The sequence below is a fragment of the Tenrec ecaudatus genome, chromosome 10 (genome assembly GCF_050624435.1).
Source record: "Tenrec ecaudatus isolate mTenEca1 chromosome 10, mTenEca1.hap1, whole genome shotgun sequence".
Taxonomy (NCBI): Eukaryota; Metazoa; Chordata; class Mammalia; order Afrosoricida; family Tenrecidae; genus Tenrec; species Tenrec ecaudatus.
This window is the reverse complement of record NC_134539.1, coordinates 97,619,001-97,863,837: the sequence shown is the minus strand read 5'-3', so window position 1 is coordinate 97,863,837 and position 244,837 is coordinate 97,619,001. Positions and strand designations below refer to the sequence as shown.

At 45.4% G+C, this 244,837-nt stretch overlaps 3 protein-coding genes, 2 non-coding genes and 2 pseudogenes across 6 annotated transcripts; 2 read left to right on the top strand and 5 right to left on the bottom strand.

Annotated features, from left to right (window-relative positions):
• Nucleotides 1–56,617: 56,617 nt before the first annotated feature.
• On the top strand, nt 56,618–84,479 carry ZNF287 (zinc finger protein 287). Its single transcript, XM_075561044.1, has 6 exons — nt 56,618–56,955; nt 57,859–58,457; nt 59,180–59,262; nt 63,610–63,736; nt 64,687–64,773; nt 77,423–84,479. Exons 2-6 carry the CDS (start codon nt 58,055–58,057, stop codon nt 78,988–78,990), a joined length of 2,268 nt encoding a protein of 755 aa, XP_075417159.1. The 5' UTR covers nt 56,618–56,955; nt 57,859–58,054; the 3' UTR covers nt 78,991–84,479.
• A 23,348-nt stretch (nt 84,480–107,827) lies between these two features.
• On the bottom strand, nt 107,828–108,536 carry LOC142458122 (cofilin-1 pseudogene; annotated as a pseudogene).
• Nucleotides 108,537–129,881: 21,345 nt separating this feature from the next.
• LRRC75A (leucine rich repeat containing 75A) lies at nt 129,882–189,007 on the top strand. Its single transcript, XM_075561043.1, has 4 exons — nt 129,882–130,243; nt 166,760–166,888; nt 182,029–182,144; nt 183,621–189,007. Exons 1-4 carry the CDS (start codon nt 129,992–129,994, stop codon nt 184,147–184,149), a joined length of 1,026 nt encoding a protein of 341 aa, XP_075417158.1. The 5' UTR covers nt 129,882–129,991; the 3' UTR covers nt 184,150–189,007.
• On the bottom strand, nt 185,227–185,297 carry LOC142460641 (small nucleolar RNA SNORD65). The gene has a single exon (XR_012786811.1). It is a non-coding gene; the product is annotated as a small nucleolar RNA SNORD65 (small nucleolar RNA).
• Nucleotides 186,305–186,375, bottom strand: LOC142460508 (small nucleolar RNA SNORD49). Its single transcript, XR_012786700.1, has one exon. It is a non-coding gene; the product is annotated as a small nucleolar RNA SNORD49 (small nucleolar RNA).
• Nucleotides 187,705–207,180, bottom strand: TRPV2 (transient receptor potential cation channel subfamily V member 2). 2 transcript variants are annotated; one of them, XM_075561042.1, is made up of 15 exons: nt 206,929–207,180; nt 205,307–205,594; nt 201,752–201,885; nt 199,695–199,988; nt 198,155–198,453; nt 196,934–197,107; nt 196,317–196,472; nt 195,486–195,581; nt 194,478–194,548; nt 193,856–194,021; nt 192,269–192,335; nt 191,831–192,168; nt 190,679–190,806; nt 190,420–190,499; nt 187,705–187,929 (listed from the first exon to the last, which is right to left on the bottom strand). In XM_075561042.1, exons 2-15 carry the CDS (start codon nt 205,504–205,506, stop codon nt 187,841–187,843), a joined length of 2,292 nt encoding a protein of 763 aa, XP_075417157.1. In that variant the 5' UTR covers nt 205,507–205,594; nt 206,929–207,180; the 3' UTR covers nt 187,705–187,840. The 2 variants fall into 2 exon arrangements, with proteins under 2 accessions (XP_075417157.1, XP_075417156.1); XM_075561041.1 differs by having other exon boundaries at nt 201,752–201,888; nt 206,929–207,179.
• Nucleotides 207,181–219,576: 12,396 nt separating this feature from the next.
• LOC142458619 (V-type proton ATPase subunit E 1-like) lies at nt 219,577–241,564 on the bottom strand (annotated as a pseudogene).
• Nucleotides 241,565–244,837: the final 3,273 nt, after the last annotated feature.

The following is a 244,837-nucleotide window of genomic DNA, read 5'->3' as shown; positions in this document are numbered from 1 at the left end:
AATATTATCCTTTTTAAAATTTAATCATTTTATTGGGGGCTCATACAATTCTTATCACAATCCATACATACATCCATTGTGTCCAGAACATATGTACATTTGTTGCCATCATCATTCTCAAAACATTTGCCTTCTACTTGAGCCCTTAATATCTGCTGCTCATTTTCCCCCTCCCTTCCCTACCTCATGAGCCCTTCATAATTCATAAATTTATTATTTTGTCATATGTTACACCATCCGGTGTCTACATTATTCTTTCTTCACTACAATCTTATTTATACACTGCCCTGGATTTTCTCCCCCAACTTCGAATTACTTCTCTTCTATCAAAATATTTTTTCATTGTACCAGTAGAATCCCAGTGTCATGGAGCACAGTCTTTTATTATTATTATTTTAAAACCCCACTGAAAAAAAAACAAGCCCACTTGCTATCTAGTCAATGCTAAGTGGTAGTGACCCTTTACGGGCAGTGTTGACCTGTTAGGTCATCCAGTAAACTAGTTTCTTCAACGACTTACCTGCTCAACTCAATAGGAACATTGTCCTATGCTAGAAGCTGGCTCAGTGACACAGTGTCCACATTCCAGCCCATTGGATTGGAAAAAGATGATATGATCCTGAAGTTGCAAGTATGTCTTGTGCTCAAGTACCCTTTGGTGTAATTCATTGCATGACCACCCCGAAGTACAAGGGCAACCAAGAAAAGTCTCTAGCTGGGTAGCCATGTGGACAGCTACTATTTGAAGGCTCTATGAAGTCTAAGAGGGACTGGAAATTTAGGGCAAATAGTTGTGGGAAGCGGTAGCTCTCGCGAGATGTGGGAAGCCACAGCTCTCGTGATGTGGGTAGCCGCAACTCTCGCTGCCATTACTAGATGGTGCCGGGCAGTCAGGGCGGTGGTCCAACTAAGTGGTAAACAACCACTTAGCGCATGCGCGATGCTGAGATGACGTAGTCATAACTCCACCCTGGAGTATGCAAACGAAGGTTCTGGCGAACTCACCAATCTATGCAAGAGGTTTTGGCAAATGCACCAATCAAGGCACAGCACATCCCCATAGAGCATATATAAGCAGCAGTAGTCTGGGGTTTCGGGGTCTTTACCGCATAATGAAAAAATAAAACACCTGTGGAAGAATCCTGTTGTGGCGCGTCTTTTCTTGCTGGCGAGACCTGGCGCGCGACAAATGGTGCCGAAACCCGGGAATTTACGATCATCTAAGGCACGAGCGGAGACCCCCACCAGGGAGGATTCAGAACCACACGGAATTATAGAGGTAAGTTCTGAGAGACATGAGCCTGAACGATTGCTAGAGCTGCAAACTGTTGTATGCATTCCAATACTTTCACTTTTGGTTTCAACGGCTGACAGCCTGCTGCTTCTTATCTTGCAAATAAAACCGTGTGAACCTGTGTGTTAAATTCTTGTCTACATAAGTAGGGAATATGGAGAACGTAGCAATAAACACCATGGTTACAGCGCTTGATGCTTTATTAAGGAAGAGAGGATTAAAAATTTCAGAGCCGATGCTGCGTAAGTTTGTAACAAATGTGGATGAGATAGCACCGTGGTTTTTATCTACAGGTTCTCTGACCTTGGCGAGTTGGAACAAACTGGGCTGGGATGTAGACCGAGCTGCAAAAGAAGGGAAATTGAAACCGGGAACTAGACCCATCTGGAAGTTAATAAAAGCATGTATTGAGGATAAAGAGTGTAGACAGTCACTACAGCAGGGACAGCAGGCTTTGGAGGACGTTCAGGAAAGCATGTCAGAAACAGAACGGGACGAGTCCAAAGAGGCTCGGGGCGAGTCCAAAGAGGCTCGGGGCGAGTCCAAAGAGGCTCGGGGCGAGTCCAAGGAGACTCGGGAAAGGCATGCCCAAACAGAAGAAACTGCGCAGGTAAAATTAGGGGAGAAAGTTGATCAACAGAAGAAGAACCGTACCCGCCATTCGGAGCCTTTATATCCGTGGCGAGAACTAGACCGTGCCCACCATTCGGAGTCTTTATATCCGTGGCGAGAACTAGAACTCTTGGAAATATCAGAGGAGGAGGAGGAGCAGTTAGAGGAGATAGCTGCTCGCTATGAGGAAAGTCGGCATGATGCACTAAAAGTGGCCGAAAGAGGGCGGTATAGTGCTATGCGGAAGTCAGCTGTGAGCTCATCAGCACCACCTCCTTATAAGGAAGAAAAGCAAAAAGGATGTGGCTATTCCTTTTGCCCACCCAATATCTGTAGAGAAATTCAACAAATGTATCCAGTATTTGAGGATCAGAATAACGCTCGTTATCATACACCCGTAGAACACAAGCAAGTAAAGGACTTAGCTGAAGCTGTGAGAGCTTATGGAGTAAGTGCAAATTATACTCAATCTTTAATTGAAAGGCTTACGAGTCAAGCTATGACTCCTGCCGATTGGACATTTGTATTGACTACAGGACAGTACCTGGAATGGAAATCTTTATGGCAGGATTTATTAACAGCTCAGGCTAGAGAAAATGCTGCGGCAGGGCAGCCAGCATGGGATTTTGAAATGCTTACAGGCCAAGGAAGATGGGTTAATAATCAGACAGCATATCTATTGCAAGTATATCAGCAAATAAATTCTGCTGCAAGCAAGGCATGGAGAACTTTACCTAATAAAGGAGAGGTTAGAGGCAACTTAACAAAAATTATACAGGGACCTACTGAACCTTTTTCAGATTTTGTGGCACGAATGTTGGAAGCAGCAGGAAAAATTTTGGGAGATCAAGACACAGCTATGCCTCTTATTGAGCAGCTAGTTTTTGAGCAGTGTACAAGTTTCTACACTGTGCGCCACTACAGATGAGTGGGCAATTTTTAAGTGCAGTTTTAATGCACTAATAGACAACCATTATCCTAAACATTCTTTGTTGCAGTTTGTGACTGCACATCCAGTAATTTTTCCCCGTGTCACTGTTAACCATCCCATTAAGGAAGCTTTAGACATTTATACAGATGGCTCTAAAACAGGTAAAGGATGTTATGTGATAAACAATCAAGTGACTACATTGCAATTTTTGGCTAATGCACCTCAATTAGTAGAATGTTTGGTGGTCTTAGAAGTTTTTAAGAAATTCACGGAACCAATTAACATCATATCTGACTCCCATTACGTAGTCAACGCAGTATCTAAGCTGGAAATTGCTGGCTACATTAAGCAATCTAGCAAGGTAGCAGACATCTTGTCTCAAATTAGAAAATGTATTTTGCAACGAAAACACCCATTTTATATTCAGCATATACGTGCTCATAGCTTGCTCCCGGGACCCATGGTGAAAAGTAATGATTTGGCTGATCCAGCTACAAGAGCTTTTCCTGTGTTAACTAAATCCAATTTTGAACTTGCTAAAGATTTTCATGAGCTGTATCATGTGCCTGCTGCCACTCTACGCATTAAGTTTTCAATTACTCGCGCAGAGGCTCGTACTATTGTGTTGCAGTGCGCCAAGTGTGCAGAATTTATTTCTAAACCTTCAGTTGGAGTAAATCCTCGAGGCGTCCATCCTCTCGACATCTGGCAAATGGACGTTACCCACATATCTGCTTTTGGAAAGTTGCAGTAAGTGCATCTGTCAGTGGACACCAGTTCTGGCATTGTACATGCAACACCCCTAACGGGGGAAAAATCCAGCCAAGTAATTCAACATTGCTTAGAGGCTTGGAGTGCATGGGGCAAGCCCACCATATTAAAAACGGATAATGGGCCTGCATATACTTCCACCAAGTTTCGACAGTTTTGCTTGCAAATGCAAGTAAAACACCTCACGGGCTTGCCGTACAATCCCCAAGGGCAAGGAATTGTGGAACGGTGTCATCGTACTTTAAAACAATATCTATTAAAACAAAAAGGGGGAATAGAGGCCATGACGGTCACCACCCCTAGAATGGCCTTATCTTTAACTCTTTTTACTCTAAATTTTTTAAATCTGGATGAGAAAGGCCAATCAGCTGCAGACAGACATGGACAATGGCCAAAGCCACCAAAGGAAATGGCCCGATGGAAAAATGTATTGGATAATAAATGGTATGGCCCGGACCCCATATTAATCAGGTCCAGGGGAGCAATTTGTGTTTTTCCACAGAAAGAAGAAAACCCCATCTGGGTGCCAGAGAGACTGGTGAGACTAATTAAGGAGGATGAAGATCGTGGGAGCAGGAAGAATGAAGAAGACGATGATCAACCTAATAATGTTGCTGATACTGATGGTAATATGGACCCCAATAGTTAAAGGAGTTTCTTTATGGGCTATAGCTAAAACTTGGCCTGTACCTATTCCCATACACTCGAATGAGTCAATATTACCCTTATTCTTATCAATGCAATGTGATTTGGGAATACCATGTATTACACCTAGAGGGGAGCCTCCTAAAGTATATAATGCAAGCAATTTTACATTGGCATATATTTTGTGTTTTACCACCATTAATACTAGTGCACCTTGTATACATGTAAGAAATGGGTCTTTAGTCAATTGGGTGGATCCTTCTGGAGACTCTGCAGTTAATAATATTATATCCACCCTTATGAAAGTTGCACAAGGTGCTACAGGTGGAAGTGGCACCTCTGAGAAAGGAAAAGGTGTAAATATAACAACACTCATGATGATTCGTGAGGGATCTAGGCCCTCTGGGCCCATCTATGAATCAGTAGTGCCACCTAATGTGACCAGACGTGTCATATTACCTAGTTGTTTACCTGAAAAAGGTTTTCCGCCTTCTTTTACTCAATGTCAGTCTCCAAACTATCGGAACAAACCTATTATACCAGGTTTTGATATGACTCCAGCTTTAGGTAAAGCAAAATGGAATAGCAGTGTTAATATCACTGGTCCTGATAATACTTGGTCGTGGTATGAATGGATATTATATAATCAACATGGAGCATCTACAATAGTGACTCCTTTTGCAAAAATGTTTGGAATTAATGATACTTTATACAATGTCACCGGTGTATACAATACCACTACAAAGAGGCTGAAAGTAAATACTATGCTTAATATATCAAGAGTGCAATTTCAGCCATCACCTGTTTGTGTCCAGCCCCCATTTTTCTTTCTGTTAACATTCAACATTAGTCATGCAAATGATACATTTTGGGAAGCTTCATGTAATAGTTTTAGCAGTCAGTGTTGGCTTGCTGAATGTTGGAATGGCTCTGAGCCATTTGCCTTGATAGTAAAGATTCCCACTATGATACCTGTACCGGTTGAAGCAGATCCCAATACTTTTCCTATTGCTACACTTTATAGATATAAAAGAGATTTTGGCATTACTGCAGCAATTATTACAGCTATTACTATCTCAGCTGCAGCAGCGGTTACAGCAGGATTGGCTATGTCCAATCAAGTAATGACAGCAAATGTCATTAACAATATTACTCAATCTACATCAGAAGCTTTATCTACAGTCCATAAATTGGATGCTAGATTAATGTCTGGTTTACTGTTAGTGAACCAGAGAGTTGATTTATTACAACAACAAGTGGATACTCTTACGAGCATGGTGCAATTAAGTTGTGTTTCTTCAACACCTAATTTGTGCATAACACCTTTAAAATTCTTGAATGAGTCTTCTTTTAGCAGCAAGAATATATCCCAGTATCTTACAGGACAATGGACAGCTGAGCTGGAAGAACTTCAAGAACAACTCCGGATGCAGATTACAACTCTTAATGGCACAAGAATGAAACCCATAACTGTTGGAGATTTTACTTCTTGGCTTTCTACTGCCTTTTCCTACTTTAAAGAGTGGGTGGGGGTGTTTACATTTGCTGCAATAATGTGCTGTGGAGGAGTGTTGTTGCTATGGTTGCTCTGCAAGCTTAAAGCCCAGCAGAAACGTGACAAAGTCATCATCACGCAGGCGCTCTTAGCGATTGAGCGCGGTGGTTCCCATGATCTTTGGCTTTCTTTGTTAAGAGAAAATTAACCCCCATAAGTTGTCAGCTCTTGCACCCCAAGGGAATTGTCCCATTGCACTGGGAAGAGTGACAGAAATTGGATCTTGGTCAGCCCTTGCACCATGTGGAGCTTTGCTCATTGCACACATCAGGGTGACCAGATTTGGGTTTTTAGATCCATCTTGATCTCCTGGGGCTGCTGGAGGCTCCGGGATGGATCGATGGACTTTATATCCATCTTGATCTTTTGGAGCTGCTGGAGGCTCTGGAATTGATCGATGGATTAGGCTTAAAATAAAAAAGAAAGGAGGAGATGTGGGAAGCGGTAGCTCTCGCGAGATGTGGGAAGCCACAGCTCTCGTGATGTGGGTAGCCACAACTCTCGCTGCCATTACTAGATGGCGCCGGGCAGTCAGGGCGGTGGTCCAACTAAGTGGTAAACAACCACTTAGCGCATGCGCGATGCTGAGATGACGTAGTCATAACTCCACCCTGGAGTATGCAAACGAAGGTTCTGGCGAACTCACCAATCTATGCAAGAGGTTTTGGCAAATGCACCAATCAAGGCACAGCACGTCCCCATAGAGCATATATAAGCAGCAGTAGTCTGGGGTTTCGGGGTCTTTACCGCATAATGAAAAAATAAAACACCTGTGGAAGAATCCTGTTGTGGCGCGTCTTTTCTTGCTGGCGAGACCTGGCGCGCGACAAATAGTCTTTGCGGCATTGGCCTATTTAAGTTTTTCCCCTTGAGTCTGCTTTAGAAAATGTTTAAATAAAAATTATGTGGGGCAAGTCTTTTTTGCTTGGCACACAACTTGTTGGTTTGTTTTGTGTTTTCTCTTACAATTTCATTGTGGCGGTACATGTGTACACACATGCACATGGTTAGCACTCTAGCCATTTCTAAGTGTCTAATTCAGTGACAGCAATTACCTGAACAATGTGATACAACTACCCCCAGATTGTTTCCTCATCAGAAACAGAATATCAGTTATTCATTACACAACTACCCCCATTCTCCTCTCTCCCACCATCTCTGGAAACCACCTATCTACTTTTGTCTCTATGAATTTGCCTATTCTAGATACTTCACCTAAGGAACTCCAGTGGTACAGTGGTTCCACTCAGTTACTAACCAAAACATGGACAGTTCGAGCCCACCAGCTGCTCCGAGGAACAGAGATGTAGCAGTCTGTTTCTGTAAAGATTACAGACATGGAAACAAGGAGGCAGTTCTACTCTGTCCTACCAAGTCGCTATGACTTAAAACTGACTTGACAACACAGGGGAGGTACTTCGCTTAGTGGGATCAGAGGATTTCTGCCCAGAACATGTTTGACTTCTTTCCCCCAGCTATGTCACAGAATGTATCAAAACTTTACTTCTTCCTATGGTGAACCTCAAACCTTTGTGTGTCTAGGAATTGCTAATAAGGAAAACTTACTGTGTCATTTTGATATTTGCCTGTATGTCTCACCTTCTTTCATCGTATACTGCCTTCTTTCGTGTTAATATTTTTATGGTGGTCATATTGATTCTCATTTGCTTTTGTGCAAATTTCTATGATATTTTCATATGGTAACCATGGGGACTACACTCAGCATCTTAAATTGATAACTATCTGATTTAAGTGGATACCAACTTAACCGTAATAGCATACAAAAATTGTACTTTTTATTGCTATTATAGTGTGTCTTTATACACTGAATACCATTAACATAGACATAATTATTTCTATGCATGTCTTTTCAATACTATAACAAGTAGTATTACAAACCAAAAGTAAAGTCAAACTGGCCTTTATATTTACAATGAAATAATCTTTACTGCATTACTCTCTTGGGAACCCAAGGCCAGGGATCCCAGGGGGAAACCATGATCAAGTCCAATGCTGGGTTGGGGTAGGGAAGGCCTTGACAACAGAAGTCACAACGTTTTCCTATTGTTTACCGGGTGTTGTCTTTCTCCAGCTGCGGCGTGTGCTTGGTTGCTGTGAACATCGATGGCTTCCCAGAGTTCTGACAAAGTTGGTTCAGACCTTTTTTGCTTGTTTGATGTTTCTTTGGGGATTGGATTTGTGGGACTTCTTGATGAGAGCACTTCTTCAGCATCTGTTTTAATTGATACAGCCCCTTTCTTGGGGTGGGGATGGGAGATGGTTTTGTCTTTATTTTACTGTTGTCCTGTGGCTTACATGATGCATTGTTTAGAAAATCCGCTCCTGGCTCTGTCAGCTGTTTTTGTTTGTTTCATAACTCATTTGTAGCTTTTAAATGATCCATTTCTCTCTTTTTTTCAAGCTTTTTATTGTGAATTAGATGGGGGTTTACATATCAGGTCATCATTTTGCAGCCAGTAACTTAACTTTTCAAACTTCCCAAAGGCTTGTTCTCCCCTCCTTTTCCCACCATCTCCCTCTAACAGTTGTTCTCAACCTGTGGGTCGCGACCCCTTTGGGGGTGGAACAACCCTTTCACAGGGGTTGCCCGATTCATAGCAGTAGCCAAATGACAGTTATGAAGTAGCAACGAAAATAATTTTATGGTTGGGGATGTGTCACCACAACATGAGGAACTGCATAAAAGGGTGGCAGCATTGGTAAAGGTTGAGAACCACTGTGCTAATAGGATAGTACCTTCCCCTTCAGCAATTAAACTCCTGCAAAGGGTTATCATAAGGTTTATTTGGACGTGAAAACAGAATCAAAGACCCAATTAACGAAGCTTTAGAATCAGGCTTTATTGTGAAGCTTGCGGGCGGGTTCAGCAACTCAGGGTATTGAGCTATTGAAGCCGAGCCGGGAAAAAATCCTGGCGGCGTTTTTATGCCCACTGCTGGCAGGCACAGCTGGGGAGGATCATAGCTGGGGAGGATCTGCGCACACAGGTGCTTCAGAAGGGAGAAGGTCGTTAATCTTATCTGTATGTCAGGGACGGGTGGAGTGACTATATCTCCAGAAAACATTCTGGTTTTGGGACGAGCTGGTTCCAGGAATTTGGGGTTGAGCAGGGGAGGGGAGGTCGGTTAGGAGTCAGTCTTGAGAGCTAAGATGGAGGTGCAGGACTCAAAATGGAGTCTGTTGTGCCAAGACTGGACAGTTATAGTCTCAGAAATCCACAAGGAAAGTTCTACCCTGCCCTATAGGGTCACGATGTGTCAGAATTGGCTCAATGACAGGGAGTTTGGTGGGAGTTTTGTTTCTTTCGAAAGCAGGGAAGGGGAAGGGGTGTCTGAGGCAAGTCAGGAGCAGCTGCACTTTAGGAACTGCTCCTCCAAGGACATGCCAGGACTGCTGCTTGGAAACAGCCTTGGGCACGTGTTCTCAGTGGTCAGCCTGGCCTCAAGTGGGAGAGGCAGTCTGGGAGGAGGCCATGACCAGAACAGGTGGGGGTTCTCATTTCTACGTCCATTCCTCCTGAGCACTGAGGTTGTTTCCATCTTGCGGAAGCATCCCGCCCCTGCCCATAGTGGCTGTACTGTTTACAGTCCACCCTCAGTGTGTGTTCTGCTCTGAACCCTCCCCGGCAATTGTTCTTTTCTGTTCGTTTTATTTTAATTTGCTATCAATACTGGGGTAAGGTAGTATTTCGTCATTGTTCTGATTAGCATCTCTTGAGTAGCTAGTGATCTTGAACATTTCTTCTTATGTTTATTGACCTCCTGAATGTCTTCTTTTTATTTAATTATTTGTTTGTTCATTATTAATTTATTTATTTTGGTGAACTGTCTGTTCATGTGCTCTGCCAATTTTTTGAGTTATTCATCTTTTGCTTGTTAAAGTGTTGATGTTTTCTATAGATTTTAGAGATTAGCTCCTTATCCATTATATCATTACCAAATTTTCCCCCCAGTCTGTGGGTTCCATTTTGAATCCCAATGCACAAAACTGTCTTATTTTTAAGAGGTCCTAGTCACCTATTTTGTCTTCTGCTGTGTGTGTGTTTTAATATGTCTGCTAGTGTATTTATGTCATATATTAGGACTTCTACATTTTCCATATTTTTTCGTGCCTGTTACCTGATCCCATTAACACCTCATGATCGATCACTCAGGCTGGTGTGCTTTTTCCATGTGGGCTTGTTGCTGCTCTGCTAGATGGCCACTTGTTTAAGTTCCAGTCTTAAGATCCCAGATGCTATAGCTGTTAATAGCCAGGCACCATCATCTTTCTTCACCACATTTGCTTATGCACCCATTTTTACTTTAGCGGTTATGTGGGGAATGCCAGGTTATCAGAACAAAGTGTTCTTGCATTGAGGGAGGACTAGAGTGGAGACCCAATGCCCATCCTGATACATTAATACTTAACATTTAAATATATGTACATAGACCTATGTCCCTATTATTATATTTATATAATATAATTAAATTCGATGTTGACATGCAAATATAACCTTTTAGGAAGTTATCTAAAGTTTTCCTTTATTACTTTGTTTTAATAGACCCTAGTGTTTTATTATATTTTACACTAGCCATTGCTGAGTTTGAATTCTAGTTCCTCAAAGTCCGTCAGATTAACACAGATAGATATTGTTAAGGATTGAATTGTGTTCCTGAAAATTTCCTGATGTAAATCCTAACCAAGTCAGAAGCAATTTAATGGCAATAGATTTGGTTTTGATTTATGCTTGTGGTTCTAATCCCATTTAGATGCTCTGAGACAGGATTAACATATGGTATGTCTTAAGTCAGTCCTGGTTTAGATATAAAAGAGATTAAACCAACAAGCAAAAGAAGCAAGAGATGGGAGGAGAAGGGACAGGGAAACCAAGTGGCACGATGCGGATGGCCCAGGAATATAGAGCTAAAAGATACTTCCTCCAGAGCTGACAAAGAAAGGCTTCCTTTAGAGCCGGCAGTCTGATTTTGGATTTCTAGCCTCTTAAACAAGGATCTCTGGTGGTGTTAGTGTGTTTTATATTGGGCTGCTAATCACAAGGTCTGCAGTTCAAACCCACCAGCTTCTCCAAGGGAGAAAGATGAGGTTATCTGCTCCTATTAAGATGTATAGCCTTGGATACCCAATTCTACACTATCCTACTTTGTCACTATGAGTTAGACTTGACTCCATGGCAGTAAGATACTTGAGTTAAGCCTCTTAAACTGTGAAACAATAAATTCCAATAGGTTAAAACCTCCCATTTGTGGTATTTCTATATGGCAGCACTAGATAACCAAGACAGATACAAATCTCTAGAGTGTACCAATTCAACTTTTCTTAAAACCAATTAAGGATGCTAGTAACTGTAATCACATTTAAAAATTAATTACCAGAGATAAAGAAGTTATTCAGAAATAAGTTAGAGTGAAGCAATTTCTCTATACCTATATAATTTCAGTTGCAGTTTTAAGTTCAGATAATATTTTCACTCCACTCATCTCAGCATCATTTGTTTGGTTTTGCTTTGTTTTTATGAGATTATATCCAAAGAGGAGGAGCATTTACATAGTATACTGTAACTTTCATGGATGCCAGTAGAGCCAGCTCCACAAGAGGGTGGGAACCTCCTACCTAGGTTAATTTGTCTACTCACTTTGAACTTAGGGCTCATTATCTGGGCCCTGTCTGTTGAGGTACCTGTCAGTGTGGCCTACTAATGAGATTGAAGCAGAATGATAATCCAAGACACTCCCAGCTAGAGGGGTTATCTAGCCCACAACAGGCTGTATCGAAGAGTTGAATTCCATCAGTTATGTTAAGTCATGCTTCCATGGTTTAAAAAAATTAGACAAAAGAACTTGATTATACTTACAGGTCGTAGAGGAACATGGCATGCCCCAGGGCCACATCAGGGTGTATAAAAATAAAGAAAGAGAGAAACCCAGGGATATAGCCTTTCCTAGGACCCAAAATTGGGGTATAGACAGTTTTCTTATGACATGACCCTGCTCAACGCTAACCCTCATGAGGAGATCACTGAAGATACGGATGCTATAGGAAAGTGTGGCGGAGAAAGCAGATAGTGCGGAGCTGTCAGAAAGAACAGCACCTAGGTTCTTAAAGGCGTGTCATCAAACAAGAAGCCATCTAAGGGAGGGCTCAATTAAGTCCACATAGAAAAAGCTCACTAAACTGTGTGATCCAAGGATTAGAAATAATAAAATCCAAATATGAAGAAAGAAATAGTATCAGAGCTTAAATTCTGAATATCTGGTTGGCAGAAGAGTATGGATGACAGTGGAAGCCCAAAATCCATTTGTGGGGTCCCCACATTAATTAAGCCTCCAGGGAATTCCCTCTGATCACAGTTGAGGGATGTGAACGGCCTTGCTTTCCGACGGAGAGCATTGTAAAGTCAATTATATGTAGTTAGGTTACAATGTAATACCTTATCATTTTATTTCCCTTTTGACCCATACTCAAGTTGTTTCAGTTTTTAATATGTTCTGCTTTCTTTTTGACTGAGGATTTTCTCTGCTTATTTAGTCATTGTTGATGGATTTGGTTTGTTTGCTTGCTTACTTGCTTCTTGTCTGCTTGTATGATTTCCAGTCTAGGAAATTCAGGATAGGCAGTTCTACAGTGAGAGTAACTGGATTGATAATTGCCTAGGGGCCTGGCAGGGGAAGATAGGGGGAAATGGGGAGCTAACAACAATGGGTCCAAGAAGCAAATGTTCTGAAATTGATGGTGGTGATGATTGCACAAATCTTCTTAATATTACTGGATGATTAAATTACACAATATTTGAAGTATATTCCAATAAAACTATTTTTTTTAATGTCAGGAGGGGTTGGAGCGCCTACCCAAAAGCACCCAAATGGCTTTCCTCCGGGCTTCTGATTGAACCAAATTGAAATGGTTGCTGAGGTGATTCACAGAATAGAACCAAAGGAGATTCATGCCACCCAACACGCATGCCAAAGTCACGTCCATACCAATCATGGCAGTGGGACACTTAGGTGTTGCTGTTTGTTTGTTTGTTTAAGGTAAGTATAAGACAGTCATGGAAAGTCTAATATAAAATTCCAAACCCTGGAACGGGCTGCAATCCAAACTTTTTAATACTGTGATGTAAAAAAAAATTGTCCTGAAATATGGATAAAGTGCATATACACAAAAGGAGAAACACATTTAAAAATTATAAAACAAGCTGACCAGGCAAATCATTCATTCTTAATTGCCTTAATTACCATTCATTCTTAATTCATACACGCAAACTGAGAAACACATTTAAAAAATCATAAAGCAAGCTGACCAGGCAAATCATTCATTCTTAATTTCCTGTGGGTAGCACCCTTCTCCTTTCTCTACTCAATCTCTGGGATAGAGATTAACTTCAGATTAATCAAGTGATTTTCATCTGTAGGCTGTTTTGTGTGTCGTTGCAAGGAAGGTACCCCTGGCTTCTTGGAGTTGGAGTGTGGGAGCAGGTCTTCTCATTCATCGTTGCAGCTTCTGCCTCACTTTATTGGCTTGAGTCTCCACACCAAGTAGCACACTTTGGGGAGTCAGAGCTCATCTGACTTTTCCCCACTTTTCTGATGGCCTCTTTTACTGGGCTTCTACTTTTTTTCTTTTTTTATTTAAAGAATCATTTTATTGTGGGCCCATACAACTCTATCACAATCCATACACACACTATGTCAACCACATTTGTAAATTTGTTGACATCATCATTCTCAAAATATTTTCTTTCTAGAAAACAATGGGAACAATGGTTCCAGGGTGACATGGGAGAGGGGAAAGCTGTTCAAAGGAAGTGGATATCAACAAACGCAGGGACAAGGCAACAACAAGTGTTCCAAAATCGGTGACAAAAAGGATATAGGAGGCTTGGTAGGGCATGATCAAGGACAATGCAGCTGAGAAGATTTACTGAAACCCAAATGAAGGCCGAACATGATAGTGGTACAAGAGGAAAGTAAAAGGAAATAGAGGAAAGAAATAGGAGGAAAAGGGCATCCATAGAGGTGTAAAGACAAGCATGTATATATGTAAATAGATCTGTATGCACACATCTATAGGTTTGGTATCAAGGTAGCAGATGGACACTGGACCTCCACTCAAGCACTCCCCCAATGCAAGAACACTCTGTTCCACCAAATTGGCATTCCATGGTGCTCACTTACCCGACACGACTGCCGAAGACAAAGCGGGTGGACAAACAAATGTGTTGAAGAATGCTGATGGTGACCGACCAGCAAAAGACATAGGATCTGGAGTCCTAAAGGCTCGAAGACAATCAAGCGGCCATCTAGCTGAGGAGCAACAAGCCCACATGGAAGAAGCACACCAGCCTGCGCGACCACAAGGTGTTGATAAGAGCAGGTATCAGGCATCAAAGAACAAAAAATCATATTGTCATAAATAAGGGGGAGTGCAGAGTGGAGACCCAAAGGCCATCTGTAGGCAACTGGACACACCCTCACAGAAAGGTCCCAGGGAGGAGACAAGCCAATCAGGGTACAGTATAGCAACGATGAAACACACAACTTTCCTCTTATTCTTTAATGCCCCCCCACCACTATCATGATCCCAACTCCACCCTACAAATCTGGCTAGACCAGAGGATGCACACTGGTACAGATAAGCAGAAACACAGGGAATTCAGGACAGATAAACGCCCCAGGACCAATAATGAGAGTAGGGAGACCAGGAGGGGGAAGTGAAAGGTGAGGGGGAAGGGAAAGGTTGGGGAGAAGCGGGGGAAGGATATACATATAACCCCCTCCCCGAGGAATTTACAAGAAAAAAGTGGCTGAAGGGAGGGAGGGGAAAAACGAGGAGCTGATACCAAAGCCTCATGCTTGTCTTTTTATAGAGGATGTACTTACATAGAAATTATATCTTTGGTGGAAGTAAAAGAACCTGTAGTTATTACCCCTGTGGGTTAGTGAGTATCAATTCACTTGTTCATCACATTTTACTGAGTACTTAATGCATGCCAAGAAATATTTTGAGTGTTTGAATGAGTGTTTGTAACAAAATAGACAAAGATCTCTATCCTTAAGGAGCATATATCTTAGCATAGGCTGGGAGGACAGGAGGGGGAAAAAAGTCAAAACTAAACACAATAAAGAGACTAATAATGTAGCAACAGTACCCCTGGGGTCTCACAGGTTTGGTTCCAGACTACCATAATAAAGCTAACATCACCACAAAGGAAATGGCATAAGTGTTCTGACTTCCCAGTGCACAGAGAGTTATGTTTACAAAATAGTATGTTAAGTGTAAACTACTGTGAGAATTACCAAAACTGTACCATTGATACACAAAGGGAGCATATGCTATTGCAAAAATGGCACTGATAGACTTGTTCCACACCGGCTACGTGGAACCTTCAATTTGTAAATACCTATATTCTGCAACCTACAAGTTATGAGAAAGGCCTGTATACAACCTAGTCACCATGTCTACGTACAGTGGTCTCTTTCTACTTACAGCGAGCCAATGGGTATTAAAGTAGAACTGTGCCTCATAGGATTTTCAGTGGCTGATTTTATGGAAATTTATTACCAGACCTTTCTTCAATGGTATTTCTTATTCACATTGAGTCTTCAGACTTTGGGTTACAGCCAAGCATGCTAGGGACTCCATGTTGTATATATGAAAGTGGCAGATATAATTAAAACAAAGAAAGCAAAAAAAAAAAAAGAGTTCTATTCAGTGGTAGTCGGGAAAGTGTGTGCATTTAAGCTGAGTAACGAAAGTATCTCTCCTAGGGAAAACATTAGTTGAGACAGCCTGGAAAGCGGGAGCCAGGGAGCTATACGAATAAGTTAGGGAAGAACTCTCCACGCCCAGAAACCAGCACTAACAAAAGCTCTGACACAGGCTTGTTAATGGCAGAGGGTCCCAGGTAGGCCAGTGTGGTGGTCGTAGGGTGGGTCAAAAATAGGGCAGAGGATGCAGACAGCTGAGTACAGAAGACTGGAATGTAGATCATGCTGGGTTCTGCGTGGTGTTGCAATGGTTACATGGAATGGGAACCCAAGGCTGAGTTCTTACAGCAGGTGCGATGGAAACCCAGGCAGAGGGTTAAGCAGAGGGCTGCCCTGTACTGACCCATGTTTAATATATCGAGAGGGCTAAGCATGCAAAGATTCCATCCAAGTCTCTTCTATTTGTTTCCTCTTTGAATTCGCCAAGAGCTTTGATCCACATCTAGATCCATTCTAATTCTATTCCAGTGGGTGACCTTTAAGTTTCGTTAATATACTGGATGTCCTTCAACTCATGAGGGCTGCTGGGTCCAAGATCCAGAAAGCAGACACCTGAGTCTTCCGTAGCGCAATGCAGGCAGTCCGGCCATAAGCAGCAAACATCAGAGTGGGTCACTAACAGTCAGCAAGATGACAAGGTCCGAGAGATCCAAGCTCAAGTGTTGTATACACCAGCAGCGTGGCAAAGCAGGTCTCGAAGGAACCTCAAGCTCTACCAACACGCACATGTTGGCAATCCCACAGGTAGACTAGCTCATGATTTGAGGCAGAGAACTAACAGCTGCATGCTGGTCTGATAGCGAGAGCGAGAGCCTGGGCTTCTACTTGCATTACCAATCCGGGTGCCTTTTCTGATACAACGGATGTCTCTGTTACGTAGCACCGTCTGTTTAATATGCTTCTGCGCAGTGTGGCTCATTTCATGGCCTCCGCCTTCCTGTAACAGGACTTCATTTTGTTCAGCAGTGCCCTGTCATTTTTTACATAAAACCTTTTGTAATTTCTCTCTCTCTCTATCTGCCTATCATCGGCTGCTAGTGAGCCTTCTTCCCATCCTGGTGCTATTGTCTTCACGTAGTCCAGCTTCTCATCGTATTTGGTCAGCATGCAGATTGGATAAGTGTAGTCAAAGAATACAACCCACGTGCACATTTTTCCTGATTAAAAAAAAATTTTATGCTATTATAACAACTTTATTTCTTTTTCAAAAATGAGTCTCTTGAGTTAGACAGGGCCTCGGGGGCATATGCAAAATAATGCAATTATTCAGGGCACATCTTCATTTTCTTTGTCTTCTCCATAAGAAATTGCTGCAGGAATGTCCCAAAGTCTTGAAGTTATGTGAATCTAAGATGCTTTTACTGAAACTTGATTCCTTGAGCAAGAGGGAGATCCTTACTGTAGTTGATGGTGCAGGTGGATCTTTTTTTCCTGATTTTAAACCATGAAGGATCCCCTTGTTCTGTCCCAGATTGTCTATGTACAGATTCTGTAATAACATCATTACGTATTCTGGGATTTCCATTCTTTGCAATGTTAACCAAAGTTTATTGTGAGCCACACAGTCTAATGCCTTTGCATAGCCGATAAAACACAGCAAACATCTTTCTGGTATTTTCTACTTTGAACCAAGGTCAGTAATGGTTTTTTTGTCTTTTTGTCCTTTTCCACATCCTCTTCGAATAGAAATCTGGGTTGAATTTCTGGCAGCTCCTGGTTGGTATTTCGAATTATCTTCAGCAAAATTTGCCTTCATCCTCAGAGTGACTCCTTGCTTTTCAATGCTTTAAATGGGTCTTTTGCCACCGATTTGCCAATGCAATCGGTCATTTATTTCTTGACTGCTGCTTCCATGAGCATTGATTTGGATCCAAGCAAGATGCAATCTTTGACAATGTCAATCTTTCCTCCATTTATCATAACAGATAAATGTCGGTCCAGTTGTGAGGATTTCTGTTTCCTTCACATTAAGTTGTAATTCATATTGAAGGTTGATCTTCATCAGCAAGCGCAGGAAGCAAGGTTTTTTCATAGGCATATCACGGGTTGTTAATAAATCTTCCTCTAATCCTAATGCCACATTCTTCTGCATATAAGCCAGCTTCTCAGTTATTTGCTCAGCCTACAGATTGAATAAGTATAGTGAAAGGATACAACCCGGACACACACCCTTCTTGATTTTAAGCCATTTACTACTCCCTTGTTTTGTTGGAACAGCTGCTTCGTGGTCCATGCAGTTTCCATATAAACACAATGACGTGTTCTGGAATTTCCATTCTTCTCAGTACTATTCATAGTTTGTTATGATCCACCCAGTCCAATGCCTCCAGATAGCCAATAGAACACAAGCAAATATCTTTCTGGTCTCCTTGGCTTTCAGCCAAGATCCATCTAATGTCAGCATATGACATTATGATAATGTCAGCATTATGATATCAATGACATCTCTCATTCCATGTCCTCTTCTGAATCTGGCTGGAATTTCTGGCAGCTCCCTGCCAATACACTGCTGCAACCATTTTAAAATTATCTTCAGCAAAAGTGAACTTGCATGTGATATTGACACATTTTCTTTCTACTTGGCCCTTGGTATCAGCTCATTTTCTCCCTCCCTGTAACTTGATTTATTGTTACACATGCTTTATTGTAGTGGTCTGTAACTAAATCCACAATATGCTTATAGAGAGAATTAAGCACACTAACCAAAACAATGATTTAATTGTAAAGAAAACAAAGGTTGTTTAAAAAAGGAAAAATAATCTATGGCTCGGTGTTAAGTCATAAGTGTTATAATAACATAACCACTATTAATCTAAAGGTGATAGCATTACTGGAAGAATAAAAATTCAAATAACAAAACATATGTAGCATATAATGAAGAGTAGGCTCTGTTTTAAACATTTTAGGTAGACAAGGGGGCTTTAAAAAGAGGGTGGAAAAATTACCTGAATTTTCAACTCCATTTTCCCACAACCTTTTTGAAGACTTAAATGTGGTAGAGACAGAGTGAGAACTCTATGTGGAAAGTAGGCTCTCATAAAATCTGGACAGCAAAATTATGTCACACTTATCTTTTATACTCTAGGATTACAATGTGATTCTGTAAGAATTGCACAACCTGGGTGCTCATGCAAAATGTTTACAGATATTAGATGTTCCTTATTTGTGAGCCATACTCAACATCAGCAAGCCAATGCCCTTAACCAAACGTTAAAAAGGCATATTTCGGGCCTTTCCACTAGATGAGGTGCAAGAATACCTGAACAAGAACATCTCCACCTATTTCTCCACAGGACAAAGTATAAAACATCTAGGCATATCTTGTTCAATGAAAAAAACAACCTCCTACTAAACGTTTTGCTCACTGAATTCTACTTTCTCATAAATTGTTATAACCTGCGCTTCTCTTTTATTTGGGTTTGCCTTATATAGAAATGATGGATACAAATCTGCTTATATCTTAGATTGGGAGGGGCATACCAAATTAATATTTAAATTTAGAACATTGTGGCATTCTTTTTACATGAATCAGTAAAGATAGGAAAAGAGATTCTTAGAGTATTTAATTGTCTGATTATTAAGCAGTTGTGATAAATAAAGCTTGAATTATTCATTTCACATCACACAAAAATATGATTTGGTGGGAAGGTTCAGACTTGGAATTAGATCGACTTGGCGTCATTTCTCTCTGATCTTGGATAATAGCTTGGTTTTGTATACTTCAGTCTCCTCGTCGGTGGAATGGGGATAGCACGTCCAGTGGGTTGTTGTGAAGAGTTGTTGAGATGATATTTTTCAAGTTTTCTGCGAAATGTCTGGCTTGCAAAGTGTAACTAAATGTAATGGTATCAAAATCTCAAGGCCTCCAGAAACAAGAATTTGCTTCTCTTTCAGAATTGGGGTTGGGGGAGGTGGGGTTGGTGGGGTTTGGTCTTGTGACCTTAGAGGAAAGCTCTACTCATTTAGTGTCAGGGTTTCTGATACGGTAAGTTTGAGATTTCCAAGGCAGAGTTGGTTTCCATGACTTGCTTCTCTCCCTCAGAAATGTCTTTGTGGAATTCGACTCTGTCCAGAGAGAGAAACACAGGGGGAAGAGAGTGTGGCTGCTGTGGTTTTTCCAGTTGGGCCACTGGTAAGTTGGGATCTCCTCAGTTTCTATATTGCTCTATTGATCTGAGCAGTCTGTATTCCTCTGCACCCCACTCCAAGCTCATCTGGGAACTAAACTAACATTCTTGACCTCAAAGCTAATGAAAGATAGCTATACTTACTGAACCGAACACTAAGACCCATGGTCTTTCAAAACTATCTAGTCTGTGTTTACAAAGAGAGGCAGGCAGACTGTTATTGCAAAGAAATTTCAGTCATGTATGAAGCAGAAGGATGAACTATGTTTAAACTGGGAAATTGTGTGTAGGATTAATCTCCTTGTAGATGACATGACAGAAAAGATGTATAAGACACAGTGCTTGACTATGAAGACGAATCTCATAGAACAAAGATGAATCGCAAACAAAAGAAATAGTTACGGAATTTATTTAGGTGACTGATGGCTTCTGAGCAGTATGACCAAGTTGATGAGTGCTCTGTAAGGAAGGAAATGGAATATTTGGGTGGGAAAAATTGATCATAGAAAGCTCATGAAGATAGATTTCAGATGGTCTCCAAATTCAAATTGTGATAAAATATCAGTGGTTATTCTGAAGCTGAGAAGAGAGCTTAAGGGTGAGGCACTCAGACAGAGACTTGTGGGTGAGTTAATGATTCAGGTTGGAAAGTTGAAGCTAGCAATTAGGTGTTTAGGTTAAATCTTTTTATACTTCCCTGAAGACATTTCAGAAATAGAGACTGATTGTGTGTGTGTCTGTGTGTGTGTGTGTGTGTGTGTGTTTGAGATCAGTTTCAATATGATAAAAACTGTGTTTCATCAGAAACTCTTTGAAATAGGAGAATCAAATGAAAAGCAATACTAGCAAATATAATTTATTATAGTATCGATCAATCATAATCTGTAGCAATGAGCTTTTATTCTTTGTAGCCAGCATATGGAAAACCTGTAAATATCCCTTAACAGATACCCTTGAAAAGATCAATAAAATCACAAATATCATCTTTCACTAACAGTTCCATTCATATAGGGGCCTCAGAAAGTTTGTGGAAATATCTCCTTATATTTTTTAAGCCCCTGTATTTATCATGGCTTGACCAAATCCATCTGTAATGATCAGAAATTGAGGTTCACATTATCAATTTTCTGAATGATGAATATTTGTACTTTTTAGAAAACGACTTGGGATACTATTTTCCCAATGGGATTTAAATAAATAGCTTTAGTACCCACCATTTTAAAAATTGGAATAAAATCTAAAACTGGTAAATACCTTCCAGCAGTATCTTAACAGTTTTAGATATTGTACCACTTCACAATTTGGTGGTCGTGATGGTAGTGTTAAGTGGTGATGGTAGTGTTAAGTGCTATCGAGTCATTCCAACCCATAGTGAACCTACACACAACAGAATGAAACACTGGGCGGTCCTGTGCCATGCCTGCACCTGTTCCCATGCCCGAGCCCACTGGTGCAGTCACAGTGTGGTTCCATCTCACCGAGGCCCCTCCACTTTACCAAGCATGATTATGTTTGCATCATCTCACAGTCTTTGGCAACATTCCTGAACAGACTCTTCCTTCTCTATTGAGTGTGTCTCGTGTTCTCTTTGAAAATCAGCTGACAACAGATGTATGAGTTTGTTCTGCATCCTGAAATTCCATTCCATCAGCCTCTGTGTCTATTATTATACTAATACTGAACTGTCTGAAATGCTGCCCCTTTTAGAATCGGAGATGCAGTATTAGATTTTGATATCTGGGAGTGTGTGTTTTCCTACTTTATTTTTCTTCAGAATTGCTTTGGCTATTCAGGCCACTTGCCATTCCATATGCAATTGAGGATCACTCACTCACTCACTCACTCACTCACTCACTCACTCACTCACTGCCATCCAGTGGATTCTGACTCATAGAGACCCTCTGTGATAGAGTAGAACTGCCCTTGTGGGTTTCTGAGGCTGTAACTTTTTATGGGAATGGAAAGCTTCATCTTTCTCCCTCAGAGCAACACATGGATTCAAACTACTGACGTTGCTCTTCACAATTCAATGTGTAACTACTACACACTATTTCTGTAACGATGGCAGTTGAAATTTTCATCAGGATTACATTGATTCCATAGATAACTTTGGGTAGTATTGACATCTTTTTTTTTTAAATATTTTTTTTGTATTGACATCTTAACACTATTAATTCTTCCAATCCATTAACATGAAATGTCTTTCTATTTACTTAAATCTTCTTTAATCGGTTTTAACAATGTTTTATGGTTGTTATTTTTTAAGTCTTTCACATCCTTGGTTAAATGTATTCCTAGGTATTTTATTGTGGGTGCTACTGTAAATGGAAGTGTTTTAATTTTCTTCTTTGATTTCTTATTGCTGACATGTGTATATGAAACTAATTTTTAATTTCTTTTTATATTTGAGAAATGTGAAAATACACAAAAAGCACAATGTATCAAAATCCTGTAGGATAGAGTACGTATGTTGACGTATCCCACAGCTTTGCAAAATTCTATTTTAAGTCATATGCTAAGCACATCTTAAATGGAAAGAACTAAAGAAAAATTCAAGCTTCAATTTACAGTATTGGAAAATTCTAGGGGCAAAATATTGAATGATGCAGGAAGCATCCTAAGAAGATAGAAAGAATACACAGAGTCATGGAACCCAAAAGAACTAGTCAACATTCCACCATTTCTGGAGACAGAATATGATAAAGAACCAATGGTATTGAAGGAAGTCATACTGCCTTGAAAGCAATAGCCAAAAACAAGGCTCCAGGGAATTGACTGAATAGCAATTGAAGCAGTTCACCAAGCCGAGGAAACACTAGAAGCACTTTCTTGCCTATGCCAGGAAGTTTGGAAGACACTTGGCCGACTAATTGGAAGATTCATGTTTGTACCCAGGCCCAAGAAACGTGCCCCAACAGAATGTACAAGTATCACATCTGAGTAAAATTTTGCTGAAGATTGAAGATAAACAATGTTTGTCGAAGTACACTGGCAGGGAGCTGCCAGAAATTCAAACTGGATTCAGAACAGGATGTGGATCAAGGGCTATCATTGCTGATATCAGATGGGTCTTGGTTAAAATCAGAGAATACCAGAAAGCTATTTACTTGTGTTTTCTAAACGGGGCGGGGGGGCAACCAAAGTAGGAGAGTTCACACACTACTGAGCTTCAGCCAGTTCCTAGATAACCAAGAGTAAGGGTGGGACTTTTTAAAAAACAGATTAGTGGCAAACATAACCCAGAAACCTGACCTTTACATATTTGTGGCTGCACTCCTGTATGCACCTGAGCAGAATTTGATATGCATGTACAGGTGACTGAAAAAGCAGCTAGTTGCTGCCTCTACCCTGGAGTCAGTCTGTCCATCTGTCTCTCCCCTCCCTCAACATTTCAAAAATTTTGTTTTCTATTTGTGTGGGATTTTTTTTGTTGGTTGGGGGTTTATCTTTGTTTGTTCTGTTTAAAAATAATTTCTCTCTAGGCCAACCAATGTTAAATGTGCTTGACACAATTGATGTATGTATGGATTGTGATAAGAGTTGTATGAGCCCCCAATAAAATGATTTTTAAAATAACAATAATAATAATTTCTCTCTTGCTCCACCTGACAGAGACAATGGTCCCCACACGACCGAGAGCACCTTCATACCTGCAACAGCTGTGCCTGCTAGACAAGGGCCACCGCCCACTCCAGTACCACCTGACCAACACACACAACACACCATGATGTCACGGAGACAGCAGATAATTACGGTTCATATGAAGAAACAGATAGAATAGTGTATACAAGTGATGTAGATATGAATCCAAAAGACCTTCCTGAGGGAAAGAAGGCATTCGAACTACTGGAAAGGGAATTCAGAAGAATGATTCTATTTTTTAAAAATAATTTTATTGGGGGCTTGTACATCTCTTATCACAATCCATACATACATCCATTGTGTCAAGCACATTTGTACAATTGTTGCCATCGTCAGTCTCAAAACATGTTATTTCTACTTGACCTCTTGGTATCAGCCCTTCATTTTTCCTCTCCCTACCACACCCCTTCACGAACCTTTGGTACCTTATAAATTATTTTTATTTTCTTGTGTCTTACACTGTCCAACATCTCCCTGCACCCACTTTTCTGTTGTCCGTCTCCCAGGGATGGGGTTATATGTAAATCCTTGTGATCAGTTCCCCCTTTCTACTCCACCTGCCCTATACCCTCTGGTATCACCACTCTCACCACTGGTCCTGAGGGCTTTATCTGTCCTGGATTCCCTGTGTTTACAGCTGTTATCTGTAGCAGTGTATATCCTCTGGTCTAACCAGATTTGTAAGGTAAAATTGGGATGATGATAGTGGGTGGGGAAGAGGCATTAAAGAATGAGAGGAAAGTTGTGTTTCATCATTGCTACACTGCACCCTGAGTGGCTCATCTCCTCCCAGAGACCTTTCTATAAGGAGATGCCCAGTTGCCTACAGATGGGTGTTGGGTCCCCACTCCACATTCCCCCTCATTCACAATATGATTTTTCATTCTTTGATGCCTGATACCTGATCCCATTGACACCTCATGATCACACAGGCTGGTGTGCTTCAGAAGAATGATTCTTAAATACTTTCAATGAATGATTTAAAACATCATGAGCGCTAGGGGGTAAAAAAAAACTATAGAAGAATTCATGAAAATACTACAAGAGCAATCTCAAACAGTAAGTGAAAAATTAAAAACCAGATAAAAACTGTAACTGGAAATCCAGAAGATCAATACTAAAATATTAAAAATTGATAATACACTAAGAGTGTGGGGGAAGCCAGCCCCTCACACTAACATGGGTCCAGTAGGCACAGTTGTATAGTTCAAATATATAAAGATTGTAGTAAAGTCATAGGGAAATATGAGAGTTAAAGGAGAGAGGAAAGTGAAGGAGTCAGACACATTTCAGGGTCAATGTTTGGGCCGGGTCCAGATTAGGCAGCCCCCACCTCCTCTCTAGCTCCTCAGGAAGAATGAACTTCAAGGCCCCCATTGGCAGCCTCTCTGGAAGATAAATGACCTATTGAAGTATGTATCTTCTGGCCCAACATTCCAAGGAGCTTATCTCTCCAGACCAAGGGCAGGGCAGCCTCTGTCCCAGCACTCCAGGGAGTAGCTTGGCAAACAACAAAGGCACTTCCACAGATGGCATTCTGACTCAAGGTCCTGCAGCTGGAAGCACAAAATCTCTCTTCTTGTTGTCAACGTCTACCTCCGTATCTCAAGCCCTACATAGCTCCCACCACCTCACCGACAAGCTGCAGTTTCCCTGACCCAACTTGTTGGGTCTCAGAACCACCCAGGAGCTCAAGAGGCTCCTGCCCCTCTCTCTGCTCTCCATTCCCTCCAAGGAGCTCTTTCCCTACCCTAATAAAGCCGCTCTTAACCTCACGTTCTTTGCCTCAATCCTATCTCATTCCGTGTCGCAGTGTTGAACTCTCAGTAGCATGCTCACCTCCTGGACAGCCGTGATCTCACCAGCCAGGTCTGAGCACAGTATGGGCAGAAAGGGCTGGAGCAGTCTCTATTTCTGGCCAAGGCCTACATATACTTAGGGGGCATGATTATAGGTACCCTCACACATCTCAGGAAAGGGCTGTACAACAGGCATACACATGACAGGAAGGGGATGAGCTAGAGGTGTACACATACTAGGAAGGGGAAGGATTCCAGGTACACATGTGACGAGATGGGCGGACCCTAGACTCAATATGGCACCCTAACCTTGGTCACCCTTCAGTGGGCTGACCTCCCTGGGTTCTCCTTCAGGGAAACAATCTACTATCCTTAACAGAAGGGAGTGGGCCCTACTAGGGTGGGACAGACTATGCAGTCTGTTTCCTTTCGGTTTTCTACTTCTTTTCAGTGGATGAAACGAAAAAATACAATACGTCATGAATGTGTGCTGATAGTTTCTATTCAAATCTAGTCAATATTATATCTTCTTTTTCCACACCAAATTTACTATTTCTCAGCAACATCAAAATAGTTACTCACTTGTTTGATCCAAAACTACCACACAGTGGGTACCAAGTAGTATTATCATCACTACCACGAGAAATGTAATTATTTCCTGAGCACAATGTGTTTGTTTTTTGCTCTTCCTTGTGTCCTCATATGTCCCACTAGGAGTACACAGCCAAACACCGTGTGTGCAAGTCACTGCAAATAATCCTTCTGCATATGGGTATATCACTAACTACTGTCATCTTATTTTCCATTCTTACTGATTACATCTTTATTTAAAATGTTTGTCTTTAAAAGTAGTTACATGGTTCAAAAAGTCGAATCTACAAAATAAATATCCTAGCCCCCTTCAAATTATTTCTAAGTGTCCTTCTTCCTCTTTCTCATATAAGCTAAACTTTTATGACTTCACCAAGGAAATTCTGCAAAGTCCCATGATTTCTTATTTTTCTTTCTCAAAGACAAGCCTTCGAGTATTCTGTTTCCACAATCTGCATGATAAATAAACTATATATTTTCTCAATCCATGTCCTAGAGATTGGAACCAAAACATAATTGATATTATATGAGTAACTAAGCCCTTGTGGTGCTGTGGAATAAGCATTGAACTGCTAACTGCAAGGTCAGTGGTTCAAACCCACCAGCCCCTCCATAGGAGAAAAATAAGTCTGTCTGTTCCCTTAAAGATTTAAGCCTCAGAAGCCCTATAGAGGGCCCCTGCGAGTCATAATCAACTCAATGGCAGTGGATTTTGTTTTGTTTGGGAGTATAAATAAGCTAGGGAATTAATGTGGGGTATAGGGTGGGGGGGGCTATTCAGATTAATTTACTAGCTGTATTCAAATATTTTAAAGACTTTCAGGGAAGGGTTTAAGTAGAAAGGAAATGTTTTGAGAGTGATGATGGTAACGAATGTACAAATGTACTTGACACAATGGATGTATGTATGGATTGTGATAGAGTTGTATGAGCCCCCAATAAAATTATTTAAAAAAAAAAGACTTTCAGGGAAAGGGGGAACCATAATGTCTGAGTTCAGAAAATATAGCATTCAGATAATAAATAGAATTGATTGAATTATGTCCTACCAAATTATGCACTAGCTTAGCTGGACCATGATTGTCTGGTTTGGCTGTTACATAATGATGTAATGTGGTAATTATGTAATGATCCCCCATGATAAATCAAAATGATCAGTCGTTTGTAAAAGGTTTATAAGTAGGATGCAATACCCTTAATCCAAGTACAGCCGGATCTGATTGATGAAAGGGGTGTTTCCAGCAATACCTTTTACCTTACAATGGGTAAACGGAGAGAGAAGCCAGCAGAGATCAGAGGGTGTTAGTGCCACAAGAAAGAAGAGCCAGGAATGGCATGCATCATTTGGACCTTGGATTCCTGCACTGAGAAATTCCAAGGTCCAGAGGAAGATTGATGCCAAAATAGAAGGAGATCTCCAAGGAATGCCTGATCTGCGGATGCTGGAAGGAGATAAAGACCTTTCCCCAGAACCAACAGAGAGAAGACTTTTCCCTCAAGCTGACATCCCAAATTCAGAATTCTGGTCTCCTCAACTGTGAGAAAAACATTTCAGTTTGTTAAAGCCACCCACTTGTAGTATTTCTATGATAGTAGCATTAGATAACTAGATATGAGCCAATTTTAGAAGTCACAGAAAGTCTTATTTGGATTCATCTGAAAAGATTCTGGTACCCGATGAAGAATACAGCTTTCCCCCAGATCCTGGATGCTTCCTACCCCCCCCCCCCAACTACCCTGATCCGAATTCTACCTTGCAAGACTGGATACAGCAGAGATTGTACATGGTGCATAAAGGAGCTGGAGGCACAGGGAATCCAGGGTGGACGATCCCTTCAGGACCAGAGGTGTGATGGGCGATACTGGGAGAGTAGAGGGTGAGTGGGTTGGAAAGGGGGAACCGATTACAAGGATCTACATGTGACCCTCTCCCTGGGGGATGAACAATAGAGAAGGGGGTGAAGGGAGACACCAGGTAGGGCAAGATATGACAAAATAATAATCTATAAATTATCAAGGGCTCATGAGGGAGGGGGGAGCAGGGAGGGAGGGGGATAAAAAGAGGACCTGATGCAAAGGGCTTAAGTGGACAGAAAATGCTTCGAAAATGATTAGGGCAGGGAAATGTACAGATGTGCTTTATATAATTGATGTATGTATATGTATGGATTGTGATAAGAGTTGTATGAGCCCCTAATAAAATGTTAAAAAATAAAAAGATCCTGGTACCTCAGTGTAGCAACAATGAAACTCAAAACCTTACTCTAGTTCTTGAACGCTTCCTCCCCACCCCACCCCACTCCCAATATCATGATCCCAATTCTACCTTGCGGAACTGTTTAGACCAGAGGATGCACAGCGGTGTAGTTGGGATCTGGAAACACAGGGAATCTAGGACAGATGAACCCCTCAGGACCAGCAGTGAGAGTGGCAACACCGGGAGGGAAGGGGGTGTAGAAAAGGGATCTACATGTAATCTCCTCTCTGGGGGATGGGCAACAGGAAAGTGGGTGAGGGGAGACAACGAGCAGTGTAAGATAGGATTGAATAATAATTTATAAGTTATTAAGGGTTCATGAGGAAGGGCACCGTGGGGAGGGAGAAGGAGGGAAAAAAGGAAAATGAGCTGATTCCAGGAACCCAAGTGGAAGGCGAATTTTCAGAATGATGAGGGCAACAAATGTATAAGGGCGATTTACTCAATTCATGTATGTATGGATTGTGATAGGAGTTGTATGAGCCCCAATAAAATGATTTATTAAAAAAATGATCCTGGTACCTACTTAAACTCTGAAAATGGAATGGGCTTTCTCTTGAAGTTTTAAATGCTTGGTACTGATCAATAGATTTTATAAGAGGGTTGAACTGGTTAGTCTCCATGGTCAATTGGTTGTTCTGATTTTTATACTTCTCGCCCAGTATTACACATATTATTCTGCTTAACAGGACAATTATACATTCCCTGGGTGATCATAATACATTTATTTTAGGAAATGGTGACTTTTAAGGATGTGGCCATTGACTTTTCAATTGGAGGAGTGGAGGCTGATGGACCTTACCCGGAAGAACTTGCACAAAGATGTCAGGCTAGAGAATTACAGAAATCTGGTTCCCTGGGTATGGATAACTTCTCTTTATTTTTTCTTTATATGCTCATATACCCAAATTCTGAACATACATTGTTAGGTAGTATTGAGCCAGTTCTGACTCTTTGCAACTCTATGTACGGCTGAACAAGACACTGCCTTTATCTTATAGCTAATGATCATGAGCATTTTCTCATATGTTTAGTGGCCATTAGGATTTATGCCCCCGTGAAACCTCTGTTCAGGTCCTGTGCCCACCTCCTCAGTGGACAATTAGTTTTTTTCTTTTTGGAAACTAGAAGATTTTAGTAATAAGGCCTTTGTCTAGTGTGGCATTGCTAAAGATGTTTTCACAGTCTCTGGGCTCTCTGATTACTCTCTTGGTGAATTCTTTCCATGTTTACAGGTGTTTTATCATCAGTATATCTCCCTTGTCAATTTGTGCCTCTTCTGTGTTTGTGTCCTTCCCTATTTCTGATAACCTGTGTATTCCCTGCGACAAAGTTCTCAGCTTGGTCACAATTCCCTCATTGATGGCCCTAATAGTTTTGGGTTTTACCTCGAGGTCTGTGATCCACCTTGAGTTTATTCTTGCATATGGAGTAAGATAAGGGTCATGCTTCATTTTTCTGCAGGTAGATATCTGGTTTTTCCAGCACCATGAATTGAAGAGGAAATCTGCTTACAATTTGATATTTTGGGGGCCCTTATCAAAGATCAGTTGTCTGTCTGCTGATTATTTTATTTCTGGGTTTTCAGTTCTTTTCCATTGGTCTGAGTATCTAGTGATGATATCTGAGTCCTAGTGATGATATGGCTACCCCTTGTGTTGATAACTGAAAGGTCAGCAGTTCGAAAACCACCAACACTTCATGGGAGAAAAATGAGGCTTTCTACTCACGTAAAGAGTTACAGTCTTAGAAACACAGGGGGCAGTTCTACCCTCTTTTATCGGGCCTATATGAGTCAAAGTGACAGTGAGTTTTTCAGTTTTTATTGGCTATGATATGTCCCTGGGTAGTGCAGGTTGTTAAACACACATCTACTATTTCCTCTAACAGGAATAGTAATCTAATAGTAATAGTACTATTACTACTATTTCTCCCCAGCTGTGTTAGGCCATGTTAACTAGAGAAACAAGTCCAGTAACACACGTGTATGTATAAGGAAGAGCTTTATATCAAGAAAGCATCCCAGTCTGGTCCAACTCAAGTCCAGAAGTCCAATACTAGACTGTCCCTCTTCACAATGAAGCAGAATGCAGGGAAATCACAGGCTAGTGGGTGCAGAGTGGTGTGGACTCATGTCGGTGGAAAAGTGGCAGGGCTCCAACAGCTCTCAAGCAGGAGAGGCCAACAGTGTGGGCCCCAGGATCACCACACTCTGGAGGACACAGCATCAGGCAGTAACCTGATTGACAAGTTTGACTCTACCCCTAGCGAGGAGTATCTAGTTAACATAAAATCATAAAGCTACCAAACCAATTATCCATGGTAACCACCAGTGAACATTGGCTTCAGTATGAATACTTATTCTTGTCTCTTTATAATAGTGAATTGCACAGTATTTGTCCTTTTGTGGTTGGTTTATTTAACTCAGCATAAAATGTTCTCCACTTTCATCCACATTAAAATATATTTTGAGAGATCATAATTATTCTTTATGGATACCTAGTATTCCATTGTATGCTTATATCACATTTAACCATCCATTCATTCATATCCACTGACAGGGATTTGGCTTGTTTCCATCTTCTACTTGTGAATAGTGTTATAGCAAACGTGTAATTGCCAGTGCCCTTGGGTCAGCTCCAACTCATAATGAGCCTATCTGTGCAATAGACAAAATGCTGCCTGGTCCTTCACCACCCTCACAACTCTCCTTTTGTTGGAGTCCATTTTTGTAGCCACCGTGTTAATCCATCTCCTCAGTCTTCCTCTCTTGCACAGACCCACTACTTTGCCACGCCCGAGGTCCTTCCCCAGGGCCTGGCACTCCTGATTACATGTCCAAAGACAAAGGCTCACAACACCCCCTTCTCAGGAGCATTCTGGCTGGACTTCCTCCAAGACGAATTGGTTGATGCTCCGGCAGCCAACTTTCAATATTCTTTACCAACATGATTCCATCTTGCATACACAAATGAGGTGGGTGAAAGTACCATGATCTGGGTTATTCTTCAATGTGAAATAGTTGCTTTTTAACAAATTTTTTTTTTTAGCAAATCTTGTGCAGAATTGCACAACATAACACATTCTTTGCTTCCTTGGCTTGTGATCTTCCTGAACTTGGCATCGTTGCATGGCTGCGTGAGTCTAAAGATGAATTTATAGACTAGTCTCCACATGTGGGGTAATATCAGACCTATGGACTTGATCTGGACTGGGCTGGGATGTTTTCTTAATGTGAAATTGCTCTTTGATATAAAGTTCTCTCATATACCTATGAATGTCTAGGAATTTGTTTCTCTAGACAAGCTGGACTAACATAGAAACCATGCAGTATCCCTTTGTTGTTTTGAATGACTGCCTATTGGTCTATGCACAGGTTCCCCATAACCACAAGTAAGTGTTCTGTAATTACTATTTTTGGTATTGTTATCCATAACTCAAACCAAACTCATTGCCATAGAGTCAATTCTGACTCAGTGACCTTAAAGGACAGAGTAGAACTGCCCTGTGAGTTTCTGAGACTGTAACTATTTCCATAGAAGGCCTTGTCTTTCTCTTATGGAGCAGCTGGCGGTTTAGAACTGTTGACCTTACAGTTATCAGCCCAACATGTAATTTCTATACCACCAGGGTTCTTATTATTATACACACACACACACACACACACACACACAAAACAACCCTCAATGCTGACACATAACAATCCTATAGAACAGGGTAGAACTGCCCCTGTGAGTTTCTGAGTCTGCAGTTCTTTATGGGTTTAGAAAGCCCCAGCTTTCTCTAGCACAACAGCAGATGGTTTTAAACTGCTGACCTTGTAGTTAGAAGCCCCTTGTGTTATCCCTGCCATTATTTACTTTAATTTTCTTCTGCTTCTGTGGGGGTAGCCAGTCCCCCACAACTAATCATGGGTTCCATAGGCGCAATTGTATGGTTGAGATATATAAAGCCATGGAGAAAGGGAGAGAGTAACATAAAGAAGTCAGGTACATTTCATGGCAGCATGCTCACCTCAGCTCCTCTTGGTGGTCCACGTGGAGGTGGGGGATGAGCAGGCAGGAGAGAGAGCATGAGGTTTTATTTGTAACCAAAGAGTATATATCTTTGGGGGCATGCAAGCCCTCTGATTGCAGATAACAATCTACATCATGGGAAGGGGTTGTAACATAGGCAATATGAGAAATAGGAGAGGATGAGCTAGGGGTGCACACTCAATAGTAAAGGGAGGGAATAGGGGTACATATGTGGCAAGATGGGTGAACCCTAGACACAATATAGTAGCCTAAACTTAGTCATCCTTGAGTGGTCCTGGGCTTGCCTTCTGGCACTCCTTCAAGGGAACAATATCAGACGGGAGTGGGCCCTACTTGGGTGATCCAGAATCTACAGTCTGGTTGCTCTAGATACCCTTAAGGAGAATTACCTCTGACCTATTTTCATTGACTTCCTAGTGGACAGTCATTTACCATGTGTAGCAAGCAGTGTCTTGGGTTTGTCATATTTTGGTGGGAGACTACTTATGAGAAATATTTCTGTTTCCCACAAGCTTTAACCTGAATTTACATAAGAATAATTGATAGTCCAACCATTTGTTCATCAGTTTGCCTCATTGTGGTGGCTGTGTGCTCTTCTGATGCTGGAAAGCAATGTCACTGGTATTTCAAATACCAGCAATGCCACCCAAAGAGAAGGGGTTTCAACAGCACTTCCAAACTAAAACCATAAGGGAAAGGATTAAGCTATCCACTTCAGAAGAATTAGGCGATGAAAACTTTAAGAATCACATCAAAACACTGCCAGATACTAAAGGGCTAATGAATAGCAGTAGCACGTGGTCAGAAATAATGCCAGAAGATTAGCCCCTCGGGTCAGAAGGTGCTTAAAGGATGACTCAAGAAGAGCTGCCTTCCCACTGGACATCCCCTTACAGAAGGGTCTCGGGGAGGAGACGAGGTAGTGAGGGTGCGATGTAGAAACGATGAAATATACAACTTTCCTCTAGTTCCTAAATGCTTACCCCCCCACCCCACCCCCACTATCATGATCCCAATTCTAACTTACAAATTTGGCTAGACCAGAGGATGTACACTGGTACAGACAGAACCTGGAAACACAGGGAATCCAGGACAGATGATCCCTTGAGGACCAGTGGTGTGAGTGGCAATACTGGGAGGGTAGAGGGAGGGTGGGTTGGAAAGAGGGAACCGATTACAAGGATCTACATGTGACCTCCTCCCTGGGGGACGGACAACAGAAAAATGGGTGAAGGGAGACGTCAGACAGTGCAAGAGATGACAAAATAATAATTTGTAAATTATCAAGGGTTCATGAGGGAAAGGGGAGCGGGGAGGGAGGTGAAAAATGAGGAGTTGATGGCAGGGGCTTGGGTGGAGAGCGGATGTTTTAAGGATGATGAGGGCAATGAATGTACAAATGTGCTTTATACAATTGATGTATGTAAAGATTGTGATAAGAGTTGTATGAGCCCCTAGTAAAACGATTAAAAAATAAAAAGAAAATTCTTGACTGATTAAAGGACATGGATATTATATATCAACTATAAGATGGAGTTTCCACTTTAAAAAAAAGAAGAAGAGCTGCCTTCTCAAAGTAGAGTCAACCACAATGACGTGGATGAAGTAAAGCCAGCAGGAGTAAAGCCTTCTAGACTCAAAATGAGAAGAAACAGCTGTGAAAATATATTAATAATCAGACTTTGTAATGTATGAAATATGATTCTAGGAAAATTGGAAGTCGTCAAAAGGAAATCGAGTACATAACTGGCATTCTAGGAGTTAGCTGAAATGGACTGGTATGGACTATTTTGAACCAGAAAATCATATGGTTTACTATGCTGAGGTTGCGATCCAAAAAGATTGGCATTGCATTAAAAAGAGTATTGCCACTTCTATCTTGAAGTACAGTGCCTCCTGTGGGAGGATTATGTCTATCCAAATACAAGGAAACTCCATCAATACAACTATTATTTAAATGTACACACCAACCACTAAAGCTAGTGAGGCATAAATCAAAAAATCCTTCCAATGTCTTCAGTCTGAAATTGATCAAATGTGTAATCAAGATGCACTGATAATTATTGGCAGTGGGAATCCAAAAATTATAAACAAAGAGGAACAGTAGTTGGAAAATAGTCTTGGTGATAAAAAATACAAAGCTGTTAACTGCATAATAGAATTTTGCAAGACAAACGGCTTTTTCACCAAAAATACCTGTTTTCAACAACAAAAATAGCGACTATACACGTGGACTTCAGATAGAACACACAGACATCAAGTTGATTACACCTCTAGGAAGAGTCAATGGAGCTTAAAGGCAGAAAAAAAAATGGACTGACTATGGAACAGGCCATCAATTGCTTATATGCAAGTGCAGGATGAAGATACAGAAAATAAAACAAGTCCACAAGAGACAAAATATGACCCCGTGTCTATCCCACCTGAATTTTGAAAACCTCTCAAAAACAGATTTGATACAGTCAACACCAATGACAAAAGAAAGCACTAAAGTGGATTCAGAAGACACTGAGACTTGCAGAGTGCCTAAAGCAAAGGGAAGAGAGGGACTCAAAGAAGTGAACAGAAAATGTCAAAGGACAACTCAAAAAAAAGTAAAATAATAGAGTGAAATGCACAAAGACCTAGATTTAGAAAGTCAAAAAGGAAGAACAGGCTTAGCATATCTTAAAATGAAAGAATTAAAGAAAAAAATCAAGCCTCAAATTGCAAAATTGAGTATATGGGAAAGAACAAATGGAACTGAAGGAAGAAGTCTAGACTACATTGAGACATTAGCCAAAACAAGGCATCAGGAATTGACGGAATAGGATTTGAAATGTTTCAAACCGCTGATTAAATACTGGATGCACTGACTCACTTATGCCAAGAAAACAGCTACCATATATACTCGAGATAAGCCAACCCAAAAATCAGCAAAGGCACCTAATTTTACCACAAAACAGCATTAAAATGTGCTGAAAAACTTGGCTTATACACGAGCATATACAGTACTTGACCAACTGATTAGAAGATATTTGTACCCATCCCAAAGAAAAGTGACCCAACAGAATGTGCAAACTATCAAACAATATCAATGTACCACATTCAAATAAATTTTTGGTTAAGATCATCCAACAATGGTTGCAGCAGAATATTGACAGGGAACTGCCAGAGGTTCCGGTCAGACTCAGAAGAGGACACGGAACAAGGGATATCACTGCTGATGTCAGACGGATCTTGGTTGAAAGCAGAGAATACCCAGAAAAATGATTACTTGTGTTTTATTGACTATGCAAAAGTATCGGTCCTTTTAGATCATTACAAACTATTAATAGTTTTGAGAAGAATGGCAATTCCTGAACTTTATTGTGTTCATGTAGAACCTGCACATGGACCAAGAGGCCGATGTGTGAACAGAATAAGGGAACACTGCATGGTTTATAATCACTGAGTCAGGGTTCTCTAGAGAAACCAAACCAGGACACTAGTAATTTTGTATATATTTATATAGACAGATAACATAAGAAATGAACAGTTAACTAATTTTTAAAGCAGTACAAATGGTTCAGTGCCACTCACTTCCATGAGACAACTAATACACTTGAAATCCTTCAAGTCTTGAGGGCTGCCAGGTAGTCCTCTGTATAGCAATTCAGGCTATCCAGCCACAGGCAGCAAACAGCAAGCAGGTCACTAACAGTCAGCCAGATGACAGGGTCCGACAGTCCTCAGCTCAAGAGATGTACCTTCCAGTAGTGTGGCGAAGCAAGACTTGAAGGAACCTCAAGTTAAAGCAACAGAGTCCATGGGTAGGCGTCCCACAGGTAGTGTGGCTTGCAATGGAGGCACAGAACAAGCAAGGAAGCCGCACTCTCGTTGAATGATCAAAAAGCAAGAGAGAGAGGTGAGGCTCACCAGGCCATTTATCGCTCCACCCTTCACTAATCTCACATGTGCTCCTTGGCCATGTTGGCACAACAAACCTACCTATCGCAATCCACCCCTTGCAAACTTGGCATCTGTACACAATTCTTTAGCCATATATAATTTCCAGACATCGATAAAATCACACTTATAGTTACCATCAAACATCTATCATACATATAAAAGAACACACTGAGTCCAATTGTATCTGATATATACATGCATGAACAAAGAAAAGAAACTCAATAAGCACATGTAAAGAAAATACACTAACAATCACAAACCTTGCTTTTGCAATTGAGCACGTGGTCATAACTGATAGGTAGAACTACCTTCTTCTACTACCCATTTTGAATTATCTTTGCCCTTGGCAAGCACCTCAGCTGGCTGTGGTTTTTTGCCTCGTGGGGTGACCCAGACCTTCATTCCTGAGAGGTCTGGGTCATTATAAGTCCTGACAAAATTGGGTTGCTGTAACTTACCATTTATTTTAATCACAGGGCATGGTAGCACTAAGAGTTGGCCTATGGGATCTCCTGGATTCAACATATTCTTCTTTACCTCCATTATGTAGTACCAGCCCAATTTCTCCTTGGTAATAAGGATCAATCACACCACTCAGTACAGTGACACCCTTCCTGACCTGTTGATCCAAAGGCATGAGAAGTCCAAACTGACCAGGGGGCATTCTCAGCTGCCAGTTCAATGGAATCCGTGCTGTGTTTCCAGGTGAGAGAGTTCCTTCCTTCGGGACCAGGACCTCCAGGCCTGAGGAACACAGGGTTGCTGGGACAGGAAGCAAAAATGCTGCAAGGGGATCACTAGGAGTAATAGTGAGTGGTGCCACTCCAGCTTCCACCCCTTGGTTCCTGGACCCATGAATTCTGGCTATTGGAGGCACAGCACCATATATTGGCCGCTGGTTTAGAGCATATACAGCTTCCTGGAGAACATTGCCCCAGCCCCGCAAGTTGTTGCCACCTAGTTGGCGCCGTAATTGTGTCTTTAGGAGCCTATTCCATCGTTCTATCAAGGCAGCAGCAAGTCCACATATGGTAGTTTTGGCAGAAGCATTGCGTACAGGGAAGGCAAATCCATATCCAGAATAGGTGTCTATTCCAGTAAGAACAAAACACTGTCCCCTCCATGATGGAAGTGGTCCTATGTAACCAACCTGCCACCACGTTGCTGGTTGATCTCCCTGAGGAATGGTTCCATATCTTAGACTTAATTTGGTTTCTGCTGCTGGCAAATGGGGCACTTAGCAGTGGCAGTGGCAGTGGCAGTGGCCAAGTCAGTCTTGGTGAGTGGAAGTCCATGTTGCTGTGCCCATGCATAACCTCCATCCCTGCATGATGTCCACTTTGTTCATGTGCCCATTGGGCGATAACAGGAGTGGCAGAGGAAAGAGGAGGACCAGTCTCCACAGTGCATGTCATCTTATCCACTTGATTGTTAAAGTCCTCCTCTTCAGAGGTAACCCTTTGGTGAGCATTCACATGAGACAAAATTACCTTTACTTTCTTGGCCCATTCAGAGAGGTCCAGCCACATACCTCTTCCTTGTCACACCTCCTTGTCACCACACTTCCTTGTCGCCAATTTTCCAATTATGTTCCTTCCAATTTCCTGACCATCCAGCCAAGCCATTAGCCACAGCCCATGAATCAGTATATAATCTCACATCTGGCCATTTTTCCTTATGTGCAAACTGAATGGCCAGGTGCACTGCTCGAAGTTCTGCCCATTGGGAAGATTTCCCTTCACCACTGTCCTTTAGGGAGATCCCAGAAAGGGGCTGTAGTGCTGCTGCTGTCCACTTACGAGTGGCACCTGCATATCGTGCAGAGCCATCCGTAAACCAAGAATGACTTTTTTGGTTTTCAGTTAAAGTATGGTAAGGAACCCTTCAGGAGGCCATAGGTGCAGACTGGGAGAAATAAGGTAATGTGACAGGAGTGGAGACTGTGGGCATTTGGGCCACTTCTTCATGCAGCTTACTTGTACCTTCATGTCCTGCTTTGGCTAGATCTAGCATATACCACTTCCATTTAACAATGGAGTGTTGCTGCGCACGTTCAACTTTATGATTACGTGGGTCAGACAATACCCAGTTCATGATGGGTAGTTCATGATGGGTAGTTCATGGTGACTTGGTGGCCCATGGTGAGGCGTTCAGTCTCCACCAAGACCCAGTAACAGGCCAACAGCTGTTTTTCAAAGGGGGAGTAGTTGTCTGCAGAGGATGGCAGGACTTTACTCTAAAATCCCAATGGTCTACACTGTGATAACACCAATAGGGGTCTGCCAAAGACGCCACACTGCATCTTTATCTATAACTGACACCTCTAGCACCATTGGGTCAGCTGGATCATATGGTCACAGTGGCAAAGCCGCTTGCTCGGCAGCCTGAACCTGTTGAAGAGCCTTTTCTTGTTCTGGGCCCCACTCAAAATTGGAGGCCTTTTGTGTCATGTGATAAATAGGTCGAAGTAGAACACCCAAGTGAGGGATATGTTACCTCCAAAATCTGAAGAGGCCCACTAGGCGTTGTGCCTCCTGTTTAGTTGTTGGGAGGGCCTGATGCAACAGCTTATCCTTCACTTTAGTAGGAATATCTTGACATGCCCCATACCACTGGACCCCTAGAAATTTTACTGAGGTAGAAGGTGCCTGAATCTTCGTTGGGTTAATTTCCCAACCTCTTGTACACAGATATTGTACCAATGAATCTAGAGTCTTTGATACATTCTCCTTAGTGGGTCCAATCAGCATAATGTCATCAATATAGTAGACTAGTATGACATTTTGTGGAATAGACAGGCAATCAGGTCCCTTTGGACTAAATTATGGCACAGGACAAAAGAGTTGATGTACCCCTGGGGGAGAATTGTGAAAGTGTATTGTAGCCCCTGCCAGCTGAAGGCAAACTGCTTCTGGTGGTCCTTTGAGACTGGTATTGAGAAGAAGGCATTGGCCAGATCAATAGCAGCACACCAAGTACCAGGAGAAGGATTAATTTGCTCAAGCAATGAAATCACATCTGGGACAGCAGCTGCAATTGGAGTCACCACCTGGTTAAGTTTATGATAATCCACTGTCATTCTCCAGAATCCATCTGTCTTCTTTACAGGCCAAATAGGTGAGTTAAATGGGGATATGGTAGGAATCACCATTCCTGCATCTTTCAAGTCTTTGATGGTGGCACTGATCTCTGCAATCCCTCCAGGAATGCGGTACTGCTTTTGGTTTACTATTTTCCTAGGTAATGGCAGTTCTAATGGTGTCCACTTGGCCTTTCCTATCATGATAGCCCTTATTCCACATTTCAGGGATCCAATATGGGGGTTCTGCCAGTTACTAAGTATGTGTATTCCAATCATGCATTCTGGAACTGGGGAAATAACCACAGGATGAGTTCAGGGGCCCACTGGATCCACAGTGAGGCGTACCTGAGCTAAAACTCCATTGATAACTTGACCTCCATAAGTTCCCACTCTGACTGGTGGGCCTTTGAAACACTTTGGGTCTCTTGGAATTCGTGTCAGTTTAAAGCCAGTGTCTAGTAATCGCTGAAAAGTGTGATGATTTCCTTTCCCCCAGTGAACAGTCACTCTTGTGAAAGGCCACAGGTCCCTTTGGGGAAGGCTGGAAGAAAGACTAACAGAATAAACCTTCAGTGATGTAGCAGGGTCCTCCTTCAAAGGGACCTGGTCTTTCCCTCATTCAAGGGGTTGTGGGTCTGTAAACTGGCTCAGGTCTGGGAATTGATTGCGTAATCGTGGCTGTCTATTCTGCTGTTCACCTGATCTAGCATTCTTCTACCTGTATAGATCACGTAAATATCTATTAGGTTTCCCATGTACTTCACTACTAGGAACGCCATGGCTTAAATAGCCAATGCCATAATTCCACACGAGACAGGTTGCTTTGATTACTACAGAAACCTTGCTGTCTATTATAACCACGCCTACCCTGTCTCCATTGATTCAGTGCTGACACCTGCCCTCTATCATCACGAGGACCAATCAGCCCCATTGTGGGCAAATGTCGGAGTTCGCTTAGGGCAGTGCCCACTGTTAATCCTGGAGCACATAAAATAGCAATTACAGGAGTCTTAAGAGATACTGGGGCCCACGTCACAAACTTGTTCCTTATGGTTGTAGTGAAGGGTATATCCTCAGGACACCCCTTTATGTGTCTATGGGAATATCCTGATAGATCCATTCCAACACACCAATTTCCCTTCTACAGTGTACCAAGGTAGGACAGCCTTCTTCTACAGTGTACCAAGGTAGGTCAGGTACCTCAAGTTGGTCTAATCTAGGCCATCTGGGAGTCCATGCTTCAGCGAACCAACCAAATAAAGAAATAGATCCTTTCTTAGCCTCTCTCGCAGAGACGTTGAAAGAAGAATCTGTACTTAGGGGTTCCATATCCAGAAATTCAGACAGGTCTAATATTGTATTTCTTGCACCAGTATCCCACACCCATAATACCCATTCCCAGGGATATTCCCCAGGGTTCTGCTTATACGTATTTGAAAGCTTGAGCAGATCTTTGAGTATAGCGCACTTCTTCTTGGGTAATCATCTCAACCTCACCTTTAGGAGCTTTCTGAGCCTTAATTTTAGTTACAGGTCTAGAGGAAATAATGGGTGGTGATGGTGTTCTCAGCAATATCTTGTAAGGCAATGCTATAGATGCAGCCCCACCTGGCATTTCAGCTTGAGTAGTTTGGTTAATCTGCTCAGGTGTGGGTTGTTCTATTGACAGTGGATAAGTACCTTCAGCTGGGAGGGGTGCATCTATTGACTGGGGTGGCTCAATTGTTTCTAGGGCCTCAATATCCTCTTCTTCTGCATCATTAACCTATATATTCCCATTCCATTTTTCAGGGTCCCAACTTCTCCTATCAATGCCCTCAATTTGGTATCAGACACTGCTCTAGATCTGCAATTCAGCTGATGATGTAATTCAGACACCCGCATAATGAGACTCTGGGCCGGGTTCTCAGCAATGTCAACTCTATTACCAGAGGAGAGAAGGCTCTCCTTTGTAGCACAGACGGAAGCTTTTAATTCTTTAAGTCAGTGCCTGAGGCGCGTTTCTGAGGCCCTGAGACCATCCCTCTCCTTAATCACACTTTCCATTGTGAGGAGGACCAGCCAACCAGCTTCCCTATACTTGCCATCCTGACAAAACTGCTGGAAAATATCAAAGATACACTCACTTAGAGCCTCTCCTTTAAGCAGCACCTCATCTATCGGTGGTGCTACTGTAGGTACTAGCATTGCTATTTCACACCACGGATTAGGAAAAGTGGCAGAATTATCCATGCTTTTAGGTGTAGAAATAGCATTATTTGTGCTAATCAGGCTGGAGAGTCAATTTAAGGAGCCCATATTTATGATTTTATTTCTCTAGAAGCACTCCTGGTACCAAATGAGTTAGACAGGGTTCTCTAGAGAAACAAAACCAGGACACTAGTAATTTTGCATATATTTATATAGACAGATAACATAAGAAATGAACAGTTAACTAATCAATAAAGCAATACAAATGGCTCAGTGCAACTCACTTCCATGAAACAGCTAGTATACCAGCAGTCCTTCAAGTCTTGAGGGCCTCTGGGTAGTCTTCTGTAGAGCAATTCAGGCTATTCAGCTACAGGCAGCAAACAGCAAGCAGGTCACTAACAGTCAGCCAGATGACAGGGTCCGACAGTCCTCAGCTCAAGAGATGTACCTTCCAGTAGTGTGGCGAAGCAAGACTTGAAGGAACCTCAAGTTACAGCGACACAGTTCACGGGTAGGCGTCCCACAGATAGTGTAGCTTTCAAATAGAGGCACAGAACAAGCAAAGCAGCTGCATACAGGTCCAATGATCATAGAGCAAGAGAGCAAAAGGCGAGGCTCGCAGAGCCATTTATCTCTCCGCCCTTCAGCTAATCTCACATGTGTTCATTGGCCATGTAGGCACAACAAATGTACCTATCACAATCAAGAAAGGTGTTTGTCAGGGTTGTATCCTCACACCATACTTATAAAATCTAAATAATCTGAAAGCTGGACTATATGAAGAAGAATGTTAGATCAGGATTAGAGAAAGGGTTATTAACAACTTTCATTATGCAAATGACACAATCTTAATTGATGAAAGTGAGGAGGACCTGAAGCACTTGTTCATGAAAATCAAGGATTGTAGCCTTCTGTATAGATTACAACATGATGAAAACGAAATTCTCACAATCGGTAACATATTTCATTTATTTCTGTTCTGATCTTTATTTTCTTTCTTCTGATAACTTTTCTCTTATTTAGCTTTTCCTTTTCTATTTGTTCAAATTGACAGGCTAAGTCACTAATCTTGGATCTTTTGTTGTAACGTAGACATTTATTTCTATGCTTTTCCATCTGAACACTGCTTTTGCTGCATTCCATGGGTTTTGACATATTGCATTTTCATAACTGATTCTAAGTATTTTCTTAATTTCATCTTTTATTTCTTCTCTGACTTAACAGTTATTTAATAGTGTGTTATTTAATTTTCATGTATTCGTTCTGCCCTCACCACGATTATTCTTTCCATTACTGATTTCTTTTTCGTTGTTGCTTTAATCATTTTATTGGGGTCTCATACAACGCTTAGCACAATCCATACATACGTCCATTGTGTCAAGCACATCTGAACATCTGTTGCCATCATCATGCTCAAAACATTTGCTACATGGCCGCTTGTTTACTTTCAAGCCTTTGAGAGCCCAGACGCTATCTCTTTTGATAGCTGGGCATCATCAGCTTTCTTCACCACATTTGCTTACGCACCCATTTGTCTTCAGCGATCATATTGGGACAGTGAGCACACAATGATATGATTTTTCCTTCTTTAATGCCCAAGACCTGATCCCTTCGACACCTGGTGATCACACAAGCTGGTGTGCTTCTTCCAAGTGGGCTTGGTTGCTTCTCAGGTAGATAGTCTCTTGTTTACCTTCAAGCCTTTAAGACCCCAGACACGATATCTTTTGATGCCATTACTGATTTCTTACATGATACCTTTTTGGACAGAAAAGATACTTTATATGGTTTTGATTTTTAATTTATCAAAATTTGTTTCATGATCCATTCTGGAGAATATTTCATGTGCACTGGAGAAATATGTGTATTTTGATACTGTTGAGTAGTGTGTTCTATATATCTGTTAGGTCTAATTGTTTAATGATACTATTCAGGTCTTATATATCTTTATGAATTTTCTTCCTATTTGTTCTTTCCATCATATACAGAGATATATTAAAATCGAGTGTTGTAGAAATATCTGTTTCTCTCCTTAGTTCTTTAGAGTTTGCTTTCTAAATCTTAGGGCATTGCATTGAGTACACAAATATAATTTTTGTCTACTCAGTGTTTTTGACTTAAAGTATTTGATCAGATATTAACATTGCTTTCTTGCACCCTTTCAGTTGTTATTTGTTTGGAGGGTTTTATCCTTTTATTATTCGCCTATTTATGTCTACAGTGTTTCTTTTGTAGACAACATATTGATGGACTATGTTGTTTTCATTCATTCAGTAACTGTCTCTTGACTGGTGCATTCAACCCATTACATTCAGGGTGATTATCAATATGGATGAATTGACTTTGGCCACTTTATTATACTTTTTTGTGTTGGTAAATAGTTTTTGCTTTACTTAGAGTACTTTTGTAATACAGGTTGTCTTTTTTATCACCACTTACTATTGAATTTTTGTTTACGGACTCCTTTTGTTCTTCTTCTCCTGAGCTTTGGTAAGTCGAACATTCTTTGTGGTTACTATGAGGTTTGCATTCAACATTTTATAATAAAGACGGTCAGTTATGTCTTGCAATCACCTTAACTGCCTGATCATGTAGAAGTTCTATAATTACACCATTCACCACTACCACCAGCCTTTTGTTGTCTGATATTGTCACCAATTGCAACTCTGTTTCTCAAATTTCCTGAAGGTATTTTTTTTTTTCCTATTTTATGTTACTTTTCTGATATCTTTGCCTGGCTTGGTGTCAGGATGATGCAATCATGTGCCTTTACCTCAGACTATTATTTGTTGTTTATCTGCTTTCTATCTGAATGATGTCCTTTAATACTTCTTTCAGGTTTGGAATATACCCCGTTCCAAGCAAGTTCCTGACCTTAGCTTATCTGGGGTTGAAAACTCAACCCTGTCTGAAGTCATGCTACCCTTATGATGTAGGCCTGATTCTCAGCTTTGGGGGGAGTGGTGTTGAGGGGGACATCCAGCTTCAATAGCCCTCTGATTTTTATATTCTTCCTTAAACTGATTGTTAATCACTCTTGGTCATTCTCTGTCAAAACTCCCAGTAGTAGTAGCCATTCAATTCCATAGTCCTTAAATTTCAAATTCCCCCACTGAATTCCCCCGTTCCTCACGGAGACTTCATACATGACATTTACCAGTGCATTCCCTTCCCTCAATAATATAGCTCAGTTTGGCACCAGTGGCAATTTTAACAATGACACTCTTGCAGCCTATTATCAGTATTCCACCAATCACCAGCGATGGAGCACTCATTACCAGCCCCTGGCAGGTGATTCAGCTTCAAAGTCCCAATTTAAAGTCAGCCTCCAATCACTACTAGTGCCAACTTTTGAGGGTGGGTTCCCTGGAAACCAATTACAAGATGGAGAATTGCTTGGGGAGGCTTTATTGAGAAGCATTCGCCAGAAAAAAATATCTGTAAATGAGCAACATGAAAGTTTGGGTAGAGGAGTGAGCTTAGTGCTACGCAGCTGCAACGGGGCCTCATTTGAGCTCTCAGGGAGCTCTTGGTAAAGCCGGCCCTTAAGGTGAAGGGACATCACTCCACAATGCATGCTACAGGGTGTATAAGAATGTCCAGCTTCTGCTTAGCTGTTTTGCTCTGTGCAGTTATATCTGTTATTGTTTGCTATGTTTTGAAGCCTTCTTACCATAAACATATAGTTATAATAGATATGTATCCAGTCAAATTTTTCCTTATGAAAATGTAATGTTTTTCATTCCCTTGTGATTTTGCCATTTTGCCAGACATAAATAGTATTACCTGTATCACTGTGGAAGTCAAATTTTATGTCAACTTACACGTGTGTAGGGGGGAAGCTCAACCTATCAAGCAGGACACAGCTTAGTGGTGCCTCCTGGAAGGCATGGCCTTTTATAAGAGATACACGAATACCCCTTCTCTCTCTCTGCCCTTGTCTTCCTGCTTGCTCAGCCTGTGCCTGGCTCTGAGGGCAGCTCCATGTGTGTTGTCCGACCCTTACAGCTGTTGGATTCTATCCTGTTGGCACTGATTTTGCATCCACTGACTCTGCACCCACCATCCTGTGATCTTTCTGTGGCTTTGCCTTTCTGCATCATTGGCCTGCAGCTCTGTCAGTCCGAAGAGGGCTCCAGCTAGCATCAGACTCGTGGACTTAAGCTGGATTGGCCAGGGCACCTTCTTCATAAAAGATTACGTCTTGATATAAAGCTCTTTCTTATACATATGTCACTGGTTTTGTTTCTCTAGACCAGCAGTTCTCAACCTATGTATTGGGACCCCTTTGGGGATTAAACGACCCTTCACAGGAGTCGCCCAATTCATAACACTAGCAAAATGACAGTGATGAAGTAGCAACGAAAATTATTTTATGGTTGGGGGGGTCACCACCACATGAGGAACTGTATTAAAGGGCTGCGGCATTAGCAAAGGTTGAGAACCACTGCTCTAGACAACCCAACCGAACACAATCACTCAGTGTTCAACCTCAGAATCAGAAACAGTAGGATATATAATAAGAGATTGATTACAAAGAATTGGCTTACATGACGGTGGATGTGGCTAGGTGAGATTAAAACCCATAGAGCAGTTGTCAGGAAGGATAGGCTGGAACTCATGGGTACAGCCTGTTCACAGGAAATAATTTCTTCTTTTAGGGAAGCCTTAAGTCTACTTTCAAGGTCTTTAAACTGATTGAGTCTGGTCCATCCAAATAACCTAGGATAATTTCTCTTATTTAATTAAATTTACCTTATGAATTTTTGAGGGGTCCTGCTGGTGTAGTGGTTACTCGTTGGGCTGCAATCCACATAGTTGGCAGTTCGAAACCACCAGAAGCTCCACAGAAAAAAACTAGGCTTTCTCCTGTGAACAATAACAGTCTTGGAAACCCACAGGGTGTCTCTATGAGTAAACACTGACTTGATGATATATGTCTGTGTATATAGAGAGTGTGTGTGTGTGTGTGTGTGTGTGTGTGTGTGTGTGTGTGGAGAGAGAGCGCGCGCAATATGTGTATTAGTGTTTGATTGAATAATGGGGAACTGTAGCCTGCCCAAGTTGATAACAAAAAGACAACCCAATCAAAAACTGGGGGAAAGATGTAGCCACTTATAATAAGCATTGTAAGAGCTCTCAATAAAATGATTTTTTAATTAAATGAATCACATAAAGGTCAATATCCTTGGTGATAATGAGCTGGAATGGATTTGTATTGGCATTTTGAACCAGAAAGTCCTATGGTTTACTATGCCATAAATAACACACTCAAAAGGTAAGGTCTATGTTGAAGTATAGAAGTATAGTGTTGACTGAATAAGATTATCTATATCGACTTCAGGAAATCTAATCAATACAACTATTATTCAAATGTATGCATCAACCTATAAAGCTAGAGATGAAGAAATTAAGAATTCTACCAATGTCTTCAACCTGAAATTGATTGAACATAAGATCAAGATGCATTGATAATTATTGGCAGTTGGAAACCGAGGCAAGGAACAGTAGTTGCAAAATATGAGTTTGGTGACAGCTGGAGATCACATGAAACAATTTTGAAAGATCAATGACTTGCTCATAACAAGTACTTTTTCAGCAACACAAAAAGCAACTGTGCACAAGGACTTCTCCGGATGGAATACACAGAAATTAGACTGACTACATCGTTTGAAAAAATGATGGAAAATATGACAAAATAATAATTTATAAATTATCAAGGGCTCATGAAGGAGGGGGAAGCGGGGAGGGAGGGGAAAAAAGAGGACCTGATGCAAAGGGCTTAAGTGGAGAGCAAATGCTTTGAACATGATTAGGGCAAAGAATGTACAGATGTGCTTTATACAATTGATGTATGTATATGTATGGATTGTGATGAGTTGTATGAGCCCCTAATAAAATGTGTTTTTTTAATGATGGAAAAGTTAAATATAAGCATCAGAAACATGGCCAGCAACTGACAAGGGTAAACTTTGTCACTGTGAGCACTTTGGAGGTTTGCCAATAAATCAGGCTAAGGAAATTTTAAAAATTAAAAAAAAAAAGATGTAGGCACTTCCTGAAGAAGATACTCAAATGACAAGATGGCCAACAGACACATGAAATGTAAGTTTAAATGGCAAGGAGAACCTCTCATGCCCATGGGTTAGCAAAGAAAGAAAGAATAAAACAGCAATTAACAAGTGGTGCAAGGGATGTAAAGGCAAAGGAACCCTAATTCATTTCTGGTGTGAATGTAAAACATATACCCATTGTGGGAAATTGTGTGGTGGTTCCTAGAGGCAGCGCTGTCTTGTGACCCAGTAATTCCACTCATAGGTGTAGAAGTGACAGGAACAGACATGGGCACACTGCACAGGACCATAGTGGTGCGTTGGGTTAAGTGTTGACTGCTAACTGCAAAGCCTATAGAAATAACCCACCAGTCACTCTCCCAAAGAATAACGAGGCTGTCTGCTCCTGTAAAGATTTAGTTTTGGAACCCCTTGGGCACAGTTCTCCTCTGTTCTACACATGACTGTGAGTCAGAATGGACCCACTGACAATGGGCACGTTTGCTGCAGCACTGTTCACAAAGGTGATAATAATCTGAAGGCCCTATAAAGGGCTGAATGGATAAGTTAATGTGGTTCACATAACCAATAGCAGTGATTTAAAAAAATCACTCCTGAAAAATATTACAAAGTAAATAAACCTAGAGGGCATTATGTTAAGAAAAATAAGTCAATTGCAAAAAAAAACCTCAGTATTATATATTCTCATTTTATAAAGTGCCATGACTAAGTAAATACATAGAAAGTAATGTTTATCAGTGGTTACCAAGGATGAGGAAAGAGGAGACAGAGATTCACTCTCAAGATCAGCGGTTCTCAACCTGTGGGTTGCGACCCCCTTTGGGGGTCAAACAACCCTTTCACAGGGGTCCCCTAATTCATAACAGTAGCAAAATTACAGTTATAAAGTAGCAACGAAAATAATCTTATGGTTGGGGAGGGGGGGGTCACCACAAAATGAGGAATTGTATTAAAGGGTCACTGCATTAGGAAGGTTGAGAACCACTGCTCTAGAGAGTAGACATTTGCAGGAGCCCTGGTGTGCTGTCCTGTATGCTGTTGATGGTTAACTGCAAAGTCAATGGTTCAAATCCACTGGCTGCTCTACGAGCTAAAAATGAGGCTGTCTTTCCCTTAAAGATTTACAGACTTGAGAGTAGACATTTGCTATTTTCAGTGAGAGGAAAGGTAACAGCAAATGAAGATGAAGCGTACACAGCTTGACCAAGTTAAACAATGTCACTGAGATTCACACAAGAATAAAAGACCTTTTGGAACTAGTATATATAATTTTTCAATAATAGCAAAAACAATAATATATGTGTGCAGATATGTTTGTAGGTACATAAGCAACTCTAAGGATAAGTACAAAGTATTAGTACAAAATTATATAAACTTTTATTAACCAAAAAAAACATAAAAATGTAGAACTGTTATCAACATATCCTCCATCTGGGTCTACACATTTCTGAAGGCAATGATTTCATTGCTGTAACTCTCCCCTAAAGTACTCTGTGCTCTTCTGTTTATACCACGTCAAAATGCAGATTTCACATCCGTGAGAGGCTCGCACGGTGTTGCTTTTCAGTCTATTTGCAGTTTGAGGGACAAAAAGAAGTCTGAAGGGGCAATATCAGGGCTGCAGGGCGGATGGAGTAAAGTATCAATGAAATCCTCATAAGATAGTCCTTGCTTCCCTAGAAGATTGAGCATAATAGAAGGGGAAATTCCCTGGCACAATGTTCCTGGCCTTTTGTTGACCAGTGCAGTTTGGATTTCTTTGGCTGTCTTCCAAAGCCAACTGGCATCACAGTCCACAAAGGCAATCTTCTACATGCTACTCCAGTAAGTAATGACTGCCGTCTTAAAAGCTCATAGCGGGAGACGTCGGACAGGGCAAGATATAACCAAATAATAATTTATAAATTATCCAAGGGCTCATGAGGGAGGGGAAAGCAGGGAGGGAGGGGGCGAAACGAGGAGCTGATACCAAGGGCTCAAGTAGTAAGCAGATGTCTTGAGAATGATGATGGCAACAAATGCACAAAAGTGCTTGACACACAATGGATGGATGGATAGATTGTGATAAGAGTTGTATGAGTCCCTAATAAAATGATTTTTTTAAAGTTAAACATTACTCTTTTTTTACTTCTAATATAACATTTAGTCAAAGCTTCAAGAAAAAAATCAAATAGATTTATGGGGAGAACAAAGCTCATAAGCAGCCATCTCGTGAAAGTCTTAGTCTCTCCTGGTCTGGAGAAAAGAAGTGTGGACACAAATGAAGGACAAGTGAAATCAGTTCGTCTAATGGCGGAGTCGAGCATGTGAACACCCATCTCCATGCCCCTGGAACCCCAGGGTCCAAGTGGTGCTCGGCTACCAGTAAGCACAACGGCTGTAAAGGGGATCTCATTAGTAGGTCTTGCATAGAGTGGGGGGAAATGTGTAACAAAGCTCAAAATCATCATTTTTTTAAAGACCAGGCTTACTGGTCAGATAGAGACTTAGGAGAACTCTGGAGACTAGGGCCCTTAGTCACATTGAGGTCTGGAAATGAATTCACCCTCATGACTCCAAAAATCCTCTTCTAATAAGCCCTGCGATTGTCCTATGTCCTTTAAGAAAAATCTATCAGGATTACCTCTTCAGAATTCCAGAAAGCAGTTGCCTTAATCTTCTGAGCTGACTTCTCTGCCTGGAATTGAACTGGGCCAGCAGACCCCCTTGGAAGTCACTGCTTGGATTGAACCTTTTATTTTTTCTAAGGCGCTCTCATGAGATTAAAGCAAGTGTATTACTGAGAACAACGGTCTGCAGTCGTTCGCTGGTCTCAGAGACACGTTTCAACACATTGTGTTTGGAATAACCCTGTGCACGTAGAGACAGGAACTCAGGTAAAGTGCGTGCGTATACAGTGATACCTCGGATGAATGGCTCCAAGCTCAACCTTTCCACTCCTTGACAACGAAGTTAGAAAAAAATTGCCTGCGTTCGTAATTTTGCTCGATAGTCGAACGGACAATCTGAGAGTGAGCTACGCGTTTGTCTCACCTCAGACACAAAGCGGCTCAGTCTCAGCGCTGCTCTCCCTTAGGCAACAGAGTGCTCGTGTTAGTGCGTTAGAACACTCCCATTGTGTGTGTTGGGGTATTTGCGCTTCATTTATGTAAAATAGTGTAACTATGCTTCCAAGGAAAGTTAGTGAGACCTGCAGTATCGCTAAGAAGAAAACGCGAGAACCACGATCGGGTTAAAGAAGGAAATTGTTGGGAAATTTAAATCAGGTCACCGCTTGTCTGATTTGGCTGCTGAAATACAAGACTAAGTTGACATGATCGACATTTCTGGGAAAACACTGTGATTAAAGCGGCTAATGTAGTAAAGGTGTGAAACTGTTAACCACAAACAAAGAACACAGACCACTGAAGACGTTGAGGAGTTCCTGCGAATGTGGATAAGTCAGAAACAAGTCAATGGAGGTAGCATGTCTGAAGCAGTGATACGGGAGAGGGCTGTAGGCCTCCACAGTGAATTTATAAGTGTAATTTGCGGCCTCAGAACCAATTATTTGGTTTTACTGTGTTATTTTTTAACAGTACATCATTTCTTACTAGGAAAATATGTTCAGTTCAAACACAAATTTGGAATGAAATGAGTTGGACAACTGAGATATCACTGTACTCTCATGCATATAGGTGTGTATATGTGTGTATATAGAAGTGGGCTTCATAAAGTTCAGAGAAAAAAATCCCAGCATTTTGTAATTCTATTTTCCACAAACTTTTTAAAACCCTCTTGTACAGATATATGCATGCATATTTGTGTGCGTGCATATATATCCATATACATGATAAAATACAAAGGAGGTATAGTTATGACTACCTCTTAGACAACCTCAAACACATAGTGGGATTGGTTTTTTGGGTTAGAGGGATTAGGAGTATAGTCTTGTGGAACATCTCAGTCAGCTGGCATAAGACATGTATAGCTTATTCCTAAAGTTATGTGTCTACATCCTAGTTTGGTGAGTAGGGTCTAGGGTCTTGAAAGCTTGCAAGCAGCCATCTCAGATACAACTCCTTATCTCTACTCATTGTGAACAAAAGAATATGAAGGAAACCAAAGACTCAAATGGAAGCTAATCTAATAGTTTACACAAATCAGTCTCATCTATCTTGAGAAAAAAAGAACTACATGGTGCCCAGTGTGGCAGTTACATAAGCTACTGTCAACTTGAGGGAAGGGGTGGAGTCTAGCCTGTCAGTCAGGTGATAACCAACGAGGCCTCAGTGTGGGCATGGCCTTCTCCTGAGGATTCTGGGAACCCCTATCTTCCTCCCTGGAGGCAGGAGACACACTCTCCCTACAAGACATTCTTGTTGACAAATCACTTGGAGCTACCCTGTTTCACCGAAAATAAGACAGTATCATATTAATTTTTGCTCCCAAAGATACGCTAGGTCTTATTTTCAGGCAATCTCTTATTTTTCCATGAAGAAGAAAATGGTGCACATTTATTGTTTTATTAAAAGAGACCACACACTCCTGTCTGCTCTGGCTGTGCTGAGGCCAACAGTGAGCTGTGCGGCGGCGCCCACCAATACAGTCCAGAGTCCAGAGTTACAGTAGCTTCAGGGGGTCTTATTTTCAGGGAGGTCTTACTTTGGGGGTGCCTTATATTTCAGTGAGAGGCAAACTGTAAAGAGGTCTTATTTTCAGGAGATGTCTTACTTTTGAGGAAACAGGGTACACTGATGGAGCCAGAGCCCTGGAGCTAGAGAGCCATGTGGAGACCCATGCCAGTTCTGAGATGCTGCCACCACCACTGGATTCACAAGACTTTCCACCCACTAGCCTGTGAACTTCCTGCATTCGGTGTTATTGCATGTGTTGCATGCGCCTGAAGAAGAATTTATAGAATAGTATCAGACATATGGGCTAATATCAGATTTATGGACTTGATCTGGACTGGGCTGGGATGTTTTATTAATGTACAATTGCTATTGTATATAAAGCTTTTTCTTATACACATGAGTGTCTATGAATTTGTTTCTCTTGTCTACCCGGACTAACACATCCAACTACCACTACGGACTATTTTGATCAAGGCCATAATAGTGGGATCATGATAAAATGGCAGGAAAATATGGACTATAACTCAAATTCATAAAAAGTTCAGGGTTATTGGACCACTTGAAACCAGAGAACTCCCTGAGATCATCTTTAAACCTTTTTGTAAATTGACTTACAAAATAAAGAATATCACCCATAAGTACAGTGTGTGTCTATATGTATCCAAAAGGTCAACAAATTCTTTAAAACAAAGATGAAAATACAAAGGGGCAGGGGAAAATAGATCCATGGAAACAGAGCCAGAACAGAAAGAATGAGAATGTTTGGCAAAGACTGTAACCAATGTCATTTAATAATCTGTGTAGAAGTTGTTGAATGAGAGCCTACGTTTTTGTGTAAACCTTCACTAAAATATTTTTAAGTATTATTTTTTTAATATCATCACACTTTCTAACTTCTTTTGGTTTAAATTTTCCTGATGTGGTTCTTTAAAACTCATTGACACACTTTCCATACTCCCACCCCATGTAAAGAGATGTCGTCTGCATCTCTCTTTCTCTTCACTTAAATCTGACCGTGCTTGTGACTGCTTTGACCAATAGAGCGTGGTGGAAGTGATGTTATGTGACTTCCAAGGCTAGGTGACAGTCAGCCAACAGCAATGCGGTGCTCACTAGAGCCCTGAGCTGCCAGGTAGTTGCAAATCCAACTGTTCTGAGTTCTCTGTGCTAGAGAGGCCACATTAGGCATTCTGGTCAAGTCCAAACTGAGCTCATATTCAAGCTATTTCAGTGAAGATACAAGATAATGTGATTCAAGAAACCATCTTAAAAGTGGGCTCTCCCAGCCTCCGCCAACTGAGACTTTAGTCTAGACTCTAGACCCAATGGAATATAGGGGAACTGTGATAAGGAGCCCCGGGGACAAGCACCGGAATTCTGCTAACTGAAAGACAAAGATGTGAAGGTCTGCCTTCTGAAAGATTACAACCTGGCAAACCCTACAGGGCAATTCCCTGTCCTTACAAGGATTTGAAATCAACAGGATGGCAATGGATAGGTGACCTCCATGGTTCTACACTCCTGACTCATGAAACATAGAGGACTGCCAAACATTTATGGAAACATTGAACTGAAAGATAATAGAATTTTCCCGTGAATTTTTTGAAGGCTCTTTGTTAAATACAAAGCATAAGAAATTGGTTCTCCTGATTACAAGGATCCACATGTGACCTCTTCCCTGGGAGAGGGACAGCAGAGAAGGGGGGAAGGGAGACTCCGGATAGGGCAAGATATGACAAAATAACGAGGTATAAATTACCAAGGGCACATGAGGGAGGGGGAAAAGGGGAGGGAGGGGAAAAAAAAAAGAGGACCTGATGCAAGGGGCTTAAGTGGAGAGCAAATGCCTTGAGAATGATTGGGGCAGGGAATGTATGGATGTGCTTTATACAATTGATGTATGTATATGTATGGATGGTGATAAGAGTTGTATGAGTCCCTAATAAAATGTAAAAAAAGAAGAAAAAAAAAGAAATTGGTTCTCCCCCAAATCAATGTGAAGGGACATGGATATAGTAGAAACCAAAACCCACCTGCAAGATACTTAGACAGTCCTCAGAAGGACCACACAGCAGGGATGAAAAATCCAGGGTGCGGTATAGCACTGATGAATCACATAACTATCATGTACTTCTTTAATATTTCCTCCCTTTACTATTATGGTTTTTATTTGTTTTACCTCATTAATCATGTTAGATTTCTGTATGTTCATTTGTATATTTAGGATCACTCAGCATGAACGCCAAACTAGATAACCCTTCAAACAGTAACAGGAGTAATGGTTCTCTGGGGGTGTGGGAAGAAAAGGGGGGAGGGGAGGAATAGGGAGCTGATCGCATTGGTGATTGTATAACTCCACTTGATGGAATTGAACAACAGAATTGAAAGGGAATGGATATATTGGACCACATAAGATATGGAAAAATAAAAAAACCCAAACGATTATAGGGGAAAAATAATAAGGGTTCCTGAGGGCGGGGGAGGTAGGGGATAAAGGGGAAATGATATCAAAGAGTTCAAGAAGAAATAAAATGTATTGAAACTGTGGAAACAATTGTGCAATACTGCTTGATGTGATTGAACTATGGTTTGTTATGATATCTGTAAGAGCTCTCAATAAAATTATTAAAACTTAAAAAAATTTTAAAGAAATTAGTTGTCCTTTGAAGTCACTAAGAATTGTTAGCAGAGCAATAAACAACAGACACACCCATACTATTGCCTAATCTCCTGTGAGTGTGCAGGCACGCACATGGCTCTTGTAAATAACAGGCTCTACCATAGTGCTCTTTTTCTTTTGTTTTTTCAATCTAAGAATCTCCGAATCAGATTTTGGATTAGAACCTTTTTTTTAGCATTCTCGTATTTATTTGTTTTATTTATTTTAGCATTCTCATATTTATTTGTATTATTGTATACATAATTCAATAATTCAATCATATCTTGAAGAGTAGTTCAAATATTACCACAATCAATTTTAGAACATTTTCTCCTTTCTTGTGATCACTGTTTTCAGCTCTCCACTTCCTCCCAACCTTCCCTACCATACCCTCATGACACCATTAATCCAGTTACTGTCTCCATAGATTTACCTATTCTGATTTCGGATCCAGAAAAATATACCAAAATGAAACAATAACAATATCAAAGTAAAACACGGGAAAAATCTCAATGGAAAAGAAAGTAGAAAATTTTTAAAACTAGAACAAATTTAAAATGGGTCAAAAAGGAGATCAAATGATAAGATGTTAAACTTTAACCTACCTGCATCTGCAGTAATCCACTTTCCAATGCACTGCGCGTGATAGCAAGGCTCTTCCCATCCCTGCTCTGTGGTCAGAGGGGATTCTCAGGTTTTAGGTATGTGTGGACCTTGCAAATAGATTTGGGGCTTCACTGTCACCCATGGCCTTCTGCAAAGCGGGTGTTCACAATTTAAGCTCTGATACCATTCCATTCCCTCCTTCAGAATTGAATTATAACATTGACAATCCTTGGATCACACAGGCTACTGTGCTTCTTCCATGCAGACTTAGTTAACCCCTCACTTAGATGGCTGTTTGAAGACAATGCACAGTATGTTTTTTTAATTTTTAATACATATCTCCATTGTGTCAAGCACATCTGTACATATGTTGCCATCCTCTTTTTCAAAACATTTTCTTTCTACTTGAGCCCTTGGTATCAGCTCATTTTTTCCCTTCCTCCCCCACGGACCTTTGATAATTTATTTTAAATTTTTTTCATGTCTTACACAGATCCACGTCTCCCTTCACCCACGTTCCTGTTGTCCGTCCCTCTGGGAGCGGGCAATACGTTGATCATTGTGATCGGTTCGCCTTTACTCCCCGCCATCTTCCCTTACCCTTCTGGTATCTTACTCCCATTATTGGTCCTAAGGAGTTTATCTATCAGGGATTCCCTGTGTTGTGACCTCTTATCTGTACCAGTGTGCATGCTCTGGTCTAGCCAGATTTGTAAGGTAAAATTGGGGTCATGATAGTGGGGGAGGGGAACATTAAAGAACTAGAGAAATTGCATGTTTCATCAGTGCTACACTGCACCCTGACCTTGTGCACCTTCTGGCAGTCCAGTTGTCGACAGATGGACTTGGGGTCTGCACTCCGCACTCCCTCTCATTCACATTGATATGATTTTTTTTTGGGGGGGGGTCTTTGATGCCTGATCCCATCGACACCTCGTGATCACACATGTGCACGGTATGTTTACACACGGTAAAATTCAACCCAGCGCTTTAGGTCTCTCCCTGTGCCCTGGCAGTGTATAGTTGTGCACTGGGCTGAAATCCTTATGATCAGTAGTCCAAAGCCACCCGCCGACCCCTATGTCGGGGGCGGGAGGGTAGAGGGAGACTGGGCTTTCTGCTCCTGTAGACGCACGGGGCTTGGAGGGAGCATGGTCTCCGCGGCAGGGAGTCTCTGCCTCTAGGCCCCATCTTCTCCCTCGCGGCTCCTCCCCTGAGGAATTCTGGCATCCGGCTTTCTCTGGGTAATTGGCACGGGGACCCAGCCCCATGCCCGCCCTCCTCCTGCAGCTTCGGGGACCTCCCCGACCTGCCTGGTGCAGAGCAACTTGGAAGTGCCCTCGACTCGCGCGCCGGCTGCGAAGCCGGTGGCGGCGCGGGGAAGAGGAGGTTGCCATGGCGACCGGTCCCCGGGAAGAGGCTCCGGGCAGGGGGAAGGCAGAAGTTGGGTTTCCGACCGCCCGGGCGGGCGCGCGGCGCTCCCCTTCGCACATGCGCAGTGGCGCGGGGGCGAGCGAGCAGGGCCGCCGGGGCACCGTCGGCGCCGGGCGGGGCTGCCGGGACCGGACCGGGGCGCGCGGCTCCGGGCCCGCACACTCTGCGTTTCCTGGGGGAGGCCAGCGGGGAGCCCGGGCGCCGCTGCAGCTGCGCAGCCGGCCCGCCGCGCCGGGGCCCGCGGCCCGCCGCCATTGTGGCCCGTGGCCTCCCTGGCGCTCCGCCTGCTCATCTGCCGGATCCACGCGACAGGTAAGGATGGCCCGGCCGGCGGGCGCGACGGCCCGAGCGGCCCGGGCCGGAGTCCAGGGCGGCCTGGGCAGCGGGCCACGGCGAGGAGGCCGCTCCGGGGCCCGGGCTGAGCGCGCCGCGGGGCTCCCTCTGCCCCCCGCCTTCCCCCGACAGAGGGCCGGGCCTGGGCCGCGCCGCGGGGGGCCGCGCGCACTGGCGGGCGACCCGAGGGCTCAGGTGGCGCCGCTGAGCAGGTGGCGCCCCTTCCCCCCAGGTTAGGCCAGCGCTGAGCTGGGCTTTGCGAATCCCGGGTCGGGTTTATTTTTAAGGGCTTGTGTCCCTAGAATCCCTTCCCTACCCCCCCCCCCAAACCCAGTGCACCCCGTTGCGGTCCAGTGGCTTTCCAGTCAAGGGCTTCAAACCACATCCACCTCTCAGACTTCGAGTTTCTTCCCTGTCCAACCGTCAGACTTTTCCAGCGAAAAGCTGGAATGTGCTGGCATTCACATGCATGGCAAGGCAATGGGATACCTAGTTTCGCTGCCCCCTCCCCAATTCCAATTTATTAAGAAATTCTCCCAGTTTGAGCCAAGAAACAATAGATTAGCCCTCTTGTTGAGAGCTAGTTCAGCGTCTGTAACTTCAAAGACCATAGTACTGGGATTTATTTACCTGTTTCAACAAATTAGAAGTTTCTTGGGCGTTTTGCCCATGAGCCCATAAGTTTTTCCTGTTTTCATTACCCTTTTATGGCAGCGCCCCTCCCAGCCCATCCTCTTGCAGCTTGCAGTTATTTTATGGAGATGAGACCAAAGTAAAGCATGTGTGTGTTTATCGGTGAACTCTGGGAAGTCGGCTTCTGTGTGTACATACAGCGGAGAATGCCAGGAATTCTTAACCTCATGGTTCATTCTTGTGTTTCAGGATCTCATAACCGTCCCTACAAGTTCTGGCTCAGATTTTGTGGCAAAGGCCTCTACCTCTCCCTTGATCTGTTGACCCTCCTGATTCGGGCTCTCTTGATTTAATCCCTTGGTGTCTCTAGCATGAGACTTCAAGCAGTTGACTCACTCCCGAAGAAATAAAAGCTATTTCCAGGCTGACTTACCTGCCCGCAACCATGTTCTCCCCAAGCAAGAGGATGACCAAATCTTTGCGCTCCCAGATCTTTCTCATGTGGAAGCCAGACAAGACTCAGAGTATAGCCCGGAATCTTGAGAAGGAAGTCATTGCGTCAAGATTCGCACGTGGCACTGAGGCATGTCGACAGAATTTTAGGAATTTTCTTTACCCAGAACTCTCTGGTCCTCGCAAGGCATTGACTCAGCTCCGAGAGCTCTGTCGTAAGTGGCTGAGACCTGAGATCCATTCCAAGGAACAGATCCTGGAGCAGCTGGTGCTGGAACAATTCCTGACTATCCTGCCTGGGGAAGTTAAGACTTGGGTGAAGTCCCAGTACCCTGAGAGCACTGAAGAAGTGGTTACTCTAGTGGAGGATTTGGCTCAGCTTCTAGAAGAGGAAGGTGAGAACTGCACATCAGAAAGGGGAGGGGCTCTTGGATGTTTGGAGAAGACAGCGAACACATCAGAAAGTCTCCCCTATAAAGAAATTGGGGATGAAGGACCATCAGCGAGTGAGTGAGAGCAGGGATTTAACACGAGTCCTACCCTGCTTTGATGGCCCCCTTTGATAGCTTGATACCAAACACATGTAAAATTAAGAGATGTTTCATGAGAGGAATAACCAGACACAAGCAACTCACCCCCATGTGTGCCTTCAGAAAGTATACCTGCGGAGGCTTGCACCATTCTGCCAGTCATTTACTTTGCAAATTGGATTTTATGTTAGCATCCTTCCAAAGATGTAGACAAGGGTCCTAAGACCATCCCCTCATTAACTGAAAGGCAGCACACATCTCTGATAAAGGATTTAGTGGAAATTTGTGAGTTTGGTGCAAATACTTAAGCATTCTAGGGCAAACTTGTTTTTAAAGCCTGGTTTGGGATCCTGGGTTAAGTTACTGCCTTTCTCTCCTATTTTGGGGGGTGCTGTTTTGGAGTTCTTCGGAGTTCTTAGTTTAAGAAAGTACCTCTTTGAGAGTGCTTCAGAAAGTTCCTGGGAAAATGGAATTTTTCTACAAACTTCTTGAAGCCTACCTGTATGTGGTAAAGGATTTTGAAACTGAGGAAATGTAGGCTAGTCCAACAGGAATCGTCCCCATCATGGTCTCTTTGTCTTCCCCAGCTCCTCAGAACTCTGTCCTTTCCCAAGAGACCCCAGAGGAAGACAAGGCCACCGCTTTCCAGTCAGGGTGGCTAAATGACCTGGTAAGCAAACTGACTTTGAGTTTTTTCTGTGATTTTAAAATGTATTCTTGATGTATAAAGATATTTCCTAACTCTAAAACATCTAGGGCTTCAAAAGCCTTATCTAGTACCTAAGCATCCTATCGCCCATTCAGTTTCTTAGATATGTTAATAAGGTAGGTAATGAAGTCTATGGAAAATGAGCATGCCCTCTTTTTCTATAAGGCAGCAGGAGTGTACAAGGTTAGGGATTGACTTCCACCGTCAGATGGAACTGGGCTTGGCTCATTAATGTGTGTCTGTCATTGAATATGTGATTTAACCACTCAGTCTGAGCAATTCAAACTTTAATAAATAGAATTTACCTCTTAGATTGTAAGAATTAAATACGATTAAACCCAGATTATAATAGCAATTACCATATATACTCATGTTTAAGCTGAGTTTTTCAGTACATTTTTATGCAGTTTTTGTGGTAAAATTCGGTGCCTCGGCTGATATTCGGGGTGGCTTATGCTCGAGTCTATGTGGTAATAAACAGTGCTGTTGCTGGGTGCTGTCAACTTAGTTCTGAGTCATAGGAACCCTATATACAGAACCAAACACTGCCCATGCCCTGTGCAATTCTCACAGCCATTACTAGGTTTGCGCCTATTGTTACAGCCACTGTGGCACTCCAACTCCTCCAGGGTCTTCCCCTGACCCTACCAAGCAGGATGCCCTCAGGGCCTGGGCCCTCCTGATAACATGAGAAGAAGTCTCGTCACCCTCTCCTCTAAGCAGTTTTCTGTCTGTACTTCTTCCAAGAGATTTAACTGTTCTTTGGTCCATGGTATATTTAATATTCTTCACCAATATCATAATTCAATGCCATCACATCTTTAGTCTCCCTCATGCATATGAGACAATTGAAAATACCATGACTTGAGTCAGGCAAACCTTAGTCTTCAAAACATACTTGCTTTTCGCCACTTAAAATTTTTTCCCCAGCAGATTTCCCCGATGTAATAGATCCTTTGATCTCTTGACTGCGTCTTCCATGGACATTGATTGTGGATCCACAGAAAATGAAATCCTTGACAACATTATCTTGTTTGTTTGTTTTTTATTAGTCCACTTGTGAGGACTTTTGTTTCTTTATGTTGAGGTGTAGGAACTCTATAGTGAAGGCTGTAGTGTTTGGTCGTCATCAGTAATGGCTTCAGCTATTGGCATAGAGTAAGCAAGGTTGTATCGTTTGCATATCAGGTTGCTAATGAGTCTTCCCCCAATCCTGATCGCATATTCTTCATATAGCCTGGCTTCTCCGATTACTTGCTAGCATCTAGATTGAATAATACAACCTGATGCACATTTTTCCCAATTTTAAACAATATTGTACCCTGCTCCTTTAAAGCAGCTGCTGCTTGGTCTGTGTGCAGCTTCCCCATGAATACTGTACTGATATACTGTATACCCACATACTGATACTCAATGTACTGATCAATGTGCATCATAACCATATTACAGATCTTCAGTAATATTTTACTTGCTTGAGATACTAATAATATTGCTTGATAATTTCTGCATTCTATTGGATAGTCTTTCTTTGGAATGATACAAATAGTTTTCTCTTCTAGCCAACTAGCTGCCTTCCAAATTTCATGGCATAGAAGAGTGATCATCTCCAGCTCTGTATTCATTAGTTGGAATAACTCAGTTGGTTTTCTGTCAATTCCTGGAGTCTTGTTTTTCACCAAGATCTTCAGTTCAGTTGGACTTCTTCCTTCAGTATTTGTAGTTCTTGGTCATATGCTACCTTCTGAAATGCCTGTATGTCACCCAGCTCTCTTTGGGACAGTGACTCTGTGTGTTCCATATTCTTCTGATGCTTCATGGACTCATTAATATTTTGTCCATAGAATCCTTCGGTATTACAACTCAAGGTTGAAAAGTTTCTTCAGCTTGAAAATTACCAAACATGTTCTTCCATTTTGACTTTCTAAGTGCAAGTCTTTGTTTATTTTAATTTAATAGTTCACTTTATCTTCTCCAAATGCCCTTTGAATTCTTCTGTTCAGCATTTACGTCATAATTTCTTCCCTTCACTTGCTACTCTTCATGCGAGAAATAGTGTCGGTCTCTTCTGACATCCATTTTGCATTTTCTTTCTGTCCTTTGTTTTTAATGACCTTTGGTTTTCATTTATGATGTCCTGGATGTCATCCTACCACTTGTTTGATATGGTCATTGATATTTAATGTGTCATTTGTCCCTAAGGTGGTCTTCAAATTCAGGTGGGGTATGCTTAATACTCTGGCTGTTATCGAGTTGTTTGCGTTTTCTTTACCTTCAACTTGAACTCACATAAGAGCATTTGATGGTCTTTCCCACAGGTGGCCCCTGGCCTTGTTTTAACTGATGGCAACTGAGCTTCTCCATCATCTGTAGTTCATGATCCCTGTGGATTGCGTCTGGTGACGTCCACGTGGTCACTGTTTGATGTTTTTGAAAAAAAGGTATTTTCCACAAATAAGTCGCTAATCTTGCAAAATTTGCCACGTAATCCCCAGCATCATTTCTGCTGCCAAGGCCATATTTTCTAGCGGCTGGTAGTTCTTCTTTCCCTTTTTTCATTCCAATAACCAGTGGTTATCAGTGCATCTTGTTTGCATGCTTGTTCAGTTTCAGACCGCAGGAGTTGGCAGGAATCACTCGTTCCATCTTTGGCATTGACGGTTGGTATGTAAATTAGAATAGTAGTGGTAGTAACTGGTTTTCGTTGTAGGCACATAATTAGTATCCTATTACTGACAGCATTGTACTATCAGGGTAGATCTTGAAATGTTCTTATTGACAGTGAATATGATTCCATTCCTCTTTAACTTGCCTTCCCCAGCAATTCAGAATCACTAACACGAGTCCATTTCAGCTCACTAATACCTAGGCCATTGATCTTTATGTATTCCATTTCCGTTTTTACAACTTCCAGTTTTCCTAGATTCACACTTCGTACAATCCATATTCCAGTTGTTAGTGGATTGGCAGCTGTTTCTTCTCACCTAGAGATGTGACACATCTACTACTAAAGATCCTAACATTTTCTTCTTCCATCCACATCATTAAGGTGACTCTAATTTGAGGAGATAGCTCCCACATATACTATGTTAAATCAATTTTAAAGTATAACATGAATTTATTCTTAAGACAAAGCTACAGAAGTAAACCCCTTTGGTTCCTGTGTTTATGTATAAAACCCTTCTTTAAATATATATGTGTGTGTGTATGTGTGTGTGTGCACGTGTATATAGATATATATACACACCATAGTGAATGAAGGGGGAAGAGCAGAGTGGAGACCCAAAGCCCATTTGTTGACCACGGGAGATCCCCTCATAGAGGGGTTTAGAAGAGGAGACGGGTCAGTCAGGGTGCGATGTAGTACCGATTAAGAACACAGCTTTCCCCCACATCCTGGATGCTTCCTCCCCCCAACTACCATGATCCGAATTCTACCTTGCAGGCCTGGATAGGACAGAGGCTGTACACTGGTGCATATGGGAGCTGGAGGCACAGGGAATCCAGGGTGGACAATACCTTCAGGACCAGGGGTGTGAGGGGCGATGCTGGGAGAGTGGAGGGTGAGTGGGTTGGAAAGTGGGAACTGATTACAAGGATATACATGTGACCTCCTCCCTGGGAGATGGACGGCACAGAAGGGGGGGAAAGGAGACTCTGGATAGGGCAAGATATGACAAAATAACAATCTGTGGATTATCAAGGGCTCATGAGAGAGGGGGGAGCAGGGAGGGAGGGGGAAAAAAAGAGGACCTGATGCAAAGGGCTTAAGTGGAGAGCAAATGCTTTGAGAGTGATTAGGGCAAAGAATGTACGGATGTGCTTTATACAATTGATGTATGTATATGTGTGGATTGAGGTAAGAGTTGTATGAGCCCCTAATAAAATTTTTTAAAAAGAAAGAAAATTATTAGGGCAAAGAATGTACAGATATGCTTTATACAATTGATGTATGTATATGCATGGACTGTGATAAGAGTTGTATGAGCCCCTAATAAAATGTTTTTTTTTAAAAAACCCTTCTTTAAAAGAGTCCCAATGTGTGCAATCATGAAACTGAAGTTATAATCATTTATTTTATTTTCAAACTTTGGTATCTGTTAGTATCCCTTTCCACTAAGAAATGCCAGAGCCATTGAGAAATATTGTGGAATTGTTCATTCTTTGGGTGATTGAATTGGCTAGATAATCTTTGAGGGCCTGCTCAAGCCTAAGATTTTGTGATTCCCTCATACCACACATCCCCTCAGTGTTTCACTGTTCCTTGTCCCACTATCCTTCAACACAGTTAAACTGTATTTGGCGTTTTAGGAATCGATGAGTTTCATGGATGTAGCTGTGGACATCACCCAGGAGGACTGGGAGCTAATGCGTCCTGTGCAGAAGGAATTGTACAAGACAGTAACATTACAGAACTATTGGAACATGGTTTCTCTGGGTAAGGATAGTCTGTCCCCACTCTTAATCCTAGAATTCCTCCCAGAATATCTTTGTTTTCCCAGTTACAAGTGGGTTGACTGGTTTGCAGAAGGCTATGGATGACCGTGGAAGCCTAAAGGCCATGTGCAGGGTCCCCACGTGGTGAAGCCTCTGGTGTGTCCCTGTGACTGCAGGCCAGGGAGGTGGCCAGCCTTTACAGAGAGCATTGGAAAATCAATTGTAGCAGTGGTTAAAATGAGGCACCTTATTATTTGATCTCCCTTTTGATTCATTGTAAAGTTTTTAATATTTTCTGCCTGCTTTTTGATTGAAATCAAGTTTTCTCTGTTTTGTCATTGTTGGTTTGTTTGCTTCCTGTTTGTATTTTGTAGGATAAGTAAATCTACAGAGGCAGTAACTGGATTAATAATTACCTAGGTGTATGGTAGGGGAGGTTCTAGAGAAATGAGTAGCTAACAACAATAAGTATGAGAAGGAAATGTTCGTAATATGGTTGAATGATTAAATTGTATGATAGGTGAAGTATATGCCAATAAAACTGTTTTAAAAAAGAAATAGATCAGATCCCTGAAGTCATTAGAAGGAGATCTAGGGATGCCTGTTGTCTTCCCATTCTGGCACAAACGTGAATATTTCTTACCCCTTTTTCTAAACAAAAGGTTTATGAGTGAAAGATTACCAAGAATGCTAGTACACAGCTTCAGGGCACTGCAAGCTGTGCCTTGGCACATCCTCTACTTCTCTGAGTGAAGGATGCTTCCCCCATGATCTTCTTGGGTAACAGGAAATTTTTATCCTGTATTGTAAAGGACAATTGCCTAATTCTCTTCTGTGCACGAGTCACTAATTTCTTGAAGAGGTCTCCCTTTCCTGATAGTAAGGGCTAGTAAGGAACCCTGAGCAACTATTTATCTCCAGGTTAAACCTCATTTCTTTTTTTTTTTAAAGGACTTACAGTTTACAGACCAAGTGTGATTCCCATATTAGAAGAACCATGGCTGGTAATAAAAGAAATTTTAGAAGGCCCTAGTCCAGGTGAGTGACTAACCAGTGCATGTGATTCTTTGTACATGGATCCTTAGTATAAAAGAAATGAGGGGGCTTCACAAAGTTCGTGTTTCCATGAATGCAGTTTTTAAATAGAGACTTAAAAATGTGACCAAATTACTCCCCACAAAGGCATCCTCGTCTGTCGAGGACACTGAGCTGTTGGATATTCCTTCTTAAGAGATACTAATAATTGAGGGGGGGAAATGAACTGATGCCAAGGGCTTACGTGGAGAGCAAATGTTTTGAGAATGATGAAGGCAACGAATGTACAAATATGCTTTACACAATTGATGTATGTATGGATTGTGATAAGAGTTGTATGAGCCACCAATAAAATGGTTAATATATAAATAAATTTTGCATAGGCTTAAAAAAAAAGAGAGGTGCTAATAAATCTTAGAAGAGACTATCCACCAAACTTTAGTATTATACCATTTCTCTGCGTGCCTTCTCATTTCTCCCTCCATATAATTCCTAGAGCCTATCCCTCGGGTCCCTGTTTAGGGCCCTTGTTTTGCCATTTCTCCTTCTACATTCAAACATGCATGAATATCCCTAAAAAATATAAAACCTTTTGGAATTTCTCTTATTCTATTCACTGCCAAGCCATTGTTACCTTCATGTCTATTTCCTAATCTTTTCCCTTTTTAAAAATTTTAAAATTAAGTAGATAATATGTTCACATGACTTAAACATATGTATATATCAATACAGCTAAAATCCCCCACGTGTGTGCCACATTCAGCCAGTTTCTGTTTCACCCCAACATGCAACTACTCTTAGTAGTTTCCAGGGTTGGTTTACTGTTTGGTGGGTTGGTTAGTGTTCCATATAAACCAGCATGAAAACATTTTCTTTTTGCTCCACTTTTAAAATGTGAACAGCTTATTGTGTATATAGCTTTGTGTTTGCTCTTTTTTTTTAATTAAAAGAAAGAGTGTACCAAAACAGCATGTAAAAAAGTTCCTTGTTCTATTTTTTATATCTGCCTCTTATTTTACTGTGATTCATGATTTACTGAATCTGTTCATTGTAGATGAAACTATGTTTATTATTTATATCTTCTACAATTCATTGTAAAACTCTTCAAGCCTATAGAAAAGTTACAGGTAAAGGACATTGGATATAATATACTGGATCTATTGGATATATATAACTGGAAGCACCAGTTACTATTATTTAGCCTTTTTTAAGTTAAATTATTTATTTATTGGGGGCTCTTAACATCTCTCATCACAATCCATGCATTAATCCAGTGTGTCAAGCACATTTGCACCAGTGCTGCCATCATCATTTTCAAAGCATCCTCTTCCCACTTGAGCCCCTGATATCAGCCCCCCATTTCTTCCCCCACCCACCCTTCCTCATGAACCCTTGATAAGTTATAGATTATGATTTTCATATCTTACATTGTCCTCCATCGCCCCTCTCCACTTTTCCATTGTTCATCCTCCTCAGAGGGGGTTATAGGTTGATCCTTGTGATCAATTCCCCCTTTCTCCCCCCACCCTCCCTTAATCCTCCTGGTATCTCAACTCTCCTTGTTGGTCCTGAGGGGTTTATCTGTCCTGGATTCCCTGTGTTTCGGACTCTTATCTGTAGCAGTGTGCATACTCTGGTCTAATCCGATTGGTAAGGTAGAATTGGGGTCATGATAGTGGGAGGAAGGAAGCACTAAAGAAGAAGAGGAAAGTTGTTTGTTTCATTGATGCTGTACTGCACCCTGACTGGCTCATCTATTCCCTGTGACCCTTCTGTGAGGGGATATCCGGTTGTCTACAGATGGGGTATTGGGTCTCCACCCCCATTCACACTGGGTGTGATTTTGTTCTGGGTCTTAGATGCCTGGTACCTGATCCCATCGACACGTCATAGTCATACAGGCTGGTGTGCTTCTTCCATGTGGGATTTGTTGTTTCTCAGCTAGATGGCCACTTGTTTATCTTCAAGCCTTTAAGACCCCAGATGCTATATCTTTTGATAGCTAGGCACCATCAACTTTCTTCACCACATTTGCTTATGCACCTATTTTGTCTTCAGCCATCATGTTGGGTAGGTGAGCATCACAGAATGCTGGATTATTAGAACAAAGTGTTCTTGTGTTGAGGGAGTGCTTAAGTCGAGGGCCAATGTCTATCTGAAACCTTAATTCTTAACATATAGATATGGGTACATAGTTCTATTCTCCTCTCATTATAGATAAATATATATACATATGTACATTCCTATATTTAGACCTCTATAAATGTCCTTTGCCTCCTGGTTCCTTCCTCTATTTCCTTTTACTTTCCTCTTGTCCCACCATAATGTTCGGCTTTCATTTGGGTTCAGTAATTCCTTGCTGCTACATTGCCCTTGTTTAAGTCCCACTAGACATCCTGTGCCCTTCTCTCCATTGATTTTAGTTCACTTGTTGTTCCCTTATCTCTAGGTTGGTTCTCCCCCCCACCCCCTTCCCTTCTCCTACCTCCCCTTCTCCCATATCCCCCAGGAACCATTGGTCCTGTTCTTTTCATCATCGAATTATTTATCCCACCTGTCTTATCTAGATAGACATGCAGAGACATTAATAAATGTAAAAACCTAGCAAAGCCAAATATTTTGCCATTTTTTACTCTTTATTCACACATACACTGAACCATTTGAAAATTAGTTTCAGACATCATGTCATCTCATCCTTAAATAGTTTAGCATATATTTCCTAAGAGGATGTACATTTTCCTGCATATAGATACCACCATTAAGGCACAGCAAAACATTGAGCATGTATACAATACTGTCATGGAGTATGTATTGAGCACTCATACTCCTGGTGGCCCCCAAAGTGGCTTTTTTAGCTCATTTCTCCTAATCAAGGATCCAGTCAGGACCCACATGTCCCACATTGTTACCTCGTGTATTTAATCCCTGTTCATCTAGAACTAGTCTCAGCATTTTTTAAAAATCTTTTTACACTATGTTTTTGCGAGGTCCAAACTGGTATCTTTCTGGAAAGTCCCATAATCTAGATTTGCCCAAAATTGCCTCGTGATTGGATTCAGGTTATAAATTTTGCCAAGAATACTATATAAATGATGTACTTTCTATTGCATTCCTCAGAGTGTACATACTGTCAGTTTGATTCAGGTTTGATTAAGGTACTGACTACCAGATCTCTTGATTTTAAAGGTGCATTTTTTTTCTTTGCAGTTAATATTTATGGCATGATACCTGAGGCCACATGACTAGTAACCAATCTTTTACTTAAGGGCTTTAGTATCCACTGATGCCTCTTGCTTAAATACCGTATATACTCGAATATAAGCCAACTCGAGTATAAGCCAAGGTACCTAATTATTACCTGGGAAACCAGAAAAACTGATCGACTTGAGTATAAACCTAGGGTGGAAAATGCAGAAGCTATATTGGTGAGTTTCAATAATCAAAACAAATGAAAATAAAATGACTAAAAATTGAGACATCAGCGGGGTAATGTATTTAAATATTTATTTTAAATAAACATAAATAAAAGGACAACAAGTCATTTAACATTAGTAAACCAGAACAGTAAGTGGAAAATAGGTTCAACAAAAACAATAAGCTAAGAGTACCATTCCCTGAGTTCAATCAGCAACCAAGCTAAAATGTAAAGAGTTAAAATCCTTCAAAACTGGATTCCTCATCATCATCCATTTCCCAATGCAGAGCTTCAGCTAGTGTGAGGTCATCATAGACACTGTCCTCACTGAGATCGCTGTCATCACCATCACTGCTGTCATTTTTATACAAAGAGCAGTCTTCACTGCCATTCATAGCATTACTAATACTACATTTCTGGAAGGCACGTGGCACCATGTCTTCTGGAATGTCTTCCCATGCATCTCGAACCCACTTTGCTATTAACTCTATGTCAGGCTTCATGAGATTTCCTCCTTTTGTTAGTAGAGCTTGACCAGATGAAATCCATTCATGCCACATCCTTTGCACAGGGTCTTTTAAAGGCTTATTCAAAGATACATCCAGAGGCTGCAGTAATGATGTAAGCCCACCTGGAATAACGGCTAAAGTAACGTTAGTAGATTTTGCCAATTTTTTTATGTCATCTGATAGGTGGGCTCTGAACAAGTAGCGATGGCTTTTGCTTTAAGGCTGCTCCTGGTCGTCGGTTCTAAATGTCTTCCAGTCATTTTTTTGTTCCGTCTTCATCCATCCAGCCTTTCACATATGCACACACAGTAATTCTTGGTGGGAAATTCATCTTTTTAGGCAAGGTCTTTCTTTTAAAAGTAATGACAGGACGCAGCTTAGTTCCATTAGCCAAACATGATAGAACAACTGTAAAAGATTTTTTTTCATTTCCTGTGGTTTTTGAGAAAAATGTTTTTTCTCCTAAACTTGCCACAGTTCTGTTACTTGAAAGATCCAAAATCATGGCAGTTTCATCCATATTCCCAATATCTGCCAGGTCATTATTATAAATCCTTCTTTGTTTTATAATAAATGACTGGAATGACATAATTTTTTTCTTCAAGGTTTCGTGGAAATTTCTGGAAAATCCTTGTTCTTTGTCTCAAACATAGTAGGTCAAACCTATTCATGAAGCAGGTACACCATCCTGCTGACGCAGCAAATTTTTCAATGCCTAGTGCTTATATTTGTCATCCTTGGCCATTTGTAGAGCACGTATGCGGATTCCCATGCATGTTACGCATTAACCATTGTGACGACACGCCATAACCCATTTATTCAATTCACTCTCTAGAGCCCCATAAAAAGATGTTAAACCACGACGAGCTTTTTTAGCTTTTGGAATCTGTTCCAAGTCAGCCTTCATTTTCTGCCACTCCCTCACTTGCTTTTCGTCAACACAGAATTCCCTACTTGCAATACTGTTATTGCTCTCTTCTGCTCTTGACACAACCTTCATTTGGAAACCAGCCTCATATGACTGGTGTTTGTTTTGGTTAAAGAGTATCCATTTCTAATAGGATAAAAAACCAAGACTTTGAAAAAACTTTCATGGTAATCCCCCCCTCACGTGTTATCTGGGAGGAGGGGGCGGAGTCCGTGGGGACAGGGGATTCAGGATGTGAATTAACAGAGACCGGAAGGGAGAGAAGGACCACAGACACAGACACATCCTTACTAGTTCAGCTGCCAATGTAAGTGAATCACTGCGGATGCTTCTGCGAATTGGAGCCGTCCACGTTATAGGATGGCTCTGATTGGTTAGATGTGAGTAAACAAACATTCAAAGCCCTGCAGTGTCAGCTGGGCTTTGAATAAACAGAGAAATAGCAATCACCCGCGGCAATCACCGCGAGATAATGGGCACTCTTCCCGTTACGGGGGGTGGGGGTGGGGGGGTGTTACACCTCGCTGGGGTGCCACTGACCCATATATAAGCTGAACCCCAGTTTTTCAGCACATTTTTTGTGCTGAAAAACTCGGCTTATACACAAGTATATACAGTAGGTTACATTACTAGTTGCAAAATGGTGATTTCTTTCATTAGCTTCTTCAAAATGATTCTCTAACATTTACTCATAAAGAATAGCTCTCCCTCCTACCTCATTTTTATGTTTATATATCACTATGAACTAATAGAATTAATTTATCTTAAAGCATATTAATAAGGCCCATTCGTTCTAGTTTTTTATATTTTGCCCAAATTTGGTCAGTAAACGCTACTTCAGCCAGGTCCAGGGCCCTCTTAACATTTCTCCATAGTCTTTGAGTCTTTCCTTCCTTCCCATCATGAAATACTTTGTGGTTTAACTTGTACCTTAGGTCCCAAGGTGGCACATATGGTTACACTTGATTGATGTGCTTAAAGTTTGCAGAACAGTGCAGAATATTTCATTGGCGCCCTAAATTCTTGGAGGAATAATTTCACGACATTCTGCACACTGAGAAACCACACATACTCACTACCATCCAATCAAATCTGACTTTTAGCAACCATATAGGACAGGACATAATTTCCAAGTCTGTAATTCTTTATTGGGGCAGAAAAGCCTCATGTTTCTCTCTCAGAATAGCTGTTGGGTCTGAAGTGCTGGTTTAGAGATGATCAGCTCAACACTTAACACTCACACCGTCAGGGCTCCTTGATCACATAGACAGTGTAATGGAGATGAGCCCGATAGTCTGCCACTCTAGGACTACTTTAATAGGTTTGGGCACCAAGGTAGCATGTAAGGGCTGTAATTTCCCAAGAAGGGACGGTTTATAACTTAGGAATGTGGGGAAACTTCTATCCCTCCAAAGATCACCAAGATTAGTGGAAGGCTTTTTTCCTTGTGTAAGTAAGGGTGGGGTTTATTGGATTTTGTTTTACTTGTCTACCTTGTCCTTACCTAAAGTAGAATCCTCTGTGCAGTCAGCCTTCACTCATTGGCTGAGCTCTGGGCTTTATTGTCTTCCTCCTGAGCCCTTACATCCTCACAGGGCGACATGAAGTCGTCATAGACACAGAGGAACAGTCTCAAGCAGCTGGCATCACCGTTCGCTAACTGCTTGCTTCGTGCTTGTAATCTGTATTTGCTGTTGAAGATGTTTACATTTTTACCAGCTGAGCTGGTAAAATATTTGAAGGGATTTCGGAATGTTCAGAAAATGCAATTAAAAGATAAAAATAATAACTTTGTCAACCTAAGTTCCCTTAAAAGACAAAACACGTTTGAAAGTAGTAATTCCAGGAATTTAGCCCATCCCTAAAAAACTGAGGGTCCTAGCAATTTATCCATGTCAATACAATCTCTTTTTTTTAATTAACTGAAGAAAAAGAGTGCCGTTTTAAAGGTTTTTTATGCTCAAAAACCAAAAAGTTGGAAAGAGCCAATGCAGGGCTATAAAATGACTGGTGATTTCCTATCAAAACTCTCAAAAATTGGTTTTTGTTTTTGTTTTTTTATGAGAGAAATGAGCAAGAGCTTTGTGGTGGAGAAGAATTCTCATAAAGGTTTCCCAGATGTTATTTTCAAAACACTATTAATAAACAGATGTTACTGTTCTCTGTCCCTCCAGAAAGTCAACAAGCAAAGGGCCTTTAGCATCCAAAAATACTGTTTCTGTGACCTTTACTTTCGACCAGTCTGCTTTTGCTCTGACTGGACCACTTCTGCCTCTTGGAATCCATTGTTTTGATTGTGCTTTATCCTCAGAATCATACTAGTAGGGCCATGTTTCATCTCCTGTTATAATTCTTCTTAAGAACTACTTCAGGATCCTGATCCCACATGCTTAAAGTTTTCATTGAAAGTACTGCTGTTGTCTCAGCTGATCAAGGAGCAACAGTTTTGGCTCCCACGGAGCAGAAAGTTTGGTGACCCTTATCAGTCAGAATCATGTAAAACAAACCAGTTGAGATATCTTTGGTCTTTGGCAATTGTTTCTGTTGTTACTCATCAGACATCTTCAATTTTGGTGCAAATAAGATTATTTCTTTAAAAATAGATGTGGATGCACACAACACATGTGCCCGTACATGCACACACACATCCCAGGGGGACAAACAACAGAAATTGTGGGGGAAGGGAGACGCAGTCTATAAGATATGAAAATAATAATAAATTTATAAATCTATCAAGGGGTCACAAGGGTGGAGGGGGTATGGGAAATAGAGGAGCTGACACCAGGGGCCCAAATAGAAAGTAAATGTTTAGAAAATAATGATGGCAACATACGTAGAAATAAGCTTGATATAATTGTTATAAGAGCCGCAGGAGCCCCCAATAAAATGATCTTTTAATAAAAAAAGAGAAAGAAAGTAAAAGCAAACTTTAAAACTTGTAGGAAAAAGTGTAGAGAATATTTTTATGGTCTTGGGAAATAGAGGTTTAAAATATTAAGGCAAGAAAGCTTAACACATCAAGGAAAAAATGATGTGGGTGATCTGTCACTTCGGGCTTCACCTTCAGCATCACCTTGCCCCTTCATAAGACAAGTTATCCATTTGTAACATGTTTAATTTATTTGGGGTATTGTCCCCATCAGCGGTTCATAAGGTGTCAGTTATTTTACCATTCTGCCACCCAAACTTCATCATAAACTTTGTTTTTGTTTCGATGTCAGCAGAATCGGTGATAGAGGTTCTTTTCAGACATCTTTAGTTCCTCACACTAGATCCAATTCACACATGTCAAAACAAGTTGAGTTTATCTTGACACAAGAAAAAAAAAGAAACATACGTAGTTTTAAAAGAATTCACATTTTCCATGAACTTTTTGAATACCCTTCATTTTTAATAAGTTGAGCCTTTGTTTAGGATACTTTGGGAAATGGAAACTTTAGGAAATCCATAAACTGAAGAACTGTATTGGTGTCAGTAGCTATTCATTTCTCAGAACTTTTATAGTTCTTTATATTTATATGGATCTTAACTCCTGAGACTTTCTACTCCCGTAAACAGTTACAGTCATGGAAACCCATGTGGGGGGCGGGGGGATGACGACAAAATGCACGCTATGAGTCAGCATTGATTTGATGGCAGTAAGTTTGGGTTTTCTTTTGGAAAGCATTCTTTGAATATTTCACTCTACATTGATTCCCTTTCTTAGAATTATTATAACACTCTTTGATCCTATTGACCAACAAATCTTACCACGTTTAACCCGCCCTGCCCAGAGATGTACACATACAGACAGACAGCTTAAATTATTCACCAACTTCAGAGCTAATAAAAACAACAGTTCTGACTGGTATATTACCAAAAACTAATTTCGGTTAAATAGTGATTGCAATTTCTGAACTTCTAAATAGATTAAATATATGTTTATAGTAGCAATCTGTTCATTGGTATCATCCAGATTTGTTACTTTAAATTTCTTAATTGTAACTTTAGGATTTCCTTTTTAGGTATATGGTACAATCTACCATTAATTGATTCTGATTATATAGATATTAAATTTGGCTTCTAGTAGTATCTCGCCTTTGTTTAGACCGGTGGTTCTCAACTTTTCGAATCCCGCGACCCTTTAATACAGTTCCTCATGTTGTGGTGACCGCCCCGCCCCCAACCACAAAATTTTCACTGCTATTTCATCACTGTCCTTTTGCTACTGTTATAAATCGGGTGACCCCTGTGAAAGGGTCGTTCTACCCCAAAGGGGTCGCTAACCCACAGGTTGAGAACTGCTGGTTTAGACAGCAGACAGCCTCCTATCCTTCCTAAGTATTACTATATAATCCATTCAAATGTTTATTTTGCTACTTTGTAAGGGGGCATAATAATTCTTAGTATGAAAAGTTATAATAGAGAGGTGGGTGAAGGGAGAGATTAGTCTGGGTAAGACATGAAAAATATCAATAATTTAAAGATTATGAAGGCTTTATTAGGGAGGAAAGAAAAAAAGTTCATTTTTTTCTTATATAAATTGAACAAGCACCCCAAATATCCACTCCTCATGTATCAACATGGCTATGTTCTAATGACCAGGTCACTATGCAAAAATTCTCATGAAAGATGATGACCACAAGATACTACAAAATGGAGGTTGAACGCATCATTATATAACAGGCAAACCACTGAAAATCATAATCATGGCCTTGCTAAGTTGACACATAACCTTAATCATCACAACCAGCATTATTCTCATTTAGCATAGTGTGCATCTAAATTGGAAATATATAAAACAAATTTGTGAGATAATGTAAGGTCAAGTTTTGTCATAGGCCATCATTAAATAAAACTAATTAAGCAACGGTAACCTCATGTATCAGAGTAAAACTGCCTCAACTCACCATTTTCAATCGGTGACTTTCAGGCTGTATTTCCAAAATGTCTCTACATAGACTCACACTTCCAACTTTTTGGTTAGCAGTTGAGTGCATTGATCATTTATATCACCTAAGGACTCCTTATGAAATTAAGTTGAAACTCAGGATTGATGGGACCAATTGAGACAGCAAGTAGAGTAAGGGTCCTGGGGCATACAGGTACTTGGGGGGCATTAAAGGGGAACTGATATCAAGAAGTACAAGAAGGAAGAAAATATTTTGAAACTGATTGTGGTAACATTGTACAACACTGCTTGGTGCAATTGAACTATAGAATGATATAATATCTGTATTAGGTCCAAATAAAATTGTTTTGAAAAATAAAAAATAGGAACAAAAATTAAATTGAATCAAATGAAATTAAGTTGAACCATTTTGACCTACCCCCCAAAAAAAGGGAAATTTCACATGGTTCAAATTCGTAGATGAACGTTGGAAAAGAGGTAGGTCATAAACATTTTGAGAGAAGTATCACATGAAAAGGCCTAGAGTCTGAAATTCACATGGCATCTGTGGAATTTTATGAGGTCATTTAAGTGCTGAGCAAGCTGAATATGAGGACTAGTAAAAGCTATAGAAGTATACCAAAAAATCCCCAAAACCTCACTGCCATCGAGTCCATTCTGATTCGTAGTGACGCTTATAGGATGCTAACCTCAAGGTTAGCAGATTGAAATCACCAGTCACTCTGAGAGACAAAGATGAGGCCTTCTACTCCTGTAGAGAGTTACAGTCTTAGGAACCCACAGGGAAGTTTTACTCTTATCAGGTCACTATTAGTGGTCTAAAATGGCTTATATTATTTTGGAATTGAATGCCAATTAGAGGTATTTTTATTTTTCCTGTTTAGTGTTTATCCTCTAAAACAGTGATTTTCAAACATTAGTATGCATCAGAATTATGTGGAGGATGTATGTGTATATATACATGGATGTTTATCATTGCTGCAAATATGTACATCAGTATGGTGGATCATACAGAGGGAGGTTATTGAAACTTATTAGATATAATCAAACTCCTTGAGGGAATGAATTGCTGAGCCTCAAGGCTCAGGAAATAGCCTCAAGGAACATCAAGGAAAATTAACATCACATAATCAATATTCTACATCCTACTTTGGTGAATAGCAACTGGGGTCTTAAAAATTCATGAACAGCCAATTAAGGTACAATTATTGGCTCCTGAATGTGGTAAAGATTGATGGTATAGGGAGACAGTCCAATGGACATGCAAACATCAGTCTCCATGACCTGAGACCAAAAGAGCTCAATAGTACCTGGCTATCGCTACCAACTGCTCTGAAAAGGGATCTCATTACAAGGTCTTGGGATAGAGGAGAAGGAAAATGTGGATCAAAAATCAAGATTTGAGGCAGCTTACTGGTCAAAGAGAGACTGCTGAAACCCTATAGAATATGGCACTTAGTCACACTTTAGGTCTAGAAATGAACTCACCCCATGGCTCAATTTTCAGCCCAACACTAGGTCTGTACACACAAAACCCACTCCCACAGACTCTTAGTGACCTTATAGGACAGATTAGAGCTGTTCTTTCAGGTTTCCGAGACTGTAAGTGGGTTTTTTGTTTTTTGCCATGAAAATGACTACCATTTATTGAGCAATTACTACATTCCAGGCGCTTTGCAGCTATTTTCACATTGAAATGCCAAGTCCTCTTAATGAAGCCAATTTTTTTCTTTTTTTTTAACCTTTTATTAGGGACTCATACAACTCATCACAATCCATACATACATCAATTGTATATAGCACATCTGTACATTCTTTGCCCTCATCATTTTCAAAGTATTTTCTCTCCACCGAGACTGTAAGTCTTGATAGGAACAAAAAACCTCATCTTTCTACAGAGGAGCAACTGGTAGATTTGAACCACGGCACTTTCCGTCAGAAGCTCATTGTGTGACTTACTCTGCTGCCATTGCTTCACAGGACTACAAGGGGATGGGTAAACACTGGGGGTACGTACTACTAGCATAGACAGTGATTTTACACCAGAAGGGTAGCATTTACCCAAGGACAGCATTCAGGAGGGTAAGGAAAGGTAGAATGGGAACAGATGGGGATCACACTCAGTGAGACAAATCAAAACATATAAATTGTTACATGGCAAACTGAACTGCTATGTAAACTTTTTACCAAACTCACTAAAGTTTTTAAAAGAGAAAAGCCCAGAGGGCTTGCTAAAACAGGATATTCATCTTCCACCCCCTAAGTTGTGACTCACCTGATAATGTAACATTCCCAAGTAAGAGTGATGTGCTCTGAGGATCATGGTTTGAAAAGCATTCCTTTAGGCAGTGGGGATTGACTAGAGATCCTTAAGCATGGACAAAACTTCATGAAATTGCTTTAGGGGCTTAAGTGGAGAGCAAATGTTTTGAGAATGATGAAGGCAATGAATGTACAAATGTGCTTTACCCAATTGATGTATCATGGATTGTGAAAAGAGTTGTATGAGCCCCTAATAAAATGATTCTTAATTGCTTTAGAAAGATTGTGTAACATGCAGGCTAGAAGAGGGAGTGAGTAGTCATGGTGCTCATTTTTGACAAGTCTGGTACATAAATAAATATATGAAGTTGTCCTAAGTGATCCCAATTAGGCTTTTCTATTGCTATCACTTCTGTTAGCTCTGTCACTTAGCTTAACCTGTTTTATTTAGTCTGTGCCCAAATGAAAAGTGACAAGTCTATACTGTTAATAATTTAGTCTCTTCGTTTTATGCCTTTTTATACTCTTTTACAAAGGTTTAAGGGCCGTGTTGTTAGGTGGCATTTTACTATGCTCGTTATTTTGCTTTGCTTTTACTCATTTCCTTTGTCCAAATAGAGGAAAACTTTTTATACTCTTCATTTCAGAATGGCAAACTAAAGCCCAAGAGTGCACTCCAGGAGAGGATGCTTCTGAACTTAAAACAGATGTCTTACAGACCATCAAACTGGAAGAATCATATGGCTATGATGACAGACTAGAAAGGCAAGCAGGAAAAGTCTTCAGGAAAATTCCCACAAATATGATTGATTTTAATTTAATGTCGTTCCTATCACAAGGTGATCTTCCAGTAGAGTGGCTTAGTAAATATGATCTATCTAGAAATAATTTTGAAGAGCACTCAAGCCTAATTGTACAGTTTGATAATGAATCAGATAATAAAACGTCAATATATAATGAAGGTATGACCACCTTCAATCATATTGCATATGGTATTCTACATAAGAAAATATATCCTGGAGAGAAGCCTTACAAATGTAGTGTATGTGGGAAAAAATTTAGAAAATACCCATCCCTCATAAAACACCAAAGTAGCCATGCCAAAGAGAAATCTTATGAATGTGAAGAATGTGGGAAAGCATTTAGGCATATCTCATCCCTCATTGCGCATCAAAGAATGCATACTGGAGAAAAACCCTATGAATGCCATCAGTGTGGTAAAGCCTTCAGCCAGCGTGCACACCTTACTATCCATCAGAGAATCCACACTGGAGAGAAACCCTATAAGTGTAATGACTGTGGGAAAGATTTTAGCCAGCGTGCACACCTAACCATACATCAAAGGACACATACTGGAGAGAGACCATATAGATGCTTGGAATGCGGTAAAACCTTCAGCCACAGTTCATCACTAATCAACCATCAAAGAGTTCATACTGGAGAAAAACCTTACATATGTAATGAATGCGGGAAAACTTTCAGTCAGAGTACACACCTTCTCCAACATCAAAAAATACATACAGGAAAGAAACCATATAAATGCAATGAGTGTTGGAAAGTGTTCAGTCAGAGTACTTACCTTATTCGACATCAGAGAATTCATTCCGGAGAGAAGTGTTACAAATGTAATGAATGTGGAAAAGCCTTTGCTCATTCCTCAACTCTTATTCAACACCAAACTACTCACACTGGAGAGAAAGCTTATATGTGTAATATATGTGGGAAAGCATTCAGTCAGAGTGCAAACCTTACTCAGCATCACAGAACACATACTGGAGAGAAACCATATAAATGCAGTGTTTGTGGGAAAGCCTTCAGCCAGAGTGTGCACCTAACACAACATCAGCGGATTCATAATGGAGAAAAACCCTTTAAATGCAATATATGTGGGAAAGCATACAGACAGGGTGCAAATCTTACCCAACATCAAAGAATTCATACTGGAGAGAAACCTTATAAATGTAATGAATGTGGAAAAGCTTTCATTTATTCCTCATCACTTAATCAGCATCAGAGAACTCATACTGGAGAAAGACCCTATAAATGTAATGAATGTAACAAAGATTTCAGCCAGAGAACATGCCTTATTCAACATCAGAGAATTCACACAGGAGAGAAGCCCTATGCATGCCGTATATGTGGCAAAACCTTCACCCAGAGCACAAACCTTATTCAACATCAGCGAGTTCATACACGTATAAAACATCGTAATTAATGGATATAGGAGGCTTCATCTTGGTTTTATTTTTATAACTTAATCATTTAAATTTTTGTTTGCTGTCTCTTTGTGTTAAAACATTCTAAAGAAATCCAAAAGTGCAATATGTCAGATAACACTCAGCAGAAACGTCCAATTTAATAACAGATACAACCTAATTATATTTAATGTGGGGGAAGAAAAAAAACCCTCAGTTATTTGAGCTTTATTTGATTCCAGTTTAACTTGTTTGAGAAGTTAACCCTATAGGTAAATATATTTGAAAACGTATAATCTTCAAATCCTACTTTATTTCAAGTTCTTCTTAATGAGGCCTTAAAAATATAATTTGGGATAGCTTCAAACAATTAACATTTCACATAGAAAGTAATCCTGGGATTAAAAAAGAAAACCGCTTTCAGGTCTTTATTTCTTTCCAGCTTAATGCCTTAAAAAATGTAGAGAGAGTCCCCCTTCTGTTTTACCTACTACTGTGTGGAGCTAGCCTATTTGAAAATAATAACAATAATTGAAAGTGTCCTGAAGATTCTATAAAACCACTGTTTATACTTTCCTCCAAATACTGAAATATTGAAAGAAGAGAAACAATGAAAGATGATGTGTCAGAATAGTGAAATTAATATGTATATAACCTTGAAACATGTACAGATTTAAACATGCACAAATAAAATACCCCAACCTTAAATTGATTTAAAACAGATTAGTCTTCGTTTCAGTAGATTTTGACATCTAAAGTGATCGTGAAGGTAAAAATAAGCAATCAAGCCCCATCATTTTTACCTGATTCCTAGTTATACTGTAGGAACTCTGTGACCTCACAGTCTAGTTCTTTCATTGAAACACTTTTCCTTGAGCCAGTGCTGTGCTCACTGAATCTTCAGTTGCTGAAAGTTGCAACTGATTGAAGTTTAAAAAAAGTTATTTAAGGAATAAAAACAAACATAATTTTGTCATGGAATAAAAGAACCTAAAATGGGGTGCCAAATGCTACCTTGTCCCAAGACAAGGAATGAAAGCTTTGTAAAGAATATATACTTTGTTGTATACAAAGAAAAACTGATGGGAAACAGATGTGAACTCACTACAGAAAGTGGATTGGGAAAATTAAACTGAAGATCTAAAGTGTGTAAAGAATATATATGTAACATTTAGCATTGAATGTAATTGGGCATGGTTGGCCTAAGAAAGTGACTAGTTAAATAAAAATTCAGCCTCATATAAGAAGAAACTAAAAATGAAGTGAGTGATTTTTTTCAGGGATAATTAGAAATGTGTTACTCCTTCAACATGTAATTAAAATAGGGTTATGCGTGATAGTGGGGAAAATTATATTTCATTAGAAAAACACATTGATACACAAACTATCAATTGATTCAGTAATTAACTACATTTGTGGACCTTAACATCGGAGAAAAAAACTGGCAGAAGGCAAATAAAAATAGGTGTCAAAAAATACTATTGTATTTAATATCCACAGTATTCTGTCCGAATATAGACTATAAGACCATGTTTTGGCCGCCATTTCTCTGCCTTCCATCTTCACAATGTCTTCTCATAAGACTTCCCAGGGTCAAGAGAATCCTGGCCAAGAAACAAAAGCATACTCAACCCATTCCCCAAGGATTCGAGCAAAAACTTGAAATGAGGTACAACTCCAGGAGAAGACATTGGAGAAGAATCAAGCTGGATCTGTACGGAGTCTCTCATGTGACGGCATGCACAAGGCTTTTACCTAGGTTCACTACCATGGTTTGTATGCTTCCACATCGGAGGTTTACAATAAGTAATGTTTGGGGAGAAAAATTAATGAAAGCTGAGTTCATCTTGCTCATACTTGTCTCTTGCACGTAGATGATCACTGTGTTGGTTGAATTCATGAATAAATATGTAGATAAATTAGAGATGAGAATAAAATAGAATTGACTGACATGAAGTGAAATTGTAAAATTAAAAATATTTTTCTTTGTGCCTACATGCAAAGAAATAATTATCAAATATGGATCATTTACTGGATAATAGGAACTGCTTAAAAATTATGAAGAATCAGAAGCCCCAGGTCTTAACAATGATGATAGTCCTGTAAAAATGAGACACCTTTTGCACAAGGAAGTTTTCCTGGCCTAGATACGGAAAAGCTGATGTAAAATCTGATATGCTAAATACCCGTGTAAGCATTAATTGTCCATACAGTTTCGTTTGTACTTAGGTTTATAGAAACCTTTTGCAAATGTGCTGAAAGAAGGGCCTGTTCTTTTCCTGACGACTTGGTTGAGGGTTTTCAATAAGTTGTTGATTTCCCTTGGCCTCATGTTGCTCATCTTCATGGTGTCACCCTTCAAAAAGCACAGGTAGTCTCTAGGTTGATAATACTCAAATTATGTGTGTTCCATAATTGTGTTTAAAAGTTATTTTCAATATGCAAGGGTTTTTTGTGTTTTTTTTTAATGCTGCTTCATGTCTTAAATTTCTCAAAGTGTGGAATACCACAGGTCACGTTTGTGTTTGTATTCTTGCCTTTGTATTTTATGTAAATAATGCACTTATAAAGTCTTCCATTGATATATTAAAGCAGTTGATACCCTCATTAAATATTAGAATAATACTGAAGAAACCTACATTTTTGTGTGTTTTTCCCACATTTACAGTTTTCTGACCCACATGTACCTCAACAGTTTTTTAACACCTAAGAGTATTTTATTTTTTCATACTTTTTATTAAGATAGTTTTCAAATAAACAGAAAAGTTTAAGAGTGACAAAGTCGACTCGATAGCCAGCATCTAGATTTAAAAATTTAAATTTTGCTGTAATAGCTACCGAACAATTTAACGGTAACTTACAAACAGGACATTTTACCCCTATCTACTTAATGATGCATCTCATAAAAATGAGTGTTTTTTACATAAACATAAGACCATTACCTACCTCAAATACTAATAACCATAATATCTAACACATAGTTCATGTTTAAAACTTGTGTTGACTCAGTCAAATTGCACACATTACATTTGATTGTTTGGTCTGTTTCATTTACCTAGAACATCTAATATCCTTTGTTTTTCAAAAAATTTTAAGAGATCAAGTCAACTGTTTTGTAGACTGCCCCGTATTCAAGATATAACCGATAATGTTTGTGTCATTTATCTTGTGTCTGGATGCCCTTTAGTGTCTATGAATTAGAAAGCCCAAAGTCTTGATTCAAGTTAAATGTTTTTAGCACTACCTAAATGTATTTCATAGTGCATCACATATGTCTCATCAATAGGCTGACTCACCACCAATTGTGTGAAATTTTATCACTTGTTTATAACGATATTTCTAGGTAAATGTATGGGGAGGGGCTTCAAAAAGCTTTTGGGAAAGTTTAATTTTTAAAATATTGGAAATTTTTCATGAACTTTTGAAGCCTCATATTTTTCTATTCCTAGTTAATCTGTGAACTGACATTTTGGAAACATGAATATTCTGTTTTTCAACAACTTTTCATGATTAGCTTTAGTATCCATTGCGCCTGAGTCAAATTTAACTAAGATTTGCAAAATCATATTTTTAAAAAATCATCCTTTGTACATTTATTGACTGATTCTCTTCTAAATAAGCGTTTTCTCATCAACTAAGAGCACGTAATGCTCAATTTTTTTATTGCCAATTTTCAGAATAAGGCATCTGCAATGATGACATTATTCTGTGCTACTGTCAATTATGAGCATTGTTTCTGTTGCTCATATTGTCCCAAATATGTCCAGTTAGAGCCACTCAAATGCCTTTAGACAATTTCATCTTTAAGCACTCAGTTGTCTTCTGATCCAAGACACCTCGGGCTCGCCTTGTACTCTGCTCCCCACATGTGAAATGGGACGTTTCTCTGCAGATCCCTGATTTCCTTTAATAGGCGCTACTTAAAACCAAGACCTAGACTCTGGGCATGCTCATTACTATTGGAGTCACATTAACTAGTAGCCTTTTTAGGCTTTCCAAAGTGTTCAACTTAAGTTTTTATAGAGACAATGCTCGGCATTCATTCCATCAGTTGCATAATGCTTAATTATGTAATAGAGGATATAATTACATAGCTGGGATAAACTATTTGGGGAGTAAACAGATGTTAAGTATACAACTAACTTGGGAAGAACAGAAGTATGAGAAAGCAATGAACTTAATCACAGTAAGTTCTGCGCCCATGGGTGTCAGCATTTTACAGAAGGAATGGTGAATGTCAGTTAATCTGGCAAATGTGTTAAAGAGAAGGCAGTTATGAGAGCAACTTACATGTATGATATCTGGTATTTAATGGTTTAACTGTACCACTGATGTGGCTTAATAATTTGCTGTATTTACAAGCTAATTACATTTATCTCCCTTTATATTCTATAAAGGTTTCTGATAAGATTTAAATGTGAATACTGGTCATCTGTACCATATAAATTGAAGCACTCACTTTTTTGGCTTAATCGTTGGTCTTTTTAACTTGAAGACTATTACATTTCATTTGTTGACTGCTTGCTTTTTTCCTGAACAGTTTGCATGTGTCTGTAGTGTCTATGTACTTTTGATACTCTAGTCCTGATAGGCTTTTCAGGCTCTGTAGTTCATCCTTGGGCCAATAACCATGAAGAACTCTCTCTCTGGCCTCTTCTCCCACCAGGTCTTCTTGGCATTGCTGTTTTACTCGTGCTGATCAGTTTCAAACTACTTAATACTTTCTGAATTGTTCATGATAGTTTCAATTATCCATACCTTTGCATGCACACTAGAATGCACCCCCCCTGCTGTTTTGTCCCTTCCCCTAATCCAAAGATAGCTTGTTCTGTAACTTTGAACTTCCTTTTCCAGTAGCACCTATCATATTGTATTTAATAATTTGCTTATGTGTCTGTTTCTCTTGCCAGGCTTTAAGATTTCTAAGGTCCAGAATATCATTTCTGAATTAAGAAAGCCCACTTATCACCTCTGATTTTCAACATTGTACTAGAGATCTTTATCAAAGTAAAAAAAAAAGTAAAGAATTGGTGAAGTATTTATGAATTAAATTATATGATGTTGGGTTTTGCTTGTAAACAATACAGAAAGCAAGAGGAATGAATATCAGGAAAAAAATTGACCCCAGTTGTTGAAGCTAGGATGGATACATGCAGGTTCATTATATTCTTTATTTTTTGTGTATGTTTGAAACTGTCTATAGTATAAAAATTTTTATATGTATATGTATAGATAATGAAGAAGTTAGAGAATGAACAGGAAACATATTAGACCCAAAAAGTTTGAAATGAAAGCCATGTATAAGGTAAAAAAACACAAAAACACAGTGACTGTTACACATCAGCAATAGTCAATTGGAAAATGTAAGGAAAAGGAAAACTCACGTTCAAAATAACACCCACAAGATGCTAGAAATAACCCAGTAATAAATTTTAATTAAGTCCTATATAAAGATTATAAAGCTGTACTGAGAAATGTAAATATAGGAAATATGATTTGGGGTATGAGCATAGGAAAAACTATATTGAAGATGTCAATTTTCACTTACCTTGAATTAATTTGTTTGGAAATTAATGTTTAAATCCAATATCCTAACAGAATATTTATGAAAACTCACAATCTGAATCTTACATTTGTGTGGGAGAAAAGGGTTTTTGAAAACAAAGCCTGGTCCTGTGAAAAGATAATAAAAGTTTTTAAACTCAAACACTGGCCAAAGGAAATAAAACACAAATTGTCACTTGCAATGGAAGAATAACCTTGCTCATTAATTTAAAAAATAGGGAATTCATCCTAATAAATTGAGCAAATTAGATTAATAGGCTAGTGCTTTAAGCTAGGTATTTTCAGACTAGGGGCCGCCAATCAAAACAGGGTAGACAGGAGGAGCTGAAACCAGTATTATGTTAATGTCTACATAACTTGAATTGCCCTAGTACCAGCACTAACACATGTGTACTTGTGTCCTACGTCCCCACCACATCCTTCCCTCATCCGAAAAGTAGACAATGTTTCCATCAGTAAACCATTAAAAAAAAGACAAAAAAACCAGTCAAGTCTATTCTGGCTCTTAGTGATCCTATAGGAAAGGGTCAAACTGCCCTGTGGGTTTCCAAGATTGTATTCCTTTTCAGAGTAGAGAGCTTCATCTTTCTCCCACAGAGTGGCAAGTAGGGTCAAACTGCTGGCCTTGTGTTCAGCAGCTCAATACATAACTGTTGTGCTGCCAGGACACCTATAAACCATAAAGTCCCAGAAAAAAAGACCTCTACCTACTGACAACTGGGAGTGTCATATTGAAAAGAGAGACCCACAGCCTACTAGCCTATGGAAAAAGACAGTGAAGCTCACCAACAAACACTCCCACGCTCAAATCTGCCAATCACATCTGAAAATGCAAGTATCCAAGAATTAACAGACATTTATGGAAAGCTTCCTGATAATTAAAAGGGGAAAATATTCATAGGTATATACATACAAAAATAAAGAATTAGAAAAAAATACTGGAAATATTTGAAAATTTATAATTATCCTCAAATTTAAGAAAACAGTTAAGAACCATCAGAATGAGAATTATTTTGGAAATTAGTAAGTTCAGTAAGGGTGTTATAAGTTCAAGATTATCTCTAAGAAAACAAAAGGCAAGAAAATAAATATTTAAAAAATTAAGTGAATTTAGAAGGCTACTATCTGGCTAATAGAAACTACAGAAATTTTAAAAGATCAGAAATGTTCAAATATAAAATTTCAATAATAGAAGACTACTGATTATTCAAATCTCATAGAACAAGGTGTCGGGAGAAAAGAAAGAAGAAAAACATATTCAGAGATGACCATAGTTGTGTGGGCCTCGTCCAGCGAGACCCTCACGCGGTGACCTGGAGGGGCAACGAACCTAGATGGAAAAAAGACACACAGACATGGGGCAAGACAAGTGCTGATCAAGCCCGTTTATTTTGCCAAAACTCGGGGTATATATTTACAACAGAGAAGGAAGTGGGAGGCACATATTTTACTGAAGCATACTGTGTAACAACCAATCGGCTACATGTTCCTAATAAGGTAAAAAGGGTGCGCAACAGTACTCAAAGACGTCTGTGGTGACGTCCGCATGCAAATTAAGGCTTACCAGGTGAACTTATCACTATGTTCCTAATATGGTATATCTGCAGTCCAATGGGTGCTCAGTACTTTGACTAATGGCAACAGGGTCAGTTATCGCAACTGCCCATGCTACTGAGCACGTAGCTTGGAATGTGGGGGCGAAGTTGGGCAGGAAACAAAGCCTTGCTGTTAGAAAGCGGCCAAGTTTCTGCTACGTGTCTGAGGCCAAGGTCTTAATGGCTATCGGCTCCCAACACATAGTGGGAGAATAGGAAGCAGATAAGTGTCTGGAACCCAAAATGAACTAGAGTTGGAATGTTTTAAATTAGAAGACTAGACTATAAAATAATCAAAAACGTGTTAGCAGCCATCAAAGTTTAACCATTGGTCTCTCCTGTCTAAAGGAAAGAAAAATTATGAGACTTGAAAGACCTGGGGAAACAATTAGTCCAAGGGACAAGTAGGCCAACCAAACATCTGCCTATACAACTTGAGGCCAGAAAAGCTCCATGATACCACTGCCACCCTCTGAAAAGAGGATCACAATAGAAGATCCTGGGTAGAGTGGAAGAAAAATGTGGAACATCAATCAAACCATAAAAGTCACATAGAGATTGGTCAAATCCCCAAGACTAATCCTTAGACAGCCTTCAGGCCTGGACCTGCTTTTGCCTCTGTTTTGGAATCTACAACCATCTATGATCAGAAGGAGCCCTGGGGGTGTTAATGGTGACAAGGTGGGCTGCTAACCCGAAGGACAGCTGTTCAAAACCATCAGGCGCTGCTTGGGAGAAACAAGGCTTTGCTCCATAAGTAGTCTCAAAAACCCACAGAGACAGTTCTACCCTGTCCTATAAGGACTCGAGTTGGAATCAACTCAATGGCTGTGCATCTGGTGTGTTAGGTAAGATCAAAAGGGCAGCATTTACTCAAGGACAACCTTCAGATGGGTTAAGTAGAAACTGGAAATGGAGGACGTGGGTAAGTGATGGTACTTTACAGGAATTGCAATAAGTGAGTTGAAATAAAATGAATATGAATTGTTGAATGTAAAACTAATGATCTGCTCTTCACCTAAATCACAATAAAAAATTTTAAGGGGAAAGAGGTGGTAATCAGAATAGAATTTCTTAAATGATACCAAAGGATGGGGGGTGGAGGGGAGGTTGATTAGGAAGAAACTTTAAGAAAATTACATTGGTAAGAATAAAACAAAGTTACACAAAGGAAATTTTTTCCATCATAATGTTCATTCTTCAAAAGTAACAAGGGTTGTCCCATGAGTATTTCTTCTGGAAACCTTACGCCATTCACCCTACAGCTCCGACCTTGCCACCACCAAACATTTTTGGATCCCAAAACTCAAAAGAGCATTTCAAAAAGGGAAGAGATTAATTCCTTGATGAAGAGCTGCCCTTTTGACGTGTGATAAATCAAAGAGCACAGAATTTCGTTGGGAGAAAGGCTAGAGTATAGACCGGGATGAAGGACATGTCAAGAAACAATAGCTTCACATTGTTATTTTTATTTAACAAAGGTTTCTGTGACTTTGTCACAATAATTCACTTATCCTTGTACACATTTATCACATTCCTCCCCTCTTTGTATGTATTGGGCAGCAGGTAACTTCTCTAAACTAATATACAGAAGATTGGAACTTTTATGAAGATTATAGGGTGATGAGAGGGAAATAAGCATCTTGTGAGAACACAGATGATGGTGCAGAAAAGAGAGACCCGGGCCCAGAGTTTTCTGAGTGAGACCTAACTGTCAATAGTATCATGGCCATTCTTCCTCTGCTTTTCAGAAAAGAGCAGGATTATAAAGGACTGGGAAGGTGTCAGCTAGACCGTTACAGAATTTCCCTAAGTCAGTAGGTAGCCTATGATGCCCAAGTAAGCGGTCAAATGAGAGCGTGAGAATACTTCTCTCTCTCCCTGTGAGAAAGGCAGGCCACAAGCTTTATTGTTTTGGCTCCTCTCTCTATCCCTCAGTTCCCAGAATATCTGACATGATTTCCCCTCTCTACCAAGGATCAGCAAACGACAGCCATCTGTGACCAAGAACTAAGAATGGTTTCTTCACGTTGAATGGTTGGAAAAACACCCACATATATACATGTATTTCATAACTTGTGAAAATTATATGAAATTAAAATTTCTGTGTCAAAAAACATTTTATTTGGAACAGGCTATACTCATGGATGAATGATCCTGCTACAACAGTAGATTTGAAAACTCACTCACTTATTCACTTCCATTGAATGGATGCCAACTCAAGTGACCCTAACGAAAATGGTAGAACTTCCCTTGTAGGTTTCTGAGACTAACTCTACAGGAATAGAAAGTCTTCTGAAAACTTCAAAGAAGTCTAAACTATTTGCTATCTGACCCTTTATAGAGTTTTTTTTAAAAAAATCTGACCCTAAAGTCTACAGGGTTGGGGTTTTTGACTAAGCCAAACACCAGAAAAAGTGACAAAAGGCTCCCGGTGGACTATGGAATCCCAGAAAATTAAGATGAAAAGAACTCTGGATTAAGGAAGGGAATGAGGTAGAGACTCTGGCCCTTAGTTACATACAGTCTAGGAACAGCTGGACCCTGTGGCTCAATTTTCAAGCAAACAGAAAATAGGGGGAAACATAACATGGGGAGAATAATAATCCCACACATTAGAATAAGCATCTGTGATCAAAAGGGCTGCCGCCAAGGAGAAAGTTCAAAAGGGTTGGGAAAGAATGAAGACTGGAACCAGGAAACTGGGGGTGTGGGGTAAGTGATACTATATTGTGGGGATTGCAAACAAAATGTATGAATTGTGGAATGGGAAACTGGTCTGCTTTGTAAACTTTCAATCAATTCAATTTTTTTAATGTTTCGAGTTAATGGAAAAATCCATTATCTTTCATTCTGTTTTCCACTATGAAGGCCCCTTGTTTTATGAGGTCAAATTAAGGTACAAAAGAAGAAGATGAAGAGATACAAGTTAGATGGAGAAATAGAATTTTCACTCTCCTGGAATCCAAGTTTCTGGGGTCCATGGACGTAAGAGTGGCACACCCAGACCATTGCCCCGAGCTCTTTTAAACTTGAAAAACCTGGGTTCTTAACCTACTGCCATCGAGTAATTCTAACTCGTAGGACAGAATGCAAGTGCTCCAAAGTGTTCTCCAGGTTATAAATCTCTAAACCAGCAGACAGCCTCAACTTTCTCCCGAGGAATGGTTTGTGGGTTTGAACCTTCGACTTTGTGGTTAGCTGCAACCCAACACTTATGTAATGGCACCACAAGGGCTTGGTTTCCCAAAGGCACCTTAAGTCAAATAGTTTAGTAAAAACATTTTGCCTTAGTCATTGGGCTATTATCTATGTGCAGTTCTCAAACTCACTGCTACCAAGTCAATTCTATAGTATAGCCACTCTATAGTACAGGGTAGAACTGCTCCTATGGATTTCTGAGACTGTAAGTCTTTAGGGAGTAGGAAGCCTCATCTTTCTCCCACTATGCGCAGTTAGTTTTAAGAAATGAAGCTCACAGTCAGCCAAGGAGCTGTTTTGTTGTTTAATCATTTTATTGGGGGCTCGTACAACTCTAATTACAATCCATACATAACATTCATTGTGTCAAGCACATTTGTACATTTGTTGCCATCATCTCAAAACATTTACTTTCTACCTAGCCCTTGGTATCAACTCATTTTCCCCTCCCTCCTTGCTCCCCCCTCTCTCATTAACCCTTGATAATTTATAAATTTTTATTTATCATATCTTACACTGTCGACATCTCCCTTCACCCACTTTTCTGTTGTCCATCCCCCAGGGAGGTGGTTATATGTAGATCCTTGTAGTCGGCTCCCCCTTTCCACCTCACCCTCCCTCCACCTTCTCAGTATCGCCTGAAGGGACCATCTGTCCTCTATTCCCTGTGTTTCCAGTTCCTATCTGTACCAGTGTACATCCTTTCATCTAGCCAGAGTTGTAAGGTAGAATTGGGATCATGAGAGTGGGGGGTAGGGGAGGACGAAGCATTTAGGAACTAGAGGGAACTTGTATGTTCCATCATTGCTACACTGAACCCTGACTGGCTCGTCTCCTCCCCGTGACCCTTCTGTAAGGGAATTTCCAGTTGCCTACAGATGGGTCTTGAGTCCCCAATCTGCACTCCCCCTCATTCACAATGATTTGATTTTTTGTTCTTTGATACCTGATCCCTTTGACACCTTGTGATCACATAGGCTGGTGTGTTTCTTCCATGTGGGCTTTGTTGCTTCTCAGCTAGATGGCTGCTTGTTTACCTTCAAGCCTTTAAGACCCCAAACTCTGTATCTTTTGATAGCTGGGCACCATCAGCTTTCTTCACCACATTTGCTATGCACCCATTTGTCATCAGTGATCATATCAGGGAGGGGAGCATACAATGGTATGATATATTATTCTTAGATGCCTGATAACTGATCCCTTCGGTGCCTCATGATCACACAGTGCTTCTTCCATGTGGGCTTTGTTGCTTCTGAGCTAGATGGCCGCTTGTTTACCCTAGGAGCTGTTTTAAAGTAAATAGTTATTCTATAAACACACTGCTTTGGTCTCGTTTCCATGGCAGTGCTGGTGAAAGGCGATTTAAGAATCTTTGGAAGTTATTTAATATTTGGAACATTCTTGGCTCCCTAGTTAAAATGTTATATCGATTTTAAAATCGCATATTAAACAAACTTCAATCAATTTCTGTTATTGGCTTAGTAAGATTTTTGTTTTAAGTCTGTGGTGAGGTAGCAGTCAATACAGCCAATTGGACTCTGAAGGTGTGATGACGCCCTCTGCCGACCTTTCGCTGCCTGTGCGCCTAGGAACTCACCGACATCAAATGGAATCCTGCCTGGCCCCAGCCCAGAGAAGGTTGAAAAGGGGGGTTTGGACAGGCTCCTGCAGTGACTGGTAGTCTTTCTTCAAAATCTTAGGAAAGGAAACGTGGATTCAAGCTAGTACTTTGTTCCTGACACGTTGTGTATGTAACTCGGGCATCTCTTGCCTCTTCCAACTTCAGACACTAATGATGCTAGAAGGAAGCCTATCAGAAGTGGAGCCCATTTTCACCCTAACTCTGAAACTCCTATTTCACAGTTCCCTGACGGTGCCCAACTGGCTCCCGTTTCTGGGAGGAATTCGGAATCCGACTGCGGGGTTGTGCTCCGTGCGACGCAATCAGTCCAGAGTGTTTATATACTTACGGACAAGCAGGAAAAGGCAGTTTCAGCCAAATGTCTGCTTCGAATGTGTCTGAGTAAATACAGTCCCATTTACATAGTCCATTTCCAAGATCGGGGGGAGGGATTTTGATCTATGAAAGGAACAAAGAAAACTGTTCGGCCACACGTATAAATTGTATCTAACCAGGTGTCTCCGGCAGTTGCAAACTAGCTGAGAGAAAGGTGGAGACGTCCGCTCCCCGCAGGTCCTGTTCTTTTTCAAGGCTGGTTTACTTTAGAAAGTCACATTTGAGCTCCAGGGCCTGCGAGTTTAATTTTAATCATTTTGCTGGCTTGTCATAACGCCCAAGTAGTGGGGTGACGTCGCCCCATTAGCCGTCGCCCTTTGGCCAAGCCACCTCCCAAAGGGAAGGGTTTAGACCCCCAAACGGGCTTTCAGGAAAGGGCTGCATCGCTGTGAATTATGGACTCGCAGAGCACGCAAGGCGGACAATCCTGGAGCCAGAAAGAAACCGGGCTTCTGGCTCGAAAGGGATTCTGGGACACCGGTCCAGGGCCACCCGTCAGGGACTCCAGGAAAAGGGGTCCAAACCCCCGCGGCGCAGGCGCTTCCGGGTGCCGGGCTGCCTCGCGCGCAGGCGCGGCTGCAGGTCGCGCGCTCTGCCCCCTGCCGGCGGCTCGGAGACAGTGCGAGAGACGAACTTGGAGCTCAAACCAGAGGAACACCATTCCCGCCTCGCTTGGAGGAAGAGATGGGCACATGGCCGCCTGACGTGGGTACCCAGACACCTTCACTGAGCGACTTTATAAACCAAAAGCCCAAACCCACTGCCCTGGAGTTCATTCCGACCGCGAGCGACCCTGCAGAACAGAGTAGGGCTTCTCCCCGCGTCTGAGGCCGCATCCTTCCCGCGCAGGAGCCCGTAGGTTCAAACCCAGGTGTTTGAGTGGGCAGCCTAGCGTTTAACCCACGGCGCCACCAGGGATCCTTAACCCACTCTGGGACCTCTGTTGTCAGGCACTGAGGTTTGATGGACGAATTCTTCCGCGGATCCATCTATGTTGTCTCCAGACGTAGCCGCTACCATCCTCTGCTTCTGAGAGCAGCCTTCTTTCTTCCCAAATGAGCCATCCTGTATGAAATGGAAAGAAGAACTTTCCCGCAAAGTTTGGACAGTTATTCGCTCTGATTCCCACTCTAGCCGCCCCGTTTCTTCCACGTTGCACGTGGCCCCTAAGATTAGGAAATTGCACGTGGCCCCTGAGATGAGGACGAACTTGTCAACATCAACTGTCGGTAAATATTTCGGTATGAATTTCTAGAAATGAAAACTTTTAAAACATAGCGGCATGTATTTATTACACATTTTAATGAGAAATAATTCCTTAATATCAAATACTGAGTGTCTATATTTCTTTGATTGGTATAAACACTCATATTTTGGGGTTTTTTGTGGTTTGTTTTTTTTACAGTTTGAGTCAGGATCCAAATAAATTTCACACACTGAAATGAATTGTTACTCATTTCAAAAACTTGAAGTTAATCAAGTTTCTATTTTAATCTAAAAGTTCCCCCTGACATCTATTTTGTTTTTTGCAAAGTATTTGTTGAAATTGTCTTTTTCATTTTATTTGAATCCACAATCAATGCTCATGGAAGGAGCAGTCAGAAAGTCAAATGACATGTTACACTGAGCAAATTTACCACAAGAGTTCTCTTTATGCTAGTATTAAAAAGCAAAGCTGTCCCTGATACGGTCACTGAAAACAAACGTGTACATAAGCAAATGTGATGAAGAAACCTGATGGTGCCCGGCTGTCAAAAGATATAGTGTCTGGGGTCTTAAAGGATTGAAGATAAACAAGCAGCCATCTAGCTGAGAAGTATCAAAGCTCACATGGAAGAAGCACACCAGCCTGTGTGACCACGAGGTGTCGAAGGGATCAGGTATCAAGCATCAAAGAACAAAAAATCATATCATTGTAAATGTGGGTGAGTGCAGAGTGGAGACTCAAAGCCCATCGGCAGCCAACCAGACAGCCCTTACTGAAGGGTTATGGGGAGGAGAGGAGCCAGTGGGGTGCAGGGTAGCAACGATGAAACATATAACTTTCCTCTAGTTCTTGAATGCTTCCTGCCCCCCACTATCATGATCCCAATTCTACCTTGCAAAGCTGGATGAACCAGAGGATGTACATAGGTACAGATAGCAGCTGGAAACACAGGGAATTCAGGACAGATGACCCGTTCTGGACCAGTGATGAGAGTGGTGATGCCTGGAGGGCAGAGGGAATGTGGGGTAGAAATGGAGAACCGACTACAAGAATCTATGTATAGCCTCCTCCCTGGGGGATGGACAGCAGAGAAGAGGGCAGGGGGAGACGTCAGACAGTGTAACATATGACAAGATAATAAATATTTATGAATGATGAAGGGTTCATGAGGTAGGGGGAGTGGAGAGGGAGGGGGGGAAATGAGCAGCCGATATTAAGGGCTCAAGTAGAAGGCAAATGTTTTGAGAATGATGATGGCAACAAATGTACAAATGTTCTTGACACAATGGATGTATGTATGGATTGTGATAATGATTGTACAAGCCCCCAATAAAATGATTTTTTATAAAAGCAAAGGTGTCACTTTAAAACTAAGGTATTATAACAAAATAATAATTTATACAATATCAAGGGTTCATGAGGGAGGGAAGGGGGAGAGAGGGAGGGGGAAAATGAGGAGCTGATACCAAGGGCTCACGTAGAATGCAAATGTTTTGAGAATAGTGAGGGCAACAAATGTACCAATGTGTTTGACACACAATGGATGGATGTGTGGGTTGTGATGAGTTGTACTAGCCCCCAATAAAATGATTAAAAATAAAAAAGACTAAGGTATACCTAACCCAAGCCATGAAATTTTCATTGGCTTCATATGCATGTGATCTCCCTTCACCCATATTTCTGTTGTTCATCATCCTGGGGGGTGGGAGTTATACATCCATCATTAGTTTGGGATCCCCCTTTCTCTCCCCACCTTCCCCCTATGGTTATGGTATTGCTACTCCCATTATTGTTCCTGAGGGGTTTATCTGTTCTTGATCACAGGGGTCAAGATTCTTACCTGTACCAGTCAGTGTACATGCTCTGGTCTAGCCAGATTTGTTAAGGTAGAACTGGGGTCATGATAGTGTGGGAAGGGGGAAGGAAGCATTAAAGAACTAGAAGAATGCTGTATGTTTCGACAGTGCTATACTGCACCCTGCCTGGCTCATTCGTCCCTTCCTTGCAACCCTTCTGTGAGGGGATGTCCAATTGTCTACAGATGTGCTTTAGGTTTCCACTCTCCCCCACCCAGATTCCCATTGATATGATTGTTTGGGATCTTCTGATACCTGATCCTGTCACATGTGGGCTTTGTTGCTTCCCAGCTAGCTGGCCACTTATTTACCTTCAAGACTTTAAGACCCAAGATGCTATATCTTTTAATAGCAGGACACCATCAGCTTTCTTCACATTTGCCCAGGGGAAGTTGAACATCACAGAATGCCAGGTTATTAGAACAAAAGGTTCTTGCATTGAAGGAGTACTTGAGTAGAGGCCCAATGTCTGTCTGCTACCTTAATACTCAACATATAAATATATGTACATAGACCTATATCCCTATCATTATATACAAGTATATTTACATATGTACATGCCTGTATTTAGACCTCTATAAATGTCCTTTCCCCCCTAGTTCTTTCCTCTATTTCCTTTTACTTTCTTCCTGTCTCACTATCATGTTCCACCTTCATTCATCTCTCAGTAATTCATCTTGACTACACTGCACTTGATCAAACTCCTCCAGGCATTCTATACCCTCCTTGTCATCAACTTTAGATCACTTGTTGTTCCCTTGCCCCTGGGTTTGTTGGCTCCCCCTTTTCTTTCCCCCACCTCCCCCTCTCTAATGTCTCCTTAGAACCATCAATCCCATTGTTTTCTCCTCAGGATTGTTTATCCTGCCTATCTTATATAGATATATATGGGGAGGATGGGGTGGGGACGAGAAAGGAAGGAAGAAAATGAAAAACCTATAAATAGTTCATCTGTCGACTCTTATAAATGTTTTCCAATCGAGTCTGATGTGCCAATCCCTGCCCCCAAAGTCTATTTTTGGGATTCCCTTGGGACTTCATTGCTTTGCTCCCCTTGCTGCTGTTCTGTTAGACTCCCTTTGAGTTTCACCTGGCCCGGGGAGGAGGGGGTAGGGCAGGCAGTCAGACCAGGCACAGTTCCCTCACTGTCTCCAGTATTGTCCCCTGTGGTGCTGTGGGTCAGAAGGGATGCCTTGTCTCGTGGTGGGGCCGGCCCTAAGATTCTCTCTGTGCATTGGCTTCTCTGAGCAGGAATATCATCCTTGGGACTTAGTGGGCCAGGATGCAGTTTTTCTCTTCTCTCTTTTCTTCTTCTTCTTCTTCTTCTTCTTCTTCTTCTTCTTCTTCTTCTTCTTCTTCTTCTTCTTCTTCTTCTTCTTCTTCTTCTTCTTCTTCTTCTTCTTCTTCTTCTTCTTCTTCTCCTCCTCCTCCTCCTCCTCCTCCTCCTCCTCTTCCTCCTCCTCCTCCTCTTCTTCTTCTTCTTTCTCTCTCTCTCTCTCTCTCTCTCTCTCTCTCTCTCTCTCTCTCTCTCTCTCTCTCTCTCTCTCTCTCTCTCTCTCTCTCTCTCTCTCTCTCCTTCCCTCTTAGTTTGCTCCCATGTGTTCTGAGCAGACCCCAGAATGATTCATAAAAGCAAGAATGCTGAGATTTTGTCTCATGTACTTTGGAGATGTTATCAAGACGAACCAGTGCCTGGAGACAGACGTCTTGCTTGGTAAAGTATATCAGTGGGAAAGAGGAAAACCTTCAACAAAATGGTCTGGCACAATGGCTGCCGCACAGAAGCTCAAACATGAAGGAAGATTGTGGTGATGGTGCCGGACAGGGCAGTGTTTCTGTTGTGTGAGTCAGAACCAACTCAACAACAACATAGGGTTTTCTTGGCTATAACCTTTACAAACTCAGATGGCCAGAACGTCAAGTCCTCAACCTTTCTGTCAGCAAACAGCAGCACCAGGGCTCCAGTGAGGCCATTGCTGTTAAGTGCTGTCATGTCAATTCTGACAGACAGCAGCCCGAATAATGGAATAAAATACTGTCCTAGCGTTTTCTAGGCTATCAACTTTACAGAAGCACATTGCTAGGTCTTCACTCCCATGGAGTGGTTGGTTGGTTTGATTAGCAGCCAAAAGCTTAACCAACATACCACCAAGCCTGAAAAATAATGAAACTCTAAAGCTAGTGTTCCTTTTTTGCTCCTAAATTGGATGATTGCTATTTATAAAACCTCCCCTCATGAACTATTTGACTATACTTTTTATAGAAAGGTGATAAATGCTTCCTCCATTCCTTTTAAAATTAATAGGTTTGTTCCCAAGCATACGCTAAGAATAAACATGGGTTTTTGTTTGCTTAGTTGTTGGTTTGCTTGTTTTTTTAAGTGACTTCATGTATTTTAATACTTACTGTAATTTCAAATTCATTGTATGTATTGTTTTTATTGATGGTCAAATTGTCTCAGCTTTTACCTGTAGAAACATTTCTTGGGACTCATTCCTGAGCCCTTTGAACACAACCTTGGCTGTCTTTGGTCCTGCACCAATAGGATGCATCAGGTTCATTTGGATCACTTCTTGTACAGGCCTGGATTTAACCGTTCTTTAGGGAGCCACTGTCCCTTTAAGAAGGAACGAATATTTAGAGACCATAACATAGGTGCTGGAGGTGCTCGTCGGAACAGTGGTGGTTGTGGGCCTTTTCCAAGTTAAGAAAGAGTTTTAACTGATTCTTGTCATTCAAACTCAGACTTTTTTTTTTACTTAAACTCAGCAATCTTACATCGATAGCTCCATCTTCTCATAATGCAAACCCAAAGCTTCAATTATACAATTATACTCATTTGTTCTATCACATAATACATTCACAAGTACCAAAAAGACTCATATATTACCATCAACAATGTTATGGAAAAAGCTTAAGAATTGTTCAACTTATTTTTGTCTTATGCTGAGTGAACTAAGCACATTAAAAAAGGACAAATATTATAGATGTTAAAAAAATGTTTTTAACCATAGCTATAAAGTGATTCCAACTCATAGCATACTATCACAGATAGAACTGCTCCATAGTGTTTCCAAGGCTGTAATCTTTACAAATTAAAGAAAGATACATAATCTTTACATATATTTCTGGTGGCTTTAAAGCACCAAACTTTTCATTAACAGTCAAGCACTCAACCAATGTGCCACCAGGGCACCTTTACACGACTTCACTGATATAACAAGAACAGGTAAATGTACACAAAATCCAAATTTATTAGTAGTTATAGGAAGAAGGCGTAGAGGAGGGAATTATTGCTTATGGAGCACTGAGTTTGTTTATGAAGATGGAAAATTTACATTGATTAAGGGTAATTGCTGAACAGCTTATTAAGAAAATTGATGTCATTTGTACACTTGTAAAAATTTGAATTGGCAAATGTTATGTAATATATGCCTGCAACAAAAATGGCAGCTCAAATATATCCACGAATTTGGGGGAGCACAAAACTTCCCCTGCATAAGCGAACACTTTGAGGGACTGAATCGCTGGGTCTGGGGTGGGCACGGGCAGTGGGGGCGTAATCAGCACTTCAGGGGACACTAATATCAAGTGGTCTAACCTAGCTCACAAAGACAATGTTCTACATTGGACCTGGGTGAGAAGCCTCTGGGGTCATGAGCACCCATCTACGTTGCAACTATTGATCTCTCCCCACACGAGGAAAGAAGAGTGATGAAAATTGAGAGATGCATGGAAACAATTAGCCCAACAATTAGTCTCCTTAGCCCTGAGACCAGAAGAATTAGACAGTGCCTGGCTACCACGACCACCCACTCTGGAAAAGACCATGTTAGACAGTCGTGGACAGGGTGGGAGGAAAATGTTCAACAAAACTTAAAAGGCCAGGCTTACTGGTCATATAGAGCCTGGCACGCCTCCAAGACATTTGTCGCCTTTCACATCTGGAACTGAACTAACCCCAGTGTTAATCAACCACTGAAGATCAAGAGAGCAGCATTTACCAAGTGCAGAGAGTTAGTAAAGAAGGTGGCATAGAAATAAATACTGGGCGGAGTGGGATTAGTGGTGGTACATTGAAGGAATTACAATGGATGTATTGAAACAAAATATGTATACATTGTTCAGTGTGAGACTGGTAGACTCTGTAAATCCCTCACCTAATTCACTATTTGTGGGGCAGGGCAAGGGCAGTTGCTGCTTATACACAGTCACATACTTCACTGGATTTTGTCCTGTGGTTTGGAGAGTTAGGGTCGTGATTTCATGGGATCTCTCAGTTAATTGGCCTACTATCATTTGTCGTGTTTGCCAGCAGACAGCCACGTGACTACAGCTGGTCTCTAGTCACCTGAAGCAACAGATGGAAAGGAGAGGCAAGCAAAGGAATAAAAAGTTCAGTAACTGGGAAAACAGACCCAAAACAGTAAGGATATTGATCGTTTAAAGAATAGAATTATACCAATTCAACAGTTATATGACTTATAAACCCTTCTGGGCTATTTGAATTCTTATTTATATGGAAGTGTATTTTTCACGCAAAATTCTGAACAAATATATGCCAAGCGTGCCTTTTTATTTATTTATTTTTAAACATTTTATTAGGGACTCATACAACTCTTATCACAATCCATACATACATCAATTGTATAAAGCACATCTGTACATTCTTTGCCCTCATCATTTTCAAAGCATTTGCTCTCCACGTAAGCCCTTTGCATCAAGTCCTCTTTTTTCCTCTCCCATCCCCACTCCCTCCTCCCTCATGAGCCCTTGATAATTTATAAATTATTATTTTGTCATATCTTGCTCTGCCCAGCGTCTCCCTTCACCCCCTTTTCTGTTGTCCGTCCCCCCAGGGAGGAGGTCACATGTAGATCCTTGTAATCGGTTCCCTCTTTCCAACCCACTCACCCTCTACCCTCCCAGTATCGCCCCTCACACCCCTGGTCCTGAAGGTATCATCTGCCCTGGATTCCTGGTGCCTCCAGCTCCTATCTGCACCAGTGTACATCCTCTGCCCTATCCAGACTTGCAAGGTAGAATTCGAATCATGGTAGTTGGGAGGGAGGAAGCATTTAGGAACTGGAGGAAAGCTGTATTCTTCATCAGTGCTACATCGCACCCTGACTGACTCATCTCCTCCCCTAGACCCCTCTGGGAGGGGATCTCTAGTGGCCGACAAATGGGCTTTGGGTCTCCACTCTGCACTTCCCCCTTCATCTCACTATGGTAAGATGTTTTTTTGGGGGGATGATGCCTTATACCTGATCCCTTCGACACCTCGTGATCACACAGGCTGGTGTGCTTCCTCCATGTGGGTTTTGTTGCTTCTGAGCTATATGAAAGAGTGCCTTTTTAAAGGTACAAAATCATTCACATTTAACTCCCTTTTTGGTAAATCAGAAATTCCACATTTCCCTCACTCCACAACTGCTCACTCCCATTCAACTTCCGCAGCTATCACCATTCCAACACGAGGAAGCAAATCCAGCCTTCTCCCCACCTCTTAATTTTCTTAAGTTAGTCTCTTTTGTGTTTTTAATGAATCATTTCAAAACTATTGATAGTAACAATGAAAAATATTGCAAACACCAATATACCCACCAGTTTGTCTTAGTAATTCATAATTCTGTCTGACTTGTCTCATATTTTATTATGACAAAATAATAATTTATAAATTATCAAGGATTCATGAGGGAATAGGGAGAGGGGAGGGAGGGGAAAATGAGGATCTGATGCCAGGGGCTTAGGTAGAGAGCAGATGTTTTGAGAATGATGAGGGCAATGAATGTACAAATGTGCTTTACACAATCAATGTATGTATGGACTGTGATAAGAGTTGTATGCACTCCTAATAAAATGATTAAAAGAAGAAAGAAAGAAAACAGAGATGTACCACGGCTCCGGTAGCGACAGCTCCTCACTGTGTTTGACAAGAAGTACAATCCCACTTGGCACTGCATTGTGGGCAGAAACTTTGGTAGTTAATGACACATGAAACTAAGCACTTCGTCTACTACCTGGGCCAAGTGGCCAGCCTTCTGTTTAAATCTGGTTAGAGCGTGGATTGTGCCCAGTGATCCATCCAAAAACGACTGAAATTCCAAATACCAGAGACTGGGCTCTTCGGCCTTGCTCAGGGAACGCCTCTTCCATCTTTGAATCTTTGGTGTGTCGTCTGGTACAGGCCCTCCTCTGTACTTGTTTGTGGGTGTAAAGCAATTTGCAAAACAGCTTACATTTATATTAAGTTTCTATTCCATACTTTGTCCTGCCTCATGCTTTTTTTTCTTTCCTCACAATCCATTCCTTCCCCCCGAAAAAATTTGTAAATCTGTTGGAGATGTGTGGGGTAAAAAAGAAAGAAAACATTAGAGAAACATTCTCTTTCCCCCCAGTGTTTGGAGTGGCAGCCCGGTCCATGCCTCTTAAAATCTCTGGGCACAAGTGAGACCCAAGACACTAAAACGTCAGTCATAGGATAGCCCAGGGTCTTGAACCCATCTCCAATCTCTCCACAGGTGATAAAAACATTTCCTCTGACCAAAGAAGAGTAATCCAAAATAGAGGTTTTCCTTGGAAGATGATGACAAACTTCCAAACAATATATTGACTGCCGGCTAAATTGAAGGGTCCGGCTAGCGCCTTGGGCATTGCTGCCCATACTTAAAAGAACCATCAGAGATACTTCATGAGTCAAAGAAGAGTCATCAGTGACAAAATAACAATGTATAAATTACCAAGGGCACACGAGGGAGGGGGGAGCGGGGAGGGAGGGGAAAAAAAAAAAAGAGGACCTGATGCAAAGGGCTCAAGTGGAGAGCAAATGCTTTGAGAATGATTGGGGCGGGGAATGTGCGGATGTGCTTTATACAATTGATGTATGTATATGTATGGATTGTGATAAAAGTTGTATGAGCCCCTAATAAAATGTAAAAAAAGAAAAGGAAAAAAAGAAAAGAAAATGATTAGGGCAAAGAATGTACAGATGTGCTTCATACAATTGATGTATGTATATGTATGGACTGTGATAGGAGTTGTATGAGCCCCTAATAAAATGTTTTTTAAAAAAAAAGAAGAGTCATCAGAAACATGAAATCATTCTTCAGTGAGAGTGAACAGTTCCTAAGCAGAATTTAAGAAGGCAGCTGCCCCAAAGTGACTAGCCTTCTCTGGAATGTGGCTGGCCCATAATAGCTTTCTCTCCTTCTCCTCAACCACCCACATTCTGCCTGGTGCCAAGCCTGTCATGCCACCACCACTGGCCACACACTTGGCAAAAGTCCTGTGGGGAAAACTCAGTGCAGGGAGAAATAGTTCTCCATTTGAGGCTCCTACAAACATCAGACAAATGTGCCAGCTTTCACAACTCGTTTAAAAATAAACAAATAGGCAACGGTGACGTCACCAGTGTTGGTCTCCCGGTGCAGTTACTCATGGAGTCACCTCCGCCCCACCCCCTGGTCCCCCAGGACCTCCTCCTCCTGTATCAGACCAAACAGAATCCTTAGTAATGTTTATCATCACATTTTCATTATAGAATATGTCCTGAATAGTTATAAATTGCTTAACTGTGATATTTCATTGATTATATGAATATTAACTACAAAATTACTTTGTGAACTCTACATTGAATTATCTCATTACTAATTGAGTGGAAGCCATTTTCATATCTTTTGCCTTCTTTTCCTTTAATTACTGCTTCATTCTCAAAAAGCTTTCTGATATGGGTTCACAAATACTACTTATTGTAACGTAGTAGCTAAGACACCAGAAAAACTGACAAAATCAATGCTATAAAAGCACCGGCAGCAACAGAAACAATCACGGGAACTTGGAGCAGGCGCAGGTGAAGCCCCTAGTTTGAAGAGACTTTGTACTGGGGTGGGGAGGGTGGGGGGTATAATGACAGCCCTTCCCACGGTGAGTGAGAAAGTTCAACAAGCAGATTAGCGTTGAGGTTTTAGCTTTGTAGATAGAGTGATCTGAGTAAGCTTGACTTCCTAAAACAGCTTTTGTGATTATAATTAACTGCAGAGATATTTTTATTAAAATGATACATTTCTCCCGAAGGACCACACACAAATTGTAGACAGTTTGTTGCTCTCACTGCCTCTGGCAGTGTCGTTTGGTGTGGCCCACACCTCCTGAACCTCCCCAGTGATGCCACTGGTAAGTAAGGCTTCTCTGGCCGCCCCTGGCCACAGCAGACACAATGCAGTCTCCATGCAGTCCACTCCCCGAAAGGCCAATGCTCCACCTGCCCGTGCCCTGAAGAAGCAGATGTTCCCAGGGGGGAGAGTATGCATGAGTCTCAGCTAACCTGTGAAGAGCTCATGGCTCTCGGAACTTTAACTCCTTACACTTCTGTGCATCTACCTGCCACCTTTAGTGGCTTTCCCCCAGCAGTTGTATTGGCATATTAGTCACATTTCATACAACTCAATAGTTCAGTCACATCAAGAAGAGGTGCACCATCATCAGCTACCCTTTTCTCCCAACTTCCCTCAAGGAACCATTCCTCCAGTTACTAGCTCAGTAGCTCCCTATCCTGGACTACATACACAGAAAAATATTAACCAAAATGCTGTCCACGATAGCAAAGTAAAACAGATGAAACCTTCCATTGAAAAGCATGCAGAAAATATTAAGTCGGAACAAATTCAAATGGATCATAAGGGAGCTCAAATGATAGGGTTCTAAATTTTAACCTAACTGCATCTTCAATAATTCACTTTCCAATGCACTCTGCATGATAGCAAGACTATTCACATCCCTGGTCCATGGTCAGAGAGGATTCATTTGGTGTGAATTTTTAATGTCATTTTAAAACAATCAAGTTCCCTGTCTGTTGCAGTAGGAACAATGATCTGTCCCAACCTTGTTCTTTCTGAACACTTGTCCTCATTTGAGATTGGAGTTTTGTGAGGCAAATTCCATTTTCTGGGCAAGTTGGAGGCATCCAATGAAGTAATATAGTGATGGACCATGTAAGCAACTTTGACAAGGTGGACTCGAACCTAGATGAGAGCCGATGAATAGTGAGAACGGGCAGGGGTGAGCAAAGAGCCCCCCATGCTGTAAAAGGGAGTTTTGCAATTGGGTCCTTGAGCAAGGCGACTGAAGCATGCATGTGGTGGTGGGAGATGTTTGAAGTTGATGTTCCAGAAGTAGCACAGCTTCCGGTGAAAGCAAGTCTATGCATGTCCATGTCAGACTGAAATGGGTGCAGAGGAGAAGCGTGGGGTAGGTGTTGCTTGCTCATCCTACAGAGATTGAACTCGCTGGGTATGAGATAAGAGCTGATGTTGAGAGGGAGTCTTTGAACAAACCAACCAACCACCACCAACCAATTGCTGCCATGTTGCCTTTACTCATGGCAATCCCATGTGTCAGAGTAAGGCTGCGCTCCCTGGGGTTTTCAATGACTGATCTTTGGGGAGGTTTCCAGGTTTTCCGTTAGCTGCAGAGTGCTTAACTCTGCGCCCTTGAGAATCGCCATGTGAGTCAAAGACTGCGGTAAATGAGGAGAAAGGCAGGCCAAGCAGTGGGTTTGTAGGTCACAGAGTGGAGCCTGTATTCGGTGTAGGATGAGGTTTTAAAGACGAGTGAATTGTCATACTGAATTTTCGTTAAACCTTTTAATCCTTCTGTCCTATATGTGTTTCTCTCTGAAACTGCTCTAAGAAGTGACGGAACATTTGTGATGCGCAATGAATATTGATCCGTGTAATTTTTCACGTATTAGAAACTGAAACTTATCAGAAGTAAAGAGAATGCTTACTGATGTAATTTTTGCTTTTGAAAATGGATGTCAACTGGAGAGCTAAAGTAAGTTGAAACATTTCCCCCAATCACTCCTCATCTGAAGAGCAGCATGTGTTGAAAGCCTTTCTTTTTAAAAAAAAAAAAGCTCATTCTGGGGCAATGTCTATTGTTTAAAAGGTAAGAGTAGATGAAGATCATCAAAAGTTTCTTTTTAAAAGACTTTTTATACTGTTGGGTAAAGAGTAGACAGCTCTACTCCTTGATACTGATAAGTTATAAAGAAGAGTAGTGAATAAAATTAATTTGATTACTGATTTGCAAAATTAAATTAGTAGCATTCTGAAGTTTTTGAAAGCTGAATAGATAACTATGTAATAACTAGACTTGTTGGCCCACCTAGCCCGGAGGATGATATTCCTGCTCAGAGCACCCAATGCAGAGAGAGTGCCATAGGGCCGGCCACACCACAAGACAAGATGTCCCTCACTGACCCATATCACTATGAGGGACAACACTGGAAGCACAGTGCACGAATTGTGCCTGATCTGACCCCACCACACTGGGTCAAAACATCAAGGGTATGCAACAGAGCAGCAAGGGGAGCAAAGCAATGAGTATCCCGGGGAATATCAAAAATAGACTTTGGGGTCAGAGTGTGGCACCCCATCAGACTCAACCAGAAAACACACCTAAAGGTCAATAAATGGACAAATGGAAAGTAAAAGGAAATTGAGGAAAGAAGTAAGAGGCAAAGGGCATTTATATAGGTCTAAATATAGGCATGTACATATGTAAATATATTTTTATATTAACAATAAGTAAATATATCTATGTACATATGTTAAGTATCAAGGTAACAGACGGACATGGGGCCTCTACTCAAGCACTCCCTCAATGCAAGAACACCTTGTTCTAATAACCTGGCATTTCATGATGCTCACCTTCCCGACACGATCGCTGAAGACAAAATGGGTACACAGTAAATGTAGTAAAGAGAGCTGATGGCACCCGGACTAGCAAAAGATAGAGCATCTGGGGTCTTAAAGGCTTGAAGACAAACAAGTGGCCATCTAGCTGAGAAGCAACAAAATCCACATAGAAGAAGCACACCAGCCTGTGTGATCATGAGGTGTGGATGGGATAAGGTATCAGGCATCAAAGACCAGAACAAAAAATCTTATCAATGTGAATGAGGGGGAGAGCAGAGTAGAAAAGTGGATAAAGGGAGACATTGGTCAGTGTAAGCTATGAAAAAATAATTTATAAATTATCAAGGGTTCATGAGGGAAGGAGGGTAGGAGAGGGAGGGGGGAATGAGAAGCTGATACCAAGGGCTCAAGTAGAAAGCAAACATGGTGTTGAGGTCAAGAGCAGGGATTTTGGAGTTCAATTGCCCAAGTCTGAATCCCAGTTCTGCTAATAGTTGGCTCTATAAACTTGAGCCAAAAGCCCACTGCCATAGAGTCAGTTTCAACTCATAATGACCCTGTGAAGGGTATCCAAGGCCATAAGTCTTTAAGACGGCAGGTGGTCTTATCTTTCTCCCATGGAGTGGTTGGTGGGTTTGAACCACTGACCTTTGGATTAACAGCCCAATGCCTAGCCCACAGCACCACCAGGGCTCTTTATGAACTTGGATAGTTAAACTCTCCCTGCTTGTAGGAATCTAACAAATGTCACTCTTACAGATTCTCCCCCGACAGCTATGCAGCCTTAAAGTGAGCACATGGCTGATTCTGTAGAGGCAGACATTTCTTGATTATCTCCTCCCACCAAGGCACCCACCCCCATTCATTGCCCGTGTTGATTGGGTTTCCTCACCTGTGAGTTCAGAGACTTTACTATGATTGCCACCCACCTTGTGACCTATGTAACTACTGAATACGCATGACTTATAGCTACCTACAAATAGCCCCAAAACAATAAAGACGTTCTCTTCCCCTCCCCCCGACACCCCCGTCCTCTCTCCTCGCCCTGTCCTCCTACCCCACTCCCTCCCCCTCTCCCTCCTCTCTGGTCTCTGGATCTCCACGTGGACCATCAAGTGGGGTTGATGTGAGCATGCTACCCTAAAATGTGTCTGACTCCTTTGTTTTACTTTCTCTCCTCTCTTATTCTCAACAACTTTACTATCATCCTTACATATTATAGCTGTACAATTGCACCTGCCAGGCCTGTGATGATTTGTTAGGGGCTGGCTAACCTGACACCTGCCTTTATTTCATCTTTTGAACAAAGAATAATGTCCTCCCTTATAGGACCATCCATGAATTAAATTAAATTAATTCATGTAAGATGTGGATTAGGTGCCCCCCTAACAATTTTTTTAAGAAATCAAATACAATGTTTAGCCTGGTACACTAAGGACCCCATAAATGTTAGCATGGCCATTGTGATTCACAGGGTGTTCACTGGCTGCTTATGAGAAGCAGATTGCCATACCTTCCTTCATGCTCCATCTCAGTCTGGAAGTTCTGCTGAAATCTATTGAGCATCACAGTGGCATGTAAGCCTCCAGTGAGTGATGAGGGTGGCTGCACACTCACAAACCAGAGTTTCCTACGTGTTGCTGTTGGGCGGCCTTACGTCAGTTCTAGTGACCGTATGCACAACAGAACGAAATACTGCCCAGTCCTGAGCCATCCTCACGATTGTCCCAATGCTTGGAACAATCGCTCCATTGGTACAGCCACTGTCACTGCATCTCACTGAGGGGCTCCCTCCTTCTAGCTGCCCCTCCACCTTACCAAGCATGACGGCCTTCTCCAGGGACTGGTCTCGCCTGACAACATACCCACCACGTATGTAAGATGAAGTCTCGCCATCCTTGCCTCTGCGGAGCACTCTGTTCTTCTTCCAAGACAGATCGGTTTGTCCTTTTAGCAGTCCATGACGTTTTCTGTATTCTTCACCATCACTGCAATTCAAAGAAGCCCTGGCAGCACAGTGGTTATTCATTGGGCTGCGCTCCGGAAGGCGGGCAGTTGGAAATCTCCAGTCAGCTCCACGGGAGAAAGATGAGGCTTTCTACTTCCGTAAAGAGTTACAGTCAAGGGGGGAGGGAGAACTAGACCTGATTGTGATTACACAACTCATTTTAAAGATGATTTAACCATTGGGTGGGGTGGGTCTAAAATTGATTGTGGTAATGATTGTACAATTCTTCTTGCTATTATTGAACAACTGGACTACTGAATTGTATGATGTGTGGATCAGATGCTAATAAAAATGTTTTAAGAAAGAAAGAGGCAGGGAATATATATATATATGTTTGTTTGTTTGTTTATTGTCTTCTCTCTTTTTAATTGAAGGTTTCTCGTAGGCCCAAACAAGTGGCTGTCAGTGACTGGAGGGGAGGGAGGCGGGGGGAGCAGACGGAGCGGGGCGGGTCATCTTAATTTTCCACTTACACACAGTGCTAAATGAACAAGCACGGACTCACTACTGCAGTTAGAAGTTGGCAGCCTGGAAAAGGGGGGATGGGGAGTGGATGTTAATAAAAAAATACAACCCCCTTCCCCAACTGGGGGGACGGGGAGGGAACTTGGTCTGTTTCAACAAAGGAATCAAAGATCAGAAGCCATTTGGGAAGGCCAGAGCTGTCAGGGCGGAGGGAGGTGGGCTGGTCCAGGGGTTGGGGGTCTGTTTGGCAACTGGGGTGAAGGGATTGCCCTCCCCCTGCTGGGGTCCCCCCAGCCTCTCCGGTCTGGCAGGAAGGGGACAGCCTGCAGCCCCCGCAGGCAGGTCTGGGGCTGCCGGGTGCTCCTGGCAGGGGTGGAGGGGGCTCACAAGGGCTTGCCCTTCAGGGAGATGACGGCGCTGCCCCCCAGCTTCTCGGCCAGGGTGCAGCGGTCCTTAACCTCCTCGTAGCAGTTTGCTTGTAATTCGTGTTTGATTCCCGTCAGCTTCTTCTTGATGGCATCCTTGGAGCTGGCGTAGATCATTTTGCTCTTAAGGGGTGCACACTCGGGGGCCCAGAAGATGAACACCAGGTCCTCCTTCTTGCTCTCCTTGGTCTCGTAGGTGGCGTCGTACAGAGCGTAGCGGCAGTCCTCGTCAGGAGCATCTTGACAAAGGTGGCGTAGGGGTCGTCCACCGTCTGGCCCACGTCCCCAACCAGGATCTCCTTGCCCTCCTCCAGGATGATGTTCTTCTTGTCCTCGCTCAGGCAGAAGAGCACGGCCTTCTTGCGCTTCTTGACCTCCTCCGGTGTCGAGGGCTTGCGCACCTTCATGTCATTGAACACCTTGATAACGCCGTCGGAGACAGCCACACCAGAGGCCATGTTTCCGGAAGCGAGAAGAGTATGGCAGAGAGAGGAAGAGAAGATGGGAGCCGCTGCAGCTGCTGCCGGGACCCGACTGAACGCGCCGAGGCAGGGAATATTTAAAAAAAAATTTTTTTTAAGCGTTAAAGTCTCAGTAACCCACCAGGGCAACTCTATCCTGTCCTACAGGATCCCATGAGTTAGCACCCACTCAATGGCAGTAAGTATCACAATACAAATGCATCAATTCTTTGGTCTTCCTTTCTCGGTGTCCAACTATAACATGCATATGAGGCAACTGAAAGTGCCATGACTTGGGTCACGTGCACCTTAGTCCGCCCAGTAACATCCTTGCTTTTCAACAGTCTATCGAGATGTTGTGCAGCAGATTTACCCATTGCAGCATGTCTTCTGGTCTCTCGACTGCTGTTTCCATGAGTTTCTTACATGAAAAGTAAGAATTCTACCGTGGACCATCACTGTTGTCCACTGACATAGACCTATTGCCAACAACTCAATTTTGACTCTTGGTAACCCTGTGGGACCAAGATGTTATCGTCTTTTCAGAGGTTTACACTGCAGCATGGGTTCCCATTCATCAATTTCTACACAAGTGGTTCAGTGCCATTCTTTTAAAACATGTATTGTGATTTAAGTGAATTTCGCCTAGCTCACTGGTGTTCTGTCCGAGTGCCTACAAACTGCTCTGAGAGATTGATTGTGAGCCTGCTGTGTCAACACTCTTCCCATCCACACCACGGGCTCCCTGTTTCCATTCAACTAATTCCCCTGGCCCACCCTTCCTTCTCATCTTTGCTTTTGGGACATCCTTACCTTTTAGTCTCATAGTGGGTATTTTAAGAGAGCACATTCCTTCAGAGTCATGGTGATCACCTACTATTGGCTAAAATAGTAGATTGATCCTCCACCCCCACTACCATGACCCCAGCTCTACCTTACAAATCTGGCTAGACCAGAGCATGTACACTGGTACAGATAAGAGCTCTTGGCACACAGAATCCAGAACAGATAAACCCCTGAGGACCAATAATTGGAGTGGTGATACCCTGAGGGTAGGAGGAAGGTAGGGGGAGAAAGGGGGAACCAATCATAATCCCAATAATCAACATACAACACCCCCACCTCTTGAGGACAAACAACAGAAACATGGGTGAAGGGAGACAGCGGATGGTATAAAATATGGAAATAAAAAATAATTGATAAATTATCAAGGGTTCATGAGGGTGGGAGAGTAGGGGGTGCGGGAAGAGGAGCTGATACCAAGGGTTCAAGTAGAAAGAAAATGTTTTGGAAATGATGATGGCAACATATGTACAAATGTACAGCTCCTTTTCAGCATGCCAAATGTAGCTGCCTTCCTCAATGGGCTAGGAAACCCATCACAGCCATCTTGCAGTGGTCTCCTGGGTGCAGCTGTTTGTGCCTTCTCATGCTGTCTCTAATATTAATACTCTGTCTCTTGATCTAGAAGGTTCTGAGCACAAGAATTTCCAAGTTCACAGGGCTCACTTTGCTCCTAGCTCTTCTTGATGGCAGTATGGACCCCTCTCCACCCCTGTAAGGGAGGCTCTTACCACCAAGTCTCCCACCAAGACCACAAACTGACCAAACCTGCTGGTAGACCAGAGACTCCTTATTTGCAATGTAAACCTTCCAGTCCCTGCAAGGATTTTACACACCTTATTTGCATAATAAATTGTCCAATCCTTTTGTGAGATTGTGGTCGAGGAAGTCATCTTGCCAGAATTATAAACTGAAAGGTCACATATAAAGAGAATCTTGGGAGGCAGAGTTCCTTCTTCTCTGGGAAATCTGAGCTTTTTCCTCTCAAAGTCTTTAGCTGAATGGATGAGAGCCATCCACGTTAAGGAGGGAGATCTGTTTTATGTAAAGTAGGTTGTATATGTTAACCACACCTATAGAAGACCTTTACAGCAATCCCTGTATTTATGTTGAATTAATGAACTGAGGGCTGTACCTAGTCAAGTTGACACTGTCACACAAGTTAACTTCGGAATATGACAAATATTGGGGTTCATGACAAATAGAGGGCTCCCTAAAATGTCTCTCTGAAGAGGTGATGCTTGCCTTAAAACATGAAGTGAAGAGAATCAGGTTAAAAGAGATGACATCGTAGGCAGAAGAAACAGTATGTGCAAAGACTGTGGTGCACAGAAGAGCGTGCATATCTAAGAATAAGATTAGTGGCCGGAACATAGTGAGCTGGCAGGAAAAGTTGGAGATGTAGCCAGAACTCTGTCCAAGACTTCATGACTGGAGCAGGAAGCAAAAAGAAGATGGAAATTAATATCACATTAGATTGTCCTGGGAGAAACTATTCGCTAGCAACCTGCAAATAGCTCAATGAAGTTGAGCATCCAAGCACGTCCTCAGATTCTCTCAAAGGGCCTCTAACTTGCTACCTGGATGGGTAAGTCAGTGGTTCTCTGAGTGGAGGACTCAGACATGGATGACAATCACCTGGCAGGCTTCCACCTAAGCCCTACTACCCCAGAGTAGCTGATTCATTAACTCTGGGTAGAACCCAGATTTTGGATTTCTAACAAGCTCTCACCCAAGTGGAGCCCGAGCTGCTGGTCCCTGGCCCTCACTTGGAGAATCATGCCCTATGCAGTAATTGATGCAGTAATTGATCCTCACTGAACCCACTCTTCTTCATCTGTAGAAGTGTCTTTCTCTCTTGGTTTAAGTGATCATAAAAGGAGATAAGATATGGAAGAGTCCTTTGTAAACAGGTTGTTTTTTAAGGCAAACACAAGGTATTATTAAATTAATTATGTTTAATTACCACTCCTCTCACGTGTGTTTACATCACAATTGACACAGAAGGTTCACATATATTAGCCTACTGCTTAGAAGCAATATTTTATTTCAATATTCTAAGTTGATCAAGCTTTTAGCACACATAACTGTGTGACAACCACTTGGTGCTAGAAGGATAGATACCTGCCTGGTTCTTCCTGAAAGTGAGCTTTGGATCTGCCCCAAATGTTCACTTCACCGGCAGAGGCTTGATGATGTTTCAAGTGCCTGCAGTTATTTTTGTCTACCATCATTTCCTCCCACTTCTTCCGAAGAAAGCTCTCTGGTGAGTCATCCAAAAGATAAAGGAGGCATCCAGTGGTGGTTGGACGGCTGGTATCTGGCCATTGAGAGGAAGGCATGTTGATGTCCCCCTGGACCTGCTTTGACAAGAGCTTCTTAGATACATAGATGCCTAGAAAATCAGAGTCTAGAATATCTGTATGTGTACTGTCTATTTGGATGTTTAAAAGATTTGGTATGGGTCCACAAATATTTGTTGAGTACCTAATATCTACCACATAGGAGTTTAGGTTCTGAGAATACAGCAGTGTACTAAACAATGAAGTCCTCATCTCACGGAATTTGTATACCGTATATGCTCGAATATAAGCTGACTTGAGTATAAGCCGAGGTACCTAATCATTACCTGGAAAACCAGAAAAACTGATTGACTCGAGTATAAGCCTAGGGTGGGAAATGCAGAAGCTATTGATGAGTTTCAATAATCAAAACAAATGAAAATAAAATTACTAAAAATTGAGATATCAGTGGGGTGATATATTTATATTTATTTTAAATAAAAACATAAATAAAAGGACAAGTCATTTAACATTAGAAAACCAGAACAGTAAGTGGAAAATAGGTTCAACAAAAACAATAAGGTATCAACAATGATACCTGAAGAGTACTATTCCCTGAGCTCAATCAGCAACCAAGCTAAAATGTAAAGAGTTAAAATCCTTCAAAACTGGATTCCTCATCATCATCCGTATCCCAATGCAGAGCTTCAGCTGGTGTGAAGTCATCATAGACGCTGTCCTCACTGAGATTGCCATCATCACCATCACTGCTGTCATTTTCATACAAAGAGCAGTCTTCACTGCCATTCATAGCATTACTAATACTACATTTCTGGAAGGCACGTCGTACCATGTCTTCTGGAATGTCTTCCCATGCATCTCGAACCCACTTTGCTATTAACTCTGTGTCACGCTTCATGAGATTTCCTCCTTTTGTTAGTCGGGCTTGACCAGATGACATCCATTCATGCCACATCCTTTGCACAAGGTCTTTAAAAGGCTATTCAAAGATACACGTCATAGGACAGCTCTGATTGGTTAGATGTGAGTAAACAAACATTCAAAGCCCTGCAGTGTCAGCCGGGTTTTGAATGAACAGCGGAGAAACGGGCAATCACCCGCGAGATAACGGGGAGGGGGCCACAGCAAGACATTACACCTCGCTGGGGTACCACTGACCCATGTATGAACCCCAGTTTTTCAGCACATTTTTTGTGCTGAAAACCTCGGCTTATACACGAGTATATACAGTAAGTGTCATATTCATCCCTGAAACAGCTACTGAGATCCTGGTATGCCCGCACTCATGAAATTGATAGTCTAGCAGGGAAGGCAGACATCGTACCAAATAAAGGGTCACAGGAGCTGTTGTGGAGACACATATGGAATTGGGTCTGGTAAAGCACAGAGGAGGAGGAGATTGCTAAGGAGGGCCCCTACTGAAGTCAATATTAGAAATGTGGGGGGCCCTCTGCAGAGAGGGAGCAACATCATGTAGCCTGGCACATTAGGAACCATAACGAGTTGTTCCACAAAGTCAGAAGGGAGGGTACAAGGAATGGAGGGGAGGGTAGGGAGGAGGGCAGGGGTCTTAGGTGGCAAAGGTCTTGGATTAAGCCTGCATTCACGATATTTACTTATCAAAGAATTGACGTCAGAGACTGATATGACAGAGTCTTGTAGGAAGATCAATCTAATGGTGGTGTAGTGGTAACTAATAAGACAAAGAACTGGAAGTAAAGAACTAGGCCTTCTCTAGCAGGAAAAATAAAAAAGGTTCCAACTGGACCTCAACCTGAGAATCAGGATGGGTGGGAAGGGTCACAAAGAAAATTCAAAGGGATAGAGTTGACATGACTTGGAAAAAAGTTAGGTGAGGATCAGGGAAAGGCTGTGGGGAGAGAAGCAAGATTGAGGGGAAGATTTTGCTTCCACTGTGTATAATATTGGGTTTAAAAGGCATACGGGTATGAAAATAATGACAATGTGCAATCTATCGGGGGTTCTAAGGGGGGTTGGGAGAGAGAAAAAGCTGGTACTGAGGGCTCAATAGAAAGGAAATGTCCAGAAGAGAATGAGGGCAACATGTGTACAAACATGCCTGATTCAATTGATGTATGATTTTTCTTAAGTGAGGAAGATTTGAAGCACTTCCTGGTGAAGATCAAGCATCTCAGCCTTCAGTACAGATTGCAGCTCCATGTAAAAGACCAAAATCCTCACAAGTGAACCAAGAGTTAACACATCCTGATAAACAGAGAAAAGGTTGACGTTGTCAAGGATATTGTTTTGATTGGATCCACAATCAGTGCTCATGGAAGCAGCAGTCAAGAGGACAAAAAGCGCACTGCACTGGGTAAATGCGCTGCACAAGGCCTCTTCAAAGTGTGGATAAGCAAGGGTGTTATTTCGCCCTAATGTTCACCTGATCCAAACCGTGGTATTTTCTATTGCCTCATGTGCGTGCAAAAGGTGGACATTGAATAAGGAAGACCGAAGAAGAACTGATGCACTTTAATTGTGGTGCTGTTACAGAATATGGGAAGTATCACGGATAAACTAATTTGTCTTGGAAAAAGTATGACCAGAGTACTCCTTAGGATCCAGGGTAGCAAGACTTCATTTTACACACTTTGGACATGTTTCCAGGAGAGACTTGTCCTTGGATAAAGCCATCGTGCTTGGTAAAGTTAAGGGGCAAAGAAACAGAAGGTCCTCAAAGACAATGATGGACGCTGTGGTTGCAACAATGGGCTCAGCAAAGGAGCAATTGTGAAGATGGGGCAGGATCAGACAGTGTTTCATTCTGTTGTGCTTAGGGTTGCCACGTGTTGGAACTGGCTTGATGGCACCTAACAACAATATACTTCTTGTCATATACAAACACACATACAGATACAATTTAACTGAAGCTACATAGACCCAATGCATGAAACCTCAATGGCATAAACCTATCAACATGTTGGCTGATCACCAAAAAAAAAAAAGGGCATATGGGTAATGGGTATGTAGTGAAAAAACTAGACACATGTAGTTGAGAAGAACCCAAGTACAGGGAGGGGGTCCCCTGGAATGAGAAGATAGCCAAGAACAGATCACCGGGGCAGTGTATCATTGAACATGCCAAAGGAGGAAGAGGAGCCCTTGACAAAGACCTGGAGGGGATGTCAACAAAAAAGAAAGAAAACTAGGAAGGAGAAGAGTCCTAGAACACTGAGTGTGAAAGACAAGAGACAGAGAAAGTTCTAGATAGGAAAGAGCATTCAGCAATAGCAAATGCTGTGGACAAGGCAACTTGAGCACTTTGTCTTTAAGATAGTGAATCAGAGCCCTATCATTAAATATTATGGACTGAATGAAAAAATATGGGAGTTGACACTATGGGAATCAGGTCAAGAGAGCAATCACTATCATATCAGTTTATGCCTCTTCAATATTGACTCCTGTTCTTCAACTGAAACTCCCAGCTTCTAAGCTATCACTGGAATGACTAAAAGTATCTTAAAAGTGTAAAACGACATTACACATTCGGCTGGAACATCACTTAGGTGTCAGAGACTTCAAGGCGCACCTTCAAAGTGTGCCACACACAAGAATTGATTCATCAAAAGGACCTGCAGACATCTGCATCACACAGATCAAAAGTAGAACGTACCCCTCTCCAGGCCCCAAGTAACTCCCTAGCCTTGGCAGAAGGTACATTCTCTTATGTGACGCAAATAGGGGAAGAGCAGGCACTATGTTATAATGATGAGATGTTGGACAGTGCGGGGACCACAAAAGACAAAATCCCTCCCCTCAGGGAGCCTCCGGTCTGGTAGGACAGACAAAAAACAAATGAAGAAATCAGCCAAGTAATTGCAAAGTGTGGCATGTGCTATGAAGTGAAGTGGGATGAGCCAATAGATGGTGGAGAGGTGCTACTTTGTATATTTGAGTGTAGATGGTAGTCAATCTATTTATCTTACTAAAACGTTTCCAAGTTTAGTCGCATGGCGGATTTCATGTGCCACCATGCTTTGTGATCCATCACATTCTGCACAGGTAGAAGAGTCTCCTTTCACATTTGGAGTAAGTGGTTGGGAAGGGCTGCAGGGAAGAGAGTTCTGTGATACGATTCCCAAGGTTTCACTGTGAATCCCTGGCTCAGAGCAACAAGGATCAGAGGCACAGGTGAATAAATGGGAACAGGGAAGAGGGAGGGAATGGACCCAATTTGATAGAACGTGTGCATGGTCTGAAGAGCAACCCTCCCTCACTTCTGAAGACCCCTTGCACCCGAGCCGCAGAGGGGTGTCAGCCAAAGCCAGTGAGAAACCCCCTTAGGAAGGCGGGGGAGGATCCTTTTCCTCTGACCCACCAGCTGGGGGGCCTTTTGCTCCTGTGGGAAGATGCTTAGGTGTAGAAGGAGAAAATGAGGCCACCACCCCATGACAGTGGAGAAAGGAGCCTACTGGCCTGGGGTGCCGCTCTCTGCCATGCTGCTTCCTCTGGGTATCTGGGCCTCTTTCCTTTGGGCCTAAACTGGTTGTGAGGTGGAGGGTCTACCATTTACAGCCAGAACGTCCTAAGTTTTGCAATGTAACTGAAGCCACACAGGGCCGCATCAGGCCATAACTTACGCCTGGCCTCAGGCTGTGCTAAACAGTAAGGACCGGTAAGTCCTCCAGGTTAACCTGTCATAGGTGCTCACAAGCTCTCTCTGCCCCACAAGGCACCAAGGGCCAGCATGGGCTTTTGAGAAATGACTATGTACTCGTCAGGAGAGTTAAACAGCTGTGACCAACTGACCCCACCCCCCAACTTGGGTCTCTACCATAGAGTCTAGCTGGCATCGATATCCTGCCAGTAGGTGCCAGAATTCTCCAAAAAGAGAACTGTTACAATCACATTACATGGGAGAGAACTGGTCATGCGGCCATGCTAAACTACAAAGGAGGCTGGGGAATATAACCTAGCCTTTCCCTGTTGCTACTGAAGGAGAGATGTCCCCAGATGGTAGTTAACACATTGTGCTGCTAACCAAAAGGTTGAAGGTTCGATCTAGTACACTCAGCATGATCTCGGAAGAAAGATCTAGCAATCAACTTCTGAAAAATCAGCCACATACAGCTTTATGCAACGCAACCCTAAAGCAATGCATGAGTTGGAATCGGGTCAGCCACAAGTAGTGTGGGAGGAGAAGATAACAGGTAGACAGAAGGGGACAGAAGACTGTCTAAAAGAACTAAATGGCAGGCACTTGCATGTTTGGATTCTCATCCTGGACCAGGGTTTCTCGATTTTGATATAGTAACCGTGGCAGTTACATAATTTCATGTCAACTAGAAGATACATAAACCTGTAGGGGTGGTATTCAACCTGTCAATCAGCCTGATGGCGCCTCCTTCTGGACATGGCCTTCTCATAAGGAGGGCCCTAGGAACCTCCCCCCTCGCTCTCTGCCTTCACCTTCCTGCTGGAGAGTCACTCTGGGACCTGCCAGATCCCTGAAGATGCACCATTGGATCCACAAAATTTTACTTCCACTGGTCTGTGATTTTCCTGCATTCTGCATCAATGCAGGTGATTAAGTGAGTCTTAAGAGGGACTAATGGCCTAGTATCAGATTTGTGGACTTGGGTTGGACCGAGCTGGGATGTTTTCTCGATAAATAATAAACTTCTTGATATAAAGCTCTTTCTTATACATACATGAGTGTCTCTGGATTTGATTCTCTAGTCAACTCCTCTGAACATAATAACATTTTAGACTTGGTTCTTTGTTGTAGGAAGCCACTCTGTACACTGTAGGATGTGTAGAAGAATTCCCAACCTCTACCCACCAGATGCCAGTAGCCACTCCTCATACCCTGTCATAATAACCAAAAAGGTCTATAGACATTGACCAATGTATCACCTCCAATTGCCAACCCTGTGACTCTTCTAATATTGACCTGTAGCAAAAAGGACAGAGAACAACTGTTGGCAGGATAATAATGAGCCCCACTACAGATGTCCACATCCTAATTCCCAGGATCTGTGACTATGCTAATTTACATGACAAAAAAGGATTTTGCAATATGATTAAGGAGTTTGAGATGGTGAGACTTCTGGAGTTATCCGATGGGCCCAATGTAATCACAAGGGTCCTTATTGAGAGGGAGGCAAGAGGGTCAGTGTCAGAGGGAGAGATGTGACAACCGAGACTGAGGTCAGTGATGTGATGGGGTGGGTGTGGGCACGAGTCAAGGAAAGCAGCCTTCAGAAGCAGGAAAACAAAAGGAAACGGATTCTCTCTTAAAGCCTCCAGAAGAAGCATAGCTTGGCCGACACCTTGATCGGAATCATTTAGGGCCTCCAGAAGTGGGAATCATTTAGGGCCTCCAGAAGTGGGAATCATTTAGGGCCTCCAGAAGTGGGAATCATTTAGGGCCTCCAGAACCTTCCAGGAATGTTTGTGGAGTATTAAGCCACAAAGTTTGTGGGAATTTTTACAGCATCTATTAGAAAGTAATACAATAACCCAACTGAAATTTGGACAAAGGACATGGGCAGGCATTTAACAGAAAAGGATATACATGGGCCAGTAAGCATCCCATTTTTGGAGGAAATATAAATTAAGCCTCAATAGCCCTGATCTTAATCACTGGACTGCTACCCAAATGATGGGAGGTTCAAACCCACCAGCCACTCCTCAGGAGAAAGATGAGACAGACTATCTGCTCGCATGATTTACATCGTGGAAAACCCTATGTATGGTTACTATGAACAAGAATCAACTTAATGGCAGTGGCTTTGGTTAGATTCTATTTAATTGGCAAAGAAACTGGGCGGGGCAGGGGGGGCGGGCACGGAGAATCAATAATAGCAAGCATTGGAGAGATAAGAGGATATGGATCTGCAACAGAGAGTTCCTACAAGGCTTGGTCCAGGGCAGTAGACTGGGGAAGCCAATTTGGAAAAACAATCTAGCAGGGTATGACCCACGGCATTATCTCTGCTATTGTGGGCCTGGAAGTGCAGCGTGCCGTTTCCTGCTGCTTTCCTGGTTCTGCTGCCTCTTCTGCTGCCGTTTCCCTGCTGCTTGTAGCCTCTCCCCAAATCTCGGGTTCCCGTTCTCTCTGTCTGCCCTGGCACAACAGCGGGTAGAAAATGATAGGCAACAGACACCCTTTTTATAAAAGTTCAAACAAAAGATATCTATTTAGGAACACAGAACTATCTAAAGAATATGGAGATAGAGGAGATGGCTAGGGATAAAGCCGATGAGAAAACAAACTCTCTGGAGGGTACCAACATAAAATGCTTGCCTACTAACGGAAATATTAGCAGTTTGAGGCTACCCAGATCAGTCCTGGAGTAAAGGCCCGGCGATCTACTTCTGTAAAATGGCCGGTCTACTCTGACACACACGGGGCTGCCGTGTTTAGGAACCAACTGGCCACCAACTGGTTTGATTTTCAGATTACAGAGAAAACCAGATTGGTTACACTTTGAACAGTGCAAATCTGAGTAACTGGTACATATGGTTTCATGAGTCTCCACCTTTGTGCAGGTTTGAATTCCAAAAAGTTTTTTTTCCGTAATAGAGAGGAAAGCACCGAATGATGAATCGGAGTCAAGAAGAAGGCTAATCAAGTCCAGGATGAAGCTCCATGATCGTCACTTATTGTCAAGGATCTGGCTTTGTCTTGTCTTCCTTCTGATGCTGGTTTTACAGATACTTAATACATAACTGGCTAAATAGCTAAATTAAAGCAAGCTATGCATGAGCCATGAAAAAAAACTCAAAATGAAGAGGGCAAATGCATAAAGTCAATGCTCAGTGGCACGAAGTGACATTTTGATGCTTTGTTTACAGAGAGGAATCTTAGGGCTCGTAGAGACCTGGTGCCAGTGCCGCTGCCCCAGGATGAGCTGTCCCTCCAAATTAATTGCTCTCGTCAGTATTTCTGACCATCTGCGGTAGCTCTCTGACAAAGGCCTGAGCAAGGGTCTCTGGGTTCTGCTGAAGAACTGACAGGATGCACAACAACAAAAAAGAACTGACGGGATGTTCGGGATGTCCCACAGGTGGTTTGCTTGTACTGTCAGGCTTTCTGATGCACACGGAAGAGGACACACTCCTCCCTGGCATGAAGAGCTGACTTCTGATGGGCAGCTGGAAGGAGGTACGAGGTGCAGAGCTGCTGAGAGGGAAACAAGCTCCGCCTGGGCACTGGAGAAACAGACTGAGAAGGGAATGAACTAGGAAATGGAAATCTGGTTGTTGTTTGGGGATTTTGATTGGTTGTTTTCAGGATTCTCCAGGGTAAGTGAATTCCGTCAGCAGGGAGTGATGTCCTAAATTCTAGTGTGTCCCCTTGGAAGCATGTATGAGCCTTCCTCAGCTTGAGATCTTTTGTCTTTTCTCAAAATGTGACCACCAACATCAACATCTCTGAAACTTTGTTAGAAGTGCAAACACCCAGAGTTACGGAATCACAAAACCACAGCTAGTTGGAGACCCTGTGAGGCAGTTCTATTTTGTCCTACAGAAACTTTAAGAGTCAAACCAACTTGATGACAATGGGCTTGGGCTTTTTTTGTTGTTGTTATCTATTTTTACTGTCTCCTATTTCCATTCCCACCACTGTGTCACAAACGCTCTTAGAAACACCAAGGCTGTACAGGCAACAACATCAGAGACAGTGTGGGAACTGCACCCGATCTGATCCCACCACACCGAGACAAAACATTAAGGGGGTGCAACAGAACAGCAAGGGAATGGAGCAGCAAGGTCCCCAGGGAATGCTGAAGGTGGACTTTGGGGCCAGGGCGTGGTGCCCAAACAGACTGGACTGCAAAACACTCCTAAAGGCCAACAAACAATCCTTCCACTAACTACAAGCTTTCTTTCTTGTTGTGATTTGTTTTGTTTTGTCATTGGTTTGTTGTTGTTTTGCTGTATATTTTTGCTCGGTTTTGCTCTGGCTTGTTTTTGTGCATGTTATTATCTCCTCAGGTCTGTCTAAATAAGATAGGCTGGATGAACAATCTGGAGGAGAAAACAATGGGACCGACAGTTCCGGGGGGAAATGGGATCAGTTATCAGGCATCATCAGAACAAAAAAATCTTACCATAATGAATGGGGGGGGGAGTGCAGAATGGAGACTCAAAGCCTATTTGTAGGCCCCTGGACACCCCCTTACAGAAGGGTCTCGGGGAAGAGATGAGCCAGTCAGGGTGCGATGTAGCAACCATGAAAAATACAACTTTCCTCTAGTTCCTAAATATTTCCACCACCCTCCACCCCCCACTATCATGATCCCAATTCTACCTTGCAAGTCTGGCTAGATCAGTGGATGTACAATAGTACAGATAGGAACTGGAAATGCAGGAAATCCTGGACAGATGATCCCTTCAAGACCAGTGGTGTGAATGGTGATACTGGGAGGGTAGAGGGAAGGTGGGTTGGAAAGGGGGAACCGATTACAAGGATCTACATGTGACCTCCTCCCTGGGGGACGGACAACAGAAAAGTGGGTGATGAGAGATGTCGGATAGGGCAAGATATGGCAAAATAATAAATTATAAATTATCAAGGGTTCCTGAGGGAGGGAGAGCGGGGAGTGAGGGGTAAAAATGAGGAGCTGATGCCAGGGGCTTAAGTGGAGACAAATGTTTTGAGAATGATGAGGGCAATGAAGGTACAAATGTGCTTGACACAATTAATGTATGTATGGACTGTGATAAAAGTTGTATGAGCCCCTAATAAAATGATTTTAAAAAAATTACAGCCCAGAAAAAAAAAAGAAACACCAGGGCTGGATCAATCTAACCCCTCATTTCTTCGCTCTCATTCTTGAGTTGTGGCATAAAGCTGACCAACACGTCTCCACTGCACTCACTGTCTCCTGCCTCAGCAAGCTGCTCCCAAAGCTGCCCATCCTGCCCTACATTCCCTCTCCCACCCCCACAGCTGAGGCTCCATTTTCACCTCTCTTCTTAAGCCCCTGCCCTGCCTCCCCCCCCCGCTCCCCCTCCCCCATCATTTTAGATGTGGTTCTCCACTGTACTGGGGGGGGGGGAGGCGACACACTTAAGACCATAAGAAAAAGATGCTCTAATATTGCTAACAGGAGCACTGGTGGTGGAGTGGTTATATCTTGAGCTGCTAACAGCAAAATTTACAGTTCAAAGCCACCAGCCGCTCCTTGGGAGACACTGGAATTTCAGGTCCTGCAAAGTTACAGTCCAGGAAACCCACAGGAGCCATCCTACCCTGTCCTGTAGGGTTGCTATGAGTTAGCACCTACTCAGTGGCAGTGCGGTTGGCTTTGGACTATCTCTTCCCCTTGTACAGGGATTTGCTTCTTTTTTCTGAGCCAGTGCTTCATTCTATCTGAGGTTTAGCCTCTACTTGTGTCCTGGGTTATCTTTCATCTCCCTGGTCAGGGCCCATGTCCCCTGTGCTTCCTCCCTGCACATGTTCTTTCTCTACATTCAAAAACAAATAGCACACTGACTTGCCCCAATCCCAACTATGTGGACACCCCCACCCCCACCCCAGAAGAATGCACTTCAGAGGACAGCACTGAAGCTACAGTTTGGGGAGAGGGGTATATCTGATTACAGCACACAGGAGAAAGGAAGAGGGAAGGAGAGTGAGGGGAACACATCCTGGCCCACCAACTCCTGGGGATGATATTCCTACTCAGAGCTGACAATGCACAGAGAGGACCATCGGGCCCCGGTCCCATCACGAGACATGATGTCCCTCACTGAACCACAGGCCTGCGGGAGACAACACTGGAGACATAGTGCGGGAACTGACCCTTTCACAGTGGGGCAAAACACTAAGGGCATGCAACACAGCAGCAAGGGAAGCAAAGCAATGAAGTCCCCGGGGAATACCAAAGTAGACTGTGGGGACAGAGTCCATCGGACTCGACTGGAAAGGTCAAAACACAGACCTGGGACTGTTCAGAGGGTTTTCCTTTTTTGTCATTGGCTTTCTTTTTGTTATTTTATTTTTTTGTTTATTTTGTCTTCCTGTTTTTTTTCTTTGGCTTTGCCTTGTTTTTGCACTCATTATTGTCTCTGCTTGTCTATCTAGATAAGACAGGCGGGATAAACAATTTGGAAAAGAAAACAACAGGACTGATGGTTCTGAGGGGACATGAAAGAAGGGGAGGTGGGAGAAAGGAGGTGGGGGCATCAACTAACCCAGGGACAAGGGAACAAGTGGACTAAAATTGATGGAGGGAAGGGCATAAGATGCCTAGTGGGGCTTAATCAAAGGCAATGTAACAGCAAGGAATTACTAAAACCCAAATGAAGGCCAAACATGATGGTGGGATAAGAGGAAAGTAAAAGGAAATAGAGGAAAGAACTAGCAGTGCATAGGACATTTATAGATGTCTAAATACAGCCATGTACATATGTAAACATATTTACATATAACGATAGGGAAATAGATCTATGTACTTATATTTATAGGCTTAGTATTAAAGTAACAGATGGACATTGGGCCTTAACTCAAGTACTCCCTCAATGCAAGAACATTTTGTTCTAATAATCCGGCATTCTGCGATGCTCGCCTTCCCGACATGTGATGAAGAAAGCTGATGGCAAATAAATAAATAGATAGATCAATAAATAAATAGATAAAAGCTGATGGTGCCAAACTATCAAAAGATACAGCTTCTGGGGTCTTAAAGGCTTGAAGATAAACAAGCGGCTATCTAGCTGAGAAATAACAAAGCCCACATGGAAGAAGCACACTTGTGGATGGGATCAGGTATCAGGCATCTAAGACCCAGAACAAAATCATACCAATGTGAATGGGATGAGGTGGGGTGGGGCATGGAGTGTAGACCCAAAGCCTATCTGTAGACTGTTTGGGCCGGGTCTAAACTAGGCAGCCCTGTTTGGACTAAGCTGAAGCAGGTCTTGGCCATGCATGTACTTCCCTGCACATCCCAAAGGTCAGCAGCAGACTGGCCAGATAAGATAACTGCCAGATAAGATAACCAGTGAAACCAGCTGTCCCAGGTTCAAAGAATACAGCAAGGAGTCCACAAGCAATTCTCTGAGTTTCCAGACCCCGTATGCTAATTGCCATACATTCCTCACCACCCCTTTAAAAACCCACGCCCCCAGCTGCTGAGCATGACTTCCCTGGCCTGTTAGCCTGGGGGGGTGGGGAACCTCGTCCAGGAGCTCCCCTACCACCAATAAAGCTATTTCTATCTCTGCTCTCCCTTGTCCTGTCAGTTATGTCTGTCTTCCTCCCTGTACCTCAGTTTTACCTTTACATAGCCAATTGGACATCCCTTCCCTTCTGGTAAGGAAGAGATGAGCCAGTCGGGGTGCAGTATAGCACCAATGACACATAAAACTTACTCTAGTTCTTCAACGCTTCCTCCCCATCCACGACAATGACCTCAATTCTACTTTAGAAATCTGACTAGACCAGAACATGCAACTGTTACAGCTAAGAGTTGGAAACACAGAGAATCCAGGGCAGATAAACCCCTCAGAACCAATAATGAGAATAGAGATACCAGGAGGGGGAAGGGGAAGGTGGGGGAAGAAAGGGGGAAACGATCACAAAGATCGACATATGACCCCCTCCCAGGGGGGTGAACAACAGAAAAGTGGGTGAAGGGAGACAGCAGATGATGTAAGATATGGAAATAATAATTTAAACTTTATCAAGCATTCATGAGAGAAAGAGGGTGGGAGAGGGGGGGAGGGATAGATGGAAGGAGGGAGGAAGACAAATCAGGAGCTGATACCAAGGGCTCAAAAAGAAAGACAATGCTTTGGTATACAAGCGGCCATCTAGCTCAGAAGAAACGAAGGCCATAAGGAAGAAGCACACCAGCCTGTGTGATCACTAGATGTCAAAGGGATCAGGTATCTGGCATCAAAGAACAAAAAATATTAATGAATGCAGATTGGGAATCCAAAGCCCATCTGTAGGCAACTGGTCATCCCCTTCCCAAAGGGACACGGGGAGGACATGAACCAGTCAGGGTGCAGTGCAGCAACGATGAAACATACAACTTTATTTTAGTTCCTAAATGCTTTCCACCCCCACCCCCACGATCATGATCACAAATCTACCTTACAAATCTAGCTAGACCAGAAGATGTACACTGGTACAGATAGGAACTGGAAACACAGGGAATCCCGGGTGGATGATCCCTTCAGGACCAGTGCTGAGAGTGGCAAAACTGGGTGGGTTGGAAAGGGGGAACTGATTACAAGGATCTACATATAACCTCCTCCTTGGGGGACGGATAACAGAAAAGTGGGTAAAGGGAGATGTTGGACAGTGCAAGATATGACAAAATAATAATTTGTGAATTATCAAGGGTTTATCAGGGAGGGGGCAGCAGGGAGGGAGGGCAAAATTGAGGAGCTGATGCCAGGGGCTTGGGTGGAGAGTGGGTTTTGAGAAGGAGGACTACTATTGTGCAGTGATCCATTTGTGGAGCTGTTACTCTTAAAATGCCATACCTCAGGGGGCTGGCCCCAGTACCAAATACTAAGTGGATGCCTGCCCCTCACCCAAGAAGAATTTATTTCAAAGGAGGGCATTGAATCTGAAGCTCCGGGAGAGATTATCTGATTGGAGCACACAGGAGCAGATGAAGGGGGAGGAGGAGAGAGTGGAGCACATCCTAGCCCACCAGGCCTTGAGGACAATGACCCCAATTAGAGCAGCCAGTCCACAGAGAGGACCACATGGCCAGCCCCACTATGAGACACGACACCCCTCACTGACCCATGGCACTGCAGGGGACAAGCACAGTGTGGGAATTGTGCCCGACCTGATCCCACCACACCGAGGCAAAGCACTGGGGGGAGTGCAGTGGAACAGCAAGGGAATTGAGTGGCAAGGTTCCCAGGGAATGCTGAAGGTGGACTTAGGGGCCAGGGCGTGGTACCCTAACAGACTGGACTGGAAAACACTTCTAAAGGCCAACAGACGATCCTTGAACTAACTACAAGCTTTTCTTTCTTGATGTGTTTTGTTTTGTTCTTTGTCAGTGGTTTATTGTTGTTGTTTTGTTGTATATTGTTGCTTGGTTTTGTTCTGTCTTGTTTTTGTGCATGTTATTATCTCCGCAGGTCTGTCTAAATAAGATAGGCTGGATGAACAATCTGGAGGAGAAAACAATGGGACCGACAGTTCCCGGGGGAAATGGGATAGGGGGAGGTGGGGGGTAAGGAAGTGGTGTTAACAAACCCAAGGACAAGGGAACAAGTGATCCAAAGTGGTAGTGAGGTGGGTGTGGGAGGGTTGGTAGGGCATGATCAAGGGTAATGTAACCACAAGGTATTGCTGAAACCCAGGTGGGGACGGACGATGATAGTGGGATAGGAGGAAAGCCAAAGGAAATAGAGGAAAGAGCTGGGAGGCAAAGGGCGTTTATAGAGGTCTACACAAAGGCATATACATACACAAATATATATATGGATGGGGAAATAGACCTATGTGCCTACATTTATAAGTTTAGTACTAAAGTGGCGGAAGGACATTGGGCCTCCACTCAAGTACTCCCTCAATGCAAGAATACCTTCTATTAAAATGGCATTCTATGATGCTCACCCTCCCGACACAAGCACTGAAGACAAAGCAGGTAAACAAGCAAATGTGGTGAAGAAAGCTGATGGTGCCGGCTATCAAAAGAGATAGCGTCTGGGGTCTTAAAGGCTTGAAGATAAACAAGCGGCCATCTAGCTCAGAAGCAACAGAGCCCACATAGAAGAACACATCAGCCTGTGTGATCACGTGGTTCCAAAGGGACCAGAGACATCAAAGAACAGAAAATCATATTACTGGCTGCACACCTCCATGATATGATCGCTGAGGACAAATGGGTGCATAAGCAAATGTGGCGAAGGAAGCTGATGGTGTCCGGCTATCAAAAGGTATAGCATCTGGGGGTCTTAAAGGCTTGAAGGTAACCAAGAGGCCATCTAGCTCAGAAGCAACAAAGCCCACATGGAAGAAGCACACCAGCCTGTGCAATCACGAGGTGCCGAAAGGATCAGTTATAAGGCATCATCAGAACAAAAACATCTTACCAAAGTGAATGAAGAGGGAAGTGCAGAGTGGAGACCCAAAGCCCATTTGTCGGCCACTGGAGATCCCCTTGCAGAGGGGTTTAGGGAAGGAGATGAGTCAGTCAGGGTGCAATGTAGCACCGATGATGAATACAACTTTCCTCTAGTTCCTAAATGCTTCCTCCTCCCCCACTATCATGATCCAAATTCTACCTTGCAAGCCTGGATAGAGCAGAGGTTGTACACTGGTGCTGATGGGAGCTGGAGGCACAGGAAATCCAGGGCAGATGATACCTTCAGGACCAGCGGTGTGAGTGGCAATACTGGGAGGGTAGAGGGAGAGTGGGTTGGAAAGAGGGAATCAATTACAGGGATCTGTATGTGACCTCCTCCCTGGGGGACAGACAACAAAAAAGGGGGTGAAGGGAGACATCAGACAGGGCAAGATATGACAAAATAATAATTTATAAATTATCAAGGGTTCATGAGGGAGGGGGGAACAGGGAGGGAGGGGTAAAAATGAGGAGCTGATGCCAAGGGTTTAAGTGGAGAGCAAATGGTTTGAAAATGATGAGGGCAATGAATGTTCAAGGGTGCTTTACACAATTGATGTATGTATGGATTATGATAAGAGTTGTATGAGCCCCTAATAAAACGTTTAAAAATAAAAATAAATAAAATGCCATATCTCATTAACAATATGCACAGCTTACATGCTGTGCTTATTAAAATGCTAACGCATTTTAAGCATTTCAATGTGCACCATAATCCTATGGTTAGACACTACCTATAATTTTCATTTTATAAGTAAAGAAACTGAAACAGATTAGGTACTTTTTTCAAGGTTGAATCCAGCCGTCTGACTCAGAGCTCATGATTTTCACTGTTTGCAATACAGCTTCTCTTCTAATTACTTTCTCTATCTAGTTTATATTATTTGTATACTTTAAGAATTGCAAAACAAAAAATAAAATGAATTGCACAGAGAATGATGAGGGCAATGAATGTACAAATGTTCTTTACACAACTGATGTATGTATGGATTATGATGAGTTGTATGAGCTCCCTAATAAAATGATTTTAAAAAAGAGTTGTATGAGCCACTAATAAAATGATTAAAAACAAAACCAAAAAAAGGTCGGATCAGTAACAAAGTAGGGGAAAAAAATAGACTTTCAAGTCTGCCAGGCTTTTGCGTGAGTCTCAGTTTTATTCTTTGCTGTCTGTGACCTTGGGCAAGTCACTTCACCTGTCCAAGATTCTGTTTCATCACTTGTGAATTCGGGACAGTCATAAAATCGACCTTGCTAAGTTGCTGAAAAGATTAAACAGCATCAGATAGGTACACTGTCCAAGATGGAGCACTTGGTGAATGCACAGCAAAGGAAGAGTTAACCACCACTGGCACCATGAACTGGACTTGGCTGAGCAGATGCAGGTGCTGAGAAAAAGGACAGTGCGCCATGACCCAGAGTTTCTGACCTGCCATCCATGTAACAGAGAGCCGAGACAGGAGGAGGGACGAAAGGACAGGAAGAGGCTGGGAGAAGGGTGTACTAATTTGTTGAGTATGAAAGTGCCCAGTGCTAAATCTCTTGCACTGCTACGCAGCGTGATGTGCGTGTCATCACTTTTTACCTGGCACCTTCTAGGTATTGTGTTTGTCCTAAGGTTCGATCTCCCTCCAGGATCAAGAGCAGGCTTGCTTACTTTCCCTAAACATAGTAGCTTCCCCGAGCTCTGTCCTAAATGCACTACATCCACCTGGACCTATCACTTGCTCCTGGGGGACTCGAAGGAAAGGGGAATCGGTGGAAATATGCTGACATGGCCTGAGTAATAAAGCCCTCTCTCTCTAAGCCAGGAGTCTCCTATTTCCTGCCAGCATCCATGAATCAGTTACAAGTTAACCTTCTAGCTTCTGGAGTGGAAAGATAGACGAGTCATCTGCATGTACCTGGTGGTACATAATAGCATTGCCCAGGAGAGATCTAATGGCAGCACACGGGGGCACCACCATGTAAAGTGTAGGAGCTCTCACAGGAACCAGAGGGCAAAACGAGAAGAAATTTGAAGAAGAAACTCCAAGACAGTATTGACTTACAAGCCAAAGGAGTAGAGTTTCAATCACAGTCGGTAACAGGAACTAAGGTTGTTTAAAGGCCAGGGAAAATGCAGGCTGGAAATGGTCGCTGAATTTGGCAACTAGTCACTGGTAAGAGGAATTTCATGAAGCGGTATGGCTAGAGGCCAAACTCTAGTAGGTGCAGGATGATTGGAGGCAATAAACACAGGCTTTTAAACAAAATTAAGTAAAAAGGGAAGACAAGTGGGACATCAGTAACTGGAGGGTATGGGGCAAATTAAGGTTTCTTTGTGAATCGATGGAAGAGTTTGGAGCGGATTATACACTCAGCAGAACAAGCCAGAAACTTGGGGGGTGGGGGGACAGGGGGGCCAGTGGCGGTGCCCAGTTGGACCTACTTGTAGATATGCTTCTTTTTGTACGCAAATTCCCCCAAAGCCGGTCCTCCAAGCACAGAGTGTCAGAGATCCGGAGAAGCCTGTTCTTAACATCGGCACATCCCTTTGTGAGATTAGACTAATGGAAGTAACAGATCTTTTCCATGAGGGTTATCCCCCCTCCCCCCAACACACAACCCTGCACCCAATTTCCATAGTCAGTGCCAATCACCACCTCCAAGGGCCTCCCACCGGCCAGGTCTCACAGGAGCGTGAGCCAGGAAGGATGCAGGATGCTGCCTAAAATGCAGATCCAAGCCCCCCACCCCACCCCCGCCCGCAGAGACTCCTTTGTATCCAGCGCCTCCTCGTGTGACTCGGATGTTAACCCTGGGGCTGGCGAGATCCAGAAAGAGGCTACTCCCCATCTTTCCCTTCACGCCACCGCGCACCACCCTGCCATCCTGGAGCATCTGGGCAGAGAGGTGGGTACCAAGAGCTGGGGGCCCAGGGCCTAGCCGCCTCCGGCGGGAGGCGCAGTGCGGTGGCCGGCACGGGGCGCGCGCCGGGAGGGGCGCCGGCGGCCCTGGCCGGGAGCTGGCGGCGGGAAGGCGAGGGGCGGGAGCGAGGCGCTGGGCGCAGGGCGCTCGGCGGAGCTAGCCGGGCGCGGAGGCGGGTCGGGGCCGGGCGGGGCGGCGGGCGCCCGGGAGCGCGCCCGGGCGAGGGGAGGGCGGAGCGAGGGGAGCGCGCGGCCGCCCTCTCCCGCCCGCGCGCCGCCCGCGCGCAACAGTTCCCCCAAAGTTGCCGCCCGGGAGGCGCGTGCGTCCGAGCGGCCGCGTGGCGCGGAGCGGGCCGAGCGGGCTCCCTAGGCCCCGCGGCGGCGGCGGCATGGGCACCCGGCAGACCAAGGGCAGCCTGGCGGAAAGAGCAAGCGCCGGCGCGGCGCCCGGCCCCCGCCGCGAGCGACCGGACTTCTGGGCGTCGCTGCTGCTGCGAGCTGGGGACAAGGCGGGACGCGGGGGTGCGGGCGCCGGGCTGCCCCCCTACCACCGGCGTGTCGGCATGGTCCAGGAGCTGCTGCGGATGGTGCGCCAGGGCCGGCGGGAGGAGGCGGGGACGCTGCTGCAGCACCTGCGCCAGGTGAGCCGGGGAGGGGGCGCCGGGGGCGCGCCAGCCGGAAGCGCCCCGCCCCTTCCGAGGCGGCCTTGGAGCGCCCGAAGGCACCGCCCAGGACCCCTCCCGCTGGGACGGAGCCCAGTCTAACTGCAGGTGCCTTGACGTTGTTGAATTGGGGGCCTCAGGGCTGGGTGGAGGAAAGCTGGCCCCACGAGGCCGATAGGAGGGGGGGACCTGTTGGCATAATAACCCCTGCTTCTCTCCTCCCCGCAGAGGAGATTGGTCCCTGGGGATGGAGCTGGGAGGGATGGGTGCTTGGTCTGTGCTAAGGCGCTTCTTTCCTCTCCCCACTGGCACTTGCTCCCTGCCAAGGGTCCTCAAATCGACCGCGACCCCACCCCCTCGCCGGTGCAGTTGCCAACAGACCCCAGCTTCCCAAGGGGAAGTCCAAGGGTACAGCTCCAGGGCTGGTAAGATGCCAGGCCCCGGGCCCATGGCCCCTCTCTGCTAGGCATCTTGGACCGTTGGCCTCTCCTGAGTAACTTTCACAGGCCCCAGCAACAAGCTCCTGCTGAGAGCAGTGGCAAAGGGGAGCTGGGTTTGTTTTCCTTCGACTTCCAACCCCCTGGCCAGCAGGGACTTCAGGAGGCTCTCAGCATTCTGCCTGTGCCAGTTCCTGTCTCCCTGGTTGGAGACCGACTTTAAAGAGCTGATCAGCCACCCCTGCTCTGGGCTGCCCTGGACTGGTGCCCTCATCGCATCTAGAGCTCCTTGGCTTGATTCCCCACCCCCTTTTTTTTTATTATGGATTTTTCAGAGAAAGGCCAAATGAAAAAGTCAAAACCCACTGCCAATGAGTCGACCTGATTCATGGTAGTCCCCTGTGCTACAGTAGATCTCCCCGGAGTTTCCTCGCCTGTAGTCCTTATGGAAGCAGATCTCCAGACCTTTCTTCTTTGGCTCTGCTGGTCAACTTTAAAGCCACCAACCTTTAGTACAAACCAATTGGCACCACCTAGAGACTTTCCCAGGGAGGGCGGAGCATGCCTGAAAGCTGCCCTTCCCCCTTCAGCACACAAGTTGTCTTGGCCTGGCTTTGAAGGCTAGCCAAAGACTTGTGGATTCCAACTCATAGTGACCTTATAGGATATAATGAGACTGGTGGTGTATGTCTTGGGCTGCTAATCACAAGGTCAGCAGTTCAAATCCACCAGCTGTTCCCAAGGGGAGGGGGACGGAAATGATGCTTTCTGCTCATGTAAAGATTTACAGCCTTGGAAACCCACAAGGGCAATACTACCTGGACCTATAGGTTTGCTATGAGTCAGAATTGACAGTGAGTTTGGGTGTTTTCAGAGAACTCCCTTATAAAGTTTCCTAGGCTGTGAATCTTTATGGAGGCAAATTGCCACATCTTTCTCCTGCTGAGTCTCTGGTGTGTACGAACAGCGCACCTTTCTGTTAGCCGGTGAGCACTTAACCACTGTGCCACCAGCCCCCTTTATTCTTGTTAGATTGACCACAGGAGAGGTAGCGTCAGCTGTGAATGAGGAGGGGAACCTTAACCTGCCTTCCTGAAGTATTCCCATAGCTAATGAATGACTTGGGAAGAGCACTTTCCTTGGAGCTATCCCAAGATCCCTCCTGGATTCTCTTGCACCCCCTCGCACCACCTTCATCTCTGGTGCTACTGTACCCTGGAGTGTGTTTTCCCAAGGTGTGTACTGCAGCGAGACAGAGAAGCAGGGATTCTGTTGCCTCTGCTTTCCAAACAACATCCAAACGATGCTCAAGGCACTGGCAGATCCCCAGGTACCTCCTCTGAATTGAATCATCAAAGCCAGGTGACATTATATGCCACATAACCTTCATCGATGTGGGGCTCTGTCTTTTTAAAAGTGGAGAGTGGTATATGGCCTCTGCGGTAACTCTTGCTTTCAAACCGAATAGTGGGTTTTCCAGATTAGGCATACCAGACAGGGAGTTGTACTGATCGTGCGCTGTTCACAGCTCTGTGGTAGATGCAGAAGGGGGCCAGCTTTTAGGGGCTGGCTGGCAGGGAGCAGAACTGGCCATTCTTGGAGGTTAAAGAACGAGGCAAAGCCAGCATTGGGGTGTTGCCTGCAGCAGGATGCTGGCCCCAAAGTCGGCAGACACCTTGGGCAATATGATGTCTCTTGGGATTGAATGTAATTCCACACCAACACAGTGCCTGCTAGGTTTCGCTGGGAGTCGGTCAGTCCTGGTGGTTTTCTTGGAAGCCTGCATGTTGTTCTGGTGGGTGTCCTGGCACCTTCCTTAGCAGCCGGACTGGGAGGTGGGGAGCTAGCTCGGACTTTCCCCCTTTCTGCAAAGGTGAAAGAATAACTTGCCCTCTGACTCCAGGCAGGTGTTAGATTCTCTCCATCTCTCTGGCTGGTGGGTGAATTCTATCGGCCTCACCACAGCTGGCCATGGCCTGCTCACGGGCCTGGAGTGCTTCCCTGTATGACTAGCCCTCTCCAGGATACTGTCATGGACCCTGGGCCGAATGGGAGGGGAGCACAGGGTGTCCGAGTGTGGATGGGAAGCCGAGAGGCAGCTTTCTAGGACCCTCAGGGTGGCTGGAAAAATGTCCAGTGGGCTTGGCTGTGCACTGATGTGGTTCTGTCTCCCACATCAGATTTTCCTTTTCAATTGCCTCCTCTAGCCTAGAGGTGATGATGTTCAAAAAGAGAATGAGCAGCCACTGAGATGTGCAGTCACCCCGGGGCCGCCCAGGGGTCTCGCAGGATAACAGGCAGAGACTGGGACCTATGCAATGTATGAGGTTCTCAGTCCTGTGGGCATGTGGTTGAGGACTCACAGAGTAGGTGTTGGTGAGCAGATCAGGGTCAGGGAGTAACCAGGACAGCAGCCTCTCCCCCACTGGGTTTGTTAATGGTGCTGAATTAAGCCCCCCCCCCCGCCCCCCCATGAATTTGGAGGATCCACTTCATTGCATTGCTAATATATGGTACTCTCTGCTCATCTGCTAACTCATGCATTTGAATAGAAGAGATGAGTTAACGTGTGTGCATATGTGTGTGTATCTTAGCCATTTGTGACATAACTTCTTTATCAGTGCAATTATCTTACCCATTGAACTCAAAAGTGGCATATGCCATTTTAGCAAGATGAAACAAACTGAATTGTACTATTTCAGTGGATGGGAGTCACTAAGACCTTTCCTAGCCCCCACATTTCCTGCAAGAAGAACTTTCCACGTATTCTGCCATGAAGAACACACGTCTGAGAACTGAGCTCTGTCAACCAACAATGTAAAATTTTGTTGATCGCCAATCTTGCTTCAAACTCTTCAGATTTGACCCTTGTTTCATAATAAGTGTTGTCATTATGAATGAACAGATGAAAAGCCGCCTTCAAAGGAAATCTCATGGTCAGAGCACAAATATCATGGCCAACGTATTCTTAGGAGTTAGGCTTAGGTGGCATTGCGGTTGTCAATGGTGGTGGAATACTTTGGAAAAGGATATCAATAATGGTTGTACAAATGGAGACTATTAGATTTCTTTTCTTTTAAAAATCATTTTATTGAGGGCTCGTACAACTCATCACAATCCACACATCCATCCATTGTGTCAAGCACATTTGTACATTTGCTGCCATCATCATTCTCAAAACATTTGCTTTCTGCTTGAGCCCTTAGTATCAGCTCCTCATTTTCCCCCCTCCTTCCCCACCCCCTAAATGGAGACTATTATCCATGGCACTGGATTAGAGATGTGGAAATTGTTGAATTGGAGAATGTTTTGTTGTGTGTATTTTTTGCCACAGTTAGAAAAAACATATAAATAACAATGAGTACAAGGGAAAAGAAAATGTTCCAGAATTGAATGTGGTGATAAAAAATCCTCTTGGTATGTTTGAATTATTGAATTGTAGGACATAGATGAAATATTAACAAAACCGTTTTTTTTTTTTTAAAAGCAAGAGTGGGGCCAGACATCCACCTTCCTTTCTTGCTGATTAGAAAAAAGTAGTATATTCCCAAGGGATACCCACTAAAATAAGGAATTTCAGTTACTCCAGAGAGTACCATAGGCGAAGATGTTGAAGTAGAGGCCACATGACTTAAACACCTTGCTCCTGGGCACCTTCCAGGTGATATGTTCTGCATGGAAGCTGCCAGCAATGTAATTTAGTGCCCTACCGGTTTGCTGTGGGCAACTGGTGCCCTAAGCATGGGCTCACTTTGCTCATTGGGTAATCTGCCCCTGGGCTTGGCCCTGTCTACAGACCCTGTTTCATCAGAGTCACTGTGGGTTGCAGCTGACTCGATGGCAATTGATGACAGCACCACCACACACCCTGCGTTGAGATTTTTTGCTCCAGTCTGATCTTTCTTACCCCGCCCAGTGCTTTGTGACTGGATTCGGGCTGGGGATATGGAGGCAGGGATGGATTGTGGCTGCTGGTACCACTTCTGTATGCTCCCCACTTTCTCTTCTAAGGTGCGGGGTGTTCTCGTGCTTGGAGACTCTCCCACCTGTCCATGCCTGTCACTTGTGGATGAAGTGTCAGGAGATCTTGCTTAATGCCAGCACTCTTGAACTGGCCAGATGCCAGAAAGCTGACTGGAAGGAGCAGGGTACAATCCACTTCCTCGTTAAGAACAGTCTTAATAGTGAGAGGAAATTGGGACCAAGGGTCAGGTTGAGGCAGTTTGACTTCTGGGCCTCAGTCTGCCGCTGTGACCTTGGACCCAGCAGGTAAGTTGTGTCCCTCATTTCCCGAAGAGGCAGCTGGGGCCCAACCTGACCGCTTGCTACTAGTGTGCTAAATTCCTCTGGCTCTGTGAATCAAGTAACCATAATAAAAAAAACAGGAGACTCTTTGAACCTGACCAAGCTACAGGCTGCAGACAAGGGCTTAGTGTCCTTTCTTAGGCCGGGCTTCAGGTGTTTTTGAATTCTTTCTACCTGGCTAGGGCCCAGATTGGACCAGAAGTAAGTTCAGAAGCAGTCTGGAGTGGGCTTCTGGGGGCAGGAGAGGAGAGCTGTGAGTAGAAACACCATTCCTCTCCCGTTCCCTGCAGCCTCGTCCTCCCACTTGTCTCTCCCCAAGCCTAAGGCTCAGGTTATATACGCTCAGTGTGGTGAACGCTGTTGGGCAGAGCTGTTCCAGGCTTAGCCTGCTCAGCCCCATGCAGAAGTGAGGCCTGGAATGACACCTAGAAGCGTGACTCACCTGGGACCTGGAGTTACTTGCTCCCTGTTATGAACTGAATTGTGTGTTCCCCATAAATATGTATTACAGATCCTCCCCTGTGGTTGCCATGCGATGCGGGGGTGGATTTTCTTTGTTGTGTTAATAAGTCAGTATTGGTGTCAGGTGTGTTTTAAATCAATCTCTTCTGAGAGATGGAAGAGCCCATCTAGCAAACAAACCCAGAGAGGGAGATGCGCCCCGCACGGTCGGTCACCATGGAACCTAGGAATAGACACCTGAAGGAGCCAAGGACTTTCCCGAGAGCCGACAGAGTGTCCCCCGGAGGCAGACCCTGAATTCCAGAGGATTAGCCTCCCAAAATTGCAGAGAGTAATTTTTTTCCCACTAAAGCCATCTACTTGTGGTATTTCTGTTAAAGCCACACAAGATAACTAAGCTCTCCCCTACGGAGGACCTGCTTAATGGACACGCTCGCTCTCGGGAGACTGACTGAGCAGGTCTCTCCCACCTGGAGACAGAAGAAGCACAATGACATTTGAAAGTCGCCTTTTTTCTTCCCCACCCTCCTCTTGAGAAAAATCTCTCTTTGGAAAGCAACCTGGAAGGCCACCAGACACCAAATGGTGATCTCCACACCTGGTCTTTATCTTGTTCTGTTCCTACCCAGAATGCATCTCCTCTTTCCACCAACGCCCCTTACTTCCCCAGACCATGTCAGCCGCAGGGCTCCCCCGTGGCTTTGAGATCCACTTGCCCTTGGTCAGCATCTGCTGCTCTTGGGTAGTGTTTCATCAGCCCCACTCAACAATTTTCTGGATGCTCTTGTTGTTGTCAGCTGAGTCACGTGCTGCTTGAGGCTGGAGACCCCACCGCCACCATTGTCCCTGGAATACTGCTGAACCCCGCAGGCGTGGGACACCCCTCCGAAGTCAGTGTACTGGGAGGGCCAGTGAGTGTGCAGCCACTGTCTTGGGGTGTCCTCGGAAGCACGTGGCTCTCTCAGTGAGGACTAGCAATCTGCAGCTTATTTCCCAAACCTGTTAGTGCACTTAGGAGATCCGGAACATTTTCCATTTGACTGGATCTCTGGGAGCGGTGTCTGTGGGGCGCTGCCATTCCTGGCAGCCTGCCAGAGCCGGCATGCTTGGCGTGGAGGGGCGCGTGACTTAGGTGGGTTCCATGGGGGTCCTAGTGAGCAGGTGCCGCTGGGTCTCTGCAGAGCTGTGGAACGGAAGAACAGCTGGCCAGAGGGCTCGGCCTCCACCTTGCCGTCCTGATTCCTATGCTTAATCGTGTTCTCTCCAGCCACACAGTGAACCATCCTTTAAAAAAATCTACAGCTTGCTAGCTAATCAGAAAGGGCCCAGGCATTACCAGTTCTAATCAGTGATGCTGGCGCCTGCTTGCTGGTTTCCATGGCGTCCAGAAGAACTGGGCCTTTGGGGGCTGTACATGACCCCAGGGCCTGCAGCTGCGCCACCTACCCTGATGTCAGGGACTCAGGGGATGAGCTGGGGTCTCTGTTTTTCTGCAGTGTGCCCACTGCTTCAAAGATGACCAGAAATAGCTTTGTTGTCTCTCTCTCTCCAAAACAACAACAACAAACAAACAGACAAACAAACTGCCATTGAGCTGATTCTGACTCACTGCGACCCTAGAGGACAGGGTAGAACTGCCCCTGTGGGTCTCTGAGATGGTCATTCTTTATGGGATTAGAAACCTTTGTCTTTCTCCCATGGAGCTCCTGGTGGATTCGAACTACTGACCTTCCAATGAGCAGCCCAACTCATAACTACTACTCTACCAGGGATGCTACCTTGGGACTCCTAAAATGCCCAGGGGTCTGTCTGTGGAGCACCAGGGTAGGTCCACTGTGTCCCTTCCCCAGTGTCGTTTCTATGTGCTAGAGTAGGGCCATGAACGTAAAAACCTCACTACCTTCCGGTATATGGTGACCATCTACAGAACTGGGTAGAACTGCTCTTGTGGGTTTCCAAGATGGAAACTTTTTTCTTTTAAATAAAGCAAACACTTAGGAAAACTTTTTGTAGAACATCTAAAGAAAAATTTTAAGACAAAATTTCTTTTAAAAAAAATTTCATTAGGGGCTCATACAACTCATCACAATCCATACATCTATCCATTGTGTCAAGCACATTTGTACTTTGCTGCCACCATCATTCTCAAAACATTTGCTCTCCACTTAAGCCCTTGGCATCAGCATCTCATTTTTCCCCCTCCTTCCCTGTTCCCCCCTCCCTCATGAACCCTTGATAATTTATAAATTATTATTTTGGCATATCGTACACTGTCTGACGTCTCCCTTCACCCACTTTTTTGTCATCCGTCCCCCTGGGAGGGGGTTATATGTAGATCCTTGTAATCGGTTCCCCCTTTCCAACGTACCCTCCCTCCACCCTCCTGGTATCGCTACTCTGAACACTGGTCCTGAAGGGATCATCCGCCCTGGATTCCCTGTGTTTCCAGTTCCTATCTGTACCAGTGTACATCCTCTGGTCTAGCCAGACTTGCAAGGTAGAATTGGGATCATGAGAGTGGGGGGTGAGGGGAGGATGCATTTAGGAACTGGCTCATCTCCTCCCTGAGACCCTTCTGTAAGGGGATATCCAGTGGCCTACAAATGGGCTTTGGGTCTCCACTCCGCAGTCCCCCCTCATTCATTGTGGTAAGAATTTTTTGTTCTGATGATGCCTGATACCTGATCCCTTCAACACCTCGTGATCGCACAGGCTGATGTGCTTCTTCCATGTGGGCTTTGTTGCTTCTGAGCTAGATGGCCACTTGTTTACCTTCAAGCCTTTAAGACCCCAGATGCTATATCTTCTGATAGCCGGACACCATCAGCTTTCTTCGCCACATTTGCTTATGCACACGTTTGTCGTCAGCGATCGTATCGTGGAGATGAGCACACAATGATATGATCTTTTTGTTCTTTGATGTCTGATAACTGATCCCTTCAGAACCTCGTGATCACCACAGGCTGGTGTGCTTCTTCCATGTGGGCTTTGGTGCTTCTGAGCTAGATGGCTGCTTGTTTATCTTCAAGCCTTTAAAACCCCAGATACTATATCTTTTGATAGCCGGGCACCGTCAGCTTTCTTCACCACATTTGCTTATTCACCCGCTTTGTCTTCAGTGCTTGTGTCAGGAGGGTGAGCATGATAGAATGTCAATGTAATAGAAGAAAGTATTCTTGCATTGAGGGAGTACTTGAGTGGAGGCCCAATGTCCTTCTGCCACCTTAATACTAAACCTATAAGTATAGGCACATAGATCTATTTCCCCATCCTCATATATATTTGCATATGTACATGTCTTTGTCTAGACCTCTATAAATGCCCTTTGCCTCCCAGCTCTTTCCTCTATTTCCTTTGACTTTCCTCCTGTCCCACTATCATGCTAAGTCCCACCTGGGTTTAGCAATTCCTCTTTGTTATATTACCCTTGATCATGCCCTACCAGGCCTCCTCGCCACCGATTTGGATCACTTGTTGTTCCCTTGTCCTTGGGTTTGTTAGCACCACTACTTTTCCCCTGCCCCTCACCCTCTCCATGTCCCCCCAGAACTGTCTGTCCCATTGTTTTCTCCTCCAGATTGTTCATCCAGCCTATCTTATTTAGACAGACCTACAGAGATAATAACATGCACAAAAACAAGCAACAATATACAACAAAACAACATACCAATGACAAAAAACTAAACAAAGCACAATAAGAAAGAAAAGCTTGTAGTTAGTTCAGGGATTGTTTGCAGGCCTTTAGGAGTGTTTTCCAGTTTAGTCTGTTGGGGTACCACGTCCTGGGCCCAAAGTCCACCTTCAGCATTCCCTGGGGACCTTGCTGCTCCATTCCCTTCTGTTCTTTTGCACCCCCTTAGTGTTTTGCCTCGGTGTGGCGGGATCCGATCGGGTGCAGTTCCCACACTGTCTCTGGTGCTGTCCCCTGTAGGGCTACGAGTCAGGTACATCATGTCTCATAGTGTGGCCGGCCATGTGGTCCTATCTGAACTGGCTGCTCTAATTTGGAACATCGTCCTCAAGGCCTGGTGGGCCAGGATGCGCTCCACTCTCTCCTCCTTCCCCTTCATCTGCTCCCGTGTGCTCTGATCAGATATGTCCCTCTCCTGGAGCTGCAGATTCAATTCTGTTCTTTGAAATAAATTCTTCTGTGGGGAGGGGCAAGTGTCCACTTAGTAGTTGGGATTGGGGTCGGCCCCCAGACCTCTCCACTGGTTCCCTACTCCACGCCAGCATGTTGCAGTCACATCTTGGGTGATCCTGAAGCATTTCTTGGAAGAATTATGACAGGAGATGAAACATGGCTTGACTGGTTTGGTCCTGAAGACAAAGCATAATCAAATCAATGCCTACCCAAAGGTGGAAGTGGTCCAGTCGCGGCAAAAGTGGATCGGTCATGAGGTCATGGCAGCAGTGTTTGGAGATGCCATAGGCATTTTGCTCGTTGACTTTCTGGAGGGCCAATGAACGATGACATCTGCTTATGATGAGAGTATTTTGAGAGGGAACCACAGCTTTGGCAGGAACATCGCCAGATTCCTCTTCCCTAACAATGCTCCTGCTTGGTTCTCTCATACAAGGTCAGTTTTAGGAGAATTTCAACGGGGAATCATTTTACATTCACCTTACTGACCTAATTTCACTCCTTCAGATTTCTTTTAGTTTCCTAATCTTAAAAAAATAAATAAATAAAATCTTTAAAGGGCACCCATTTTTCTTCAATTAATAATGAATTCCTTCCACACAGAAGAAGCACATCAGCTTGTGTCGCCCAAAGATGACAATTGCAACCTTCAAATATGGTGAGGCGAAAGCCTCAGAGGAGGAATTGTGGACACCCAATTTGTGGAAAGCTGCAGGGCACAGCGGGAGCCCAAAACCCATCTGCAGAGTATCCAGCCAGACTGAGCCACTGGCAGATCCGCTCTAGCCACAGGCAAGAATCTCAGACAGCCTTATTATCAGGCAGAGACCATATACACTGGATTGACCTTGACACTTGGCCAGTTGACCACCCTGTAGACGTGACCTGAATTTGTTCTAGGCGCAAGTGTCTTTTACTGGTTCTGTGACATAAATATCTTCCCTGGCTTGTTGAATGTTGTTGGAGGTCTTTTACTTCTTACACATTATTTATATTTTTGTCTGTACACTATTATGTTTTTGTCCTTACCGCCTTAGTGCGATTTTGTTTTGTGTTGTTTTCTTTTGAACCTCCCAGCTGTGCAGCACAGGAGGAGTGGATGCATAATGACAATAGCTGACACAAGAGGTTATAGGTAATGCAAGGGTGGGGAGGAGATGATAGGGAGGGACTTGGGGAGTCAATAATGAAGAAGGGCGGGGGCCGAGAGCAGGGAGCACGAGAACAGATTGTGATTGCATAATTCAGAGGCGATTTCACCAGGGGAAGGGATAATGCTCTAAAATTGATGTGGGGGTCGGACAGTGTAAGATATGACAAAATAATAATTTATAAGTTATCAAGGGTTCATGAGAGAGGTGGGAGCAGGGAGGGAGGGGGGAAATGAGCTGATGTCAGGGTCTTACGTGGAGAGCAAATGTTTTGAGAATGATGGGGGCAACGAATGTACAAGTAGGTGTGCTTTATACAATTGATGTATGTATGGATTGTGATAAGTTGTGTGAGCCCCCAATAAAATGATTTTAAAAAACTGATGTGGGGATGATTGTACAATTTCCTTGATATGATTGAATGCTTAAACTACTGAAGTATATGATATGTAAATTACTTCCCAATAAAACTGATGAAAAAAAGAATAAATAATGATAATGAATTCCTCTTGTATATGGATGTTCCGGCAAAGCACACTCTTGATTGTGTATCTAGCTTGTCATTTCTGGTTACTGGGACATGAGGCTGCTACTTGGCCTGCAAACCTTTGGCATATGCACTAGCACCCTCAGCTCTGTGAGCCAGCAACTTGCCATCTGACTTGCTGATGGCAGGACTCACCAGCCCCTGCCATCATGTGATCAGGAGAGCCCTTTGGCTTTGCCCACAGATTTGGAACTTGCCAGCCTCCACAGCTGTGTGAGCCAGCTTCTTGACACTTCTCGGTTGTGTGTGTTCATTCACTCTCTTCCCCCCACCTCCCTTTCCCGCTCTCTCTTTCTCCCTCCTTTCTTCTCTCCCTCCCTCTGAACACACACGCACAGTCACACTCAATCACACACAGTTTCGTGGGGTTTGCCCCTCTAGCGAGTACAGCCTAAGACATTTGATGCTGAGAGTGGGTCTAGCACTTGTTCACTTTGCTTAGAAGGAGAAATGGCCAGTGTATGACTGGATGCTGACTCATGGGCTGTGACCAGTGGTTTGGCTGGATGTCAGAGACTTGGAAGAACATGACTTGGGAATTAATGGTAAGAAAGTACGGAGAAGAAAGAAGCATGTGGAAAGACCTCTAAGAATGGGGCCGAAAATTTGTGTCTCATGTAAATGCTCAGCAAAGGATGACCTCAGCAGAGGCAGATTAACAATCAAATGGATATGTTGTTGCGTTCTGTGGGAAGTGGTCATCTCTCTCTGTAGCCACTCTGGTCAGCGCCGAATGGGTTCAGGAGTAAAGTGGCCATGGTAGCCAGGATGGGGGTTGTGCATGGCTAGTGACATGGACTACTATTCACCAAGACCAACTTGGCTATAGCCCTTGCTGAACGGCAACCTGCCAGCAGCAGAGACCAACACTGGGTTCCCAATGTAGCCCCATTCCTCGGAGTGATCAACCAGCAAGCTGGTGGCAGGCTGATTACATTGAACTGCTTGTATCATGGGAAGGGCGTCTTTTTGTTCTTCTTAAGATATGGGCTTGCCTCACTTGCACACATGCCTCTGCTACAGTTACCAGCCATGGATGTAGAAAATACTTTATCTATCGCGATGTTTTCCCACACAGTATTGTCTCAGGTCAAGAGCCTTACGTCACAGCAAGTTAAGTACAGTAACAGGCTCATCCTTATGTAATCCACTGATCTCCACACGCTCCCGTCATCCTGAAACAGCTAGCCTGATGAACGGTGGAATGACTTTTTAAAGACTCTGTTACAGTACCAGTTAGGTGGTGATACTTTGCAGTGTCGGGCAACGCTCTTCATGAGGCTGTGTGGACCCTAAACTAACGTCTGATGTGCAGTGTGCTCCACCCCATAGGCAGGATTTATGGATGTGGCACCACTTACCACTACCCTTAGTGACCCACTTACAACATTTTTGCTTCTGACCCCCCGAAACCCTATGCTCTGGAAGCTAGAGGTTTTATTTTCAAAAAGACAGAAATGCTTTCACCTGGTCACTTGGGGCTCTTCATGCCTCTAGATCAATAGGAAAAGGAGGAAGTTACCATATTGGCTGGGTGCTTGATTCTTGGAATTAGCATATTGGCTGGTGTGGTTGTGCTCTTAGGGGGATGTCAGATTGATATTACATAATATAGGCAAATAAGAGTTATATCTAGAATACAGGAGGTCACTTAGTTGTCTCCTAGTATTTCTATGGCCTGTGGTTAGTCAGTGGAAAAGTATAGCAACCCAATTCCAATATCACTACTTCAGGAATGCAGGCGTGGATCATCCTACCATGACCAGCTGAGGTGCTTGCTGAACATACAGTGTAGAGTGGGTTGTGGGAGAAGTTGTTCTAAACACCAGTTGGATCACATGACTAGTTGCAAAAACAAGGACTGCAGTTGTCATATTTCTTCCTTATTTTATGATGCATGTGCGTATAATATATATCAAATATTTTTTGGTTAATTTCTTACACCATTACTTATATAAGAAATAAGTGGGATATGAGGTTGGTACAGATATTACATGTTTACTATTTTTGTTTAGAGGTAGATGGGTAGAGATGGCAAGTTGACAAGGAGTGGACTGTGATGGTTAATGCGAGCCATCTTAGACCATGATTCTCAATATTATATCATTGTTTTCCATCCTGTAAACTAAGGGAAGAACCATTTCCTTAGGGTGTTCCCTGCACCCAACATGTATGGATATTCTGGCAAAGCTCTCGCTCACATTTTCTCTTCGCTGCATCCAACTTGTCACCATCTGACCTCTGGTTCTTGGGATGTGAGCCGGCAGCCTGTCATCTAACCTGATGACTTTTGAATTCATCCTCCCCTGCAGCCATGAGTCAGGAGAAGTTTCCAACCTGATGCCTGACCCATGGATTTGAGACATGTCAGCCTCTACAACTGTGTGAGCCATTTCCTAGAAATAAATCCCCCTTTGCCGGGGGACTTTAAAGAGATCATGGAAAAATGGAATTAAAAATTAATAGAATTGTCTCATGAATTTATTGAAGGCCATGTGTGTATGTGTGTGTGTGTGTAAACTTGAAAAACTTCCACAAAATTGAATTAAAATATACTTTATTTTTCAATATATGCTCCATCAAGGTCAAGACAATTCTGTCAATAATATCATCTAGTCAACCTTAAAGAACTAAGGGTTTAAAAAAAAGAAGAACTGAGGGTACTGTGAACTAAACCCTGTTGATGCCGTCATTTTTAGGAATTAGATATAAGCCAGAAGAGGGCAAATCAGGACTGTAAGGTGATACCGAATGATTTCCCATAAAAACGTATGCAACATTGTTGTTGCTTGATGAGAGGACTGTGTAGGAGCATTGTCCTGGGGAGGGGGGATTCTCTGGTAAAGCCTGTTTCTGCCAAAGCTGTGGTTCCCTCTCAAAATACTGTCATCATAACCAGATGTCATCGTTCGTTGGCCCTCCAGAAAGTCAACAAGCAAAATGCCTTTGCATCTCCAAACACTGCTGCCAAGACCTCATGACCGATCCACTTTTGCCGCGACTGGACCGCTTCCACCTTTGGGTAGGCATTGATTTGATTATGCTTTGTCTTCAGGATCAAACCAGTCAAGCCATGTTTCATCTCGTTATAATTCTTCCAAGAAATGCTTCAGGATCTTGGTCTTGCTTGCCTAACACTTCCATTGAAAGCTGTGCTCTTGCCTGCAGCTGCTCTGGGTGCAACCGATTGTGTCACCCATGGAGCAGACACTTTGCCCAACTTTAATTTTTCAGTCAGAACTGCTTCAGGTGAGCCAACTGAGATGCCTCTGGTGCTGGCTATTGTTTCTTGTTAGTTACCTGATGGTCCTCTTCAGTTAGAGTGGAAAGAAGATTGCTTCCTTGCAAATGGAGGTGGATGGCCTGCTGCTGCTGTAGGCTTCACCTTCAACAACATGCTGCCCCCCCTGAAATGAACTATCCATTTGTAAACTGTTGATTCCTTTGGGGGTATTGCCCCCATCAGCTGTGTGGAAAGCACCGGTGGTTTCACCATTCTTTCACAGAAGCTTCTCCATAAACTTGACATTTACTCCTGCTTCAATTTTAGCAGAATTTAAGTTCCTCTGATAGAGGCTCTTCTCAAATTGATGTCTTATCCTTATTACTGCCCCAAATGATATCCTGTACAGTCATATTATGACAAGTCAGCCCAAGTTTATCTTCATGCAAAACTGTTATTAAATCCGAGCATAGTGTTTTCATAATAAGAATTTCTTATGAACTTTTAGAAGGAGTTGCATATATTGTATGCAAACACCACCACCCTCCGCCCCCAAGGAAACTCCCCTGAAATCACATCACGACATGAAAGGTAATTACATAATGTTGAGCGTCATGGACTAGCAATCTGACACATAACATTAACCATCACACCCACCAAGAGCAAATTACACACACACACACACCCCACCCCCACCCCTGTGCTCAGTCCCTGAGCTCCTCTCCTCCTGGCTTTATTCATCACGAGTGTCATCGCCTCCTCCTTAGGAGAGACTGTGGGGGCGAGAGAGGCACTTTTGTCCAAAACGGCAAATTCAATTGCTGTTTTTGTTCACCTTTCCTAAAAGCGCTCGATATTCTACTGAGGACAGAGCACAAGCGGTACTCCTCTGCTGCACCCTGCTTCCCTCCTTTCCCCACCCGCCCCCTCCCAGCCAGGCGCAGGGGCTCCTGGGGACTATTTCCCAGCCGACTTGTATTAATTTCTATTAGAGCAGGAATTGTGGGATTGTGCCGTGCGCTGCTGTGGCATTTTGACACGTCTCGCGTCCTCTTACCCGTGGTAGAGACAGGAGTGCGGCTGTGTGCCTGCAGACGTGGCCTCGCCGCGGCTCGGGACCCAGGCCCACCTCCTGAGCTAGCCCCAGCACCCATGTGGTGGGTGCCCTGCCTACATCCATCTCTGCCTCCTCTTCCCATGGCTTCTCTGTGGCTGTGGATCTCTCCCTCCCCCAGTGAAAAGCAGACACTTTAAAATGTCTCCTTCCAGACCTCGGTCAGCGTCCCCCACACCACCGGCTTACTGCCCACCCCAGTCCCACCCCATCAAGAAGGACAGTTGGTTGAGGGTGGGGGCTGGAGGGAGTTAGCAGGGTGGAGCAAGGGGTCCCAGCTCACTTTGGGCTGCTGTGGGCCGCAGGTGCCCCTCTGTGTCAGGCCCTGCGCAGGTGTGGGGGGGGGGGCAGGTATCATCAGAAACCCCCTCGCGGCCACCTGTGCTGCTGTTTTCTCAGCTTTATTTTGCCCCACCATTTTGTGAGGATGGCAGAGTTTTTTGTGTTCTTAGTAAAAACGGTGGGATTAGGGGGAAAAAAACATTTTAAAAGCAATATACAATTGCTAGAATAGCTTTAAAACGTAGAAGAGCTAAAATAAGAAAGACATGAATTCATGCACTCCCTCCTTGAGTCGCCGTTCTGGGCATAAGGCAAACAGCAAGTCCTCACAATAGTGGTTCCCGGCTGAGTAACTGAGAAGAGAGGCCCAGGACAGTGAGGGCTGTTGCCCTCCTGTCTGGTCCCCACTGAGACCTGAACTTGCCCTGACTTCTTAACAGAGCCCCCTCCCTCCCCTCTGCAGTTCACTCCTCCACAAAATAGGAGGCGGTGGGGATGACCACTGCATTTCCCAGCCACTCTCAGGACCCAGTGGTCTTGGAAAGACTTCTTGGGGCTGGCTGCTGCTTCCAGACTTGAGCTGCATTCCCAGGGCACTGTGGAGACTGCCACCTCTTGGCCTCAAGTGCTGGGTCAGGCAGAGAGGGCAGAGCCCAGGTAGCCGCTGTGGGCACAGAGGTAGGCTGAAGGGGCTGAGGGCAACCCTGGAGACCAGCTGGCCCCACCTGCTGGCAGAGGAGGGTTTAAAGGTGAAGGTTGGGGCGGAAGCCTGAACTGGGAGACCCAAGTGAATTCCAACTCAGTGCCGCTGTCGGGCCCAGCAGCACAGCCCGCTGGTTTCTGAGGCAGTCACGTGTAGTGGAAAGCCTCCTCTCCCATGGATTGGCGGGGGGCTTCGATTGCTAACCTTTGCGTTAGCAGCCCAGCTTGTCACCCGCTGCGCCCCCCGGGCTTCCAGGAGACCCTTCGATGTTCTCATTAGTGCTGATTCCCATGCTCCTGGCCACAGCTTTGAGCAAAGCCCAGCTTGAGAAAGACTAAGCTCTCCTCTGGGTGGGTGGGCCCTTTACCCTACGGAGTCAGGGAGAAGATGCAGGGCTTGTTCAGCCTCAGGCACCCTCGGCTGTGATCCTGCCTGCCTGACTCATGCTGGTTCCCCTCCTCCCCCTGTGGGAGCTGCCTGGACCCCCCCCCCCTCAGATGGCATCACATCCGCCTCCCTCCCCTCTTCTACTTCCCACTCTGTCTTCCTCCCTGGTGCTCCCGGATGTCCTTCTCCGAGGGTCATTCAGGCCTCCTTTTGGTAGAGTCAAGGCTGCCTGCGTCTCCCTCCTGCCCAGATAGGCTCTGGTGAGGCTTGGTGGGGCTGTGCACTCAACAAGAAGAAGCCTGCCGCCACTCCCGCTGCTCCGACGGGGAATCATACCTTTCGGAGGATGCTCCAGGTTCCTGCCTGGTGACTGGGAAGAGTCGGGACCTTAATCCAGCCCACTAGCTGCTGTGCAGACACTGGAAGTAGACAGAGGTGCTGGCCATGGGAGCTTACACAGACACATTTCATATTTCATCGTGCACGCTGCCAGCCCCAGTGGCTGCGGTGAGCCCTGAAGAGCCCCCGCTGCAGTAGTCCAAGCCTGTCCCCCTCTTGTTTGCCTTCATCCAGGGTTCTCCAAACACAGGTTTCCTCTGGGGGTGCCAGCCACCCCTGTGCCCCTGAATTGCCCTCTCCATGCCCAAATGTTTGCATTCCCTCCTTGACTCCAGTTCCATGGCCTGGCCTTAGAGCGGTGCTCTCCTGCAGCTACCACCCACAGCTTCAGGCTGCCCGGGAGGCCCCCAAGACACCTACCTCTCCCACCGAGGGCCCCCAGGCAAGGGGTGAGACCCCTGCCCCCTCAAACCCACCATCTACTTGCAGAGAGCTTAGACTTCCTACCTGGGAAGTCAGCAGCCGGTATCACCCACTCCCCTCACTCCCTGCTGCCATTAATTCTATTTGCGCAATTTCTGCCCCCCAGCACTTGGGCACTCTGCCCAAGACCCACTCCGATCTAGTGGATTAAGACTTAGAGGGACCCTTCATAAGGCCTCGGAAGCATTACATTTTGCCAGGGACAGATAGCCTTGTCTTTCTCGTGTGGATCGGCTAGTGGGTTAGAACCGCCAACCTTGTGCTTTGTAGTCCAACACTTAGCTGAGAGTGCCACTTGGGCTTGGGCTCTCTCAAGCAGAGGCAGAATTGGTGCAGGGGCCCCTCTCATGGCGCTGTGAGGGGCGTGCAGAAGAGCCTCGTCCACCCCTGCATGTAACAGCTGGGTCCTCTGGGTCTTTACATGCCCCTGCTCAGCTGTGCTGCCCTGCAGCTAGCTGGTGACCGCACACCAGGCAGCCCACTCACCTCTCTCCCTTAGCACCTACTTCTGCTTATCTGAGATAGGCCTGGAAAGGGGTGGGTAGATCCTGATGGCGTCGGGGCAGGAGCTGAGGCATCCCTAGGGAAGGAAATCTCTTTGGCGGGTATGTTGGTCTGGGTGCTTTAGAGAAACAAATCCACAGAAGCTCATGTATAAGAGAGTTTTATATAAAGGTTAAGTGTGCATCAAGAAAACATCCCAACCCAGTGCTGCCCAAGCCCACAAGTCCAACATTAACCCCTATGTCCTACACCAATCCACAAAGTCCTCCTCCATCTCACAAAACACACATACAATGATGCCGACTGCAGGAGGAAAGCTAAATCAGTGAACATGTAAGCATCTCAGCGCTGGCAGGGGTCTCCACATGGCTGCTCCAGCACCCAGGGCTGCATCGGGGTAGGTCCATGTGGCTTCTCCTCAGGGATGTGTTGTAGGAAATAAGTATTGCCAGCTGAAGCAGGGAACTGGCTAAGGCAGCTTCACCCTGGTCCGACTATCAGAAAGCACGAGACCTGAGAACTAGAAAGGCGAGGCTCGCTGAGCCCTTTATCTCTCCGCCCTTCAATTAACCCCACATGTTTATCGGCCAGGTTGTCACAATAAACTTGAACTCACAGCGGGGATGGGCTTTCAGGCTCCTCTGGTCCAGAGGACTCCCAGCTGGGAACAAAACAAGTCTGTCCAATTTTTACTCCTGGTAAATGGTCAGACTAGAACTGCCCACCCCTTTGCCCTGAAGGCCTGTACTCAGACCCCCATGCATACAAGATGAGGGTGGGCATATGCCCTAGAAAGGCAGGAATTACTGTATACCCGTGCTGCCCTGCCTGACCGAGTGCTGCCAGGGACAGCACCGACTGGATCTCTGACCTCACCTCCTGTGGACGCCTGGGCAGGGACCAGCCAGTGGAGCCTCCTATGTTGCCCTCCCAGGGCGCAGGTGTCAAAGCTTCCAGCTCTGGGGCCCCTGAGGAAACACCTGCAATAAACCCACATGATGGTGAAATGTTTCCTGACACAGGCTTCTAATCTCTTACTAATACCCTGTGTGGGATGCTACTTCCTCACTAGGTAGAGAGAGAGAGAGAAACTTGGGAGGTGCTCACATCCCTAGGTGCTGAGACAGGCCCGTAAATAGGCTACTTGACATCTTCTGTCTTATCGGGATCATAGGCTACTTTATTCAAACAAGGAGCCCTGGTGGCATGGTTGGGCTGCTAACCTCAAGGTCAGCAGTTCGAAACAACCAGCTTCTCCGTGGGAGAAGCCCACAGGGACAGTTCTACCCTGTGGTATAAGGTCGCTATGAGTCAGAATCCCTTCAGTGGCAGTGAGAAGCTTCTTGACTGTCTCCCACATTATCAGGATCATTCCCATGATACAGCTGTGTCCCTTGAATAGGCTACTTGACTATTTTGCACCTTAGAATTTCACTAGCTGACTTCTCCAATACCCATTTGTGAGAGCTTACAATGATGCCAAAATCGATGCCACCCTGATTTCCAGTCCCAGAAGAGTCACTCTGGCAAACTGGCATCAGTGGAGCTTCCAGACTGAGACAGACTAGGAAGAAAGGCCTGGCGATCTACTTTGGAAAATTAGCCAATGAAAACCCCATGGGTCACAACAAAATATTGTCTGATAATAGTGCTGGAAGATGAGCCCCCTAAATGGGAAGGCATCCAAAATACAGCAGTGGACTCAAGCATACCAGAGATCACGAGCCACGTTGAATTTTGTTGTTCATAGAGTCACCGTAAGTCCCAACTGACTCCACAGCAGCCAATAGCAACAGTGGCGGCAGCAGCTCACTTCTGAGCAGGGCTGGGGTTTTAATGTTCGTAGAAGCCCAAGGTGCAAAGATCAGCCCCTTCCTGGAGTGAGGGGAGTCTCGATGCTGTGTTTGCTGAGAAGGCCTGCCCTAACCAGAGCTGGGAGGTTTTGTAGATATAGAAGCAGACCCCATAGAGGGACCATTCCCTGCACAGCGTCATACAGCTCCCCCGCCCTCGGACTGGGGCTGTTCCCAATCTCCCAAGGCCCTGTCCCACCCAGAATTCTCTGGAGAAGCCCTAGGAAACGAGGCCTGGGTCTGTCCCAGCAAAGGGCTCAGGACGGGAGGGCTGCCTCTTTGAGCCGTGCGAAGGCAGCGTCTTGGACTCTGTACATGGTGCAGCACGCTTGCTGCCTCTTCCCTGTCGTGTGACCTGACAAGCGGGGAGGCCAAGCGGGGCGGACCTCAGGAGATGACAAGAGTAGGGGACATGGGTTTCCTGCACACGGTCTCTAAGTGATACTTTTGCCACTGTTTCGGTCTTTTGAAGTAAGGTGTTGAGGCCGTGATGCCTAAAACTGGTGAACTGCCATTAGGGGAAGCAGAGAGCAAGCCCATGGCAGGAGAAGGGGGTCCCAGGAAGGGGCGTGTTCTTGAGCTCACTCTCCTGCCCACACCCCCCACCCTTCCTTCCGCACCCGTGGTGGTCTCTGCCTCTGCGTCCGATAGCCTAGGAGAGCCCAGGGCTCTGGGTGGAGAGGCCATGCAGCTAGCTACCTTTCTCCTGTGGAGTGGCTGCTGGGTCCGAATCAGCCAAGGCCACCTCACACCCTTGGTTTCCTTTAGTGAGATGGAAGGCAGCGCCCGGCCCCTTCATTGCCTCTGGGTGAGGTAAAAGGTGGCACCTCTCTGGTGGTGAGGTCAGCCCCACTCAGACACCCTTGCGAGGCACCTCCTGCCTGCTGTACTCTGAGAGGACACAGGAGCGCAGCCATCTTTGTCAGCTGAGGCTGACCAGCAGCCTCACTCCTTTCCCATGCACCTCCCTAGCCCGGCCACCCCAGGACCCCTGACAGGGAAGCCATCAGCACCACACGACATGGCCTCTGCGGTCAATGCTTGGCCTCCCCAGCTGTCCAACCTGAATCTCTTTCTCTGGAGTCAAGGAGCTGGCGAATTGGACCTCTTCCTCTCAATTCTGTCTCAACATTCCTGCTTCTCAAAGGACCTCTGACAGGTTCTAAGATGCCCTGAGTGGACCCGAATCAGACCCAGCTGGGGCCATGAGTGTCCTTCCTCTGTTAATTCCCGGGAAGCTCCCGTCTCCATTATCCCTGGGATCCACGAATCCCCACCCCCACCCCCAACGTCCTGGACTGTAGACACTTCTGCCTCTACCAGCTCAGGAGGAAATAGGCCGATGCACCCCACCCACTGGAAAGAGCTTCCTCTTCTCACTAATGCAATCCAGGCGGCCGTGTTTGTCCTGAGACTTGCCAGTCTTCTGAACACGTTCTTGGGCTCAGCTGCAACCCTATGCACCCCACTGCCCTCCGGGATTGCGGGGCTTCAGCGTGACCGTGCTTGTAGGTAAGATTAGGTGATAGTTCCAGACAGCCTGGGGTGGAAACTTTAGGCCCCACAGGGCCCAAGCCTCCTGCGTCAAGAATCCCCATCTCTTCAGAAATCATCTGGTGGTTAGGAACCCACACAGAGCCAGAGCAGTAGAAATGTTGGGGACATGGTATGTCACAGAGAGGGCTTAGAAAGGCCATGGAGGGGAACGGGGAAGCACAAAGCGTGTGGGTGGGTGGGTGGAGGCCTGCACAGAGGAGGGAACTTCAGGACATTTAGAGTTTGGTCAGAACATGTGAATTGAGAGTACCTGACGTGTCCCACCTGGGCGGTAGCATTGACTGAGGGAAATCCTGTGGGCAGGGCCCAGGGCACCTGGGACCCTTCAAGAATGGTCTGTAACCTTTGCCCTTCACCTGGCCCACACTTCCACCTCCCTGCCTTTCAGCATCCTCTGCACAAACTTGGTGACCTCTCAGACTTCTCACAGACAAAGGGCTCCTCCCTTCTCTGCGGACATCCTGCCCACTTCTATAACCCGTTGGCTGGAGAGCTGACCCGCCTCGTGACCACTGCATGTGTGTCGGTAGAGCTCCACAGGGTTTGTCAAAAGTAGATCGCTAAGACTTTCTTCAAGGTGCCCCTGGGGGGACTTGAACCTCCATCCTTTGAGTGAGCAAATTAAACTTGGACTCTCACCTGCAGGCTCATTAATTCCTTCTTGGGTGACCCCCCCAGTCCTTGAGCCAGGGACAAATGGGAGGAGAGAACAGACTCCCAGCCTTGCTGCCATGTGATTCCCCTTGGCTCGGGGTCCAGGATGTCCATTCAGCCCCTTGGTGTTTCTCCCCACGTCCCACCGGGAAGTTCTTGGAAAGGGCATCTGTGGCTCCTTTCCCGGGCCTCTTCCCATTGCCCAGAGAGCTGCGCACAGCTTCTCGGCTTCTGGCCAAGGGTCTTGGGTACTGCAAGCATGGCGGTGGAGGCTGTGCAGCCTCGGTGATCTCCTCGCCCTCCCCCAGCATGGCTTCCTGCCTGGCTTGGGAGCAGGCTGGATTCCTCCTCCAGCGTGACTCATCCTGCTTCCCCAGAGATTGGGCAGAGAGCTGTCTGAGGCCAGATTTTTGAAGATTTTGCCTTGACCCTGCCTGAAACCTAGTGATCTAAAATGGCAGAGGCCCCTGGTTAGTTTTTCCAGGACAAACAGCTGAAAGAGCAGAGTTGGAAGGGTCTGGGGGCTATGAGGCCCTCCTGTTCCTGCCCTTCCCGCTCTGTGAGGCCAACGTCCATCCATCCACAGCTCTTGCTTTGAGAAGTGGGCTGTCCCTGTGGGGGCTTTGCCTTTGGAAAGCAAGCTGCTTGGGGGTGTGAAGGAGCCACTTTGCCGTGAGCTACAATCCCGCTGACAACGGACCAATGTTTTCATTTAAATGAGACACATTTTACCAGAGGGGCAAATGAACTAAAACACATTCACCAGAAGGTAGAAACAACTGGTTCTGATTTATTTCCCGCTGGAGGATGCGGGTGATGCTGGAGTAGATGAGCTGCTGCTGGACCTTGGGGACCATCTGGCTGTGGCCTCTTTGGAAGCGTGTGCTGCAGAATCCCAGTCCTACGGGATGCTCAGAGACAAGAGGGCGGGCCTGTGAAATAATGTCCTCTCAGGCAGCCTGAAAGCACATCGCTAATAGCCTGACAGGAGCAGGAAAATAGTTATTTGTTGCTCGCTTCATGTTCTTGTTCTGCTGGCTTCTCCTGCTTTTCGTAGCTGGGAACTGCATCGGAGAGGGGGGAGCTGGCCTCAAGCTGCACGTGATTTGAGGTCTGTCTTAATCGGGGCTCTCTAGAGGAGATAGATCTGCTTTAAAGGCTCACCCCATGGTGGCAGGCTAGCAAGTCCCAAATCCATGGGTCGGGCAGTAGGCTGCTGGCTTCACCTGGCTCATGAGATTATAGGGGCTGACAACCCAAACTCTGCAGGCCAGGCAGCAAGCTGGAGTCCTTCCCTGACTCCCAGGACTTCAGGACCGTAAATCCATAGTTCACATTGATGGGCTGAAGACATAGTTCAGGAGGCTTCTGTTCAGGCATCCCGAATGGTACTGCTTTGGGATTAAGGGGCTGCAGGAGGAGGGGGCGTGGGGGAGGAGGCACAGCCCCCTCACCCCAAGGGAATTCCCCTTTCAACTGACTGGCTGCCCAAATTCTATCACAGCATCGAAACGATTAGATTAGGTTGCATTGTGGAAAAACAATTAAGTCCGGGGTCAAAAACTGTCTCATAGGAGATTTAATTGCTGCGCAATTCTTGTTTCTGTCTAAATGGTTCTGACTGCACCATTTAGAACTGGTGCGACGCCCTGCTGCCAACCCCCTGGGAATCATCACCTGGCCAGGTGGACATATAACATGAACCATCACAGAGCCGAGCCCAGAGCTGGGACCATACCTCCTGCTGTAGCTCCTGTGGGGTCTGGGAGCCGCTTGACCTAAGCTGGGCTCAGCTCAGCTTAGGTCAGGATTGGCGAGTCGAGCAAATTCTCCCAGCGACCTGTCTGCCTTTATGCTTTGCTAAGGAGAAAGCACCCTTTCAGTATTGATCTGTTCCTACTGCTGTTTCCTTGACCTTAATTAAATTCCACTTGGCCAAGGCTGGACATCTGTGTTCCAGACGCCTGCTGCATGCCGTGGGGGTCGTTTTTAAGGCCTTCAAGATGAAAACACGGGACCACCTGCAGGCTTGGAGCCCCTTGCTGAGAAGAGCTGGAGGAAGCACCAGGCACAGGGAAAGGGAGGGGCCTGGGGAAGGCAGGCCAGCCTCCAGGGAGCCAGCTTTAAAGTCCCCCTGAGGCCTGGCAGCCTGGGAAGTGGCAGAGACCAGAGCCACCCCTGGAAGCACACAAACCCATCTTTGCCCTGCAGCCAGGCTGAGAAAATTGGAAAGGGGGTGGGGGTAGGTACCCAGTTACTCAACCCCCACCTCCCCATTAGATGATTTGTCTGTTTGGACCCCCACAGAATGGTTCCCGGGAGAAAGATGGGGTGAAGTCTTAGGTGAAGCTGACAGCCTTGGAAACAAGCCTTCTACCGCAGTCGTGCGCTGTCCGACACTGTCGCCGTGAATCAGAATCAACTTGACAGGAATGGGTTGGGTTTGGGGTTAAACTCATTTATAGCCATACTGTGCTTCATCATCTCAGTGTTTCATGCCACCCTTCCTGAGGAAACAGCTACTCTCCAGGGCAGTTGTGCCCCTGTGGGTTCCTTTGCTTTCCCTCTCAGAATGTGTGCCTCCTCCCAGCTGTCTGCTGGACATAGGCTTCTCCTTTTTACAATAGTCCCCACCTCTGTCTCCCTCCCCCCGGTTCCTCCGCCTCCCCGCTTCCAGATAACTTCACTGGATTGGATCATCCAGCTACTCTCTTGTTGATTCTGTGAAAGAACTCAAGACCTAGGCTTAATCCCCAGCCACCTGCCATCTTGCAGTAGATGCTAATTTCTTGCTACGATGCTACATAGGTTTCAGAGAAGCTTTTAGGCTAGGAGCTAGGGGAACAGGCCTAGAGATCTACTTCCAAAAATCAGCTCATGGAAATCCTATGAATCACAAGAGTGCCGATCCACAAGAGTCTGATCATGTTCTTGTTGTTGTTGGGGGGCATGGAGTCGGTTCTGGCTCAGCCCTATGTACAACAGAACAAAACACTGCCCGGTCCTACCCTAGCCTCTCAATTGTTCTTATGTTTGAGTCCACCATGCCTGCAGTCCATTGTTGGAGCCACAGTGTCAATCCATCTCTTTGTTGGTACCCTACACTGTACCAAGCACGATGTCCAGGGACTGGGCTCTCCTAACAATATGTCTAAAGTACATGAGGCGCAGTCTCAACCATTATTGCCTCTGAGGAGCATTCTGGCTGTACTTCTCCCAATAAGATGTTTGTTCCTTTGGCAGCCCATGGTACTTTAAATATTCTTTGGCAACACCACACTTGAAAGGCATTGATTTTTCTTCAGTCTTCCTTATTCAATATCCAACTTTTCACATGCATATGAGGCCACTGAAAATACTATGGCTTCAAAAAAAAAAAATACTATGGCTTCTGTCAGGAGCACCTTCATCCTCAAAGCAACATCCTGGCTTTTCGACACTTTAAGAGGTCTTGCGCAGCAAATTTACCCAATGCAATGCATCATTTGATCTCATGACTACGGCTTCCAACAGCATTGCTTGTGGACCCAAACAAAATGAAATCCTTCACAACTTCAATCTTTTCTCTGCTGATCATGATGTACCTATAAGTCCAGTTGTGAGGATTTGGACTTTCTTTATGTTGAGTTGTAATCCATACTGAGGGCTGCCATCCTTGATCTTCATCAGCAAGTGCTTCAAGTTTCACCAAGCAAGGTGGTGTCATCTGCATATTGCAGGTTGGTAATAAGCCCCCCTCCAATCCTGATGCCAGATTCTTCTTCATATGATGCAGCTTCACTGAGGAGGGGGAGAGTGAAGTTCTTGAGAATGTTTCTGTTGTGTCCGAGGTCCCCATGAGCTTGATTGACTTCAGCTACCAACATTGTTGTTGCTATCGGATCCCTACCCGCTATTTTGCCCATGAATGCCCCAAAGCCACTTAAACAACATCCTCTTGAATTGCACATATCCTCAAACAGTGGCTTCCTGATTTTGCATCCAATCAAGATCAGGCTGGACAGATGGACATTGGGCCTCCACTCAAGTAGTGCCTAAATGCAAGAATCCTTTGTCCTACTAAACTGGCATTCCATGATGCTCACCTTCCCGACACAATCGCTGAAGATGAAGCAGGTGCATAAGCAAATTGGTGAAGAAAGCTGATGGAGCCTGGCTATCAAAAGTTATAGCGTCTAGGGTCGTAAAGACTTGAAGGTAAACAGCGGCTATCTAGCTGAGAAGCAACCAAGCCCACATGGAAGAAGCACACCAGCCTGTTTGATCACGAGGTGTTGGAGGGATCGGGTAGCAAAGAACAAAAAAATCATATCATTGTGAATGAGGGGGAGTGCAGAGTGGGGACCCAAAGTCCATCTGTAGGCAACTGGACATCCCCTTACAGAAGGGTTGTGGGGAGGAGAAAAGCCAGTCAGGGTTCAGTGTATCAATGATGAAACATACAATTTTCCTCTAGTTCCTAAATGCTTCCTCCCCACCCCCAACTATCATGATCCTAGTTCTGCCTTACAAACCTGGCTAGACCAGAGGATGTACACTGGTACAGATAAGAATTGGGAATCCAGGACAGATGATCCCTTCAGGACCAATGGTATGAGTGGCGATACCGGGAGGGTTGGGTGGAAAGGGGGAACCAATTACATGGATCTACATATAACCTCCTCCCGGGGGGACGGACAACAGAAAAGTGGGCAAAGGGAGATGTCGGACAGTGTAAGATAAGACAAAATAATAATTTATAAATTATCAAGGGTTCATGAGGGAGCGGGGAGCAGGGAGGGAGGGGGGAAATGAGGAGCTGATGCCAGGGGCTTACATGGAGAAAAATGTTTTGAGAATGATGAGGACAATGAATGTACAAATGTGCTTTACACAATTGATGTATGTATGGATTGTGATAAGAGTTGTATGAGCCCCCAATAAAATGATTTAAAAGAAAAATAGATCAGGCTGGAGGCATAACCAGAAGGAAGATTTCCCACACAGCCTCCTTTTCCACTGGGGCGGAAACCCTCCTGCAGCAGTGCTAGCCGATGAGTGTCCTCTGCTCACATGTGCCCGGTGACTGAACTCGCTGCTTATTTTAAATGTTCTTTCTCAACTCCAGTGAGACCCATTTGGGGGCCAGTGATCCTACAGGAAGCATTTCCGACTGGCCCAGTGCGGACTCTGGGAGAAGACTGCAAAGGGGAGTATATCAGGAACAGGAACGAGGACGCCACAGAGCCCAGCAGCACGTTGATTTCTGGCAGTGATGGTCCTGGGGGACCCATAGCTATATCCCTTTCTCCTTCCACCTGGTTTATCCCCTGTGGAAATGTCCCCTCTGTCTTGATGTGGTACCATCGTGTCTGAGGGCTATCAGAGCAAAGTACCCCAAATTGTGTGGCCCACAGACTGTGACGACAGACATGTATTCTCTCATCTTTCTGGAGGCCAGACATCCAAACTCCAGGTGTTGGCAGGACCGTACACTCTCTGAAGGCTCTTGGGGAAGACCCTTGCTTGTCTCCTCAGAGGTCCGTGTGTTGGCCGCGTTGCTTCACTTTCTGTCTTTAATAGCCTTTTCGGAATTTGTCTCCTCTTCGGTGTCTCTCTCACTGGATTTAGGGCCCAGGTGGGTATCCAGAATGAGCCGTCATTTCATGAACCCTAGCTTAATTGCATTGCAAGCTCTTGTCTCAAATAAGGCCATGTTCACAGGTTCCTGGGATTGGGGCGTGGAAATAACTTTGGGGGCCCCCCCATCCATCCAGCATGCTACCATATTTTATGTGAATAGCAGTTTGGCATTACAAGATTTTTTTACCAACTGGGCAAGTGCTTAGAAAGCACCAGGAGCGCAAGGTGGTGGTTGAAGGAGGGAGGACACAGTTGGAAAAATTTACAGCACCTGTATGATTTGTGTGAGTGGCATATTTTTCTGGGAATCCTTTTCCTCCCCCGTGGCACTGAAAGGGCTTCCCCCTGCCTCCTCTTTCAGCCCACAGTTTCCTAGAAAAGCAAGCTTCGCAGCATGGCATGGTAACGGGGAGATGCTCTGGCTTCGCTCCAGGTGGCTTTCTCTGGCTGCATTTCCCTAACAACGCCTGGCATCTGCTTCTCTCCCCGGAGAATTTTTCCGGAACAAAAGCCAAATGTCACAGGGGGGTGGAGGGGGTGGGAAGGGACAGGGTAATGCCCAGCTCAGGGACCAGCTGAGGCGTGGTCCCGCCCAGGCCTTTTTCCCTCCCGTACAACTTCCTGCCTGCCCTCTGGACTCTAATTAATTTCCTTTGGGTGGACTGTGTTTGATTACAGCCTCATTAAGTAGCTTTGCACTTTGGGCTCGGCTAGTTTCAATATTGAAACCATCTACCTCTGCTAGTTAATATTCAGGGCTTGCTGCTTCCCTGGTTTCCCTCGCTCTGATGCAAAAACTGTGGCGTCATGCCTGAAGAAGAGGCACATAAACAGGCTCATCTCCCACAAGGGAACGGGCCAACCCTGCGTGTTTCTAAGAGAAAGGGGTAATTGTCATTTAAAATAGCATGTGGCTGGCAGCTTCTATGTGGCTTCTCTTGGTTTTCCCCTAATATCTGAAGATGCACCTCCCAGACAAACCCTCCCAGAGCCCTGTAAGTAAGGACATGTTGTAACAGTGACCTCTGCTGACCTTCACAGGAGAGGGGTGAGGGGAGACTCATCATCAGGATTAGCCCGAGGCTGATTCCCATGAAACAAATCATCCATACTTCATCTCTCCAACCTTCCTGTCACTTCTGTCAATTCGAACACCAGTCAGCCCTCCCGCAGCATTCTCTATCAGAGGATGTACACTGATACAGTTAGGAACTGGAAACACAGGGCATCCAGGACAGATGATCTCTTTAGGACCAATGGTGAGAGTGGTGATACTGGGAGGGTGGAGGGAAGGTGAGGTAGAAAGGGGGAACCGATTACAAGGATCTACATAAACCTCCTACCTGGGGGACAAATAACAGAAATGTGGGTAAAAGGAGATATCGGACAGGGTAAGATAAGACAAAATAATAATAATTTATAAATTATCAAGGGTTAATGAGTGAGGGAGAGGGGAAAATGAGGAGCTGATACCAAGGGCTGAAGTAGAAAGCAAATATTTTGAGAATGATGAGGGCAACAAATGTACAAATGTGCTTGACACAATGGATGGATGGATGGATTGTGATAAGAGTTGTACGAGTCCCCAATAAAATGATTAATAAATAAATGAAGGGTCGCAGCATTCAGAAGGTTGAGACCCAGTGCTCAGAAGGCATTCGGGCTCTCCCCTGCCCTCTTGGCCCATGCTGTGTGTGGACCTGGCTGCTGAGATCATGGCCATCTAGGAGGAAAAGCTGGTCCTAAAAGGTTCCAGGAAGACGGCAATCGTGTTTGGGATTCTGGTCCTATAAGCACCCGGAGAAAGGGCTGTACATTTATGTTTTTGCAGAATAAAGCTGATGGACTCCCTTTAGAAGGACGCAGCCAGGTTTGGAGAAAGATGGAGGTCACGGAACAGAAAGATACAGGGCACGAAAGAGGAAACACCCAATCTTAACCAGGATTCAGTTTCCAGGTTGCTGACACTCCGAAGGGAGGGGCTCTCTGTATATTTTCACATGCAAAGGAAATAGGTGGATTTCTCTTCAGCCTTACAGGCATGTCGTTGCTGACAGACTCAAATGGCTCAAACGTCAGGGACCACATGGAAAGGTGTTAAGAAATGACACTAGCTATTTTGATTGGGGTCCCCACGGAGAGTTTCTAACTGACTGCTCAGAGGAATCCAACCGTAATAGTGAGTGGCCAAAGACCCCGAATGGCATTGCCACCACCAGGTCAAAGTTGATGGCCTGGCATGAAGGAGGCCTTGCGCCTCCCCACCCCAGGTTACTGAAGCCTGAGACCGGACCTGAACAGTGAGACCTGTGGAAATCACCTCTTGCCACGAAGCCTTTAACAGGCTATATCCAGGAAGCCTTACTGGCACCAGTCAGTCTGCCTATACTTAGGCTTTCCACAAGAAGGAGACTCGATACACAGTCTCGTGTGTAAAGCTGCCTTACGCAGGAAGCATCGTCATAAATGAAACTGCTCACAGTGCCACTTGCCATAATTGTAAACTGTTCACTTGCATTAACCATGCTCTGCTTATAAACCTTCCAAAAGACAGCATCTCATCCTGAAGAGCAGGACGGGGGTGTGGATCCCAGTGGGGATAAAGCCCACACGGGAGAATAGTCCAGAATCATCCTTCATGGTGGAACTAATGTCCAAGATGCTGAAGACCTCGCCGATTCGTGGGATTGACAGTCACAGCGGTAACCGGATTTATAGCCATTGCCGCCACTGCTGCCGTTGCTGGGGCAGCGCTATAAGAGCTTCTTGTGCAAAGGGGCAAGTGAACTCACATCAGCTCTGGGCCACTCAGGCAAAGGTGGACGATGAACTGGGATGGGGGAGCAGCCTAGCGGAGCTGCAGTAAACTGCCCAGTGGTTGGGAGATCAAATCATGGACGTGCAACATAAAATTTTAAAAAGGCATTCGGAAGGTACTTTCCCCTCCTCCTTGGACTTTAGTCATCAAACATTCCCACTGACTGCCCCTTCACCTGGACAAGTAATGATTCTCGGGGGGGGTGAGTGCTGTTTGTGCCCACCCGCCAGCTAGGGATGGGGGATGGGGCACTGGAGAAATGTGGCCTGCACAAGTCCAGGTCAGTGGACTTGGTCATGACGGGACTAGTCAGCGTGGCACCTGTGCTATGGCAGATGGCTGAGGACCTCTATCCTTGGGCAATGTCAGAAGGCTAGGCTACCACGTCCCAGGATCAGACAGTCACATTTGCTAGCTGCCCAAAGTGAGGTCTGAAGCCAGACTCATCAGCCAACCAGAGACTGAAAAGGTAGACCGCACTTGTGCCCCGGGAGTGAGCCCTGGGGTCAGGACGTACAGGAGACGGGGTCTCACTGAGCCACCCCACCTTCCCGAGTAAGCTGCATATCCACCATTGGAATGAGATATTAGCATGGCCCCTGCCCAGAGAATACACACCGATCTGTGACACATTCCGTATTTTTCAAGGGGGAAACATTGAGTTTCTGTTTACGGTGACAGAAAATTTGGCAACCGACATTGGTGATTACTGCACAACATGATTAATGTAACTGGTGTCACTGCATTGTACACGTGGAAAATCTGGAATGGCAATGTTGTGTTGTCTTCACAAGTTTCCAAAAAGAAAATGAGTAAGCGGTGAACCAGCACTAAGTGTAAGGTAACTGCTCCACGTGGAGCCTGACGCCGGCCTCTGGAAAGGATGGACAGCAGAATCCAGAAGAAAGGGACTTCACGGGATGAAACGGGAGATTGAGGAGCAGGGTTTAGGCTGGGTCCTCTGGAGGAGCAAAACAAGTGGTGCGTCAGAGATCTTTCCTTCAAAGGAGGACTCGCGCAATGATGGGAACGGACAAGCCCCCAATCCTTGGGCTAAATGGCAGGCTGCTGGCTCGCAGGGTTGCCGCCACTGGTGAGCTCAACCTCTGCAGGGCAGGCAGTAGGCTACAGGCTTCATGTATCCCGAAAACAGGTGGTCAGGTGGGGCAGGCGAAGGACTGAGAAAGAGGGAGTACTCTGCCAGAACACTGGATGCAGGCCACAGCCCCAGGGAGGCTCCCCTTCCAGGGGACTGGCTGTTCACATCAGATCACAGGATGGAGGATGATAGGGTCTACCAGGCCACTGGAGATCATGGCCTAGGCAAGCCGACACATAACACATTGACCCATGAAGATGGTTAACATCGCAGAGCATAGTAAGAGTTGCAGGAGATAAGATGCTAGCAGACGTGACCTAGTGTAGAAGCAGTAGAAAGTAGACCTGATGCTACAGAATGTGCAATCTGGCCAAGAAGGCAAATGTGAGACTCCCTTCACGAATGACTATGAAAAGAAAAAGGAGAAAGAAGCCTTCTAGAGAGGTAACATTGAGGCTGCAGAAGAAGAGATAGGCTGAAAAAGAAGATTATGTGTTGTGTTAGTCTGGGTAAACTAGGGGAGCAAATCCACAGAAACTCATGCATAAGAGAGAGCTTTATAGAAAGGGTAAGTGCGCATCAAGAAAACATCCCAACCCAGTGCTGCCCAAGCCCACAAGTCCCACATTAGCCCATATGTCCAACACCAATCCATAAAGTCCTCCATCTCACAAAACAGATGCAATAACGCCAGCTGCAGGGGGAAAGCCGAGTCAGTGAATGTGTAAGCAACTCAGCACTGGCAGGGGTCTCCACACGGCTGCTCCAGCACCCAGGACTGCACCGGGGTAGGTCCATGCGGCTTCTCCTCAGGGATGTCTTGCAGGAAATGAGCCTTGCCAGCTGAAGCAGCGAACTGGCTAAGGCAGCTGCACCCTGGTCCGACCATCAGAAAGCAAGAGACCCGAGAACTAGAAGGGCAGGGCTCACTGAGCCATTTATCTCTCTGCCCTTCAATTAACCCCAATGTGTTTATTGGCCAGGTTGGCACAATAAACCTTAACTATCTCATGTGTGTTGATGGAAAGATCCACAACCATCGAGTTTATGTTAATGGTGGCGGGATAATCTGGAAAAGGGTGTCAATAATGACTTGCACAGAAGAAAGACGATGTTTCAAAATAGTTGATGGCAATATGTGTACAATGTAATGGAGGTATGAACTATTATAGTATATGTAAGGGCCCCCAATAAAATAAATAATGGCTGTACAACACAAAGAGTCTAATCAGTGGCACTGGATTATACATGTAGAAGTTGTAGATTTGGAGAATGTTTAGTTGTGTGTCTTTTTGCCACAATTAAAATAATAATTATATGAATAACAATGAGTACGAGCAAAAAGAAAATGTTCTAGAATTGATTGTGGTGATTATTGTACAATACTTCTCAGTGATTGAATTGTTGAATTTTTTAATAAATCATTTTATTGGGGGCTCTCATAGCTCTTTTAACTATCCATACACCAATTGTATCAAACACATTTGTACATATGCTGCCATCATTCTTTTCTCCTTTTTCATTTGTATATGGATTTATTATTGCATTAGGCTTTTGTTTACTCTGTAATAAGTATAAACCTGATCATATTTTTTAATCATTTTATTAGGGGCTCATACAACTCTTATCACAATCCATACCTACATCAATTGTGTCAAGCACATTTGTACATTCGTTGCCCTCATCGTTCTCAAAACATTTGCTCTCCACTTAAGCCCCTGGCATCAACTCCTCATTTTTCCCCTCCCTCCCTGCTCCCCACTCCCTCATGAACCTTTGATAATTTATAAATTATTATTTTGTCGTATCTTACACTGTCTGACCTCTCCCTTCACCCACGTTTCTGTTGTCTGTCCCCCAGGGAGGGGGTTATATGTAGATCCTTGTAATCGGTTCCCCCTTTCTACCTCACCTTCCCTCGCCCCTCCCGGTATCACCACTCTCACCACTGGTCCTGAAGGAGTCATCTGTAATGGATTCTCTGCATTTCCAGTTCTTATCTGTACCAGTGTACATCCTCTGGTCTAGCCAGATTTGTATGGTAGAATTGGGATTATGAGAGTCGGGGGGAAAAGGGGGAGAAAGCATTTAGAAACTAGAGGAAAGTTGTATGTTTCATCATTGCTACCCTGCACCCTGACTGGCTCCTCTCCTCCCCACAACCCTTCTGTAAGGGGATGTCCAGTTGCCTGCAGATGGGTCTTGGGTCCCCACTCTGCACTCCCCCTCATTCACAATGATATGATTTTTTGTTCTGATGCCATCATCATTTTCAAAACATTTTCTTTCTACTTGAGCCCTTGGTATCAGGTCCTCTTTTTTCCTTCCCTCCCCCACCCTACCACCTTTGTGAACCCTTGATAAATTGTAAATTATTATTATTTTCATATCTTATACCATCTGCTGTCTCCCTTCACCCATTTCTGTTGTTCGTCGCCCTGGGGGTGGGGGGGGGGTTATACATCAATCACTACAATCGTTTCTCCATTTCTTCTCCTTCTCTCCCCATGTTCCCCCTACTCTCATGATATTGCAAGTCCCATTACTGTTTCTGAGGGGGTTATCTGTCCTGGATTCCATGTGTCACGAGCTCTTATCTGTAGCAGTGCACATGCTCCGGTCTCGCTGGATTTGTGAGGTAGAACTGGGGTCATGATAATGGGGAGGAGGAAGCATTAAAGAACTAGAGGAATGTTGTGTGTTTCTTCAGTGCTATACTGCATCCTGGCTGACTCATTCCTTCCTTGTGACCCTTCTGTGGGGAGATGTCCAATTGCCTACAGATAGATTTTGGGTCTTCTGATGCCTGATTGCTGAAGTCAAAGTGGGTGCATAAGGGGAGAGGAGGGGAGGAAGTGAGAACCGATCCCAATGATCAACACACACACACACACACACACACACACACACACCCAGGGGGACGAACAACAGAAACTGTGGGAGAAGGGAAACAGCGGTCAGTATTAAGATATGAAAATAATCATTTATAATTTATCAAGGAGTCATGAGGGTGGGAGTGGGGAAGGGAGGGAAGGAGGAACTGATAACAAGGGCTCAAATAGAAAGTATATGTGTAGAAAATGATGGCAACATATGTACAAACATGATTGACACAATTGATGTATTAATTGTTATAAGAGCTGTAATCTATTTTTTTTAATGGATACATAAGCAAATGTGGTTAAAAAAAAAAAGTTGAGGGTGCCTGGCTATTAAAAGCTGATGTCTTGCGGGAGACCGGGGTTCGATTCCCTGACGGGGAGGCACGAAAATCTGTTTTGGCATTACTAAAAAATAAAAAAAAGCTGATGTCTTAAAGGCTTTAAGTTAAAACAAGCAGCCATCTAGCAAGCAACACAGCCCACATGGAAGAAGCACATCAGCCTGTAAGATCACAAGGTGTTGACGGGATCAGATATCAGGCATCAGAATTATTGGATTTTTTAATAACCAAGTGTGACGGGCAGAAAACAGAATGACCAGGTCTACATTCAGCGTTGACCCACTTCCTCCAATCTCAAGGAGTCTATTTGCCTTCCTGGTCTCAGGGTTTGCTTGGTCTGAGAACCGGATCAGCCACAGCTCGGTTGATCTGTGTTAGACAGAGAAGAGATTGAGAAACTGGTGGTGGGACAGACGAAAAGGGGGTTAGCTGTTTGGGGTGAATGGCTTTTGGTGACTTGGACAGGTTGCTGTAAAGCTAAAAATTAACCTTGAAGTGTGCTGGAAAGGCAACGGGGTTAGTAGCAAAGACAGTCCTACCAGCCTCCAGGCAGAACAGGCTGCCAAAAAAGCAGAAATCAGGGGTACCTTGCTGGTCTCAGTACTGAATATCAGAAGGCCCAAAGGGGCACCTACAGAGCTTTGAAGGGCGTTTATATCCAGCCAACCTGTCTTACACATACGGCTTCAACAAAAATGGATTCTCCAATAGACTAGAGTTCGGAAAGTCTGTCTTCCTTTTGAGGAGAGAGAGGCCAACATGAGCTCGATAGTGGGGAGATATTGATGAAAAGATCCTTGGGTGGTGCAAAGGGTTAACACACTCAGCTGCTACCCCAGACCGTGGAGGTTCCTAGCAAGAAAGTCCTGGTGAGCTGCTTCCAAATCATCAGCCATTGAGCACCCTATGGGATTCTGGGAAGATGGCCATGGGAAGGAAAAAGGTAAAATGATCTCTATTTGCAGAGAACCTGATCCTATGTAAGGAGCCCTGGTGTGGTGTAAGAGATTTTGCGTTGAGGTCCGCAGTTTGAAATCACTATAGCCACTCCGTGTGAGAGAGAGGCGGCTTTCCACTCCTGTAAAGTGTTAGTCTGGGAAACCCCCGGGAACAATTCTAGTCGGACCTACAGGGTTGCTATGAATCAGACTTGATTCCATGGGAGTGAGTGGATTTTAATCTGTATCTATAAAAGCCCAAAGAATCTAAAAAGAAAACTTCTAAAACTAACGGAGAGCTTTGAGGTAGTTGCGAGATACAAGGTCAGCAAACAAAATTCAGTTTGCTTTCTAAGTTCCAAACTGGCTGATAAAATAATACAATATTGCCCGTGAGTGCTGCATGCCTTCAAACCCTCGTCTGCAGAAGAGCAAGCGGCCAGCGACTCCTGTGAAGCACGAGTGAATGTGCAAGCCAGGTTTCTGGAAGCAAAACATTTGTTTCTGCAAGAATCTCAGCAGAAAAAAAAAAATCCAAAAAAAAAAAAAAGAATCTCAGCAGAGAATTGATGAAAATGGTAACACACTGTGAGGATTGTGCCCAATGTCGCTGACCTTTCTGACCTTCTGGTGTCCCTTTGCTCTTGCAGGACTTGGGCATGGAGTCAACCTCCCTGGATGATGTGCTGTATCGTTATGCCAGCTTCCGGAACCTGGTGGACCCCATCACACATGACCTCATCATCAGCCTGGCACGCTACATCCACTGCCCCAAGCCGGTAGGGTGGCCACTGGTCTGGGCCAGCCAGATCCCCATGGGTGTGAGGTGGGTGTCTCAGCACCCCAAGGGTGGCTGATATGTGCTGCCAGCCAAGGGGACAAGCCTCCTCCCGGTGCTGAGACCAGTGAAGCTACTGCACATTAGTATTAGCACAATAGACATGTTTTGTTTGACCCCAAATAACTCACTTCTCTCAAGGCAATTCTAGCTCATCGAGAACCGATAGGACAGAGTAGAGCTGTCCCCTCGGGGCAGACTGCCACAGCTCTTTCCACAAAGAGGCTGGTAGGTTAAACCGTTGCCCTTACAGGTAGCTGCTGAGTACTTATGTAGAGCCTCACCGGGCCCTTTCCTTCTTGTTGTTCAGTGCCAGGAAGGCGGGTCCTGTGCACAGCAGAACGAAACACCATCCCCTCGATTGTTCATACGCCAGAGCCCATTGTTGCAGCCACTCTGTCGGTCTGTTTCATCAAAGGCCCCCGTCTTTGTTGCTACCCCTCTACTCTACCAAACTTGACGTCCTTCTCCAGGGGCTGGTCTCTGCTGACAACATGTTGACAGTATGTGAGACAACATCTCACCAGCCTTACCTGTAAGGAGCACGCTGTACTTCTGCTGAGACAGACTTGACTTTCCAAGTCTTGGCAGCCCGTGGTACTTTTCAATATTCTTTGCCAGTGCCGTGATTCAAACACATCGATTCTTCTTGGGTCTTCCTTATTCAACATCCTTATTCAACATCCAACGTTCACATGCATAGGAGGCGATTGAAAATACCATGGCTTCTGTCGGGCACACCTTAGTCCTCAAAGTAACATCCTTGCTTTCCAATACTCTAAACGGTCTTGTGCTACAGGTTTAGCCAGTGCAACACATCTTTTGATTCTTGAGTGCTGCTTGTGTGACCAATCCTCGACAGTTTCAAACTTTGTCTCCACTTTTCATGATGCTACCTGTCGGGCCACTTGTGAGGATTTGAGTCTTCTTGACATTGCGTTCTAAATCACACTGAAGACCGCCATCCTTGATCTTCATCAGCAAGTGCTTCAAGTCCTCCTCATTTTCAACAAGCAAGGTTGTGCACCTGCACATCACAGGTTGTTAAGTCTTCCTCCAGTGCTCCTGCTGCATTCTTCCTTATGTAATTCAGCGTTTCTGATGATCTGCTAGGCACACAGATGGAGTAAGAATGGTGAGGGGGTATACTGAAACCTTGACCCTCACCTTTTCTAAAATTTGAACCAAGCAGTAGTCCTGTGTTCTGTTTGCACAGCTGTCTCTTGGCCCATCTACAAGTTCCTCATGAACACAACAAAGTGTTCTGGAATTCCCATTGTTCTCAAGACAATCCATCATTTATTATTGTCCACAGAGTTGAATACCTCTGCATAGTCAATAAAACACCAGTAAACATCTTGCTAATATTCTCTTCTTTCAGCCAAGTTCCATCTGACATCAGCCATGCTACCCCTTGTTCCGAGGTGTCTTCTGAATGCTGCCTGCAGCAGCCCCTGTCACTGGACTGCCGCCACCTCTGCTGGATGATGGTCGGCAGAATTTTACTTGCATGTGATGGCAATGATATTCTCTCTTTTGAGCTTTCCGTTGGGGCACCTTGCTGTGGAATGGGTACAAGTATGGATCTCTTAGTTGGCCAAGTGGCTGTCTTCCAAAGACATAGAGGTGTGAGTGCTCCATTGTTTCAGCAGCTTTCTGAAACATTTCTGTGGGGACTCCATCCATTCCTAGAGCTTTATTTTTGGCAAATGCTTTCAGAGAAGCTTGGCCTTCTTCCTTCCTCCTTGGTTCTTGGTCTTATGCTACCTCCTGGAATGGTGGACTGTGGACCCCGTTCTTTTGGGTACAGTGACTCTGTATTCTATCTTCTTTTGAAGCTTCCTGCATCATTTAATATTTTGTGCATAAAGTCTGTCAATAGCTCAACTCGAGGCTTGAATTTCTTCTTGAGTTTTTTCAGTTTTTAAGATTTGTCCTTTTGGGTTTTCTAGCTTCTAGATCTCTGCATATTTCATTATAATATTTTACTTTGTCTTCTGGAGCTGCTCTTTGGAGGGTTCAAACCGCCAACCTTTCAACTTGTTGTTAAATCTGTACCCAGTGCACGACCAGGGACCCTTTCATGGGACATGTTAAGTCTGAGTTCACTTCCAACATTTAAAACAGTATTTTTTTTTTCATCATCCCATAATGCACATGAGGAATTAAACTCCAGCAACCTGAAGGGCTGGCACTGTGTGACCACCCGCATTATGTGAGGCCAGACCCACCAGCTAGAGCTGGATGGATTGTGAGCTGCACGAAGACCTACAAACAGGGAGGTGGGAGTGGGCAGGTGAGGGGAAGCCCCTCTCTGTACCCACCAGGCCACAAGCTGTGGTACAGGACTGAATACACCTTTTCATGATTTGCACAAAAGGACCATGTGAGACCCCCACGAGGCTCTCCAGTTTGCCACAGTCCCCACCACTCCCTGTAGTCTGCATCTCTCATGTTCATTTCCTGCTTGACAGTAGAAGGTCTGGGTTTGAGACCTCAAACCTAGGGTGCAATCAGGCATCCAAAATGCTTACAGAAGTGGGCTGTGCACCAGGAGATGAGTGTGTGCTCCAGTTTCAGCGTAGCTCACTCGGCCCTCTTCCTGCTGGCTTTGGGGGCCTTCCTGGTACTCCGCAGTCTCGGCAGGGCTGAGCAGCTGCACCCTGGCCAGGGAGGGGAGGACGGAGTTCCTTCCCTCCTTTCCATCTGGTGAGGACTAGAAGCCAAGCAGAAGTGGAGGGTAGAGGAGGGGAGGTCCCCTTTTAGACGACCCTCAGGCCACCCCATCACTCAGCTTGGGCCCAGACTTGAACTTGTCTCCCAGGGAGCTAGCACCTTAGAAAACCTCCCTATGTGGCCTTGTCCTAGGCCCTCTCTGGCTCCTGGCACTACCTGGGTTCATGATTGAGGTGGGTGCCAGCCGTGGAGGACTGGGGACTGAGTCGGCCTACTGGTGCTGGTGGGATCCAACAGAGAGCAGGGCTGCTGGACTCAGATGTGGGAGGGTCAGAGGGGTAGCTGTGAAAGTTAGTGGACTGCAAACCCCAGCAACCTGAGAGAGGTGCTAGTCCCAGGATCCACAGGCAGCCAGTGGGGCTTAGCGTCCTCACTGTTCCTGGCCCAGCCTGCAGCATGACCAGGAGCCCCCAGCTGGGCTTTTGGGGAGAACCTGCAGGGGCCACTCTCTGCCTTTTTCAGCATGAGCCTAATTGCCTTCAGGTGGGCGGAGTGATGGGCCAGAGAGGGGCTGACAGCTCACAGCAAGCCCAGGAGTTGGGACCACCTCAGAGCTAGGGAAAGGTGGGCCCTGGGGTCCTGTCACTGCAAACCTTCCCTTTAGTCCAGGTGGGGACTAGAGGGACCTGGGAGGGGGTGGTGGTGGTGGTGGTGGTGTGTGTCTGTGTGTGTGTGTGTGTGTGTTTTCTCATACAGATTTGTAGCCTCTGGAACTCTGCTGGGTCGCTCTGAGTTAGAATTGACTCCGTGGCAGTGGCCTTGTTTGGGGTTTGCGGGATTCCTGGAGCTGGGAAGGGGACAGAGGTAGAGCCCATTTTTCCCAAGGTGCTGTTACTCACCACTTTCCCCCCCTCCTAAAAAAAAGCAAAACAAAATTCACTGCCATTGAGTTGTTGCCAACTCATAGAGGCCCTGGGGGACAGGGTAGAACTGCCCCTACCAGTTTAGAAAGACTTTACGAGAGTAGAAAGCCCCTTCTTTCTCCTAAGGAGCTGCTGATGGTTTCAAACTGCAGAACTTATGGTTAGCAGCCCACCACGCAACCACTAGGCCACCAGCCCCCACTTAATGGGAAGGGTGCTGAATGTTACTTCTAAGGCAGCTTCTCGGTTGAGTTCATTCTGCAGAGACCACAGCAAAGCTGAACACTACGGGCTTCAGGTACAAAGAGCCCCTCATCGGGGCCCCCAGAGCAGCACTCACCTTGCTTCTGCTGAGGCAGGAACCCCTTGGGAAGAGGTGCTGTCTGCCCTGGGGGCGTGGCCCCTTCCCTGTCTGTGGTGCCTGAGGACTCTTCGGTGCCTCCTACTGGCAGGGCCGGGGTATGCAGGAGAAGGGCAACAGGTTCCTGAGAGACCGGGAGATACCCTGACCAGTCAGAAACTGCCCCCCAGAGGAAATGGATGCCCCCACCCCCAGCCACACAGGAAGACACTCAGGGTCACCCAGGGCTGCTTCTGTGACCCAACTTCCACATCATCAGCCTGCTCGCTCCTTGACCTTTCCACCAGGGTCTCCCCGGGGTCACTTTGTACTCAGAGAGTGCCTAAGCCCACTCCCCTTTCTCTACCCCAAACTAACCCTGGGACGAGTTCCTCATCTAGCGAGAAATCATGAAGTCTCCCAGCCCCACCAAATCTAATCCTGCCGGAAAACAGCTACCACACTGCCATCGAGTCGATTCTGAGCCCTAGTGACCTGATCTAGGGTTTCTGTATGGGAACAGATAGCCTCCATGTGCCCCCACAGAGCAACTGGTGGGTTTGAACCGACGAACTTGTGGTTAACAGCCCAATGCTTATTCCACAGTACTACCAGGCCTCCTTGCTCTGCTTCCCCAAAGACACTAAAATGAAGATCTCTGTACAAATGATTTACTAAGGACACGCCCTTGAGGAAGCCTGATTGGGGAGGGGAAGCTAAGCCTTGGAGTGGGACAGTAAATTCCAGGGGCCATGGCTTCAGCCCAATGCCAAGGGGACTCTGCAGCATGTGCCGTGGAGTTGCCTCGGTCCAGCAAGGGAGCTGGGCTTTCATACACGTGCACTTGCCTGAGGTTAGGGACTGTCCACTGTTAGTTGAGACAGCTCCCTACTCATGGTGACATCACCCCCAGCACTACCCAGCCCTCCGCCCACTCCGTAATTTGTTGAGCCCCACGGGGCTTTCAGTGGCTCATATTCAGAAGGCAATCACCAGACCTTTCTTCTTAGCCCATCTCCATCAGCTAGAAGCTCCTAGCACCACCTGAGTCTCCACGGACAGGTGGGTGGATGACAGTACATGGGGTACATGGGCTGGGATCCACATGGAAAATGAGATTCTCACATTGAGCCCCACATGGTGGCCTAAGGGCGGTACTGGACCAGCCCAGTCATGGTGGAATTGACACCAGATCATGGCGACCGGGGCTTACAGAGTGCCGCTGCTTCACACGGTTTTCCCAGCCATGGTCATCTTTACAGGACCCGATGGCCAGGCCTTTCTTCCTTAGTGTCAATGGATGGATTCAACCACCAGCCTTGATTTTAAGCGGCCTAAAGATCCCTAGGGCTCTTTCAAAGTTCACCCCTGTGCAATCATTTCATCATCACCCGGTAGGGCTCCCCCTGTGGGTTTCCAAGATCGTCGCACTTGATGGGGGTAGAAAGCCTGTCTTCCTCTCTGAGTTCCTCTCACAGCCAGCCCACCCCTGCCTCCCGGAGCCCGTGCCAACTGCCTCCCCTGGGTCGCCTGCCTTGGCTCTGGGTCATGTACTCCTTACTTCTTCGTACCACCTCTCAGTTTCTGGAAGCACCTTGCGTACTGGTTTACATGTTAACTCACTGCCTGTCTCCTCACTAGAATATGAGCGCCCCGGGGTCAAGAGACGCTGTCCGTGCTAGCCCGGGCCCTGGCAGCAAGCAGGTGGCACATTCTGTTGTGAATCTGTAGGATGCTGCCAGCAGACATTTTTCCAGAGTTGTGGGCAGGATAACAAGAGATATTGAGATACGCAGGACTAGCAGCGGCAGGAAATTGTTCCCACTGAGGGCCGCAGCCGTGTCGAGGACCCTGGATGCGAGCTCCTCTTCCGGAGAGCGCTGATCATCTGCCCCGCATAACGAATGACCCCCAGATTGAAGTGGCTGAGACCACAAGGATGCGTTGCGGGTGAGGAGTGGGTTAGTGTAGGTCTCCCATGAGGTTGCAGGCCAGACACTGGGCCAAGCAGCAGGTGCTTTAAGGCTGGACGGGACAGGAGCCCACATCCAAGACCGTACACCATCCGGTTGTTAGCTGGGGGCCTTCGATCTTTGCCATCATGGCCCTTCCTTAAGGCAGCTTGAGCATCCTCATTCACTTCATGGCAGCCGGCTTGTTATACCAGAGCGAATGGTCAGAGAGAGAGCAAGGAAAAGACCGTAGTGTCTGTGACAGCCTCGTCTTGAGAAAGTCACATACCATCACTTCATTCATACTCTATTGATCACAGCCATGAACCCTGAGAAAATGTCAGAGAGACTCCCACATCCAAACCCACTACTTTCAAGGCAATTCTAATGCCTAGCAATCCCACAGGACACAGTAGAGCTGCCCCTGAGGGTTTCCAACAGCATAAATCTTTTCGGGAGCAGATGACCTCACCTTTCTCATGTGGACCTCTCTGTGGGTTTGAACCGCTGGCCTTGTAGTTAGCAGCCCAACACGTACTACAATGAGAACTACACTGGAGACTGTAGTCCCAATGGGGACTACACTGGACATACACGCCAGGAAACAAGGATCACTGGGGCCATCTTGGAGACGGGCTACCACATGTACTGAGGCAGAGAGGATGAGAAGAATAAATGCCTCCGCCCTTCTCCAACCCTGCCCTCGTCTCTCTCCAATTGTTTCCACTAGCTGCACCCAACTGGACACTCGGGGAGAAACTGGGTGGGCAGTTGTGTAAAGGCCAACATCCCAAGCAGAGGGGTCAGAGAATGGCTGGGGGAAGGAGCTTAGACAGAAATCAACATAAGGAGTCTCAGAAAGTTCACAGAAAAAATGCAATATATTTTATTCCATTTCCCCATGGATTTAAGTCCCCTCATATCTGGAACAGTGTCCAGTACGTGCTAGTCAGGATAGCCACTGTTGGGCGGATGGGTGGGAGGACGGATGGATGGATGGGAGGAAGGATGATGGATAGTTGAATGGATGGAGCCTTTGAATGTTGATCATGGAGAGCTGTGCTTGTTTGGCTCCCAGCGCAGTAGACAAAAGTGCCTGAGACAGATGAGCAGTGTGAGGGTGGAGCCATCTGGGGGCGATGACCCCTCCTAGGGGTTGGCCATATGCACCTCTCCCAGCAGCTCAGTGAGAGGTCTGGGAAACAGTCTTGAGGCGGGTCCTTGCATAGGTCTGGAGAGGTGCCACTCCAGCCTGTACTCACAGCCTGTACGGCAGGCACTCTTCCCACTGTCTGTGCCAAGAAATGCCTTCGTCTGCCCTCCAGGTGTGGGGCCAGGAGACAGGCAGGCAGCCAAAATCCGCATCCCACCTTTCCTCGTGTTTTAGGGTACAACCTCAAATATCGTTTAAGAAGAGCATTTTAAAAAATCAATTTCAAGTCTTTTTTTTTAAATCATTTTTAAGTCTTAAAGGGACAAAGACACAGCAAATCATCCAGATGAGGGAGGCCATTAACACAAGGTCATCGTGCTGCCTGAAGTTCAAATCAGGCATGGGATAAAGGAAAATCACGAATTCATGATTAGTGGCCGATCAAAATATCAGTTACAGATGAGACTACAGAAGCTGGAACAGGGTCATGATTGAGACAGGTACATTATGTTACATAGAAGAGCTTACAAGATTGGTCCAGGGCCTTTGGGCCAAGGCAGTCAGTGCATGACTAGGTGATGCCCCAATACTGTCTTATTAATGACACACCCAGCTGAGCCCCTAAGAAAGACTGCCCCTCCCGAGCTGGCTGAAGATAAATTAGCCTTCTGTAAGCCGGGCTGCTCAGAATTTAAACTCTAATCCCCTCACCACCTCACTCTCTATCTTCACCCCTTCCCACACTCCTCTGCCTCACTCTCTGGTTCGCTGTGATTTTGTTAGGTTTTTGGAGTGGGTTATACCTCGTTTCTTTGCTATGCATGCTCAAAGAATTCGCACGTTTTGTGATCCAAGTGGGTTTTTATGAAGGACAAGACAAAATTCATGTGTTACCTTCTCAAAAGGGCACATGCTATTTCTGGGAAGCGTGCCCAGCCGCATGGAAGGAAGATGCACATGGCTTCACAACTGGGCACCAACAACCACGTGGGAAAGAGTACCCACAGGTGCAGTACTTGAGGAAACCTGGGAGGCCAGAAGCCCAAGAACCCTAAAGACTAAGAGCATGTGACCGCTGAGTAGGCCCGGAGCAGGCGCATGAGCTCCCAAGCTGGAGGGAGGGAGACCTCCACCTGTCTCTGAGGAGCAGGTTAAGAAAAGCAAGAGGCCTTCCCCCAGCCAAGATATTTCAAATCTCTGACTCTGGAGGCGTAGTTGATGGTATTGGTCGACCCCACTGGCTGAGTTAGGCCCACCTGTGTGATGTCATGAGCCTGGGACTAATTTGGGCGCCCAGGTGTACCTCCCACCTGCCGGTGGGCGGGCTTGAGTATGAGTATGCTCAGTTTGGGATCTTCATAGGTGTCTGATGGTTTGCTTGATTTCTTTCCAACCTCCTCTATGGCAGCCTTTTGCAGGCATGGCAGGGACAACCCCGCGTCCCTAAACTAGCTCCCCGACATTTTCATGCAGACCAGTCTAAGGGAACTTTCAAGCACTGTACCTGTATTTCAGTGGTCTCAAGTCCACTCTACACGTGTGCATATTTTCTGTTCCCGCTGTGCTGATGAGGAACCCAGGCCTACTGTGTCTAAGGCGAGCATCTCCTGGGGGTGCTCAGGGCCACGGCCACCTTGCGCCTCGCCCTGCGCGCGGCCGCCCCCGCGTGGCAGTGAGGGCGCACTGCGGGGACTCTTTGTCCTCATGAAGCCTCTGCCGCCCAGCCTGGGAGGGAGGGAGAGCCAAGGCCGCCGCGCTGGGTTTTGAGAAGTGGGAGGCAGAGCCAGAAAATGAGATCGGTTTTCCGCTTTGGAGCAAGTGCCGTGGGAGTCACCCCTGGGGGCCGGCTCTCCTCGGGTGGGCGGCGAGCTCAGCCTTTCTCAGCCCCGAGGCAGGCCAACCTGCCCCCCTGAGAGAGCTGCCCAAAGGGTCAGCGCCCGCCTCCACACCCCCACCCCCGATCTCACATGCACCCAGCCCCCACCGGGGCGGGCGCCCCTTTCCCCAGCACCGCAGAACCGCTGGAACGTTCCAAACCCAGCACCCCATGTGCTGCCTTCCCATCCTCTCTCCTATGGCCTTCACCCTGACTCCTGCCGCCGGCCCTCCCGAGCCCAGGCCGCCAAGCCCGCCGCCTCCTCCGCTTTCCCCCAGTGTCCTCTGCTCGACCCTTGGATTCTGATGCTTTCCCCTGGGCCTTGGGGCTCCTTCTTGGGGTGTAATAGAGGCTGGAGCGTGCCCAGCTCCAAACTCTCCTGAACCCCAGCCCCATCCACCCGCCAGAGGTCCCAAGAAGCCCTCCTAACCTGGCCATTCCCCAACCCCGCCTTTTCCCAAAGGCGAACACCCAAGCCCAAGCCTAGCTCCTCCTCCTCACTCTAAGTCTCGTCTCTACGTCCAGAGAAGAGACCCAATTCGGTCATGAGCCCGGTGGGTTGCAAGCAGCAGCTGATTTCTGGCCTGGGTGCCGACAGGCTGCGGCAGCCCTGGGCTCAGGGACTAGTGCTCTTTTACAGCGCACGGAAATGAGGGCACTTGGCCCCTCGGGTGGAAAACACGGGCTGAGGGCTTGATCCCGTGGCGCCAGGAGAGCACAAGGAGTTTGTTTGATTGACATCGGTGCGCTGAGGTCTTCGTGGTCGTCTCTGTCTTTGGCTGGCTTCTGACAGAGGCATCGTCTATCCTGTTTGTGCGGAACTTTTACGGGGTCAGCCGTGGGGCAGGACTTCAGAGTGGACGCAGGGGCGAATATGGAGGGACTTTTGAGCCTTACAGTCACTTCCTCCGCTCACCCCAACCACCATCTCTATCCTCTGTACTGACGTCTGGCAGGCGTGACAAGGCGGTCACAGTGAGTCCTTCCTACAAGGCTCCCAGGAATGTAAGGGGATCCTGCACCCACAGCGCACCCCATGGCTGCCTGCTTCAGGCCTGACCAAGAGTCCCCCTTAATCTCCTGTCTAAGGATAGGGGAAACCAGCCAAACCCAACTCCCTGCCATGGAGCTGATTCTGACTCCTGGACTCATTGAGGCAGCCCGGTAGCGGGTTTTCATGGCTACGGATCTCCAAGAGAGTGCAGAGCCTCATCTTCAGGTCGGCAGTTCAAACCCACTTCTCCCGAGAAAGGGAGACAGGGGTGGTAAAATACAAAGCGGATATTTCAACTGTCCTGTAATCCACAGCGGAGGTTCAAAACCACCAGCCACTCCCCGGGAAAGACGGCTTTCTCCTTCCAGAAACCGTTTCTGCCTTGGAAACTTAAGGGGCAGTTCTACCCTGTCCTATAGGGTTGGGAGGGACTGTCTTGGCCTCAATGGAAGAGAGTGTGTTTCCAACATACCATATATACTCGTGTATAAGCCAAGTTTTCCAGCACATTTTTAATGCAGTTTTTGTGGTACAATTAGGTGCCTCGCTGATATTCAGGTCAGCTTATACTCGAGTATTTATGGTAATTGCCTGGCTACAAGTTTACTAACCTGAAGGCTCAGGACAATAAGGAGCAGTGATACTTATGGAGAACTAGGTCTTGCCTAAAGGAATTCCCTCCAGAGCCTGTGGCCTGCCTTTGCTTCCAGTGCCCCACTCAGATTTGCTTCTTTACGCAGCCCTCAGCTCCCACCTTGGGGGATGTCCTCTCTCCTCTCCCCTTCCTGGAGTTTCCTTCTTGTTCCCCACCAGCCCTGCCCCCTGCCTGTGCATAGGCTCCGTCCGGCCCATTGGAAGATTGTCTGGTGGGCATCGTCTGCTGTCACGCTTGCCAGGAGAAGAATCCGATGAGGAAAAAAAAGGGAAAGAAACACTGGATGAGAACATGCACCAGACAGTGACTGGGAGAGGAGAGGGAAAGAAATGGAGGGAGCTGACCTTTTTGTAATAAATAGTGATGAAGGGGCCATATCTTCCCCATTTGCCACGAGACGGGTCACACAAGCCTCCACGCTAGCCTTCTTCCCCTACTCTGACACCAGCGATCCCCTCCCTGCCACTCCACATCTGTCTGGGTGTGACCATTCATTGCACCGGTCACACACAACTCAGACACTCTTTCCAAGGTGCTTTATTAAGGCAGTTAATAGGTCACTCCAAGTCAGGGTCCGCACACGGGAAGGAGCCTGTCACTGTACTCAGTCTCTTGGCCTCGTTGCTCTCAGCCATCATAGCAAAGTCTCTCTGGTTCTCAGCCAGATGGCCTTGGCCGCCATGGGTCAGGAAGCCAGCCCACCTGTCACCGTGTCCCACAGTTCCATAGTCTCTGGCGCGATAATGAGAAAGGACCCCACAGTCTCAGTGCTGCTCCCCTGAGACTCCAGGTCACAGTCTGCTACAGCTGGTCTCCATGGCCTCTGACACATCAGACAGAGCTCTTTTTTGTTTTTTAAAGATCATTTTATTTGGGGCTCTTCCAGCTCTGATAACAATCCACACAGAGTTCTTGAATGTGCTCCTTATAGCCAAGGGGGTGGTACTGAAAGCCAACCAATCCCCTCTACTTGTGTTAAACACACCCTGTTTGCATATTAAGAAATGTCAGGCAGGGAGGGAGGGTGGAAAAGAGGAGCTGATACCCAGGGCTCTGTAGAAAGTAATTGTCCAGAAAAGAATGATAGCAACATATGTACAAATATGCCTGATACAATTGATGTGTGGATTGTAATCAGACTTGTAAGAGCCCCCAAAATGATCAAAAGAAATTTCACTTCACCACATTTTGAAAACATGAAACTTTATCCAGCATCTGTTTACCGAGTGTATGGTGTATGTGTGTAGGATATGGTGATGTGTGTATGGGGTCGAAGTCTTTGCCCCAGAAAGCCGGCAGTCAAATTGGAGGGAAGAAGCCTTCGGGGGTGCTCAGGAGCCAGAGAATAGAATGACCCAAGTGGCCGTACCCAGCTTGTGAGAGCCAAGGAGATCCTAGAGGCCGGGGCCAAAGATGGTAGTTGGAGGATAGGAAGGTCCGCAGGTCAGTCCAGCTACACTGGCGACACTCAAGGGTGCAGAGAAGACGTGGTTTTTAAATAAAGCATCAATTTTAGAATGACAAATCTCTTCCTCACAAAGCTTTGCCTACTGGATGATAATCGAGAGTGAGTGGGGCAAAGGAGGACCACCTCCTACACCACCACCCCCACACACTCCAAAAAAAATCAGCTAATTTTCATTTGGAAGCCTATGTGGTCCAAAATGAGTAAGATAAATAGTCCCATAAGTTTAACTCAGTTTCTTCAGGTTAATTGTTCAGAGATTTTTTTGTTGTTGTTTATTCTCTAGATTTCTCCTTGTGACTCTGTGGCTAGAAGAGGGGCGGGAGCTTGTGTGGCCCAGGGAGGGAGGCATGGTGAGCCCAGGCCTTGCTGACAGTTGCTGCGCCAGGCTCCAGGCTTCCGACACAGGCTCACTCAGCCACACTGCCTCTCCATGGCCCCATGTCAGACCTGCTGATGCCAGAATCCAAAGGTCTCCCGAGGGAGGACAGCAGCCCTAGTTAGGTCTCATCTGAGCACTCAACTACCCCAAACAACTCAGGGCCTTCTCAGGTCGGCTCAGATGAACCTCACCCAGGCATGCCCTCCCTGTCTTCCTCTGACCTGAAGGCCCTAGAGAGGCCATTTTTCTCCTGCTTCTCTCCTTTCCCACTACCTTCTTCTCTCCAACTCTGTCCCGGGCCCCACAGAGGGGTCTCTGCTTTTAGTTTCTCTTTCCACTTACCAGAACTTTATAAGCATTTTTATCTAGTCCAGCAGTCCCAACCTGGAATATGTTAAATGGATGCTAAAGGAATTCTCATGAATGGTTCAATGGTAGAATTCTCCCTTTCCAGGCAAGAAACCCCAGTTGTTGTTTTTTTTCTGGCCAATGCACTCCATGCACAACCATCCATTTGTCAGTGGTGGGCACAGGTTGCTGTGATGCCACGCCTTAGAAACTAGGGGGAAAGGCCTGGAAAAATACTTCTGAAAATCTGACAACAAAAACCCAGTGATCCAATCCACGTTCCACTCAACACACGAGGCCACGATTAGGATGGTTCAGTGTCTCCGTGGCAGGCTTGGTCCTCTACAGAAGCAAAACCAATGATATATATTATAATGTATAGTACACATTAGATATGAAGAGGAGTTTAAACAGTGTGTTGTATTGGGTAAATCTGCTGCACAAGACCGCTTACAAGTGTTGAAAAGCAAGGATGTTACCTGTGAGGACTAAGATGTGCTTGGCTCAAGCCATGGTATTTTCAGTCACCTCAAGTGCATGTAAAATCTGGACACCAAATAAGATCGAAGGAAAAAAATGATGCGTTTGAGTTGTGGTGGTGAATACTGAAAGTGCCATGGGCTGCCAAAAGAACAGTTCTCTCTTGGAAGAAGTAGAGCCAGAATGGTCTTTAGAGGCAGGGATGGTGAGATTCCATCTCGCATCCTTTGAACATGTCATCAGAAGAGACCAATCAATCCCTCTAGAAGAGCATCTACTTAGTAAAGTGGAGGGGCAGTGAAAAAGAGGAAGGCTCTTGTTGAGATGGACTGACCCCGTGGCTGCCAGGACAGACTGAAGCACAGGAACAGGGATGGCGGTGAGGATGGTGCAGGGCTGGGCGTTGTTTTGCTCTTACAGAGGTTCCCTGTGAGTCAGAACCGACTCGGTGGCACGGGCTGTGAAGGGGAAGTGCCCGCCGTGAAGTAAGGATCGCACTGCATGCATCTGTAGATCAATGCGGGAGTGCTGCCGACTTAACAGTGTTCATTCTTTGCCATGAACATGGCATGTCTCTCCATTTAGCTTTAGGTCTTTAATTTCTCCCAACTATGTTTTGTAGTTCTCAGTGAACAATTCTTACATTTCTTTGATTTATTCTTGAGCATCTTATATTTGAATGCTATCATAAATGAAATTATTTCATTTTTAATTTGTTCATTGGTAATTGTTTGAAAAAATTGTATATTGATCTTGCATTCTGCCAGATGTTGTTTTCTAATAGTTGTGTGTGTGTCCTATATATAAGGTAGTCTCATATGCAAATAGTTTTACTTTTCTTTCCTTTTTTTGCCTAGTTGCTCTGGCAACATAATGTTGCACTCAGTGTGATACTGAATAGCAGTGTTCAGGGCTGTCTTGTTCCTGTCTTGGGGGAAAGCTTTGTCTTTCACCACTAAGTGTAACTCTGGCCATGGGTGTTTTTCATCTATGCCCTTGATCGTGTTGAAGAAGTTACCTTCCGTTCATTCATTGTTTGCTGAGTGGATCTTAATTTTGTTTGTGGAGGTTGTCTTTTGATCATAAAAAAGATGTGAATTTTGTCTAGTACTTTTTCTATCTGTTGTAATACTTTTTCCTTTGGTTCTGTAAGTATCGTATATTAATGCAACGATGGATTTTCATGTTGCATTCACCTTGCATTCCAAGAAGATATATGCCACTTTATCATAGTGTATAATCACACTAACATACACTCAGCCACTTGACACCCACTGAATACCTGCTTGTTGACATCCCTTGAGAGGGAATTAGGATCGCTCTAGTATCCTGTTCTCCAGGGTCTCAATCGCAAATGCCAACACAGGTGAATAAATGTAGCTACAAAAGACTGGTCTCCACTTTTGTTCTCTTGTTTTTGAGAGAGATGTAGATAAAAATGTTTCCCTCTCCTCTTTATGTAAAATGTACACATAAGAACATTTGCTCATGGCTCTAGCCCCAGTCTGGCAATAGTGCTCAGGAAGTTTGAGTAAATGCTTAGCTCTGGGCCCTAAGAGTGACTGGACATGCTGAGCCCTACCCAGCTCCAACCCATTGTCATCAGATTTCCTGGTTTGTCTTCCTCAAAAGAATCCTTACTAAATTGATCGCCATTCACAAAAACATTGCCCAGTTCAGCTCACAACCACAGCCCTCTGCTATGGGTGCTCCGTGTCCAGTCTTCGTGGCAGGTTCTCAGTGCAGCGCAGGCTCCTTTGCAGGGCCAGGGAGGCTACAGGTGGTTTGGTAGCTCTATTCCTGGCTGCGGAACCTGACCCTGTGGTTGCTTCTGTAGGAAGGCGACTCGCTGGGTGCCATGGAGAAGCTGTGCCGGCAGCTGACATACCACCTCAGCCCCCACTCCCAGTGGAGGCGGCATCGCGGGCTGGGCAAGAGGAAGCCACAGGCCTGGTGAGTGTGCGCACTCTAGGGGCAGAGGCAGGCCTGCCCAAGATGTGTCTGAGCCATGCTGTGGGGTACACAGCCCACTCCAGAGACTGGAACCGAGGGGTTAGATTGGGAGACTGCCTCAGAAAGAGAATTGGGGGCGGGGAGATGGCATAGGACAGAGCCTATGGGCCAGGACAGCCCCAGAGGACATGGGGTGGGAGGTCATGGGAGCCTCAAAGGAAGGACCCCCAGCCGATGAAGGATCCCCGCTTTCTTGCCCTGGAGTGGCCACCTGAAGGGTTACCTGGCAGCTATGGGCTCTTCCTTCCAGTCCCTGCAGACCTAGATGGGGAACTGGGCCCTTCCTACAGAAGTGCTCAGCTTCCTCCCTCCTGGGGGAGGTGTCACACTCCCACCCCACCTACCCCCACCCCTTTCCCAGCGGAAATGGCCACTAGATTCAACCCAAGACACTTTCCTCCAAAGCCCAAGCTGTGAACTGCAAGGTGGTAGCTCTAGTCTCTAGCTGGGTGGAGCTGCTTTGCTAACAATGATTGCAGCCAACAATGAACCATGCCAAATACTGTTCCAAGACTTGAACTTACCTTGCTTTGTGAGCTTTATATTCAAGCTCCCTTGGGCTGGGCCCCCAATCAAGCAAGATGAGGGAACTTTGGTATTACCTGCCAGTTTTCGAGACCCCCAAGGATAGGGACTTGCCTACTTTGGGTGACAAAAAAATCTAAGGGGTTCCCCTTGGCTGCTGATTTATATGTGCCTTTGAAGAAGTTGGGGGGGGGGAGTTTTCTTCCTTTCCCTCTCCTTCCAAGAGTGGGGTCCTCAGGACTTACCTGAAGCATATGGAGATGGGAGAAATGGGCATCAATGACCTTGACCTCAGAGCCAACAGAGGGTGAGGGAATGGACACACTCACCTGGGCACCAGGCCTCTAGCCCAAGTGAAGGGAGCTAAATGGAAGGGAGGCTGGGGGTGCTGGCTAGAGAGCACATCGCCTGCAGGAACCAGCATGCCCACCAGACATGGAGTCTCAAGTCCCTGAACCCTCCCTTGTCTGCGGTTCTGCAGGGTTGTCCCAGAGGGCCCCACTCTGGAGGGGCAAAGTAGCCTTGAGGAAGAAGCCTGTCTTCTTTCTTATCAACCTTAGGGCTAGCTAGCTAAACTGACACCTAGGGGTGGGTGGCAGAAACAGGAAGTTCAGCCCACATGATTAAGGACAGCAGTCCCATATATTTCAGGAAATGAGGTTAACTCATTAAAGGTAACTCTTTAACTTGAGTTAATGTGCAAATCTTGGCCAGCAGGAAACACCTGTCTCCTGGCCATCGGACTGGCAGGCCCAGGCCAGCTGGAGAAACTCCAGCAGATGGAGGGAGCAGTTGGATATCATTTTCTTAAAATGGATCCTGAAGATCTACAACTGCTTCTAAGAGTGGCCGTACTTGGTTGACCCTCTGCTTGTTCCTTCTCTCCTTTAGCCTCAAGGTTGTCCTGGCTGGCAGCCCTCCAGACAATACAGTGGACCTGTCGGGCATCCCTCTGACCTCCCGTGACCTAGAGCGAGTCACCAGCTACCTTCAGCGGTGCGGAGAGGAGGTGGACAGTGTGGAGCTGGGCTTCACAGGCCTAACGGACGACATGGTCCTGCAGCTGCTGCCTGCACTCAGCATGCTGCCCCGCCTCACCACACTGGCACTCAATGGTAACCGGCTGACCCGGGCCCTGCTGCGGGACCTCACTGACACTCTCAAAGACCCCAGCAAGTTCCCCAATGTCACGTGGATAGACCTGGGCAACAATGTGGACATCTTCTCGCTGCCTCAGCCCTTCCTGCTCAGTCTGCGAAAGCGCTCCCCCAAGCAAGGCCACCTACCCACTATCCTGGAACTGGGAGAGGGGCCAGGCAGTGGGGAGGAGGCCAGGGAGGGGACACAGGAGGATCCTGGAGGGGGCCCTCTCAAAGACCACAGCGACAACAGGGAGTCTACAGCTGTACCTCAGACCTGAGTTCTCATGGCTGCACCTCATTTAACCTGGGCAGCCTGACTTAGAGAGCCAGAACCCCACATGTGCAAAAGGGGACTCATTACCACTGTTTCCTCTCATGCCGCCCCCACCAAAAGTCCAGAGTAGACATCACTAGCTTAGGGCAAGTATAATTCAGCCCAAAATACGAGGGCACTGATTTCTGGCACCTCCAGATCTTAAATCAGTGCCTTAAACTTGAGCCAATGTGTATACATACCTGAGCAACCCTTAAATATTGGGAGTCAGGGTTCCAAGACCAGCATTAAATATGCTCTTTAGACTTCGTTATCTTATACCAAACCCTGCTGAGTTTAGCCTTCCATCCAAATTTAGCCCATCAAAGAACCAATCCAGTCTACAGCTAACCCAGAACACCTACTAGAATTGGCCTCACCTACTTTTCCCTGGGCATTTATAATTTCCCAAAATATTCAAACCCAGGTTAATGTCTCTCAAGTAGAAGCTCTCAAGAATCTATGAAAAGGATTCTCTTAAAATAAGAGACTGGTGAACACACACATGGAGGCTGAGCCCCAAGCAGCTATGCTAGGTCGCCACTGCTGGATCCCCGGGACCAATGTCTGGAAGGACACTTCAGGAGCTATGCAAAGACAACCCAGTCGATATGCCTTACTCTTGGAAAATCACTAAGAGGGATAAAAGCTAAGACTGATGACCACAGCTTGTGTCAAACTTCCATCTTTTTATTCACAAAATACATGTTTCTATGAATCAATACCAAAGACAATCCTTTATAATTGAGTAGGTGCATTTAGGGTAAATTGGGATTTACAGCTTCTTTTAACAAAGCCAAATGCTAGAATGTAAAAGCCTTTGGCTTGACAAGGGACAGTGCTGTTAACACCAAAGTTGCTTGTCCTGGAAGAGCAGCCAGTTACATCTCTGGAACATGGATAATCAAGCTTGTGTCCATGTTCCCAGTAGCCCCACCATCCTGGACTTCAGATTCTGCCTCTGCTTCTGGTGACCTGTGAAGAAACTAGACTGTCATCTCATTTTCAACCTTAACCAGCAGTCACCCAAAGTGTGCGATATCTTCAGAAAACCAGACTCACCACCATACCATCTGCCGGTAATTCCAGCTATTTTAGGTTATTTCATCACATGATATCCTTTTGTGTGGTTAGTTGTCCAGGACAGAAGCTTACCTTTCAGGCTGAGCTGGGGCTTCCACCTCTGAAGGTTCTATTGTCTAACGTTCACTTGGCAAAACCTGGGGAACCAGACACACCTCAGATCACACAAAATACAAACCAAAAAGCACTGCTGACGGCCTCCTCTACCAATGAAAAGCCCCACACCAACAAGCAAGCTAAGCCAATCGGTGCTGCTTTTCTGGTCATCTTAAATCAAACTAGTCCCAATTCTTTGCAAGTGTCAACTTCCATTTGGCCATCTCACTTGGTTTAAAATGGAGTTATCCCGGGATGAGGGAAACTGCTCTCCTCATCTGCCTGTTCAAGATTATCCACAGCAGATAAAGTAGGAGCACCCCTTCTCCACACGTTCCAGATCTCACTAGACCACCAACCCCTCAATGCAAATCGGGGCTACAATGCCTCCTTTGTGTGAAACTTGTTTAAAAGCCAGGTTCACACAAGTTCAGACAGGCCTTACTTCACGGTGGGCCCTTCCCCTTCACAGCCCGCGCTTTACTGCGCCAAAACCTCCTCCAATGTTTAACCTGGGTGAGTATGAAAAGTTCTTAGATCAACTGATCTGAGGACCAGTAACTGACAAAATTATGCCAACGGGAAGTCTTTGGATACCAATTCCACTTCATTTCCAATACTACCAGCTCAGTCACATGGAGCCACCAGATATTTAGCTCAAGACTCAGGCGCCGGTGAGATCTGTACTACACAATGGCTTATTTAAAAATCCCAATTAAATGACAGTCCCACTGCTTTAGCATTTTTAAAATTAAAGGGGAGTTAAAAATCAAGCCGTGAAGCAATCACACCGAATCAAACTAGTGCTTGCTTACCTCATGGCGAGGTGCTCCGGTCTTCAGTGCTCCACGGCGGGTCTGTAATCTTGAACGTAAAAAAAGGTCATGGTCACGGCACGCTCGAGCAATTCGAATAAACTGCCCCCAAGTTTCCGCGACTGTGGTCAGGCAGGTACAGACATCGTCAGTTATCGCGTCTGACGGCACTTCCTATTACCAATATCATCAGGACAGTCACGCATGTTTCTCACGGGCTCACTACCCACCCTGGGAGGCTGAACCCCACTCACCCGGCTCCCTAGTTTCCGCATGCTCCACCGCAGCGCAGAGGAACGGGGTCGGGGCCTTCGGGGCCAGTGAGCTGCGCCCGCGAGGATCCTGTGAAATACACGAGCCGCATGCGCTTACCCCGCGCGGCTCTTAAGACACACCAGAGGGACACCCCTTTACCACCGCCTCCCCCCTCCCTGAGGATAAGCCTCCCAACACTCTTTCCCGAAACTAAGGCTGTGCTCCCGGCTTGCGACCAAGCCGCCAAGTTTAACTCACCTCCATTGCGACGACGAAGAGACAGCGCTCGCCGCGACTCCGCAATTTAAGGAGTTGGAATGTTCCACTTCTCACAGGCGGGAGGGTGGCGTTGGCAAAGACTCACGGGAACTTCCGGCCCATCCACAGCCACGCAGTCGCCGCCCCGCCCCGGGACTCCCCTGTCCCGCTCAGCACTTGGGTTCGTCCACGGCGCCTGGAATTCTGGGTCCGTAAAGCGGACGGCGAGGGACGCTGGGAGCTGGAGTTCTTGAGCCGGGCTCTGAACACGTGGTTTTTAGGTCGCGCGGGGACTTTCTGGCCTGGTTTTGCGTTTCTGTCCTGCTGGTTGCTACCAGCTGTACAGTCTTGAGCAAATTACTTCTTTTTGAACCTCAGTTTGCTCATCTGGAATATTACAGCCTTTAGGCTGGTAACTGCAAGGTCGATGGTTCTAACCCTCTAGCCGCTGCGGTGAATGAGCTGGGCCTGCCCGCTCCCCTAAAGATTTAAAAGAGCCTCCGAAACCCCAGGGGCAACTGTACCCTAGCCTGTAGGGCAGTGGTTCTCAACCTGTGGGTCGCGACCCCTTTAAGGGTCGAACGACCCTTTCACAGGGGTCGCCAGATTCATCCCAGTAGCAAAATGACACTTATGAAGTAGCAACGAAAATAATTTTATGGTTGCGGGAGTCACCACATGAACTGTATTAAAGGGTCGTGGCATTAGGAAGGTTGAGAACCACTGCTGCAGGGTCAGTTACGGAGGCGCCGATTCAATAGTGGGTGTTCAGCTCAGCGACCATCATTCCTATTCTGCTGGGGCCCCCACGGATACTCAATAACCATGAACCTCTCAAACTCCTGCAAACTGACAATCTTCATCACCCCTCTTTAAAATAAGTTGTAAGAGTATGTCAAGGACAGGGCCCCTGGGCTTGTCTGCACCTACTATCTGCTGCCCACCCCCAGCCCCCTTGACTTGTTCCTCAGATGCAACCATGCACACACTGAGACTAATAAACCAGTCGCCAGTCAGGGTGCAATAACTTTACTCAAATAATATTTCCGCAAAAGTCAGTCATGAGAAAATAGTTACCATCAAAAATAGGCAGTAATTTCAGACTATGGCCCCTGCTCTGCCCTGCTGCCTCCAGCTGTGTCTGGGCTGTCACTGGAGTTGCTGGAGGGGTAGATGGTCTTCCTCTGAAGCATGGTCTTCCTCATGTTGGGAAATCAGAGTAGGGTTCTTCGTGATGCCTGTAAATGAGATGAGGAGCTTGGCCCCTGTAGTGTGGCCTGCGCGAGGGAAACAGGAGGGGCCAGCTACAGGACCACCCCATTGTGCACCAGAGCTGCCAGAGTCTGCTGCCCCTGCCTCCCTGCCTCCCACCCACCACAGCACTTCCCTCCACGTGTCTGGGGTCTTAAAGGCTTGTATTCAAACAAGGAGCCATCTAAGTAAGGAGTTAACTAAGTCCACATGAAAGAAGCCTGTGGGATCCAAAGATGACAATAACAAAATCCAAGTAAGATGAAGGGAAAAGTATCAGGGCTTACATTGTAAACACCCAATTTGTAGAAGGCCATGGAGGACACTAGGCGTCCCAGAGTGTCTAGTCCAGGCGTCCTCAAACTGTGGCCCGCCGAGGACATTTATCCGGGCGGCCGGGTGTTTTTGCTCCGTTTGGTTTTTTACTTCAAAATAAGATATGTGCAGTGTGCATAGGAATTTGTTCATAGTTTTTTTTTACAACTAGTCCGGCCCTCCAACGGGTCTGAGGGACATTGAACTGGGCCCCTGTTTAAAAAGTGTGAGGGAAAAAAATTAAAAATTAAAAAAAAAAAGTGTGAGGACCCCTAGTCAGATTGAGTCTCTGGCAGATCCCCTCTGGCCATAGTTGAGGAACAGATTTGCCATCAGACAGAGACGATTGTAAACCTGATTGTGGCGGGTGGAACCATATCTGGATGGAACCGTATAATATGATATCTGGTCAATTGATCTCCCTCTTGACCCAACCTGAATTTGCTCTAGGTTTAAATATTTCTCACTTGTTCCATGACAGGAAATTTCCTCTCTGGGTTTGAAAAAATATTGCTGGTGGTCTTTTGCTTCTTATTCTTTACTTACATATATTTTTTTCTTTGTCTTGTTTTTTATTATTTGTGTTATGTTTCCCAGTTTATGAACCACAGGAGTAGAGGCACAAACGAATGTGGTGGTTTAATGCGGGAGCAAAGAATGAGTGCAGGAGAGGGAACGGGGCACTAGACCTGATTGTGATGATGTATATACAACTCTTTCTAAAAGCGCCTGAGCTACGGAAGTGTATGATATGTGAATTTTATATCAATAAACTTTTCTTTTTAAGAAAAAGAACAGTTGTGGTGCGTTCGGAGGGGCTTTTTGTCTGTTGTACAGAGGGGTCGTTATAGGTTGGGACCAATTTGAAGACACCTTCTGAAGAACAGCATGGATGACAGTGATAACTCAAAACCCATGGGCTGTGTCCCCACAGAGGTGGCGCCTCCATTGAATTCCTGATCATTAACCAAGACCGTAGATAAGTTGGCCCTGGAAAGTAACTCACCTCCACTTGTTCTCCTGCTAGCCCAGAGAGGGACAATCTGTGGAGAGCTCTCTGGGGTGTGTCATTGATGGACCATCCTGGGAGTCCCAGAGTCAGGAGTCATGCCCTGACTGCCGTGGCAGAGGACCCTGGACCAATCTTGTAAACTCTTCTATCTAATGTGCCCTATCATGGCCCTGGTCCTGGTCCTGTAGCCTCACTTGTACCTGTGTTGGATTGATCTGCCACCAGTCATGAAATTGGGACCGTTTCCTTGGTGCCATGCCTTAGCTAAACTAAGGCCCTAATGGCTCCCCTCATCCAGATGCTGTTTGGGTGTCTTGGACCCTCTTAAGACTTAATGAGTGCTCTCCTTCAGTTATTTGAGATTAGTTCTCTTTTGCATCCTAAAACATATCGGAGCTTCCAAACCAGCGGTTCTCAACCTGTGGGTCTCGACCCCTTTGGGGGTCAAACGACCCTTTCACAGGGGCCACCCGATTCATCACAGTAGCAAAATTACACTGTTGAAGTAACAACGAAAATAATGTTATGGTTGGGGGGGGGGGGTCACCACAACACGAGGAACCGTATGAAAGGGTCGCAGCATTAGGGAGGTTGAGAACCACTGTTCTAGACAGAAAGGACATGGCATCCTTTCAGACAGGGAGAGCTTGAATAGACCTCAGAGAGGTGGGTAAGGAGGCAGTCTCAGAGGGAGGAAGCAGGGCAGGGGCAGGGGCGGTCATGACTGATGTGGAAAGGGGAAGGATGGGAGGTGGAGAAAGGATCAGGGGGGCTTGGGGAGGGCTGGAGAGGAGGCCCGGAAGGAAGCACCAAATAGGTTGGGAGGAACTGCTCCCAGTGTTCTCCTGCTAGGTGTCCAGGCTCAACCCAGGCCTTGCTGGGGCAGGCACTCAGGAACCAGGCTGAATGAGCTAAGCTGAGCAGCTGATGGGCAGGAGGGAGGAGCTGGCACTGGGGGCAGAGTGAGGGCTGGACTGGAGGAAGGATGAATTGCCTGGCGGGTGAGAAAGAAAGAAGAGAGGCAGCACCTTCTTCCACATGAAGTGGAGCTGCAAAGTGGCCTTGGATCCACAGGCAGCTAGGAGGGGGAGGGGGGCTGCTGCTAGCCAAGCAGAGACACGCCCACCCAGGGCTAGGACCGGCCACTCACCAAGGACTTGGGCTCCGGCTGGCTCCTCGCACACGGTGGGCAGCGTCTTCTCCCACGAGACCCAATTCACTTCCTCCACCCTGAGTGTGCACAAAACAGCGCTGAGGCCCCGGACATCAAGGGCTCAGCCCTCCCCGGTCAGGAAAGTTTCTCAGGCCCCTAAAGGCAGGCTGTACAAAGGCCCAAGTGGGCACACAGGGAGACCCCTCTTCCTTTCCCACGGGGCCCTGGGCCACGCAACCCTGCCCACATCACTCACCGGAAGCACCAGCGCTCATCGGGGCTCCCGTCCAGCTGGGTGCCCACTTTCAGCATCACCCCCGCCCGCTGCTTCTTCTGCCGGTACCACCAGTAGCCATTCTCCATCTCGAGGACCGAGATGGCTTTCTGGGGAGACAGACCTCAGCTAGAGATGCAGGAAGTGGGAATGGGGTGCCCGGGGGTAAGCAGACAGGAAGGGGTACCACAATACTGCACAGGTCCAGTCATTTGGCTGCCCGCCCACATGCAGGGAGTGAGTGAGGAGTTCGAGTAGGTCCAGCGCTTGCTCAAGAACCCACTGCTCCGGCGGAAGTTCCGACTCTGGATGGCCCTATCTAGGGGTTCCACGATAGTCTCCTCTTTCTCCCTCAGAACAGCTGGTGGGTTGGGACCACCAACCATGCAGTCGGTGGTGTTCCTGGCCCCAGGGCAACAATGAATGGGCAGCAGAACCGGGCTAGGCTTCCCCTGCCCCAGCTTTCAGAGGGCCCAGCCCCACCCTGACCTTTCCCTAGCCAGGAAGGAGCTCCTGCCTGCATTGCTTGATGGGTGTGTCCTCCAGGGACCGTCCCCCAATAGCCAAGAGGCAGACAGACAGACAAACTTCCTCTGGAGGTGGGGCTCTGAATTTGGCTGTCCAGCCTGCTATAACTGTGGAAGAATACTTGTCCGTTTGAGAAACTCCACCACTTGAGGTGTTTAATGGTGACGATCGTGGGCGCAGAGCGGCGGGACAGCCGGGAGCTCTGTTAGTCCGTCCCCGACCACCTACCCCTCCAGGCTGGGCCAGGACGTCTCACCCCCACCAAACAGAGCCTTTCTTACAAACAGAAGAACACAGACTATGAGCTCTACAAGGGCCGTGACTGTACCCTGTTCATTGGTGGGGCTTCAGCGTCTAGTATTGTGCTCAGGGGACCCACCAGGACGTAGTTGGAACGGGACCAACACTACTGAGAATAACGCTTACTTAACCACCTATTTACAATGTGCTCGGTAACTGTCCAAAGCACTTTACGGTCTATGAGTGTATCCATCCTCACGCCAGCCTTAGGAAGGGGTGAGCAAGGCCAAGGACGCGACCCACCCTCAGTACACCCCGCTCAGCTGGGACAGGGGAAGGTGGGAAGGGATGGCTCTCTAAGGGCACCTGTAGCTTCCAGATGCTCCAGCTGTCATTGGCAACATTGTTGACGGTCTCACTCATGAGGGCGATGAGCATGTTGAGAAGCAGCACGTAGGTGAGCAGGACGTAGGCCAGCAGCAGCAGCAGCACCACCCCACGGAAGCGCAGCTGCTCCTGGAAGGTCAGCTCACCCATGCCGATGGTGAACTTGAAGAGCTCCAGGGAGGCGTCCAGGATGCCCCTGTATGGGACCACGTGACCCTCCTCATCTGCCTGTCCCACCTTGTGATGCTCTCCATCTGTGGCATTGAGGTCCGAGAGGGCCTTGGGGACCTTGGTCTCCCTGCTCAGGCTCACCAGTGCTGCAGGTGGGAGGAAGAGGGGCATCCTTAGCCTGGGAAGGAGCCCTAAGGGTGTACAAATGGGCAAGGACTAGCCCAGATGGGGGAGGGTGGAGCTTACCTACAGCAAAGCCAAAAAGGAAGACAAAGTAGACCAGAAGAAAACGGAGCAGGTCCCTCAGGATGACCTGGAACACACACACCAAGGAGTTGGGCTGAGTGACCAAGCCACTAAACACAGGCTCCCATGGACACACAACCCCCAAACCCACCTCACCCACACATCCACAATCTGTGTGCCGACGTCAAGCAAAGAGGATCTCTCAACAACCTTAAAAACCCTCATCATCCTGCTTTAAATCCACAGAAAACCAGCCAGTGGCCCTCAAGTCACCTCCAGCTTGTGGAGGAGAACTGGGCTCCTCCGGGTTTTCCATGCAGGTTTTCCAAAGGGCCTGTGGGTGGATTCAAGCCTCCAACCTTTCAGTCAGCAGCCAAGTGCTTACCCATTTGTACCATCTATTGTTATTCAGCAGTTCAAAGCCACCAGCCACTCTGAGGGAGAAAGATGGGTCTTTCTACTCCCCTAAAGAATTACAGTCTCACAAACTCACTGGGGCAGTTCTACCCTGCCCTATAGGGCCACTATGAGTCAGTGTCAACTCGATGGCAGTACTTTGGTTTGGTGTTCTAAACTGTTCTTGTTAGGTGCTACTGAGCCTGTTCTGATCCATAGGGGCCCTGTGTCCAACAGAACAAAACACTGCCCGGCCCTCAGCCATCTGCACAATTGTTCCTGTCCTTGAGCTCCCTGATGCAGCCCCTGGATCTCTCCATCTTGTCCAGGGCCTTCCTTGACTCATTGAAGACTGCCCCTCTGCTTTACCAAGCATGCTGTCCTCCAGAGCCTGCTGTCTCCCCATAACGCGCCCAAAGCATATGAGACGACGCCTCGCTGTGCTCAGCTGTAAGGAACATCTGGCTGTCCCCCTCAACTCCCTCTCCTGTTCCATCCTCGCTCTTCTCCAGTCCCCCGGCCTGCTCTTGCCCCAAGCACACCAGGCCTGCCCCGACTGGGGGCCCTTGCCCTACATCCTCTGCGTGAAGCACTTCAGTCCGAGCTCTAGGAGCACCAAACAGGTCACCACCTGCGTGTCCTCCCCTCCAGAGGTCTTCCCTGACCATCACAGGGAAACCACTCCGCCCCCATTCTCCCACATGCCGCCATGCTGTTCATTTCCTTCACAGAACTGAACACTCGGAACGTCCTCATGTGTTTCCTTGTCCCTGGCCCCGTCTGTGGTGCTCACGGCTGGATTCCAAAGATTTGGAATAGTGCTGACCCACAACAGACACTCCCAAAATATTTGTTTGTCAAAGGAATAAGTGAATGTCCACACATCAGCCCATCTGTTCCCAGACACAGGCACACCATTGAGTTGGGGAGGGATGGGGTGTGCATATCCTAGGCAAGAATGCACGTGGCCCTATGTGGACGGGTGGACGCTTGCACACATACGTGTGGCCCTATGTGTGGATGCCCCTGAGGGCGTGCATGTGTGTGTGTGGCCTCATGCTGATGCTTGTGTGCGGCAAATGTCTGGATGGCTGGAGCCCCGGCAGACCAGCCCAAGACCTCCTTGGCCCAGAAGGAAAGATCTCTTTGGCCCCACCTGTGTGACTGTCCCAGGCCACATCTCCCTCTCACCTTCTGGATCATGATGCTGTAGATGCCTGTGTGCTGGAAGCCACGCGAGTAGTACAGCAGATTCAGCCAGCCCAGCACCAGCGAGGACACCAGCAGGGGCAGATACCACTCAATGGCCAAGAGACACAGCACCTGGGACAGCACTGTGAGCAGGGCCTGGAGCAGACTGCAAGGGGAAGGGTCTGGGTCAGCTCCGGGCACATGTGTCCCCAGCTGGCACCCATGTCCAATGGCTGGAGTAACTTTCCGTGCACCAGAGGAGATGGGGATTGGGACACCAAAACCTATCTGAGAGTGGACGCATCTATCTTGGGCAAGTGATTTAACCCCTATAAAAAAGGTATAACGGGAATTATTCCTAACCCGCTGAGCACGTGTGAGGATTGAATAAGATAATGTAAGTATGCACTCCGGTTGTTCTGCCGATACCTAAGAAGTCTCAACAAATGTCAACAGCTAGCTGTAACCCCTAAGGATGGGAGTGGACAGTGGCCCGGGGGGAAGGAGGCCCAGACTCCTGGGCCTGATTCCACTCTGTGCCCTCGCCTGTCAAGGAGTCTGGTGCTTTCTGCCCCCCACCCCGCCTCTGCCAGTGGGTAAGGAGGGGTGCGAGGCCGCATACAAGAGGAGCTCGAAGTAGCTGTCCATGAACGAGATCCAGATGAACAGGCGCCGCCGCCAGAAGTACCACAGCTGTGGGGAGTGATGGGGAAGACAGAGTGTGAACAGGGCTCAGCCCCGGGACAGGGTCCCCGCCCCACCACACTCCCTGCCTGTGCTCTGAGGGTCTGCCAGTCTGGCTGTGTGTGGGCCCCCAACCAGGACCCCCTTGGAGGCTGCAGCGTTGATTTTTAAGGAGGAGCATTCTTCTGATGGATTCTCCTGATAAGTTAAAAAAAGTCTGGGCCTTCGGCTAATGCACTCTCTAAAAAAAAGCAGCCACTCAGTCGGTGTCAAGTCCTCCTTATGTCCTGAAGATCGAGATCCGGAGTCCCCAAGGCACCCACCCCCATGGTGAGGAGCAGCCCTCTTCCCACTCCCACTCCCCCCACCCCCGACCCCACAGAGCACACCTTCTACGCCTCTCACTGGACTGGTTCTATCCCCTCGCTGCCACGGCAGTCAGCCTGTCTCCTGTAAACTTGCAGCCTTTTCAATGGAAAAGGAGCCCCGGTGGCATCGGGATGGTGAGGTGGGCTGCTGACCTCCAGGTCAGCGGTTCAAAACCACCAGCTGCTCCGTGGGAGAAAGATGAGGCTTTCTATTCCCATGAAGAGTTAGCATCTCAGAAACCCCTAGGGGCAGTTCCACTCTGTCCTATGGTGTAGCAAATCAACTCGATGGCAGTGAGTTCAGGGGAGGTGGTCTGCGCCCTCCTCAGCCCCGTGCTCTGCAAATGGAGCGTGTCCCCAGAGGGACTTCCAGCCTGAGTCCCAGAAGGACAGCGCCAACACTGCCAATGAGCAGGTTGGTCTGGATGCTCCTGGGCATGGGACTGCGTTTGCCAGGCAAAGACGAAGTGTAGTGAACTTACTCTAAGGCCCTGGTAGCAGAATTCCAGTTTGTTGGCCAGCTGGGTGCCACGTGGGGTGTGAGGAAGAGCGAAAGGGTATGGGGGAAGAACACTGACCTGGCCAAAGAGGAGGTGCAGCCCCCCAAGCAGGATCAGGATGTGGCCCAGCAGCAGCATAGAGTTTCCAGCTGTCGGCTTCAGGGGACGCCAGCCCTGTAAGGAGATATTCACAGTGCGCTGAGGCCTCTCCCAAAAGCTTGCTCTCTGGAAGTGGAGCCCTGGTGCCCACCCCAGGCCCGAGCTTCGACAAGTCACACAAAGCAGGAGAAGGGACATGGGCTCCAGGGCAGGATCCCCGGATTCCAGGCTATTGAAGAGCACTCTGGGTAGCAGGACCTAGAACCAGTCTGCTCAGGTTCGAATCCCATCTCCGCCGCCCACAAGCTGCAGTCCCCTGAATGAATTATCTAGCCTCTGGGTGCCTTCCTTTCCTTTCTTCCATCGCAAACAGGAAGAACTAACGGTGCGTCATCTCAGAGGGCTGTTGGGAGAATTCGGGTGGCAGCACCAGGTCCCCGTATGTCAACTCAGACGGAGAACAACTCCGTCGGTGTCAGAGCAGAACTGGGAACATAGGGCTAAGTATTTCGAAGCAGATCACAGGCATTTCATCTGAGGTCCTATAGGTGGAGTTGAATCTCTAACCTTTCGGTTAGCAGCTGAGCACTTTAACTGCATGCACTACCCACGAAGTGAGAGCTCCCTTAGACTATTGTCTTGTGCACAGTGAGCATTCAGTGAGCACTGCTGGCCGATGAGGACTGTTATGACTGATGGGACCGGCTGACAGGCCGTCATGCTTCTTGTCAGTTGTAGGTTGGGTATGGTCATCTCTGCTCCATCTCTCTCCCGGGCTGTGGCCGGGATCTGCCCCGACCCCAGCCTTACCTTTTCCAGGGCTGGCTGGTGATAGGCCACGGCTGTGAAGATGACCATGTAAACCAGGTAAGAGAGCAGGTTGATGTAGAACTTGGGGGTGAGCAGCTCCCATTTCGCCTGCAGCAGTTTGTTCAGTGGCTCCAAAACGACCATTCGGTGTCGGCGCTGGGGTGGGCACAGGATATGTTCAGAGAGGACACCCAGGGAGCCCATGTCGTGGTGGGTGGGCTCAGTGGAAGAACAGAGGGAAGTGGGGGAAATGGAGGGGAAGGTGGAGAGCAGGTTCACCCCACCAGGATCCCTGAATGACACCCCCCACCCACCCACAGCTGCAGCTCAACCCCCATGATGATGATGTGACTGAGAACGACTCCCTCCACTCCAGAGCTGTGCTGACAGGTGTCGGTCACCAGGGCAGCCCTCAGTGGTAGCCACCATGCCCTGGCCATTGCCCCCGATGGGTTGGAGCAGGAGTGAGGGATGAGTGTGAGCCCAGCATTCATGTGTAACCACATCCGCACAGCCCATGGCTGGTGTGGTCCAGGAGGTGGCCCTGATCTGTGGGCCTGGCCAGGAGCTGTGCCTGGCCCACACTGCTGACCTCCCCACAGCCCCTGCAGGCTCACCGGGCTCCTGCAGTGAAAGGCGATGATTTCCAGCACGGAGTTCTCCTCCCAGCTGTCCACAGAATCCAGGTCGTACAGCGACACACGGACAGGCCCATAGCACCACTCCGTGAACTTTCGGGAAAGTGGCTGGTACTCCCCTGAGAACTCACGCTGCAGGATATGTCTGAAAATCTGTAGAGCCAGCCGCCTGAGCAGACACACTCTCCAGACACGCATGTCCCTCGATCTATCAAGTCTATGGGTCTGCACATCTGAGTCCAGCGCTTTCCACAGATGTCAAAAGGGGCACCTACAACAAGCTCACAAGCCCTTGGAGTTTGCAAATGAGGAGCGGCTCACGTAGGCCATGCAACCACCTTGCTAGACAACCAAGTAGAGTTGACACACCCCAGGAGATGGTTCGGAAACCGGCAGGGCAGGAATAAAATATTTAAACATTCATGTATGTTTATTTCTTCTCTCAATTTTGAAAAGATTACTGTGTCTTATGATGTAACATGCTGTAGTAGTTCAGTAGTACAGGTGCAATTTATTGATAAATACATCTAGTAGAACCATACTCTGAAAATTTTCGTATTAATAAAACATCATTTGACATCGGATTGAATCTGACCTGGGGTGATCCCATGTCAGAGTAGAACTGGGCTTTCTGGGGTTTACAATGGCTGCATTTTGGGGAGTAGACCCCCAGGCCTTTCTTCCAAGGCACCTCTGGGTGGACTTGAACTTCCAACCTTTCATTGGTACATTAACTGTTCACACCTCCCAAAGGCTCCTTACTACTAACCGCTGCCATCAAGTCAATTCTAATTTATGGCCATCCTATAGAACAGTTCCTTAGACTTTCCGAGACTGTACATCTTTATGGGAGCAGACAGTCTCAACTAGAGGGTTTGAACCGATACCGAGCCAATATGTATCCTTTCTCATGAATAAACCAATCTCCCTGCCAGTGAGTCGATTCTGACTCAGTGACTCCATTGAGCTGCTGGCCCTGTAGGTTTCCAAGACTCGAACGCTTTATGGGAGTAGAAAGCCTCCTCTTTCACTTGCAGAGAGGCTGGGGGTTTTGAACTGCTGGCCTTGAGATTAGCAGCCCAACATGTGATATGAGAGATCACTGCCTCAAGCCACTAGCACCTCCTAACCCTTGTAGAAATCTTGGTGACTCCTGCTGCTACCTGAAGAGGTGGCAACGGGGAGAGGATGGCTACTCACCTCGATTTTGCCCTCCTTGGCGGCCAGCTTCAGAGGAGTAAAGCCCTGTCTGTTGGGGATGTCCTCGAGCCGTACAGTGGGGCAGAGGCGGGCGCTGATCCGCAGCAGCGCATCGTACATGCGGATCACCAGGGCGCTGTTCTCGTCCGAGTTGTCAGCAATCATAACCAGGGCATGTAGCACTGTGTTGCCCAAGGAGTCAGTGGCCTGCAGACTGGCCGGCTGGTGCGGGTTCTCCAGGAGGTAGGTCACCACATCCCACTGCTTGATGCATGCGGCCAGAGAGAGGGGCAGCTCACCTGGGGACGAGGGGGCAGCTGGGGCCTTGAGTGTCCCCTTTCTGCCAGACTACTTCTCACTTTCTCCAGGAACCAGACCATGGCATTCACAGGAGAGGGGGAAGCGCTGCCTTGAGACTGCAGCTGGGGAGCTTGGCCCACCCAGGGCTGCCCGGGGTGGGGAGGTCCAAGGCTCTGCTCCGGGCAGCTGCCTCTTCTTCCTAGAAGCTTTGACAGGCGCAGCCCTTTCCTGTTCTTCCCCAAGGCCAAGTTCACCAAACAGAGTCTAGCCAACCAGGGGTCCCTTCCTCCTTCTCTCTTTTCTTTGCCAGAGCCCAGGCCCACTGCTGCCTGGCATTGAAGAAAAAAAAGCCCTCACTGCCATTGAGTCAATTCTCCTAAGAACATAATGGGACAGGCTAGAACTGCCCCTGTGAGTTTCTGAGACTGTAACTCCTTATAGAAGTAGAAAGCCGCAACTTTCTCCCACGAGAAACCACTGGTGGTTTTGGGTTGCTGGCATTTGCAATTCACAGCTCTCCGCCCCCAGGACTCCACTGCTGCCTGGCATGGATGCCCCTTTATTGTGGTGGTCAGGCCCTGTCTGGTCAATCCTACCATGTACCTATCCTAGCCGCCCCTCCCCCTCCCTGACGACCTGCCAAGCCTCCTTGACCACATGAGGCTCAATTAGCTCTTAAGACAAATCACTTCTGCAGGCAGCCAACTCTCAAAATAAACTGCCATGGATTCAATTCCAGGGCATAGAGACCCGATAGATAGGGTAGCGCTGCCCTTGGGGGGTTCTGAGACTGGAAATTTTTATGGGAATAGAAAGCCTCCTCTTTCTCCTGTAGAACAACTGGTGGTTTTGAACTGCCGACCTTGAGGTTAGCCACCCATTGCGTAACCCAGGGCTCAGCCATCGAGTTGATTCAGACTCATAATGACCCTATAGGACAGAGTAGAACTGCCCCTGTGAGTTTCTGAAATTATAACTCTCCACTGGAGTAGAGAGCCTCGTTTTTCTCCTGCAGAATGTCTGGTGCTTTTAAACTGCTGGCCTTGCAGTTAGACGTCCGATGTGTAACCACCACACCACCGTGGCTCCTCAGGGCTCAGTCAGGTGGGTCAACACACGGGCATCAGTGTCTAGCCAACTTGGGCTTAAGTAACAGCTCTACCACATTCTTACTGTGAGAGCTTAGGCAAACCTTGCCAAGCCCTCGGCATCTCACCGCGTGCAAGAAAGTCCTGCTCACCAAAATAGAAGCAAGCCCCTTGGCTCTTCTTCTGGAAGAAGTGGCCGCAGGCCCGGGCATGCACATCTGCCCCGTTCTCCACCAGGAGCTTCACACACGGCAGGCTCCGCTTCTCGATGGCAATGTGCAAGGCACTGTGGCCTCGGTAGTAGTCATCCGTGCACTGGGCATTGACCAGCGGCGTGGGGTTGCCCGAGTTCTTGTCGATCTGGAGCAGCGGCAGGATGCAGGCGTTGGTGCCACCCTGAAGGTTCAGCAAGGCCTTCATGAGGCACGTCTTGCCCGTGGAGCCCTCTGTGGGAAAATAGAGGGGAGGGGTTGAAGGGGTGTACAGGCCTGAAGCCTCTGGGCTGCCCGCCAGTCCTAAAGTGCCCCTTGGGAGGATTTTAAAAAGACTGCTACACATTACCAGTGGGAGCCTGAGTTGGCATAGCGGTGCAGGAGGGTATTAAACTCCAGATAACAGGTATTAAAATGCCAAGGGTTAAAAATGACCATAAATTCTGCCCTAGAAATCAAATTTCTCAGACGTGATCTGTCTTGGGCGCAGAGATGGCTTGGCAAAGCTCTCCACTGCAGCACTAATGGATCAGTCTCCAAGAACAGTCCACACAACCTCTCCTCAACCGAGGGTCCTTCCCTACAAAAGGGGAGCAACGCCTCCAGGGCTTACTGTAGGGATCAGAGGGATGATACATGTGGGTACAGAGTGTGCAGCATGGGCAGGGAAGCTGAGGCTGGAAGCCACACACAACGTAAATAGCCTTTCACAAAGAACTGAGACCTAATTAAATGATGGCAAATCCACACAGTTGGAACCTCTGCAGGTGTTAAAGAGACTGAGGTAAGGAGGAAGAAGTCAGACCCAAGCAAAATCAGTTTCCTAACAACAATGAAACTCACTGCCATTGAGTCAATCCTGAGTCATGGCGACCCGTTGAGTCCCAGTGGTGTCGTGGTTCAGTACTGAGCTGCTAACTGCAAAGTCGGCTGCTCCCGGAAGAAAGACAGGGCTTTCTTACAGTCTGGGAAATGTCTAGGGGCAATGCTGTCCTGTCCCATAGAGCCACTAAGAGTCAGCATCGACTCCACGGCCGTGAACTTGAGAGTTTTTAAAATAACAATGAGGACAAGAAAAAAGAAAAGGTTCTAAAATTAATTGTGGTGATGACGGCACACCTCTTATTAATGTGATTAAACTATTGAATTGAAATGATATGGGAATGGTATTTCAATAAAACTGTTAAATACATGAACAGATTAAAAAAGAAAAAGTTCCTGTGGAGTTGATTCTGACTCACAGCAACCTACTCCTCCATGCCAGAGGGTTTCCAATGGCTGGTTTATTGGAAGCCAATCACCAGGCCTTTCTTCCAAGGCTCCAGTGGGTGGTCTTGAACCCCCAACCTTTCAGTTAGCAGGCAAGCGCAACCACTGTTTGTATCACTTGGGGCCAAGTTAGAAGTAAATGTACTGAAATGGAAAGTGCTCCTAAATGTGATGATGGGGAGTATGCAGTGGGAGTAGGGGTGGTGGAAGCATGGTACAAATCAGTGTGGATGACAAACCCCGCGGCGGGAATATGTCTAATGGAGTCCAAAGAGTCTGGAAAGATGTACCCCAGACTATTAAAAGGGGCCCAAAATGACAAGTTGTTTTTGGTTTTGTTTTTATCCTTGGCTTTATATAGAGCTGAGTGTCCTGCAGAGCACAAATCATATTTTTCTCCTCAGCCTAAACTGTAAAGATATTTAAATTTGACACTGAGAATGCTTGGAGGCTGCCACGGGTCTATGGTCCGTGAGTGATAGTTCAATAATATGGTCATTAATAAAAGATGACTACTGAAGTGAGCTGTGGGGGGATGAGGCAGGCAGGAGCCTGGTGGGATAAGTGGCCGTGGGGTGCGCAGCTGTCCTTGGCTCTGTCCGCAGGGCCCTTCCCAGGGCAGCCAGGGCAGGTTGTAAGAACATATGATCTAGGCGCTCACCCAGCCAGCCCAGCCCCACCCCACTCCACCACAGGATGCCATCTCTGTGCCCGCACGATGGACCTACCTGTGTATTCTGAGTCCGTGAGGTATTTACTGGTCTTGCGCAAGTACGCTGCCAATCCAGCCAGCCCCTCTGGGACGCCCCGGGAGACCACGCTGAAGAGCCGGTCACGATCAAAGCGCTCAGGATCGGGTTTGCTGCTGGAGAAGGTGGCTTGTGTCTCATGCTGGAGAAGGACCTCCAATTCCCCCGACCCCCAGCCCCACCAGGCACCATCCAGCCACCTGGCAGGCCCAGGAGCCCTGAGGGAAGCTCTCCTGGGGCCTCTGCTCTCCTAGCAGAGCAGGAGACAGAGCCCGCACACATTGAAGCCTGGGGAGGGAATGTCCAGGGTACCAGTCCCACGTGCCCCCAGGACTCAGTCGTCACAGGCCCTCAAAGCATCTGGAACTTGTCATTTGCCAGGTGCTCCGATGCTTTGTCCCACCACAAACTCAATGCCCACTTCACCAACAAGGGGTCTGCTGCAGTAGAAGCTGTTTCAATAGAGGTAGAGGTCGTGGCTCTTACTTTACACATTGAACTGCTTGCTAGCCACAAGGTCAGTGGTTCGAACTCACCAGCTGCTCCACAGGAGAAAGATGAGGCTGTCTACTCTTGTAAAGACTTATAGTCTTGGAAACCCACAGGGACACTTCTACTCTGTCCTGTGGGGTCTCCATGTGTTGGAATCCACTCAGTGGCAGTGAGGTGAGCAGAGTGAGTGGCTTAAGCTGGGTTTGGGTTGGAACCGGGTCCCCCACAGGGAGTGGCTGTGCGCCCCGCTGCCCTCAAAGAAGGGAATTAAAAAAAAGGGAATCAAGACAAGCCCCTCCTCCTCTCACAGCCACCGACTGACTACGTGGAGGAATTTTCACCTCTAATGCTCACTGCTGTCCCTGGAGCTAGGAATCACTGGTTACACAATAGTCCAAGTCATACAGGCGGTAGTCAATGCAGAAGTGGGCTCCCAGCCCCCAAACCAAAGCAAACCACATGCACTACCATCAAAGTGTGACTCAGAGCATCAATTCCGACTCATTGCTACCCTGGAGGACATGGCAGCACTGCACCTGAGAGTTTCTGAGACGGTGGATCTTATGCGAGCAGACAGCCTTATCTTCTTCCCAAGGAGTAGCTGGTGGGTCTGAGTCTTTGCTTAGTCCTGAAGCTTAACTCGCTGCACCACCAGGACAGTCTAACTCCAGACCCTGACTCCTAACTCCCGGGGATAGTCTAAGGTAGCCAGCAAGAAGTTTCTCCAAGAGTCGGGAGGGTTAATAGGTGCGTCCAAACCAAACTCTCCAAATCCAAACCCACTGCCGCCATGGAGTCACTTCTGATTCATGGGTACCCTACTGGTGTCGGCTCACATTTATGGAAAGAGATAGTCTCTTCTTTCTCCCGAGGACTGACTGCTGGGTTTGAACCTCCGACCTTGCTGGTAGAAGGCCTTTAGCTAGCAACACCAGGGCTTCCTCAAGGTGTGTCCAGCACTGACTTATCAGTGTCACCAGAGTTTTTCTAAGAAGCCTCACTTCAGGGAGATCTCTTCCAGAGATCCTGAACAAGCCTCACAGCTCATCAAAATGTAACCGTGTTTGGGGGAGGGGTGCGGGACCCTCCCTCGGGGGCAATGTCACTATTCACAGGAGGTGAGCTTATCCCTGGTGATTCTGATGCCATGACCAAGAGATATCCAGGAACAAAGGAAGGGCGGAAGGGCAGGGCATTGAATGCTTGAGGAGCCTCAGGGCCTAAGCCTCCTATCTCTCTGGAATGAGCTTGTCGGATGCATGGCTCCCTGATGGGTGGGGGTGATTGGTGCACCCCAGAACAGTCTGCCTCACCTTTGCAAGCCTACAGAGTAGGAACCCATGCTGTTGCTAAGGAGACTGAGTGGAAAGGGAGTAGCCAACAGCAACCCTACTCCTACGCACCGACCGCAGGGTTTCCAATACCACCAGGCCTTTCTTACACCACACAGGGTCACGTTAGAAGTACATGTACTAAAATGGAAAGTGCTCCAAGATGTAATAAGCACAGGATGTGTGTGGGCATGGGAAAAAAGACCGGGCTTTCTGAGAGTTACAGTCTCGGACACCCACAGGCACGGATCTCCTCTGTTCTGTGGAGTCACTATGAGCCAGCATTGACTCGATGGCAGCGAGTTTGGTTTGGTATGGTTTAGTTGGTGTGGAGAGGGGCTGGGGGTGTGGAGGAAGCACATCACAAATGTTCTGTGCAGTATGACGATATCCTATTATGTAAAGATATGTCTAATGTACTCACAAAGTCTGGAAAGATGTACCCCAGACCATTAACAGGAGTCCAAGATGACAAGCCCTCTCTAGCCTTGGTTTTAAACATAGCACTACTGTCTGGGTCTCATAGCTGCATGGCTACCTCAGGAAGCTTCCACCTCACAGACCACGTGGCCACAGCATGGCCAAGAAGGCTCTATGGCTGACTCATGCCCAGTGGGGAACTCAGCCAGAGGAAGTGGGCCACTTGGACAAAGCCGCTCCAGCCACTGAGATGGCATCATGGTTCTGGGATATGGAAGTCCTGTGAGGGCACTGGACGAGGCAGGCCCTGGAGAGCCTGGCAGGCTAGACAGCTCCCCAATGAACCCTTGTATTCCCATCCTCTGCTTTCCTGGGGCTTCTTTTTCATGGACCACCATCCTCCAAGCCCAACGGCACAGGGGCTGGAGCTCAGGAGACCAAGGCTGGCGCCACATCTCAGGCGTGAGGGCAGAGGAGCCGGGCTTCCCTGGCAGTCTTGCCTCATGCAACAGGCCACAGACTGGTGAGGGCTACCAGGTGCAGGCTGTTCACTGGACCTGAAGCACAACTCAACCCAAATTGAAGAAGCGAGACCTTTGGAAACTCCTCTTTTGAAGTGGATGGGTCTACTGAGCGCAAGTAGACCCACCCATCTAGTTCCAGACAGCTCAGCCCAAAGGGAGGGGGAAGAGAGTGGGAGGGAGGAGGCAGAGGGTGTGGAGGGTCTGTGCCCTGAAGGCAGTTGCACATCCTGGAAGGGGGAAGGAGCCGAGTGTAAAGGGCTGGTGGAGAGAACGCCAGGAAAGTCAGGGAGCAGATGACTCCCAGACAAAGCACTACCCTCAATTCCCTGAGTCCACATTCCCTGAGGGACAGGTTGGAAGAGAATCAAGGACATCGGAATAAAATTGGAGAATGTTTCCTATATTGTCTTGGAGCAGAGCCAAGAAATGCCCGGAAAATCTCCTGATGTCCTCGATTCTCTTCCATGACTGGAAGAGAATCCTCCATGGGGGCCCCAACAGGATGGGGAGTGGACACACACAAGGGGGATGTGGAGGATGCTTGGAGGAGTGTGTCCCCACTAAGTAGAACAAGATCTCAGAGGACAGAAGACCCGGAATGGGGTGGGTTCCAGAAGCAGAAACCCCGGAGGGTAGGGTAGAGGGAGTAGAGGTCAGCCTGGGGGGCTCACGAGTCAGCCCAAGGAGCCACGGAGTCTCAGGAGGAAGCACGGGACACTGCTGAAGGAGGGGGGCTCCCCGCACCCCCACCCCATTGGCTTCCTCACCTGGCACTCTGTACCTTCCGATAGTTGAGGTTCACTTTGATCTGAGGGGAGAAGTTGCGGTCCTCACCCTGGAACGATGACTCCATGGGAGGTGGCCCGTCCCCATGCCCCAGATTTCCTTTGTCCCCCTCAGTACCATCTCCCTGGCCTCCATCGGAAGTCTCGAGCCTGAAAGCAGGACAGCTGGCAGGCGCGGTCATTCTGAGGGGAGGAGACTGTGGAGCTCTGGGTAGCTGGAGGTCCCCTCTCCCTCTCAGGCTGGGTCAAGGAGGGAGGTCTGGCAGAAGCCTGTAAGAGGAAATGTTTAGAAGTGGGTGGGTCTACTGAGCCCAAGTAGACCCATCCCTGTAGTTGCAGAGGGAGCTCAGCCCAACAGGAGGGGGAAGTGAGCGGAGGAGGCAGGCAGAGGGTGAGGTAGGTCTGTCCCTTGCAGGCAACCACACAACCTGGAAGGGCTGAAGAGCAGGGAGTCAAAAAGGGCTGCCTTCCCTGATGTTACCCCCCCCCCCAAAAAAAGGGCCAGAAGTCATTGGATCCGAATCAAGTCCTCGAGTCTCCCTCAGAGATTTGCTAAGCCCTGGGAAGCTACTGGCCCCTTCTGAAGGCAGGGTAACAAATGTTTACATTGACAGCAAAACCCAGGGTTGTAAGCAACGTCTTGTACGGAAGCCAATACTCGCACAGATGAAAGTAGAGTCCCTAGGGGAAGGCTCCTCCCTTCAGCCTGTCGCTGCAAAAACCAGAGAGTTCATTGGGGGGATGTGGGGGCAGGGGGAGCTCTGCTGGAAAATCGCTGGCCTGGTTAAACTCCTCTTTATGTAGCCAGGACAACTAAGGCTCAGAAAAGGGAAGTGACAAGCCCAGGGTCACTCAGCTGTTGGTGCCCCATTTAAAATGGTCTTATTCGGCCACGAGGTTCCTCTTCAGTTCTGCAGATCTTTCAGAGCCAGGTCTGTATTTGGAGTCGGACTCTCTGAAGGCATCCAATGCCATCTCTGTGCCCCCCCCCCCCCCTCTCTGGGATTTTCAGAATGAGGAGGCCGCCCCTCAATGACTGCCTCAGCTCTCTACTAGACAGGCCGCTCCTTGGGTCCCCGCTAGGCTCAGCTGACATGCACGCTCTCCCCTCACAGGAAAACAGTAACCACAACTCCCATCGCATGGCACCGGGTGGGGCCCCAGACTAGGGGGTGGGGGGAAGTCCCTGTGCTCCCCAGTGGACGGAAGCTGGCCCAGCCTCTGGCTCTCCCAGACCCCAGGGACCTGCAAGGAGCATTTTCTCACAGACGCAGGGGAGGTGGGGACCTGGATGGCCGCCTTCACTTGCCGTTGTAACCAGCCATTTTGCAGCCTGTAGTGGGGTGTCTCAGGTGGCCAGCGACCTTATCGCCTGGTAACATCCCCTTCTGCCCAGCTCCAGGCCCACCACACCCAAGCTCCAGCAGGGACAGCTGTCTGGTCAACCCAGACCCAACCTCCAGGACCCTCAGTTCACCCTGGCAGCAGAGAAAGTGGCCTGGCTGGCCAAGCACAGGGGACCCTAAGCAGGAGCCTCGGGGATCCGCATGGGTCACTGTCAGGTTGCGGGTACTTGGAACGCCCGGGCGGACCCACGGACTTACCCACAAGACGGAGCAGGGCGTGGCGGGCCGCACGGCTGGGATCCCGAGGCTCCTGGCGGGAGGGCGGGCGCCGGAGGAAGTGGGGGGAGCGACGGCGGCTGACAGCGGAGGAGCGGTAAGCACCTCCTTCCCTTCTCTGCTAGTGATCGCCGTTCACCCCTTCCGTGCGCCTGCCCGGGCGCGCACAGTGGGGAGCTCAGCGTCACCGCTCTCCACCGGACCAGCAGAGACTGACCATCTGGACCACAGCCGCACCCTCCGCCCAAAGAGACACCCCCATCCTCCCCCCACCCCTCCGCTTTCCAGCCACTGAAGCATCAGAGTGGGGGTGGGTAAGCGCGACCAGAGGAAGCCCTAGGGTGCTACGGTCCGGCCCAGAGTAGGAGCCAGCATGGAGTCCTGCCCCAGGACCCTGGCATCCAACCACTACTCTCCCAGAGGCAGAGAGAACGTGTCGGGTGCCGCCAGTAGAGGAGAAGCCCAGGACAACAGATGTCCCTCGATTGTGGCACCCGCGCCGAGCCAGCAATTGGGGGACTTTCCCACCGCCGTAGGCTACCCCCTGGGCCCTCCTCCCCAGGCACTGTGACAGGCAGCCCGAGTTCCTCTAGCTAAAGGTGCTTCCAGCAGCAGCCGGCAGGTGGAGGCAGGGAGGCCGCTCGGTGCACCTGACACAGGCCTCCCCGCCCAGGATGGCCAGGAGAAAGGGGACGCTTTCCACGCCAGTCCGGAGATACCGACTTGGAAACCCACAAGGGCAGTTCTACCCTGCCCTGTGGGATGGCTAAGAGTCGGAAACGCCTCGAAGGCAGTGAGATCGCTTGGTTTTGGTTTTTGGTTTTTAGCCCAGGCTGGCGTAGTGAGAGGTTGCTAGCTTCCCGGAGGGGATGAAGGGCTGAGTCGGCTGTCCTGAAGATCCACCGCCTTGGAAGCCCCGTGGGGCAGTTCTCATGTACTTTATAGGGTTGCTGTCAGTCTCAACTGACTCCACGACGGTGGGATTTGTTTTATGTCTGTCCTGTCCTGGGGATGCCAGGTGAAGCACTACACTGCTTTGGGGAAAATGATGTGACCAATAAGATTACAGCCTTGAGACTGGGGCTTTAACAGCTCCTGAGGGGTCTTCTAAGGTGTAATTACTGATCTCTCTTGCCCCACTCTTAGTCTTATAATACATTCTCCTCAAACCTTATGTGATTTTTATACACTTTTAAAAAATTGATCTTTAAAAAAAAACCAAAAAAAATGATCTTTTAAAAATAAAAACTAGAGTGCCTCGCTGCTCTCCAGTGGCTTTTCATGACCCTTAGAACAAAATGCCAACTGAGCGTCCAGCCCTGTGTCCTCCTCACCCCCTTCACCTGCACCTCCACATTGCAACCTCTGTCTTGTACTTGACACTCTAGACCTGTGCTGTCCAATATGGTGGCTCACTAGCCATCATGGCTAGGTAAATTTCAATTTACATTTACAATTAAACATTAGTTAGTCTACACATAGCCACATTTCAAATGCCTCAACCATCACGTGTGGTTAGTAGCTTCCATTTTGAACAGCACAGATCCAGAACCTGTCAATCATGGCAGAAAGTTCTCTTGAACAGTGTTAGCCTAGACGTTCTGAATACATCTCAGTCTCTCACGTGTGTCATATTCTTCTATTGCCTGCAAGTCTTTACACGAGCTATTTCTTCTGCCCACAATGCTTCCCTCACAGGTACACACACATTGCACATCTGCCCTTGCTCCAGTCATCTCCTACTCAGCTTCTACTTCCCACTTTAGACATCACTTCCTCTGGGAAACCCTGGCAGGTAAGTGTTGGATTATTAATCAGCCTCTAAAAGGGATAAAAAAGAGGCTGTCTGCTGCCACCAAGGTCTACAGCCTCAGGGTAGGGAGAAGGTGGGGGGAGAAGGGCAGAAGGAGAAAGTTTCTGATCTCTCTTGCCTCACTCTGTGATCAACACTTAACCACCATCACTATAGGCCAGGGAGATAAAGAACTGAAAGGTGACAGGGGTCAGGGTAAGATATGACATAATAATAACAATAATAATTTATAATGTATCAAGGGTTCACAAGGGGTGGGGAGAGGAGCTACTGTACTAAGGGCTCAATAGAAGGTAAATGTCTAGCAAATAATGATGGCAACACATGTTCAAATGTGCTTGATACAAGTGATGCATGGATTGTTATAAGAACTGTAAGAGCACCCAATAAAATGATCTTTTAATAAAATAAAATAAAAATATCTACAGCCTCAGAAACCCTACATAGAGCTTGCTATGCATCAAAGTTGGCTGGATGGCAAGAGTTCCTCTGGGTAACCTTTTCTAGATCCTAGTCTCAGTTAAGGGTCTCCTCTGTGTGTTCCTATGACACTTTATACCTCTCCCACCATAACTCATTCCCCACTAGTATTACTCTTTAATTGCCTGCCTTCACCTTTAACATGTTATTACATGTATACATTGAGCACTCAATCTGTGCCTGAGTGCTTCATTGGGAATATTTCACTGATGTCTCAAAGCAGCCTTATTTCAAAGGTGAAGAAACAGGTGTGGCAAAATTAGACACCAAGCTACAAGGCTACATGGCTAGAAAGTGACAAAATGAGGATTCAAACCCACAGCCACATAGCCATGCCCTTATCCACCGTGTTCCCATTGGAGAGAGGACTTGCTCTTTTGCTGTATTGCTAGCTGTGTCAGTGCTCAAGAAAGCCTCCAATGCCTGGCTGTACTATAGGCGCCATGCAGCAGGCATGACTGCTGTTAGAAGAGAACGGGCAGACATTTCAAGGCCTTCAGGTCACATAACAATTGGGCAAAAACCCTCGTGGCAAATGAAACTTATCAAAAGTCCTCTGATGATTGGTCACCAGAGAAATGCAAATCAGCTCATATCACAATGAGATTACAGTTCATACCCTCTGTTGTTAGCTGGCTCCAACTGAGCCTTGGACTCATGGAGACTCCATGCACAACAGATTTGGAATACTGAAGTATATTGCCAGGCCTTTCTTCCGAGTCAAACTCCATATGGAAGCTCTGCCTACTCTGACAGATGGTGGTGTCTGAGCTTAAGGAGCACTGGCCAGAAACTAAACCCTGGGAGTCAACAATTATACTACTGAAACACCAATATCTTCTTTTTTTGTTTGTTTTCTTTTTTCTTTTACAGTTTTATTGGCACATAAGCCACAAATCATATAATTCAATAGTTTAAGCATATCCAGAATAGTTGCACAATCATTGCCACAATCGATTTTAGAACATTTTCTTGTTTTCCCCATGGTTAAACCGCTTTTAAAATGAGTTGTACTCACCCACCTCCAGTATACATTGTTTACTCCCCAAATCCCCTCACCTTCCTTATCTCCCAGCCCCACCCCTGCATCCCTTATAACCCTTACATCAGTTTTTATCACTATGCAGCTACTCTTTTTGTGCTTCACAAACTGGAAAACCCAAACAGAAACAATAAAAAACAAGCTCTCCCTGCAAAAACCCCACCAAAATAAAGTGGTAAGGAAATGATAATAATGTAAATATAAAAATATTGAGTAAGAAAGAAAAGACCACTATCAGTATTTGAAAAGCCAGGCAAGAAATTTTTGTCATGCAACGAGCAAGAAATACTTGTGCCTAGAACAATTTCAGGTTGGATCAAGAAGGAAGTCAACTCACAAAGAATCAAGTTCAATCCAGTATCAAGATTACAATGATCTCCATCTGATAGTAAAGCTGCTTGAGACACTTGCCTGTGGCTAGAGGGGATCTGCCAGCTGCTTAATCTGACTAGACACTCTGCAGATGAGTTTTGGGCTCCCACTGTCCTCCATAGCTTTCTACAAATTGGGAGTTCACAATTGAAGCTCTGATACTTTACCATTGTCAAATTTGAATTTTGTTGTCACCTGTGGATCACACAACCTGGTGACTTCTTCCATGTGGACTTAGTTGACTCCTCACATTGATGACTGCTTGTTTGAATAAAAACCTTTAAGACCCAGACACTATTCTGATTGATAGCCGGGCACAATCTACTTTCTTCACACTTTGATGTAGCGCCCTTATCTCCAGTGGTCATTTCATGAAGGTGAGTATTGAGCAGGGCCATATTATCAGAACTAACCGTTCTTGAATTGGGGCTAGAATTAAATGGAAGTCCAGAATCCATCTGTTTGTCCATAGGATATGCATGACTCAGGCTTATTTTGGCCATCATATTATGACAAAATCAAAACCCCATAAGACCAACTACACCAACAACAGCAACAAACCAACCAGCAAACAAACAGAAACAAAACAAAAGCAAACAAACTAAAGAAGGTTAAAACAAAACCTCATAGAAACAAAAAAGTACAACATGGTCAGTCATCTGCCTGGGTATAAGGCAATTGCACTGATCACATCATCAATTTTTCCAGTGACACAGCCCTCAGGACACCATTGGTATGAGGAGCCTATGCGAGCACAGTTCCACTGAGTCTCAATCCATGAGTTGCTGCTCTACACAGTTGGATCTCCCATCTGATTGAGCTCTCTTTACCCTAAGTATGGGGATTGGTGCCAGGCGGAAACTTCCTGGATCAATTCTTCCAAGTGATGATCCCTGCCCAACAGATCAAAACCTATCATGTCACTACAGAGGGGGAGGGCATCGAGGTACTAATATATGGGGCTTTTGAGTCCCTTTCCATTGGACACCGTAATCCGGGGATTCGCCCCAAGGTCCAATGACCACCGCTTTCCAAGATCTGGGGTGGTCACTCTGCTTCCTCTCCCATCTGAGTACCCCAGTCCTTAATTCAAGGGTGCAGGCAACTTAATGTTGCCTCAGTTAATTCAGCCCAGCCTCCATGTTAAGTCCTGGGTTATGCCAAGCTACCTGCATAGTGATAGTCAAAAGGTATCTGCTATGAGAAATTTTGCAAAATTCTCTCATGCGATCTTCGGCTTCGTTTCTATCATCAAGACTTTATTTCCAACTATTGTTCCTTCCTCTTGGTTTCCAACTTTTACATTCCTATAGCCAGTAGTTTTCGATGCATCTTGATTGCGTGTTTGATCAGTTAAGACTGAAGACGTTCATTGGTAGAATTCTTCAGTTTATTCATCACTAGCTTTAGTGGTTGGTGCATAAGTTTGAGTAATAGTTTAATTTAATTAATTGGATCTCCTTGAAGGGGGAAAGATATCATCCTATCAAACACTGCATTGTACTTGAAAATAGATCTTGAAATGTCCTTTTGACTATGAATACACCATTTCTCTTGATTGTTTCATTCCCTGCATAGTAAACCCTATGATTTTATGATCCCAAATGGCCAATATCAATCTATTTTAGCTCACTAGTGCCTAGGATATCGATCTGTATACATCCCATTTCATTTTTGATGACTTCCAATTTTCCTAGAAAATACATACATTCCATGCTCTGATTTATTAGTACATTTCTGCATGTGTTTCTTTTTACCCGGAGTCATGCCCCATCAGCAAATGAGATCTGGAAACCCGAATGAAGACCGAACATGTTGGTGGGACAAGAGGAAAGTAAAGGGAAATAGAGGAAAGAAGCAGGAGGCAAAAGACATTTATAGAGGTCTAAATACAGGCATATACATATGTAAATACATATATAATGAGAGGGGAATAGAACTATGTACTCATATCTATATGTTAAGGATTAAGTTTGCAGATGGACATTGGACCTTGACTCAAGCATTCCCTCAACACAAGAACACTTTGTTCTAACAACCCGGCATTCTGTGATGCTCACCTTCCTGACATGATCGCTGAAGACAAATGGGTGCATAAGCAAATATGGTGAAGAAAGCTGATGGTGACCCGCTATTAAGATATAGCAGCTGGGATCTTAAAGGCTTGAAGGTAACAAGCATCCAGTTAGCTGAGAAGCAACAAAGTCCACATGGAAGAAGCACACCAGCCTGTGTGCTCATGGGGTGTTGATGGGATCAAGTATCAGGCATCTAAGACCCAGAACAAAATCATACCCAATGTGAATGAGGGTGGGGAGACATGAAGTGAAGACCCAATGCCCATCTGTAGACAATTGGACATCCCCTCAAAGAGGGGTCACAGGGAAGGAATGAGCCAGTCAGGGTGCAGTATACCACCAGTGAAACACAACTTTCCCCTAGTTCTTTCATGCTTCCCGAGGGAGTGGAGACGGAGGCACAGAACAGAGATAGAATTTAACCAGGAATATGAAGTTGAGAAAGGCTTTATTGAGGCAGGGAAAGAACTTCCAGGAGGGAAGGGAGAGCAGAGAAAGGGACAGGGGAAACTTGAGTCCCCAGGCGGGTTCTGAGACCCAGTGAGTTAGGTCAGGGAAATTGCGCCTGGCAGTGAGGCAGTGGGACATATATAAGGCTTGAGCCAAGGATGTATGAACTGATAAAGGGAAGGAGGGTCTTCTGGTGCTGCAGTTTCAGGGTCTGAGTCAGGAGGTGGTCTGTGAGTAAATCATCCCAGAACACTGAGGGAAGGGGCTTTACAGACCCAGCCTGGAGATAAGCTCCTTGGAATTCTGGAGGCAAGGACTGCACAGTCCAGCTCTGGTCTTGAGAGGTGTGGGGAAGGGGCCGCTCAGTCCAGCAGGCTATCTTTCGGGAGAACTGGGGGAAGCGGCTGCATGATCCAGACCTGGCCCAAACATCCCAAACTCTTAACAGTAGTAATGGGCATTGTGTTCTATCATAACTACTTCCTGCTGAGGTCAGGCAACAAGGGGAAGGATTGAGTCAGGAGGTCTGGGGCCCGGGCTGGTTGACAGCAGAATATAAGGGTGAAGCGAGAGTTGGTTGAAGGTCAGGTTGGAGATGGCTTTCATTCGTTTCTGCAAAACTTTAAACACACAGGGAGCCAAAAGTAATAGGAGACAGATTATTATCAGGGGCCGGACTAGGGCATAATCCAGGCTATGATATGATTTTGAAACCATGAGGAGGAGCTAGTGGAGTTCCATTGACATTTTTTAATTTCATCAGCCATGGTGCAGACGTGAGCATGTGGATGCATGAATGCAAGTGAGCGAGTTTGCACCAATGAGTGTGAATGGGATTAACAGTCTGCAAACTCCATGCAGAGAAAAGTCATCCTCATCCTGATTTTTAAAGTAACAGATTAGCTGTTGTTGGGCATTGGGCAGTGACAAGGAGGGGATGGGAGAGGCTGATTTGAATTAGTTAGGCTGTGGGCGACCTTGTCTGCTCTGTCCCCAGGGACATGTTCCCAGGGGAACTATCATGTTCCCAGGGAACTATCAGTTTGATGTCACATCATGGTAATCTTTCTTACTATGAACACATTCATTTCTTTCTCATCAACTTCTCGGCAAACAGCTTTCCGTAACTTTCAAATTTCTTCACATTCTGGCACAGCCAGACATTCTATAATAAGTTATCCAATTCGTTTTCTGATTATTTGCAACTTACTCCGACCTTCTGAAACACTGTTTCCATCTAGACTTAAACATTCACTGAAATGAAAATTGTATTAACTGTTAGCAAAGGGTTAAAGGTATGTTGGGAGTGGCTTCTGCTGCATTGCATAAGGCTGCTGTGACCACTCTTGGGGAGTTTAATGGATTCTGGTGTCTATTTTAGAGTTAAACTGAGTGGTGGGGGTGGGGTACAGGCCTAAACAGATAGCAGTGGAAGGAGATAAGTAGGCTTTGGAGGGAGAGAAAGGGTAAAGGAGTTGGTCTGTGTTTGCTTTAGAACTGTTTTTAAAGGCAAACAAGTGCTGACAAACTGGGTTAAGGGGGATGGTGAAAAAGACGTCATTAAAGGTGGGGTGACTAAAGGTCTGGAGGGATGACCATCAATTTCCATAACCGAGACCAGGGAAGGGGAAGTTGGGCCTGAGAAGGAAGGGAAGACTGAGAAGAGAGCTACCTCGCATCTACCTAAAGGAAACCGGCTTACCTGCTGCCTTGATGGCTACCCCGGGGCTCGGTGGGGGCTGGGGGTGTCACTGGGGTCATTGGGTGGACTTCTTCAGTCATCGTCGTTGGTGGCCAGGCCAAGCAGTGTTAATGGCAGTGGCAGTTCAAGGTTTAGAGGAAGTGACCCTCCTTGGCCAGGCGCCGAGGGGCAGTTGCTTCTCCAGTGGCCCTACTGACCACACGATGGGCAAGGCTTAGTGGGTGGTCAGGGATGTGGGTAATGCTTAGCCCAGTGCACTTCCTGGCCACATGTGAAGCAGGGTCCCAGTGGCAGGGAGTTAGAATTGCTGTTGAAGTTGCCGTTTCCTGACATCTTCTGATCCCTCTCTCCAGCCGGCCTCAGGGTGGCAATCAGGACTTGGGCTTGCCAGCTTGCCTTCTGGCAGGCCTGGGATTCATAAGCTGCCTCTGCCTGTTCTTCTCGGTCATTAAAAACTTTAAACGCCGTGTTTACCAGGTCACAGATGGGTGCTTGAGGGCCATCCTTAGCTTTTTAGTTTAAGTATCATGTTAAGTGAGGTCATAAGCCTGAGTAAGGTAATGGGCAACTGTGGAGTTTGGCAGGCTGTGGGTGTCGCCTCTGAAACTGCAGGGAGGTGATGGTGAGGGGCACCCAGAATATGGAGGGGGCCTTACTGGGGGTGTAGACAAGGAGTCAGGGGGTTCAGAGAAAGACGAGGGGGAGTACTGTCAGGGGCCTGATTGAGAGAGTGTTTGGTTAAGACACCTGGAGCAGGGTGACAAGCAGTACATAGAGAGGGACGGGAGTGAAGAAAGAAAAGGCCTGAACATATGGAACCTCAGACCATTATTGAGTTATCCAGAGCCAGGCCCATTTTGGAGAGATTGGTCAGGAGGCATCCCAATAGACTGTCCCTGGGAGGTTTAGAGGGTGAATTTTCCATGGCGTCTTAAACAGGGGTACGGTCAGAGGAGAATGATGTCTCTGGTCCCCGTCCACACCCGTCAGTCAGTAGGTTGCCTGGTAGCCCTGAGAGGTGTCTGGGTCAGATCTAGGGGCCCAGTGGGAGAGTCCTGAACTTCCCAGAACAGGAAGGTTCCCTGGCGCAGGCCTACGGCTTTAACCAGCAGGCAGGGATCTTGGGTAAGTGACAGTGAAAGACGCCTCAAGAAGTGAGAGAAGGGAAAGGGCCTGGCTTTGTGGCCGGCTAAATGGAGGAAGGTCCAAGGCCTTCGTTCAGGAGGGAGCAGATTTTAGATAAGGTCTGAGACTAGGAAACCCAGAACTGCTAGGGAGAAGGAGGAAGTAGATTTTAGAGTAAATCTGAGAGCAGGCACCATAGAACTGCCAGCAAGAAACACACAAACAGGTAGAAAAAGCTCTCAGACACGCTCTGCATGCTAGCCCAATCAGAAGGTGCAGTGACTGCTAGGTACTCGCTTGTAGATGCGCAGATGGTAACTGAGAGGTCCTGGCTCAAGGGAAGGAGGGGATGGAGGAGAGATGGGCACTGTAGGGAACTGCGTGTCCCCTCACCCTGGATTTAAGCCATGTACGACCTTTAAGAATTTACTCTGTTTTCTGCCATACAAACTGCCCTGTGATTTTACTGCCCTTTGTTTCATTTCCCACCAGAGGGTGGCTGCCTTGACCCTTGCTAGGATTGGTGCTCTTTCACTAGCAGCTGCTATGTTCATTGGTCAATACATGACTGTGGCATTTCCCCCAAGGTGCCAGGTATGCTTCATTAGCATACTTACCTGTTTGATCAGTTGCCCGCCATTTCTTCCTTATTTAGAGATGCACGACTATTGGCTACCTCAGCTGTACCTTATTTTACATGTGACATAATGGTGCCCGCCCTTCGCTGGCTATTTAAATCTCTGCTCTCAGCTCAATAAACGAGGCTTGATCAGATTCCTGTCTTGCCTCTATTTCTCGCGCCCTTGCCCATCTTCATTCCCAGTCCCTCTTTCAGGTATCCACGTTGTTGATGTCCCGCGGGACGGGACAGGACACCATATTCACTCAAGAGTTGGCAGGGGGCTCGTCAAGACACCTCTTACTCTTCCCAGGTTTCATGCACCAAGATGAGAGATTGGAGACAGAGGCACCTAACAGAGATAGAATTTAACCGGGAATGTGAAGTTGAGAAACACTTTATTGGGGCAGGGAAAGAACTTCCAGGAGGGAAGGGAGAGCAGAGAAAGGGACAGGGGAATCTTGAACCCCCGAGCAGGTTCTGAGACCCAGTGAGTTAGGTCAGGGAAATTGCGCCTGGCAGTGAGGCAGTGGGACATATATACATGGTCCAGACCCAGCCCAAACAATTCCATCCCCCCACTATCATGACTTCAATTATATCTTACAAATCGGATTAGACCAGAACATGCACACTGCTACACACAGCCCATAGGGAATCCAGGATAGATAAACCCCTCAGGGCCAACAATGAGAGTAGAGATACCAGGTGGATTAGGGGAGGGTGGGGGGAGAAAGGGAGAATCGATCACAAGGATCAACCTGTAACCCTCTCCCAGGGGGATGAACAAGATAAAAGTGGGCGAGGGGTGATGGAGGATTATTGATCTATAACTTATCAAGGGTTCATGAAGGAGGGCGGGTGGGGAAGAGAAGGAGGGGGAAAGAAATGCAACTCTGATATCAAGGGCTCAAGTTGGAGGAGAATGGTTTGAAAATGGCAACATGTATACAAATGTTATTGACACAATGGATGAATGTATGGATTGTGATAAGAGACGTAAGAGCTCCAATAAAAGTGTTTAATTTTTTTAAATGAGATCTGGAAGTCCCCACTTCTATAGGCTTGACTCCATTCCCAGAAGCATAGTCAACTGTACTTTGAGAAAACAGTTCCTTCTCAGTCACATTTCAAGTGCCTTCAAACCCATCTTCCTTCATTCCTAGTTGTCTGTTCTTTGTTACTTTGGAAACCTTTTTTTGTGGGGGGAGGAGGTATTTATTTATATACCATGCCTGCATGCGTGCCTTACATTCATTTTTGTTGTTGTTTTAATTTTTTAACATTTTATTAGGGACTCATACAACTCTTATCACAATCCATACATATACATACATCAATTGTATAAAACACATCCGTACATTCTTTGCCCTAATCATTTTCAAAGCATTTGCTCTCCACTTAAGGCCTTTGTATTTAGTCCTCTTTTTTCCCCTCCCTCCCCACCACCCCTCCTTCCTGAGCCCTTGATAATTTATAAATTACTATTTTGTCATATCTTGCCCTATCCGGCGTCTCCCTTCACCCCCTTTTCTGTTGTCCATCCCCCAGGGAGGAGGTCACATGTAGATCCTTGTAATCGGTTCCCCCTTTCCAACCCACTCACCCTCTACCCTCCCAGTATCACCCCTCACACCCCTGGTTCTGAAGGTATCATCCATCCTGGATTCCCTGTGCCTCCAGCTCCTATCTGCACCAGTGTACAACCTCTGCTCTATCCAGGCTTGCAAGGTAGAATTCGGATCATGGTAATGGGGAGGGGAAGAAGCATTTAGGAACTGGAGGAAAGCTGTATTCTTCATCGGTGCTACATCACACTCTGTCTGACTCATCTCTTCCTCTAGACCCCTCTGTGAGGGGATCTCCAGTGGCCTACAAATGGGCTTTGGGTCTCCACGCTGCACTTCCCCCTCTTCATTCACTATGGTAAGATTTTTTTTTTTGATGATGCCTTATACCTGATCCCTTTGACACCTCGTGATCGCACAGACTGGTGTGCTTCCTCCATGTGGGGCTTTGTTGCTTCTGAGATAGATGGTCGCTTGTTCACCTTCAAGCCTTTAAGACCTCATACACTATCTCTTTTGATAGCCAGGCACCATCAGCTTTCTTCGCCACATTTGCTTATGCACCCGTTTTTCCTCGGCGATCGTATCATGGAGGTGTGCACCCAATGATATGATTTTTTGTTCTTTGATGCCTGATAACTGATCCCTTCGGAACCATGTGATCACACAGGCTGATGTGTTCTTCCATGTGGGCTTTGTTGTTTCTGAGCTAGATGGCCTCTTGTTTATCTTCAAGCTTTTAAGACCCCAGACGCTGTCTCTTTTGATAGCCGGGCACCATCAGCTTTCTTCACCACATTTACTTGTTCACCCGCTTTGGCTTCAGCAGTTGTGTCAGGAAGGTGACCATCATAGAATGCCAATTTAATAGAAGAAAGTATTCATGCATTAAGGGAGTATTTAAGTAGAGGCCCAAGGTCCTTCCGCCACCTTAATACTAAACCTATAAATATAGGCACATAGATCTTTTCCCCCATCCTCATACATATATTTGCATACCTTACATGCATTTTAACCCTAAAGCACACAGACGTGAAGGCAGAAATCACATACACAACACCCTCTACAGGAGATAGGGATCTAAAGATAGCAGGGGACTCAGTGAAGTTTATGCAGCAGTCATCTGATTCCCCCCACCCTCCTGCTGCAGAATCCAGGGAATGTGTTTACTTGTGGATGATTTGGTTCCCCCTTCATTTTAAGTGAAACTTACTCCTATTGATAACAATCAGGACAAGAGCATTAGCTACAGTATGGTATTCCATAGATAAACACAGAACATTGGAACAGAGAGTTTACATAGATAATCTTTATCCTTCAAATACTGGAAACTTCCAGATGGTATCCAAAAAGAAGCGGAATGAATTCCACCTTCAAAATACTAGTCCATAAACTTCCTGTTGACATTAGCACCCACCAAGGCTCCCCCTACTTCTGGCATTATCTGCTGGGCTGTGAGATCCAGCCGGTTCTCAAGGGTGTTGGAAACCTTTATCTATGGTTCCCATTTTAGATGCAACACCACCAGCTATGTCCTCAGGCAGGTAGGTCTCCTGATCAATTTGAACATCCACGTATTTTTTGGTGGCAATTTTGTATGTTGTGATTGATTTTTACATTGCAGCCTTCACTGGAGGGAAATCCTCTTTCCTGCAATGAACAACCATCCAGGGCTCCAGCAGTTGGTACAAGCCCCAACGGACCAGTCTGTCCAGCAGCATGTGGCACCTGGCTGAGTCTCTGTTTGGCTTCTGTTTGGCTTGAGCAGGTCTGTGATACGGTCATCTCTCGCTCTGAGAACCTTCAGTCTTGCTTGATTCATCAAATTGGACGTTTGAATTTTCTTCCGCTGCTCAATTTGCTTTTCCTTCTTCTCATCATACTCCATAATCTTCAGTCTTTGGGTTCCAGCAGCCGACCTTTCGCAATGTTGAACTCTTCTTCCTTTGCGTCAACTTCGTCTGCATTCTCCTGGGCTCCTTTTTCAATGAAAGCCATCATGTGCTTGTTCAGCTTTGCTGAGGGCCATGGCGAAAGCGTTGCTAGGCCGGTGGACAACAGGCTCAAGCTCACACTTGAAGGATGTAAGACAAGGAAAGGAATGGCTGAGAAAAACCGTTGTAGTTGTCCGCTTCCTTCCCCTGATCTGTTTTTTACTTTTAAAGAGAACATTTCTCAAGTGCTAAAAGAGACAAAGATAACACAAAGACTCAGACACATGATCCGGAGGAGGGAGGCCACCAAATACGAGGTTGAAATGGGCTGTGTAATTCCATTTATATGAAATATCCAGATTAGGCAAAGTCTTGGAGGCAGAACGCGGACTAGTGTTTGCCTAGGGCTAAGGATTTGGGGAGGAATTTGGGAGACTGTTAAATGTATGGGGTTTCTTCTGGGATAGTGGAAATGTTATAAAATTGATTACTATGATAGTTGTACAACTGGGAATATATTTAAAAAATACTGAATTGTATACTATACACTAGTAAATTGTATTGTAGTGAATTATAACTTTAAACACACTATGACAGGGGAGTCGGGGAAAGATGGTCACCAGATAGGTAGCTCACACCAGGAGCTCTGAGGAGATCGGTGTATGGGGAAATTTTGGGGCCTAGTAAGGGGATCAAGTCTGTCTGTCCATTCATAAGACCACTCAGAGCACTTCTCTGACACAGAAGCGACTCCCACCCTATCGCCAGCACTCCCTGAGACGCCCATGGTCTCAGGGTGCCCGCTCTGCCTGGACTGGAGCCACAGAGCAGCCAGGTGCATGGCAGAGGCTACGCCCTGCCTGGGCACCACTCACAGAATTGTCCACCAGTACCCCCCACCCTGCCTCAGGGTGCCTGGGTTCCATGTGGGTGCTCCAGCCAGCATACTCCCCCACAGATTCATGCCACATCTGGGCATCCCTCACAGACCAGCCAGCCAGGCCCTCCCCGCTCTTCCCGGGAAGCAAGGTGCCACAGCACAACCAGGCAGATGGCAGAAGCTGTGGCCCTGCTTTTGTACTCCGTGCAAACCGCCAACCAGACCTGCCCGCACACTCAGGTCTCAGACCAGAGGTTCCCGTCTCATCTGTGCAGATCAGCCAGCCAGCCCCATTCCTGGACCTCCCCATCCCCACTGTACACATACACACACACACACACACACACAGAGAGAGAGAGAGAGAGAGAGAGAGAGAGAGAGAGAGAGAGAGAGAGACATACAAAGAGAGAGAGAGAGGTCCCCATCCTGCCACACCGCTTTAGGCCTGCCAGATAGCACACAAATGTGGCAAAAGTTTCTGCAGCATTGACATAGGGACCCAAGCCTTTGGGACTTGCTTACTGCATTCTCCCTTCTCCCTGCTCAACCCGCCCCACCCTTTGTGCTCCAAGTGGTGGACATGAACGCCAGTGGCAGCCCCCCTCCCACCTACCTACCTAAGGCCCCTGGCCAGAAACAGATCACCGAATCCTCAACCTATCCCTTAAATGCCCTCCCCTGCACTGGGGCCAACACTTTCTATCAGACCTAAGTGTGCACATCTGCAAAGAGCCCCTAAGGAGACCTGAAGGTGGCTGGAGCACAAACCATAGGCCAAGGCGAGAGGGAATCCCCAGCAGGACAAAGGTGAAGCACAACCCCTCGAGACAGTTGGCTAAAGGCAGCCAGCTGAAACACCAACACCAACTTCGCAAAGAGAGAGCCCAGGGCTCTGAGGCACCCGGCAAAATGGCACCTAGTTCAACTAAATCAACCAAAGACAGCGAGCTGCTTCCACAGTTTCAACAAGAAAAGAAAAACAAAATTCAATACCAGAGGACCACCTGGACCTAACAGCAGTCATAGAAAAGGCAGAGGTTGACCTCCCACAGAAAGAAATCTTCAGAATGCTGCTTGGAGCCATACAGGACATGAGGGAAGCATTACAGAAAAAGGATGCAATGATAGAGGAAATAAAGGTCATGCACCAAAGGAAAATACAGGAGTTAACCTCCCTGGTAATCTAATTATGTCAGTAATTTTGTACCCAAAGTGGTACATTGTTTTGCATGAAATTTGTTGTTTTATATTGTAGGTCTGTAATTCTTAAGAAATTACTCATTTTAATCTCTCTAGTAGACATTCCAGGTATGATAAACTTCTTCTGACAGTTAACATTTACCTCAAGCCACACTCAGGATTACCGCCAGGGTTTAAAGGGCAAGATAAAAAAAACTAATAACAAACTCATGGACTTTTCCCAGAGAATGGAGGAGGCAGAGAACTACACCAGTGACCTAAAGGATTCTCAAGCAGAAATTAATTAATGTGAGAAAAAGTCTAACAAGTCCATCAGAGAAGCTGAAGAAAACTTCAGAGCTCTGTCTGACACTATGAGAAGGAACAACATCAGAATTATTGGCCTGCTGGAGGAATGCACATCAAGGAAGCCAGCATCCAAAATAGTGATGGAATGCTTGGAGGAAAACTTCCCAAGCTTAATGAACGAAAACCAGGCAACTATCCAGGAGGCCAAAAGAACTCCAACTAGACTATATCCCAAGAAGAAGTCACCAAGACATATAGTTGTTAAATTAGCCAACCATGAAGGAAAGGAGAAAATTATGAGAGCAGCTAGGGAAAAACTAGCTACCACATATAAAAGCAAGCAGATAAGAATATGCTCAGACCTATCAGCAGACACTATGAATAAGAGGAGACAGTGGAGCAGAATATTCTGAAAATTGCAGGAAAATAACACAAACCCAAGAATACTCTAGCCTGACAAATTATCTATCAAAATTGATGGAGAAGTGAGAGTCTTCCCAGACAAGAAAAGTCTCAAAGAATATGGTAAAAGGAACCCAGCACTACAAAAGATCCTCGCTGACCCAGTATGGGCAGAAGAACAACACTCACCAAGCACATACAAGATACCATCGCAGAGAACAGCTCCACCCAGAGACCATCAAAGGGAAAACAGCTCCCAAGATAACACAGACTCAACAATGGAAAGAAGGCAAGAATGAACCACAAACACACATATTCACAACCCACGGAAAAGAAATGGAGGTAGGAAAACACCTAACACAAGATGGATAAAATGACATCTCAGGGTCCAGAAATAGTTGTCATAACCCTGAATATTGATGGTTTGAACTCAGGCCTTAACATACAGAGACTGTTGGAAAACACAACCCCTCGATCTGCTGCCTACAGGAGACACATCTCAACAATACAGACAAAATCGGCTGAGAATCAAGGGCTGGAGAAAAATATACCAAGCAAACAGCAATTCAAAAGAAGCAGGAGTTGCAATCACAATCTCGGATAAAATTGACCTCAAAATGAAAACCATAAAAAGAGATAAGGAGGGACACTATATAATGCTCAAGGGAACATTACATAAAGAACCACTAAGCATTCTAAACATTTATTCACCAAACAAGCGTCCAGAGGAATATGTCAAGCAAACACTCCAAAAGATGAAAAAGGAAATCACAGCCTCAATTATAGTAGGTGACTTTATATACACCGTTCTCTGAGAAAGATAGATCACTTGGAAAGAAACTGAACATTGAGGCTAAAGATCTAAACACTGCAATTAGACAGTTAAAAAAAATCATTTTATTAGGGGCTCATACAATTCCTATCACATTCGTTGCTCTAATCATTCTCAAAACATTTGCTCTCCACCCAAGCCCCTAGCACCAGGTCCTCATTTTTACCCCTCCCTCCCCACCCCCCTTCCCTCATGAACCCTTGATAATTTATAAATTATTATTTTGTCATATCTTGCTCCATCCCATGTCTCCCTTCACCCACTATTCTGTTGTAGGTCCCCCAGGGAGGTAACATGTAGACCCCTGAAATCGGTTCCCCCTTTCCAACACACCCTCCCTATGCCCTCGCAGTATCGCCACTCACACCACTGGTCCTGAGGGGACCATCCGCCCTGGATTCCCTGTGTTTCCAGTTCCCCTCTGTACCAGTGTACATCCTCTAGTCTAGTCAGACTTGCAAGGTAGGATTCGGATCATGACAGTGGGGGAGGGGAGGAAGAAAGCATTTAGGAACTAGAGGAAAGTTGTATTTTTCATCGTTGCTACATCGCACCCTGACTGTCTCGTCTCCTCCCCAAGACCCTTCTGTAAGGGGATGTCCAGTGGCCTACAAATGGGCTGTGGATTTCCACTCCGCATTCCCCCACTCATTCACTATGGTAAGATTTTTTGTTCTGATGATGACTGATACCTGATCCCTTGACACCTTGTGATCACAGGCTGGTGTGCTTCTTTCATGTGGGCTTTGTTGCTTCTGAGCTACATGCCTGCTTGTTGACCTTGAAGCCTTTAAGGCCCCAGATGCTATCTTTTTTTATAGCCAGGCACCATCAACTTTCTTCAACACATTTGCTTATGCACCCATTTGTCTTCAGCAATCATATCATGGATAAGAGCATGCAATGTAATGATTTTTTGTTCTTTGGTGTCTAATAACTGATCCCTTCAGCACCTCATGATCACACAGGCTGGTGTGCTTCTTCCATGTGGGCTTCATTGCTTCTGAGTCAGATGGCCGCTTGTTTTTAAGACCCCACATGCTATCTCTTTTGATAGTCGGGCACCATCAGCTTTCTTCACCACGTTTGGTTGTTCACCCTCTTTGTCTTCAATGGTGTGTCGGGAAGATGAGCATCATAGAATGCCAATTTAATAGAAGAAAGTATTCTTGCATTGGAGGGAGTACTTTAGTGGAGGCCCAATGGCCTTCTGCTACCTTAATACTAAACCTATAACTATATGCCCATAGATCTATTTCCCCATCCTCATATATAAGTATATTTGTATATGTACATGTCTTTATCTAGACCTCTATAAATGCCCTTTGCCTCCCAGCTCTTTCCTCTATTTCCTTTGACTTCCCTCCTGTCCCACTGTCATGCTCAGTCCCCACCAGGGTTTCAGCAATTCCTCTTAGCTACATTACCCTTGATCATGCCCAACCAGGCCTCCCACACCCTCCTCACCACCGATTTGGATCTCTTGTTGTTCCCTTGTCCCTGGGTTTATTAACACCACTACCTTTCCCCCCACCCAACCCCTATCCCATGTCCCCACGGAACTCTCAGTCCCCTGGTTTTCTCCTCCAATTGTTCATCCAGCCTATCTTATTTAGACAGACCTGAGGAGATAATAACATGCACAAAAACAAGACAGAGCACAACCAAGCAACAATATACAACAGAACAATAACAAAACAATGACAAAAACAAAACAAGAAAGAAAAGCTTGTAGTTAGTTCAAGGATTGTTTGTTGCCCTTTAGGAGTGTTTTCCAATCCAGTCTGTTGGGGCACCACGCCCTGGCCCTAAAGTACACCTTCAGCATTCCCTGGGGACTTTGCCACTCCATTCCCTTGCTGTTCTGTTGCACCCCCTTAATGTTTTGTCTCTGTGTGGTGGTATCCGATCGGATGCAATTCCTACACTGTGTCTCCAGTGTTGTTCCCTGTAGGGCTATGGGTCAGTGAGGGATGTCATGTCTCATAGTGGGGCCAGCCATGTGGTCCTCTCTGTGGACTGGCTGGGCTGCTCTAATTGGGAACATCGACCTTCTGGCCTGGTGGGCCATGATGTGCTCCAGTCTCTCCTCCTCCCCCTTCATCTGCTCCCATGTGCTCCTATCAGATATGTCCCTCTCCCGGAGCTGTAGATTTAGTGCTGCCCTTTGAAATAAATTCTTCTGAGGGGAGGGACAGCTGTCCACTTAGTAGTTGGTGTTGGGGCCAGACCCCCAGACCTCTCCACTGGTTCCCTATTCCATGCCGTCATGTTGCATTCACTTCTTGCAGCATCAGACTGAAGTCTGGTCCCTCTTTCCCTGTGGAGACACAAACAATACCCTCCCCTTGGGTGGGTTAGTGCCCTGTGCTCCCACTACCCTTTTCTTTTTTATTATTATTATTTTTTCCTTTCCCCACCTCCTTTTTATTGTCTACCATGTGTATCCCTGTATTTGGTCTGGTCCCTGCCATTTTACCTGGTCCTCACCCCAGGAATGTTTGTATACCGTAGCTTTTTCCCTATGCCCCTTTTTGCTTTTTTTTTTTTAAGCTTACCTCAGCAACCTTTGAAGTCTTCCTATATGTAAGTCAATGCTATCGTGAGGTCTGTTTTCTCTGTTTTGCCCTCTGGGTGAGGTTGTACTATGTGGTGGCCTCTTATTTATGCTTGTTCAGTGTTGTTCTTCTGACCATACTGAGTTGGCAAGGATCTTTTGTAGGGCTGGGTTTCTTCTAACATAATCTTTGAGTTTTCCTTGTCTGGGAAGACTCTTACTTCTCCATCTATCTTGATCGATAATTTGGCTGGGTAGAGTATTCTTAGGTTTGCATTGTTTTCCTTCAATTTTTGGAATGTGTTACTCTACTCTCTTCTCTTCTTCATAGTTTCCGCTGACAGGTCTGAGCATATTCTTATTTGGGAACCTTTATATGTGATTGCTTGTTTTTCCTTAGTTGCTCTCATGATTTTCTCCTTTTCCTCAAGGTTGGATAATTTAACTATTATGTGCCTTGGTGACTTCTTCTTGGGATTTAGTCTTGCTGGGGTTCTTTTAGCCTCCTGAATTGTTACCTGGTTTTCATTCATTAAGCTGGGGAAGCTTTCCTCCTAGAATTCTCTCACTATTGTTGCAGATGATGTCTTTGTTGTGTCTTCCTCCGATTAAGCCAATAATTCTGATGTTGTTCTGCTTCATAGCATCAGACATAGCTCTTAAGTTTTTTTCAGCTTCTCTGATGATCTTAGTAGATTTTTGTTTGTTTGTTAAAGTCTGCTTGGCTATCCTCCAAGTCACTGATGTGGTTCTCGGATTCCTCCAGTCACTTCTTGAGTTCCATGAGTCTGCTATTGGTTTTTATTATCTCCTCCCTAAGATCCTGTATTTCTCTGTGGTTTATGGCTTTTATCTCTTCTTTCATTTCATCCTTTTCCTGTATTGTTTCCCTCATATCCTGTATGACTCCAAGTAGCATTCTGAAAATGTCTTTCTGTGGCAGCTCATTCTCTGCTTCTTCTATGCATGTCACTATGTTCAGGACATTTTCTGCCGTTGCCTTTTGTTTCTCCCGTTTTTTCGTTGAGGTCATTGAGGCTGATGGCTGTTTGCATTGAGTTGTTTTAGAGGAGCCAGGTGCCATTTTCCAGGGAGTCAAAGAGTACTGGCTCTCTCTGGGAGACTTGTAGGAGTGCTTCTTAGAACTGCCTATAGCTTATTTCACTATGAATTTAACCTACCACCTTATCCTCCTGTGGCTTCCCTCTCATGGGAGTGACCCACAAGGCTGGTGAGTTGCCTTCTTGGTGTTGCAGTTGGGCAGAGGTTCCTACAGCAGCCTGGAATGTTGAAGAGTATTGACTGTGCTACCTTAGGACCCCAGGCACACAGGCAGGAATTCCCCTGTAAGATGTTGAGCAGAGTATCCTCTGGTGGGGTTCAGCAGGGCTTTCCCCAGCCTTAACTAGCTACACAGGGTGGGGCCACTTAGCTGTGTGTGGTGTAAGTGTAAATGCCCTAGGCTAAGGGGAGTGATCTGGAGGTTACCAGTAGTGTGTGAGAGACCAAGAAAGAGACAAAGAGGAGGAAAAAATTATAAAGCGAGCCCACTGAGCCTGTGGGGGGCAGGGGAAGGCCGGATATAGTGAAGAGATGGAAACAAAGCAACTATGTAGCTGAGTCATGATCCCCGCCAGTGAAAGGGTTTAGTCCCTGCAAGGGTTTAGTCCTTGCTCCGAGTTTGCAGTGGCAAGCTGTGACTGTCTTGAGAAAAGGCCCCTGCCACAGCCCTCCAACACCAAGGGGGGACAGAGAGGAGATGGAAACAAGAGGAACAATGTAGTTGAACCTGCAATGAGACCAAGTCACCCTACAGGCTCCAAATGGTGCTGGACTTCAGCAGAGACGGTGGCGGTGCCAAGGTCAAGCCCCAGCCAGCCACCACTGAAGTAAGCCCAAAGCGCCCAGCCCCTCAAAACCCCATGGGTCTGTGCCTACTTATCTTCATGATGATCCTCCTGCATTCCAGCAGTGTTGAATTTCCCTCTAAGCAACTCTCCTGGGCTGAATTCTGTGGAGTCCCTCTGTTATGTGTTACTCTGACCATCTTTCCAGAATTCCACAATTAGACAATTTGACCTGATAGATATCTACAGAGCTCTCCACCCAAATACAAATCAATTCACATTCTTTTCAAGTCCACATGGTACATATACAAAAATATGCTAGAGCATAAGTCAAACCTACATAAATTCAAGCATATTGATATCATACAGACCTCTCTCTCTGACCACTGTGCCATAAGACTGGAAATCAACAAAAGGAAGATAGAGAAATAAAGGGCAAGCAATTGGAGAATGAATAACTCTCTATTACAAAAGGAAGGAGTACTGGCTCAGATCAGAGATGGAATTAGGAAATTTATAGAAACCAATGAGAATGAAAACATGACATACCAAAATGTATGGGACACAGCAAAAGCAGTCATCAGAGGAAGTCTCATAGCATGACATGAACACATGAAAAAGGAGGAGAGGCTTATGGTTGATATACTGGCATAAAATTTACAGCAACTAGAGTGGAGTCAGCAAGAAAATTCAACTAATAGCAAAATAAAAGAAATAAAAATCAGATCTGAGATTCACAAGAGAGAAAATAAGAAAACTATGGGGGGGGGGGGGAATCAATGCTATTAAAAGTTTGTTCTTCCAACAGATAAATTCAATCCACAAACCTCTCGTGAATTTGACCAAAGAAAAGAAGGGACACATTTCAATAGCAAGGATGAGGGATGAAAGTGGGGACATTACAACGGACCATAGTGAAATCAAAGGGATAATTACACCATACTATGAAGGACTGTACTCCAATGAATTAAAAAAACTTGGAAGACATGGATAAATTCTTGGAAAAACAATCCCTCCCTAAATTTTTCCTAATGGCCATGAAGAACCTCAACAGACCCATAGTAATAGAATAAATTGACAAGGGTATCAAAGGATTACCAACCACAAAATCACCTGGACCAGATGGGCTCACAGGTGAATTCTATCAAGCATTCAGAGAAGAACTGACACCAATCATACACAAACTCTTCCAGAACATAGAAAAAGATGACAAGCTCCCAAACTCCATCTATCAAGCTACTATAACTCAGACACCTAAACGGGTCAAGGATCCCACAAGACTTGAGAACTACAGACCTATTTCCCTAATGAATATCGATAAAAAAATCCTTAACAAAATGCTAGCCAACAGAATACAAAAGTATAGAAAACAAATTATTCACCTTGACCAAGTGGGACTCATACCAGGGATGCAAGGATGGTTCAACATATGAAAGATCATTAGTATTATTCGTTACATTGAAATGAAAAAGTACAAGAACCACATGATAATATTGATAGATGCGGAAAAAGCATTCAACAACATTCAACACCAATTCATGCTTAAGACACTCAAGAACATATGAATGGAATGAAAATTCCTCAATATAATACAAACTATATATGAAAAACCAATAGCCAATGTGGTAGTCAATGGAGAAAAGACTAGATCGATTCTTCTGAAAAAGGGGACTAGACAAGGATGTCCCTTGTCACCACTCCTATTTAACATCATACTGGAGGTCCTAGCTAACAATATAAGGCAAAGAAAGAACATCAAAGGTCTGGGGAAGGAAGAAGTGAAACTATTGTTATTCGCAGATTATATGATTTTATATATAGAAAATCCTAAAAGTTCCACGAGAGGAGTACTGGAAGCAATAGAGGAATATGGTAGAGTAGCAGGTTACAAGATCAACAAACAGAAGTCTATCGCACATTGGACAAGAACTGAAGAGGAGATAAAAAAGGGGGTACCCATCACAATAGCCAAACACAAATTGAAATATCTAGGGATATACCTGACTCAAAAAAAAATTATCTGTACGAGGAAAACTACAAAACACTGTTAAAAGAAACCAAGGGTGACCCCAAAAAATGGAAGGAGATCCCAATCTTGTGGATGATAGACTTAAAATTGTAAAGATGTCAATTCTACCCAAGTCACTATATAAGCCCTCTAATTACAGGTGAAGACATATGTTACAGGAAAGGACTGTGCTACAAGTAATACAGTAATGAAAAGGGGTGGTCTAGGAGTATCCATGTGATAAAATTGGCGGATCCTAGATTTAGGATGGCAGCTTAACTTTGACCTAGGTCTCTGCATCTCCATAAGAACCACTATCAGTAGGGTGTGAACTCCACCTACAGGAACCATATCAATGACTGCAGATCTGTCCATTGTCCTTAACAGCAGGAAGTGGGGCCTACTCCCTGGTAACTGACTGTCTTCAGGGAGGATGTCTGTAAGCATCTGACCTCCCCCCACATAAATTCAATGCTATTTCAATCCAAATTCCAGCATCTTTCTTCAAAGAGTTGGAAAAATAAATTACCAACTTCATATGGAGAGGGAAGAAATAGAAAAATTAGCAGAGAACTCCTCAAGAAGAAGGACAAAGTTGGAGGGCTTCCTTTACCCAACTTTAGCACCTACTATACAGCCACAGTGGTCAAAACAGCATGGCATTGGTATAATGATAGACATTCCGACCAATGGAAAAGGATCAAAAACCCAGAAATAAAATCATCAGCATACAGAAAACTGATCTTTGACAAGGGCCCCAAAAATATCAACTGGGAAGCAGATGTCCCCTTCAATTCGTGGTGCTGGGGAAAAAAATGGATACGTAGCTGCAGAAAAATGAAGCAAGACCTTTACCTCACTCCATACACAAGAATAAACTCAAGGTGGATCACAGACCTTGAGGTAAAACCCCAAACTATTAGGGCCATTAACGAGGAATTGGGACAAACCTGAGTACCTTGGCACAGGGATAACATAGGCTACCGGAAATCGGGAAGGACACCAACACAGAGGAGGCACAAATTGAGCAGTGGGACATACTAAAGATATAAATACTTATGTACATCGAAAGAATTCACCAAGAGAGTAATAAGAGAGACTACAGAATGGAAAAACATCTTTAGCAATGACACTTCAGACAAAGGCCTATTACTAAAATCGATAATACTCTGCAAACTTACAACAAGAAAAAACCCAATTGTCCACTCAGGAGGTGGGGAAAGGACCTGAGCAGGAGTTTCTCAAGGGCAGAAATCCAAATGGCCAATAAATATATGAGAAAATGTTCCAGATCTCTAGCCATAAGAGAAATGCAAATTAATACAACTATGAGATACCACCTAACACCCTCAAAGATAGCCCAATTCAAGAAATCAGAAAGTAACAAGTGTGTTAGAGGGAATGCGGAGACATAGGAACTCTTGTACATTGCTGATGGACCTGTAGGTATATACAGTCATTATGGAAATCGATTTGGTGATATCCGAAACAGTTGGAAATTGAGGTACCATATGACCCAGCAATTCCCCCTACTGGGCATATACTCAGAATAGACAAAAAACAATGTTCATTGCGGCACAGTTCACAATTGCAAGGTGTTGGAAACAGCCCAAATTTCCATCAACAGACAAATGGATTAAAAAACTCTGGTATATACATACAGTGGAGTATTATATATCCCTAAAAAGCATTGATGAACACATGAATCACATCATCACATGGGAAGAACTTGAGAAAATTATGCTAAGTGAAGTAAGCCAAGTACAAAAGGACAAGTTACTACATGAGTCCGCAGAGGTAAGCTCAACAAATTCAAAAGGGGCCTAGTGAAGAAGCTACTCTATACATATGTCCCTGGGGTGAGGTGCAGGTAATATGACAGGGGCCAGACTAAACTCAGGGATACATATGGGATATATATGGTAGCCCAATAAAAAGGAGTGGGGGAAAGGTATGGATAGCTGGGGAAACAGGGCACTAACCCACACAGGGGGAGGATGTTGATTGCGTCTACACAGGCAAAGAGGGACCAGACTTCAGCCTGGATCTCCAACACAATAATGCAACACACTCACATGAAGCAGGGAACTGATAGAGAGGCCTGAGGGACTGGCCCCATTACCAACTAAGTGGACAGCACCACCACCACCACCCCCAGAAGAATTCACTTCAGAGGACAGCACTGAAGCTACAGCTCAAGGAGAGAGACTTGCCTGATCAGAGCATACAGGAGTCAACGAAGGGGGAATGGGGTTAAAAAAACAACAGTGAAGCACATCCTGACTCACCAAGCCCTGAGGACAATGTTTCTGCTCAGAGCAGCAATGCACAGGGACGACCACAGGGCCGGCCTCACTACGGGACACACCGCTCCTCATTGACCCATAGCACCATTGGAGACAACACTAGAGACACACAGCGGGAATTGGGTCCACCCTGAGCTCACTACACCAAAGCCAGCCTCTGGGGGCATGCAGCAGAGCAGCGGGGGGAGCAGAACACTAAAGTCCCTAGGGATACATGTGGTGACAGAACATGGAACCCCATCATACTCAACTAGAAAGCATTTGTGAAGGACAACAAATAGACCCTGAACTATTTTACAGGGGTTTTTGTGTTGTTGCTGTTGTAGCTATTGTTTTACTTTCTATTGTAGCTTCATTGTACTCAGTCTTGTGATAGTACATAGCATGTCTAGCTGGAAGGGATAGGTGGGATAAACAAGCCAGAAAAGAGAACAACGGGATGACAGTTCCGGGGAGACATGGGAGAAGGGGAGGCGGGGGAAAGGAAGAGGGTGTTAACAAACCCAGCGACAAGGGAACAACAAGTGATCCAAAATCAGTGGCAAGGAGGGTGTAAGAGGTCTGGCAGGGCTGGATCAAGGGCAATGTAACCAAGAGGAATTCCTAAAACTCAAATGAAGTCTGAACATGACAGTGGGACAAGAGGAAAGTACAAAGAAATAGAGGAAAGAACTGGGAGGCAAATGATAGTCATAGAGATTTAAATATAGACACATACAGATGTAAATATATTTATATATAACAAGGGGGAAATAGATCTATGTACATATATTTATAGGTTTAGTATTAAGGAAACAGATGGACAGTGGACCCCTGCTCAAGTACTCCCTCAACACAAGAACACTGTTCTAACCATTCGGCACTCTGAGATGCTCACCTTCCTGGCACGATCGCTGAAGACAATGGATGCACAAGCAAATGTGGTGAAGAAAGCTGATGGTTCCCAGCTGTCAAAAGATAAATAATCTGGGGTCCTATAGGCTGGAAGAGAAACAAGGGGCCATCTAACTGAGAAACAACAAAGCACACATAGAAGAAGCACACCAGCCTGCGAGATCACAAGGCATCAAAGGGGTCGGGTAACAGGCATCAAAGACACCCCCCCCAAAAAAATCATAGCATTGTGAATGAGGGGGAGTGCAGAGTGGGGACTCAGGGCCCATCTGTGGGAAATTGGACATCCCCTTGCAGAGGGGCTGTGGGGAGGAGACTGGCCAGTCAGGGTGTAGGGTAGCAATGATGAAACATATAACTTTCCTCTAGTTCTTGAATGCTTCCTTTCCCCCCACTATCATGATCCCAATTCTACCTTACAAATCCGGCTGGACCAGAGGATGTACAGTGGTACAGATAGGAACTGGAAACACAGGGAATCTAGAACAGATGACCCCTCAGGACCAGTGGTGTGAGTGGCTATACCTGGAGGTGGAGGGAAGGAGAGAGAGAAAGGAGGAACAGATTACAATGATCTACCTATAACGTCCTCCCTGGGGGATGGACAGCGGAGAAGTCGGTGAAGGGAGATGCCAGATGGTGTAACATATGACAAAATAATAATAATTTACAAATTATCAAGAGGGGAGTGAGGAGGGAGGGGCAATGAGGAGCTGATACCAAGTGCTCAAGTAGAAAGCAAATGTTTTGGGAATAATGGGGGCAGCATATATACAAATGTGCTTGACACAATGGATGGATGGATGGATTGTGATGTGTTGTACGAGCCCCTAACAAAAAGATTTTTAAATCATAAAATAGAAAAAATATTATGACAAAATAATAATTTATAAATTATCAAGGGTCATGAAAGAAGGGGGAGGTTGGAGGGAGGGGGGGAAATGAGGAGTTGAAGCAGTGGCTTATGTGGAGAGCAAATGTTTTGAGAATGAGGGGGGTAACGAATGTACAAATGTGCTTTATACAATTGATGTATGTATGGATTGTGATAAGAGTTGTATGAGCCCCCAATAAAATAATTTTAAAATATATATTTTCTCAGCATAGGGAAAAATACCTGTGTTTTTAGTTCAATCCCAATGCTACTGGACTTACATTTCAAAAATGCTTCACCCAGAAAAATCTCCCCAACATCCTATCTTGCCTATTGAATTTCATTTTGCATGTCTAATTTTTGTCAAAGTATGTTTACTTTCTCTTTTTGTACTCCTTTCAGAATGACTTTTAATTAAAAACAGAGAGACCACGAGAAATTGTAGCATAAGTATCGTCTGGGGAGGATGGCCACAGGCCAGGGACAGGAGGACAACTTCTTTCTCTTTCTACTGCTTGATGTGTTTGCCATTTGCTTTAAAAACGGAACTTGCTATCTTTTGTGAGGTTTTTATTATTATTATTATTATTATTGCAACTCGATTGTGCAAGAGGAATCTAAAGCCCGTGCCCTGCTGTGAGTTGCCATAGAGTTCCTGCTGCGTGATGGGGCCCCTAGGTGACGAAGGACACACTGTAAGGTCCTGCACCAACTCTGTGATGGTTGGTGTGCCCACATCCATTATGGGAGCCGCTGTGCACATATTTTGAGTGCTTTCCAACTTAGTGGATTCATATGCCAGCACGACACCAAATAATATTCTGGGTTGTATGTGGTGTGTGTGTGGGGGGGGGCGGTACGGGGACAATATAGACTTTGCTTCTCCTTGGTTAAACTCCAAAACTGGTTGGAGCCATAACACTAGTCAAATGGAGCCTCCCTAAACAGATGGGCTCTGAGATTCATAAGGAAGATTCAACTACCGACGAAGAGCACAGCTTTCCCCCAAGTCCTGGATGCTTCCTCCCCGCAACTACCATCATCCGAATTCTACCTTGCAGGGCTGGATAGGACAGAGGTTGTACACTGGTACATATGGGAGCTGGAGGCACAGGGAATCTAGGGTGGATGATACCTTCAGGACCAAGGGTGTGAGAGGCGATGCTGGGAGAGTGGAGGGTGAGTGGGTTGGAAAGGGGGAACTGATTACAAGGATCCACATGTGACCTCCTCCCTGGGAGAGGGACGGCAGAGAAGGGGGTGAAGGGAGACTCCGGATAGGGCAAGATATGACAAAATAACGATGTATAAATTACCAAGGGCACATGAGGGAGGGGGGAAAGGGGAGGAAGGGGAAAAAAAGAGGACCTGATGCAAGGGGCTTAAGTGGAGAGCAAATGCTTTGAGAATGATTGGGGCAGGGAATGTATGGATGTGCTTTATACAATTGATGTATGTATATGTATGGATTGTGATAAGAGTTGTATGAGTCCCTAATAAAATGTAAAAAAAGAAAAAGAAAAAAAAAGAAAGATTCAACTAAGATGGCTTAGAAGGCTGGACAGGCTTTCTGGAGTAGGTGAGATGGGCGCCTGAGATGAGAGGGTTCATAGCAGAAATAAGTAGAGGTTTGCTAGGGGACCCTGGACCTCAGAGAGGGCAGGTGCTGTCAGAGGGCCACTGAGGTCAAGAGCACTGCTGGCGGGGAAGGGAACCAATACTCTGCTGCCTTGAGAGATTCCCACTCTCAAGGAAAGTGGCTTGTCCTTCCCACATGGCTTAGCCTGGCTCCGGATGTTCATACTTTCTCTCAGGGTCCAAAATAGCAGCAGCCAGGCCCCAGCCCAAATCTGGAAGTCAAACTCTGAGTCAGGTCCCCTCTGGAGAATTCCCCAGCCCCAGGCTGGAGCTGGGCCCATTCCCATCGCTCCTGCCCAGAAAGGACTCAGGGGAAAGGATTATTCTGTCATCTGGGGGCCCAGACTGAGGAAAAAGGGGGGTTAAGTAGAGACCAAAGGAGCCGGGGTGGTGGAGTGGATGATGGGCTGAGCTGCTAAACCACAGGTCAGCAGTTTGAACCCACCAATCACGCCTTGAGCATTCAGCTCCTCTGGGAGATAGGGTATAGTCTCCAGAGGACATGTTGGCTGTAAAAATTAAATTAGCCCAGGAAGTAGGCATTCTATGGGGAAACACGCAGTTACAAAAACAATACCTTGAGGGGAGAATAACAGACTCTAACAGAAACAGGACAGACATTGCAACATTGAAAAATAAAAATCTCATAGGACTATAAAGAGATTTTCCAGATTACAAAACTCCTCCTAAAAGACCAGATGGAACTGGTGTGAGAGACATGTTCAGGAAGGACACTGGTAACCACCGAACCCAAATAGCTCACTGCCATCGAGCCCGTTTCAACTCACAGAGACCCTCCTGCAGGACAGAGAAGGACTGCCCTGGTGGGTTCCTGAGTCTGTAACTCTTACGGGGGTAGAAAGCCCAGTCTTTCTCCAGAGGAGCGGCTGGCGGCTAGTGTTTGTGAACTGCTGATCTTGCAGTTAGCCCAACCTGTGACCACAAGGTGACCTAGAATGGCAGTTCTAGCATTAACCCAATATTTGAATAAAGGTGTACTCATGCCCAACTGGTGATGTTAAGTATCCCAGGGGCCCTTGCTACAGACTCTACTTTGAATTTACAGATTCTAACTCGGCCTGAAACTGTCCATACACCCACCGAAAGGGGGTGGGGGTGGGAGCGGAGAGAGGCAGGAAAGAGCTCATAAGAACATGACTGTTTGACCCGTCGGCTGGCTCCAACATCACTATCCATACACACATCGTGTCAAGCACATATGTACATTTGTTGCCATCATCATTCTCAAAACATTTGCCTTCTACTTGAGCCCTTAATATCGGCTGCTCATTTTCCCCCTCCCTCTCCACTCCCCCCTACCTCATGAACCCTTCATCATTCATAAATTATTATTATTTTGTCATAGGTTACACTGTCTGACGTCTCCCCCTGCCCTCTTCTCTGCTGTCCATCCCCCAGGGAGGAGGCTATACGTAGATTCTTGTAATCAGTTCCCCCTTTCTTCCCCACATTCCCTCCACCCTTCAGGCATTGCCACTCTCACCACTGATCCAGAAGGAGTCATCTGTCCTGGATTCCCTGTGTTTCCAGTTGCTATCTGTACCAATGTACATCCTCTGGTCTAGCCAGATTTGTAAGGTAGAATTGGGATCATGATAGTAGTGGGGAGGAAGCATTTAAGAACTAGAGGAAAGTTTTATGTTTCATCGCTGCTACCCTGAACCCTGACTGGCTCATCTCCTCCCCACAACCCTTCTGCAAGGGGGTGTCTGGTTGGGTACTGATGGGCTTTGAATCTCCACTCTGCACTCACCCACATTTACAATGATATGAATTTTTGTTCCTTGATCCTTGATACCTGATCCTTGATACCTGATCCCTTCGACAGCTCGTGGTCACACAGGCTAGTGTGATTCTTCCATGTGGGCTTTGTTGCTTCTGAACTAGATGGCCGCTTATTTATCTTCGAGCTTTTAAGACCCCAGATGCTATATCTTTTGATAGTTGGGCACCATCAGCTTTATTCACCACATTTGCTTATGCACACGTTTGTCTTTAGTGATCATATCAGGAAGGTGGGCACCCACTGATAAGATTTTTAGTTCTTCAATGTCTAATAAGTGGTCTCTTCTACACTTCATGGTCAGACAGGCTGGTGTGCTTCTTCCATGTTTACCTCCACTTCTTAAACAAGGTCCCAGACCCTTTGTCCACTGACATCTGGGATGGTCACCCCGGGGAGGTCACCATCAACCCTGGTGATCCTGAGTCGGGTAGTAGGACGTCAGGACTTCCCCTAGAGGCCACCATTCCTCATGCCCCACCCCACTCCCCAGTTACCTGAGGACAGTGAGAGTGTCAGAGTCAGGCCTGTGGCTTGTCCCACCCCTCCAAAGGAGTGTGAGCCAAGGAGGGGGAAGCACAAGAACCATCTAGCTTTCCCCAGCTCTGACAGAGCTAGAGCCAAATGGGGAGCTAATGAGTCTTTTAAATTACTGTTTAAAAAAAGAAAGAAAAAAAGATCCTGTTATCTCCATTCTAGGGATGAGGAAGTAGAGTCTGAAAGATAAAGTTCACTTGCTTCCTCTAGATTAAGGCAAAGGGTGAAAGTGATGGGAATGGGATTTGAACCCCCGCTGCTCTGAGCCCTACCCATTATAGTATCCTGTTTCCCTTCACACAGTGTCCTGTCAAGTAGGTGTGAGGGAGTGACACCTTTGATACAATTTTTGTGCAACGTTTCAGCAGAAGTTCATATTCACATAAAGAATGTCCCTGTAGTTAGTTATAAAAACAAAAGAAAACTCTGTTTTTGTAGACCCAGCTTACTTGACTCCATCTACTTGTGGCTAATACTCTGCTAATCTAGTTTTTGACCTTCCTAATGAGTTCCAGTCAGAGCTGTCCTTGTTACCCAGGAAGGAGGTTCTCCTCTGAATGAATCACGAAGGCAGTTGTTCCCTTTGCTTCAGGTGTTTTATCTAGTCCCCCACAGTCAGACTTTCTGATGTTTTAACTACAATATTGTGGTAAGTAGCTGTTGTGAATCTATTCCAATAATTTTTTGAGACAGTAATGAAAAGAAAAGGAGAAAGAAAATTAAAGACTCCTGCTAAGTTGCTAATACTGTGGTAGTTCAATGCAGAAATGAGCAATGAGAGGCAGCCTGCAGACAGAGTGAGGGGAAGAAGCCACTGAGAAGCACTGGGAATGGCAGGCTGTGTGGAAGGGTGACCTCCACAGCCTGGGACAATTTAAATCTGCAGCCTGCAGGTATCACACCTGTAGGTTGATTTGAAAGATCAAGATCATCAAACCCAGGAATCGTTTTGCTGACCATCACATGCTTACTTCCCTGTTCATACTGTGCAAGATCCAGCCAGGAAGAGATCATGACCAGGTTTATGATTGGACCTAAGAAATAGGACCAGACCCGGGATTGGTGTGTTCATAACCTGGACACGGACAGGCCAAATACCCCACGCCTGATGAAAGGCCCGAGACACAGTTCATTCAGGGGCAACCACTGGAGCCCCACCTGCTGCCCCAGGGGCTTTCCTTCCCTTCCCTAATAAACTTCGCTTTCTGCTGGCTACTTGGGGTCCGTGAGCCCATTCTGTGTTTGGTTCAGGTGACCAAGAGCCCCTGGACACATCAGAACAGCGACAATGGAAAGATTTTGCAAAACAATTGATTTCTAATATGTTATCTGAGAAATACTATACTTAAGCAAATCCTTAAAACTTTACCATATATTATTCAGTGTCCAACTTCTTAGAAGGGTTCATATTTCTTGTTCTTGCTCCAGTTCCTTTTCTGACGCCACCTTTCTCAGCACCCTGTGACTGAGCAAAGCTTGTGACCCTTACCTGGCGGGGAGCACAGACCTGGAGAGGGAGGAGGAGCCTGGGCTTGTGTGGTGAGGGACTGACAAACCGAAAAAAGAACCAGGGAAGGAGCTGAGAACAAGCGTTAGAAAGGCTCAGAAACACCACTCAGAGGCATTTAGACTATCATGGCGACATCATCGCTCCCCTCTCTCATTGCTAAGAAAGCCTCCTGCTGAAAAGAAAGGCTCTTTCTCAGGTCCCTGCAGACTGGGAATTCCACCAGCTGCACACTGCCTGGAAGTGGTGCTTGGTGCCCAGGGAGTAAAAGAGAAGGAGAAAATGTCTGCACCAATCGTCTTCAGTTGCCTTTTATTCAAGATCCTCCCCCCCACACACACACACCCTGGTTTTGTTGGTATTAGTGTTTGCTATCATTTACATAAATAAATAATAATTTATATACATTTATATAAATAAATAAACTCACTGCCATCAAGTCGAATCTGACTCGTAGCTCCCTACAGAACAGCGTAGAACTGCCCCAGTGTGTTGCCAAGACTGCAACTCGCAAAAGTAGAAAGTCTCATCTGTCTCCCTCAGAGTAGCGAATGTTTTCGAACTATTGACCTTGCAGACTGCAGCCCAGTGAATAACCACCATTGAGACTGTGTTAATCTGGGTAGACTAAAGAAACAAAATTCATAGACACTCATATATTTTTTCAAGTCTCAGCCACGTGCCTTTATTTATATCTTTCATTTTACTTCTAGGATATTTTTAATGTGTGGTCCCTTCAACAACATCTAGAAACTTCTACTCTAGCATCAGTTTGAATGAAAGAAACCCCGTTGGGTTACCAAAGGACTGTTTCTTCCTGACAGGGTCTTACCTCTTCAATTTGAACACAAGGACACCAACAAGGATTAGGGGACAACTGCAAAGTGAACTTTGACACTCATATTTTTAAAAATCATTTTATTAGGGGCTCATACAACTCTTATCACAATCCATATATGCATCAATTTTATAAAGGACATTTGTATATTCATTACCCAAATCATTCTCAAAACATTTATTCACCACTTAAGCCCTTGGCATCAGTTCCTCACTGCATTTATGTTCCACAGTTTTTTAATCCACTCGTCAGTTGATGGAAATTTAGGATGTTTCCAAGCCTTTGCGATTGTGAACTGTGCCTTGATGAACATTGGAGCACAGATGTCTGGCCATGGTTTGTTTCTTGCCTCTTCTGGGTATATATGCCCAGTAGGGGGATTGCTGGGTCTTATGGTAGCTCAATTTCCATCTGTTTTAGATATCGCCAGATTGATTTCCATAGTGGCCGTACATACCTACAGGTCCACCAGCAGTGGATGAGAGTTCCTGTCTCTCCACAGTGCTTCCAACACTTGTTGATTTCTGATTTTTTGAATTGGGCTACCTTTGAGGATGTTGGGTGGTATCTCCTTGTTGTTTTAATTTACATTTCTCTTATGTCTAAAGATCAGGAATATTTTCTCATATGTTTATTGGCCATTCGGATTTCTGCCCCTGTGAAACTTCTGTTCAAGTCCTTTGCCCACTTTCTCAATGGGCAATTAGTTTTTTTCCTTTTGGAAGCTAGCGGAGTATTGTAGATTTTAGTAATAAGGCCTTTGTCTGATGTGTCATTGCTAACGATCTTTTCCCAGTCCATGGGCTCTCATTACTCTCAGTGAATTCTTTCTATGTACACAGGTGTTTTATCTTCTGTATATGCCACTTGTCAATTTGTCCCTCCACTGTGTTTGTGTCTTGACCTATTTTTGATAGCCTATGTATTCCCTTTGCCAATGTTCTCAGGTTGGTCCCACTTCCCTCATTGATGGCCCTAATAGTTTGGGGTTTTACCTCGAGGTCTGTGGTCCACCGTGTGCATGGAGATAAGGATTTTGCTTCATTTTTCTGCAGGTAGATATCAAATTTTTTTCCAGCACCACTTGTTGAAGAGGCCATCTGTTTCCCAATGGATATTTTTTGGGCCCTTATCAAAGATCAATTGTCAGTATGAAGATGATTTTATTTCTGGGTTTTCACTTCTTTTCCATTGGTCTGAGTATCTGTCATTATAGCAATACCATGTGTTTTTGACAACTGTGGCTGTATAACATGTGCTAAAGTCAGGTAAAGCAAGCCCCACGCTGTGTCCTTCCTCTTGAGGAGTTCTCGGCTAATTCTGCGCTTCTTACCTCTCCATATGAAGTTGGTAATCAATTTTTCCATTTCTTTGAAGAAAGATGAAGGTAATTTTATCGGGATTGCATTAAACATATAGTGCCTTGGGCAGAACTGACATCTGGACTATATTGAGTTTTGCGATCCACGAGCATAAGATATTCTTCCATTTGTAGAGGTCATACTTGGCTTCTTGTAATAGTGTTCTGTAGTTTTCCTCATATATATCTTTTGTTCTTTTAGTCAGGTATATCCCTAGATATTTCAATTTGTGCTTGGCTATAGTGAAGGGTACCACCTTTTTTATCTCCTCTTCTGTGGACTTATGCTATGTGCATAGCAGTCCGATGGACTTCTGTTTGCTGATCTTGTATCCTGCCACTCTGCCAAACTCCTCTATTGCTTCCAGTACTTCCCTCTTGTGGAGCTTTTGAGATTTTCCATATATAAAATCATATCATCTACAAATAACCATAGTTTCACCTCTTCCTACCCCAGACCTTTCATGTCTTTTCTTTGCTTTATGCTGTTAGCTAAAACCTCCAGTACGATGTTAAATAAGAGTGGAGACAACGGTCATCTTTATCTGGTCCCCTTTTTCATTGGGATTGTGTTCGTCTTTTCTCCATTGACTACTACACTGGCTGTTGGTTTTTCATATATAGCTTGTATTTTCTTTAGGAATTTTCCTTTCATTCCTATCTTCTCGAGTGTCTTAAACAGGAATTGATGTTGGATACTGTAGAATGCTTTTCCCCCATCTCTCGATATTATCATGTGGTTCTTACAGTTTTTCATGTCAATGTGGCAAACGATACTAACAATCTTTCATATGTTGTATCATGCCTGTATCCATGGTATGAATCCCACTTGGTCATGTTGAATTGTTTATATATTTTTGTATTCTATTGGCTAGTATTTTGTAAAGGATTTTTGCACCAATGTTTATTAGGGATATTTGTTGGTAGTTCTCGGTTCTTGTGAGATCCTTGCCCAGTTTTGGTATCTGAGTTATACTAGCTTCATAGGAGTTCGGGAATTTTCTGCCGTTTTCTATGTTCTGGAAGAGTTTGTGTAGGATTGGTGTTAGTTCTTTCCTGAATGCTTGGTAGAATTCTCCTGGGAAGCCATCTGGTCCAGGGAATTTTTTGTTGGTAATCGTTTGATAACCTTGTCTATTTCTTCTATTTTTATGGGTCTGTTGAGATTCTTGACATTCTTTGGGGATAGTCTAGGGAGGGATTGTTTTTCCAAGAACTTGTCCACGTCTCCAAGTTGTTGAATTCATTGGAGAGTACTATCCTTCATAGTACTGTGTAATTATCCTTTTGATTTCTCTAGGGTCTGCTGTGATGTCCCCTCTTTCATCCCTCATTATTTCTATTGAAATTTGTTCCCTCCTTTCTTTGGTTAGGTTTGCCAGTGGTCTGTCGATTCTGTTTATCCTTTCAAAGAACCAACTTTTAGCAGCATTAATTTTTTCCATAGTTTTCTTATTTTCCATTTCCCGAATCTCAGCCTTGAATTTTATTATTTCTTTTCTCTTGCTATTAGTAGGATTGTCCTGCTGACTCTGCTTTAGTTGCTGTAAATTTTGTGCCAGCATGTCAATCATGAGTCTCTTTTCCTTTTTCAGGAGTGCATGTATTGCTATGAAAATTCCTCTGATAACTTGCCTTTGCTGTGTCACATAAGTTTGATACATTGTGTTCTCATTCTCGTTGGTTTCTAGAAATTTCCTAATTTCATCTCTGATCTGTGCCAGTATGCACTCCTTTTGAAATAGACAGTTATTCATCCTACAATTGTTGCTCTTGTTTTCTTCGTCTTCCTATTGTCGATTTCCAGCCTATGGCTGGTGTTCTTTCAGCCTCCTGAATGGTTGCTTTGTTTTCATTCATTAAGCTGGGGAAGTTTTCCTCCAAGAATTCTCTCACTATTGTTTCAGATGACTTCTTTGTTGTGTCTTCCTCCAGTAATCCAATTATTCTGATGCTGTTCCTCTTCATTGCATCAGACATAGCTCTTATGTTTCTTCAGCTTCTCTGATGATCTTATTAGATTTTTATTCACATTTTTAAAATCTGCTTGGCTGTCCTCTAAGTCACTGGTACGGCTCTCTGCTTCCTCCAGTTGATTCTCGAGGTCCATGAGTCTGCCACTAGTCTGTTATGTCTTTCCTAAGCTCTTGTATTTCCCTTTGGTGTATGGACTTTATCTCCTCTATCATTTCATCCCTTTTCTGTGTTGTTTCTCTCATATGCTGTATGACTCCAAGCAGCATTCTGAAAAATTTTCTGTGGCAGATCAATGTCTTTAGACTCAGGACATCTTCTGCCATTGCCTTTTACTTCTCCTATTTTTTCGTTGAGGTCATTGGGGCTGATTGCTGTTTGTGTTGCATTGTTTTAGAGGAACTTGGTGCCATTTTCCAGGGAGTTGAAGAGTACTAGCTCTCTCTTGGGGACTCGTAGGAATGCTTCTTCGAACAGCTGATTTTACTATTCGATTAATCTACAACTTAATCCTCCTGTGGCTTCACTCTTAAGGACAGTGCCCAGAAGGCTGATGGGTTGCCTGCTTTGGTGTAGAACACCGCAAATGGTGAATTGGCCTGGTCAGGTAGATCACTGTGGAGGTTGGACAGAGGTTCCTGCAGCAGCTTGGAATATTGGCAAGTGTTGGCCGAGCTGCCTTAGGCCATGTGAGACACTAATGTAGGTGGTAGGAAGTTCCCTCAGTCAAGTGGGCCCACAGGGGACATATAGGAGCTCCCCCAGCCATACAGGCAGGGATTCCCCAGGAAGAAGTTGGGCGAAATATCCCCTGGTGGAGATTGGGGTGGAATTTCCGAGTCTCAGCCTAAGCTGCATAGGGTGGAGCTCACCTAACTGGGTGGGGGGCAGGAGTAAATACTGTAGGCTACGGGGAGTGGTCTGCAAGTTGGCAGTGGCCTGTGAGAGAATAGGGAAGAGAC

Excerpts from the sequence above, each read along its gene's own strand:
- ZNF287 (XM_075561044.1), top strand. The coding sequence starts at position 58,055 with ATGTTCTCCCCAAGCAAGAGGATGACCAAATCTTTGCGCTCCCAGATC. Across the intron at positions 58,458-59,179 it reads TCAGCTTCTAGAAGAGGAAG|CTCCTCAGAACTCTGTCCTT; the intron begins GTGAGAACTGCA and ends TGTCTTCCCCAG. Across the intron at positions 59,263-63,609 it reads CAGGGTGGCTAAATGACCTG|GAATCGATGAGTTTCATGGA; the intron begins GTAAGCAAACTG and ends TTGGCGTTTTAG.
- LRRC75A (XM_075561043.1), top strand. The coding sequence starts at position 129,992 with ATGGGCACCCGGCAGACCAAGGGCAGCCTGGCGGAAAGAGCAAGCGCC. Across the intron at positions 130,244-166,759 it reads TGCTGCAGCACCTGCGCCAG|GACTTGGGCATGGAGTCAAC; the intron begins GTGAGCCGGGGA and ends TTGCTCTTGCAG. Across the intron at positions 182,145-183,620 it reads AAGAGGAAGCCACAGGCCTG|CCTCAAGGTTGTCCTGGCTG; the intron begins GTGAGTGTGCGC and ends TCTCTCCTTTAG.
- TRPV2 (XM_075561041.1), bottom strand. The coding sequence starts at position 205,506 with ATGACCGCGCCTGCCAGCTGTCCTGCTTTCAGGCTCGAGACTTCCGAT. Across the intron at positions 195,582-196,316 it reads ACCAGCCAGCCCTGGAAAAG|GGCTGGCGTCCCCTGAAGCC; the intron begins GTAAGGCTGGGG and ends ATCTCCTTACAG. Across the intron at positions 194,022-194,477 it reads AGCTACTTCGAGCTCCTCTT|TCTGCTCCAGGCCCTGCTCA; the intron begins GTATGCGGCCTC and ends TTCCCCTTGCAG.